Below are 288,358 nucleotides of genomic sequence, written 5' to 3'. Positions count from 1 at the left end.
AGAGACCTTAGGATCAACCAGGCAATACAAGGCCGCTGTAACACTGATAAGCAATTGGTAGCTTCTGGTGTCGTGTGAATGCTGTGTCACTGGACCCTGACAAAACCTTTTCTCGTTCTTTGCGTTGAGAGTGAGCTGTTCCTAGACCTGGCTGCCTGACTCATTTTTTATCCCTATAAAATTACGACACAACAAACCAAACAAGTGCAAATTCAAATACATGTTTTTTTAAAAAAAAAAACCTCTCTTTTCTTCTAAATTCTAAAATAACCACACAAAGGGCATGGATTTACACCACAGGGTATTATTCCTTAAAGAACTCGAATGACCACCAGAACCAGTTTTAGGTATCACAGAGGAAGACAAGAAACAAGAACGATTTGGGATTATCTGCTCTCCAAAAGTATTCATGCTCATCCTTCTGGTTAACTCTCTCAAGGGAGCACTTCTGCCTCTGGAAAGAGGCTAGGAAGATCTGCCTTTTAGCTGAACTTTGTGAATTAATCCTTTTATGTCTTCTCTGCAAGTTGTTTTTTTCTGGAATGAAGTGTGGTAATATTGAACAGACCTTTTGTGTTCGTCTTTTCATCCAACCCAATGATGAATGCTCCAAATCTGGGCACCGTGTTCCAGTGTGCACAACCGACTGGTTGTGTAAAATGAATTCCACAGCAAGATGCTCAGTTTAAAATAAATAAATAAATAAATCTTCTTATCCTGCCAAATTTTAGCTTCACACCTCTGATTCAGCGCCTAATTTGTGCACAGAAACGCAGCGTGGGATCCCTCTCAGCAGAGCTCCCCGGGCTCCCTTTGGAGCCAGTGGGTCAAAGAACGACTGCTCCCCTTGGCTGGCCATAAAGGCAGCCCGGGCTGACTGCTTCGCCCTCAGACAATCGATGCTGCAAGTGGCCAAAATTAGACAGACTGGGTCTGACTCATGATGACCACACGGAGGCTGAAGTCTTCCTTCTGTACAGTATTCGTCTTTCCATGTATTTTTCCTCTTCTACATGAAATAATTCCACTCCCTTATACCACTTTTTTTGTCTGAGAATTTTACGTGTCCTTATTCACAGGAATAACCCTTGCCAGATCCCCATTCAGCACTGTATTCTTATAAATTTGTATTACTGATAAATATATTTAACAGTATTGTGTTCTATTCTGCTTAAATATTTCCCATCCCATCTGCTTTTTTGATCAAGCTATATATCCAACAAAGCTCATCACTGAATTATCAACAGTAATTCAGAAGGCTCTTTCTGGAGACTATAAACTTAAAAATTAATAAAGTGTATAACATCACTTTTCCCTGTAATATGCCCAGCATTCCATTCATTAACATTGAACAGCACATGTATTCATTTGTCCTGTTCCTCAGAATTTCTTTGGTGTTTGATAACCAAGTACGTGACACACTGCAGGCTTTGTCAGGTCATTGCCTATTCCCATTCCAAGGCCATTAATGTTAAAAAAACAGATTTTGAAACTTTCTAAGCAACTTGTCTGATGCTTATTTTTATTTATTTACTTACAGATGGAGACATCTTGGATAATGGGGTAAACCTTTTTATTTTCCTTTCTCTTTTTTATTTTTCTGCATCTCTTTTTAGTTCTTCATCTGGTACTTTAATAGGGCCATTTGAATACAGCAGTGCTATCTCATGAGTGCATTACTGCTTTGGTGACTTGAATCTTTGACTGCTCCATTCCTTTGATGTGCTATTCTGTAATTCACCAGATCCTTTTTCCCTCTATTCTATCCCTACTGCTTTCATCATGTTATCTACTATTTTTATGCCTGATTTAAAAAAATTACCGATCTCTCATTTTTTCCCAATCTGTACTTTATGCAAAATATATCAAGAGTCAGAGTTCTTGTAACCTAATCTTTCCAACAGGTATGCATTTTCAGAGTCGCCAGGCATTAAGAGAAATCTGAATGCCTTACGGGAAGTCCAGCTGCGTTAACTTCAGCAGAGACTGAACTGTGACCCAGTTTACCTTCTGGCAGAGCTTCAGTAAACTGTAGAAAAACTGCTAGTCAGCATTAAGCAGCTTTCCATAGCAGGAATGACAACACAACTCAGCTGTATTGGCAAATGCCTTTACAGATTTTTGAGTAAGTTCCGTAGATAAATCACTTTAGCAAATACACTAATGAACATCAAAACCAAAGGAAGCTCAGATAGGACATCCAACCCTGAGTGCTTGCTTTTAAGGTTTTTTGACAGTGGCTGTGTGTGCATGAGAATCTATTATCCTCGTCAATTAATGGCCTCAGGAAACAGTCTTTGAATTGTCAGTTACCGTCTGCTTAGAGCTTGGAAACTTTCATGTATATGCAACCACCAACATCTCGTGGCCTGGAGACATCAGTATGCAGAGCACCAGAGCCCCTCTCAAGACACCAGAGTTTTGAGCTTTTTGCAGACAGGCTAAAATAGAACCCAACCCTATGGCTGACATGGCTACTGGAACTCAAAAGGCAGGTTTAATTAAATATTAAATCAATTTATTGTATTAAATTCCCCTGCAGGCTGGAAGAGAGAGCTTCGGAGAGTATTTCTGCTTCATGTACATACATATGTTTACATGCATCTGGGTTGTAAGATCAGCTTTAACTTTGAAAGTGAGCAAGGCCACGTTATTCCCCTTCTTCTCCCATGGTGACTTCCATGCCAAATATCCTCAGTTTACAAACTAATAAAGAAACAAAATGAAACAACAACAACAACAAGGGTAACCATTTAATTGCCAGTCCAAAAATTTCAAGTCAAAATCCAGGACTCAAATTAAGTCCTCCAAACTACCAACACATCTAACAATAAAGATTGCTAATTAAGGCTGGGTCTTAGTCTTCTATAGCAGGAAGACTGCCTGCATTCACTCAGTATATTACTCCACAAACACACATGGAGGGAACAACCATATTTGCTCTTTGTTGGTTCTAAAAATAGAATGCAATTATTTTTATTTTTATTTTTTTTGGTGCTTTTATTGACCTCCTTTAATCCTAGCTCAGGGTTACCCCTATAAAGATCTGAATCAAGAGTTAAAGCATTAAATGCAGGATTTCATGTTCAGTTTCCACTCCCTGATTAACAAACTTTCACCGATGCTTCACTGCATGTATTCAATTTATTTTAGGAGATATTATTCTTATCTTTTAAAGCCTAGCTTCTAAACACTGCAGGAACTATTTCTCGAATATTGAAGACTACGATTTGGCATGTGTCATATAATATTAAATTTTCCAAGATAAACCCAAACATTCAAAGGGGATTACGAGCTATTGTCTTTTACGTAACCTGAGCAAGATTACTTTTCAAACTGGGTTCATGAAAATACAATACCAATAACCTGCTTTCCAGCTCCTAAATGGGCCCCCAAGTGTATACATAAAAACCTTTGTTTGATCCCAGAGTTTAAATGTGAATTGAGAATGTAACTTTTAATAACCCCTGCTGTATTACACTGCTGTTTCACATGTTTTGTTGTTGTTGTTTGTTTAATCATGGGGTTAGGATTCCTATCAGAGCAAGTAAGATTTGATAGAAGAAAACTGATCTTGTGTAAGCAAATAACCAGTGTCCCCAGTTATGCCTCAAGATACCCTTTAAATACTCTTTCCTGTCTAAATCTATAAACCACAGAAGCTGGCCTGTTCTCTCGGTGCTCCTATGTATGATTCCCTAACAAGAAGGCTTGCAGCCCTCCACTGCTGTCTTGCCTTTGTGATAGCTTGTCCCAGTTCCTTCCCTATTACCTCAGGGCACCACAAGCCTACAGGAGGAACAGAACAATTCTTGAAGAACAAAAATAAATCAGAGTACTGCTTGATCAGTGGTCTGCAAGGGCCAAAGGCGTTTAGAATATACCAGCACATTTCCCAAGCATGTCCCCTTTCCGCTTCTTTCTCTCTTTTCCACCTCATCATTTCTCCTCAGCATGGATGGTATATATCCTGAGCCCACCAGGAGGAATTAACTAGGAAAATGACCTTTTAAATATTAAAAATGCAGTAAGAAGGAGAATAAGAAGTAACACAGATTGCTAAATCACACAATGGCTGCCCAACATCTAATAGAAAGAAATCACTTGTATCTGTACAGTGCACTTGTTTGGAGAGCAAACTGGAGAGAGAATTTACGCCACCTCAGCACACGAAGACAGGTGTCAAGTGTAAAACAGATGCATGATGAATGAGAGATTTAATAGGCATACATATATATGTATGTAAATAAAGATCGCTGGGGAGGAATTCAGGTATCTATTGAGATACCTGGATGCAGATACCAGCATTTTCTCCTGGAGCTATTCTAAGATCCTACTACAGCCAATGAAAAATTCAGTCAATAGAGTTAGTGAGGCTTGAAGACCTATTCAGCTCCTCCTAGAGCAGGCACCTACACTGGGTCAGCTGAACAGCTCTGCAGACTGTAAGCTGTAAATGCTTACAGGGAGCTTATCCTGCTGTGTAAGAGGATGCTGTTCTTGCAAAGTCACTTTCCAACTCCAGCTGCACTTTACACGCATTAAGGTGGCAGCAGCAGATCAGAAGGGAACGATGCCTTGACCTAGTTGTATCATTTTGTTCTCTCTAGAACACAAGAGGAGGATAAATATAATACCTCAATCTGACATGATTATGCATTTCAGCATAATTTAGATATCCATAAATTAAGCTGTGTAAGATCTGTGCTTCGCTTCCCGTTTGCTCTACTGAAGCTGAGCACTGCCGTTCAAACCGCTGAGTGGACAGAGGTGATAAGGACGTTGGCACGAGCTGCGAGGAACGTGTCTTTGCCCAAATGTCAGCTGCAGTTAGTTCCTATAGCTGACACGGTATTTTCACCCTTCAGCTGTAACTCGTGTTTCATGGCTACTGACAAGTCAGGAAGAGCCATCCCCTGCCTCTCCTTGATGCAGGGCCGGAGGGCACATGGGAGCACAGCTGGGGCTCGGAGGCTTTGGACAGAAGAAGCACCGAGATAACAGGCACCCAGGCACACAGCTTGCAGGTGAATGAGAAGCACAAGGAATCAACTCAAATATGACCTGGCAATCTAGCACTAGGTCAGGATGAGCCATATAAGCAGTGGGTGTGAAGACTAACTCAAGCATCTCTGCAACACAGTGCTAAGTCCTCATCCAGGAAACATGGAGGAGCCTGAGCACTCCTCCTCAAGCCAGGGCTGGGGCCCAATATGCCCTCCAGACCATGCAGCATGGGGGCAGGTTGGGAAGCCACAGCTCTGCATCTGTTCATTTTTAACATGGCTGAGCCAAACAAGCCAAGCTCAACTGAACCTGCTTCTGTATGAGAAGAGCAAAGTGACCTTACCCTCAGCATGGTCTTCCATTGCACATCCAAGGGGCCTCTCTTTCTAGAAGCTCACAAGTGGCGTTTCCATGCCCTAGGAAAACGCATACAATAGTCCAGGAGCTGAAACAGCCCTGAGGGTAGTGCTACCCTGTCCATGCACCGTTTCCTTTCATTGGATAGCCTCTGCCTGAAGCACTGAGCTATTTCGGAAAGTGCATCCACAACCCAACCTGTTGCTCTTATAATCTAACCACAGTAACCAAGCGTAGATAGTTAGGCTTTTCTGAGCGGCATGTGGTCTGCAGACCCCTGCACGATCCTTTCAGTCTGTACAAGAAGAGTCATTTCTCCAGCTGATGTGGTAATATGTGTGGTCACCACAGGTATGGCCTCAGCTATTTTAATTCACGGTTTCAGCGTGAAGTTACTTTCAGCCAGAATTTGACAATTCCCATTCAGCACACAGGTACAGACAGACACAGGCGAGCCATGCTCCACCTGCAGCCCCTTGAAACCAGGGCTTGGCTTTGCTTGCAAGCAGCTGCTTGTGTGCACCAGGACTGTCAACTGCAAACTGGCATACAACATACCTGAAGCTGCAACCACCGCTAAAACCTACATTTCCAGATAGAGCAGGGGACACCGAGCCCCAGTGTAAGTATGTGAATACCTACGCGACAGCTGGGAGGCTGTTGATACAACTATATTAATGGGAAATTAAATAAGAAGAACTTTGATTACGCAGCAGATCTTTATGCAGTGGTTATCCATGTCCTGTCAGAGCTGTGAGGATGTGCTCATTTTAATGCAGGTCCCAAAACGCAGCGCGCTGAGAGCATGTCTTATCCATGGATGCGGACTGTGACATGATGTCAGTACTCTATCAAGTGACTGATGGAGATGAGAAGAGATCCCCTCAGCATTTCAATGCTCTGCCTACCGTCAGAAGCTTCAATAAAGCTGCGGGAAACCAGGTGGCTATAGAAACATATAGGGCATTTCTATACCACGCTGTAGTGCAGAGTAAAGGCACCTGAGTTACCTCATACAGAGTTAGTTTGGGAACCCAAGTGACCTTGCTGTAGCAGCCGGGGAGTTGCCATCTAATTTGTGATATGACTGTCAAGCAAGCTGCTTCACAGCTCAGCCCAGCATCCGTCCAAGTACAGTTCTGCCACAAATAAAACCAACAAACAGTAATGGACAGACAAGGCACAGTAACAGAATCTCAGCGGTACCTAACCTGCTACGTGATAGCACAGTGTGACTTACTCTGTTTGGGGCATGTTATGAAAAACGGATAGGAAGACTTGTCCTTGTCAGTATAACCTGCATTTATAGACCCCCATTCATTCCTATACATGTGCATTCATACATCTAAGAAAACCATTTCTTTTTGTCTCCAATTTATTTTCTCTTGAACTTGTTCTTTAACTCTTAAGAGAACTAATGGAAAAACAGTTTAGATAATCTGGAGGAAAAACATGTCAAACACAAAGGTAAAACATTTTCAGACTGATGCAGCTCTGCAAAGACAAAGAGACTGCCTCTGAATAGGTGAATGAATGTATTTTTCTGGACAGCCCTGTACATTTCTGTAGCTCTTTGAATGCACTTCCTCCAAACAAACAGAAGAGGAAAATTCAGCCTAGAGGGTCTGCTGATTTCTCTTTTCAGTGGAGCACTGCATATCTGGAGTAGTTTATAAATAACTCTACAATGGTCACGATGAATTATAGCACAAGTCTTCAAAGACTACTCATTATTGTTTTGTAAGATACCAAGAACTTCATTTTTTTGCAATTGTCTCACAATCAGCCTGAGAAGAGGGGACAATTATGACAAAGCTATGCTTAAGGATAAATACACAAACACCTTTTCTGGGCATCCACTGTTGGCAAAGTCAATACATGCATTTACTGGAAATTGTTGTGCAGTAGCTTATTTATTGTATGACAATAGATGAGTTAGCAAATGTATTTGCTCTTAAAAATCGTCATCGGACTTGGCTGACCTACGTAATCTTGTAGTGACTGTTCAGTAGTTTACATAGAAAACAGGCGGTCTGCAAAACCCAAGTGACAAAATGTTATTCCTTTGCCACAGCTGGGGTTGATATACACTGCCATCCCTCCCCAGAGCCTTTTCATAAAGGGTCCACTCCTGTTTGGCTTCCTCACATGACTAGTCCCACCTGGCATGCACCTGTTTAAAGCAAAGTCAGGATTTACAGCAGACTGTAAAACTTGTATGAATTTGCTTCCTAGCAGGATTATACCTGCAGGTCTCAGTGGAACCATTCACATAAAGCTCGACCAAAATATACGAGTCAAAATAAAATAAATAGAAAAAGATACCGTAGTGTTTGTTCCTGACTGCCCACAGACACTAAGACCCTCTGGTCCTGACATCGTCGTATTTAAAATTTAAAAGGTGAGATAAGGGAAAACTGTAAAGCTGAGAGAGAATTTCAGGCTAAAGATTTCTCCATCTATTGGATGTTTTCCCAATAATATGATAACCATCAGCAACTGGTTTAGCAATTAGCACAATTATCCCTTAACAATCCCATAAAAAGCCAACTACTTAAAAATCCTGAATGGGAACCTACCCATTCACGAATTCTTGCCCTTGAGTAATGAAGTTTTAAGAATTGTACCATTTTTATTAATTCTATTAGACAGACGTTTGCAGCAGGCTAGTCTTCTAAAAGCTTGTGAGAAGCCTCTGACCTGCATATGTTCAAGATATCTTTTTTTTTTTTTTAATTGAAAGGTAGAAATCTCACATAATCCCATGACTTCAGAGGCTTAGAAAATAAGGAAAACTCATTCAGGAAGGAACTGAAATCACAAGAAGTGGCAACACAAGCACATCAAACAATGCTTTTAAATTGTAAAGTACAGAAAACATTCAAACCTATTTGTAAAGTAGAAGCTGCTAAACATTTAAATCTATCAAGCCCCCAAAGCACTCAGAGAAAATTCCTATACTTCATGAAAAAACAAACTCCTACAGAGAGCAAGGCAAGCACAAAGTAACTGGATCATTAATATAAAATTTTTGATATGCAAGGAATTAAAAAAAAGGATCGTAGTCCTTATTTTGGCAACACTCTCACTGAGTTAGTTGTTATTTTGGTGTGGTTTTGGTACAACACAGACATTCAGTTCTGCAACTGATTCTCAAAATAAAGAAGGGAGAGAATATTTCAAATAGCTACATCAAAGTCTGATTTGTCAGGTAAGCAATGAGTATTTCTGCTGGAAATTTACTTGTTTTCTTTTTTACAGCTCTGGCATATCTAGGTCTACCTCAGATGAGAAACATTAACTATTCTGGGTGTGATTCCTGTCTTAGTTCAAGGAATACCTCTAATGCCTGAAGAATGGAGGGGAATCCTAAGAGCAGTTACAGTCATGAAGAACTTAAACGACTGCAACAAAGAATACATAAAAAACAGGTCTGACAAACTTCAGATGGTAGGAAATGAATGTTGGTGGGGAGGTGGAAACACAACTGTGCTATCTTGTAAACTCGCGATCGCATCTTCTTGCGAGTTAATTCCTCTGTTATGAAGCACCTCTAACAAAGCCAGACTTTAACCTACTTGATATTCATAACGACTCAATGCAAATTTACCTCCTTTTGAGGCAGGGGGTCAAGTGTTTCAAGTTCCTTCTACAATAAGGAATATCTGCATAGACTTTTGCGGTATAATAATGAGACAGGACCAAGACCCTCAAAAATGGGCGAAGTAATGGTGGATTGAATACACAATGGCATATAAAACTCAAAATAGGTATCCGATAAGGATCATACATGCATTTTCAAATATAATAATCACTCTACCATGGTCTTTTTACTATTTTTATTTTTTTATGTGCGGTTCAGGACTAACATGATTAAATACTTCTCTGCTGAAGACAGACAAAGACAATGTAGGCATGCACCACGACAGCTACGGCTCTGGCAAGGAACTTGAACATAAATTTGCTACACATCTATTTTTCCAAATATAAGGCTTTCCTGGCGTGCAGCCAATCATGCAGGAATTGCCAACCGCTCTGTAGATAGTGCAATTATAATTCTCTGTGCAGTGCCACTAGACCACCTGCACGTTCATGCGCGATGCAAGTCGTATTTGAACACAGCTCTCAGGAGATGAATGCCAACCCATTGCTATTTACTATCAAACTCTTTTTCATTACCTTTTATCATCATCAAGGAACACCATTTGTAATTGCACCTGACAAACAACTAAGCATAGTGGAAGCTAGCAGCTGGACCTTGTGCTATAAAATTTGGAGATTTGATGCTATGTTTATTTTTGGAGAAAAAATAACCTACACAAAGCTCACATTTTCATGTATCATGCTTTGCTTTCATTAAAGTCCTGTTGGAGTTGGATGCGCGTAATGTTTTGTTCTGATATAGACCGAGAATGTCAAATTCTGTTTCAAATAATGTTGCCAATATTTTCATGAGAGCTTGCCTGTAACTTGTTATTAATCAATTCAATTAGATTCATTAAAATAAGGTTTTACTTGAAAAAAAAAAAAAAAAAAAAACAACTGGAAAATGAAAATTTAATGATGTCAAATGAGTCATCGTTTTCTCTTAAGAATAAAAAGCTTATGATCAGATAATGATTGTGAAAACAGCTCCACCACTTACTTAAACGGGCAGCTTAGACCATTAGCAGTGGCGCTACTCTGTTTAAACATAATGTAGAAAATTATGAAGGAATCCAATAGTTCTTTTTGGTCTGTATGGTCTGGTATTGTTCAGTAAATGGAAATACCTAGGAAATATTTCAAATGCGCCTGTTTTTTACTGGGCGTCAAGACAAGTAACCGCACACCAGATTACCAAAAATCAATTAGTCATTTGCAAACTTCCCTTTTAAGAGTCAGCAGTCAGGACCACATATATCTCAAAACAGAGCAACACGTAAACCTTAACCTCTGTCCAGGCTCAACGGCAAGATAATCTTACATGGAAACCATGTACTTCATATTGGAAGTACTAAACCATGAAAAAATCTCTTGACTTCTCGAAGGACACATTTGTTAGCTTGCTTTACTGAAGCACTAATCGTTCAGTCATAAAATCAACAAAAACAGACCTCTCAGGGTTTAAAGACATGAGGCCTCTCCACTGACTACGCTCCATGCATCGTCTTGCCATAATAATGCATACAAATTTCAAAACAGTTAGGAGTTCCAACTGATTTCCAATAGAAACCACATCACAAAAACGTACCACAGGCATGCTTTTGAAAACGTTACTCATAATCAGGTAATTTTCTCACCCACAACTGGGTATGGAAAAATGCAAATAATTTAAAACAACAGATCATTTTAGTGCAAAACTCTCTAAATGCTTCCAGGATTGCAGTCAGCAGCATGAAGACATGCCTTAAATGAATAGCAGGAAGCCAGGCAGGAGAAGTATCTAGGCAGGAGCTCTACAGAGCAGCATGGAAGCAGAGTAGGGGCTAAGACAAATATTATTTTCCATGTTTTCCCAGCAATTACGCTCCTCATTAGAACCACTTAGGAGGTGGCTGGCTTTTGTGTCGCACTTCCACCTCTGGCATGCAAGACCTTTGACCACCCTGACCTCTGAGACCAGAGTCATGCAATGAGGTGTCTGCCAAGCGATCCGGGGCTCTGGATCCCCCAGGGCTCTCCCGTAGCAGCACTCGAGTGAGGCGGGCAACTTTCCTTCCTGACAGAGACCCGCAGGTGAGGGCTGAGGGCAAAGCAAACGCGAGCTCTGCAGCTGCACAAGGTACCAGCTCTGCACACCCTTGCAATGTGGTGAGGAACGGGGCTGGGGGATGCTTTTTGGGTTCTTTGCAGTGAGGTGAGGAACGGGGCTGGGGGACGCTTTTTGGGCAGAGGGAGGTCTGGCACGTACGGCGAGCGCAGCTCCTCTGGAAGTGGCCGATTGCTTTGGCAATAGCACGGATCAGCAGGCCGGCTGGGATGGTGCAAGTGAAGAGCTCGCATTTGGCGTAGAGCGATTTATTTGAGACACAGACATGAAATAAAAACCAAAAGGAGAGGAGGGCATTGTGTCGCTCGTGCAAAATGAAAAGCGTGCTACGGGGTTTAAAAATAACACACAACACACGACGGTAACGGTAAGTACTCGGGTAAAAAGAACAACTTCTGACCTTGAAATTGCGTGCTAAATAAATTACCTCAGAGCGAAAGTGATGGGTTCTCATGACAGCATCTGGAAGGGAAGCAGAAAGAGGGGGGCTGCACCCGGCTGCACCTCGGGCTGGCCCCGGGCTACGCCGCCGCCGCCGCCGCCGGGCTCGGGCTCCCCCCGGGGTTTTATTCATATTTAATTCCCCGGCACGAAGTTGAGCATAAAGTTGCGCTGTAGTGGAGACACCGGGGGGGTTTTCCGGCCCCCTCGCTCCCCTCCCGGCAGCCGAGGCCCCCCTGTCAGTGCCCCCCCCCCCCGCCCTCCCCCCCTTCCCCCCGGCTCCTCACCTCGGCTCCTGGAGCGCCCCGAGAAGACGGATTTGATGGGGTGCCTCCCCTTGTGCAGCCGGCGGTGCCAGCAGCAGAAGAACACAATGGTAGCGATGGTCCCCAGCAGGAGCAGGAGCAAGAAGAGGGCGCACTGGATGCTGTAGGGTCTCAGCAGCACCAGGAAAGCGGCGGCGATCATGGCTCAGGCGTGCGGCTGCCCCTGTGCGAGAGAGGCGCTGCGGCGAGCCGCGGGGGGCCGGGCAGCGTCTCCCCCCGGCAGCGGAGCGGGCATCGCCGCCGGCAGCCGGGCGGGAGGAGGAGGATGAGGAGGAGGAGATGGAGGAGGAGGAGGATGAGGAGGAGGGGCTCCGAAATTCGGGCCGTGACTCAGCAGCCGACCGTTGCGGCGGGGTTCCCCCTGCGCGGCTCCGCGCAGCGGGCGCGGCGGGATGGGCGCCCGCGGGCACCGGCGGGGCGGGGCGGACGGCCCCCGCCGCGCAGCGCCGCATGGCAGCCGGCAGCAGCAGCGGCAGGAGGAGGAGGAAGAGGAGGAGGAGGAGGGTGCCGGCAGGGAGGGAGGAGGAGGAGGAGGAGGAGGAGGAAGGGGGCACCTCGCAGCCCCGCCGGCGCGGCTGGGACTTGGGGCCGGGGCCGGCCGCTGACATCACGCGTTGGAGCCGCTGCAGAGGGAGGCGGAAAATGGCCGCGGCGAGGTACCGGGGGTGGGGGGGCGGCTTCACACCGGCTCGGTTTCGCCTCGGCTTCGCCCCGGCTTCAGCCTGGCTCTCGGTGGGGAGAGGGGAGCCCCCAGCCCTCCTCCGTGAGGGGAAGGAGCCGCCGCCAACAGGTGATGGCGTGCTGAGGGCCACCTGTGCCGGGTTTCCCCGCGGGCTGGCTGCGAGGTGCCCCTCGGTGAGGCGCAGGGATCCCTGGATATCCCCCTGTTTGGGGCTGGGGTTTCGGCAGCTTGCCCTCGGTGTTCCCCTAACCCCCCTCCTTCCCCGGGGGGACCTCCCGAGGTCGTCCCCCCCCCGGCCCCCGCAGGCTTTTAGGAGAAGATGGGGTCCCCACGTCACGCTGCTCCCCGCAAAAGAAATGAAAAAAATAATTTTTTTACACTCTGAAAGCATCTCCGGGGAATGCTCTTCACTATGACAGTGTGAAAAATAATAATAATAAAAAGTTACGATTGATTTGTGGCAAAATTCATGCACCTTTCGTGCCTCTTGGAAGGGAGCACGGGAGGAATGGACCTGAGGCTCGACGTAAATAATAAAAATCTCTGTAATCGCTGGGGTAACATTGGGATGATTCTGCTGTATAGGACGGCTGTAGAACACGTATGGAAGCATATATCCCAATTTAAATTGCAAAATATGCAAGCAGGAAGGACAGAGAGAGAGAACGGTGCGCATCTGTGGTGGCTTAAATAAGAAAGGGAAAGATGATCGGTGTATTGCTAAATTTCACTTAACGCTGAAGGAATGTCACTGTGACTCGTTATCCTTAATGTCAGGGAAAGGTGTTTTTGGGGGGAGATTCTCTTGATGCCGGCTCCAGTGGCTACTTTAAGAAAGAACCAAAACAGCCTTATTTTTAGGTCCACAGTGTTTTATTCCAGGAATCTTGTCCCATTTTGTAGCATACACCGACATATTGAGGCGAAACTGTCTGTCATCTGACTCGGTAGCATGGGAAGTTGCTGTATGGCAGCTTTTGATTTAAAGCTTTCCTTCACTCCCCAGGAGCTGACAAATGCTGTGAGGTTGTGTTGTATCATGTGATGCGATACTGAAATCTCCTAATACCGCAGTACACTGCAGTAAAATGGTTTTAATGCAGATTACCTGGAGATTATTAAACCGCTTCGTGTCACCTCGCTGTAGCATGAGGCGAATCAGAGCGGTCTTCCCAGCAACACGGAGCCTTGCTGCAGTGTTTCACTGCAGTCTATTGCAGGGACAAGAAACTTTTCAGCACCTTTCACCCTGCACCGATTCATATTATTTCATAAGGGGGTATTCTAGGAAACATAGCATAGAGGTGGCTGCATAGTAAACTGCAGAGAACTCGGGGAATTCTCTGCAGAACTCACATTTTCTATGCAGTTACCCAAGAACAACATTTAGACTAGTGACAGTTCTCTAATTAGTCACCCTGCTCATTTAAGGTTTACAGCTTTTCCGTTCTAAGACTTAAGGTGCCCTGGTGTCCAGAGGATAACATTTTGCCAAAAGGCTATGATTACTTGACAACAGCTTATTTTTTTTATCAGATTCTGAAGAGAATACAGTTTAGTACAAGAAATGCTGATGTGTGATTTTTTTCAGTGAGCCACTGCTCTAGGCTTCTGAGTCAACGGTATCATGCATATAAAACTGCTGCTGTGGCTTTCTTTATGTTCATTACTACTCTTTTTTTTTATAAATGCTGTGGGTATGGGGAGTGTGGTTAAAATGTTACTTCCATGGTGAATACAGTTTAAGTAGATGAAGTGATTTCATGTTAAAAATAAGCAAACAATATGCAGCTAGCTTATTCCAAGTAGTAATAAAGATAAATTATAGTAAGTTTTATATGTATGGTGTTTTTTTTAATATAAGCTTCTTTATAGAATGTTTTTCAGGGAACTTTTCAAAAATCTTAAGAATGAGAAACAGAGAAGAGAAAAGGAATGAAGAGAGAAGGTTAAAAGAAAGCCATTGGCTCTCAGCTGAGATTTGACCTCAGGAGAATCCCGGAGGTGAATAGGAAGCTATTCCAGAGAAGAGGAAGTGAAAGAAGGTAACCAAGTTTTTAAGACTATCTGTGGCAAGAATATGTGGTGAGGAAAGGCAGGTCAGAAAAGAGATCTGAGTTGTTGAGAGGCTGAAGGGGTCGTACAAACTTTGATCCTGAAATCTTCTAGGGGGGCTCCTGCTATTTCAGGGTGTGCATGATGTGGCTGTGCTTTTGCAGAAATGTGAGAAGGTGGGAGGTAGCAACCTGTGGATGCCAGTTTTGATAGGGCTTATGGAGCAGCTGAGCAACCACAAAGTCACAAGCACAGCTGCAGTTTGCAGCAGGAGGCTTGGAAGCAACCTTTCATTTGAGCAACACTGAGGGAGGTAGCAGCGATACATGCATGGGTAGCAGAGGCTTCACAAAGAGGTGACCCACGAACATTTGCAGTGAAAGGGGACAGGGCAGTACAGGAAGATGTTCCTCAAGTTGCAGTCACTCTACAGTGCAGCTTCTTACCTTATTTTACAAAGTTGTGGAAAGCAGGGAAGCAGAAACCTGTACATCAAAGTTCTCCAGTATAATGGAAGAGTTGAGCAGGGAATGTGATGCAGCAACAGCAGCCTTCCTGCAGGGAAACAAGTCAGTGTTGACCTAAAATATTCTCTCATTCATGATAGCCTGTTCTGACTTAGCAGCCTTGCTAAGGCTGAAGGCAGGAGTATTTTTTTCCCTCACCCTTGCCCAGTATGCAGAATTGCAATGGAATCTATAGCACATATTCCTCAGTAATTTACATGAGGTTCAGCAGCTCTTAGAAATAATCATAAAAAATCATAGCTGAGTACAATGGGTTAGGCTGAAAGGAGGAAAAAAAAGTGAAAAAGAAAATGCCACAGCATTTTGAATGGAGAACCCACATCAACAAAGATCTGACCTCCTGCAATGTGAGCTGTGGAGTTCAAGGGCAGTCAACAACTCTGATAAGGCAGCTCTCTGCTCCTGCAGGTTCAGGCTGTGTGCACCTCATTTTACAATTACAATACTCCCTGTATCAGTGGGCCAAAGGAAAGTCACATGTTAGATCTGGTGGTATGGACCTTAGAGTAGGAGTTCATACAAGATATGATTTTGGAAGGGTAGCAAAAAAGTAAAAATTTTATCTGAGTAAGTAAGTGAAAGAGTAAGGTCATTTCCTTTCACCGGTATGTAGATGTGCTTTAAATACTGTGTTTCTACTACTTAATTATAATTAAGTAAAATATTCTGCTTAAATGACTACTTAACTGGTTAGAAGGATTCTCTAATCATGTAATACTTCTTAACAAAATATTTAGTTTTTTTCCTAATCAAGCAGGAACCTAGAAGCAACCTAAGTAAATGAAGTACTGTAGTGTCTGGGTGTTAGCAACTTAATTCAAAGACATAATTGACATTTCCGCTCAATATTGTAGTTAACGGGTCACATACTGTTCTCAGTGTGTGCTCTCTAGCAGTTTTACTATGATGTATGAGAATATGTTGTGGGAGTTCCTGGTAGATGATTAAATCTAATAAAATACATTCTTCAGCTGAAAGAATAACACTCTCTAGCTTGATATAAGCATCAGGTTTCAAAAATCTGTTATATGAATTGATACGTTCTAAGTTCACCAAGGCTATTTTTTTTGCCTTTTGCAAATCTTTGTTCTGCCAAAAGGGTTAAATTGTTTGCTCCATGCAGTGCTTCGTATATTTGGATAGCACATCAGTTAATTCTTGCAATATCCTCAAAAGTTAGGTAAATATGTATTATTCCTTCAAATCCTTTGAAAAGATAAACTAAACTGCAAAGGTTATGTGGTCCACACAAGACCAAGCTGTTTGATTCAAGTGCTGCAGACTAGACCCCAGACACAACTGGAAAATTTTGCAGTTTTAGGTGTTTCAGGTAATGATGGAAAACCAAATACCTGTCTCCTTTATATATGCTGAGGTAATTGTTCTTCTTTTGTAGGCTCATTAACTCACACAACTTGGATATTTTGATTCCATCTGTTTGTTGGACAATGTAAATCACGTGGTGTAGGAGCCATGCAGTTGTGAACTCACAGCATAGGGCACTGCTGGAAAAATGCTGGCAGGAATTCTCTGGGCATAAAATGACTTTGCAGACAGACAAGCTGATCTGGAGCCTAGATGGAAATACACTGCTAAAGCTCCTATGGCTTTTTTTTTTTTTTTTTTTTTTTTTTTTTTTTTTTACAGCAGTGGTTTGCCCCTTTGTCCTTGGTTAAAATTTGTTCTCTGTTCATTTTTGGCAGTGTCTAATGCAGCAGTTGTCAATCTGAATATGGCCTTGCATCCCAGAGGGAATTGCACTTCATTAGTATTATGTATATAATTGGAAGTTGCTTAAGGATTCCTTCGGACCAATATACAGTATTGGTCTTTCAGCTATTGCCTTAATTTCTAAAGTTAGGTTGAACTGCAAATGCCAAAATGATGTTTAATTCTACAGGAGGGGAAAAAATAGGTATAATAAGGTCTGAGGTTTTTATCCTCACAGGGAAAGTACCTTCCCATAAATTCTCCTAAGTGCATTCAGAACTAATCTTGGTTGCAGTAATATTCCCTGGAGTAAGATGACAACATATATGTCTCTTGTTCTAGCTCATGACCTTTAATAGCAATAAGGATTTATTTTTTTTTAGCTGGAGATTATTAAGTTCATTCCCTCCTACCAGTACATAGCAAAACCAGAGGGACTGAGTAAGAGCTTTGGAGTAAAACAGCAAGTGTTTTGAGTATTATCAGGCATAATTTCTATCATCACTTGCCTATGACAGCCAATAAAGATTTATGAATAGAGATAGTTAAGATGCCACACAATTATTAAATACTGATCCATCATCAATCTTGGAATTTCTAGATGTTTTTTCACTTCTGTGCTCTTATAGTTGAAGGGATAATGTCATTGATAGTAATGATTTGGGGTAGCACGGCTTATCAAAAGATACAAGATAGCTTATGCCACCAAAAAAGTCAGATGCCTCCTCTTACAAACTCTCACACCAGATTACCAGTGGGTTTCTTTGAACAAATCCCATTTGAAACTGCATCAGTTGCATATGAAAAATACTTCTGATATTTTTTTCAGCCTTTTACACATCTCTTCAGAATACATTAAGAAAATAGTATTTGACTGCTTGGCTGTTACACAGAGCAAGTGCACAGTTCTTGCACCTCAGCACAGATCTGTGTGTGGTCAGACTTCCCCTGATGACATCAGCTTCCCATAAATGTATTTAGACAAAATAAGTAAATGCCTTGCTCTTCTTTGACCTTCATCATTTGGGAGCTGTTAAGATGCATTGTGTTGAATTACTCAAGCCAAATCACAACGAGAAAGGCCAGCTGTTGAACTCTATAGATCTCTGCTGATTTGTTTCTCCTCCCAGACTAATTACTACATCTAAGAGTGTGGATATATTAACTTGCATGGAGAGAGCTTTCACGCCACTATTCAAATTCCAGTAGCTTAGGTATCTCCTACAGTTCAATAAATAGCCTATTTTTGTTGGTCTGTATATTAGTACATTTTGTTGCGCATGGTGTCTGTGAACAAGCAAGTGAAAGTGGGTATTAGTTTTCCATCTGTCAGCTGTGAAATAGCAATCTAATAAAGATACTAATCCACGATGTAGAATTAAAGCAACTTCCTGTATCTTATTTGGCATCTTGCTATCTTTATGTGGATATTTCGTGGATGGGAAGATTCAGTTCATGAAGCAGTTACAAGCAGGTGAGATATCTAAGCTCCTGTTTAAACTTGGCTCAATCATTGAAGCCCAGAGAATAATTCTTTTCCCTAAATTTTTACATTTAATGCCATTTGAGATACCTGGAGTTAGAACCATCCTCATGAGCCTGGAAGAGGGTCCTGGCCCTCTGTGAGGTATGTGCCCGTAAGAAGGAGCACTCGGAGGACAGGCATAACCATTTGTGATACCTTAGCACCATACATTTATTTTTAGGCAACTGAAGTGGGCCTTAGAGTGTCTGAAATGAGTTGAATTGCTCTCCACATGGCTTTGATTGTATTTGATAGGGTCTTGACTCTTCTGACTGATGGAGGTGCTCTGCACTGAGGCATCTACAAAGGGATGGCAGTTGTGATGAGAGACTTATGGGAGATTTGCACAGCTGGAGTAGCTGCTGAAGGCCAAGCAGAACAGCACAGGACAGCAGCGCTAAACACCTATGTTTAGGCAGCCAAACTGATCCCTAGATTTCCACTGATTGCAATGATAAATTAAATACCCAGAGAGATATTAAATATATTTGTTCAGTAAATTCATTATTTTTCCTTTACTGTCACTCAGTATTAGACAACAGAAGTACATGATTTGATGTAGAAATTAGAGCATTTCCAATCAATTTCTTCAAACTTGTAATTTAAGCCGCAGTCCTATGAAGATCTTCGGCTTATTTGGGTGTTGATATTATTTTATAGAATTTCTAGGTTGCTAAAGCTCACAGCATGAAGGACACTACTGTGAAAAATAATAATTGTTTCATTAATTCTGTGGGCCAAACCAATGGGCCAAACCATATTTCGAGATATGATTTAGTAGCATAGTGGGTAGTATTGGTGATAGGAGAACAGTTGGACTAGATGATCTTGTAGGTCCATTCCAACCTTGTGTTTCTATGATTCTATGGATTTTAGCATCCGGGACAGGATAAGGGCCAAATTCTGCATGTAACCATGTGGATTGCAAGTGCTGATGAAGCTTTGAAGTCATTTAGACAAGCTCTGTAAATAAGGCCAGAAGATGTTGCTGAACTATGAATACCATCACTTAGAAAAATATCTGAGGTTATTCTTTGGCTTGTTTTACAAGGGTAATGACCTGCAGGCAGGAAGTGAGCTGTCAGTACTAAGAATCATGTAGTTTTATCCAAGTGGGGTCATTTCAGTGCACTTAAAAACTTGAAAGCTACAGCACTATTCCTATAGATGCTCCCTAAGGTTTCTAGCTGAATTTGGAACAGAGTAATATTGATGACAAGAAAATCTGTACTCTGTATTTGTGCTCTTAAGTCATACTTTCCCCTGAAATGACTAAGATACCACAGTTGAAATATTTTGAGCAATAAAAACACTTCTGCATTTTTCTGACGCTAATTCCACTGAAATCTTCCATTGGTTTCAGGGGAATAAGATCAGAACGTACAAAAGGGCATGTAGCATATTTAAATAAGGTAGTATTTTCTCTCATAAATTTGTTACAGAGAACCAGGAATTCTGACACGTTAGTGTAACCCAAGAGTTTTGCACCAGCATTGTGTTTAATGACCTGGCAGGTTCAGCATGAAATGCAGTAATCAAGGTAACTCAACCCAAATTTGATACTGCTACTAACTGTGCTGAAGTAAAATAAATAAATAAATTTTAAAAATGCATGACACAGATGATTTTCTAGTCCAGTAAAGAGTTGTGCTGTTCTTTTTTATTATTATTCCCTAAGAAAAACTGGGATTGTCAAAGGGTGAATTTAGAGGGTAGACAATATAAAATGTCAATACTTTATTATGGAACCGTGTTTGCACAGTTGTGGTACAGTTCCTTGTTGTGCTAAAATTAGTGGCAAAGCTTTATTTTCGGCCACAGCAGAGTCAGAGCCATTGAGTAGGCCTACAATCTCATGGTGTAAATTTGTAATACTTTACACTGCGTTTACTGAAAGGAAAGAGAAATAATGATCTCAGCATGCCATCTGCCAACTCTCAAACTGAATGGAACAGACTATGTCAGTCAAAGGGTGAGATATGTCTTTAAATGACTCTTGTGGGTATTTTTGTTGTTGTTCTGGCTTTTTGGGTTGCTTAGCAACAATATCCTGTGTGCAAATTTGTAGCATCTGTGCCGAATGTGAGATATTAACATGTTTGTAAAAATTAAGTCCAATTAATGTTTCATCTGCAGAGCTCTAAAATTAAATGGCTTATTCCTTTTCCTTTTTTCGTTCTACAAATTACTTGGTTTTAGAAGAAGTGAAGTCGGATTTGCGTCTTAGAGCAGTGATAAATCATAAGTTGGCATTTCAGTACTTCTCAAATAAAGAGCTGGTGTTTTCAAGTGGAGAATACAGCAGAATTAGGCAACTTCAACACAAGTGGCTTTCAAAGGTCATGTAATACTATCTCTGTGGTTAGTAGTGCAGTGCACTGGGTGAACAATTGTCTGCGAACGATTATGTATCTTCCAATTAAACCACTGAACAAAGCGCTCAGTGTCAGAAATCTTACTTGATGACTTGTAGAACTGTGTAAGAAGGATTTAAAAGAGAGAACCAGATACACTTCAGCAGACTTCATTCTTCGTCCTCTTAGCTCCATGTGTCAGGAGTTCTACTGAAATCTATCCTGCAGCTTCAAAAGTAGAAGAAGCAAATATAGGAGGGGTTGGACACAACCAACTTCTGTAAGGAGACATAGCATGGTCACTGAATAGTCAGCGGAGAGGAATGGGCTCCCACAGACAGTAAGTCATCTGCTCTCTGAGATGTGTCTTAGGGCGAGATGAATCACCTCTCTTTCTGCAGTGACAGAAGAGAGCCAAGAGCCAAGCGTGGCTAGACAACCTCTCATTTTCAAGGTAGTAAAAGTTCAGTAAGATTAATCCCACTCCACTCCCCTTCCCCCCCCCCCCCCGTGGTGATACAGTATATTTTGCCTTTGATCTGTTTTGGCAAAAAACATGTTTTAGAGGGAGTCATCTGCAGCAGTCCTTACTCAGGCAAGGTTCACATTGACTCCAGTTAGAGGACAGGGTGAGAAAACACTGCCGGACTTCTCCAGTAAGTGATGTATGTTACTGTTCCTTTCCTTCATTAGAGACATTTTGTACTACCTTTCCATTCCCTTTAATCACAGGCTGGAGGTGATGCCAGCAGACGGTTAGATATTATCCCTAGGGCCCATGAGTTGTCACAATAAATTCTGTGAAAAGACATAGTTTGATTAATGTGTATTGAGGGAGCTGAAGCCATGGCTTCATCACAGAAAAATACTAACAACCAACTATTGCTCTCTGCTCCTTGTACTTGGCAATGTAGTAGCTTTGTTATTTTGTGTAGGGTAAGCACTTGAGCTGATGCCAAGCAGTGCTGCAGCAGAGAGAAGGCCTGGCCAGCCAGTTGCTCCCCACATCTGCTCTCCTAGTGTAGCCTCTCCAAATGCAGCAAGAACAACAGGTCTGAGCAGAAGCATCATAAAGGTGCTGGGAAGCTTTCTGATTCCTTTCAGGAGCTACAGGGATGGATCAGCACCATCCCTCCTCCCATGACTCTGTGAAATCCATTCCTAATTTCTCTCAGCATCGTATGTAGCTTATATTTTAACTTGGCAGCTGTTAAGACTTCTAGTGAAATCAGTTTAGCTGTTTACTAGTACACCCTCCCACCACAGGCAAGAATCTTGACAGCTCAGAAGAGCTCTATAGATCATGTAGACAAATCGCCGAGCTCTGAGTCCTGCAGTGAGCGTGGTAAAACTTCTCCCTAGCTTTGACTAGCAGGCTGGATTTGTCATCTCTTCCTTTTGTCTTGCCATCATGCCCTGGAGCTCTTTTCATGGATCCAGATGCTTGAGGGCCATGCATACCCCTTTCGTTTCCCCCACCTTGGGTAGCTTGTCTGTTGTAAAGACTGAGAGGGATTTTACTGGCCATGTGCCTCACAGCATCTACCAGCCACCCAATGCTGCTGTCGTGGGCTCTGAACATCCAGAAGTCGACATATCCTATCCATTGACCTTACTAAGCTGTATAACGTACATGAGTCCAATACCTCCTGAAAACTGTTAAGACTTCCTACCAACGTGCTCAGTAGTCACAGTGTGCATGTGAATAGCTCCAGGGCTTTGGGGAATCATCACTGCTCTTCCATGCATTGAATCCCTTGTGTGTTTGGTGCTTACCTGACTTGGTAACCTGCACATACACAGACCACAAACATCAGGGAGTATTGGTCTGAGTACAAGACGAGGAACACCATACAGACACAGCCTGTTGAAGGACAGCAGGGAAATGGTAAAAAATACAGGTTGACAGATTAACATCAGCTGTTAATCTTAGCACATTGGCAGCTCTTACTTTGCTACAACTCTGTTATCATTATGTGGGCTTCTAGGAGAGCAGTGAAGTAGCTCAGGACTGTCAAGGGCCAAACGGGAAAGCTCAAAGTAAACATTGAAGAGCTGGGTGATGCAGATTGTTGTGCTGGGTTGATCAGGGGTAAAAGTCTGTCAGCTGAGTCTGCCCTCTGATTCTAGAAGTCAACATCTTCATGCTGGATGAGCAATTTGAAAAAGAAGGAAAAATACTGATGTTCAATGTGATTGTATATATGGGTTGTTTAAAAACTCGTATATTGTTTTTTGAACAAACATGCCATTTCATTTTGGATCTTACCTATTGAAGTCAGTGCTGAAACTTCTCTCCTTTGGCTCCTGCCACGTCTGTGCATTTATTCATTTGAATGATTCCTTTCTGTGGGGCAAGGGCCCACCCAGCATGGATAAGTGGCAGAATTAGGCCTCCGGTGGTTCATGCTAGGCATAGATATTCAGGCTGTCTCCCCTCCAGTATTTACATGGGATGGATTTTTTCTTTAAAGAAAATTAATGTGAATTCCTGCAGTCTCATTTTTTAGCAGTTCAGTACTTAATAACAATCCTACCACAATCGTACTCGACACATTCTGCAGAACAGCGAGATTTAATATTCTCCTTTATAATGGCGATTTCTTATGCTGCTTACCTCATTGTATCAGTAAACATGCTGACAAGAGCACAGTTGTCTTGTGCAAATTAACAAGTTCACCTCTGTGAAAAGTCAGCTTTTTGGAGGCTTAGCACAGACATAGTGAATAGTGGTAAGCTGGGCTTCTGCAGATGAATTGACATTGCTTCCTCCAGCACTGCAGCCAGATTTTCTCACTTTGACATAACAGCCCCATGTAATTCCCGTCTCCTAGCTCCGAGTTACCTTTTTGACAGCCTCTGTGTGAGGCACTAGATTTGCTTTCGACTGATTGAGGCCAAGTAAATCACAAATCCCACTGTCACATCTGGGAATTCATGAGTTTGCAGCTCTATAAGATTATTTCACCCCTATGAACTGACAGGCCAAATCATATGTTTGTTGGAAAGAAGGCCAAGGCTTGACAAAATCCGTTTTTCTATTTATCGGTTTTATCCATTTTAAGAATTTTCAAGTAGCAAATATCTTTTCTGAGTATAATGGAAGCACTTGCATGAACTGATCACATTTTCAGTAGAGTTTAATAACGTGTATTACATTTCACACTTTTGTGTAAGGCGTATCAGCTTAATTAGAAAAATAAAACATAAAGTATTACGTTTCCTTCCCCGAGTGTACAACTTCAGTGCCTTAAAAAGTCTTAAAGTGGTCCTTTGCTTTACAATGTTATTTCATGTAAGCAAAGGATTTATCTGAGTATTTAGGTCTGGGTTTTCTTTGTTGCTGTTACTCTTCATGAAGCAGCCCAGCTCACTTCCAGGCCTCTGCCTGTCATTTCTGTTGTACATCAAGTTTTCCACTGCCAGAATGTGTCATCCCTCATCCAGTCAGTTGTCCTGGGTTGTTCTGGGCTGTTTTCTATGGGGCCACAATTGTAGATCTCAGTGCCTGCAGGATGATTAATACAGTCCTGGAAGTCACGCATCTCTTTTAATAGCACGTAGAGTTGAGTGCTTTCCCTCGTTCTAGGTGAAGTTTTTATCATACCTGTATCTTTTAGTCTGAGGCTAAGGGTTCACTGGCACTGAAAAATTGTTGGGGCAAACGTGGTAATAGAGATCATAGGCAGGAGATGAATTAGACGTGGTAGTATTATGGAAACAATTGTTTTGTGAGTAAAAGATGTTTTCTGTGCATATTTTGGGAGATAATTATTTTACTTACGTTAATGTATTGAGCAGACCATCCCTCATCTTTCAGGGAAGATAAAACATGTTGCTTGGCTAGTTTTCACTTCCTTATCCAAGATATTTTCATACAAGATAAATATCAAAATCCATGAATAAGTGGTTTTGGGGAGGCTTTTTAAAGTATCCTTCTAACATTCCTGTGGGATGACACAGTAACAGCTGTTTTTTATATGATGTCCTGCAGGTTGTGTCTGTGTGACAAGAGAACCATTTAACAATGAAAAAATTCACACTGTTTGATTTTGTAAATGACAACTCACTCCAAATTGGAGAGACTTCATGGATTCAGGATCTTCCCAGTGATGACAGTGAACTAGAAAGACTTCTGAAACCAAATGAGCATGTGCTAGTAAACTGGCCTGTGGGAGAAAGAAAGACAGAAAAGCACCTAGTAAAGGTTGTGTACATGAGTGGTAAGTGCAGTTGCAGAGTATTTGACTGATAGGAGATTTTAATCTAGTTGTAAAGTGTTGCTACATCATTTTCTGTGCTTTGGCCTTTTTTTTTGTCTTTGCTTCAGATGACCCCCAAGAGTTGGTGGAAATGATGCAAAAGATATTACAAGCAGATGAAATTACAAAAATACAAGTTGTTGGAAAAGGCAAGAGGAAGAGAATAGAAATGATATTCTCAGAAAGTGAAGACAGTGACCTGGATAAAGAACAGGTGAGTTTCTGCCTGAAATTGTTATGCTCAACATGTAATGAAATAGACCGTAAATATTGATTCTTCATAGTGTAATGCACTAAATGCCGATACTAATGGTAGGAATAAAGGCAGTCTTCATTTGATACCTCAGCATGATAACCTGTCAGATTAATCAGGCCAATAGATTTTCTTCTTTACTGTTCAGCAAGAAAAGTATTATTCAAGTCTTCGGGTGCTGTATAGCTCCACTACATTTTCTCCCAGGGGATGGATGTCTGACCACTGCATAAGAGAAGTAGGGACCAGGTTTTGTGTTGTCCTGAGATCTACAGTGACAAAACGTGGGAAAAGAAAGCATGTATTACTAACTTTTTGTTAGGATTTATTTTTCCGTAAATACTAACTGTGAATGTTACATGCAAAGTGAATAGAAGTTTGTAGTATGCCTTGAGATACTACAATGAAAGTCTCCACACAAATGCGAAGATGCTATTTATTACATTGCTGTTTACAGGAGAAGATGATGAAGCATATAAAAAGAAAGAAATCATTTCAGGCATCTGCCCCTGCCAACATCCTCAGTCAACTTCAAACATCTTTAATTAACAAACAGGTAAACATCCCATCTTCAGCAATTTTAATCTATTAAGCAAAAGCAAACGGAAATGTTTTAGTAAAGTTAATGGTTCTAAAACCACATTAGAAAATTGGTGAATAGAGAACATAGAAGATCATAACAATTATGCATTGCTTTGACATTTCATTTTGAATTTTAGTAGGAATGGTAATATTTATGTTCAGTAACAATTATGATTACAATGCACCAAATCTGTTTATACATTCTGTGTACAAATGGAATATTCTGTTTTAGGTAGATATTTTAATGGTAGGTTTAATGCTTTATTTTTATGTTGTTGTTGCTGTAGATAACATGTTCTGTTTCTTTCAGAGAGAATCATATTCAGGAAGCAACTTTCTGTACAGTGAAAGTAGCAGTGATGATGAAGAGCCTTTATTTCAACTATCCAAGGTAGAACTGTGTGCCAAAATAAAAAGTCTCAAGAGGAAGCTGACAGACACCATGAGAGAAAACTGCCGCCTAAGGCAGTCCCTGGTGATGCTTCAAGGTAAAGTCAGGGGAAATTTTTTGATGAAGAGGAGAGCCTGAAGGTCATGAAAAGCTTGATTTATAGGAGGCTATTTGGGTGGGAACTATGGATGCTCAAGCTCCTGACATGATCAAGGCCTACCATTATCACCAAAGTCTTTGATAGATAGCAACATTCAATTACAGCAGCACTTAGAAAAAAGGGCCTTGTGTGGAGGCCATGCAATCATAGAGTTAGAAATGGAAAAATGTAACTCCTGTCAGTTGTTCCCAAGAGAACATTTTTGTGTGCCATGTATAGCCATCATCTAAGCTCAAATACTCCATTGACCACTCCAAATAACATCATTTATTATGGAAATTTTATTTGTCTCCTGAGATTTTCTTTATTCTGGAATGATATCATTTCTAATTACACTGGTAATTTCTCATTATTTATAAACTGAGTTCATTCTAGGTACAAAAAATTGTGTCCTACCCCAGAGTTGAGCCATTTTGTCTTTTTATAAATGAACCCTTAATCCCTTGGTGATCGTATCTGAAGCACCTCTTTCTTGTTCTTGTCCCTTACTCTGGGACAGCAAAGACAGACTCAAGTTTCAAACTGCTAGTGGATGAGTAAGGTTTAAAGAGGACGTTCTACTTCCATGTCACTGCATTATAGCATCCTTAGACTGCCTAATATCTCTCTTCTTTTTTAATTTGTCATACAATTTTGTAAGCGCTTACCCGTTCTATTGCCCACCTGACTCTGTTGCATGTTATTTACCTTGACTCGAATCATTCTTCTCAACTTTTCTGTATATTAAGTATTTTATTAACATCTGGCAACTTTCCTTACATATTTATACCATTTCCTTTACATCTTAAACAGTTATGTTAATTTTTTACAGTCTTAAAATAATTTTAATAATAATTACAGTGATTCTGTATCTTGCTGATTCTTTATCCCTTGCATCCTTTTTGCTCTGCTGAATTGATTCTTCTTAATTAACTAAATAAAAGTTTCTATTTAAAAAATGAATATTAATCAGAGAAAGAGCTATTTAAAATATATTTTCTAGAGAATAAAAGAAGGAAAAATGTCTACACAACTCCTTTGAAACAAGCAAGCAAATATTAGATAAAACATTTTGTAGCCTGTATTCAGTAGCTTTACAGACTGGCAGAGATTGTAAACAAAAAGGAAAAAAAATAGCAAGCTTAGTGCCCTGATGGAAATAAAGTAATGGTTCCTCTCAGCCTTGCAGAGAATCGGTCGATGATATTCTAAAAGCAGAGGCCAGATCTTCATGGGTGGGGGCTGAAAGCTTTAATTACTATTTTACCCCTCACTTTGCATTTGATTTCAGTGTTGCCACAGGCAGTCACCCATTTTGAGGAACTGGTAGGAATGGCTGAAGCACTGCTCAAAGGAGGAGTGACAACATCTACATCTAGTCTTCATTCACATACTGTTTGGAAAGCATCTAACGGTTCTTTAGCAGACACATATGCAGCTATGCATAGTAACTCCAGCTCACCAATAACTTTGAATGGGGAAGATGAGGAGCAACAGACTGAAAAACAGGTCAGTTAAAAGATAATTTCAGGCATAGAAAATAAATCTCAATATAGTACCAAACTTTACTGTTACGGTGTAACAAAAATAAGCATCAGTAAAAGTCATTTTAACACGATCCAGTTGATGACATGCTTAAATGAGCTCCTGTTGCGCAGTAGGCTCTTAGCAAGAGAAACACGACGATTAATTCAGCATGCTGGTACACTCTCAAACTGATTTCAGTGACTTTGCACATCTGTGGATTCATGAGTTAAACACTGAGATCCAGGGGTAACTTCCAGACCAATGTTTTGGATTCCAAAAGGGAACAGTAATGTTTCAGGGGTAATCTAAGAAAAATGCCAGAAATCTGTTTAAACTGTTAATAAGCAAATGGAGAAGTGTATGTTTCAGTTCTTGTTCCCGAAGCTGGCCAGCAGTTAAGCAGAAATGCATATATACAGTTTCTGAATGAAGATGTCCCCTTGTTCTCCATAATTATAACAGAGCATAAATGACACATCCGAGGCCAGAGGCTGTACAAGAAAAATATAAAGATCCAATCAAATAGTTATTGGGGTCTCAGAAAACCAAAGTATTCTATTAAGAATTATTAAGGTATTATTCTTTGACTAGATATGGCAATACACAAAATCTGACCTAACCAAAGAAATATGAAGACCAAAATTTCTAAGCAACCTAGCCTTACCCTAATAGAGGTGACTCAAAATTGCACATTAGGAGAGATCAAATGCTTTGGATGCAGAACTGTGGTGTGCAGAAGTCACTCTCAAAGCCTAGGACCAGATGTCACAGTCCTTAGGGCATGTCTGCTCACAGGCAGAAATATTAGTTTGGGCATATTGCCGTGCTCCTGAGGCTATACAGATTCCAGGATAGAACTGGACCATATCCAGCCTGCATGGAGTGCAAGCAGAAGGATTTAGGTATGTCTGAAAATGGCCTGTCTCTACTAGTGAGTAATAAGGACTGCTTGGTGAAGTGTTTGCTAGTGTGAATAGGGGTCCTTAGCCTGCTCCACGCTAGCTTCTGAAAAAAATAAAAATCAATATGTGTGTACAGTTCCAAACAATGAATGGTATGCAAGTTTAAAAATTGATCTCAAGGGCACAGTTGCAGGGATTGCTTCTGAAATTGTGTAAAAGAAGGAAAACATGCTTTAAAAATATTTCAGAGATAATATTTCTAGTGAACTGCAATAGTTATGTCTATGACCAATTTTGTTTTCCAGTTCAAGATCGAAAAGTGGCAGATTGCACTTTGTAACAAGAGCAAACCTCAAAAGTTTATAAATGACTTGATGCAAGCACTTTACACACATGAGTACATGGCTACGCACAGCCTGACAGGTGCAAAATCCTCCTCTTCAAAGGATAAAGCAGCGAAACCAGCTATGAATCAGCATGAAGTTCAGGAAATCATAGGTGATAACTTATTAACGTTACTCAATATGGCACTGATTTGACAGAGGGCTTTCTCTGAGGGAGGGGCACTAATATGTAACAGCTGGTCTACTCAGGTTATGTGCTGTTTTATATTTCCTTCTTCATCCCCGTGTTTGTTTTTTAACCCATCGGTTACAAATTCTGACAGTGAAATACTAAGTTCTAGTGTTTCTGTTGTGTGAGTTTTGTGTTTTAAGTGATCAGTCAGGAACAGTAATATAACCTTTTAGATTTTGAAGAGCTAATCTGCAGTGATCAAACGTGGAGCATTATGATAACATAAAGAAGAGGGAAGGCAGAGAGGACACACCTGGGTCAAATTTAAAACAATGCTTACTATATTCTGAAGTTATCAAACTTCATACATTTTGACATTTTAAATAGTGCTTGAGGCAAAATGAGACACTAAGTATAGGAGACAGGAACAGTGATCAAAGAAGCAAACAACATTTGTTTTATGCTGAGGTTTAAGGCAGATGATGTTTGGTGAATAGGAAAGAATCATCTCAGATGGAAGTAGCAGCTTTAAAGAAAACTGTTCTGTGAACACATGAAGCCTGATTTCTATTGGATTCACACCCGTAGCTTAATACTTTAACAACATAGCCCAAACTCCTGTACCAGAATCTCTCCCCTGTAGCAACTCCCTTGGACTACGCCAGTTCTCTGTTTTCTTCCCGGCTTGGTTTCAGTTCATGAACCTTTGTCTAGTTTTGTTGAAGCTGGCCAGCTATGAGTAGGGTTATCAATATCAAGTTATCAATAGGGTATTGATATTGAATGATGTTGAAGTTGTGTAAACCTCTTTTTTTTAAGAACCTACCCAGAGAAATAGAAAAGGAAAGAGTATGTAAGATGGTGAAAATCTTGAGGAGCTAAGATGAGACAACTTCAGAACGAAGTATGAGAAAAATGAAAAAGATTTATTGGGATGAGAAGGTCTACTAGTGACTTTTCTAAAGGTGGATTCTGTGGAAGGGTCTAAGCAAAACTGAGGAGAGAAACAGGGAATATAATCAGACCATTGAATATGGCATGCTGCAAGAGAGTTCAGTGAAAAAGGGGAGCTTAATAGAGAAGTCAAAGAAATTTGTTAGGTTCCCCTAACAAATTCCCCTAATGAGAACACTCCTGAATTCAAACAGGAAAGTGTCAACATTATAGTAAAGAAGAAGAAAAACAAGGAATGTATGTGAATTCTAGGACTGTAGAAAAAGAGTTAGCTGATTAGATCAGTTAAAGAAGATGGAAACTGTAAAACTTGAAAATTAAATGAAAGGGAAAAAAATCAAAGGGTAATGGAGGAGAGAAGCAATTTCATTCCTGATGTTAAATCCTGTTAACATTGCATTCAGAAAAGTTAACCATGCAGTTAGAGGAAAAACAGAAGGGAAATTTTAGGGGAAGGAGGTGTTATATGCAAATGCAAAATTAATGAACAAAGCCTGTAAGATTCAGAAGCACGAGAATTCACATGGATACAAATAGGCTTCTCTGATCAAAAACAGAACAACAGAGGAGAAGATAAACACACTTATTGCAGGAATCTCTCCTGGGGTTCTCTTTGAGTATGCCAAGAACAGGCATAGCATACAGAAGGCAGAGAAAAAAAGCAAGGGCTGACAAAATTGATGAAGTAGTGAGTAAAGACAGAAAAGTAACGAGCTGAAGCAGAAGTAGCTGGAAATTTCAAAGATGCGATTAGTACATTTTACATCATGCCTCTGTGGTCTCCCTGATTTGGAGGCCTCATATATGTCATCTCTTTGTTTTGCAGGCATCACGAAACAGTTGTTTCCAAACACAGATGATGCTTTAATTAGGCGAATGATGGGACAAAAACTGAACAATTGCACCAAGAAACCACTTTTAGGCAAAGATCTTAACTCAGGTGCTTTTCAGAAGCATGGCTTTTGGTAAGTCTTGAAATAAATATACAAAAGTTGTAGCCTGCAATTTGGAATTCTATATACTACCTGGTAATAACAAAAACTAAAAGTACTCTTAAGATTATTGTGAAGATGCATGTTCAGATATGCATTGCCAAATAAGTAAGTATTTTCATAGCCTTGTACAAAGAGTACATGATAAAGAAGCAGTGCAGCTTGGCATTACAGCACAAAAAAAGTTGTTCATTCTGTGCAAAGAAGCACGGGGCTAGTAAATTACAGGAGGAGAAGACAGAAGTAAATATATGGATTGACTTTGATCAATATGTCCATTTCAGATTTGACATTGTCTACTTTTCTTACTATTTAACATTATCTACCTTTCTTACTATTTTCTGTAGTCTCTCCAGAGACCAGGCAATTCCATTTTCTTGTCAGCCGTTGTGCCTCAATTAACCCGCAAGTAACGATAAAGAAACACATACCTCTTTAGTTTGTACTGATAAAATTACTGTAGGAGAGCTAGATTAGCATTCTTTTACCAACAGAAGAGTCTAAATTATTGGGGTAAGGAGTTTTTAAATAACATCTTTCTTATTAGGGGCATACTTCACCTTGCGAACAACAGAAGTCTAAAACTGCTCAATTCATCCCTACTGTCAGTGAAGTCAGCTATTAGCATAGTACTGTTTCCATGTATATGAAACATACATACAGTAGTTGGAGTTTGATGGACCTCTGGAGATTTTTCTAGTCAAACCCCTGCTCCGCAATGCAGGGTTGCCTAGGACAGGTTGTTAGGAGCTGTCTGCAGTTGGGCTTTGAATATATACCCAAGGATGGATGCTCCACCACCACTCTGAGCAACCTATGCCAGTGCTCAGTTGCTCCTCACAGTAAAAAACTATTCAGACAGAACCTCTTCTGATTCATTTTGTGCCCGTTGCCTCTTGCTCTGTCCCTGGGCACCACTGAGAAGAGGTTCCATCTTCCTTCCACCCTCCCGTCAGATACAGAGAGAGCTCAGGGTGATCCTGTCTGTCTAGGCTGAACAATCCCAGCTCTCTCAGCCTCTCCTCGTGTGAGAGATGCTCCAGCCCCTTAAGCATATATTCACTAGGTTACAAACTTTGTAGCAAAATATGATGGTGCCTCTCTTAAGCTTCTACAGAGAAGGATATCCTGTATATGTTATATTGTGTATATATAATTCCATGTGTGTATGTATAGTGTGTATATATACAACAGAGTGTAGAGAGTCCTGGGAATGCTGGGAAGAACAGAAAAAGAGAAGAAAATCAGTGAGACATCAGGGAGAACAGATTTGTTCTTACTTAGACTTTCCATGCCAAAGTAATATATTACTTCTTCCTAGTTTAGTTATAACGTGTTTCAAATATATACTATACTGTAATACACTGCATAACAAAACACAAGATACTTGACTGTTACAAACACCATTGCTTGATAAGTAGCAGTGCTTCACTATTAAAATTCCTCTCTGCCACCTGGAACTACTCCATGGACTTGAATTACTACTATGGTCTATGAGTTACTACTTGAGAAATACTCAAATCATATCTATAGGACGAATCTACACACACAGGTTTTCTTATCTGGAAACAACAAACAAACGCACCGGCCTGGCTAGAATAAGTTTAGTGTGTTAATGTTTTTCTTCTAGACCTTATAAAACAGAGGCCCTCTGCATTTGTAGCATACTATGTGTTGATTCACTGTAGTACTCTTCCCTGTCCTTGACACAGGTATTAAAAATAACAGCATAGAAAGATAGATTTGGTCTTCTCTGATAATATTAAATGTTAAATATATTATACATGTAATCTTTCTCCTCATCAGATGCATCCATAACTTCTGCTAATTCCTGAGTCTCATGCTGTACAGGCACAGTATTCCTTAGTCCTGGCAGGAGGATCTTGAGCTAGCACAAATGCACTTCTGGGTTGCTGTTTCGTACTGCCTGAAGACCTTTCAGCTTAAAAATAATATCTTAAAATAGAAATGTCTTTGTCTGTCATTGGCAGGTGCTTATGTAAAATTCAGCCCAATATCCACTGAAACCAATGTGAATATTGTTTGCACAGTCTGTCTTGAATGGGCTTTTATTAGAATGCATTTATAATAGATTAGTTTCATACGTGTTCAGAATTTCCTCACTGTAAAAGCATTTAAACACTGTAGGTAATCATCCACAAGGTAATAGTGGTGTTTCCTTTAACTCAGATGACAAAAGTTTCATCTGCAAGAAAAGTAGGAAAATTTAAAAGTGCTCACAGTGTCACAGTTCCACCTTTGGTTCACCTCAAGAAAAAAATCCTGTTGTGCAGGACCTTAGTAACAACTTACAAGTTAATAACAAATTGATTATAAACTATCAAAACCTGGTGATGCTGCAGTTATGACCTTTCCCCAGAACACAGGTGTGATTCAAGAGAAGGAATTTGGATTCAAATCTGAGACGGACAAATCATCATCTCAGATTCATTAGGCTGAGGTGAAACAAGGAAAAAGGGAATGTGTAAATGAAGCAAACTGGTTAACTTACTAATAAACTCTGCTGCTCAGAAACTGAGAACAGTAGTCATTGCACGTTGAATGTTAACATTGCAAGCTTAGTTGTAAACTGTCTCAGCAGTGGTTCAACAGCTGCTCCTCAGGGCATCATCCCTTCGGCTGTTCCTCCCAGCACACAAGACCAGCAGGATGATGATTCACCAGCTGCTACTGCACAAATTCAGCAAAGCCACAGCCGTCTGAGTCCACCACCTCCCAGAACGCAAGGTCAGCAGGCGTGTTCCAACCCCACTTCTTCCAAGGTGGAGCCTCCTCTCCCCAGCAGCTCACCAGCGGCCTCTGCCAACCAGGGTTGCAGACAGGACCTCAGGAATTCGGATAAGGAGTAGCACGATGTGCTTCGTACCAGTTCTCCGATGGAGACGAAGGAGTAGTACGAAATTACAGTGAAATAATATTTACGGGGCCTAGCAACAGCGAACAGTGGTACTGCAAGCAGAATAGAAGCCTGGGAACCTTTTTCTCAAATGAGTGAAAATCCCACAGCATAGAATAAAATGAAGGCACATTAATATCTTTGTCTTTAAGATATTACTAAATATATGCATGTTATACTGTATTTCAGAAAATATAAACTTGATCCAAAGAATACAATAAAAGTTCCCCTTAGTTAGAAAAACACTATATTATTTAAAGTAACACCAAAAGAATTTATAAGAGGAACCTTAATTCCCTTGCTTTCACCTTGACAGCTGATGGCAAACTGCTTTACCGATTAGAGAAAGCTATTGCATACTAATACAAAAGAGCTGTGGAGATATAAAAACAGAGCAGAAAAAAATCCTAGTCTTGGAAAACACAGGGCCACGTGAACAGAGAAGTAGTAGTACGATAGGTATTTAAGGATGCTGTTAGGAAAGAAACTTAGAAAAAAGAAAATGTTCTTAGGGCGGTGAAACTGCACCTCCCAAGATATCTGCAAGAAAGAAGCAGCTCCTTTTTTACCTCCAAAAGGTGGAAAGATAGTGAAAGAAGGCATGTTTCTTCTTAGCTCAGGGAAGAGTCCTCCAAGATGCCTTCTAGTTTGTGGAGGCCATGGCTTCTCTCCCAGACCTTTTGCTGCTGGTACTCTGGTTTGGCAGCTGCCGCTCTCTTCCCTGAACATGAAGTCCCAAGGATAAGGATGACAGATCCCTCCAGTCAAGGGATGGAGGATTATTTCTTGGAAGCAGCTAGTAAAGGACAGAGGTGCCAGCTCCTGCTCCCTCTGTCTAGATTTTGGTATGCTGCTGTTTGGTTGGAGAGTGGGTGAACAGGCAGAGCGTTCCTCGTGGGGTTGGTGCCAGAAATCCCCCAGCAGCTGGGCAATTTCTCTTGAGCTCTCCACCACCACTTGTGCCAGGGGCACAACTGGCAGTCATGCACCCTGTAATTGCCCGTGGAGGAGGAGTGGTACTTTTTTTCCTCCTTGTTGACTGATTCCAGTTTTACAGTGTCCTGGTAACATGGGAAGGAGAGAACACTTGGATTGTAGCTTTCACGCTTGAGGATATTTCTCCCAGAACAGAGAGTACTAACAGTTAACTCTATTTCATACTTGGCAAACAAGCAACTAATGAATCAAGGAGGGAAAAAATAATATTAAAAACATACTGATTTGAGGAAGATTTCTAGAATTAGAAATGGGGTAAATGCCAGGAAAAGAAATCTGAAGACAAGTTTTGCAGCTAAATATGTCCGAAGGGAAGTGCTGCAAACTACCTTTATTAGAACAATGCACTAATCAAATGCACTGTAGAGAAGGCTTCTGGATGGGATGGGGTATGGCTGAAGAGATCTGCTAGCCTTTTTCATCTCTCATGTCCATCAATTCTTTGTAGATAGGATTAAGATGAAAGCAGGTATGACAATATCTCACATTATTAATTACCATCCATAAAATGTAACAGGAGGATGTCTGCTATTATATATATTTTGTATATGTACCTGTATGTACAGCATATAAGGATGTATATAATCATATTTTTGAAGCAACTTTCTATCAAATAAAATGAAATATTACTATCAGTTTGTTTTGTTTTTAACCAAAGGGTAAAGAGGGAGCAAGCTGCTAAGGGTCAGTTCCTACCTCTCCTTCAAAGTATATGACTGATGACCCACCACACAAAACAAGATAAATACCTTTTTACAAGTACATGGGTAACAAATGCCATAGCTAGTGCAGTGTGACTGAAAAGGAAGTATGACTTTTTCCAAAATGATGCAGAAAAACTTGGGGAACACAAAATTGAACACCTAATAATTACAGATTAGGAACTACAGAAGTAAGAGAATGGGGGCGAGAGCAGAACAATCTAATGCTGCTTCTCCCAAATTTTGCAGTAAAATCAAAATCAATTGGTGATGTTTAAATGTGTCACGGTGTAAATTTTTTCTGATGCATGTGATAGAGAACACATCTGCATCAGGAAAGGCTGACAGCTAGTGCAGAAAAGTGTAATAGCAATAGGACTGCACAGCATATAGAGACTAGGGGAGATTCAGTACTGAAAACAAAGCAATACTAAAGCCAATCATTTCAACAATTTGCTTTTATTACTGCATTTTAGATTGAATTTGAAGATTACAACAGCAAAGAATTTGGATATTGTTATGAACTGCTCATTAAAAACACCTGCTGTCTAAGGAGGGAAGATATTAAGATATATGAAGAATGAAATAAACTTTGTGAAAAAGTACGCTATTGAATAAGTAGTGTTTTCAGTGTTTTTCATGCACATCAAGTTCACTTACATAGATACGAGTCAAAAAAGACATCCACATTTTCTAGATAAAGAGTAGGTGGCAGCATGCAATGTTAATGCAAGAAGGAAATCAATGGTAAAAAAGGCAATGTTTCATTTTAAGGAGCAAGGATCTTTTTAAATTCTATAAAAGAAAATAATTGTTTTAAAGGCATATCATGAGTATGTGGAGTTGGCTGACGGTATTACTGAGTCTATGTGAGAAGATCTGCTCAGAAACAGCTTCTAAATCCTATGTAGTCCACAGATTTCGCTTGGAGGTTTAGACTTGGAGACTTTAACTCATCAGCAGACTATGGGTACCCCCTGCTCTCCTAGGTTTGTCTGCTGCTACTGCTGGGGAAAAAAAAAATGAAAAAAAAAAAAAACAGTACTCATGAAAAGTGAGATGGTGATGAGATGGTGAATCTGCATTGCAGTTGGTCCACCAGCCAAGAAGTCCAGCGGGTTGCAAAAAAGCCTGCATAAGAACTGTCCAAAACTTGCCCAACAACCTAAGAAGCCCAGGCATTACCTAAAATACTGTTATTTTGGAACTCAGAGTTTCATAAGCATACTGTCAGAGCTGACATGAGTACATGTATCAATTCTCTTGCTATTTTTTTTTCCCTGATTGTTTGCATAGCTGGAGGATGTTTGGATGGGTCACTGCAATAGCAAACATGCTTTGTTTACTCGAGCTACTGCTGAAAATTTCATACTCAAATGAGTGTCATTCTCATAGAGTAGCAGTTTCAAAAAGTAATGCCACCTTGTTGGTCTATTAACCCGTTACTATTGCACATCAGATTATCTACCTTCAAGAATAAAAAGTAACTAAGTGCAAATACAAGCTACAAACAGAATGGCTGCTATCACTGTTCTGTTAGCACATTTAAGTTACAAATGCAAAATATGAAAATTAGGCATCAACAAGGACTTGAATTTTCTAAGCAGTATTTAGTTTTGGTTATACACTTCAACAATAGTGATTAAGTTGTACAAAGTTGTTACCTAGTATATTTTAATTAGTAGGCAAACAGTAAAAAAGTAACAAGGATTGCATCTCACAGAAGGGACTAATTCTGAGTTCACACAACATCAGACCCAGAAAATCTATACAAAAATATTTCAGCCATTGTTTTTTTTTTTTTTTTTTTCCATTCAGCATCTCACTGTGTCAACCATAGAGCTGTATTTTCATTCACAAATGAAATGAGGCTTAAAACTTACAGTATAGTAACTTGTTTACAAGAAAAGTGCACTAAACTACTGCTGACGTTAAGTACCCTGTGATGTGTTCTTTCTTTCACAAAGCTTCCAGATCATCAAAACTTAACATACTATCCTCAATTCTTTCTCGAGTATACAGAATTAGTTAGAGGGAATAGTGATGTTCTTTGTGCGCATTTAGGTCTTTCATGTAGGCACACAAATGTGTCATTACACGTTCCTATTTACCCAGCGTTAATGTGTTGAGCAAAGGCAATTCATACGTACTTGGGGTGGCTCAAAGTAACTGTGGGATGAAGGGAGGAGAGCAGTAGTAGATGAAAGGCAAGAAAACAAGTCAACAAATAAATAAAAACTCAGCTGTGTCATTTTATTTCAGGATCTCATCATGTTAAGTTACAAGTCTTCAACATAATAACATTTCATCCATTAACATTCACATTTATTTTCCCCCTGAGCATTTCCTAGCAGCAGAGCCCACCACAGACATCCCCATCACCCACCCTGCTCCACCACAGCGCCTGGTTGCTGTAGCACATTCCCCAGCCAGGAAACTCAAAATATAAGGGAAAGGGGGTCACAGATCCTCAGACTAATTGTCCTTTTAAGTCTTGTACATGCTCTAAATAGTCCGGGATATGCACTTTCACCACGGATGCTCTTTAGACAAGCAGCACCATCAGGGAGCATGGGCCATGCCCCAAGCATGCCAGCCCTTCAAGAAGCCACCAGCGATGAGGCCTGCAGGTTACCACACACAGCTTGTACCCCCTGCCACCACCGACTGAGACACGGAGCAAGCGGGGCAGGGAATGAAGGGGGCTTGAGGAGGGAGCCCCGGGGGGACACGACACACATTTTGCCCCCACCCCTCCCTCAGAACCGAAGGCTCTTTCAAGCAGGGCGGTAACAACGTTCCCCGCCCGGCTACCGGTGCCGGGCCAACGGTGCCCCGGGGGGAAGCAGGGCACGGGAGGCAGCGCGGAGCCCAGCCCGGCCCCGCCGCCTCAGCGCGGCGCCACCGCCCAGCTCCGCGGCCTCCTGCTGCTCCCGCCTCCGCGCCCTGGCCGCCGCCCGCCGCCATGGCCGGCCCCGGCCCTGGTCCCGGCACCGGTCCCGGCCCTGGTCCCGGCCCTGGTCCCGGCCCTGGTCCCGGCACCGGTCCCGGCACCACCGCGTGGGTTCCCCGGCCTCGTGCATGACCAGGAGGGAGGGAAAGGAGAAGGGGAACGGGCGGCGACTACAAGTCCCGGCAAGCTGCGCTGTCGCTCCGCCTCTCCCCCTTCCCCGCCGCCCCCGGGGGAAGAGGAAGACGCGCTGCGGCGGGCAGCGGCCCGAGGGTGGGTGAGGGGGGCAGCGGGGCCGGGCAGACCCTCGGGGTCGCCCCCGGGGCCGTGCCGAGCCCCTCGGGGTGGTGCCGAGCCCCCAGGGGTGCTCTGCCCCCCGGGGAGACTGGTGTTGGGTTTCTGCCTGGGTTAGGCCGCGGTTTGGGCATGGGGGGGCCTGGAAAGGTGGATTCCCGATAAAGCTGAAAGCGCCGCGAGCGTGGATGATGAAGCGTGATTGGGTTTGTTTCTCTCCAGGTAATGGAGTCCTACGACTCTGCCACCGTTCCCGAGAGTAAGTCGTCGGTTTCCGAAAGCGAGGACGAGATTGAGTTTGTTGGAGTAAGTAGATCCCGCGCCTGGAAACCGGCTCAATGAAACGGGGGCTTTGGGTTCTGCGTTTGGTCAAAAAACTAACGTGTGCCTTTCAGACATAACCAAAACCATCAAAAATTGTTTCATCTGGAAGTCGTTGGTGTTGCCTTTAGATAACAAGTTATCTTAAACAGATAACGAGTTTGTCTTTAAGGGTGTTTTGGCCCTTTCACTGGGAGGGCGGTAGGTGATGCCCGTTGGTGCTGCAGAGAGAACCTAGCGCCGAGCATCCCAGCAGGTGAGTGGGGGACGCAAAGTGGCCGGGGAGGTACGCGGCAAGGTCGTGTGTTGTTGGTCGTGTGGCATTTTGCTTAATGAGCAGTCTCATGGAAGGTAATGAGGTAAAACACTGCTCGCTCTGCAGAATGACATCAATTATCATGCAGAATGACATCATTACACTCTGTTTAAAACGAGGAAGAGGTAGGGAATGAGGGGTGAGAGGCCTTAAATAGTCTTCTCAAATTGTGAAGCACCGTGTCATACCTACACTACAGCACCTGACACGTGGCTTACATAAGCATAACCTTACGATACTTATATCTGTTAAATACCCAAGAAAAACAGGATGTTTTTCTTTCTGCACGGGTATTTAGGTGCTGAGGTATAAAGGACATATGCATATTTTTGCTAAACCTATAAGTACTTGATCTTCTTCGACACTTCTTGATCTTTTAGTTGAATTTTACCAGAATCTACTAATGAGTTCAGAGTTCTTTAAATAAATGGGCAAGTATTCATGTGTAGTATGACTGTATAAGCTTCACTTTCTTAAAACGCTGGGCAAAGAATGAGGAAGTTAATATAGCTTTGGGCGTGTAATGATTGAAGGGCTGCTGTAGAACTGAGAACACCAACTGAAAGAAAATAAACATATAAAATCAGTGGTTCTGCTACCTTTTTTTCTTGTTTTTGCATGTGCAAAGCACAGATGCTTTGTGGTCCAGTGATGACTGATTTGAGACAGGCTGGCCTGTCTGGGAAGAAGACTGCTTAGGCTTGTCTGTGCTGGGTTGGTGTCCTGGGGTGAGGAGATTGCTGTGGTCACTGGTGAATGAATACAAGGGGAAGGGGGTGTCTGACACTGGCTGTGTCCTCATGTCAGATCACTACCACATATCTCTGTAGTAAACTTGCACCTTTCAAAAGGGTTTCTAATCTGTTTGCATTTCCATATAATAAAGTGTATGGCTAGGTGTGTAGTGGCTTCATAAATGTTGTGTATGAATGCTACCTGATATTTCAAGTACTGCATGTCTCAAGGAGCCAGTGCACCAAGTGGTGCTGCATAAATTGGGTTGGAGGAGCCAGCTGAACGTTTCAACATGTTCATACTCCAGTTAAAACATATAGTTGTAGGTTGCCTGTTCTCTGTTTTTCTTCCTTTTTCTTAAAAGTTTTTTTGTGCGTGTGTATGTGATGTATTTTATTTATTTATTTTCATTTCATAGATCTACAGGAAGCTGCCTGGACACAGTCCTGGGCAGCCTGATCTGGGTGGCCCTGCTTGAATAGGAGGTTGGACCAGATGACCTCCAGAGGTCCCTGCCAACCTCAACTAGTCTGTGATTCTGTGATTTAGGAAAACTAATACATTTCTTTTGTGTGTGGAGATCTAGAGAAGGGGTGTGGCATAACTGCATGAAACTATCTTGCCTAAAACACTTGGGGGAGACCTACATACTTCCATTTACTGCTTGAACTTAATTCAAAGTCATTATTAGTCAGAATTCAAGTGGTATAGACACAGAAGAGTGTCCTATGGAACAAAAGAGTTGGGAATTCATGACATGAAACATACCGAGGGAAGTGAGCAGGAACTGCTAGGAACCAGTGATACTAGAAAAATTGATACATCAAAAAAAAATGTAATTCTTTAAATCCCTACAGAGGTTTTAAGGAGACCATAAAAAGTGGTGGAGCCCTCAGGGTTGGCACTGTCTTTGCACTGTGCTACTATTTAGTTTAACCAGTTGGGGGAAAAAAAAGGAAGTAATTTTCATGATAACATTCAACATGGGGCTAGGTATCTGCTGAGGTGAGCCAACAGAGCAGAAGCTAAGTGCCTGCTGTTCAGACCTCTCCCTCCGTGTGGTACTGGAGTATTAATTGGGCATGTTTACTGGTAGTGCCTGCTCTGTCTCTGTAAAAGGACCATGTTACACCTGGTACCACCTCTCCAAGCAGGATAATAAAATGAAAAAGTCCATTTAAAGCTATCATGTGCATGAAATTCTCTGAAGGTCTCTCTGAACATTTAAGGAGTCGTCCTAGAGTCAGTCGTCCTCCACAAGGACGATTTCAGTCCAGGGCCACTGAATTAAGAGGCTTTCACCTTCCCCTCCTGTTCTGGTATCAGCATCCTCTTGGTTGTGAGGTTGTGTTGGAGTCTCTTCTGTGAGAGACAGGATGGATCTAACCCAGGCTCTGACGTTTGAGGACAGCTTTCAATCAAGGGATCTCGTATGTCAACCTCAGCAGTTGCTAGGTAGATACGCTTGGGATAGAATTCCCCTGTTTTCCCGGATTTTTACACTTTCTCAAGATACCTTTTGTAGTCTAGATGAGTTGATTTGACCAAGGTTCTTTTCAGTATTTGTTTTTAATCTTGGTTGGTGGCTTAACCTTTAGGCTAATGCAGCACAAACTACCCTAAGTGCCGCATTTGAGATTTGCATTATTATTCAAGAGTGTATACAGGTGGACAGGTTATTTTTTTCTTGTTTTTCCCTTTTCCACAAAAAAGGGGGGAGGGAGATATGAATGTATATCTTTGAGAAGTAATTTTAAAAATTTGCCATATTGTATTTGTATTCAAGTTGGAATGCAAACTAACAAATGCATAAAAAATGTTTAGTAAAAAGTATAAAATACAGAAGGAAAAATAATGTTTCATGCATGCAAACAACACTAAGCAAGTGAACAACTACTTATAATTAATAGAATTTAGTGTTGTGATCGTTAGGCTTGAAAGCAGGTTATTATTCTGCTTTTCAGTTGTCAGTTTCCTAACTTTTGACTAGTTGTTTGCTGAGCTGAACCAAGGGAATTGAATAAAGAGAAATAAGGAAAATCTTTGTATTTGAGGAAGCTGCATCTGTCAGAATCAGACCTGAACATTTCAAACCCTCCTGCTGAATTGCAGAGACGGTCAGATGGTCTGATTGCATCTTTGAACTGTAACGTGCTAGCACCTGTTGTTTCTTCAGAGGATTTAATTTCTTACAGATTTATAGTCTGCCATTTTTTACAAAAGCCAATCTGTTGTGGATTTTTCAGATTTAGTTTAGAAAATAATATTCTCTTTAATTAATTGTTAGAATGTAAGCACTCTTTAGGGCTAATGGGAGTCCTGCAGCTGAATTCATATAAATTTTGTCCTTTGTCCAAGGTCTCATCCCTGTGCCTTCCCAGTGAGAGACAGTGAGGGCTGTTTGTGCCTGGCCAGCTCAGCAGCTTTACGGCCTTGAAAGGTGGAAGAATGGAAAGAATGAGATGCAATAAACACAGTGGAGAGAATTGCATGCTGCTGCATTTCTCCCTGCTACTTCTCATGAGGCAGTAAATCTACGTAGCCTGCCCTACTTGGTTGATTTTTAAGATGTTTAGGACACTGCCAAATACGTGACAGAGGTAGTGGGTATAGTACTGTGCCTCTTCAAGAAATCACTAAATTATTGACTATCTAAATTCCTTCTTCTGCCTGGAAAGTTTAGCTGCTAACAATAAGGGTTATCTCTGGAGTATATAAAAGTTGTGTGGCATCTGCCAGCAGCATTGACAGACAAATGGGTAGTACTATAGTTTGGTCAAAGACACTGTCACATGGCACAGATGGAATTGACTGTACAGACTTCAAAGGTAGTTGAACCTTTTGTTGTTTTGTTTTCTTTTATTTTGTTTATTGACTTTGAGGTTAGATGATAGCTTTCAGAATCTAGCAGGATTGGGATTGGGATGTAATAAATCTGCATGGGAAGCTTTTTACAGCATGTGGAGATATTTAGTTAAGTTTGCCTCTCTTCTGTGCATAATTGTCATAAAAATGAGGCCAAAGTAATTACCAGGGAAGATGTGTATGTTCCTGAGCAGTGACCATGGGTGTGAGTTAGAGTACCTAGGAATATTTTTGTTTGCTATATGTAGGCTTACTTTTCTTATTGCATGAACATTGTACTGATTATCTAGCTGAGAAGTGTAGCATGTTGTAGCATGATACGTTGCTTATTGCTGTTGTTTGTTTGTTTGTTTTTTATGTGTGAGACATCAGACTGTGGACATAGTGCTTTTTGCCTTTAAAATTGGAAGACTTGTCACAATGGCTGTGCATGGAGCTCGAGACGTTGTTTTGTATGTCTTCACTAAAAGCATAGCACATGATTGCTTTTTAGAATCTCATTAGTTAAAGCATAAAAGTGTGATTTCTTTTTTGTTTGCTTTTTCATGTTTGTGCCAATGCTCTGCTGTCTACCCAGTAGCACCAGACAGAATGTAAAAATGAAGGTATTTGAGGGCCTGTAAATCATCAGGTGTTGATAATATCTAGACTAGCAGGTCATTCAAGTTGCATACAATCAGTGTGAAGTTTCTCAAGATGCTTATATCAGGAAACATTCAAGGACAACATAAGTAGAAAGGCGTAGACTTCAGGCTATAAATGTGTATGAAGCTATTTCTCACTTTCATAATATCTGAAGTTCCTTAGGAGTTTAATTTCCTTTGGAGTCAGAGTTTAAATTAAATTGTGGCTTCTTAAAAACAACCAAAAGTGATTCTTTGAAAAACTACCACCATTTAGTTGTGATTAGTAAAATCTAAAACTATTCCTTTCTTGGTGGTAGTCTGATACCCTAGTACCATTGAAGTAACGGCACAAGTTGAGCATTTCAAGCTAAAAATGTAGACTTTAAGTTGATTGAGAAGGTGAAGAGTGTAAGGCTATTAAGCAGGCCAAGATTGTTCATTCTATTTTTGGTAGTTGATGTTTATATGCTAAGTTGATACTTGAATTGTTTGTGAATATTTCATATATGTGTGTGTTTTACCAATTCTGAGCATAAGTATGTTAAGTTGTCCTTCAGGAATTTTGTTAATGTGCTCTCTTGGAACCTTGGTGAAAAAATATCCCCTTAAAATATTCTTGGTGCTACCAATGTTCTTTAATGCATGCAATATTTCACCTTCAAGGAACACAATTTAATGCTTCTGTATGTGTGTGTTTTTAACACTTTTTCAGGAAGGACCCTTAAGACCTGTACTTGAATGCATTGATCTTGTCAGTAGTGAAGATGAAGAACCTAATGGCAGTTCTTACGATCATGTGAGTATGTTGTAACATACCTTGGGACTTCTCAGTTAAAAGAAAAAATAATTTAAAAAGTTAGTATCTTGTTTTTTTTCCCCTCAGCTACTCTTCATGCAAAACTTATTAGGGGTAGTTTTAACAAGTAATTAATATATAAGCTAGTATTAAAGTCTTCTATTTTTTACCTAATGTTGAGTAGAAGGAGAAGTATGCCAACACTTCATTTTTTCCAGAGACATTTTCTGCCTTCTTGTAATGAATTTAGAGATCTATTTGTCTTTCAGTGTTTTGGACAAGTGTAGTGAAGAAAAGGGAAAGAAAATGTCACTTTAAAAGTGACCTCAGAAGTCAGTTCGCAGTCTGGAGCCTGCGAATGTATCTGCATGCTCTGAGACCTTTTCCTTCTGCAAGGACTTTTTAGGAGGAGTGTTAGGCTGTAGGATCGTACTCTGTTGTCAGCCTGGTCGTAACTTCATTCTTTGTAAACTATCCTAAGGATTTGAGTCAGAAGCAAGCTGGTCAATTCATGTATCCCCAAGCTTCTTGTGTCCACCCTGTGGGACTTTTGAGAGGGACAGTGACTGAGAGCGAGCTACTGCAGTTGTTTTTGTCAGCAGCGGCTGTCTCTTGACTTCTGATAACCAGTAGAGGATGTGTGCAATGAAACTGAGTCAGAAGGAAAGGCAGATCTGTATGTGCACTGCCTCACTCCCTTGTGATGATTGAGGGACTTAAGATCCAACTGTCTGATTGCTTGGGCATTGCTTTTTACTGTATTAAGGTCTGTTACTAACGTAATAATTACCAAATAAAAGTTGTAACTATTTAATTGTAGAGAAATGCTAGGCGTAAAGATCACGTTGACTATCAGAAAGAAAGAGTTGCATCAACACTGGATCGTCTGGCACGCCATGTTGAAGTGGAGAAACAGCAAAAGGAAGAGAAAAACAAAGCCTTTAAGGTATTGGATGTGTTCTTGTTCCAGTAGAAGTGCATAGTACAGTAGTCACAATGGTGTCTTCACTACTAAGTGAGTAAAAGGATTGGTGAGCCCGACCTGGAACTAACACCATTTTTGTTTCTGGGGCGTTGTTTGAAATACAGTATGGACTTCCGATCTTCATTGGCCTTTAACTGTTAATATTGATAATCTTATCTCAGGTCTTAAGAGGAAAAAATACTATCTTCATGCAAATGGCAAAAACTGGTTCACTTGTTTGTGTGTGTAGCAGAGGGACTGTTTTATCCATTATTCTGGTTAAATAAGCAGAGAATACCTGTTATCACAAAACACCATATGGCAAACCTAGTGAAATACTTACTTTTGTCTGAGATATTTAGATTCCTATTTGCGACATTAATTGTCTGTATTAGGTATTATTTTGTAATGAGACAATACTTTGTAAATTAAAGTCACAACTGCAGAGCCAAATCCTATTAAGGGTATAGTGCAGTCATATGGGAGGCATGGACTTCTTGTGTTTGTAGTACCTGCTAGGAAGTGCAGTCGGTGGCCTTAATGGCAGGGCTGTTCTCAGACAGACCTGGATAACTGGAAGGAATGGACTGACAAGAACCTCGTGAAATTCCTCAAGAGCAAGTGCAAAAGTTATTATACACTTGGGACAGAGTACCTCCCTCCCCTGATACAGGCTGAGGACTGACTGCCTGAGGAGCAGCTTGTGGAAAAGTACCCTAGTGTCCTTGTGGGTAGCAGGCTCAAGTGCAGACAGCATGCCTTGGTAGCAAAGGGTTACAACAGGACTGTGAGCTGCATGATCAGGAGCACAGTACGTGGATGGAGGGGAAGGGATTGATTATTGCCCTTGGCATATGTTTGATCACATGTGGGTGGAATACTATAACTGGATGTGGGCCCTGTGGTACAAGAAAAACATTGATAAGTAGGGCAAGTCTGTCAGATGGTCAGAGGCTGGAGCACTTTCCTATGAGGAGAGGCTGAGACGTGTTCAGAAAGGAGAAGAGGCAGCTTCAGTGGGACCTAACAGCAACACCCGGTGCCTCCAGGCAGATTATCAAGGACACAAAGCCAGGCTTTTTGTTTACGTGTGTGGCAGAGGAACATAAGACAGCGGTCATAAACTGAAAAAGGACAAGTTCTGTCTGGGTATGTGGTAGAGAGGAAAAGAATTGAATGTGAGGATAAGGAGGTATTGGAATAGGTTGCCCAGATGGGTTGTGCAGATGATGCTTGGAGGTGTTCAAGACCCAAGTGGATAAAGCCCTGAGCAACCTGGCCTGCCCCACAGCTGACCTGCAATTTCAGCAGAAGATTGGACTGATTCTTCTTGATATCCCTTCCAACCTGAAGGAGTCGATAACTTAATGAAATATTATGGAATAATTTCATGAACTAAAAGTTTTTTAAATTGCTTTCCATAACGGTGCTGGCTCTCTAGCCACTGTTAATAACTTTTAAAGCCCCCCAGTTATCCTACAGTTACAAGGGCTGTTATCATCCACTACAGATTCTGCAACTGTAATGCAACAAGGTAAAAGTCTGTTGGATGTAGAGTAAGGTAGCTTTGAAGAGCAGAGGCCTACATCCCTCTCCAGCCTCCTGCACGTAGAATTTGGCAATTTGTTAATGTCTCCACATACAGTTTTTGAGCTATGAAGTGGATTCGAAGATAGTTGTGTAGCTTATGAAATAGTCTGAGAGCGAAGGATAGAAAATCCTTTTATAATGATGAATATTTTATTGCTGGGTGGCAACTGGTAATGCAGTCAGCAGAGTTACAATTACTTTTCACAGTGAAACTTGCCCTTTTCTTTTTTGGGGGGTTTGGCAGTGGAGCAAGCTGACTGGTTTCAGTGACCATTTTCTGTTCCATTTTTATTTTTATTCGTTTTTTGTTTGTTTGTTTGTTTGTTTTTTTCTTTTAATCAAACCTTCTGGCTGCTTTGGTGACATGAGAAATTACCAGGATCCTGAGCCTCTGTTAATTTGTTGTTTCTAGTGCAGAACATCTAGTATGACCCTCCTCTGCATCATGGTCAAAGCTGCAGAAAGGGCTGTGCGTAAGTCTTGGGGCACCTTTGAGCTGAGCCTGGAGTCTGAGCCAAAGCCCTTCCCACTGCTCCGGAGCTTTGTAAGCAGCACCGTGCCTCTTACCTCTGGCAGGGGGACTGCGCTGAGGTTTTGTTTTTTTTCCACAAAAAGAAGAACCCATTGTAGCCATCTGCCAATGATTTTGCCAGACTTGTGCTGACCTTGGTTCTCAACAGACATTTGTATCTTCAGGCCTTGGAAAACAGTCATTTGTATTACTGAGCTCTAGTAGAGAATTCTTTTCCTTCTCTGTCCCTTCTCTTGAAAGCAAATCTGTTGCTAAATCTGGCCATTGAAACAGAACATCTTACTGTCAAGAGGCATATAAGGAAGAAATCTTCAGAATCAGAAATGTCAGAACATTTTTTTTCCATTTTGCATATATTTTATACATGAAGAAACAAAATATAGGAAACAAGAATAAATTAAAATAAATTTATCAAAACAAAATACTTTTATTTACTTGAAGCACTGTTTCCTTAAAACATTGTTTTCAGGATATTTTAAAAATTGCTTTTCATTAGTTATGAGGTATACTACAAAATGGGAAACACCATTGCAGTCCCAGTCTGGCATTCATTTAATGCTGTGTCAGGCTACGCTATAATAGGAATTACCTGTTTGCAAGCTTGAGAGCCAGGTTTAGCTGGGGAGCTAAGGTTATCTAGCTTTAGGAGATGAGGGGAATTAAGTGTGTCCAACCACTTCTTCAAAGAGAGGACTGTATGGCCCTCACAGATACACCAGTGTGTGGTTTGTAGGAGATAAGGCATCCTTTTTCAGGCCCGCAGTTGGTATACCCAGTGTGGTATTTGATCACTGTGCAACTACCTGCATGCTGCAGGGGAAAGAAGGGAGTCTGCTTGGGTTCCTGGAGCCATGGAGCAGGTTCTTCCCTCCATATACCAGAACATTTTCTGTAAAAAGGTTTCCATCCCAGTCTTGGTAACTTTGATTCTGTCTGTAAGAGAGGTATTCCATGCTTACCACAGACAAAAAACAGAAATAACAAAAAAAAAAAAAACAGAAATAACAAAAGCTATCTCTTGAGGTATATTACCTTTAGCCACCTTAGTTGTGCACATTTTTTGGGTTTTGTTTGCTTTGGTTTTTGTTTGCTCTAGAACTCTTCCTGAGAACCTCAAAGGAGGTTAGCAGTTCTAAAGATGAAGAATAATTTTGCTTTGAGAGGAACATGTGCATTAGGTACTAATGATATGCTGTATGGCAATGTAGTTTGTTCAAGCTATTAATGTAATATCTGTAGCGGCTTTTTAAATTGACTTAGAGATTTGCACATTTGTTTTTGTGAAGGTGAACTCAACTGAAGTTAGTAATCAGAGAAGTTGACCTTAACACTGATAATCAATTGCTAGAGGGGAGTAGTTGCTGAAAGGATTGAAAAACCGTTTTTGAGGGATGTGCTGGGTGGGCAAAATTTATTCCTGATCTGACCAGGAACATAGCTGAATTCCCTGTGAAAGTGCACACCATGGCCATTGAATGGGGAGAAATGCTGTTAACAGTAGATTGTGTTGAATAAGAATTTTAATCATTAGGATAAATTTTCCAGTGTAAGATAATCTATTCCAAACTGTTATTTTAAAATGTGCTTTCTGGTCTAGATGAGGTTTCCATGGCTTTAGGCTTTACTAAATAACTTGAGAAAATGTCCTGACAGAATTAAGCTGACACTACCATGAAGCATTCTTTCTGTGTAAGAGATACCTAAACAGTAAATATTTGAAGGTGCTGCAGAGCACTGGATATTTTCAGAGTTCCTTATAATATGCTTGGCAATTCTTCAAAAAAATATGAATATTTTTCTTCAAAAAATATGAATATTTGAATTATTTGAATTATTTGAAAGAGAAAGATTGCACGTAACACCATCTTCTTTACCCATGGCATTTAATTCTTGTCTTTAAAAATCTATACTTTATGTGATTTATTGGGAAAAAGGTCCTTCACAATATTGTCTGTCGAGGAGTACTGGGTGCACTACTCTTCATCCTATCGTGCCCTCCAAACAGCATCTTCATCCACCTCTCCTTTCCTGAATGACCACATTCTCTACAAGAATTTCCCCCGATCTCCTTTTACTTCCAGAGCAGCCAGGTGTTCAGCACCTTACCTGAAGCCAGCAAATGAAGCCCTTAGAGTACAGAAGTTGATGTGTTTGTGTTGTGGGCGTATGGCAAAGGCAACCCCTATTTATTTTTTTAGCACGTAGAGCCCTCTTTTCCTACATTTTGAAATGTGTCTCTAATTCTCTGTGTAAAATAATAAGTAGGCTTTTCAGTCAATTGCTGTACTATGAGGTAACATTGTCTTCATTTATACTGATGCTGAAGAAGTTGTGAAGGTTAGAATTTGAGAAGTAAACACCATCTTTGCAAAGGAACAGCTGATCACTATTTGGTGACTATTACTAGTAATCAAATTCTGGAAGATGTTGTACTGATACAAATTGCCCAAAAAGCAGAAAGTGCTCTCCTCAGTCCGATGATTTGCTGTTACCCAGTATGGTACCAGCCAGGAGATAACTAGAACGGAGGCTGAATAATGTGATGTGCGCATTGCTATGGGAAAGGACTTAATATTCTGCAGCCTGCAAGCCAGACTAAACACTGGAAGTATTAGCTGTCGTTTGCAAAACGCACCAGAAGTTTTCACCTCAGAGACAGGAAGCTGCTGGCAGTGGAGCCCTGTGCAACACCCAAATATTTGTAAGTGCAGTGCTTGAAAATTGAGATGTTTACAAGTGTTGCTGTTGTGTACTTTCAGGTGTTCTTTCTGATGTCTTCTCAGGAACAACAGCGTAATAAGCCCTATAATTCTGTGACTGTTAAGGCAGTGATTGGACTGTAGCTTAACAGCCCTGGCCACTATACACCTGGCCACAGATAGCATACTGTGTTTTTGCTATAGCAGTAAGTATATGTATTTTTTTCAAGTGAGACACATTTTTTCCTGCCATTTTCCACTCTTTTTGACTCTTTGACATGTGATATTTGACATACAGAATTAGAAGCATAAGGAGTGCAGAGCTGAGACGTTAGGGAATCCCAGTGTGTATATACGTACAGCATGAGTGACAGGGAGCGAGGAAAACACTGCCTGGGCTAAACTGTGTTGGTGCTGCATATGGATTGTGGCTCTGTACCTTACCAGAGCTGGATGGTCCTATAATGGTATGCCATCAGATAACTGGTATCTGGAAAACACACACATGCTCCTGTAGAAATGAGACCAGTGGGTAAAATGGGACGTAGCTGAGTCAGGTTGGCATTTTTTGTTTGGTATCTGGAATTACCTTAGGATAATAAGCTGTCATACTTAGCTGTGACCCGTCTAAGAAACTAAATAAGTTTTAGTAACTCATAGAACTTGAGAAACTTTTCTGTTTGTGGTTTTCAGAGCAGTTTCTTAAATACGTAAAATCTGATGTCACCAAGGGTGCTAGGAAAATGCTAGGAAAAGCTTTTTCTTACTTATTTTTCATTCTATTATTATTTGTTTGTACAGTCTTCTTGGTTATGGACATGCTTCACAACCTTAAGTAAGTGTGGGAGAAGTAAGTTAATTGACTTCTTTCTCCTACAAAGGAGTCGTATTTTGTGATTAGTTGCTCTATAAAAGTATTTAGTTAGAAGGTGGTGTTTCTGTGGGCCATATGAAAACCTGAGCTGTTTTTGTTAGTATTCTTGAATTTATATTAAAAGAAAACTATTTCTTTAACTTCCAATTTGGCCAGTCTGGACAAGTTTTATTAGCTGTATTTCTCGGAAGATAGTAAAGGGATATATTTTAATTGACTGTGATATTAGTGGAGATTTTCTTTTCTGTATTGTCAGAACCAATACTAATAATAAAAAGGGAAAATATCAATATTTGAACTTTTTCACTTAAGTTTTTTTCAGCAAGCATATTTCAAGAGCTGAAGCCTTTATTTAGGGCACAAAAATTAACACTTGTTTTATTGCTGTTGTATTCCACCTTTGTGTTATATAGAAGTCAGTCAAATCATTCTCTTTTTTTCTTTATTTTTTTGAAATGTAGAGAGCCATGTGTAAGTTTTGAAAGTCTAACTTGATATGCATTTTTTGAATTTTGAATTAAAAATATATATATTTACTACCTTGCTTTACATATTTTCACCTTCAGGAAAAAGTTGATTCCCAGTATGCTCACGGGTTGCAGGAACTAGAATTTATTCGGGAACACAGTGACACAGAAGCAGCAAGATTATGCGTGGACCAGTGGTTAAAAATGCCGGGTAAGAAAAGGAATGATGGGGTTTCAAATACAATAAGGAACCAAAGATTAATAATTAATACATAATAGGAGTAATTGGTGTTTATTCAGGTACCTTGAAACTAGGTTTTGGTGATATGTTTTCTAAGTCACTGCTTATTCACTTAGTGGTGGTTATTTCTAAGTGCTGCATTGCAGAATAGAACATCTGATAATTGCATTAAGCAGTACTGACAGTGAGCTTGCAGGTGCCTCTTATGCTTAACCAAATCTTAGAATCTGAACTTTGTGCTAGTTTCCACAAAAAATATTATTCAAATGTTTTGTTGCTTAGAAAAATAAATAAAAGTATAAAAGCCATGAAAGCACTGCTAACAACTTTTACCACAAAGTTGTTGTAAGGAGAACGTTTATTGAACTGTTGCTCAGAAAAGTATGCCTACATAAGTAAGTATAACTTCAGTTAAAAATATGGTTTTAGATTTTGATCTTAAAATTACTTCCTGCAAGACCTGGAGGAAGTGTGTCAAAGTGTCAGAGAAGTAATCTAACTGGGGATTGGAGAGACAGATTCTTCAACTGAAACAGGAGACTTTTTGCAGTAGGATTGCATTACAGTGCACTGCTAGCATACTTCTAGAATCAGTGTAACCTGATTTCTAAATGCTTTAGGTTTTGTGGGTTTGGTTATGTTGGTTTTGCTTTTTTGTGTTCCTTTTCTTTTTTTTAAAGCCTCTATAGTTGAGATTGTGGTTAAGTGTTTTGTTTTCTAACACAGGTCTCAAACCAGGCACTGTTAACAGTGGAAGGAGGGGGGCTTATCAGCGAGGAGGTCAGACACAAGTCAACAGCAGTCCCATTTCTTGTCCTGTGATGCATTGCAACAGAAATTTTGATAATGGGCATCTTCTCCTAGGCCACCTGAAAAGGTAAGGACATAATGCAAGAAATAGTAGTGAAACTATGTTCCAACTTACGACATCTACGTCAAATCTACTTTAGAGCGTCTATAGTGACAAAATCTCATTTGGAGGCTAGGTTAATGTGTTGCAGGTTTAATACAGATATTGTGATGAACTTCCTACTTAGTTGTTCTTTTGTAGTTGTTTTTGTTTTGTTTTTCATTCCAAATTTATTTCTTCCACTTGCTAAGCATTTTTAATATCTGGTTTTCTGAGAAATAACATTTCTGTGCTCCGGTTATGTTACTTCTTCATCCACACTTGAAAAAGAGCAAAAGGTTAACATATTAAAAACATACAAGTTAGAATCATAGAATTGTTAAGGTTGGAAAAGATCCATCCCCCTACCACCAACATCACCCACTAACCCATGTCCCTAAGCACCATGTCCAACCTTTCCTTGAACTCCCCCAGGGGCGGTGACTCCACCACCTCCCTGGGCAACCCATTTCAATGCCTAACCACTCATTCTGAGAAGAAATGTCTCCTAATTTCCAACCTGAACCTCCCCTGGTGCAACTTGAGGCCATTCCCTCTAGTCCTATCACTAGTCATCTGCGAGAAGAGACCGACCCCCAACTCCCCACAGCTTCCTTCCAGGTAGTTGTAGAGAGCACTAAGGTCTCCCCTGAGCCTCCTCTTCTCCAGACTAAACAACCCCAGTGCCCTCAGCCGCTCCTTACAGGACTTGTGTTCCAGGCCCTTCACCAGCTTTGTAGCCCTTCTCTGGACACGCTCCGGGGCCTTGGTGTCCTTCTTGTACTGAGGGGCCCAAAACTGAACACAGTACTCATGGTGCAACCTCACCAGAGCAGAGTACAGGGGGACAGTCACCTCCCTGGTCCTGCTGGCTACACTTTTCCTGACCCAAGCCAGGATGCCATTGGCCTTCTTGGCCCCCTGGGCACACTGACAGCTCACGTTCAGGTGAGCATTGATTAGCATCCCCAGAGCCTTTTCGTCTGCACAGCTTTACTGCCACTCTGCCCCAAGTCTGTAGCGCTGCATGGGGTTGTTGTGGCCAAAGTGCAGGTTGTAACGAACTTGATGGTAGGATAAAAAAAATATTCCTAATGAAAAGAAAGATGAGCTATAGAAGAGTAGCTATAGGACATATGTCTGTTCATAGCTGATGGTTGCTAGTCACCACTCGCTATATTTCTGGTCAATTCCAGCATATACTGTGTTTCAGCTAATGGTAGCATCATGGAGAAGCTGGTAAGGGGAAAAACTAAGGTGTGTCATGGGTTAACCCCAGTAGGCAGCTAAGCACCACACAGCCACCTGCTTACCCTCCTCCCTACACTGGAAAGGGGAAGAAAATCGGAAAGGTAAAAGAGATCTCATAGATTCAGATAAAGGTAGCTTAGTAGGTAAAGCAAAAGCTGCACCCACAAGCAAAGCAAAACAAGGAATTCATTCACTACTTCCCATCAGCAGGCAGATGTTCAGCCTTTCCAGGAGAGCAGGGCTTCATCATGCATAATGGTTACTTAGGAACACAAATACCATAACTCTAAGCATCCCCCTGCCTTCTTCCTTCTTTCCCCCAGCTGTTACTGCTGAGCATGGCGCCACATGCTATGGGACGTCCTTTTGGCCAGCCTGGGCCAGCTGTCCTGGTTCACCCCCAGCCTCCTCGCTGTCAGGGCAGCACCAGGAGCTGAAGAGTCCTTGGCTCTGGATGAGCACTGCTCTGCAACAACTAAACATTGGTGTGTTATCACCACTGTTCTAGTCATGGGTCCAAAACATGGCACCATGCAAGTTACTGTGTGGAAAACTAACTCTATCCCAGCCAAAAACAATACAGGGAGGTTAAAAAACATTTTTAGAAATGTAGATGTGATTAGTTCTCTCTTAAAAACAGTGTAATTCCTCTACACATAGATCATTATAACTGATAAGCTGCAGAGAGAATTAGCTTTGCATGGGATACTTCACCTGATACAGCTAATGGCAGGTGAGGAATTTTGCAGATTGGGTTGACTTGATGCTGGTTGTTGTCCAGTAGCTTCGAAAGTCCTAAATTTTCCTATTAAAAAAAAAAAACATTTTTTACTGTTGAGAGGGGCCTAGTTTGTTAATTATTTCTTCCTCTCTAGGTTTGATCACTCTCCTTGTGACCCAACAGTCACATTACATGGACCCCCAAATAATGCTGTTGCCTGTGTGATATGCTGCAAAAGATTTTCAACCTTACAGCAGTACACTGATCATCTTTTATCTAAGGCAAGATCATAAGGATAAGTAAATCACCTGAACGTAATAGAGGGTTATCGAGATACATAATTATACATTGTTCTTTTTTGTCCTTTAAACCCTCTTCCACCCCACCTCCATTGTTTTAGGCTTCCAAATAGTTCTTCTTATTCTGCTGTGTTTCAAACACGTGGTGTATGCTGACAGCACTGCCATTAAATCTGACCATTACGTTGTACTCCATGGTGTTCTTCCAAGAGGACTGTAGATCTGTCTTGAACCTTTTGTCCTTGTTGGTGCTGTCAAAAGGTATTCCCTTTTTTGGAGTCTCCAGAACGACAACAGATGCAGGCACGAAGGTTAGGGTGAAGTGAGGGGAGGTAAAGAGAAGCAGTAGAAAAGAGGTCAGAGAGAAGAGGCAACAGGATGAAAAAAGAAACTTGGGTAACTCAGATGCAATGGTTTCTTCCCTGTCTTTAGTCTCTCCATTGATACATGTGTTTACCATTACTTAGTAGTTAACTTATGGAAGGGAACAGGATAATCTAGCATTTGAGTTTTGATTCGAATATAACCTAATAGTACTTGTGTTTTCTGTTGTTGTCCCTTGCCTCCTTTTTTTCCCTTCTTTCTTTTCTTATGTCCTCTGACTTTCCCTTCAGTTCAGTGACAGATGCTCAGCTGTTACCTTCAGGGTGCCTGGTTTTATTTAAGCAGTCTGGTGTTGAACTGGATACCAGATAGCATCTTCAAAGATGCTTTAATAACAAAAATGGTTATGTCCAGGAACATTAGCAGGACTTAGAGATAAGTTTGGTGAAAGGAAGTGACTCTTGCAGCAGGTATAAGGATAGGATTATTTTGGTGTGAAAGGAAAGGGAGATAGCAAAGTGAGTCATCACTTTCTAAACAAAGTTTTGGAAGAAAGCATAAATGTGTCATGCAGATTCTTTGGGGAGACAGAAGAAAAGAGTAAGCAAAAACATCATAAGCAGAATTAAAGGACCTCTGCCCTGAAAGCAGAGACTTGAAGTTGTGTAGAAGGCAAAGAGAGTGGAAGGAGTTGACTTTAAGAGTCACAGGTTGGTTGGGAGGTTTTTTGTGAGAGCCTGATAAAGGGACTTGTTAAGAATTGATGGAAAGCAGTTGCTAGTAGTGGTGCAAGAAGGGAATGGGAAAGTTGCTGGAGCAGTAAGGATGAGTTTAATACAATGGCAGTTGGGCCTTGTGTCTCACAAGCTGAAGCACATAGCCTGTATATAAACAGTGGGAGGAGGGGAAGGGGAATGGAAGGACATGAGGAGAAATGGGACTGCTTTGTTGGCTTAGTGTTTTTCCTCATCGGATGATTTTATTTTCCAGCTAAACGAAAATGATGGACATAAAAAAGATCTCCCTCCACAGCATATTCAGTGTTTTGCATGCCCACAGTGCTTCCTCCTCTTCACCAAAAGAGATGAATGCTTGCAGCATATGTCAGGAAAGAAGCACTTCCTCCAGGTTTATAAATTGCTTGGTACGTTGCTAAGTGTACTGTGTGTGCTCTTCATTCCTTCTGACAATTTCTCCTTACAATGTGAAGTGATACAAGCTTTTTACACAGCAGAAAAATCTAAGGCTTTTAAGTTTGTTTTTAATTCATTCTTATTTTTCTTTTAAGGCCTTACATATTCTGTAAGGTGTCTTCTGTAAGAGAAGCTTTGAAGTTTACAGTTTTTGTGTTGAGGTGATTCCTCAGTCCTCTCATACAAGTTTCTCATCCTCCAGTGACCCTGTATTAAGTGGACACTGTCTTAAATAGGTTTACATTTAATGTATTAATAGATACCTGGACCAAAACACATACGTATCTTTTTCAGTTCAGTCAGGCTGGCTGTGATGTTCCTGCCCCCTACTGTGCTGTATGAAATCTGCTGGAGTTTATTTTTCTTGTATGTGTCCTTGGCACACCTGATGAGAAAAAAAAATATATGTGAAAGTTCCGTCTGCATATAACTGCAGATTTTATTAGCTTAGCTGGGACAGTGCAGCAGGGCTGGTGCCTTGCACTGGCAGTGTTGCTACTGAAGGCTAAGCTACTGGTTGTGTTGTGAGCTGGTAACATCCTGAGCCATGCCTTCTAGATTCCACATGTCTGAATAATCATGCTCTTGAAAACAGGGTCGGTGACCTGTCAGACTGTAGTGACTTCTCAGCTTTGACATATGCAATAGGCATTAAAGCATTTACTCTAACATTAGGTAAGTGGCTGACGTAGATGACACGTAGATGGAGTTGACTTCTTATTCAAGAAGCTGCCACGTTTTAGATAGTGTAGCTTTCAGGGTAGGTCTACATGGTCAAAAGGACCGATACAATTTCTCATCCTTGTTAACATACCTACCCTTTGTGGCCTCCCCCAGTGTGGCTGCAGGATTCACACAGGAAAGAGGGGCTTTGAAGGAATCTTCCTGCAGGCTGTGCCAGTTCTTCCATCTGCATGGAAGTGGCTGTCAGCTGCACTCTTTGGAGTTCTCTTACATTTTGTAAATCTTACATACTTTTATTCTCAAATAAAAGTTATTAATCATGAACGTGCTGACTTGTGATGAAAATCAGGTTGTAGGTTTAAAATAAAATTTACTGGTAACCTGTAGTTTTGGAAAGATTAATAGCACAGAATAGAGAGGTGGATATCACTTAGCTCAGAACAGCAACAAAAATGCTCCTTTTTTTTTCCTTTGCCTTGGTAGGTCTTTGATTATTATTGTTAACATGATCTGTGAGATCTGTTTAGTTGAAAGGCCCAAACTCAAATTACGTCCTACTGTTCATTACATCTTACTAAGCAGAAAACTAAAACAGAGTTTGCCTCCTAAGATGCAGAACATTGACAGTAGTGTGCAGTTCATAAGCCATTTACCATTCTTTTTCCAACAGAATATTTTTTTATTTGGCTAGTACCTGGAGTTAGCCATGGAGTATGCTCAGAACAGCAAAAAAATCCAGCAATACAAGGAAAAGTAACACTAAGCATGGGAAAGAGAGAGATGATCAAACTTGTTAATGAGTTGCATTATTTTTCTTTTTTTTAAATGCACCATGGCTTTAAGCAAAAGCGTATGTAGTAAGAGAAGGCAGGTGGTGATAGATACGGTGAAGCAAGTCAGTAAGAACCTTCCCGAGAGAGATAGCTGACCTGAACTTGTAGAAGGACAAAAAGGGGAACAGTCAGTCACTGAACATGAAAAAAACAAGATGCTAAAGATGGAGATATGAGATTGTTACAGAATTTTAACATATTAATGCAGATTTAACTTTTAAAACTTTTATTCACAAATACTGAGGATCAGCTGACACTTGGTAACTCAATTTCTGAACCCTGTGACAAACAAACGCAACTGTAGAAACCTTGTCTGAAAGCTGAAATAGTATGAAAGTACTTTCTGTATTCTGCATTACAGAAGAAACGAAGGATGGCCTTCCTCTACCTTTCCCATCATATGCAAAGAAACTGCTGATATCTCTCTGCAAAGAGGTCCCCTTCCAAGTGAAGTGTATATCCTGCTCCCAGATACTACGCTCACACATGGAATTAACAGCTCATTTCAGGTTTGTGAGGGGCATTTGTCTTTATAATGCTAATAACCATGTACTGATAACTGATGTGCTTGTATAAACTACACAGATGTATCTTGCACTGGTGCTAGTGGATTTCAGGGCACCTAGACCATCTGAATGTTGATTTAATGGGTAAACTATCCCCAAAAATACCTCCTTTCCATGTCTTTTACCCTCCCTTACTCCATGCAATCCACTGCAGAATGCTGATCCTATCCTTTTGGTTTATATTCTTGTAATAGAGAACAACAGAACTTTATTGGTCTCTGTTCCACTATTTCAAAGGTGGCAGCATTTGATTTCTAAAATGTACTTTGTCAAAAACATAAGTCCTAGTGTTGGAAATTAGCACCTAATTCTCTTTAAGGTGCAGAGACTAGCTAAGCATTGCATAGTCCTGTTGACAAACTAGTAAGTCAGTTGAAGTAGACAGAGGACACCACTTCCACGCGCTAACTGCTTAGCTACTAGGAAAAATTTCAAAGTACATCTGAAAGCTTAAAAAAAAAGTTTCAGGTTGTGATACAACGCCTTTTATTGTGCTTTTTTAATCCATTCTAGAACACGTTGTCGTAATTCTGGCCCCATGACGCTATCCAAGAAGAGCATCTCCCAGATAGCAGAGGTATTTAAGACAAAAGGTCACTGTGAGAGCTGTGATAAGCTGCTTGCTGATGAGAAGCAGATCAACCAGCATACACAGAGCACTCAGCATAACGTTAAAGTTCATACTACAATGGAAGAGTCCATCTTGATGTTCTGTCACATCAATGAAAAAAATAAAGACTCATCTCATTTGACCCATACTATGGATCGATCAAGAACATTGCTCAAGAGACATTTGACATCAAATGAATCAACCAATGAAAGTGGTTCTCCTTCAAAACGGAGGAGTGAACTACAAGATAAGAATGAAGATATCATAGGAAACCAAAGTCATCGTGATGCTAGCAAGGTAAAAGCCTGGTTTTGTGAATGCCTTCGGAAGTTTTTTACGGAAGAGGCAGTAGAAAACCACATGTTGTCAGCAAATAGGATCTGTCACAAGTGTGCTGTGTGTGGAAAGCTTGCTGAAAATTCAAGCATTATCCACCTGCACATGAGCCGATTCCATGGGGGAGCACACTTGACCAACTTCCTTTTCTGGTGCAGAGCATGCTCTGTAGATCTCCTCAAAGAAAAGGATATTATGAGGCATGTGACTGAATGTCATGGTGGACATAGTTACTATTACGAGCAAGAAGCTTTAGCAGATGAACCTATGCCATCAGTTTCTGACACCGCATGCATTTACACGAGTGAAAGGAAAGACTGCACTCCTAGTCCTGTGGAGCTCTCCCCTGAAAAAAGCCCTATTCTGGGAAAATGGCAATGCCGCATTTGCGAGGAGATGTTTGAATCTGAAGACAGTGTTAAACAGCATTGCATGTCCCTAGAAAGCCATGCGTTTCACAGGTATTGCTGTGGGTTATGCAAAAGCCACTTTCGGAAAGTAGGAACACTGCAGCGACACTTCCAAGAGCATCATAAGGAAGAGACACAAATTAAATTCTTCTGTGGCCTTTGTGGTAATCTCTTTTTTGACAAAGAGGAAGAATTTCTAATCCATTATAAAGAGCTTCATAGCATGGACTATGCGTTTGTGCCTGAACAGATGGAAATATCAATAAAAGAAGATAATGACTTCCTCCCAGTAGAAAAAGGAGACCGTTTAACCTGTGGCTGCCGGACCAGTTACGTTTCCAAAATAAACAGGAGGAACGACTATATGAATTGTCAGAAAGCCATGCTGCAGAAAGGAAACTTATGGTTTCGCTGTTGCTTCTGTTCCAAAACTGCACAGAACGTTGCCGATCTGAACAGTCACCTCAACTGCCACGCATCAGTGAAAAGTAAGCAAGAGATGTATGTTGTTAGATGTGCTGCGTGCAACAAAAACTTTGACGATCTTCAGAGTGCACATCAACACTACCACGTGAAGCACTGCTTCTTGCAGAAACCTGATATATCAGGTTTAACACCGGAAGTGGAAAACACAGTATTCAAGTTCACAGCAAGTGGGGCTTGTGTGGACAAAAAGCCCCATGAAGCAAAATTGCATGCATATCCATCCAAGACTCTGGAAAAAACAGAGTCTCCTCCTCTGCAGGGACCACTCCATGTAAAGAAAGAAAAAAAAGAAAACTCTGCACACTGTGAAGAGCCTGGTGAAGGTATGTAGAAATCGAGAGGTTTTTACATTAGAAGAATATTGCTATCTTTAACACACTCTGTTTGAATGTCAGTATAAGTATGTAACGTATATCATTTGCCTATATCCAGTTTATAAATCAGTTCAGAATTTAATTTGTTATTTCTCAAGGTTGCACATTGAATTCTTGAGATTTAAGTTGCCAGAACTTGAACTCTACATTTTATTGATATATACCTTATTCATGAAGTCTTGAACAACAAAAAGGCAGACAAATGTTTCAGTCCAAAGGGTCTCTCATTTAATTCTTCACATTACTTGGGAGCGTAATTTGGTGAAAATGGAGAACAGTTAATGACTCCAGGTGGAGATCTAATGCCAAGAAATGCAAAATGGACTGGAAATACACACACACACTCAAAGGAAACTTTCCTCCTTTCTATGTATACATATTTGTGAGGCTTTCTATGTGGGTGGTTCTATTGTAACACCATCTTCTCAGTTGTGCTTAGCTTGCCAAAAAAATGTGGCTGAGAATTTCTGTTCTCAGTATGTGTTGGGTTGGCTTTGCCTAAAAAATCCAATTGTGTTTGTGTTTTTTAAGTTCTTGTTACTTTTAAGAATGACATCAAGAATGCCAAAGGTGTGTCTTATGAATTCAAAAATCAGGAGTATTTTTTAATTACTCATGGTGTCATTTTTTGATTTAAAGGTTGACATTTCTGTTAGATATACAGTAAAAAGTATGTTTCTAAACATTTTATGTGCTTTTATGCATGTAATTAAATGTCACAGACTTGCCATAGTAGGGGGTGTATAGTTGAATGTACTGTTAAAAGCATCAGCGTCACAGTGAATGACAATGGCTCTCTGTGGCTACCACATCTATCCAGCTCTTCACCGTCGTACTGCTAGATTCTGCTGTCTTTTATCTAATTTTTGCATTACTAGATGCTACTTCAGTTGATGTAAAAACACTGCTGAAACAACGCAGCCCCCAAAGAGCATCACGTTTTGTTACTGTCAGCTTATGTAATGATTTAATACTTGAATTTTAAAAGCATGTCTGAGTTGATGTATGTTGATTGTTGATTGACCAGAAAGTCAGGTGAACTTAAAATGCCTTCTTTTTATCCCCCTGAAGACAGTGAACTTCCTGATCTTGACTACTTGAGTACCATGACTCACATTGTGTTGGTGGATCTGGACAACTGGGGAAGCTTATTCACACAGCTGCCAGCTAACCTAAACCAAGGGACGTTTATCTGGGGCTTTCAAGGTAAGAAGTGGTCAAGGGAAAAAGGAAGAAAAGATTTAACGAGTCCACACAAGTACTTAAGCTGAGATTCTTAGAGAGAACAAGCAGCCATTAGGGTCTCAAGTCACAGTACCACAGGCACCATAAGTAGAAATGTTCTAGAACTTTTCTAACTCAGTCCTCAAGTCTGCTGCTCTTACTGTTCCTTGTAGACTGTCCTGGAGACAGTCACTAAATGGTTTAGGAGTCTTTTTAGCTTCCCTGCTCAAGCTGCTTAGGCAGTACCATACTAGTTTTTCATACTTATCAGGACACACATAATATTCACAGATTATTTTATTTCTAGCTAGTTTCTAGCTCCCAAGTCCTTGTCATAATGTTTTTTTTTTTGGTTTTAGTTCCAGAAGAAATGATTTTACATGATTATACTTGAATTTTGTTCAGTCTCTGGCTTGCCTCTTGGGGAGGTTCCTGGTCATCCAGCACATCACTAAGTGTCTCACATCTGGAAGACATTAGCAGTGGTACAAGGTGATTGGCAGAACTCACATTGTTACACGTTTGTAAGAAAACTTCTTGGGAAGTCTACCAATAGCATCCCATTAACTTGATAGTTTCTTGTCCAGCTTGCGGCTTCTCTACTGATTTTCTTTGTATCTGCCTTCAATTATTTCCCTTGCAGCAGGTATGTCTGTTAGCATGAGTTCTTCAGTCAACAGTGCTTCTGGACCTGTGGTCTAGTGTTTAGTAGCTAGATTATGCCAAATTATCCTTGGTTTCTGTTTCATTCTCACTGCCTTGCTGCTGCATTGTTTTTCCATATATAGTCTCTTTTCTATATGGCTGAACAACCTATTTTTCTTCTCATTACCTGTTGCGAGGCTTTGACCTGCTTGATTTCTGTTCAAATTCTTCTTCTGCACTCCTTGACTTCTAAGGCTGCTGTGACTGGGGGTAGCAGGGCCTTGATGCAGTTGCTGAAGGTTGTTTGTGGATTTCTAGTTATTCAAGAGGCTTGGCTTTCCAACAGCATTTAATTTTTCTGCAGGTTAAAATAAGACATTATTGGGAATCTTGACTTGAAGAAACATGAGGCCTGACTCACATCTAAAATCAGGATTATTCTGTCTGGGTTTTATAAAGAATTCCTTAGTAAATAATATCTTTTCACAGTTAAGTGAAATTTTACCCACTTGAATTCTGACTTTTGCTTTCAGTCTTACTTTGCTTGCTACTCTGCTCAAACTGGTTTGTCATTGATTGACCCAGGCTTGTTTCTTACGGCAAGATCTTCTGTGCTGTTACCTCTTTCCAAGGTTAAACGCCCTGTTTCGATTCAGTAAGGAAAGGATTGATTGAGCCTGTCTGAACTGTATTCTTGTCAGAAACGTTTCTTCTCTGACCTGAGAATTAATCCATAGTACAGTCTTAGTGCTACTAATCTGTTGTTAGGAACCTCTGTTGATAGGGTAAGCTAGGTAAGACAATGTGCCCAGGGATGTTTTGAATCCTCAGGCCGGGTGGCACTGAACAGTCCGTGCCAGTGCTGCTAAATGTCTTTGCTTTCCAAAAGGGGGTGCTGCATCCAGGCTGCCTGGTGGGAATGGTTGCTGGAGGATTTGAACTCAAAAACCTTGCTGAAGTGGTAGTGGTCATTAAAATGGGCCAAATCTGTATCAGAGTGTCAGAAGGTTTGTTACGGAGCCTGGGAACAGTAAGGCTCGAGGAGATGTGGGAGATATCAATAACACGTGGAGATGTTGTAGATGCTCTCATAGAAGTAGTTTAGAGTTATTTAGTGCATGCTATTCTTGCGTTTGTTTAGCCTTCAAAAATGACAACATCCCTGTCTCTTGTTTTTCTTTTTTTTGCACTTCCAAACAGCATCTCTGGCTTTTTTTAATGATACCTACTGCATTACGTCCTCTATTCCTGTTGTTAATACAGCCCTAGCTTTTCTTTGACTTCCTCCGTTATATATTGTTTCTGTTTTTATATCACAGAATCACAGAATAGTCTAGGTTGGAAGAGACCTCCAAGATCACCGAGTCCAACCTCTGACCTAACGCTAACAAGTCCTCCACTAAACCATTATCCCTAAGCTCTACATCTAAACGTCTTTTAAAGACCTCCAGGGATGGTGACTCAACCACTTCCCTGGGCAGCCTATTCCAGTGACTAACAACCCGTTCAGTAAAGAAGTTCTTCCTAATATCCAAACTAAACCTCCCCTGGTGCAACTTTAGCCCATTCCCCCTCGTCCTGTCACCAGGCACGTGGGAGAATAGACCAACCGCCACCTCGCTACAGCCTCCCTTCAGGTACCCGTAGAGTGCAATAAGGTCGCCCCTGAGCCTCCTCTTCTCCAGGCTAAACAGTCCCAGCTCCCTCAGCTGCTCCTCGTAAGACTTGTTCTCCAGACCCTTCACCAGCTTCGTAGCCCTTCTCTGGACTCGCTCGAGCACCTCCATGTCCTTCTTGTAGCGAGGGGCCCAAAACTGAACACAGTACTCGAGGTGCGGCCTCACCAGAGCCGAGTACAGGGGGACAATCACTTCCCTGGACCTGCTGGCCACGCTGTTTCTAATGCAAGCCAGGATGCTGCTGGCCTTCTTGGCTGCCTGAGCACACTGCTGGCTCATATTCAGCCGACTGTCAACCAATACTCCCAGGTCCTTCTCTGCCAGGCAGCTTTCTAACCACACATATATTCAATATTCCTTCACTTGTTTTGTAGCCTAACCCCAATAGAGTAAATACAGGTCTGCCAGCTGTTAGAGTCAAAAATCCATGTTATACGTTTATGCTACCAAAAAGCAGGGTTGATGATGACAAGTCTTTCCCAAATGGCAGTGGCCAAGGCTGTCACAGCAGATGAGAACAACTCAAAGATCATTTTGCTCATGGACAGGTACCTCTAAATCTTTTTGGTATAGTCTGTTACTATATCCTTGAGCTTTCTGATCATTTTTGGTAGTCTCTCATAGCCATTAGGGTAAAAAGAAAACAAAAACAAAAACAGGAGAAATCTGCTGAAGACTACTTCTAGTTCTTTGTCAGGTTCAGGGAAATTGCGCAGTCCTCCATGGCCTGTTCATGTGAATCTTAGTTTCACAAGTCCTCATATGAAGTACAGTCAATAACTGGTTTCACTTTCCATTCAAAATCCTTTCTTACACCCAGCCATTATATCACCCAGCAGATCAAGCAGCATTTTTTCTCCTCCCTGTTGCAGACCCATTATTTCTTAGCAATTGGGAACATCGTGAAATTCTTATTCACTCCCTTGACATTGTCCTTCCATTTGTTTTTCTTTTTATGTTGTCATAGTAACTGCAACCTCCTCTGGTTTTCCCTTTTTTTCTTGAGACAGCTGCTACTCTCTTCCTTTCCCTTGCAACCTGTTTCAGCCTTTCTTTTTATCTGTAGCAAGCCATTTACTCAGCTCTTCCTATTATCCAGTGATTTTCTTGGCTAGTAACTACATGCTTTAGGTTACTATTGTTGAGAAAAGTCCTGCATGTTGTGTGCTGGTGGTTTTTTTTGTTGTTGTTTTGTTTTTAAATGTAGCCTCATTTTACTTATCCTTGACTGCATCCAAGTTTTTGTCAGGACTCCAGCTGCTGCTCCAGTTCTTGGATCTTCTCTTTAAAGAGTTCTGACATGCAACGTGTCAGGAAGCTACAGATTCTGCTGGAAACAATCTCTGGCACTGCATTAGTGTAGGGTTCCCTAAGAAAAGCATTTCTGTTACTGTACTGCTTTCCCAGAGCACCTCTGTTTCTGTAGATTGGCCATTAACTGTGTATAAAGCTGGAAAAAATAAGTTGCTATATCCAAACACATGTAATTTCTGGATTTTTTTTTTTTTTTTCAGAATTAATAGAAAACTGCATACAAAATTGAGTGAGAGGCTTTGTGCAGGATCAGGCTAGCTCCTTTCCATGTTTTTGTTTTCTAACCCACAAACAAAGGCTCTGGGGGTTTTAGTAATGTATTGTTATTTTTTTTTTTTAGCTTTTACATTGGTCAAAATAAATCCCGTCTTTAAAGCCAGTACCTTTACTTTTGCCTTGCATTCTTAATTCATGGTGACAATGCTATGCATTTCTTTTCTTTGACTGCTTAGGAGGACACAGCAACTGGAAACCTCCAGTGCAGTGCAGAATTTATAATTATCTTAAGAGGATTGGATGTTTCTTCCTTCATCCACGTTGTGGTACCAGAAGAGAGGCAGCAGACTTTGCTCTCTGTGTTCATGTAAGTTAGTGCACAGTATCTTTGTTGTTTCAGTACCTAGAGAAGGGTGGCCAGGTGATGTCTGACATTGATGTTAAGTACTAATTGCATGTGAGATTCTTAGATTCTCTTCACACAACTTCTGTGTCTACTAAAAAGAGCAACAAAACTGTCATTGGATGGGATGTAGACAGCCTGTTGAGAAGTGATTTTGAAGCACTCCCCCTACACATTTGGATAAACTTAGATAGCATACATTTTCTTTTTGTCCCCGTGAATTGAATTATGCTGTATGATCTCCATGCAATCCATAAATTGGTAAATATAGTACATTTAGGTACCATTATCACTTTGCCCTATGCTTGGCTTCTTCTTTCTTTCATTCTTTAGGAATGAAAATGGTATCCCATGTAGGACATCAGTCTGTTGTGAAGGGGTGGGAGGCTGATTAGGGAATGAAGACTTTTTTTTTTATAAGAGTTCTTAAGGGTTTCTGCTTCAGAATGAAGTGTAACTTTTGCCTCCCTCTTCAAGTGGCCCAAATCTGGAGCTAACTGTAAGATGGAGTTGGATGGGTGTCAGTTTCAGAGACCCTGCCGAGCTGACAAAGAGCGGTACCCATGTTCAGTACCATGTTGAGTAGACCTAAGGCTTTGGGTTGGGAAAAGTACAGGTGAGGGACAGGAATCTGGGGTGTTCTGGGGACTCAGGTTTTATCAGTTAGATAAAACCTACTTGAGGCTGTAATTTTAAGTTATAAATATGTTTTGCAACAATGTTTAGATGTTGCTTTCCATTTTTTAATGGTTCTTAAAATGCTCTTCACACATGGCTTGTTTGTAGTGGAGATGGTTCTGAAATTCTGGTTTTTAAGATTTTTTTTCCATCCTGTTTTTTCTGTGCTGTTCTGGTAGCCATTCCCTATATCTATTATCACATGTGTAGAATAAATGCAGTGTCAAAATAACACCTTTTGCAGTCGTTTAAGTTGCATCTGATGATAAAGGTGGAGGTAAGCTGCTGTAGAAGGCTTTCCTATAAAGAGCTGTCTTACAGAAAGCTAGCCAAACTCCACAAGGTAAAACTACGATCTCAGTTCAACATCTGTCCTTTGTTTCCATGCAGGCTGGTCGTCTGGATGAGCACTTGCCCAAGCAAATTCCTTTCACTATACTTTCTGGAGACAAAAGCTTCCTGGAACTGGAAACTCAGTTTAAGATGACTCAGCGGTCAGCTCGCATCCTAAATCCCCACCACATTGAAGGAGACATGATGTGTGCCTTGCTAAACAGCATTTCAGATACCACAAAAGGTAGAAAGCCAGCATTAAGTGCAGTCTTTCCAGTAGACCAGTAGTCTTCTCAATAAAATAACTGAACACTTGTAGCTGATAAAACAAGTTGGTACTTGGTGCTTCTTGTAGTGTACTTGCATTTCAGTGAAATACGGCTCAGAAGATCAATTGGCTTGGGACAAGTTTTGAAACCAGACTTAACTGCACATTTTTGTTCTACTTAACAAATCCGCCCTATGTTTTATGTTACAGCATGCGACCAACAGTTATTTCAGTCCTTTCTGGTTAAAGAAAAGCTGTTTAGAGCACTCTAGCATGCATATTTATTGACTTGTGTTCAAATCTGCTTTGTCTGATTTGTGCTGGGTCTGAAACAGATAGGACCCTGCCAAATTCATTGTTATTTCCCAAAATATCTCTGCCTATTTTAACTCCAGTTGTCTTGGCCGCTTCCAGTCACTTGATACTTACCTTTACTGACACACAACTCACACCTCTGTTAGGAGGAAAAATGTCAATGAAACTTTTAATGTAATCTTCTAATTAATGGCATGATGAAATTACTACTTTTTTATATACAATAATGAGAGGTTTGAGCAGTCTCATTTTCATGCAAAGGATTTTGGAGCTGAGATGAGTTGAAATACTTCTCAGTATTTTAAAACATCTTGAAGTTTTCATAGAAGACAATGCATTTCCAGTTGCTTTGTTTTGTGGGGCATGTAAATTGAGTGGATGTTACAGAGAGCTGTTTCTGAAGAGGCCCTAAATTATTTTGAGAAAAATACCCTAGTAGTATGCAGGTATAGGAGAACTATCCTATGTTTCTCTGGTACTACCAGGAAGATCGAAGTGGAATGCTGGTACTGAATAGTAAATTGGCATTGATCAATTAAAGAAGGAAAAAATAGATGGGATAATGAAATGGTTGGATCTGTGGTGAGCTGGAATTGATCTGTGTGTTTCTGACACAGAAAAGGTGCTTATAGATTTTTCTGGCCATGCTGGTCTAGATTTGTCAGATAGATTATGGAGATGTGTTTGCCATCCAGAGGCAGCCACACCAGTAAAATTTCTTATCGTAGCTGATTACAGAACCATGATTTTCACTAGCATAGTCCCTTTTGCTTAAAGAAGGTGACTTTTCTCCCCAGTTATCCATAGAGCTGCACGTTGTATCATAATGTTCCCACTATTGATGCTTTCTTTTTAGAGCATACTGCAACTCTTAGTTCAATAGAGCTGTTCTAATGTAATTATAGCTATAACTGCATATGTTAATTGGGAAGGTGGCTTTGCTTTCATTTCAGAGAAGGAAATATTGGAAGAGAACTGTAGCTTTGAACTGTAGCTTCCACGCATTCAGTTTAAGTTGTCTTATATGAGAGACTTCCTTTCACGTGTATTTTGTTGTGTGACTTACCAGTACCAGATGGTGAGAAGAGGGGAATGACTGTAGCTCTATAAAGGTATTCTAGCTCCCTTTTGGGTGGTTTTGCTAGTACAGCTTTGTTCACCTGGGTATTCTGGCTAAGAATGAGGAGTTTGAGCTAACCAAAACCATAATTTGCTGGCTGTTTGGTCATTATGCGTCCCACTAAAGTTGTGCATGTGGTCATTACAAAAAGTATGTGTTTATATATATGTTTTAAGCAGGAAGTTGCTGGAATCATGCTTGTGGCCTGTTCTCAGGCAAACTCATAATGAACAGAATCATCCTGAAAACTTGGTTCTGTTCATAGGACTATGTTCTCTGGGTTGTTGTCAATGCCCAGAGTCTAACCAATGTTCTTTAAAAAGACATAGCCATCCCAGAATACATGCTTCACTGTGTGGGTCAGCAGCATCAGCAGGCATTCACAAATCTTACTGTAGCAATGCCAGTATTGGAGGACTGAGGTGGAAAGATGTGCTACGTATCATAGGCCTGTAAGACCTGTTGTCCTGTTACAGAAACTCAGTTGAATATAAGGAAATAGAAACGAGGTTTTCTTGATTTCCAACAGTCTCAAACCTGGGGGCAGTATTCTAGAGGGAAAAATAGGTGAAAAACAACAACAAAAAAAAGTTGTGTTGAAAAATATAAGACAGTGTTTGGGACTGAATGAGCTTCAAAACAAAGAAGCAGTGTCTCTGAATCATCCTCACAGAGCTTTCATTAGCTTGTGAGCACGTGGTGGCAATCTCTGACTGTTGCATCTTGTGAACTATTTTACCATTTCAGCAGAACTGCTGTGGCAATTGTACTATACGTAGTCATTAAAAAAAAAAAAAAAAAAAAAAGTTAATGCATATATTGGAGCAGGCTATCGACTAGATGTTACATTAGGAGACCATGAATTTCCTCTGAGGTATGAAAAGAGTAGGCAAGACATTATTATTTCTTCTGCTGCTTTTAAACCTGAGTTCATAAATATGAGAGTTTTAATTCCATGCTGAAGGCACAGCCACAGCACATGATGGGAGATTCATGCATGTTGATAGAGTGACTTGGGAAGGGTAAAACAAGTTTTTCCTTTACAAAGGAAGGTCTGTAGCATGCAGAAAAACAGCACAATCTCTTGTCCACATCTCAACACCTGAATGCCAGAATGCCAGCACTGCTACAAATTGCACTTCTAATGACCGCTGGACAATGTTGAGGGCATGCTGACACCGACATGAATGCCAGCACTTCTCAGTTGACAAAAGTGATTCTTGTATAAAATGAGGGCTTTAGCTTAATTGTATTTCTCAGAAACTCATGTTGTAATGAGATCCTTAATTGACTGAGCTCTTAAGTAAAAGAGGCTTTTGATAAGAAGATGACCAAAATGTTCAGACTTTCTTCTCCTTTCTTTAAAGAACCAGGCTGCCTCATGAGAGTGTCAAAATCAGTGGCATAATGATGCCCAATGCTTTTTCTGAACTTTCAGTTTACACCAGTGTCAGACTGCAAGTGACTAAAGACAGACAGGTCACAGCCTCCAGTCTCTCACATCCAGAGACTGAACACGAAGGGCAGAAGCATCTGCAGCGTGATGCACACTGCCTGCACCACGAATGAACTACGGGAAGCGTTTATTCCTTTTTGTACACAACTCTTACAATGGCCAGCTGCAGGAGGGAGTAGTAAGAAAGTCAGCCTTGAGTTGTAGCCTTGTGTTCAGCTACAACAGGAAGTTATTAGCTTTGGTATGTCGGTGACATCTGTGTGCACATTTGAATATATGTATGTATGCCCTAGGCAGAAAGCCCTTAGGTATATTAAGACCTCAGATAATGAACCTGAACAAAAATTCTAGCCAAGTGGATGAACTGGGAAGACCTCACCACCCAGATCATGCCAAAAAAAAGAATCTTCAAGGTTTAATTTAATCTGATTGTGATTTTTTAATTTTTCTTTAGAGAGATATCTAAGATGAAGGTTAAATGAAAGTCTGAGTGAACATCATGGTATTATCCATGTTAGCCATTTTCAAAAAAAATGCAGTTGGAGCAGGGTGGAGGATTAAGAGCTTTATTTGTGTTCATGCTACACTTGAATGAACAGATGAGGGAACATCTGCAGGGAGAGATAATATAGAATGAGGCTTTGGTTTACATGGAGGAAGAGATGGTCTACTGTATTTGTGAAACCTCGACACTGAGTAGCTGTACATGCATTCACAGATGATATTACCTAATGAAGAAATAGAGCAGTAAGTACTGGGGAGGAGTGTTTGGGGAAGAACCTCCAGGGACTTAGTGAAGAAGGAATCAAGGAAGGGATTGTAGGAACAGTATTTTAAAGGCAGCATGATGACGTGCACTGAACAGGATTTATAAGGATGGGGTGCTGATCTTAAGTTTTTGGCTAAGTAGTCATTAGGGTCCTGAATGAGGTAATTTCAATGGTACCCTCAAGGGAAGGTAGCACTAAAACTTCAGACATCAACTGTAAGAAGGGAAAGTGGCTGGAGAGAGAGTGAGTTAAGTGTGATAGTTCTGTGACTGTGTACTGGGATGGTAAAGAGGCAGATGAAACTGGGAGTCACTGAGACTGAGTATTGTAGGAGGGGGAAGTGAAAGTAGAGTGCAAGACTGCTCAATGTGTGAAGCAGTCCAGAGGTGTGTTAAGAAGTTTTACGACAAGGCAAAGGAGGAGGACTAAGGCCGAGAGAGGACAAACATGAAGTCTTCAGTGTGACAGAGGAGCCAGATGCCTGACAGGAGCTATTAAGGCGATAGTAGTAACTGGGGAGGTTGCAGAAGAAGTGTGTTAGGTAGAAGAGGGAAATTAATTATTCTGAGATGTGTGGGTCGCTAATCCAAATTCCGTCTGACACTTGGATGTCAGGACAGTGGGTGGCGCCTGCATTCTGTGGAAGCTTAACAGTTTCCGGAGCAGGTTTCTGAGACTGGGAAAGTACTGCTCTACTACATCTCTCACAGAAAGTTACAGTATTTACTCCCATCTCTTGGGTTAACCTTCCTAATCACTGAGCTCTGTTCTCATACAGAATTTGCATTCCTGTTTTATTCCTTCCAGCAGGAACTTGGCAATATGTGAGGACAACAGAGAGCAGCAGGATTTCTTTGAGAGAATAGGTACAAACAGAGTTTCTTAGCTGTTGTTTATCTAACAGAATGTACTAGAGAAGAGGTCATATCTTAAGATGCTCTGGCTGAGAAATAGGGCAATTGCTTCTTCTCTGTGACCCCAGAGGAGCTGGGAGCTACAGAGTGTGCTAAGCGTTTTTAACAAGAAAAATAGGACGTGCCTGATTTCTCCAAGCCATGTGTTTTCATTTACCCTACATCTTCAGAAGATGCCAGCAGCACCAAAAATATATCCAGATGAAGTAAGTACGGGCTGAGGAAGTATGGGCTGGATGAGTGGACAGCGGGCTGGACTGAGAACCATCTGAATGGCCAAACTCGGGTGATCAGTGGCATGAAGGCCAGTAACTATCGGTGTACCCTATGGGTCAGTGCTGGGCCCAGTCCTGTTTAACATCTTCATTAACGATCACGATGAGGAGGCAGTGTGCCCTCAGCAGGTTTGCTGATAGCACGAACCTGGGAGGAGTGGCTGATACACCAGAGGGTCATGCCACCATCTAGAGGAATGTCCACCTCCTGGGCAGGCTGGAGAAATGGACTGACAGGAACTTCATGAAATTCAGCAAGGAAGTGGGGAGGAGCGACCCCAGGCACCAGTAAAAGCTGGGGGCCAACTAGCTGGAAAGCAGCTTTCCAGAAAAGGACCTGGAGGTCCTCGGGAAAACAAATTGACTGTGAGCCATCGATGTCCTTCTGAAGCAAAGAAGGCCAACAGTCTCCTGGGCTGCGACCTGTGGGTTGAGAACTGTGCCAGCAGGCTGAGGGAGGAGATCCATCCTCTTTACTCAGCACTGCTGAGGCTACACCCATCCAGTTCTGGGCTCCCTGGTACAGTATCTGGAGATCCTCCAGAGCCATCTGGGCAGCTGTGGCTTTAGGTGACCCTGTTTGAGCAGAGGGGTAGACGAGGTGACCTCCAGAGGTCTCTCCCAGCCTCAGCCATTTTGTAGTTCTGTGGTACTGGCATGGGGCACATTAACTAGAATCCAAGATGTCCTTCAAAGAGGAGTTCAGCCACAGGATCCAGGCTCACTACAAGCAACATTAGGTCAAGCAAAATGGCCTGTCCAGTGTGGGAAGTCAGCCTGGTCTCTTCTGACTTAAAAATGCATTTGTTTCATCAGTTGGCCCTTCCTTCTCCTTGGTTGACAAGTGATGATTTCCATGCTTAATTATTGCTGCCTAGCCCGTAAGGCAAGCTGAGTTCCTGCTCCTCACCCTTTTATTTGTTGAAACATTTCTATTATTTATTTTTTTTTCCTACAAATAGTCTTTATTCTGATTGTTAGTCTTATTCCTGATTCCCACAGAGCCATATCAGAATATCTTACAATTTTCTGATCCAGAAACTTTACTCCTTTTGTGCCTGCCTCACCTGCCACTCAACATGACATCCTTAATCTGCTCTGTGTAGGCTTAGGGGCAGAGGGTGGACACAGACACACACACACAGACACTCTCTCTCTCTCTCTCTCTCTCTTCTAGATTAGGTTTACTGGCTTCTTAATAGGTTAGCTTTTATAACCAACTCAAAGATTTACAAGAATCCAGCAACTGCCCGTGTGGCAGTTGAACATGCATTCATGTAGTTAGGTAGAGGAGGGAGAAGTCTTGCAAGTAATGACCAAACTTGAGACCACTGGAGGCTGAGTGTAGCTCATGAGACTTCTGATGTGCTTTGGAATGACATTTGACTCTGAGATGATGTTTCCCTTTCCAACCAGGCAGAATATGATCTGTACTAATTGTTTCCAAGTTCCATAGTTTCTGAGCTCTTCTGACTTAATTTATCTTAGCCATTGCTGACTTGGTATCAGTGTATTATATTAATTGAGATGCAATATGTGGAATGCCCAGTCTGTAGGACACGACTGGATACCTACCATTTACTGTTTATGAACTGTGCTTTCATTTCCAGAGGCTTGCAAACTATATGCCCTAATAAAATAGGCTTGCTTACAGGTGTAGGTAGTGGAATGGTGTTTCTTCAACTGTGCTTTAGGCAAACCTGCTCTCTGCGATGTAACTACTGGGCAGCGTTCTGCTATTGCATAGAAGTAGTATGATAAATCATGAGATAGGCAACTTGTTTTTAAAACATCCAAATGTTTTGCATGCCAGTTTGCACATACCTCTGGTCCAATATAGATGTGTATCCCATGCTATTACAGGGGGGTAATTAAAGTGGTGTGACTGGTAAAACATTTCGGTAAGATGAGGCCTGAATTAATACCTAAGATGAATCCTAAATTTTCTTAATGAACTAAAATAGTAACTCATGTACAAATTCTGTTCAAATATTCATAACTATCCTAATTAACAGTAAAATCCACTTTAGCTGAGGATCTGTATTCTGAAAAAAATGAATCTCAGGCAAGCCGATGGCCTGGGCCAGAGAAGCCAGGAGTAAGCAGAGAAGTGCTGTGCACTTTTGCTTGTGCTGTGTACATCATACAACCGGCTTGCCATCGTGGTTCCTTGTGTGGTAAATACTGACTGATTGTATAACCAGTTCCAGGAAAGCTGACTTCTTTAGCTAATATGTGAAAGAAGCTGCTGAACTTCTGACTGTTCCTGTCCTCTGCTGTTTAGCTGTCTATGCAGGTTGCAATCTGAAGAATTTTGCCTTTCCCATTTGCCAACACCTTCTGTCAAGTTGCCTGGAAAAGAAAACAAAACAAAAAAACCTCCAGGAAAGTACACTTGATGCATTTTTATTTGAAATGGCAGCAAACCAGAGAATCTCTTGTACTTTGCCTTGCTACTTATTGGTCTCGAGATCTCAATTCTTCCATTATACTTATGCCAAGAAATGAGTTAGGGAGTGATTGCTTCCACTGTTACATCTCTAACAGGTACAACACTGTAGAGCAGTCAGATACATCTTCCTGGCTGGAAGATTAAAACGGTCATTAACAAGGGGGAGGCCACTTGTGCAAAGCCTTTTCTTTGCACTTTTTCTCTCCTAAGTGACTTTAATGACATTTGTCTGGGGTTTGTCTGGGTTTTTGTTTCTTACGTTTTGTTTGCTTTGGATGGTGATATACAGGGAGGTGTATCTTCTACTCAGAGATAGTAGGCAGCTCCAAACAGGATGCACAGGCAATAGGCTAAGTGGCTGGAGAAAGACCTTTCTAACTGTAGGATATATCCAGAAGTTTCCGGCATCTTTGTGGGCTCCTGATTTCTACTTGATACCAGCTGTTGGTGTTTGTATTCCTGGAGTCAGGAGAGTCAGTAATGCTGCTATTCAGACAAGGTGTGTGTGTCAGAGGCTTGAAGACAAATTTTATGAAGTGTATTTTTCACTTCAAATGTTTAGCTTAGATCATTTAAAATGCTTAAAGTCACACGGTTAGTAATTGAGATCTCCATATCAGAATCTTCTTTGCCTCTAAACATAATCAGAATTGCATTTACGTACTAGTAAAAGAGCTGGTTTTAAAAGGAAGTGCTTCTGTTGCTATGACCGTAGGAGACCTAGTTCATTGTGAATGTTATACAACCTCATTACAGAGACCATCTCCCAAAACAGCAACAGCCTCTAGCAGGAGAGCAAATAAGTGATGTGGCTGATGGACTTCTTTGGGTTTAAACCTGTAATTTTCTGAGTCTCCATTCAAAACAAGTGGGGAAAAAAAAAAATAAAAAAGTTTAGGTACACCACCTAGTAGACATTTCAAAATACAGCTGTCGTTCTGGAGCTGGAAACCAGCCTTGTGAAGAGCATTACTTAGAAAGGAAGTGGTGGTAGGATTTTGGCTGGGCTTGGCTATGACAAATTAACAGATTAAACTAAGCATTTCTGCTGTTTTCTCTGAGATTTGAACAATATCTGCTGAATTGTATTCAATCGATGCATTGCACTGCCAAGTTTAGCTGTAGCACTGTGCTGTTCAGATGGAGTTTTTAGGCAAGAAAACATAGCTAAGATCACATGTAGTTCTTAAAATGCAACCTACAATGTTGTTATAGTAAGATAAGTGTAAGAGGTGTCTGACTTATTTCTTAGAAGCAAAGTGTAATTTACGTTTAATCTGTGCAATTATTTTTCAGATAGCGAAGAGGATGAAGATATGGAACTGACAGTGAAAAGGAGCTTAGAAGAAAAAAAGAAACAGGAAGGTCTGTTAATTTTTACTTTTCTATTTTCAGGATTGCTATTAGTTACAGAAGATACAGAAACTCGAAAAAAAATTTCTGGCGAGTGACCTCTTAAGAATACTCTAAAATATTCTGAGGAATAATGAGTAGTCAAGAATACTGTGAGTTAAAAAGAAAAAAGAACGTCCTAGGCTGAAAAGTATGGCAGCAGACTTGAAATCTATTTTTATTGGTGCACCACTGGGCATTGTGCTATTTAAGACGTGACTGAGCTCACTTCATACCACTTTAATATGACTCTGACTGCGAGTACAACTACTGAATAAATAGTTGAACTTCTGAATAAGTGGTTCAGAATTAGGTATTATATCCCAACAAAGCCCTCTTGTCTCCTAAAAGTGAGCTGTAGCTTTATGCGCAAGTTTGAAGCAGCAGTACAACTATCGGCTCGCATCGTATCTTTCCTTATTTGAAATTGTTTTCAACCTTTTGCTGTTGTGCTTAGGGGTGACATTCGTACAATGTAGTTACTCAGTTTTAGGGGCAGACTGCAATGCATTTGATATAATGTTCTGTTTAAAGAATTCACTCTCCCCTCCACCTGATGGAAATAAAAAAAGAACAAAAAAAATAATAAATACTTCATACAAATGCAGTGATAAAACAAAGAGAACAATCCTCCCGGAATGTATTCAGTGATAAATTTAACAACTGTTGCTAAATAGCTATTAAAAATACAACATTCATGTACAGTCCTGAAAGTCTGCCATGCTCAGGTGCTCCTAAGCACTGGATGTTGCCACTAATGATAGCGGTGGCATTTGATGCATGCGAAATGTCCTGGGTCAGGTGTCTTCTGTACTGAGGCATCAGTACCAGCCTTAGGAAGCAGCCTGGTTTCAGCTGCCTTGAGCTAGTTGTGTGCCTGGCTAACAATAGCCCTTGAAGGGGGTTAGAGGGAATGAGGAGGCAAAATCAACTCCAGAAATGGATAAAAATGAAAAAGCGCCAGCAACTGCTGAGAGGACAAAGCAAAAGCAAATGTTGGAGGCAGAAAAGGTTGCTTTAGCAGCTCCAGGGAATACAAGCCTGGGCATCACTTTGGAAAGAGCTGTATGCCACGAGCAGCAGAGTCATGGTTTGAAGCTTATTCTTGATAGCTACACAGACTTAGTGGTTTACTGACAACTTACATTAACGCAAGCAGTTGTCTGTAAATGTGCCTTTCTGCTTTGTTTTAGCTTCAAAAATCCATGTTTATCTCTGTGACCATGTAATGTTTTCCTTTCAGAAGCTAACTTACCTCTTTGTCATTAGTATCAGCTGTTGCAAGGAAGTCCAGCTGAATGAAAATGGCTTAGCAGACGTGAGAGAACATTCATTGATGCCATTTCTTTACAAAGCTAGGCCTTGCAGAAATCTCCAATGTGAACTTCAAGTACAGCGATAGCCCAACAGTAATCAAAGTTTCAAAATCTGTTATGTTAGTGTGTATATGTATGTATGTATGACAAAGTTATTCACGTTCCTTTGTCATAAGAGTAGACCTAAACCAGTCAGCCTTTGTTGTAGACCGTGCTCCTGTCCTCCTAAAGCAGAAGATGAACTGCTTAGGAACGATAGTGTGCCTGAAGACTTTTACAATTTTCCTAACTAAGCCGATAGTATTAATACTGACCTTGTTTATCTTCAGGATGTTTAATTCACTAACCCCAAACAATTACTGCCTAAGACAACCTAAAGGTAAGGCCAAAGCAGAGCTGCTGTTCTGAGAATTACAAGGGGTGTTTAAGAGATTAACAAATGAGATGAGCACGGTGCAGCCTTGCTCCCACCATCAAAAACATCGCAGCCCTGAAGTGGGCTGCTCTTACAGCTGATAAGACTTCATCTATACTTAACGTCTTTCTAGTGGGAGTGTCAACAGTGGTGCCAAGTCACAGTTTGGATAGGGGTTATCTATTGAGAAGGAACTGGAGTGAGCACACTGAAACCTCTCTGCTTGTTTTGAGTGTCTTTTTTGTTTTGCAGTTTTACGTATTTTTCTTGATGCACAGCTGTGGGTGCTAATCGTGGTTATTCGTTTGACTAATAAACTTGCAGTTGCATTATAATCTTACACTAATCACCGGGCTGCCCCTAGTTAACACAGTGAAGGGTTGTAGAGGTTGTTCCTGTTTTGGATTGTTTAAAAAGTGGCATAGGATATAAGAAGGGAAATAACTTTCATTTTGGTTTTGTAGCTTACTTTCAGTCTGCTGGCATCCCCACAGAAGTAATTTGTTGCTTTATGCGGTAATAATAATGCAATTGTGTCTGTGACTAGTTATCAACCATAGTTTGAGATTATACTTTTTTTGTATTCATACAGAGGAAGATGCAGAATTAGAAGAAGCTATTAAGAGAAGCCTTGAGGAGATGTAAATGAAGATACTTCCATACACTAACACCGTGTCATCAAAGCTGCTCACAAAAATGGAAGCTTGTTCATCTATTTACAGAGGTTAAGAAATACTGCTTCAAAAACATGTCTGTATCTTGAATTGTTAGATTTATAATCTTACGTTCTCTGTCGTGCTGATGAACAGCTGGAGTTTATGGATATCTGCTGCAATATATTGTGTATGATAAGAATAAATTTTTAAGTCTTTTCATTTTCTGTTTCTGGTGGGTGATGACTAAGTCTCACCAGTCCAGCTGTATAAGTTGTTGCCTAATTAGTAGGCTGGTTCTTACTATGTGTTTTGGTTTTTGTTTTGTTTTTTAATTATTAATGGGTTCTGGTATTTAATTCTTCTGTCACAAAATGTCATCGTCTTCATTTACTTTTCCATGTGGTCTTTGCAACAGATACAAGTAGTAAGCTCCAGTTATCTCGGACTGACTTGCCTAGCTGATCTTGTTATAAAGAGAAGCTTAGTCCCCAGATTTATGAATTGAACATATGGTCTGACTCTTGTCTGTGGACAGTCTTGCCTGATCACAATTTTGTCTATGGACTGTTTGCTGCAAAATCAGGACCACGGACTGTACAGTTAGTTTCTGTTGGCTTTATTTTTATAAATGTGTGTATTTTTCAATGATAGCATGGTCGAGTGCTGGCTTTGATGGCTTAAAGTTTGACAGGTTTGATACCTCTCCATGATTTAAGGAAGATCTAAGTGGACAGAAGCTGAATAAAATTTCCAGTTCCTGTTTGAAATAGATGTGAAAGAACTTAAGACGAATCATTCCTATACACTGGTTGTCTTTGCACCTTTCTGTTCATGAAGAGATGGCCTTGGATAAAGTAATTGTGTTCATTATTTTTGTACTGGCCTTATTTCTAGGTGAATAATTCTTTCCATGTCTAAAATTAAGCTGTCTGTGCCACATTTCTCATTTCCTCCTTTAAAAATACCTATGCAAGCTGTCCAGCTTTATGAGCTTATTCTACTCCAATGAATGATTGTTGTCAATCAGTAAGAAACCTTGATGTAATAAAATGCCACCTTTTTTTTTATTCATTAGCCTGTGAATTTGCTTGCAACTGCTATGAATCTAAATACTTATTATGCAAAATAATACTTATTTTTGGAGAGTGAAACAAGGGGAAAGCTGGATTTTACTCGCTGCCAGCTCCAGAGTCAAACTAACTACAGCTGCATGCCATCATGGTTAGAAAAGTTGGAAAACTGATGCTCTTTTATTTCTGCTGCTTGCTGTCTCTCAGGCAAATAACTCACCAGATTCATTAATTTTATCTCAGAACTTGTTAGCAATAAGTTCATACAGCTTGAAGAAGCCATTCAAACCCCAGAAAATTGCTTGAATGCTTCCAGTCCGTTGGCTCTGACACCAAAGTGCTACAGATTAAATGGAACCTTGTGAAGTTTTTCCACTGTCTGCTACTTGCTTTTCTACTATAAAGCTTGAATTACTAGCACTCCTGTTCAAATCTGGGGGTGCAGTACCAACCTGCTGCTGAGGAAGCACTATTCTGGAAGACTTTGAGTTGCCTTTAGCTAATGACTCAAGCTAAATCAATTTCTCAATTTTTCACGCTGTTTTTCTAATATAAGGTGGAATGAGGCAGAAAACTTTCATCCTCAAAATCTTCTTAGCCCAAATTAGAGGTTTGTGGAAGGTTTTTGTTTTTTTTTTTTTTTCTTCCAGCACAGACAGTAAAGTTGCAAATTCTTTTCGCAGAAAGAGATGCTTCAGCTTGAGAAAGTTCTTTGCTTGACTCAACAAATGTTTAAAACCTTGGTGGACAGTCTTCTGAGTCTACTACATTTGGTTTTGAGCATAAGCTTTATTCTTCATAATATTTTATTCTGCCATGATTGTACCTGATAGGCCTTGACTTAATCATATGCATTAAAAAAAACAAAAAAAAAAAACATGTGTGCACATAGATTGTCTGTCCTTGGAGCTCTAGTTACTAAAGTTAGGCGTGTTGTGTTGGCCTCCTCATCTGCCTACCAAAATAAGTAGCAAATCCCAACTACTACACCTGTGGCTGTTATAAACCAGCTAGAGTTCTAATCTCTGTATTCTTGCAGTAAAAGTGCTCTGCAGAATTACCATTGACTTGAAATTTGTCCTTTTTTTATAGTCTCTTTGATGTTCTTACACTCTCTGATTTTTTTTTTTTTTGAGAAGTTTGCTGACACAGGCCTCTAATCCCTCTGTTTCTAGAAGAGCAGAGAAAATGTGGATTCTTAAAACTCTGCGTGTACAGACAAGTGACTTGTTACTCACCAGCTTCTCATGGTACTGCACTTTGTTCTTCAGCTGAAAAAGATGTCTTGTAAACGGCTGTGTTTCAGGATCTAATGCTGCTGGCTGGGGAATCTTGTTTAACTGGCTGAAATCTTTGAGGTTTGCCCTGGATATTCTGAGATCTATCTGCATTTACAAGCACAACTCACCTGTTAAAAGAAGTTTGCCCAGCATCCCTTTGCCCCAGAAGTCATTTGTCTTGCCTGTTTTAAAGGTAGCTTGCTTCTGTGGTGATGTTTGAGTTCACCCTTTGTTACTATAAACTAACCATATGGTGCTTTCTTGCATTTATCTCTAATGAGGAAAAAGTCTTATCTCTACCTGGCTTTCCACCAGTAGTATATTTTAATGCTCTTAACTTCAATGTGGTGCATGCCCAAGTTTAGCAAAATGGATATTGTGGCAAGTCAAGATTAGCACCAGGTTCTTGAATCTTTGGGGCTTTGTGCGCCATGTTCTTTCAGATCAAAGAAACCTTCTGTTTTGGTCATGTTCAGAGACAAGATGAGATACCAGATAAGTTGGAGCAACTGTTAGGAAAAACACTGTAGCCTTGAACTTCATGCCTGCATGGTTGCTTCTGTAGAGTTTAATAACAAAAACAAGAATAAGAAGGAATGAGATTAGCTTACTATTAACTACTTTGTATCGGCATGGATCTGGGTGATGGCTTGATTTTCTTAGCTCTTCAAGATGTACAGGCATGGCCACTGCTGTTCCTGTAGCAGTCGTGGATTGCAAACCTTTACAGAATCCTTACCAAATAAGGTGAAGTTCACAGAGGTATGAAGTTACGCCGTCCTCTTGCTTAAAAGGAAAGTGCTCTACCCGTTTATGCTGTCCAAGCCATGTTTACAGTGGCTGCTGTAAACTGGGAGGAGGTGAAGGGGACGGATGATGAACTGCTTCAAAATTAATTTAGAAGAAATGGTTGACATTAACAGCAAGATACATTCTGACAATTCTTTCCAACTAAGTAGCCTTAATAAAGTCTGCAGATGCATGTTTCTCTGACACTTCTAAACTTCTTCAAATTTCCTCTAGAAATTTTAATTCAAAAGGTTAGAGTTCAGTTGCAATGCTCTGGGTCAAATGGTGTGGTCCAAGTCATTTTAAAAGTGGGTGTAAACAAGCCAGGAAATGTATGGTAAGCAGCGAGTATACATGAAGTATGCACTCAGATGGCATGCATGGAAATTTAGATATTAAATTCCCTTTGTAAATCCACGGAGATTTATTTTCGCTGACTGCAGTATCCTGTTTTCTGGGAGTCCTTCGGTTTGTTTTTTGCTCAGAGTTCCATTGAAAACTTGCCTGGTGCCTGTGGCTGTGCAGAATTTGCTGGCTCATTTGCTAAGCAGTGTTCTTCTCCATGAGAATGAAGTGCTGCGTGCCCTGAAATGGCCATACCAGCTTGGAGATCGATTCTCAGATAGAGGGCCTCGATCAGACTTCTGACAGCCTTGGGACCTCAGGGCTTGCCTACACAGTGAAATGACTGCGACGTGTGTAGGCAAACACGGGGCTAGCTTTAATTAGCATCGGCAACAACAGCAGTAGACACGGCAGCACAGGTTCAGCCGGTGCTAAGTGAGGGGCCAGCCTCCTGTAATAGCCAGCATGTATTTTGATTGAAAACATACCCTAAAAAACCCTAAAAGTTGGCCCATTTTTGCTGCTGTCACTGTGTTCAATGCTGCCTTTGGTTGGCTGGCCAAAGCCGTATGGAATGTATGGGAAGCGGTGTGTTTCCATTACACCTGTGGAAAAAAGAAGCTTCTTCAGATGAAGGGCCTGTAGGAGAAGGGAGGAAAAGAATCTGGCATGGCATTTCCATGGGTGTGGACTTGCTCTTTGATCCTCTTCCATGACAGCTCATAGGTAAGCGTTAGGGTATGTGACAAGGTATATCTCAGGGTTTGGAATAAGGCAACATTGGAATGGGACACTGTGCTGCTTTTGGGGCAGATCGTCTCTGGCTCTGGGCTTCTACAGATACATCAGGTGTCTGAGTCCTGGGAAAGCTGCTTTCTGCTGCCTGAACAGATCTTGTGCGCGTGAATGAGAATCCTCTGCACGTTTCTCTGGTTCGGAAGTGGCATGCATTTTTTATGATGCTGTAGTTTACACAAAAGATGGCTGGCTACTTCGTATTCAGATATGCACCTTCCTACAGGCTTCTCCTCGGTGCTGCAGCCAGAGCAGGGCTGTGCAGTCCAGTCACACAAACATAGCTATGGATGAGCTGAGGAGAGAGGGACAGTGGTATGGCAGCATCCCGACCCGGCCATCACCTGTCTTCACCACAGGCCATAAGGAGTGTGAAATCTGTGCTTTGTTTCAGACTTGAGGAACCTTCCTCATCCCTTTGTCTGTGGCCCTGAGGGACCTAATTGCTTCCTTCCTTGTGCCCTGACTTCTTGTCCCAGTTCAGCCATGAGCCACTTCCCTTCCTCCAGAGACTGACCCCTACCTCTTCAGCCCAGCCACCTATTATTTTGGAAAAGTGGTGACAACATTCCCTTTATATATTTCATAGAAGTGTAGAACAGCATGGGTTGGAAGGGACCTTAAAGATCACCTAGTTCCAAACCCCTTGCCATGGCAGGGACACCTTCCACCAGACCAGGTTCCCTAGGGCCCCATCCAGCCTGGCCTTGAACACCTCCAGGGATGGGGCATCCACAGCTTCTCTGGGCAACCTGCTCCAGTGCCTCACCATCCTCTGAGGGAAGAATTTCCTCCTGACATCTAATTTAAATCTCCCCTCTTTTCGTTTAAAACCATTCTCTCTTATCTTACCACTATTTGCCTGAGTAAAGAGGTGCTCTCCATCTTTTTCAAGTTCCCTTTAAGTACTGAAAAGCTGCGATGAGGTCTCCTCAGAGCTTTCTCTTCTCCAGGTTGAACATCCCCAGCTCTCTCAGCCTTTCTTCATAGGAGAGGTGCTCCAGCCCTCTGACTGTCTTTGTGGCCCTCCTCCGCACATGTTCTAACAGCCCCACATCCTTCTTGTGCTGGGGCCCCAGACCTGGACACAGTACTGCAGGTGGGGCCTCACAAGGGCAGAGCAGAGGGGGACATCCACCTCCCTCGCCTTGCTGGCCATGGTTCATCTGATGCAGCCCAGGATGCAATTGGCCTTCGGGGCTGATCTCACCAAGAAATAGAGCACCTGAGGCAAAAAGGGGTCACCTACCCCTCTGGAGAGCAGGAGGAGCAATTTCCATGGTCCTGCTAAATGGGAAGACACTCTCGGCTGCCCAGATGGTAATGATGCTGTCTGTCTGGAAGACCATTTTTGCTTTTAACATGAATTTTGGTTCCACTGTTTGTGTTACTCTCCCTTCTAGGGTAGAAGAACATTTTGCCATCAGAGGATAAGGTCCTATGGGATACATTTGTACATGACTAACAACTGTTCCGTACCTGCATAGTCTTAAACCCTTGTGCAAGGAAAAAAAAAAAAAAAAAAAAAGTCCATTATAATTCAGCTACTAGCTATTTGATTTCTGCTTTTTAAACACAACCTGACTGATATGTAATAAATTGGCATGGAAACAATGGCAGGATCCTAGGAAAAAATGGTTACAGAGTGTGCCATGGCTACAAAGGCTTTCTGTTTGTATATGTTTGGGGTGGGAAGTAGTGTTTAATCGCCTTCTACAAAGACTGTAGCGAGATGGATGGAACAGTTGTTCAAATGAAGTTATTTCCATGAGCTCACAGGCAATGAGCCTTACTTATCCATCTACGTAAAACAAAGGAAACTCAGGCAATTAATTTAACGAGAGGGCTTGGGACATGATATCATTCCGAATGGACAAGCCTGAGAAAACAGCTATTTTGAATCACGGCTGGAGAAGCATACAAAACAGTATCCCATGCAAAAAAATCCCTCTCAACTGGGTGCCAGAAATCGGTCTGCTGGAGCCATGCAGTATTTGCCCAAACCTGGAATTAGGCATAAGCAAATTCCTTTTCAAACAGTCACAGAAATGGCAAGTAAAGCCTAAGTACAACATGAGTCGCTGGAAGCAACGCAGGTTTCTGCAGGAGCCGCTGCCTCGGCCCGATGGGCTCCCGTGGGACGGGCACCGCTGGCCCGTGCAGGAAAGCAAAGGGAGGGCTCTGAACACAGCGCTGCCAGCTGTGGTTCCCCTGGCTTCTTGCCCTCGAGGCATTTTAACTAGCACAGGCTGGCCTGCTAGGGCGTTCCCCTGGTTTAACATCTGCTTTTGGTACCATAGGTGTGGCAGAAGTGCAAAAAGCTTTCATCTTCAGAGAACCATCCCCACTCCATCTATCACTTAATTGATGGATGGCATTAGGCAGTCATAGATGCCACCAAGACCCATAGGTTTTAGCAAATTGCTTGACCAACCCTTTGCTCACTCAGCAATACAAAGAGTTAGCATCTTTTCCTCACGAGGGGAGCGGAGGGGCAGGCGCTGAGCTCTGCTCTCTGGGGACAGCGACAGGATCCGAGGGAATGGCATGGAGCTGGGACAGGGGAGGGTCAGGCTGGGTGTGAGGAAAAGGTTCTGCACCCAGAGGGTGGTCGGGCACTGGGACAGGCTTCCCAGGGCAGTGGTCATGGCACCGAGCCTGTCAGAGCTCAAGAAGCGTTTGGACAATGCTGTCAGAGGGTCTGATTTCTTGGGTGGTTCTGTGAGGAGCCAGGAGCTGGACTTGATATCGTTGTAGGTCCCTTCCAACTGGGGATACTGTATGATTCCATGACTAAACGATTTTCTCTCCATTAAGCCTTTTATTCTGGGGGGCTTATTAGCTTGGACACAGGCGGTTACCAAGGCCGCCCCGCTCCCAGGAGGGACTGTCCCTGAGGGGCTGTCCCTGAGGCACCGCCATGGCGGCGGGGGGCTGCCGGCCGCCCCGGGACCACCCTTTGGGCTACCAGTACGGGACGAGCGCACCTCGGCGTGGCTCTGAGCAGCAGCCCAGCGCCCCGAACCCCCCCGGAGGCCCCGCTCCGTGAGGCGGGGCGCGGAGGAGGCGGGGTGGCCGCGGGGGCAGGCGGCGGGCGGGCTCCATCTTTGGCCATGAGCGGGGCGCCGGCAGTCGGCTGCCGCCGCCGCCTGCGGGACGCGGGGAGGGAGCCGCCGCCCGCCCGCCGCCGGCGACTGCCATGGCCCAGGCCAAGATCAGCGCCAAGGCGAGCGAAGGGCAGCAGCAGCAGCAACAGCAGCAGCAGCAGCAGTCGGCAGGGCAGCTCCGGGGCCGTTTCTACCGCTCCACCTCCATGGCGGACCGCTCCAGCCGCCTGCTGGAGAACCTGGACCAGCTGGAGCTCAGGTGTGCCGAGGGGGGACGCGGCGGGGAGGCTGGGGAGCGCGGCCGCCTAAAAGCGGGCTTTTTTCAGGGAAAGTGCCGCCGCCTGGATGGGGTTTTCCAGTCGGGAAGGGTCAGGAGGGGGACCTGAGGGTGCCCAGGCGCTCTGGGGCGGCGCTGGGTGCCGGGGGTGAGGTGACCAGCCTCCCAAACCTGCCCCTGCTCCAGCCGTGGACGCAGGTGTGAGGAGCACTGCGAGGGCTCCCACCTCAGAAACCAAGAGATCTGTGGGCTGCGATGCTGACAGCGCTGCCCTCTGCGGCTTAGTTATGGTTTTTCCTATGGTTTTTAGTTACGGTTTCCTCAATGCGCTCAAATACGGGCCTCATTTCATCGCCACACTGCACCATGCCTAGGCTCCTCTTCTTGCAGGATGTTCCCCAAGCGACCCAGTTCATTTTATTTTTCTTTCCCCCCTTAGTTTGGCCGCGTGAAGGATGATTCTGTGCCTTTAATCATCCTCCTCTACCTCCCAGCTCTCCCTAATTACACCGTGTCCCTTTTGAGGTGGATTGATGCCTCGGTAATGTGGCTGCACCCCTGATTCACCTAGTGGCGTTGCTGTTTCAACACACCCTTTCTTCATTACAGCTGCATATTGATCAGTGGCTTTCACAGAACCACCCAGGACGTTTCTAGGCCTTTCCTATAATTAGAGGAGCTCTGGAAGATCTAGGAGCTGTGTTTTCCCCTTTCTGCCTGCATCGCTTTGCATTATTCAAGAGCGGACTCCGTGTAGTAGGACGTTACCCTTTCACTTAGCTTGATTAAATCTCCTTGAAGTTCTTCACAGACTTCTCCGAATTTGCCTAAGCAAAGTGGCTGTCTGCAAACAAGCCTCGCCGCTCGCGTCCAGGCCTGGTGCGTGAACGTATGATTACAAAACGCTGAGGCAAATAAGCAGCAGACTATGCAAAAACGTGTTTTAAATTTGCCGAGCAGCTCTGAAACAAAGCAGACAGATTGGTTAACCAGAAATTAAGCCCAAAATTAAACTTCCCAGTTTGCTGTGGGTCTTTCAGACGTGTATTTCTATATGCGGAACGATGGCAAAAAAAGACTCAAGACACTCTGATTAAAGGCACTCTGGTTTTATTTCTTTCCGTGTGTATCTAATCAAGATGCCTAATCTGAAAGCTAATTTGAATGCTAGGAGGAAGAGCTTCCATGCTTCTTCCTTCTCCAGCTGGTTTAGTTTGGCTGTAATCCCTTGAGATGTGACCTGTAAGTATAATAAGTAATTTTTTTTCCGAAGTGTACTACAGGACTGTTTAATAAAAAAGACTCAGCCATCGAGTTGCTTGAGGTCAGCTGAACCCCTCGGCAGCCCTCACCCCTTCGGGAAGTGCTCTGCTTTGAGCAACCCTCCCTTTCCTCCCCTCCCTTCAGAGACTGCAGCTGGAGAGGGATGGCAGCCCCTTGAACACCCCTTCTCTGTAGATCAGTGCTTGCTTCATTTGCTCTGGGACAGAAGTGCAGTTTCACAGTTTTGTTTTTAATCCTCAGGCAGGTTTCTTCACCACAGGGACGGGCTCCCAGCGGTAGGAGCAGGAGGGGTGCTGCTGGGTGAAGCCCTGGGGCCGCCGGGCAGCGGGAGCCCAGCAGCGGGGCCGCTCTGTTGTTTGCAAAGGCTGGGACCTTTCAGGTGCCCCCACTGCCTGTATTTGCCCTGCATTGCCAAGAAATCTCAGCAGCAGTTGGAAGCGGGACCAGAGTTTCTGTTCATGAGTCACCGTGCCCCGGTGGCTGTGTTATGAACACGGAGTTCTAGGTATAATGACACATAAGGTAGAAACGCAGACTCCTGCTTTTCTTTTCCTTTTACCCCTTCTTAATTTTATTTTTTCCCCTTCTGTTCCCCATCGGGACAACCCTTCTCCCCCCTATCTGTTCCCGTGTTTATGGGACAGCTCAGCAGGGTGAAAAACCCTGCTTTGTCTTAGCACAATGTGTTTAGCTCTGTTCCGGGGGAAAAAAAGCTGCACCGTCTTCAGGCGTTCCTTATTTCCTTTGAAAATTTATCTTCACCTCCAGCTCACCAGCCTTAATAAGCTATTGAAGTAAGCCCGTAGCTTACCACGCCGCGTTATTGCAGCTGTCTCAAGAAAGCGGGTATCAGATTTCTCGCCTGGAAACAAAAGCACGGGCTGGTCCACCTGTTCCTCAGGGGAATGCTCTCCTCATGTAAATGGTATGTAGGGAAAAAAGGCCCTGCTCAGCTGATTGCTCGCAGACCAAGGCAAATCAGAAGTACAGAGTGGGTTTTTTTTAGTCTTAGGCGATCGATGGAACACTGAGTTAATGTTCAAGGCAAGAAATGCGCTCCCAGTGAAAATGCGACTGGGTGTTTCCCTCTAGTAGGAAAAAGATGGCGTGGACCTGATGGTCTTGCAGTGCATAAGGGGAGGAAGGCTGCCTGCGCCGGGGTCTTCCTCAGATGTGGCGCGGGAGCCGGAGCGAGCTGCAATCCCTCAACTTGATACCTTCCCGTGACCTTTTCTGGGGTCCATTCATCGTGGCTAAAGGTTACACGTTGCCAGTTTAGGTCATTCCTTTTTTTTTTAAAGAAAACTGATCACTGAGATAACTAGCAGCAGGGATTCAAAATCTTACCTTGATTCAAGCCTGCCCAGCATCTTCTCTGCGTGTAGCACTGTCTTCCTGACTGCCTAGGCTTTGGTTTTCTCTTTTGCTCTAGAGCACAGGTTTCTGAAACCATCCTGCCCTGCCTGAGACCAAGGTCCCCAGTAGCTACAGCCGCTCAGTTCCTCCGGTCTTGCCTTTCTCAGCCGGTTTCCCCCCATGTTCTGTCAGAGGACAGCACTGGGACGCTGCCACGCTCAAGAAGTCATCCCTCCCTGTTTCTGAATGAATTTTCACAGGTTTTGATGCCCCTGTGGTAACGCTGGATGGTAATTCCACCAGAAATAGTGCTGGAAACCAAGCGAGGATCCAAGTCGCACGGGGCCTTGGGGGTGAGGCCCCCATTAAGTTCTGTGGGAACCTAAATCCTTCTCTTACCCAGAAAACCCACGAGCCTGGGCGTGCCGTGCTGCCACACGCTGCCTCCATCTTGCCCTCCAGAGGTCTGCCAAAGTTGAGTTTATTTTTTAAGTTTTTTTTTTTTTTAGCTTGGCACGCTGCTAACAACTGGCCAAACTGGACATGTTTGGAAGGGATAATGTAGGACTGGGGGAGTGTGAGGAGCCGCTTTCCTGTCCGTTTCCTGCGGCAGGAGCTGGTGCATCCTTTGCCAGGGTAAGCATTCCTTTTGGCTGCTGTTTATGGAAGCAAATGCACCAGAAAAAAATATAATAATAAAAATCCCAGGGGCACTATGTACTGCAGTCAAAGTGGTTAAAATAATCCCCAAGAAGTAATTGTAGCAAATAAAGCAGTTCTCAAGATTTGTTTGTGTGAGTTTTATAAAGTAATGTCAATCACAGCTCGAACTGCTGTTTCTTCCCATAGTATATTCGACTGTGCAGCATTTCACCTTCTTCACAGGACCCATTAAAGCCCGTGGAAAGCAGGGCTCGATCCGTTCCCCGAAGGCAGACCTCTGTTTTTTTAGTCAGGGCAGTGACATACCTGAGCTGTTGTAAAAACTTTGTTAAAATCAGAATTCTGCCCTTTCAAACTTTAAGCTTTCTGGGGGCTGAAATGGATGTTCCAAGTTGTGAAAATGCCATGTTTTTTAAGGGCACGGCAAGGCCTTTATGAAAATATCGCTAGGCTTCTTAAATTATAAAGTGCAGACGTCTGAGGCATGGGGTGACTCCACCTGCCTCATTGCTCTTACTAACCCGTCCAAAATAATAATTACAAGTATTTCTTCTTGGCAAGGACTCGCTTTGCATTAGCTTTTCCCACTCCTCCTTAGAGCTTGCATTAAAGGAGAGGCCCAGAGCGTGCGCTTTCACTGAGCGAAGCAGAGCAAGCGTTTGGTAAAACAGAGCCACGAACGTGGGGCCTGTGACGTGCGACTCCTTGTATCCGTGTTATCAGTTCCGCCTTCCTTCACCCTCCCTTCTGGCCGCTGCTGTTCCCCACTTTGAGGAGGTCTCTGAGGAGGCCACACAGGCTCTATCCTGCTCCCAGTGGACCTGCTGGTGGCCGTGGACGGGCCGTCTCCGTCCCGCGGTGCCCGGGAAGTGTGGGGCTGCAAGGAGCGAGTTGCCACACACCGGGGCTCGGTCGTCGTGATCCCAAGCACCAGGATGGACAAGAAGCTTTGGTCGGTGCAGGGGCTCTGTGAAAGCACGCGGGAGGGAGGAACCGAAGAGGATTCGCGACGTTTGGGGTCCCGGCCAGGCTTAACAAACGTTTTGTGATAGGCGGGTTCCCTGGCTGGTTACAGCACCTAGGTCTGCAGACCGTGGGGTTCCACACATCGCTTTCAGCACAGCGCCATGGGCTGAGGAAGGAGCCTGCTATCAGGAGGGACATCCACGGGCCTGCTTTCCTGCCAGCCCAGAAATAGGAGCTGATCAGCCGAGAGCTTCATCCCGTGTGAATCACCGCGCCTCCTCCTGCCAGTTCGCTGCATCACTTCATAGAAAGAAAACCCCAGTGGCTGTGCGGGCAGGCGGTCCCGCGTGTTCCCTTAACAAAAAAGGCGTGCCACTGAGCAGGGAAAGCCTTATAAAGTTAACAAGACGTGGCAGCCTTTTGGTCTCTCCCGTTCTCGCCATACAAAGGGGTCGCTGGGTTACAAGTCCCATAGCTCTTGGTGCTTTGCAGGCGGGTGGCAGTGATCCCCAAGGCTCTGCACGTCCAGGCTCACCGTGGAGGGGGACAGAGCCGCGCTGTCAGGAAAACAAAAGATTTAAGTCGGAGCAAATTAGTGTGCTGCTTTCTTTCAGTTTCATGTTTTGCTTGCTTATTTTTTTTTTAATTATATTGTGTCTTGAAAACCAAAAATATGGGAGGAGGTCGTGAAATCAGACTGTACTTCTCGAACTGAAGGTTGGTCTTGTTATTTTTGTGTGTTTATTTTTTTATATTTTATTTTTAAAAAGGATTTTGAATAATAAAATAGATGTTCGCCTAAGATTTTATTTGCTTTAACCACATTTAGGGTAGAGGCTTTCCGTGACGCGGCGTCTGCTATGGAACAAGAGAAGGAAACCCTGCTGGAAATGATCCACAACATACAGAACAGCCAGGACATGAGGCACATCAGCGAAGGTGAGCAGCTGCTTTGCCATCCTCTCTGGGCTGACCCCAGGTGGAAATAGCCCGTGCCTTCAGCGCCGTGGTGAGAACACGGCACCGGCACCAGCCGAGGTTCCTGGGGGGCCTACCTGTACCTGGGGCCCCCTTCTGAATCAAAGCATTTTGAAGGCTTTGATTGCTGGACAGGCATGAGAGCAACAAGGTTTGTGTGGCCTCCAAGAACCTGGTGACTGAGGTGTTTGTCATGGGTGTGTGATAGATGGCTTTCAGTGTAGTCCCTACATCTCTCTCTCTTACGTTAGGTGCCTTAACCTGAAAATTTATTGGTTCTGCAACGGCTTACATGTAAAATATGCTGTAATTTGTATTTTAGGAGGAAAAAAAATACCACAAAATAGAAATCCATTTTTTACTAACCCCTAATTGCACCTGGTAGACAGGAATCAGTTTCCTCTTTGTGGCCTTTCAGGGCGCCGTGCAAATCTCTCGTGGCTTAGGTCCTTAATTTGCCTGGTTTGTTACTGGATAATGTTTCCTGATGATATCACATGCTCACTTCAGTGTGGCAGAGCAGGCATTCTAGCAGCAGTGCAAAAGGATTGCTGATATTTTTAGTGAAGCGTTCTGCCTCACTTCAAATCATAAGACTTTTTTTTTTTTTTTAATTTATCTGCCAAAATCCTATTTACTTCACAGAATTCAGTCTCTGGCTCCTGCTAATCTCACGGATTGTCACTTGTTATTAAACAAAAAAAAAAACACTTTTTTGTTGCAAACTTGTAGTAGTTTGATTGTCTCGATGTAATTTGCCCTGGGAACTACCAGCCTGTAATGCAGACCGCTTTCTTTTTTCCACTTGAGGTGAGAGAGAAGAACTGAATTTGACTGCCAATCGCCTGATGGGCCGAACCCTCACTGTGGAGGTGTCTGTGGAAACCATCCGGAACGCCCAGCAGCAGGAATCCCTGCTGCACGCCACCAAGATGATCGACGAAATTGTCAATAAACTTCTGGATGATTTGGAAGACGCCAAAATCCGACTAATGTCGCTTTACGGCGCGTGCACGTCTGACGTGCCGGCAGGACCCATCGACCAGAAATTTCAGTCCGTTGTGATCGGGTGTGCGATCGAGGATCAGAAGAAAATCAAACGAAGGCTAGAGACTCTGCTCCGGAACCTGGAGAATTCTGAGAAGTCCATCACGTTGTTAGAGCACCAGAAGTCGTCCGTGCGGCAGTCGTGCAACAACAAACAGGATTAAGCTGCCCTCGGGGCCGCGTCTGGCAAACCACAGCGTGGTGGAGTCCCCGTGAAAAGCCCACGGAAGCTGAGAACGGTTCCTGTTTACGAGTACACGCGCATATAGACGCCGCGCACGCGCACCGACGTATCCTTGGTTGTGAGGTGCAGGCATTTAATGGGTTTTGGTAGCATTGGCATTTTAGTTCGGCAATAAAGAACGCTGTCAGGATTTCTTCTATAGAGTTGACATTGCTCTGTTGCAAATTGTAACGTGCTTCTGCTGAACTGTCAGAAACCATCGAAATCTCACCTTTCCTTCATTCTCTTTTTTTTTTTTTAAAAAAAAAACAACTACATTTGTTTTGTCATATACTAAGATTTCAACTTTTCTCTGCTGTATACATCGCGTGTGAAATGGACTTTGGGGGAAAAAGACAAATTACGGCAATAAACCAAAAAAAAAAAAAAGAATAAACTGAATATTGTATTTTCATAGACAGGACAATGTCCTGCTCCTTACCAGTTGTCCTGCTCCTTACTCTGAGGAAGTTCAGAGCAACAAACCTATTTGGAGGTCACAGACGGGACTAGGACCGGGCTCCAGCTTTGGTGCTGTGCCACTCCGCACCTGCCTAGCGAGCTGTCCCTCCTCCCACGACTTACGGTGGTTTGTGGCTTTGTTTCAGAGCTAATAGAAAGGGGACCTGTATTTTATCAGCTACTGCTCATCAGCGTCTGTGGATCCACAGAGCAAAGCGTTTCATTTCTCAGCTGGCAGATGTTATGTGCAGGAAGATGCAATGCTTAACATAGCTTACTCCTTGAGGAAATGGTGTTGTTTGTATGTTTTTGCCTCCCAGTCTCCCACTATTTCACCAAGGGGCACCGTTCCCATGGGGGCCTTGGGGGGCCCCCTGACCCTGGGCTTCTGGGCTGCTGCTTGGAGACACGGCCTCTGGGAGGATGCCGAGGGCCAGAGCCGTGCCCACAAGTGCGGCTCCCTCCGTGTACAGAGCTTTTGCTGCTACGTGCGTGGTGTTCCTGCAGCTCATCCGCAGAAATGGTGCTCCTCAAGGTGGGTGCTTCCAAAACAACCACGCTTTCAGCTTGGGCCATAACTAGTTCCCGAGAGTAATTAATCTTATAATCGTATTTCAGAAATTACTTTTGTTTTTGATGCTTGCAAACTTTACTATGAGAAGTAAAGCTGTTGACTAGTTAACAGTATTAAAGCCCCTAATAAAAATGTACATGTAAGGCTCTCAGAAATCACACTGAAATAGTTAAGTTGAAAATAGAGTTTTGATGCTTAAAATAGTTCTTCAATTATTTTTTTTTAGAGTCCATTACAAGGTGAGGCCAGGAGGGATTTTTTTTTTTCTTTTTTTTTTCCTGTTTCTGTAATCCTCTTCGCTGTATCAAGAGCTAGAAGTATTTTTATAGCATTCACTAGTACAACTGTGATTTTGCTCTCAAGGACAGAGTGAAGTAAGCCATCACGGTCTGCAGATCGACAGATGAGGTATTAGCATAGACCCATGTTGGCCTGTTACTGGTTAAGTTTTTATATCATTTGTTTGCCACTTTCCAAAATCCTGCATCATCTGATCCACAGGAGGGCTGCAATGTATCTGTTGTTAATGTCTTCACTGCTGGGTAAGAAGACACGCTGCACCCATCAAGGATCCCCTCGATCAGACCAATAGAGTAAAAAGACTACTAGACTACGGAGCATTTTGCTGCAGTTTCATAGTTGCTCTTTAAAACATCACTGTTAAAATAACTTAAAATAGCTAACCATAGTTGGCATCCCGCAGATGATCAACTCAAGAACAGATGATAAAAAAAAAAAAAAAAGACTCAAAAGCCCTGTCAGTTGTAAAAAAAATAAATTAAAAAAAATCGGAACACAGCAGACAAGGTTCAGCAGGCATAAGAAGAGAGCTGGGACAAGACACTGAGCTGTAGGTAACCACTTATCTGACCTAAAAGTTCAGACTACAGAAACATGTGCTTTCTCACATTTCAAGTTCTCGCTTCCCTAAAACGTTGCTAATTAATTCCTATTTGGGTGTTAAGCAAGCAAATTGTTTCTCTGCGTGCTAAATTGCATGGAAGAGGAAGGAGCAGTGCATTACTTTCCAGATTCCTGAGATGCCTGGGTAAGAGGCAAACCCAGATGCCATGAGTTCTCTTTTACTTTAGAAAAAAAATAAGCAATAAAAATCAGCAGACTGGTTGCCTGTTTCTTTTCAGGAAATGCATCAGGCCCATTCATGGGCTGTTGATTTAAGCCCTGTCACCATCTTAGCCACATTAATTGTGATTATTTTTGATTAAATGACCATAAAGAGCAGAACAGAATCCGTATTTTCTCTGTGGTGAAGAAACTGAGAGGCAAGAGCTCAGAAAAACGTGTTAGTTGGATTGGGATGCCCACACTTACTCCTTCGAGGGTACCTCAGTGCACGCCGCCTCGGATCCCGCTGCTGGCAGCACACGAACTGGAGTCCGGCACGCACGCTCCTGGGCAGAGTCAGGTCGCACAGCTACAGGGTTACAGCAATTTCTTGCTATTCAGTACAGTGACAAGTTAATATAACCACAAAAACAGTGCGCTGCAATCTGACCAAACAGTAATCAAAGAGACACGCTTAAGTCGCATGATACAACTAATGTCACTGACGAGACCAGCAGAACTAGCTTGTAGGAATATTACAGGAATACCATACACACAATATTCGTTTTTAAACATTTATTTGTCCACTTGGGGATTTACTGTAAGTTATATCGACTTTTTCTAAAAATATAATACATTTACTTGAGCTCATGAAGGTGATAAAAAGTTATGTGTATATATATCTGTTTTAACCATTTAGAGTCACGGGAACTTGCCAATAAGAGTAAGTCACTTATTAGGAACAACACATCTTTAGCTTTGCAATGACAACGGTTTTTCTCCTGGTCCGTTTTTTATTTCTTTGAGCAATTTTAGTTGGTTTTGCTGAACCACATCTGCGTCAGGAAGAGGAAACAAGAACACTCACTCCCTAAGTTTTTTATCAGCATTACCCTTCAGCTGCAAACCTGAGAAGGAGGCTAGCACAGCACTAGGACTCGCCTGGCTTTGAGGTGACCTGTCCAGAACCCCTCTTTGACATGGAACTGCTTCAAAGTTTCTCTTATTCTACCATAGCACCTTTCATCTTAAATTTGTCAATTCCTGCATTTTTTCTTTTATGACTTAGATTAGCTCTTAGGATGCCATATTTAAGTGAGAAATATTTTCTTCTGTCAGATACCACTTGAGCATAAAAAAAAAAATGCACAACTGTTACTTCCTACAGAAATACAGCATGGTTGTTTTGATGAAATCAAGCCTCCTGGGCCGTGGTTGCTCTGTTTGATGGACACCTCGTGCTCAGGAACTACAACTTTAGCCACAGGTTTATGACTGGATTTAGAAAAACGGAAGGAGCTTAGGTACCACTACTGGAATCAGAAGCATGTTTTGTCAGTTTGGTGTGTGAGTTCTCCCAAGAGGGTCCAGCAGTGCAAATAATTAATTGTATTAGTCCGTTAACTGGTAGCTATACATTTGACTAATGAATTAACAGCGTCAAAGTGCATGGTCACCAGGCATGTGCGTGTACCCAGGCACAACCTCAAAGCAGTACGTGTCCAGCTGCTCAAGTCCCTTCAGCACAACATGCAACTACAAAAATGGTGCAAAGAAAGAGTACTTCAGATGTGCTATAGTCCAACCATGAAACAAAAAAGATGATTTTTATGGAAGCATAAAAAAATTAATCAGGCAATTAGACTGACGGTATGGGAATTTGTGCATTTTGACCAAAACAGGTAAGCATTGCCTTAAGAAACACTGAAAATAAGAAAGTTCCAAAATTGTCTTAAGTGGAATGCCTTTTTTTTTTTTTTTTTTAATTAACCAGAGACACAAGCACAAAAATCTTAGTGTGACCAGTCTTACACCCTTGGGGTCTGTTATTTCCAGTCGGAAATACATCCCTAGCGTTACTGCTCCGCACCAAACCATGCCCCACTGGCTGGGAGAACGCCCATTCACTGAATGGATACAACGCGGGAGCGACAGATGCTTGAGAGCTGTACTCTTTAGTGAATGCTTATTTCACTAAGGCATTAAGTTACCGAAGTTTTCTACTAACTTTATCAGCTTTATCAGCTGAAAGCAAAGAATTCTGGCAAAATTTGGATCGTGTATCCAATGAGCTACTCAAGAGATTTTAGCAGATGGCAGAGGAGTGCAGCTTGCTCAGTCTCATGGAAGAAAACTTTGCGGTAGGCGCAGAACTGCACCCCCCGCCACCACGCAGTCAGCAGGAGCACGAGAAGGGTGACTGCAGCGTGGTATTTTAGTGAGAACACCGAGTGGAGAATGGGGGCGATGGAGTGGAGAATGGAGGCGATGTGTATAATAAAAAAAAATAGAGGGGACAATGTGAGTGCTGGAAGTGCAGGCATAGCTCTTCATCCAGAAGTCAACAGTTACTCCCGTGGAGCAGTGCTATGAATACCTAAGGATTCCTGCAGCATGCAAGGAACTCATCTGGTTCACGTCTATATACTAAAACCAGGGAGATAAAATTTACATTTTCAAGCAGAGTACATGCAGAGCACTCTCCAGAAAAATGCCAATTTGGACAGTCTCCATCTTGGTCATACTGGAGATTAAGCACTGCAAAGTCACAACAAAGAAAGAGCCACTTTAGGTTTAAGATGGGAATGAAATTAAAACTCACTCTTGCCCAGTCCTGCAAATATATATTCCAAGATTAAAGCACATACATACAACACTTCAATGCATCCTAAATTCAGCAGGTCTGTCGAGTTTCCACCTACAAAAATTTCTATTGAGTTTTCAGTCCTTAACATAGTGGTTTATAGTGACAGACCTCAAACGCAAATGGCTTCTGTAATAATACAATGTCTGCTGTAAAATATCTAACAGTACGAATGGTCGTTACACATCAAAGATTTTTCAGTACTCTGTACAAAGTTGAACAAGGCAAGAAAGATGTTTCAGACGCTTTTTGAGAAAAATTAATAAAAAATGTTAAACAGACACTGAAATGTAAAAGTTTCCATGTTAAAAACAGTTGTCAAAATTCTTCACGCGTACCCTCTCACCCTACATCCTGACGCTGTCAGATGGCCCCATTGTGTACAATCATAGGTCTCTGCTACCAAATCCTAAGTACCTTTAATCTAAATACCTCTATCTATAAGACAGGTGGGACTCGACTCCATTTATACATACATACATACATACGTGATTAAATGCACTTGTTAAAAAATAAAGGCATCTATCCAAGAGAGAATACAGGAAACATTACAGCGAAGGACACAGTTTTGCTGCAACAGCAAAGGGGACCGAGCGCCTTCTTGCCACCACCAGGCGATGCTGTGACAGCTTGTCAAAGAAACAACGGTACTCAGTAGAAAGTCTAACTCAGTAAACATCAAACGCAGATCTACACTGCTTGTGCATAACTCGCCACCCACTTCTCTCCCTGCAGACAGTGGGACAAGAGGACATTTCAGTTTCCACACTCATTGACTTAGAAACAAAGTAAGTCAGGCTTCCTATAGGAATTCACACAGTGAAAAGTCCTTCCTCCAAAAATATACAGGATCAGTCGAGTCACTTTCACTCTCATACACTGTTTAAAAAACTATTAAAATTCTACATTTTTTTTCAAGCAGCATATTTTGCATTTGTCACTGGCAGGTTTGTTGTAGAAATCCTAGAAAGTTAAAATTATATCATACCATACAAAAACATGTAAACAAAATGGATATTTTTAAAAGGCATGCATGCTCTTGAAGAGGATTAAAAAGTGTTTATTTTTGGTAAATTAGATATCTTGCTTAGCAGTTTTAAAAGCACCGTAGTGATTTAGGAGCCTAAACCCAAATACCTTTAATTTAGATTTGGGCTCTTAAATGTCTGAATCAGTTCTGTAAAATTATTTATATATTTTGAGATTTTTTTTTGCCATGTCTCAGATCTTGCAGAATTAGATTTTCTGTAACTGTCAGCTAATTTTGAGTACGTGACAACATTAAGGAACGCCTCATTAATGAAATTCGGTTATTAGCTGCAGTTTTTGGATCCTCCATAACCTAGTTTACAGTACCTATGAAAAATTTCTTCAAAGAAGATAAATATTTTGTGACACCACTCTGCAAGTTCCTTTTTCATAGATAACACAGGACACAGCAATCAAACTTGGACAGGAACATGAGTATGTTATGTGTTCCATCTGGATATCTATTAGTGTTAAAGACTTACTTGTTCAACCTGTTAAGACTGAGGAAAAACAAACTTACAAAAACATCTGTAGCACAGCATTAGGTAAAAGAGGAACATTTTTGGCACCATCCATTTTTAAATCTAAGCTTTTAGGCCCAAGTATAGCAAGTTAAACATACACAGCAGCAGCTGGGAAAGCCTCATCAGAAATGGAACGTTTTTAAAGGAAAACTTTTTCTGAAGATGCTATTTCATAATCATCAGCTGATCTCCAAGTAATGTATACACTGGGATTTAGCCTAAATATTCATACCAAATGTTTACATATATACCCTAACAGCCATATATAGAACACAAGTATATTGCACTGACAGAACTGCCAGAATCCACGTTAATACCATCAGGCATAAAACGTGACATCTTCATTCTGCTCTTCACTTAATTTCTTAGTGTCTTGGCTAATCAAGCCTAACATTTCCTTTGAATTTGAGTTGTGAGGTTGCTACTTTACCTTGGGCCATAAAGTTATGGTCTGTGCCTATACTTGTAAGTGTTATCCTTACATCAAATGTGCTTCACAAAACCTAGTTCAGAGCTCTGTAAATAATTCCTTCAAAAAGATGCTTGCTTATTTTTTTTAAAAGAGTGCACAGGGACAGACATGGTTCTGTGTTTTGCCACCAGATGTCTCACTCTACACACCAAAAACCACTGCATCAGCAATTTTAGATAAACCCATCATCTATCCAGGATCCCATAGGCACAAGATTCGCTAAAGCACTGGTAAAATACCTCTAAAGCTGGCTTTTTATTCTGTATTCAATTGCACAACTTCATCCAATTCACTGTTACTCTTTTTTTTCCTCCAGAAGTGGTCTAAGGTATGCTGCAGTTGCTGAAAGGACTTCTGCTTTTCTTGGTCCTCTGTTTGTTTGGTTTAAGGTTGATGACATCTCCCCCGTTGAGAGTGCTAGAATTTTGGTTGGGGTGACTTCCAGCAGCTGTGTTAAAAACACCTACATAATTTAAAGACAATAAAAATATTTAATTTCTTCACTTCCTGCAGTATAATACATTAAAACTTAAGACGCAACAGTTACTAATTCACAGTACTGAAAACAAACAAACAAACAAACAAAACAGCCGTTTATCTACTTTGGGGACAATATTGCAGCTAAATTTGAAGCAGAGCCAGCTGGAATTACTAGGCAGGCAGTATTTAGAGCCAGTATACAACATCCATGTAATTGAAGGGTAGCAGATTCACTCCTCTGAGTGTGTGTGCGCTACTAATTGCACAGTAACAAAACTATGGTTTGCTGAGTAATGCAGTAAAAGAAAAACATGAAAATTTTAAAGTTAGAAACTTTGCAGAGAGAAAGGTATGGAAGAAGAGTGAACAAAACCCAAGTGCTTTAAGGAAAATAACAAAAACAGACTCAGGATTGCTTTAAAGAAGGGCTCCAAAAGTTCAGTGTTCCCTCACAAAAGGCAAAGTTTACGAAGACAGATTGCATGCCAGATTCTTTCACAGTGAGTCTCTTCTACATCTGCACTAAGATGAGTAACGCTAATAGTAATTACATTGAAACCACCACCAAGCATCCTTTCTCAAGCCCTTACACAATGTTTTAAAGAATTTAATAAAAGGGCACTTGGCAAACATTAGCCAGAAACTTCAGTATGTCAATTTGACAATCTTGTAACTTTAGATAGTCACAAAGTTATTTTACAGAAGGAATTTTACAACACCCTACCACAGCAAGGTAACAATTACACCCTGTTCACCATCTATTAACTCCATAAGGCAACAGATGGGACCAGAAGCTTTGATGGCACAGAATACTGTCTTCTGTTTTTATTATTATTATTATTTATTGCAGCATACATACCAATCTTGTTACTGCTCGTATGTACTAGCTCTGGTTCTTCAGCTGTTTGTTGCTTGAGCCTTTGAAGGTATTTGTCAGCCAAATACTTGAAAACTGGAATGTTAGAAAGAAAAAAGGCACATCAGGGTATGCTTAAAGATAATATTCAGATCAATAATAAAACTTTCATATCAAGCTTTGCTTGGTGACAAAACCAGATTTGATGGGCTAGGTTTAACACAGTCTAGCAAGTGATTCTCCCTTGGCAGGCCTGGCTGTGTCCTGACCAGAATCCAAATCAGTCCCGTGCCAACCAGATCTTACGGGCTGCAGCACTACGGTCTTGCACGGCATACAGAAACATCTCAATACTGTAAGAAAGCTGGCATATAAATATTGCTGAATGTTCCAATTCATGCAACTTGAAATTTTTAAAGGAATTTAGAAATTATTGTATTGTAAGTTTATTATTTTTTGCACAAAGCTTTAGAATAACAACAGTCATGTAAATCAAGGCTATTAATATAACCTGGAAGGAACACTTTTCTAATTAACTAATGCCACCCTCATTTGTATAAGGGTATAAAATGTCTTATCTAAGAAACTGAAAACTCTACAACTATAGGCAAACTTTCATTTGCAATTAATAACTCATTTACAGATGATACAGAAAAATTTCTAGTTTTTATGGTACAAATTTTATGTTCCAAGGTGAAAGCTTGGAAGAAGAAACAACTAGTATAATTTTAAGTTTGCCTGATTAAACAAACAAAAGTTAGCAGAGACTATAATTCATGTTTATTCAAACTTAGCCCTGAAAAGACAGTGACTGAATTGTATTCGTATTAAATATATGCATTAAAGGTGAACCTGGGAACTACTAAGGTATCACCAGCAGTCAAAAGGCTGACACAGATGTAATTTTTAATGTATTTTATTTAACTAAACTATGAAATGATTTATACTAATTATTTCTTAACTATTAACGATTGTGAATGAATCTGTTCAACAATTTCTATACTGTAATAATTGAACTTCTACATGCGGGCTTTAAAAGCGCAGTGCTTACTGACAGTCAGTAGGACTGCAGAGCCCCCAGAATGCTGGCACTTGTAAATCCTGACGCTACGCACCATTTGTGGAAAAGAAAGGAAAGATGTACACGAATCAAAAACAGGCATAACACGCTGGTATCAAGCAATAATAGCTATGCTTAAAGCGTGCTGCTAGGAAAGATAAGAAGGACTGCCAAGAGAATGCAAAAGCAATGGTATATACATATGATACACAGCGATGTTATGTGCATATGATGTACAGCAGAGGGCAGGACGGACACCTACTGTGTTGTATCTCGTACCTTCACTTACGTTTAGGTCTTCCTTCACCGATGCTCGGTAGAACCGTAGTTTTAGCTTTTTTGCCAGTGCTTCTGCCTCTTCACTGCATAGTAGAAAAAGACTTTTAATCAGTAATTTCTATAATTTGTCAGCATTTATAAATTCTTATAGACAAAACGCTTTGCGGTACGTTAAACACAGCAAGGTGGGCAGACAGTCAAAAACCACCTGATCCTTCATTTCTTTACTGTATCCCTACTATAGCAACGAAGTATTTCACAAGCAGTTTCTTTATGAACAAAAGTAGTTGCTTTTCAATATTTATTGACTTCATTAACTACAGTTTCCCAAGGCTTCTAAGACAGGTGTCAGTGAAACCAAAAGGAAGGAGGTTGGAATTAATGCAGCTGTAGAATCAGAATAGTTACCACTGTAAAGTCAAAACAACCAAAAACCATATTTCTTAACTATATTTTAATAAAGCAGTAGATGATGCAATCAGATGAGTGCAGATATGAATTAAATGATTTTATATTTTTTTGAGAAATAATTTGTGTTAGATGTTAAGGAAAAGCTGAGAAAACATTAGAATGTCACCAAGAGAAATACTGAGGCAGATGGAGTATTCAGAGAACAAACCTAAGTGACATACCATAAATAAAGGGGAAGTTGAAATGCAGTTCTGCTTTTCCTTTGAAGAATTCTCAGTATTCTTGGCAGAGGGAATACAAACTGATTTATGCCATCAATGAGAGCAAACACAGAACAAAGAAAGCCAGTGTAGGAAACAACAAAAAGAAGAAAACTCCAATCTCCCAGGAAGGTGGTAGAAATAAAGCAGTGGAGAATGATCAAACTAATCATGCAGCACTTTCCACACTGTGGTAAACAGGAGTTAACATTTGTTAAGCTGATTTTATGACAGGAATGAAAACAGGCATATACACAAAGGCAGAATAAACTGACAGTAAAATCTATAAAGTAAAACATAGTAAAGAAGGATCAGCAATGTGCAGATACAGGTTTCTATAGAGTCACAATGTTTTGATTAAAATGAGCAATAAAAACAAATTGAAGAAAAGGGAAGCAAAGAATACAAAGACACTTTTTCAAACAACCTGTTTACTGTGTCTTGACCACTCTAGCAAGCCTTTGGTAACTAAACTGGGCAATGCCCAGCAGTTTAACAGTAACTGTAAATTTGTATCAGGAGGGCAAATTTATAGTTTTGCAATCTCTGATTAAAAAAAAAAATCACATCATGGTAGAATCAAACTCCTGATGCTATTCCTCCATTTTTTAGGCTGATACTTCAGAAGAAGGCATGAAGCTAACAGAGTTTTTAGCCTGGCAAACACATCCACCCAAGAAGCTACGCTCCTGTAGTAATGCCAGACACCTGTGCTTCTAGGGCACATTTTGATTCGGAGCCTAGGTTCGATAACCCAGACATCAGAATTCTTCACCAAAACCTCCCATTTTTGTTTGTTTGCCTTTTTTTTAAGCATGTGTATAAAGGGTACAGTAATTGTTCTTCAGAAACATGAAGATAGAACCCTTACTTCTTTATACAAGAGTCATCAAGAAGATCAATCTTATTCTGCACCAGAACTGTGGGGATGTCTCCAACTTCAGTCACCACTTTTTCCTTCCAGGTAGGGATTGCTTTGAAGGACTCTCTGTCAGTTGTAGAAAACACAAGAACACAAGCCTGGGCTCCTAAAAATACACAAAACAATTACAAATGCATACAAATCAAGCAACAAACCAATATAATAATAATAATAAAAAGAATAATATTGAATATATTCCAAGTGATGTGGTTTTCCTGGTTTCTTCCAAAAAATCACACTTTTACCACCAGCTTGTGACAAACCAATGGTTAGAAAATTCCCCAAATGAAAAGGAATAAATTGCCTTATGATTTCGACCATTATATCAATTCCTCCTGATGGCTGAGTCTGGTACTTTTCAAATCATCTCCAGCAAGGTGCACGTTTGCAAAGGAAGGAGCATGGAAAAGGCTGGAAAAAGGGAAAGAGAAGTTTGCTTATTGCTCACTGCTTTTCAGACAGCTTAACTGGAAGCCAAAAGGCAAATGTTTTTCATGATTCGATATCTGTAAAGCATAATTCACATTATTCTTTAAACTACAGTAATTAGGCTTTTGAAAAGCAGAGAAATAACCACAGCTTTCTCTAAAAATTTTAAGTAAATTGTTTAGTAGCTCTTTAGAGAGAATTCATGCTCATGCGGTCTCAGCACTATGATATCCACACACACACAGGCTGTTTTTTAATATTTTTGTCACGGTTTTATTACAGCCTTGGCAAGTAACAGTAAATCCATAGTGAACAGTAACAACCCAAGGAATCAGAAATTCAGGATTCAGTACTTCAATAGTTAAAATATTAGGGAGTAGTTTTTTGACTGTCCGGTAGCCCTTTGTTATCCTCCAAAACCTTCTTGTCTTTGCACATAAACACACGAAGAAACACTGTTATTTAGATGCCTTTAATATATTTGATAATTAACAGTAGAATTATGCCTGCTGGTAAAAGACTAGACAGCTGGTTTTGAGAGTCTAGTGGTATCTTGTGGCACATATCCCAAACTACTTACATATAATATGAAAAAAACTATTTCATCAGTATGATTTTTCTTTTATCTATGAGTTTCATCAAGTATCCCCCATTCCTGTATTGTTTGCCTTTATACTTCTCTGACATTCAAGTACTTCTATTAAATTTCCTTTTATTTATCTTTTCAAAGCCAAGTTCAGTCTACCTTTACCAAAGTTTTCCTACGCTCTTTAAGCATTCTTTCACCTGCCTTTAAGACTTTTCTGGTACAGTTTTAAACAGAGTAATAAGAGCTGCCCTCAGAACTTCAAATTAAGCTCTGCCAACAAAGTAGTAGCAATGTAGTAGCCTTTCATAATCCTCCCTATCTTATTACTTGTGTTCTAAAATTGTTTGTTTTCCCTAATGTCCACATTATGTTCTAACCTGATGTGCTTCCACTTAAAACCCTACGAGGTATGTGTAAATTTAATTATTCTTTCTAAGGCAGGTTACCTTGCTGAATTTAACCGTCAATGCTGAATTTAACCGACCATCTTGCCATCTAGCTTAATAAAGCCTCTCTTAAGTTCTTTGATCTGCTGGAGCGGGAACATGTACAAGGCTCTCACCATCTGCAAACATCATCTTGCTCAGTTTTAAGACTAAGGAATCCATTGCGAAATTTCCACTCTAAGGAACTTTCACTCCATCTCTCTTTCCATCCATTCCTCCTGAATGCTAAAACAGAGATAAGTTGGCAACAGTTAAGTGTAGAGGGAAAAGTTCTAGCACGTTAGTAAGTAAAAAGAGGGTGGCTTACAACAGCAGATTTATTTACTCAATTTAGATGTAATACTTCTATCACGCAGTGGACAGGGACAATAAAAGTAATAGTCAGGTTGGCAATACTGCCTTTAAAAGAATTATGTAACAGTCCCTAATCAAAGTGAGATATTTTTGAGGGCCTTCCAGATGCTGGTATTTGAAGGTTCTTACCAGGAAGTTATTAAAACAAACAACAGTAAATGGAAGTGTCTTTCATCATCAACAATGTCTATCAACAATGACAAATCATACACACTTATATGACTGCCTAATTCCAAGCTTCTGTTGAAGGTTTTGATCACTGGCTTGTAAGTAATACCAGGGAACACAAAAAGGAGTATTCTTCTTGATTCAAAACATCAAATGCAATCTTTCTAAAGGGATGCTTCATCGCAGTGCAAAAGTTGATGTGGCATCAGAGTGCGCTGAAAGATGCTGCAGAACAGGTACCTTACAAGGCAGGTTATTTTCATCTTCTAAGAATACTGCTAAATACTCAGTATTTTTCTTGATAGTATAGACAAGTTTAAGAAACCATAATATCCCTGGAGGAGTTCCAACAAACAAACAAACAAACCAGGATTTAGGCACATAAACATCTCTGGATATGTAGTGAATGACAGTATTTAAGAGAGTCCTGACGGAATCCTACACTACCTCTGTCACATAACTGACTGTGTACAACAACAGGCACCAGCAGCAAAGGCACAGGACAACACCAGACAGGAACACAACTAAAACCAACAGGTTCTCTATGAATGTTTGAAATTAGACTTCTTCTGTAAGAAGCTGTTTTGCAAAGCAACTTAAGGTATTACGGAAAAGGACTCTGTTTTTTTTTTTTGGTGTGATATATAGGGATTACTGCTTTGATAATCCCTATATTGTCCCAACTTGCTGCAGAATCACTGAATTGATATCCACACCTAGATTAATTCAGAAAAAAATTAACAGTAGTGCTGGCATCTCTACTTGATTCAAGTAGAGCATGAACTTGCCAGCTGAGTAGGTCTCAAAGATCCTCAGCAAGCTGTCCCTTCCTCAGAGGCTGTGTAACTGTATTTTCTCCTTTCAAAAGGACACAATGCCTGTGTAATAGGAATCAGGTAAAGAAATTCCTTGCTACAGGTCGATTCTCACAGGGCTTTACACCTCAAACCTATTCATCTCACTCTTCTGTTCCCGTCCTCAGCTTTTTCAGGCTATGACAAAACCACATTCACTACAAAATTGATGGCAGCCTGTTCGACTTTAAACTGAGATCAAAATTCGAGGTCCAAGATATCATCATCCAGAAGCTCTTGTTAATGCTGATGGTCTACCTGCTGTGGATCCTGGCTACCTTGAGTACGTTTATAACTTGACAAACAGGACATCTAGCTACTGGGCTACAAAATGAGGAGCCTGAGAATTTGATGCATCAGCGACTGAACAACAGACTAATGAGCAAGAGGCGTCTTTTCTTTCAAAGAACTATTAAGGGTCTACTCAAGACAACATTGGTAGTTTTTGGAGGGAGATGCAAGCACTAAGAAGTGATCAAATGCTGCGTTGCAAGACCTGTAATGTGAACAGAAGGCACAGGGCTGCTAATGACAGCCCCTTGCGTATTTGCTTAGCTTACAAATGAAGTACCTAGCTGCTTAGAGAATGAATGATTTACAGGATAGAAAAGAAGATGCATGATACGATATAAAAAAAGTAACCAATATACATCAAGCTTCCTTCAATTCCTTGAATTTAGGCTGCTGGACAGTTTGACTCGTTGTGTTGTATGATGATGGGTACGCAGCTCTTGGCTGCACATATTCCCCCGTGCAAAGAAAAGCACATGACAAGTCCACTGACAGCTCCAATTTTGTTTCTCTGCAAGGCTGAATGAATTGGGTCCCCAGACAATGGCTCGGAAACAGACTCTGAAGCATCCATTGTGCCATCACAGATGAGCAACTGATCCCTGCAGAACTGACAATGCTCAGTGTTCCAGGAGAGCACGCAATCCCAAGTGCAATGACAGCGGTCAGAATGACAGGGAGGTGCAGACTTGGAAGAAACAGCCCCTCCCTTGGAGGCATCTTTCCCTTGTCAGCAATAATTCATGTTGAAATCCTTGCATTTACAAAGTAACCTTGACCTTTTGCTCTAAATAAATGTGCTTGCAGACCTGATGCTAAACCAAAATTGCATTTCAGACTCCTAAAATCTCCCTCATCCTTCAAAGTCTAGTGCAGAACAGTCAGTGTCTAACAGCTCGTGCTGTTAGGAGAACCATCACGTTGTCCACACCGGGCACCCACGGGATGATGCTGTTCTGCTCCACATCCACCCCTTCAGTATAAAGGGCAGAGCTCTAACTGTGCTACGCGGGGCATGAGTCATGAGCAAGACATCAAGATTCTTGTGCTGATTATTTTTTAAACCACCAGGTCTGATGGTAAGTGAGGACAGTAAGCGTACTGCAAAGTCCTGGACGCTCTGTGCTTTGGCATAACAGTCCCAGTAATGAGGAGAAAAAGGCTTTGGCTTGAACCACCTAGGGACTGCAAGGCACACAAGAGAACTAAAGGCCAGAAGAGTAAAAAGGAAGCTCAGAGATAATCAAGAGCTACCTTCTAAAATTCATGTGCTCAACTTGTTAGCTGTAAAATAACAGAATGATCTATTTCCACACAAGGACAAAAAGAAACAGGAAAAGAAGTATCTTTTTCCAAAGAAATGGCAACCAACAATTACAAGGTACAACCAGAAATAGTTTTTAAAAAATACTAGTTATCAGAACTATCATGAAATATAAAAAGCTCAGAGAACTGAAACACCCTGAAACATCAAGGCATAACTTAGTTTATCTCTAAATGAGATAATATCTCTAAGATTTTATATCAGAGCAATATATTTTCTCCCAGCCATCAGGTAATTTTGACAAGAAGTGAATGACAGAATTTCTTAAGTCATTTGTATCTCTTGTTAAAAAAGAAAAAAAGAGGGGAAATATTCACAACCACTGACAAATTACATGGAAAGAAAGCCTAAGCATGCGATTTGTAACTGGCTAAATAGAAAGGCTGCCTTTACATGGCTGAATAATATAGTTTCTATTCTATGAAGTAAATACACTTTCCTTATTACTCTATTATGTTAATGTGTTCAAAGCAGTCAGTACCAGAATGAGAATTACTGTGCTTAATAAACTCTCTTTCCAGGATAACTGGTGGATTTTTTCTCCCTTGGATTAACTTGTAAGTGCCTCAGACATAGTTTTTGGAACATTTACAAAGGCACTTCTTACAGAATTCAGGCAATACTTTTAGGGGGAAAACATATCTACAGAAAAGCTAGCAAATACACATCAAAATGAAGAAATTTCTGAACTCTGATTCCAGTTTTCCCAGACCTTTTCCTTATTTCTATTATTGACAGTTATTATGAAGTATCATGATCAGAGTTCCCACCTGAAACTTCAGAACTGCCTTAAAATATATTAACAGTGTATATTGGATTATAAATACAGCACTGACACATAAAACAAATTAAGTTTGATTTTGAGTTGGACTGTTTGAACAGCTCCATAAGAGTTTCTGTGCAGATATTTGCCTTATGTTCCATTTGTTCAAAGGGCACTACTGAGCATAATGCATAAAGTGGCACTTAATTAAGACAAGGATCTTACATGACAGGGAAAACGTTCAAGAACTGAAAAAAACGAGCTGTACTTGCTTTGCACACACGTGAAATAACTAAAAATCTTAATCCAGAGATGGGGAAATATCTTAAAAGATGTGCAGACCAAAACCACCCAACCACCAAATAACAAACATAGTATTTTCACCTCTGTAGTAGGCCTTAGTTATGGCATCAAACTCTTCTTGACCTGCAGTGTCCCATAACATTAGCCTGACGTCTTCATCGTTAACTCTGAAATAAACAACACAGTTCTGTGATTAATACAAAACAACCAACACAGAAACATATCCATCTCTACAAATAACAGTAATTAAATTCAAATTTATTTGATAATTATCAAAAATATTTGATAATTGATAATGGCTCACCCCCACACCATACTATGGCAATAAAACCTCAATTACATTAGTGCTCCTCCTTGACAACCCATATTTTATTTTCATTTTCCTTTCCTCTTCTTCCTCTGTATTCCTCTCCATGAAGAGAAATAACGAGAAATCAAAACAAAACTTAGGTGCCTGAATAATGGTCTTTTTGCCTTTTTAATCAGCGTATAGAATTTATAGATTTTTCTTCTCATTACCATACTATTTTCCATTTTATCAAACATTGTTGGGTATTACCTGCTTATATTACATAGAGACTAAATCCATAGTGTATTTAATTATTTTTCCCAGTTATTTCATCTATATTAGCTCCTAAACTTGTGCAATTGTTTAATCATAAGCACTTCTACTTTAAACAAGAAATCGCAAAGAATATCAGCAGGTGGTAGAATACACAGGAAACTTTTCAAAAAAAAGCTTAGAATGACAGAGGTTCCAACTTTTATTTTGCTTTTGATTTATAATTCTAAATCTTGGTTAGAGAATGGAGTGATATAATTTTAGCCCTCAGTCCAAAAGAGAAAACAACTCCCTTTACTTAGCTTCAGAGACTATAGGCCTTGTGTTTGAAGTCTTTGCATATCTTTAGATTACGACAGAACAACGAAACAGAAGGAAAGGTAAAAATGGATAGCATGACATCTATTTAATACATACTGGATTTGTCTTTCCAGGAAATCTACACCAATAGTTTTCTTGTAGTCTTTTGTAAAAATCCCCTTGCAATATCGCTGAATCATACTGGACTTCCCAACAGCTCCATTTCCTACTACTACCACCTTGATGGCCACCTCCATATCTTCTTCCAACATCTCTGCAGCTCAGGTGACTCTCTAGCTTATTCACGAGTCTACGAAGTCTGTAAATAAAGTAAAGTTCATAAAAATGCTGTGAACAGAAAGCAAGAGGAAAGATGATTTCACATTAGGATTCACAAAAACTGTACTACTTATTTCCAGCTCTTCTACAGACTGTTTAGGTGACCTTGGGCAAGTTATTTCATCAGTCAGCACTTCAATTTGTCACTTACTAATTGGACATGAACAAAACTGCTCATAACATTGTCCTTTCGCTGTATGAATGTACTGTATATTAGTTGTACGCCTGATTCCACCTCTGACGTGCAAAATGCCCAAGTGATCAGTCCAAGACGTACCATGGGTCTGAGGCACACAAGGTTCACTTCAGGCCCTGCTCCCGTACTTGCCTCAGGTGCCGTCACCTCACGCCAGCAGTGATGCTGCCTAACCCCATGACCCATCCTTTGCTCCACTTCTTGAGAATTTGTCTAAATCTGTCCAAAGAAGTGGACAAAAAAATCATCCTCAAATAAATTTGTGCTCTATTATGACTAATTTAGGTTTTGGCACGTGAATCAGAACATGAAAGTATCACCAGGTATGTATCTAAGTATCACCAGGTAATTCAGGAGATGTTGCATTTTTCAAGGGTCTTTTTTTTTAAAAAAAAAAAAAAAAAAAAAGAAAGAAACTGGACAACCCAACTGCCTTAAAACATTATTTTTAACGTTCAAACAGTTAGATAGCTTCCTTATTAATGCTTAATGTGCAAGTTAAGCTAGGAAAGTCTGCACCCCAGGAGCGAGGTGTGCGAGCGGAGCCTGCCAGAGCTCGGCGGGGGCAGCAGCCGCCCTGCTCTCCCTGCAGCCGTGCCCAGGCGAGACTTTTACCTCAGAAATCCGGGGTGGAAAAAAAGCAAAACCACCCGCAACCCACTGTCGGCCGCAGGTTTTTCCCTGAGGCTTTTCAGGCTGCTCAGCGCCCGGCCCCGCGGGGCTGCCCGCCAGGAGCTCGCCTCACGGCGCCGCCGCCTCGGGGCGTGGAGACAGCCCCGGGGCAGGCGGGCAGGGCTCGGGGCCCCGCCGAGGAGGGACGAGGGAGGCGGGGGAGCCTCTCCCGGTCGCCCCCCGGCCCCTTTCCCCGCTTCCCCCCCCGGTCCCTTCTTCCCCGCCGCCTCCCGCCTCGGGTCGCCCCCGGCTCCCGCTCCCCTCTCACCGACCCCCCGCGGGCGGCGCTCCCTCAAAGGGCACGGCGGCGACTCCGCCTCGGAGACAGCGAGGGAGGGAAGGAAGGAGGGATGGAGGAGGGAAGGATGGAAGGAGGGAGGAAGCCGCTCGTTGGGGCCGACCCAACCCGGACGCACATCCCCGCTCCCCCGCCCGGAAACGCCGTCAGGGCCGCGGGGGCCGCTCAGGGAGGTGCCCGCCCGCTGCTGCCGCCGCCTCCGCCTCCCCGGCGCCCGGCAGGGGCTGGAGACCCTTTGCCGGGGTGTGGGGTTGGGGACGGGGACTCTTCACCCGGCTTTGGGGTCGGGGCTGCAGCCCCCTCGCCGGGGTCTGGGGTCGGGGCACGGCCCCACTGGCCGCCCGCCGCCGAGGCTGGGGTGCGCCCGGCAGGGTTGGAGCGGCTTCCAGGGGGCTCTGAGGAGACAGATGGCTGAGGGGGACCCGCGGGGGTACCCAGCCTCTGGCCGCTTTTTGCTTTGCCTCTGTGCACAAGATGTCCCTGGACATCATCGGCCTCCCTCAGGCTCTCACAGTTTTGGGTAGTCCTCATGGGAGGCAGATGGTGTTCTTGTGGGTGGTGCGCTGGGTATCACTCAGAATTTTGGCCAAATGCGTGAGACCTAGGGATTGTGGAATGGCTTGGGTTAGAAGGGACCTTAAAGACCACCTAATTCCACCCTTCTGCCATGGGTAAGGACACCTCCCACTAGCCCAGGTTGCCCAAAGCCCCATCCAGCCTGGCCTTGAACACATCCAGGGATGGGGCATCCGCAGCTTCTCTGGGCAGCCTGTGCCAGTGCCTCACCACCCTCTGAGTGAGGAATTTCTGCCTAACACCTTGTTTCAATTTTCATGGTGACCATTTCTTTAATATTCACTATATTCACCAAACCTAGTGCGTGTGATTCAGACATGAATTGAGCTTAGTTGGAAATAAAGTGGGGAAACATCCTACTAAGCATAAGATGAACTCATTTTGTAACTGTTGAATTCTTGTTTTCAAAACATTATATAAATATGATATGTTTCAGCAGAATTATGTACCTGATAGTCTTAAGATCTGAAAATGTTCCATTTTTTCAGCTAGACTACTGAAATTCCCTCACCTAAAATCCCTTTTTTTTTTTTTTTGTACTGCAAAGCCCATCGTGTTGACTGCACATGCTGCTCTCAATGCCCAGCCAGCACCTCCACTTTTCAGGTATTTCCAAACAACACTCAGGTATTACCAGTTTAAAAGTTCCTTGCACAACTGAGATCTCTTTATCCCTTCCCGAGGCTACATCTTCGTTCTAGAGTGAGTTGATGTTGCGTATGCTTGAGTACATACCTTTTGGGTTAGCACATTTTGCAGCTGCACTTCAGAACAGCGAAGTTGTATGCATTGTATCTTTTGGAGAAATTTATGCTTTTGTTTTGTTCATGTGGGTCCAGGCTGCTAGTCTCAGAGTCTGTTAGATGCCAGAGCTTTTGTGTGCCAAAAGGCCTTGAATCAGAGAGCCCTCCCGTTAACTCTTAGAGAAATCTGTTACATGCATAATTCTAAAGTAATATGTGGCACACAGCTATGCCACATTAGGAACCAAATTAATACTACAGTACTAGATGTGCAGAGGTAAGACAGCTTCCTACCTTTTACCTTGTATTCCCCTTTACAGACCTCAGAAAGGTCATGTTGCCATACCAATTCACCAAGGTCACCTATTCAGTTTTCTCCATGTCCTCCTGTGATTACTGCTTTCCACTGCAGTTTTTGCATGAGCATATAACCCATAAACATTTTTTCCAGATGTATTATGTTGTACTTAGCTACAATGAAATTATTTTGTTTGCAAAGCAAATCAGATAAATCTATAGCAGAAAAATAATGCCATCATTTAATAAAGTCATCTGTTTGTTAACAGCAAGGTTTACATGAATATCACTGCCTGGGTTTGCAATAAAAATGTTAAATAATCTTTCACTAAGAATCCTTGGGAGTCCCATTAGAGTCTCTAGTTGCTGATATCCCTGTCATCACAACTATGTTTTGAAATCTCTTAGTGAGCCAGTTCAATGCATCTGCTGTGTGCTGTTTTTCCAACAGAATGTATGCATTGCAGCCAATGCAATCCTGAAAAAAAAAAACAGCAACGTGATATAACTTGTTTTCTGTTAAACTGTAATGCGATAATAATCGAGTACTGCATTCAGTTTTGGGCCCCTCGCTACAAGAAGGACATGGAGGTGCTCAAGCGAGCCCAGAGAAGGGCTACAAAACTGGTGAAGGGTCTGGAGAACAAGTCTTACGAGGAGCGGCTGAGGGAGCTGGGACTGTTTAGCCTGGAGAAGAGGAGGCTCAGGGGTGACCTTATTGCACTCTACAGGTACCTGAAGGGAGGCTGTAGCGAGGTGGGGGTTGGTCTATTCTCCCACGTGCCTGGTGACAGGACGAGGGGGAATGGGCTAAAGTTGCGCCAGGGGAGGTTTAGTTTGGATATTAGGAAGAACTTCTTTACTGAATGGGTTGTTAGGCACTGGAATAGGCTGCCCAGGGAAGTGGTTGAGTCACCATCCCTGAAGGTCTTTAAAAGACGTTTAGATGTAGAGCTTAGGGATATGGTTTAGTGGAGGACTTGTTAGCGTTAGTTCAGAGGTTGGACTCGATGATCTTGGAGGTCTCTTCCAACCTAGACTATTCTGTGATTCTGTAATGCAAGCTGTATTTTTGTTAATGTGATTAGTGTATTCCCACTTATCAACAAGATCAGAGAAACTTAGATGTGTTGCATCAATTTTTTAATGGCATTTTTTGTAATTCTAATCATCCTTTTTTTAAAAACTGCAGGTATTAATGCATTGTTATGTAAATACTAAATATGCCCATCAAAACCAAACATGATATATGAGTGGAAGTTAATGAGTGTTGAGATGTCTGCAGTGCTGAAAACATTTTTCATGCTAAAGGCAATCGTTTCTGTGCTTAGTTACTGGGCTGTAAATAGGTTAAGTACAAGAAGTTGCTGAAAGCACTGCATTCAGATGCGGCTGAATTATCGGCTACAGGCAGCGTGTCATATGATGAGAAAGCAGAATTTATAAATACACTTATTTCTGTTAACATCAAAGCCTGATTAAAATAAAAATGCTTGATCTGTGTGCTGTATGTGAAGAAGAGAAAAAATGGAAATAAATGGGGAAAACATCAGGATTGAAACACTAAATGTTGGTTAATTCAGTTATTTGTATTAAACAATCATGTAGTTTGAATATTTTCTCTAGTTTACTTCATCTGGAAGTTAATTTGCTTGAAGAAAACGCTGAAAGTGTTTAAAGCTGCGTATATCCAGAGTTTCTGATATATCAGTTTGTGGACTTGGTTCTCTTTTCTGCTCTTGTTCCTGTAAGTATGTATCCAAGGAATAAAATGTAATGGCTGTCTGAGGAAGAGGGATCTGCCACCAAACAAGAAGGAAATGAAGACATTCCTTAATAGGGTAATAATTTGAAAATATTTCCCGGTAGCATGGAAAAGGTTTACTGAACAGTTGACAAACAACAGAGATATGAAGGCATAGATAGCAAAGGAGGAAGAGGCTGAGTCAGAATTAGCAATAAAGAGCTTGAAATTAAATATTTGTTATGGCATTAACCGTATTCCCATGGAAAAGCAGGTTCAGAATACTGCTATTAATCTTTCATAAATGACGGATCTCCAAGTAAGAAATTCAATGTCCAGGTGGCCAATGGAGGAGCACTAGAGGTAGAAATTATATGGGAATACAAAAACAAACTAAACATCCTTCTGATAAGTATTTACTGCTGAGATATACTGAAGACTCACAGCTGGCCTGGAAATCAGTGGAGCTGGATTCCAAGTAACTTAGAAAACTGCTGTCTGCATACATCCATCCAGAGACAATATAGCTACCTTACAGCACGTATGCAAATGTTGACTGAAATTTCTTGTGAATATGCATTTTTTAGCGTTTGTGTATTTTGTGAAGAAACATTCTGACAGCATTTCCAGGGAGAATTAAATAAGTAGAACAGAAATGTGAGGAAGGTGATAATGATCCTGTGAAATTAAAAAAAAAAAAATCCAATTAACTAGTCTTTTAACTCTGTGAGATGTCTAATAGAAGTCATTTGAAATATTGGCAGCAATCATTTCTGTGGGGAAATTAGCTTGCTATTCAACAGGATAAAGTCAGAGGGCTAAGAAGGTCAGGGAAAGCAGATACTTCCATCGCTCTAGTCCTGAGAGCTTGTTATGAAAATAAGTACAGTTAATTAGAAGAAAGCTACCCAGAGTCCTAAGCTGTAAAGATTTTTTCTTGTTAGTCATTGTCATTTGTGAGTCCGCTTGTGTTGTTCAGACTTCCTGTAGTGCCGTATTTTAATCCTCCTGAATTTATAGGAAAATGCTCCTCTGAAGTGTGAGACCTTCCTAGTGACAGACCATCATCCTTTAAGGGCTGCAGTCACCGGAACGTAGCAACTTACGGGAAGGTGAGGCAGTTCTCACAGGTAATTAAGGGTTTTACAGAGATGGTAGGATGCTTTTCTTCATAGAAAATTTGTCATTCGTGAACATTTAGTTTCATCCAATTTTTTTTTTTTTTTTTTGAGTTCTCCTTTGAGTCTCTGAAGGCTCCATAAGAAATCCTTGATTTGACAAATGGCTTGTGTGACCTTTTCTCTCTTTTATGGCCTGATCCTGGCAATCAGGAAGATGTACTTACCAGTGCAACAGCATTTGAAACTTGCTTGGAGAAGGTTAGAAAAAAAAAATTGCACATGCAGATCCCTGTAGCTAGGCTTGTAATGCTCTTGCCTGGTTGCCAGAGTTTTATTACATGAGAAAATTTTCAAGGATTGGAGTAATTCACAGTTGTCACATTAGTACAACCAGAAAAATTCAGCTTTGTCTACAAGTCATATGTATGCAAACTTTTTTGAAATCAACACGCACATAATCATCAGCTGAATAAACCTTTGAAATATTTCACTGCTGCTCTCCAAAACAACCGAGTATTTGGGGAAAAAGGTTTCCATGATCCACCACAGTCAGGAAGAGTGTATGTTGTTACCATATGTTATAAATTTGTCGACATGATACCTCGTCTTGTTTATACTGTGGAATACCATCTGTTTTGTACTCAGGATCTATGGAAAAATGACTGCTGATCTCTAACTGTGAGATTATGGATTATTCTTTTTTTGAGATTTAGTGCAGATCTGAAGGTATTTTATATTATTAACTTTATATAGATATAAAGACATGTAATTCCTTTAGCAGAACATATAACAAAACGGAAGTAAAAATTACTAATGTGTTACCCTTCTAATATTTACAGCTAAAAGACGCCTGTAAGATACTGCTGATGCTGTAACCAGCTACGGGTAGGTCTGTGGGCAGCTGGTATCTAATCAGGTATTCCATCTATAGTTACGAATTAGACTTCATAGTGCTATGAGATAAAGGTGTCCTATCATCCAGTTTTATAGATGGGAATGTTTTCCAAAAGGACACTTTTGGCAGAGACAATAATACTCTATTTACAATCTTACGGAAACGTGGATTTACTTTTTCTCATGGCTAAGCCAAAGAAATTGCAGTTGTGTAATGGTTTTGGTAATGGGAACTCCAAGAAGTTGTTTGCTGAAGTCTTTCAGGACGGAGTTTAGATTTTTTTTTTAGATATTTTTGTATGTATATTTACAAAAATTTAAAGAATATGTTTAAAAATACTGAACTGCACTTAGAGCCCTTTTCTTTTCATAAACACAAAGGAGACTTAAATAAAAATGAAGATTCTAAAAAGGACACTCTACAGAGTGAAACGGGATATTTTGCATTAGAGCACTCAGAAAACTCTCAGGCAGAATTTCTGGGAAAACTGGTGCAAGGATTATAGGCCAACTTGATATGAAATTTATATAATTTTACTTTAATTCATATTTACTGGCCAAAACTGAATATGTCTGCTGCAAATGAAATGAAACCTTGCATTTGATTAAATGTGCATACAAATGAGTGCCAAGTGTTTTTACTTGAGACCTCCTTGCATCTTTTCGATATCTCAAGGGGGCTTAGAAGAAAGGTGGAGAAATACTTTTTGGCAAAGCCTGCAGTGACAGGACAGGGGGTCAGGGCTTTGAACTGAAGAAGGGTAGATTTAAAATGGAGATAAATTGGAGATAAATACATTTTTTTTTCTTTCTTCCTTTTTTTTTTTTATGATAAAGGTGGTGGGAAACTGGAACAGGTTGCCCGAAGAAGCTATAGATGCTCCATCACTGGAAGCATTTAAAAGTCAGGTTGGATGAGGCTTTAAGCAACCTAATCTAGTAAAATATGTCACCGCTCATGGCAGGGGCATTGGACTAGGTGATCTTTAAACGTCCTTTCCAGCCCATCCGGTGAGTCTGTGATTCTGCTGCAGACTGGATCTATCCACTACTGCAGTAGCCACTAATGGAATCACAGCATAATGTATTTTTTATTGTATTTTCTGTGAATCCATGCAAAAAAGTCAGATTTCTTTTTTCAGACTCACGCAACCAATTAATTTCTGTTCACCAGCAATAGAAATGTTTTTCATCAATTACATGTTAGAAGAAAACAAACTAATAGATCGAGTGGTATCTTATTAGGTCCTTTGAACCTCTTTATTTCTACACATTTCTTGAGACATTGCCTATCAGGTGAATCTTTTTCTCTCATCTCAACCAAAATTTGTTGTGAATACCTAATTAAGTTCAAATGAAATAAAGGCCAGTGATGACAGCATTTCAAATTAAATAGAAAAGTCCATATTAATCTAAACTTTGTTTTTAGAATAATACTGCAATTTTATTGGAAAGCATGTCTGAAAAATGCAAAAGTTAATTTCATCAGAATTATTACCCATGTACTCTTAGGATTAGGATTTTTATATATTTTTTTATTAAACTAAATTTAGGGACTAGAACTACACATTAGAAGAACTGAAAAAATACAAAAACGTTTAAAGTCATTAATTGTACTATAAAAATGACATAGCACAACAACTTGTTCTCTGAGATTTTATTTAGTGTTTTAACCAAGAATGGCTAAGATTTGCCTATTCTCTGGGCAGGAGTGAGATATTAAAACAAAATTATGTTCAAATAAATTATCATAGAAATGGCATGAAATATAAATATACACTCTTGAGAGTAGTTATGACTCTTTCTATGCCTACATAGCTATTTCTATTGTTTTCAAAATACTGTGTCTGAAACCTTAAAATGCTATAGCCTTGTTTCAAATAACTGCTTCAAATATTTTACTTGGTAAAAAAGTTGATTACTACATCCTGTATCCCAGCTGACCCCTCTTTCGTGCCCTTTACATAACGATTTTTTTTTCTTGTACATTTGCCATCAAGTAACTGTAGATTTCCTAGGATGTTTTGTGTTTAGGTGGAAGTGACTTTTATCGGGCAGCCCGGGTGATTACACAACATGTTGAGTTTGGAGGGAAATTGACATCTATTAAAGTTGGTGTATGTGTTTCATCAAAAATGAATTTTCATAAATGAGTAATTTGTGTGGGAATGCATTAACTGAGAAAAAAAATGTCATTCAGCCAAACCTTCCCTCTCTGACCAAGTAACTTAAAGATGCGTGCTGGGGGGACATGCTGTAGGGGTTTGATTTGAGTTCAATCAAGCAGAAGAGGAATGTGAACTAGATTTCAGTTTTCCAAATTATAACACTTAGCACCAGGCGAGGAAGTGTAAAGAACTGCCAAAATGCTGCCTCATGCTTTTTGTGAGGTTGGAAGCTCACCAGAGGATGACTCCTAGGGCAAATGGTGCATACTGTTCTTGTTTCGCTGACCTTGGACACAGGCTTTTTTGTCTGCTCCTTTCCCAGCCGCTTCTTGGTCTTAGGTATTCAAAAGGGGATATTAAAGACTCATGCAGATGTAGTTGTGAGATGTAGGTGCTGCTGCAATATGGCCCAGGGATTCCCAGGGCCTGGACGAGGGCTCAAAAATTAGACCTTTATGTGAAAGACCATCTTCTCCAAAGAAAGCTGTTCTTTTGAAGCCTGAGCCTTGGTTGGAAAGCTGCCAGGCGGAGAAGGACCTGGGAGTGATAGTGGACAGTCGGCTGAATATGAGCCAGCAGTGTGCTCAGGTGGCCAAGAAGGCCAACGGCATCCTGGCTTGTATCAGAAATAGTGTGACCAGCAGGGCTAGGGAGGTGATCGTCCCCCTGTACTCGGCTCTGGTGAGGCCGCACCTCGAGTACTGTGTTCAGTTTTGGGCCCCTTGCTACAAGAAGGACATGGAGGTGCTTGAGCGGGTCCAAAGAAGGGCGACGAAGCTGGTGAGGGGCCTGGAGAACAAGTCTTACGAGGAGCGGCTGAAGGAGCTGGGCTTGTTCATCCTGGAGAAGAGGAGGCTCAGGGGCGACCTTATCGCTCTCTACAGATACCTGAAAGGAGGCTGTAGAGAGGTGGGGGTTGGCCTGTTCTCCCACGTGCCTGGTGACAGGACGAGGGGGAATGGGCTAAAGTTGCGCCAGGGGAGTTTTAGGTTAGATGTTAGGAAGAGCTTCTTTACTGAAAGGGTTGTGAGGCATTGGAACAGGCTGCCCAGGGAGGTGGTGGAGTCACCATCCCTGGAGGTCTTTAAAAGACGTTTAGATGTAGAGCTTAGGGATATGGTTTAGTGGGGACTGTTAGTGTTAGGTTAGAGGTTGGACTCGATGATCTTGAGGTCTCTTCCAACCTAGAAATTCTGTGAGTAAAAGAAAACCCTTTGAAATGGCAATTAGTTTAGGTGTCTGAATCCACCAAAATAGGCCCACAGAGGAGAAAATGTTTAGGCACAGTTCTTGGGCATTTGTTATTGCCTGGGTCGGTCATCTCACTGTGCTAGTTGCTGTAAATCCTGGCCTGGGAGGATTACTTTCTGCCCAACTCTCAGTGGTTTCTTGTGTACGATTAGGCAGACACTGAAGTTAGTTTTGTGGTATATCTATCTGGCTGTTTTCAGGAAAATAATCACAATAATTCATAAAGTAGAATGATGAAGGTTTGTGGTCTCTAAGAAGATATTAGTGCTTTTGGAAATATCTGTGCAATAAATCACAGTGGAGGAAGAAAAAAGCCTGAAACCCCTGACACCATAAGTCACTCCTGAGCATCAGATTAAAGAATGACTGCTGTGTTCACATTCATGCATTGATTATTTATACGGTGTGGCTGGTTACAGCTATGACTGGGTGAGAGGTCTTACCTTGGTGTTCATTTCAGATGTTCATGTGCATTGCCAGTTTACTGCAATTTTCAGGAAAACCCTCAAGTATTTCCCCAAAATGCCTGTAGGAGTCAGTTTTATAACTTACATTTCAATGCAGAATATACATTGATAAAATTTATGTCAACTAAAATGTCACGGAAAATGGAAGAAAATTGCTGCCTAGCTTTTTACTGAGAGATGTGGTAACCTGGCACAGCGCTGCGGCTCGTCTTACAGGAGTAGGGTGTCTGTCAACCTGTCAACAAAGGGATTGACTTTCTTTGCAGCTGGCTTTGTGGAAATGAATACTGCTCATGCTTAGCTTTCCAGAGACACAATGAGCCTCTGAACCTCTGCTAAATGAATAGACCGAACCCTCAGCAGGAGCTGTAAGGAACTAATGTGTGAAAATCCACCACTAGCTGACATGTCAAAATAATTCCGGCTGATAAAACTATCCCTCCTCTGATATCAGCTGGGTAAGAAAAAGGTTCTATTTAGCCAGGCATAACTACATGGCTATTTTGTTAGTCTGTAGATGAGCTTTCTTTGTCTTGTAAGTGTGAGGTTTTGTAAGCTGGGGTACCACCAGATCCTAGTTCCAAATGTACCTCTTAGCAGTATGTTGCCCTTGTTCTCTTGGGGACATACTGCCCTTAACCTACAAGCACAGGAACAGAGCACCCAGATCATATTGAGCACTACTGAGAAATTCACCTTGAAAAATCTATTAGAAAATTGCAAGAACCTCTTCTTGGAGCCCCACTAATATTTTGAGGCCTCAGTACTATTCTCAAGAACTGTCTTCTGACATGGCATCCATTACATGAGGTGTCTGCTCCATGTGGGTCCAGCGATAAAATAAGGGTTTGGTATTTTTTTCCGTCTCTGTTCCACACCCAGATGCTCCTGGAGCGTCCTGAGGTTTTGTTTTTATTACTGGGTTATTTTTAGGCTGCTCTCCCCCTCGAAAGGCTGATGAAGCTCAGTAAGTGCCAGTATGGGTCTGGCTAGTCTGAACAGTTGGGACAACTGATTTACTTACAGGTTTGCCTTTTATAAATTTGCTGCAGTACATTTCAGTAATAAAAGGAAAGGTGTATTAAACTCCTTAAATAAAATCTTTTTAAAAATCAGTAAAATGTTCTTGAGGAAAAGACTTAAATAGACAACCCTGACAATGTTATACTGAATATCTCTGCCCCCCTGAAAGAAGAATAAAAGCAAAATGTGCTAGCCAAATGGCAATGATAAAGAGCCCAATATATCTCATTATATGATTTTTTAAAAGGTGACTGGGAGAGTAGGGAGTGCATTTTTATGGTAGAATGGCAGCAGAAAATGAAAAAAATGGCCCTATTCAATGTTCTCACTAGCTTAATTAAGAGAGGTATGACAAAGCATTTCATCTGTCTGGCTTTTACAGACGATGGCAATAGTAAGTCTCTTAAAAAGAGAATAAAGGAAATACTGCACCTGTTCTGTGGGGAGAGGCTGTGGCATAAAGAAGATTGATAATACTGGAATTTTAGGTGCAGAAAACTGAAAAGATTATTTTTACTGGCTACTTTAGACTTAGAACCTTGCTGTTTTATCCTGCAGTCACGCTAATTTTGTGCTGCTTGTTTTCACACCTAGGTTACTGGTATTTGGCAACTTCAGGTAAACATCAAACTTCCTTGGTAGCTTGCTTGTGTTTGCAGAGTGCCAGCCACAATGGGGCTGTATTTTTGCTCATCACTTGGACACCACCCACTAAACGCACTCAGTAACAGTACACTAGGCATAGTTTAAATAAGTTGGGGCATGCTGTGGCATATCTGTAAAGAAATAAATCACTAAGTTGCTTTTAGATGATAGATTAAAACCAAGTCATTATTCTGCAAGAAGTTGGATTAGGAAGATAGTGTCAGTAAGCTTAATTTGGATGGAAAGGTTCAAGTCAACTGGGAAAGTTTGTTTTCAGTGTCATGAGTCAGAAGGAAAATATGGAATGTTAATATATATATATGTATTACATTGACTCTTGCTCCTGGCAATCAAATCCCAATTTAGACAAACTTACCAATTTGATTAAGTTATTCTTAAATTGGTTTTGGTTACTTACGATGCTGGAAGTATATTATCAAAAACTTAGACATTGCTGAAAAGTATTAAGAGCTGAAAAGTAGCAAAGAGCATTATAAACTACCAGTTTGATGCAATAACAATTTATTGAAATGGTTCATTCCTTAAAATGGCATGTAATGGTTCTCGTTTGATGATAAATCACTGCAATTTCTGGGTTGAGATAATCTGATCTGCCTTTTGCAAAGAGTAAGCACTCATATGGCCAGTTTTCAAATGGGAGAGTGAATAGAGGAATGTCTTATATATATATTGCTTATCATGATTATCTTGTTCTTCCTTCTGTGTGGCGATAAAAGTCTGATCCAGCCAGCCACACAGTGGGATCTTGCCATTGAAACATTTACTATTGTCATTTATATGGACATCCTTGCTTTGCGGACTGGCCCTTTCCCTTTTTCTTCAGATATTAGAAGTCTTGGATCACTTCAAACACTGTGATCATATATCAACATCGAGATTTTGATTTTTAACTATTTTTTTTAAATTCCATCTGTTATTTTCGCTTTGAATTTGAGTAAAGGTGTTCATATGTGAAAACACTGATAGCACAGATACGTGTGTAAAAGAAGTTTTGACAACACCGAGTATTACACATCAGAAAGGACTGGTACTGGGCACAGCCTTCATTAATGCTGAATTGCAGCAGGGCTAAAAGATGGCTAAAGGAATCTGTTCAGGAAGCTCCACCAATGCCACAAGCCAGAAATCTGGGAGCTGAAAGCAGTCATTACACACAGTAAATAAAGGAGGCACAAATGTGGCTATCGTATGTCTGTGGGAGTGATTTTGGGATTCCTATGTAAGAGGCCAGAGCAAATCCCCTTGACTGTTACTACAAAACCTCCATTCCTTGAGGGGATTACGTGAAACGAAAGACGTGCACAAAATGCAGTCTGGTTTCTTTGCAGCTGATCAACTTTGCTTCCCATGTAGGGGACAGAGGATCTGCAAAGGAGTTTTATGGCCTTGGATGTATCTGCTAACAGAAGGTTTAGAAAAAAGGGTGGCAAAAGGAGAAGAGCTTCTCTTCTGTGGTTCAGTGTAACTGGTTGTGAAAAGGAAAAAAAACTGAGCTAGTGAAGTTGTGCTGGAGCATCCAGAAGGGCTGAAGGAGTTTTTCAGTTATGCTCACTTTGTTAAAGAAAGGGAGCAGGGAACGTGAATGTTTAAAGGAAATGGGAGAATGGTAAATTAAGAGCTAATAGAGGGGGCTATGGGATTAGGAGAAAACAGTAACAGCTCCCTGTAAGGACATGTGTTATACTTTATTGTGATTTATGGTTAAGTGATGCATTTATATATTCTGGATAAATAAGGAAGAGATAAAGGATGCCCTTCACATTTTTTCACCAACCTTCTTTATATCTTAATAAAATTGTTCCCTAAGACAGCCCTCTCCTGACCAGTCTTCTTGTGAAAAAAAAAAAATTGAAAATGTATTTACACAGGTTGTCTTGTAAATTCTTTAGTTCAGAGAGGAACCGATGGGGCAGTTATGTTAAATCCTGTTAATTTACAAAGAGCACATCCCATTTTAAAGACAGTAAGAATAAGCCAACATGAAACAGCTTGTTTTCTGAAGTCCCAGCACTCCTCCTGGGAACTCCCAGGTCTCATCCTTTTTCCTTTTTTTTTTTTTTTTTTCTGCTTGACTTTTTGTCTGTGTGGTGCATGGCTTCTTTGTACATAGGCACCTTAAATGTTTAAATGATATATATGATCATCTCCCAGTGATATCTCCTTCCCTGTAAAGTTCAGCATTTGACTGCCCTCACCTGTGGACTTGTGCTCTGGGTGTTTGGTGATGTTGCCTACTGAAATTCAGCTCCCTGCCCACCTCCAGAAAAGAGACTGAACTATGTTGAGCTGAGCAGTCACACAAAAGACACATTCACCAAATTCAGTGAAACTTCATCCAATTTTAATCACAACACTGCAAAAGATGAACACCTGTTCTTTTTAGTTGGTTTTGAGTAGAAAATACTAGGCTTGAGTCCTACATCTCTAAAATACTATGTGATTCACCTTGTGATAATATAAGTGTGAAAAATCCCTTGGAGATCTTTTGGTCTCTGAGATGTCTATCTCTCTGCAGTAACCACTGAGGCAGCCAAATCAAATAGCTTATATTAGACACAACCTTTAGATGGCTAAATTAGGTGAGTGAAAGCAGTTAACAACAGGATTATGTTTCAGAAATTTTCATTTTTATTACTGCAAAATATGATCTCACTAAATATTATCCATCTGACTGCTTTGTCCAGTGTAACTGAACAAAAATGCTTGTAAAAACAACCTAGACGCAGTTGTGGGCTATCTACTCAACAAACTGCACATACATGGAGCAGCTAATGACCTGTGGTGAATCTGCTAAAAATGCCAAGGGTTGAATCACGAGTACATCTGGTGGTAGGAATTGGCTGATTTTGCAGAGACTGAAGAGTAATATTATGAAAACATCATGTTGAAAAAGATTTGCTTCGATATGGAATCTGCAGCACAGACTCAGAATTGTGCAGTCAGTCTCGATTTATACAACGTCCAATGTTTTATGCAACGTGTAATCCATGGATTGGATCGTTCAAAGAAGTACTGACATTAAGAGTCCAGTAGGTTTCAGGAATAAGTGCGTATCAAGTCTTCAATTCTTATGGCCCTTAATTTGAGTGTTTTTGTTTGTTTGTTTGTTTTTGTGGGGGCATAGGTAGCCATGCCTGATGATATCCACAAGCAGGATATCCACAACTTACAAGTACCAAGCAAGTGCTCACTGACTCACACAAAAAAATAGCCTGTATTTAATGGCCTCTTTGGTTAAGGATTAATAAACTCACTGCTCCAGATAGGGCACTGAGTGTCTTTGCTCCCCAGCCAGGCATCGGTCACGAGGGGAAGGGCAGGCTGCCATCAGCCTGCCACCAGCCCACCAACACTCACAACCAGTCACTTGACCCCGTAATTTCTGACTGGGCTGATGAGCCTCCTTCTCTTTTATTAACTAAGCATTTTACAGCTTTCCATGCCGGTGTTTTTGCTCTTGAGCTACTTACAGTCCTGTCTCAACAGTTCTTGCTCTGCCTGGAATTTTTATTTTTCTTGCCTCTGTACAGACTCATAGCTGTTGTTCAGCAGTCCGAGCAAAGGTCGTTATGTGGTGTCTGAGCTGGCCCCTGACCCCTTGGCACACAGAATGCTAAAACCCTGGTGGTGGGGGAAGCTTGCAGAAGGGCTACAGAAAGAAAAAGAGGGGGTTCACTGAACAGAATGCATATTATTGAGGGCAGAGTGAATTGGCAAGGCTGTGAGATGCCATCTTTCAGCTAAAACAGTTAAACAGTTTGCTGCCAGCTAAACAGCAAAGTTGGGAAGAAACTGTTGTTATAGATCAGGTCGTCCATGACTGCTTACCTTGTGGATTCTGTGGAAATTTCCTCTGCAGCATCTGGTACTGATCACCGTCAGAAACCCTGCTGTAAATAGATGCTTGGGCTGTTCCTGTATTGCAGCTCCGGCATTTTCTATGGAGTTATTATGTATACGTGCAAAACTTCCTATGTTCTGTATTGTCCTGCTGTTAGTGAGTAGAAAGAAAAATCAGTTGATTGCTTTTGCTTTCTGATAATTCGTCAGGCAGAGCACTAGTGCTAGCATATAGCGTGGTAAGTTTGGTGTAGAATATTCCTGAGAGTTGTAGAAAGTGACTGGAAATGACACATCAGTTGTTACTGATCTTTTTCACCAAATAGTTCAACATTTCATTTGTCAGCATTGCGGATGGAAAACAACCCAGTTTTGCTCCATTTTTAGAAGTGTATCTGCCTGTTCACATTTTCACATCACGTTTTTTATAAGTGATGTCCTTGGTGATGGTTGCTATGAAAGGATATTGTCACTTTAATCCAGTGTCCCTCTTACAGGGCTAGTGCACAGTGGCCCTCTTGCTTTAGATTTAGATTTTCTGCTTTGAAAGCTTTGTATGTCGCTAAATACCAAGCCTCTTTGCCTGGGTTATTAGTCACCTTGACATTGGTAGGAGTTAATTGTTATGTTTCCCATTTCTTATGTTGACTTTCCCTTTAGAGCTTGTCTCTCGCATTTGAAAAGTAGATGTAAATGATTTTTCTCCTAAATCATCATGTAGCTCAACCTTTTTATTTTTATTTTTTGAAAGACACGTCAAGAGGACATGTATTTGTCACTCAGAAAAAGAGTTCAATCACTAAGTGATTGAACTTATATTTGATCGAACCTTTATGTGTGAATTTGTGATAACTAAAGCTAATGCTTCCTTCAAGACAGAGTAATTATGGTGATGCAGAAATTATGCCCACGAGAAGACTGCTGGCTGGCTCAGGGTCACCCTGCATGAGTGGGATCATCTGATGATCTGTTAACTGAGCACTGCCCTCCAAGTCTAGCGTGATCCCCTTGACATTTATAAAGGGACTCTCATGAGAGTTGCATTGCACTGCTCTTATTAATTCTTTACTGTGCTTAAGGGCTCTGTATGGACTCTTGATTTGGGTTTTTTGTCGATGCGAACTGCTGATCTCACTTTTCCACCACTTTTGTGGTTATGTTGGTTTGGTACCTATTCATCTCTAAACCACTTAGCCCTTCTCTCTCCCGATGTCTTTTCCCTTGTAACTTTGGAAACTTCTGGCTGTATTAAACCAAGTGATACAGATGGGTAGACATCTAAAAGGTGGCAACATTCAACACGCTGTCTGAGAATTGGCAACTCAGTAGAAGAAAGACGCTTAGATAATGAATGTGCTCATCAGGGGTGAGACAGCAGAAATCTCTGTCACATTTGATTGCCGCTGCACAGCTGATCAGCCTTCAGGCGATGCTCAGCACATGTACTACTTTTTTTCTGGAAGGAAGAAAAGAAAGACCTATGGAACAAGAATGAAGAAAGTGTGAGGTTACTGTCTGTGAAGTGGAGCACTGGGCAGAGGGTTGTAGGCATGCTAGGGGACAGAAAAAACAATGACCCATAAGAAGCCAAGTTGTATGTGCTTCTAATCATAGACTAAGTGTCTCTAATGCCATACAGAGCTAAGGAATTAGTTCAGGTTTGAGATGCTTTAAGGAGAAATGGAATGGAAGGGAAGGGAAAGATCCTTAACCATGTTTTAAAAACTTTAATGGATTATTAAAACAGAAAGAAATGGAAAAAATGTAAATGATTCACAATTGATTTTTTTTTTTCAGTCTTGACAATAAAATCAGGTAAGATATATCTGCTGTATCATTCTAAGGTTCTTGCTGTAATCTGTGAGGAATGTTTCCTTTAGAAGCAACTGTTTCTATCTGTATGGTGGAAGAGATTAAAAGATAGATTTGTAAGAACTTAGTTTTATAAAATTTGGTTCAAATTCAATATTTAATTTGACAACATTCTCTGAAGACATTTAAATGTTATTTTTTCCTTAACATACTGTGTTGTTCAAAGGTTAGAACTTCAGTTGTTGGCATGCTGATGCAATAAGCCTCATAATTCAACCTGCTAGTTAAAATAATGCCAACTGGGGACTGATGCTGTGCTTCTTAAGCTCCTACCACTGTAAACGAGTGCAGAGAGAAATAACACTACTTTCCCTCCCAGAGTCAGGATGTAGGTGTTTCTATAATATTATTCACAGAACTTATTACATATCCAACTACCACTGCTGCATTTTAAGATGCTGATGCCGTAGCATCCTTCAGACGTGCTGGTGTGTAGAATGAATTGCTTCTCCGCAAGCATGGTTCCTGCAGCCCACTGCAATATGAATAAAAATGAGAAGGAAGAAAGACAATTTGCTGCCTTTGTACCAGTGTTCTGAGCCAAAAATGTAGCCAGCATACGTAAAGCCTATCCTTTTTAAAAAATATCCAGTTTCAGATAGTTGAACAGATCTGAGTAACAGCTCCAGTCAGGCTTGTGCAGAAAGCACAGCTGGACTCCAGACACTGACTCATTCTCCAATTACCACTACCCAGCTTGTTGTCCAACAGGCTCTCTTCTGCCAGTAAATCTTCTAGCTTCCCATAACGTACTGTCAGGCTGAGGTCATGTCAATGTAGACATAAAAACTAAATATATGTCCACACCCGTAAGGAGGAAAACAAGGCAAGAAACTTGGAACTAACTAGCACTAATAAAAGAAATATAAAAACAACAAAAACAACTGGAGAACACACAGACAATTTTAGAACTTCTCTGTACAGACCACAGTGAAATATTCTGCAACTTTCTTTAGCAGGCCTCCCTCTGCAATTCTTTTGTATGTCTGTTGCATTTAACTAAGATACCCTTAGTTAAAAGCAAAAAGACAACAAAATTGGACTTTGTAAGTTGTTACAGCCAAACTATAAGGGAAAAGGACTAAATGTCGCTGTGTGGTAAATCTAAGAGAATAAACGGTGGTCAATGCAAGCCCCAGTTTCACTGTAATATGTAAAGAAGTAAACATTGATCTGAAGGACTATTTGCAAAGTCTTGCTGCAAATTTCAGGTAGGTAATATGTTCCATATTCTCATGGCCACGGTGTGTGGGCTTTACTAAGCTTTAGCACAACCAGATCTCCCTTTTACTTCCAGTTTACCCCAGAAAACTTGATATTGAGTTTAACTGAAACATCGTAAGACCAACTTTTTTCTAAAACAGGTATCTTATCCCAACTTTAGCTTAGTTTCATCCATACAGTGGCTGAAATTCTGTGGCCTTTCTTTTGCAGGCAGTTTAAATAAGTTTTCTTCTGGTTCTAAAGCCTGGTAAAATAAAAGAAAAACAAGGTAGAAAATGTGTATCGTAGAGCATATCTGAATTTTTGTAGTTATGTGACCAGTCCATTTTGTAGGCCACCAGCAAGCTCCTTACAGTCAACCCATCATCGGTAGACCACAATTAAAAATAGAAAACTGCCACTGATGGACAATGATTTGTCAGTCATAAAAGCAGTGCAGAAATTGTGCTGTTGGATTTCCAGAGCTATCTCATTTGCTGAGGAGTTTTCATACAGGTGTTCAGAGATTCTAGCCCACTGACTTCTTAGTCCTATGCAGCAAGGAAAAGATAAGAGTAAATTTGGTTGCAAAACGGCAAGTAGAGCCCTAACAGCAAAACCAAATTAAAATTTGGTTGGTTTTGCAGAATCTCTGCCAGGCAGTTTTTCCGTCTTTCTGAAGTTCAAAAATGTCTCACGGAATGAGTTTCTGACATTTGCTTTGGCTGCTAACGAAAACTCATGTATATTCAGGCTATTACACTTAAACTTTGAAGAGTCTGTCATAGGAACCTTAAAAAAAAGTGAACGAGTCCAACTTTAGCTTATTGCGGGTGACAGAAACCTTGTAACTGAAAGCAGGTATTTTTCTACCTGACCAGGAGGAAAATGCGCAATAAAAACCCCAGAAGGAAAACACTGTAAATGAGGTGGGAAGTTATGGTAAGGGTAAATTAAGGGGTTTAAGGGTGAATCTCATTAAGGGTAAATGAAATGGCAAGTCTTTTGCCTCTGAAGCCAATAATCTAAAAGAACAGATGTATTTGTACTCATCTAAAATGTCAGAGATGCACAATAAACAGGTCAGTAAGTATGAAATTTGTGAAAAGAAGTGTGGAAAGTAATGGGGCTGGCTGTGTAGGGTACAAGAGAGGGGAAGAAGTGAATTAGTAGCAGGACATAGGGCTGGCTGTGGGGCGGGTTACTGCTATGACTCTTATGAGTGAATTACTGCTGCCTATAAGTGAGGGATGCCCCCCTATCTGGAGCTGGGGAATCTCTGCGGGTGATAACACAATGGATGTCTGTGGAGGAAAAAGAACAGGGGAAGGATATAGTAGTGGGAAAGGGAAAATGAGCATCAGTAAGAGGTTCCTTGGACCCAGAAACTGTCCAAGTGGACTAGAAACGTCATAGGTGAACTGGGAAGGCAGACGAGGAGGCTGAGGAGGTGGGGATGGCAGCCTACGCAGTGTATTTCTGAGGACTGCTAAGTCTGTCCCTCCCTCTTTCAGACTACCTGCTGTGTACTGCTCTACTTCTGCTTTCTCAGCTCCCTGTGTACAATTTGCAGGCTGTGGTAGACATACAAAGCAAAAATGAGAAGTTCCCAGACTTGTAAATAAATTCCTGCTCCTGGCTCAGTTCCCTGAGGGCATCACCTGCTCCCTCCTGGAGGGAGTGAGTTCAGCCGAGCTGGGTAAGGAGGCGTACCACGCCTGCTGCCTGCTCGCTGCTTGCCACCAAAGGGCTGCGGGAGGCTCTGCCACTACCACAAAACTGCCATTTTCTTGCAGAAAATACTCCATTCACCTCTCTGCAAGAGGTCCTTGAGTGATGATACTGTGAAATTTTAAACCCTAAGCACGATTTACTGTCATGGAAAAGCACATTTAAAACGGCTTGATTTTTCCCGTGGTCTTTCTAATCACATCAACCAACTAGACATTTTAATCAACAGCAAATATATATCTTTTTTTCATTTATTACTCTTCTGGTGTATTTAATTTGTTCTACTAACACTGCCAGCCTATATAGTTTTGGTCTATGTAGTTTCTTGTACTAGCCTCACTTCTCTAATGTGTAAACAACTTTGAGTGATTCATCCAATATTATGAATTTGTTCCACGTGGTTGGTTCTTTCTCTCTTACTCTTACCAGAGGGAGAACTGTATGTGAAGTTGTAGCTTTTTTTTCTACATGCTATTGTTTTATTTTTTAAAAAGTATTTATATTTATTTTAAAAATAAATATATTTTATTTATTTATAATACAGGAAGGCAGAGAAATTATTGTGCATGAAGGAACTTATGGAAAACTGCCTCCCCAAACTCCTATCTTCCTCTACCTCTTTAGAAAGATGTTTTATTCCTGAGGAACAGAAATATCAACCTTAAACTTGGAATTTAAGTGATCCTTTGGGCATAGAAGCTTGCTTGTCCTGAAGAGTAAGAGAAAGACTTTGCATTCAAATTGAGACCTTGCACAGGGAACAGAAGAAAGACAGATTAAAAAAAAAAATCAAATAAATCTGTTGGAATTGTTGGAATATAACAAGCCGTTCAAACTAGGCACACAAACTGGTCCACTTTGTGAGCTCTTTGTGTGGTGTGACCCCTCAGCTGTGGAATTTGTAGAAAAAAAAAAGTCCTCTGTTGCTTTGAGACTTCCATTCTTTAGGATTGTTGAGAAAGATCTTTGAAATGGTAGGTGATTGTAGGCTGCAACAGCTGTAACACGTGATCTTTCTGCTATTCTAAAATAGGACTTGGCTGGCTCTCTGAAATGGAAAATTCAGTATTTTTGCTGTGCAATTGACCGATTTTCTGCAGCTAAACTTTGCTAATTTTGTTTTATTTCCTTGCCCTCTAGAATCTGCCTATAGATGCCTGTTGGTTTGGGAGCTTTCCTTGCAAGGTGAAGGCTGCAGCATGTTCACCCTTTGCTATGCAGTTGAGAAGAAGGAAACGAGAGAGTACAGGCTGCCAGAGAACAAACGGCAAGGACAAAGAGCAAAGAGAAATACTAGCAGTGATTTTACCCGTGATGACTGTCATTACAACCATCGTACCTGCCTGCCTGAGCTTTGCTTTCTGCTGCTTTCAAAGTCGACTTTTGCCGAAGTTTGGACTAAACTAAAAGACCTTGGAAGAACACTGGCATGGAGTGTCGGGTCATCATGGAGATCATCGTATTCATCATAAATTGGTGAGGTGCTCCATACCGGCATGTGTACTCAACACTCGATATGTAATTACGTATCTGCCATCATCTGTGCCCATGTTGAACAGTATACATTTATTTCATTGAGAAGGCAAAACTACATGCACCAAAGCAGGTAATACCATTCAGATATCCAGGTAAGCAGGGGGCTCATAAAAATAAATATAATAAATATGTATAGAGAGAACACTTTTTTTTTGTGATGCATCAATACCACCTACAATATAAGAATAAGGTATATCAACTGGATTCATTTAGATTCACCATGATGTTTAACTGTTACTGGATTTGTTATAAAAATGTTTGGTCTTCAACATAGTCTAATAACTTTGTTGTTGTGAAAGTTCTGTGTAGTCAGTTGTGTAACTAATATACTTGGTTTCTTACTTCCAAGTGCAAAGACAGTAATCTCAACTCCATATGTCAATATCGTGGGCAATTTTACTGGTTATTTAAAAGCTGTTTATTATTATTATTTTCTGCAAAAGTACTGTGTAGCTTTCCAAACAATAATGGGTGTAAAAGATCTCTACATATTCAAATAGGTGGTCTGAAGAAAGATACCAAGATGCTGGTGGCAATAGTTATTCTAGTTCTGCAGTCGGAAAATAAATCAACGGCTCTATCAGCAAGCCTGAATTTTAAGGAGAGCTACACTAGGAACTGATGTCAACAGTGCTGGAGGATGGGCTTTGAGGCTTAAGTTCTGAGGCTATATTTTGCTTCCAGTGAAACCACTGCAGTTTCAGAGAAGACTTAATGGGGAGAGGGGGTCTTTATTTGAACTTTGCACTGTTGCTTTTTAATAAACTAGTCAGTGTGGCTTCTTTAACACAGCTTCTGCTTCTACCCTCAGCCAAAGGTGATGCTATAACAAAATAAAAGTAGTAGGAAGACAAAATAATAAGGACTAAGATAAAATAATGCAAGTATTTAGTTTCTAGTAGGAAGGTGGCTAAAGAATTAGCTAGTATGTTAATAGTCTTGATTTTGTATGTCTTCCTTAAGCAGCTTCCAATTAATTTGGAATTTTGCTTGCTTAAGCAATGTGGGATTTACCTCTAACTCCTTAGCTTGCTGTTAATTCATAACAGGGAACAGGACCTGGTATTACATACAGGGAACACTCTTTTCCCATAACTTGCAAAAATGCTTAAGTTTTCACTTCCGTGCACATCTGCATTTGAAAACAAAGCAGAAAAACAAACAAACTTGAGGTAAACAAGTGGAAAATAAATCAGCTACCCAGGCACCTAATTTTACACAGACTGGATGTCCTTTTGGAGGCCAGCAGGATAGCTCCCTCTTTCCAATAATCCCATAGGAAACTCTTCCTTTTGAAAGAAGAGCTTAAAAGATAGGTGCAGGTTTAGTGGCTAGATTGGGCACACTGGATACTCCTGAGCGCTTGTTTTTTGGGTTTCCACTTGGAACAGTGAAAGTGCTCTGGGTAACCCTAACACAGCTGCCAATTACTTTTAGGTTGGAATCTTACAGACTCCTTTACACAACGGCTGGGTATTTGAAAACTCAGTGTGTGTCAGCACTGAATAGGACATTTTTTCATCATCAAGTCATAGGCTTAAAATGGGAAATCTGCCTGGCCAAGTCTGAATTATTCAGTATCCCTATATAAACACTGAAAAGGCTGAAGAAAATCCATATGTTGTGGTGGGTTTCCTTTATTGCAGTCAGAATCATAATTTTAAATTTTCAGACAAGAGATTCTCCTTATAAAAATATTTTAAACCTTCTTTACTGTGAATCTGATAATTAATTCTTTATGTGGTTCAAAAATAGATAAAAATCCTAGATACAGGATTTGACTAGGTTTTAGGCAGTTTAATTTTATTTTGCATAGCAATATTTTGGGGGTTAATGAAGATTTTCAATTATCTACAGATCACTTGATAAGAAAGGATGCTACTCTTTACCGCCACGCAGGTACGAAATGGATTAATCTCAAAGGAGTATAAGAAGTGCAGCAAATATGTTATATGTAACAAATTTTCTTTTGGTAAATTAATTTAGTGGTAATAATTTCCAAGAAAAGAGAACATCAGTATCTGTACATGTAGACAGACTGATAAACTGGTTTAGGTGTTTCAGAAGTTCACAATTTAAATATGGTAAAGATAGACATTACACTAGCAAAAGAAGAAAGGTTCCTCATGCAGCAGAATATACTCAGTCTACAAATTAATTCTACATTCTAAGCCCTGATGCTCAATTTTTCAAATCTTCCTCTGTCTCTTTGTTTAGAAACAATCACACAGTGGCTGAGCTGAAGCTATGTTTATGCTGATCAGCCAGGATGTTTGTGTTAACTGCTTGGTTGCTGCTGCTCTGCACACAAAACTGGCTGAGTTCTGCTTTTCTTTCCCAGGCTCTCTCTATCTCCTCTATCTCCTTTTTTTTTTTTTTTTTTTTTTTTCAGACTCTAATTTCTCAAATTTATGAGAACTTGTTAACATAGAATCATAGAATCACAGAATGGTTTGGGTTGGAAGGGACCTTAAAATCACCCAGTTCCAACCCCCTGCCATGGGCAGGGACACCTCCCACCAGCCCAGGTTGCTCAAAGCCCCATCCAGCCTGGCCTTAAACACTTCCAGGGATGGGGCATGCATGGCTTCTCTATCTAACAGTGGTCAAATACTCAAAAATTATCAGTGTTAAAAAAAAAAAAAGGTCAGAAAACTCCAGAGGCTCAGAATGTCAGGCAAAATGTTTTAAAACACATGGAACATCTAACATGGTGTAAGTGTGGCATCCTTTCAGAAAAGTCTAGCACAGGGACAGAGCAGATCCTTCCTTGATATGTAGCCTGAGAAATGATGGATGCTCAGGGACTGAAAATAAGATATATAATGGAACAAAGAACTAGCAAGCATGTTCACTATGGCATCCTCAGCATACTGAAGAAGATGCTTGCAGTGTGAGGCAGACCTGTCAAGATAAATTAAATATGACTGTGAAGTTGTATCTCCCATGTACTAGAGTTTTGGACAGGGAGGTTGGGAACTAAATCCAGTATCCAAAAGCACAAGTGGAGCCAGAGTGACTTAGGATGTCAGAAGGGATGTAACCTCGCTATTTAAATAAATTAACATTGAGAGACAGAGAATGTATTCCAAAATAGCCCCCTGAACCTCTCTTCAGTGCATGAGTCATGCTTTACTCACTGTGGAGCCTGAAGGAATTTAAAGGCTAGCACAGAACCTTTACCATGCTATTTATAGTAAATACAGAGGTAGCTGCACATCACAGTCAGAAAAAAGTCTCAGTATAACCCGGCTGGCAAATATTTAATGAGCTAATATCAAGCACGGAGCAGAGAAAGTTACTGCAAAACAGTCATCCAAAGAGAAGGTGGATGCAAGGACACAAATACACTGCAACAGAAGCGTAAACCAGTCAAGACTTCTGGGAAAGCCAGGTCAGTAAAGGAACTGAGTTAAGTGATGGAGAAATCTAAAAACTGCGTAAATGAAAGTTTTAAAAACTATTCAAGTAGATTTTTTTAAGAAATTGAAGCACCAAGAGAACAATTTATGAAAATATATATAAAGACTGCGTTATATGAGAATTCAGTCAGACTGATGATGCAAGCAGTAAATAAGATTATGGATAAATTAAGTAAGAGCTGGGAGCAGAGAAGGGACATTTTGTGCTAATCCCTGCTCTCCGCAGAGGTCCAAGCTAGACTTGAAGGATGAATGAGGCAGTTTGAAGGAGAGACAAGATGCTGGCATCACCCTGTTTACTTTCTTTTTAGGAGCTGTAGATGTGCAAGTAGAAAAGAACTGGGCTCCAAATGATTAGCACTGGACACTGCTAGCTAGCACAACAACAGTGGGAGTAGAAAATGTGCAGTCATACATATGTAACGCAAAAAAAAATATATAAATATTTTTGTTGTTAATTAGCACAACAGTAGGAGTTTGGGGTATGCTAGATGGGACTGTGTTTGGGTGGGGTGATGGGGACAGTTTGACAGCTGGCCATATGGGTATTGTTGCAAAACATTTGTGAGGTGGGTTGTTGGAACATCAATGATTCTGTAATAAAATCTTCTAAACCAGACCCTACTGGTCATGTTGCTGTGGAAATAATGAAAATAGAAATGGAAAAAAGTAAGCAAAACACTATCATGAGAACTATCACCATATACAGATCTTGATAAAGTTTGATTGTGGTTTGGGAACTTCTCCCCCAAGATGATATCTATTCACTTCTTTGTTTGTTTTCTTTTCCCAAGAAAAGAAGTTTTGTGTGAAAAGGCTGGCAACCCCCTCATGAGGTTTTTATATTGTAAGATTTATTTGAGTATTTGAGTCTAGTAACATAGATGTTAATTTTGTTTCTAAATCATATGACTTTTTTTTTATTATTATTATGTCTGTGTAAATAGTTAACATACTTTTTAAAAAATAAAATTAAAATAAAATAAAATAAAATAAAATGATTAGGTCTTCACCTAACTTCAGACAATTTGAGTATCAGTACTCAGCATTAGATGGAAAAGAAAACGAGCAGAGCAACAAAGAAAAATAGAAAATGGCTCGCACTGACATAGCTGCTGACTTGTGAAAAATCAGCAGGACATGGTTAACAGAAGAAACGGTGATAGCCAACAAACTGCATGGCATGGGTTCTAAATGTGTGGTACCACTGCTTATGTGCCAAACCCTAAAACATTACTTTAAATTAAAATTTAAAACATTGCTGGTTTCTGCAGAGGGCCCCTCAGCATTGTCAAACTTCTCCCCCTCCTGTCCAGGTCATGTACAGCACTCAAAACAAATGTGCAAGCTCTTAGTTTCTCCTTGACCTGCCATGAGCCATGCACTGCCAGTCTGAATAAGATCTCTTGGGTATTAAACGACTCTTGGGAATCAAACATTACCCTGCCAAAAGCAAAACTTCTGCCCCCATGCGACGAAGATGGATTTTGGCAGGTTCATTCCTACTCCAAAGAAACTTTTGTGGCACCCACCTGGAAAAGCAAAAACAACAACAACAATAAAAAACACATGCAGATATGAGCACTGGCTATTTGAAGAAAGCTAAGAAAGATGCTTTGGGTTAAGTATATAATATTGTTAGTATTTTTTTTTATTATTTTATTTTTCCCCTGGAAAAATACAGAGCAGACCTAAAGAATGAAGGTTATTTTATCTGTTCAAACTATTCAGATGATCCCTGGCAGAGGTTTGGCCCAAAACAAACAGCACACTTCACAGGTGGGCATGGGCACAGGGGCACAGGACTATTCTCAGTAGGCAATTTGGACGTCGCTGCCTTGTTTCAAAGATTAACTGGAGTGGGTTATACCATATCAAGAGAACTCAACACCATCTTTAATTGGCTGCTACAGGGGCAGTCTACATTTTTAGGCTTGCTTCTGAAGGGCCTGTTTGTTAAAGTTGCTATCCAGTTAACTGAAATATCTTAAGTGTTGCCCATGACCATGAACATGTCCTGGTCCGTGGTAGGCAGCTTTGCTGTTCTTAAAAACAAGTTGCCAGCCTAAGCTATTGATTCTATTTATTTATTTATTTAGTTATTTATTACTTTGTGGGTATAAGCTGCACGGTAGTTCTGATTTTCCATCCCTTTATACTCTGACTTCGCTGCAAGATGATCAACCAACATCTCTAGTTTGGAAGTGGCTGGATGGTAGCATTCAAGGAGTTGTGATTGATGGCTCAGTGTCCCGGCGGAGATCAGTGATGAGTGGTGTCCCTCAGGGGTCAGTGCAGGAACCAGAGCTATTTAGCATCTTTGTTGGTGGCATGGACAATGGGACTAAGTGCACCCTCAGCAAGTTTGCCGATGACACCAAGCTGTGTGTTGCGGTTGACACGCTGGAGGGAAGGGATGCCATCCAGAGAGACCTGGACAGGCTGGAGAGGTGGGCCTGTGAGAACCTCACAAGGTTCAACAAGGCCAAGTGCAAGGTCCTGCATCTGGGTGGGGGCAATCCCAGCAATAAAGAGGTTGGGAATCATGCTCACTTTCTGCTGTGAAGAGCATTGACCATTTTAAGCGCACCAGAGGACCCCTCGGGTGGATGCCTTAACTTTTGGAGATAACGTCAGATACCTGAGATGATGAATGTATGCACCATGATTTTATGGCCAGGCCCTCCTGAATGGATATCCAGTGCTGGTTGTGGTCTGGTACTACTGAACAACTCTACCTGGCTCAGTTATTGTTAGCTCAAATTACAGAAACTACAGAATCACTTTATTATACTGAAGTTCAGCATACGTAACACTGAAAATGTCTCAAGAAAGAGAAGTAGTGAAAATTACTGCCATGACAGACATTCAAAGTCATCCATGAGATTTCTCAAAAATTCAGAGTTTGAAAAAAAAAAAAAGAACATTAAAATAGTGAAGAATATTTTACATTTTATTTTTTATTTTTTTTTTCCTCAGAAAAGTTTGGTGCCCTGGGCGAGGATGGCGTGGAGGGTGCCACCATGGGGCATTCACCTCCTGCCACCAGCACCAACGGCGGCAGCTGCACAGGGGACAAGGGGAAGCCGCCGTGCAGGACACACACACACACACACACACACACCCTGCTTGACCACAAGTCCTGTCGTGACTGCCAAAAAATCCCATATCACCGCAGTTAAACTCGTCAGCAACTCCTGTCAGCGCCAACCTCCCCGCCACGGCAGCTGAGGCAGCTACCATAGAGCTCCCTCAGCGCCTAGAGCGGCCGCAGGCGCCCGTCGCCGAGGCCGCCATGTTGAGTGCGGGCACAGCCGGACGGGGCGGGACGGAAGCGGGCGGGGCGGGCGGTGCGCGGGAAGCCGGAGCGCGCGCGGGGCCCGAGCGGGAGCAGGTGGGGGGCCGCGAATTGGCGGCGGGGACGGGACCGCCGGGGGGGTGGGGAGCGACGACAACCCTGTCCCCTGTCCCTCTGAGGGCTGGGGGCTCTTTCCCCGGCCTCCGTTTCCCCCCCCCCCGCCCCGTCCCTGAGTGGCCGTGTCTGTCCCGCAGGCTTGCCGGCGGCGGGGATGGAGTTCAGCAGCAGAGCTCGGCAGCGGCACACGAGGCTGGCCGGGGACAGGCGGGACCCGTACCCCCACAGCCTGCAGTTCTACCAGGAGCCTCCCACCGAGAACATTTCCCTCGCCGAGTTTGAGAGCTTCGCCGTCGACCGCCTGAGGCGTGAGTAGGGTCCCCGGGCAAAGTCTGTCAGCCCCGGGGGTGCCGGCCCAAACCTGCCTCGCTCGGGGTTTTCTGGGTGTAAGCGTCACGGTGGGGTTTTGGGTTCTTTCTGGCATAATTTTGTGCTCTTGACAAGCGTGACGTACCCTGTCTGCCTGTTACTGACAGAAATTAGCAGCCCACTCACGCTAAAGCGTACCCCTGTTAACGGTGAAAGTGCTGCTGTAGATATTTCGAAGAACTAGAGCTGATGTCACAGTGAATGTTCAGTATGTACCAGTCAGGATTTTACGGTTTTGGACTGTAGAATTGTGTTTTATGAGAATGTTTCAGTTTCTGGATATCCTTGCTGGATGCTTGGATGTACAGCGGATGCACTCGCTGGATGTACAGTGGTTGAAACTGTGAGCCAGGGTTCCCCTGAACTCCCCCAAACAGTTGAAGCCAAGTTTTTTTTCAGTACCGTGAAAACTGGTGAGGCTGATCCATCAGTCAGGTGTCTCCCCTTCTGTACTGACTGCATGGATCTCGGAGTTGGGTGAGCTGCTCAGGTCTTGTGGGCTACAGATAAGGTGGGCCACACTCTGTCCGCCGTATTTTGTACCCTTTTGCTCGCCTTACATCAAAAAGCAATTTATGTGGCCTTACCCATTCTATTCATATCTCAAGTCATGATACAGTAAGATGTTGTAAGGTGTTGTCTCTTAATATTAACTCATTTTTTTTCTTTCCCCCCCAGTGCTTAAAGTAGTTGAAAACCTTGGTTTGAGCTGTGTAAGAACTAGCGAGTCATACAAAACAAAGCTGGAGAATGAGTTCCGCAGACTTAAGTTTCCCTACAAAGTAAGTATAAATGAAAAAGAGGAATCTTTTTTGCACTGTTTTCTGTGCACCATTCAGAAATTCTGAATAAAGATACAGGTGATGAAATACTATTCCTAAAACTTAAATTGTGGTATTCTGTCAGAGTTCGGGTTTGTCTTCAAGGGTACAGGATTTTTTCTTTTGTCAATCCCCTTTAATAGTCTTGTGTTTGTTGTCTTAAATGGGAGTATAAATATGATGTTAAACAGCCGTGATAAATTAATTGTGGATGTTTAATTTGGAAGACATGAGTTCTCTGAAATAATACATTTTTTGTAGGCTTTGGCTGAGGATGATTATGATGCAAGACGAAAGGACCATATCTCTCATTTCATACTACGCCTCGCTTATTGCCAGTCGTAAGTACTTTTTGGATTACTCTGTAGTCTTATTCATAACTTCAGATGTAGATGTTACGTTACATCACTTTATCATAGGTTTTATAGATATTACGGAGCTGAGTGGCTACTAAACAGAGGTAGGTTCAAGTAGAGGCCTTTCCATCTAGAAGCATGATTTCAACTGTGATAAAAATTCACATTCAGGATTAAGACTAATGTCCAGTTTTTGAAGTAATTTTTATTTTTTAGTTTTGTAATATATAAACTTCTGGGTTTTACACGCTGAGCATTGATTTGAGTCTATTCTTTTTGGCATCTCTTTTGAGAATAAAGTACAGCAGTTTATCAGTCATTGTTTCAATTATGGACAATTCAATTTAACTGCTGTATATACTTAAGCTGTTTCTTAGTGACCAGATACCTATGTAAATAGGCTTTATAATATTGTCAAAAGAGAGCCTTATTTCTGGGAAACTAAAAATACTGCTTGAGTTTGAGGTTTTTTCCACTGACTGTTCTCTGCTTCTAAAAGAAAGATGATTTTTTTGGATGCTTGCATACCATTTTTTCATGTGTAATCTGAGGCGTGTAGTTGCTCCTGTCAAGTGCTTTTGTTTTGTCTCAGCTTCAGTCTTTGGATGATAGTGGTTGTCAGTGCTTTATGTCTATTAGCAGCTTTGTTATGCATCAGTATGAACTCCTAACTCCTTGCCATTGCTGTCCTGTTTTCTAATTAAAACCAGCCAATACAAAGTATGTTTGGCTTGAATTGCTAATTCAATTGCACTCTTATGCAGTATCATTTGTTTAAATTTGGTGAGAGTGGTAGAATGTGTGCTGTGTTACTGTGATAGCTGAGGTGACTGAGTTGCTGTTATGGATGCATACAGGCTCTGGGGGAACAACAGGCCAGGGAGGTGAGGAGGGACTGTGCTCTAGGCAAAGAGATGGAGCTGAAATGGATGGAGATCTTCCTTGGAATAGGTTTTGGGACAGGTGAGAGTTTGGTGCAGTGTGGTGGAGAACAGACCAGAGCAGACCGAGCACATTGTGTGTAGTTGGCTACGGACTGCCTGAGCACAATGGGATGTAGCAGAGGCCTCAGAAGCCTCCAGATGGAGGAAACCTCACTATGGCCCTTGGTGAGGCCCTTCTCTGGCATAGTTTATAATCCTGATAGAAGGAAATGACACAAACAACACAATTACAAGTGAAATTCCTTCTACTGCTCTCTATTATACATGCATGGAGTTATGAATAACTAGTTGTTCATTTCTAGTGCTTATGTTCTTTTTGTTTTTCCCTTCATCTCTTAAAAATTGCTCTGGAATCTCCTGGAATTAATGACAGATTCAGATATTTGGACTGTTTTCTTTTTCTCTGTGACTTACCTTTTTAAAAGAGGGACCTCATCTGTTGTATGATAGCTCATCTGATTGGGTGTTTCCTTGGGAAATGGGAGACCTCGTTCAAACCAGGTGTTTTGAGGAAGTATCCTAAGAGCTAGGCTATAGGCAGGTCAGAGGTGAGCAGCTTTTTGAGGGTGAAATGCGGTGCAGAAATGAACACATGTTTTGCTGGGCTGCAGAATCAGCAGGACAGAGCTTGGCTTGGTAGTCAAGGGGAAAAACCCCTTGGGGAAGGGCAAGTCTTGGCCAGGGTCCAAGGCACTCTTTAAACTATTTGCAAATGTTTATTCTTGTGTTTGTATACAAGTAGCTTTGATACAGTGCTACAGTAAAGAAGCTGGCTAAACAGTTTCTGCTTTAAATAGTTTTTTTATTTTTAAAGGTAGACTTAGTGCTTACTCAGAGAATGGAAAATTGTATCATAAGCACAGAGGTGACACTGCATCCTGTATATTCTGTCTTGGAAAGCAGGTATTGCAGGAAGGAAATACTTCTGTGCTCTAAACCTGTCATGTTCTCCAAAAGATAAATTTGGGAAGCAAGCAGAATACCTTACTCTGTAGGATTTTACTGTACGAGGTCAGAAAAAATGAGCTTGGCGCAAATCATTAGATTAGGTGGTGAAAGCTACTAATATAGCAACCTGTGTCTGAAAAGTGTGCTTAAATAGGCATAACTGCAAACTAGCTTGATTCAGTTCCCTGTGGCCTGGCAGAGAGTGTGTTGTCAGGCGTGTGTTTTCTTGCTGCAGCCCCTTTCTCAGTGTCTAGTGGTCCAACAGTGCCACCCAGGGGTACAAGTTTTCATCAGCTTTTCCTGGTAGGTGTGCATGTTCCTCCAGCTAGGGGTTACCCCAAAAGTAATATTTAAAAGTAGGCTGTGTAACGCATCATTAGATTAACTGTGAAGTTAATAGTGATACTAAAAATATTGTGCCATGTTGAAAAAGAAAAGCTATACTTTAAGGAGAATATTATCTGTGGGTGGCTATCCTTATCTAGAACAACTAGAAATGATGAAACTAAAATAGGTAAGAAAGGTTAATAAAAGAGGCTAACAATTTCAATACCTGCAGAGCATTTTTTAGTATTGAAATTGACTACCTCCATTCTTCGAAACGTGCACAGTCATGCTCCATTAGGTATTGTCTCTTCAAAAGTCTTTTCTGCTAAGTGCCCCTTCCTGAAGGTTTCTTGCCTTCTCTTACAAGCTCCTCAGTTTGTGGGTCCCATGACAAAGTCAGCCCTCCATTTAATGTTGTGTTCACGAGGCTTGCTTTGTGTTGAAAGAGAGGATGCATAATCAGAAAACATATTTTTTGGTCATTTCTCTGCAGTGAGGATCTCAGGCGTTGGTTTCTTCAACAAGAAATGGATCTCTTTCGATACCGCTTCAATGAACTGACTGAAGGTTTAAGGCAGAAATTCCTGGAGCATGTTAACTTACATTTTGAAGCTGTAAGTATGTTACTTTCTGGATTTGTGTTATGTAGTGTGTGCCTGATGGTTTTAAAAATTTTCCTGAAGGTAGTTTCTGTACTTCTGTTTAAAAAATAAATGTGAACTTGAGGCTTTAAAAACACACACACACAGAATTCCTTCTGAACTTGGAGTCTTGCAACGGAAATGAGGATTAAGTGATGTAATTTTGTGCTGCAACTGAAGAAGCTCCATCTGCTTTATCAACCAACATTTAACTGCAAACTGTGTAATTATGAAAATAAGTTAAACATTTTTTACAACAGTTTAAGGGAGGTATCTTTGAATCAAGATTCTAGATGGGTTACTGTGTTCTTCAGATAAGGTTGTTTCAGCTGTCAGTCAGCAACTAACACTCAGGTTGGAATCACCTTGCTTTCTTTTGCACATTAGTGATGAATTGTGTGAAATATGCTTCCCTCATATTAAAGGTTTCAGTGGTAATATGATGGCTGTGTTTTATTCTAAAGTATGTACTGTGTAATCCATTCTCATCCGTTTACTTAAATTGGGAAATAGTCTTGGTCAGCATGTGTCTTTCATTAATAAACTTTATTCTAGAACCTTTGCAGTCTACTAACGTTAAGATGTCGGCTTCTTGCTTTAGTAACCAAAGCAAATTACGCTGATCTGGAGACTTTGTCAACCTTGCCATTTCATGAATACTGAACTCTGGAAAACTAAAAAAGAAATGCTTTCAAGGAATACTTAAGATAGAGGGCATCATTAGAATATTGTAATGAAATTATGAAAATCCTGTATGGATTGCTCAAGAATGCACTTACTGCATAATTGTCCGTGTAGGTGGAAAAAATAGGTTTCTGTTGTGCAAGTGTATTTCTAACACATGGTTGCACATTTGTGCATGCTAAAATCAGTTTGATTCTGCTTGCTTCTACTAGTTACTGCAAGTTACTGGAATGCAGATGTGTAACCAAAACTATTGTTTACCTTTTTTAAGCTATTAGATACAGTTGTTGAAGAATTTCTGTACAGTTTTAAAACAAATGGTATTAATGTACAATTAAATAAGTTTATATAAACTTTATACCCAGGCATAAATGTGAATTATAGAGTATGAACATACAGGTATTTTAAATACTTTAGCAAGTGAGGAAACTTGGAAATCGAACTTCTATATAGTTATTCCTCTTGGTATTAGGTACTTGGCAACCTGGTATCTTGTTATGGGATGAAATAATCTTTTGCTGTCTTTTGTTCTTTTTATTCCTATTCTGAACTGGAAAATGGATATTGCATTTTCTGGATTAATGACTTCAATAAAATTCTGCATGGCAGCCACAAACTATTTGATTACAAAGCCCCAGGTTTGCCTGTAGTTCTCAGAATAGAATTTATAAAAAAAAGATGTATCATCATTGCTACACTGAAAAAAAATCTCTTAAAATACTACTTAATCAAAAAAAAAAAAAAGAAAAACCAAAACCAAAACCAACAACATCCTTGAATATTCTAAGATGTGGCTGACTTTGTGTGTAATTGTGTTGCTGAATTGAAAGATCTGGCACCAGTACGTATTGATGATAAAAGATGACTTGTGTAATATTGAGAATGAATTTGTCTAGCTAAAGAGTGGCTCTGGGTCTTTCTGAGGCATTATGACTGTCATGACATTATAAATGTCATTCTTTGGTTCAACAGACATTTCAGCAAATGCTGTGTTTGTGGAGCTGTATTTCTGCTGCATATTCCCCAGTCTCATATTGTCCTGTCACAGTTTCAGCACTCAGGTTTGTGAGAATAAATTAATGTTTACAGGCTGCTGGAAATAGCTAGGAGTATGGCTTGATTCTATGCTATTGAATGTGCCTTCAGTTTATGGAAATGATTAAGAAGGTTTTCCTTTCTTACGCCTAGTGAGGCAACAAAGCATCATTTCATTGAAAATCCTCTTCTGTCATGAGTGAAAGATTTCTATACGAATCTGAAAGAGGTCTAACCTCAGTGGTGGTATGTAGGAGACATTAAAAATAAAGCCACTGTAAAAAATGTATTCTCTTTGAGTTGTACTTGTAAAAGGCTTTAAAAGGGAATTAAAGATGAACTGTCCTGTTCATCATTTTCTGTTGGAAGTTACAATGTTTTCATGCTTTACTGTGCACAGAGCAAGATAAAGCTTTGTATTCCCCCTGTTGGAAATAGGGGTCCTCTCTAGTGAAAGGAAATTCTGAAATTAATACTCAGCTTCTGTCTTGGTAAACAGATGGAAATTCTCCTGTTGGATTTTAATTGCTTAAGATACCCTATGAAAGCTAGTTAAACTTTTACAAAGAGAAGACAGCACCTTGCAGCTTCTAGGTAATGGCTCCGCATTTCAGAATTCTAATCTTGGATAAGCCAGAGCTCCTGGAGTTCAGACCTTGATTTAGTCTGGCATTGCAGTGTCTCAATGCAGTAGTTAAACTCATTGCGGTAGTTAAACTCCTAAGAACCACTGTAAGAAATAGTTCTTTGGTCACGGTTGTTTTCAGTTACAGCACAAAGTGAAGCTAAATATAAAGAACTCATTAAGTGTCACTTCTCTACTTTTCATGTTTGTTTACGGGCATGAGAAAGCAAGATGTGTATTCTTAAAAACTCCTGCAGAGGTTTTGCAGACTGCTTCCTGAGGTTTTGTGAATTTTGGATTGGGAATTACTGCTTTACAGAATCAAGAAGTCTTCAGTCTCAGTCAGGAATAACATTTAAGCAGCAGTTAAGATCTTCTTTGAAGACATTAGTGCCAGAGATATTCTCCATCTTTTTTTTTTTAAATTAAGATGTTAAGAGCTAGAGGAAAAAATATCAGACGTTTTGAATTTTTTATGACAGCTGTGAAGAGTTTGAAATGATAGGACTGATTTCACAATTAAAGAGAATTTTAATCAAAGAGCAAGAACTTTCTGAAAATAAAAATGGAAATGAAATGTAATGAAAACAAATGTCTTCACTTTGATAAGTTTTTTTGTGCATTTTGATTGACACTTATATTGCTAATGGAGCAAAATAAATGGGAAAACGTTTATTTCAGTAAGTAAATATTTGCTCTGTGGAGTTTTACCTGAGTATAAAAAAGCCCATTAGTTATAAATGGGAGGCAATAAGCTGTTCAAAGTATTCAGATGAAATATGACATTGGCATAATGAATTTGTATTTGAACATGCACAGGATTATGATCATTCAAAATTTATACCGTATTTGTGTAAAACAAAACATTAACAGTGTGTTACAGAAATTTGGAGTTTAAGTATATTCTTGAGGTGTTTTTACAAAGCTGTCACTGGATTGAGTTAGTGCATTCATCTTCAGTAATTCTGTGAGAAACCTCTGAAACCTCTGGGCTTTCTCAAAAACTCTAAGCTTGCTTTGAGTGTATCTTTGAGACACTCTTTGTGAATTACTAAAAGGTAGATTACATTTTAATCACTTGCTGGAAATAGCTTTGACCAATGTTTTCTGGCAGGTAAGTGTACAACATGCCTGGACTTGCTGCTCAGGCAACTGGAACTGAGCTTTCAGTGCTCAACACTTTAAGCACCTATCATTTTGGAGCACTATGTATAATCCTACCTACTGATGCCAGCATGGGAGAGAGGTAGTGCCTGTGGTTTTTAATAAAATGTCAAGAAAGGAGAAGGGTAAAAGGAAAGCAAGAGTAAAAGTGGGTGAGCAGGAGACCTCAATTTTACCTTTTTTTTTTTTTTTTTTTTTGTTAGTGGTGAGCTGTTAACTGGAGTTGAACCATCATGTGAAATGACAGCCTCGTTTGGTTCCTTAACCTTTCCATGTTATTAATTGCTTACACTTTTATTTTAAACTCTGCAAATGTTTGTAGGCTTTTGCTGTGATTGAGATCCTCCTGGAGCCTTTGACAACTGACATTCTCCCGGTTAGTTGTAAATGGTAGAGGGGGAAAGTGTTACATAGATGGCAGTGGTGGTTTACTTTTCTTTAAGCAAGAGTTTGTTAGGTTAGGTAAAAAGAGATTGTTAGGACTGTGGTGGCAAGGGCTGAGGTTGTGCTCAAGAACAGAGACCAATGAGGAGTATTTGAAACTTTACTACAGTTAAAATTTTTGTTTGAAAAACTCAAACTTAATGGTCTCAGCTTCTGAGAGACTGTATTCTATGTCTCTGACAAAAACTGGCTTCAGGTTTTAGTTCTTGGCATTAGTTTGGGATAGTAATGAAATTACTTTCTTGTTCCATTCTGATTAAAGCTTTCATAGAAGCATAGAATCACTTAAGTTGGGAAAGCCCTCTAAGATCAATGCCCAACCTTTAACCTAGCACTGCCGAGTCCCCCACTAAACCATGTCACTAAGCTCTACATCTACATGTTTTTTGAATATCTCCAGGGATGATGACTAAATTGCTTCCCTGAGCAGCCTGTTCCAATACTTTGCAACCCTTTCAGTGAAGAAATTTTTCCTAATATCCAACCAAAACCTCCCCTGGTGCAACTTGAGGCCATTTCCCCTTGCTTGGTGCTGTTTGGTGTACTATAAAAAGTTTTTTTGGCTCTTAATCAGAATATAAAACGGCTTCTTTGGCAGAAAAAAGAAAGATTGATCTAATCAAGTCCTGTTTTGACTGCAAATAATAGAAAAATAATAGCAGCTAGTGTACTTTGTAGTATCTGGGAGCAGCTGTCTTAATTGGTTCATTTCCATTATTTATTGTCTAATATAATACCGACAGTTTTTAGAAAATAAATGACTTCAGTTTTGTGCTGTTCAGACATAAGCTTTCATAGCTATATCTCTTTGCATTTTTTATTGCTTTTTAAAAATTAAAAATGATTAAATTTTGAAGAAGATTTCTATCTGAAAATCATTAGCATGCCTTTCATGAATAGCTTCACCCTCAAAATTGTTGTCTTGACGACTATCAACTGGAACGATTCAGAATTTAGCCTGTGTTTTCTCAGGAAGCAAGTTTTAGTTGAACCATGGTGTCAAAAGCAATGTTTACAACATATCCTTCTTTCCAGTGAAGAGAAAGACAGGGAAGAAATCCAGTTTTTGAACTTCTGAAAGAATTTAGAACTTTTGGGGGCAAATACAAACGATTTTATACACACATACTCACTCTGTGATATGTTGTTTGGTAGAAGTTTTGTTCACTTGTTTTCCAGAGAGTGGAGAACACATGAATACACACTCAGCCTTTGAGTATGTTGAGATGTGGGAGTTTATTGCTTGTGTTTTTGTCTACTGCATTTCTTGACACTTTAGTAGGGGACATTCAATGAGAGAAGAGGATTCTGCAATGTAGTTTTCTTCCCCCGTCCTCCCCCAGTGTACAAGAAATACCTGCTAACCAGTTCCATGTTTCTAAAGCTTGCTTGTTTTTAGCCTGTACTCTTTAATGCTATTTTTCCCTGACGAGTTGGATAGTTGCCACAATAGCAGAAGAATCGTGGAATGATTCTGGAGGTATTTCAGTGTGTTTTGAGTCTATTCTATAGACTCATAATATACATATATCTTATATTTCATAATTAAAGGAAAGAGAAAACGTTTTGAAGGGATAGTGCTGTTAGCACTATTTAGATAAATACAGGAGCTTTTTACCTATAGCAGGTAATTTCAGCTCTCAAGGCACATTAGTCTGTGTGCAAAGTCAGTCACATAGGGAGCACGGGAAACCCTTAAGGAGCACTCAGGAAATCTAAAGGCTGACATTTAAGGTGACAGAGCCCATCAAAGAGAATACACAAACACAGGTGTGCAGTTAAGATTTATATTAATTTAGGAGATTAAAGCATTAGAATCTTACTAGAAATGAATAATTGCAGCTATGATGCCTGACAGTTTCAGGCAGTAAAAGCTATTAATGTATTTTAAAGATACTTAAAGGGAAATGTAGTGAATATTTTAAATATTATAGCCATGGAAGGAAGTATTTTAATCTCAAACTTTTTCAGTATTTGAAATAATTATATAAATTTTGCAGGTAAATGATGCTTGGTTGTTAACTGTGATTTATTTATTGCGACATCTGATGTTTTCATTTATTTAATTTAGGGGTACCCGATTATGTTTTTGCCCGATTATGGTATATGACCACTTTGGAGTCAGTTAATAATGTTATGCCCAGGCCCTGCTTTATCATGTAACTTTATCACTGAGGTTTGCTGTCTCTGTGTTTTCACATGCCCTGCTCTCTTTGTGCCCCTCATTCTTCTCCCTGCACCTGCATCAACTTTTTCATATTCTTTTTGTAGATGGTTTTCTGTACCTGTATCAGAAGCCCTTGAGAAATGACAGCTCTTGGACTTTTTTTATTGTAATACTGCTTTTGGACCTTCATAGTCTGAGCTAAATCCTACTTTACTGATTTGAACTTCTGATTGGCTTTTTGATGTTATAAGAATATTTATGGCAACTGTTGTCGTATCACGTTGTTACTGAAGAGCTTCCAGTGTGTCTGTAAGTGTAAGGAAAGCCACAAGGTACCTGGATCAGTGGTGTTCAAAGAAATTGCTGGATTAAGTTGATGAGTTTGTAATTGTTTATGTATTTGCTCTTACGTGACCCAGCACTAGGGATTAATTAACCACATTGTTGACAACCTGAAGTCATAAAAGTGGTGTAAATTCATTCTTTCCTTCACTCTCTGCTGCTGATCTTTTTCTTTCCCTTCAAAGCTGTGTCTGTGCACATCATATTGCATGGTAACTCTTAGATCTTAGGCTTGGTGTTTGCATGCTTCTGAAATAAAAATAGACCTCTAATATATTCAGCTTCTTTCAGCCATTTAAAGGTGTTTTGTAAGTGATGAGAATACTCTAAAAGAATATTCTTTACTCTTTTCATATATGCCAACTTGTCATTTATAGCATTAAAAGAGAAATTGGGTCAAAATTTATCTAGCCATACTGGTATTTTAGGTTTGCTCATTAGTCAGAAGTAGAGTCCCCTGGATCGGTAACTGCCGTGTCAGTTACTGGGAATTAGTATTCGAGTAATATTGCCTTAGAAGGAAATGTCACCAGCAGAAGTCTAAATTGTCTTTCTCTTCATTTCTTGTCCGTTTAATTTATATGTTAATTCCTATAATCATTAACACTTCTTTCCTTCCATGCATTTTTTTTTGTCCTCAGCTGTTGCTCAGTCCTTCTGTTTGCTAAAATGACGAGCAGAACCTTCCTATTTGTAGCCCTCTTCATAGAGGGCTGTCACTGTAGGGACTGTCAATTAACTGCCTAATTCAGCTCTAGACAACTGCCATGTTCTAGGGATTTTAACTTCTAATTCCTGGGATGGCTCTGCCATACTCATTTTACCATTCTCTTCTGTTTCTCCGTATTGTAAAGTAACCCTCTGTAACTGAGCCAGCTCAGTTTTTTGCATTCATCCTTCCTGTGTACAAATTTCTGTAGCAGCAATGCCTAATTTTGCTCTTGAACTTCGGGAGATTCTGCTGCTCCTGCATGGGCTCCACGGGCTGCAGCGTGGAGATCTGCTCCATGTGGGACCCATGGGCTGCAGGGGGACAGCCTGCTCCACCAGGGGCCTCTCCACAGGCCGCAGGGGAACTGCTGCTGCGTGCCTGGAGCACCTCCTGCCCTCCTTCTGCTCTGACCATGGGGGCTGCAGGGCTGCTTCACTCTCATTTCTCCCTGCTCTCTCCCTGCTACGGTTGCACGGCAGTTTTTTTTTCCCCATTTCTTAAATCTGCCAGAGGTCCACCCAGTGTCGCTCCCTGGCTTGGCTCTGGCCAGCAGCAGGTCCCTTTTGGAGCCATCTGGAGCTGGCTCTGATCTGACATGGGGCAGCTGCTGGGCTTTGCTCACAGAGGCTACCCCTTCAGCCCCCTGCTACCAAAACCTTGCCCTGTAAACATACACCTTCGTAGTCATTTTATTGGTTTAGTTTTCCCATATTTTTTTCGTTAATGTCAGACCTAAGTGTAACTTGCAGTAATCTAAGTCTTTTTCTACTTGTATCTACTAAGAAAGTTTCTTTTTGTATTTGCCTTCTACATATAATAAGACTCGAATTATTTCTCATTCTTTCTTCTTTTAGGCTCTTTTTGTGCTGGATTTTCATTTTTGTGCTTGTTCTTTTCCCATTTTTTTAATGGGGGGAACATATTTTCTTTTTTAAGTGTAGCATCAGCTGATCACAGTATTCCAGCTGAACCATTACTATACTAAGATGATCCAGAGAAAAAATTCATGTATCATCTTTTTTTTAAAAAAAATCCTCAGTATTATGAGTATTTTATCTCCAAGTTGGAGATGGGGAGTTTTCATTCAACTCCTTTTTTCAGAGCACCCAGTTGATCAGCTGTTCCTGTTTGCACAGAGCTGGCTTAGAGACAGAGCCCTGCAACTTCTGCAATGAAATACAGCCTTCATTTTTAGAGGAGATTCTCTCTTCTGATCCTGTCCTCTAGAGCCCTCACAGTATCCCTGGTCTCATGGCAATTAAATGTGTACCCTGTTCCTGTTGTAGTGACCAGGTTGGCAACTAAAATATTAAATAGCAACTACTGGGATGGATGCTTGCAGAATTTGGCTTAATCCACCTTTCTGTTTTAGAGTTCAATTTTTCCATGCATGGTTTTTCCAGCTGGTTTTGTGCCCAGATTATAGGAGATTCATTTGATCTGCTTTATTTGCTTGTGAAAAGTGTCAGATGGGAGTGACTTTAAGAGCTTTTGACACAATACAATGTTTGCATTTTTCCCACCCCGGAGGTTCTGCTGCACTGTCGCAAAGGCAGTGAGACTGGCTCAGCACAGCTTGGTTTTGACACATCCATGTGGGCCGTTAATTGTCACCTGTGGATTTTTTTTTTCCCTCAGTGCTATCAGATACTTTGATTTATTGATGTAACTTTCCAAGAATTGAACTTGATATACTGGAACGCAGAATAAAATGTAAAGTTTTATCTTAGATTGTATTTCACTGAAATTCTGGTGATTGCCTTGATTATTCTGATCTCCTGTGACCCTTCTTTCATCTTGTCTTCAGACTGTTAGCTCCTTGATACAGACGCAGTTCCTTGTTGCCGCTTCCACAAGAAATGAGAATTAAGAATTATAATCGTGTCCTTATCTGCTGTATAAGGATGATGTGTAATTGAATTCAGATTCCCTGTAATGTTTCTGTTTTGTATTATTTGTTCTGCACAGTGCAGAAAGATAAACTTCAAAGCGTGCTTTCTTCTCAGATACATTTTTCTCTGTTGCTGTTACTTCTCCATAGAGCATAGATCCTGTTTAAATCATCTGAGAACTCCTTTACCTCTGAAAAGCCACTTGAAATCTAAAAAAGTATTATGTCTTTTTTTATAACTTCTAGGATAGATGCTTTAATTTTACCACAACTGGCAGTTTCCCAGAAATAACTATTTTTTTTAATTGCTGTTATGAAATACATTGCTTTAACAAAATGCTTTGTATCATAGCAATGGGGAAGGAACAGCAGGTAGGAACAGTCAGCTGGGGGAGCCCATGCTCTGTAGTGTAGCTGCTAGCATTTGAGAGGAAAGAATATGAACTGTGAAATAAAAGGAAGGAGCAAAATGCGTTAGTGGAGCTAATTTTTTTTTTTTGCCATTGTGCTTCTTTGATGTTGAAGTTAAAGTGCTTTTTTTTTAGCAGCTTTAATCGGTGGAAATTAAACTTCTTTAATTTCCATTTTTATGATCACAGCATTCCTGTGAGAGACTTTCTGATTATTATTGTTATGCTTTCTTCAAAAAGCATTTATCTCAGTAGTGGGGCAGATGGATAAATATTTATAGTGTAGCTTCTTGGAAAAATGTTTAATGGCTGCCTTTTTAGAAGGTACAGAAGATCCTGAAGTCAGATTTGGATTAATGAGAATGGGACTAGTTTGTGTCCTCATATACGGATACAGGTGAAAGAAAATACTCAATATTGTGTCTGTGCACTGAAAGGTCATGGCTGTAATTATTCATTTTGGTGCCAGGTGTATAAACCATAATGTTCTTCTCTTTGGGTTTATAGCTTTGCATTTCAGAGGCTTCAAATAACATTTCTTCCATCCCCAAACAGAATGGGGAGGAATGCTTAAAAGTCGAAACTGTCTAAAGCCCAAATTTATGGTATGGAAACATGTCAAGCTAACACAGTAACTGTGTTCAAGTAGGCTGCAGTTTGTGCTTGTGAAGGAAATGGTTCAGAATTTTATCTTCGTTTCCTGCTACTTGTGTCTTGCTTTTTTCCATTTGTGTGTGAAAACCAACAATGCTTGTCGAACAGGTGATAGCAAAGGTCAGAACAAATGCATGGCTGAGTGGGGAACAGTGCCTTATTGTTATAAGCTAAAAGTGTATGTGTTCTGCCATGCTTAAAGTCATAATGGAAAAAAAAAATGTATGTGGAAAAGCTTAAGGATAGTTGAAGTGCTGGAGTTTTCTAAGGCAGTGAAACATACACTATGAGCACTTCAAAAAATGTAACGGGTTACTTTTCATCCTCAAGTACCTCTTTTCAAAGGAAGTAATTTCTCTGTTTAATCATTCGAGGTTCAGAAGATGGATTCGACTTAATGCAAGCGAAAACAAACGGCTCCTTTGTCACAGACAAAAGTTGGTTCTTGGCCCTGATAGAGAGAAAAATGTGCTGATCTCTAGGCCTATGGCTACCTCTTGTAGTCGACTGTAGTCATGTTTCCGGGGAAGAAAATCCCCAGGAGACCTCCCTCTCTCCTTTCTCAGCACTGTTAGCAGCGGGGGAATCGAGCCAGTTCAACCAGCAGGTGGTACTCCTTGGCTGCTCTCCTGCAGTCCCGGGTTTGGAAGTCTGACTGGCAGCTCTGTTCGCAAAGTAATAGCGAAGCAGTGGTTTTTCCAAAGTAGTCTTACTGGCTGGCTGCATGCCTAAATCTCAGCTCATCTTAAAATAGTTGGGTTGACTGCAAAGCAACTTGAGTTTTTTAGTGAGTTAACATTATAAGGGTTGGGGAGATGGGGTAAACATTGATTAAAAATTGTCATGTTTAGACCTAAAGCTAATTGTAGTATTCTCTTATAGGCGTTTTTAATAAAGCTTAATTCGCAGGTGAATATAAGAACACCTTGTAAATCTAAGAGGCAGAATTTTTGAATGGAAGGAGGGCAGAACATGCACTTGCCACTGTTTTTGTGGTGACAGGGTGGATGAGGAGAGGTCTTTATTTACCCTTCTTTAAGGATCCCTTGAACTATAAGTGTGGCTTAGTTTCTCCACGACTAAACAAGCATTTTGCTGCAGTAATTCTAGTTGCGTGTATTTGTTTGCGCATATGGTGCTGGTGATGTACTATAAAATTGTGGAATTAAATAAGGAATAAATGTGATTGAAGAATATGTAGATGCTGGGGATGTCCCTTTTCACCTTCGTAAAGATACGAACCACAGTTTACGTAAATTATGCAAAATGCTAATTAAAAGTTTTAATTTGGTAATCATCTAAGTTTGATTAGAAACAGATGCTGACTATCTGCTAAAATCTAAATGGACCCTTATAAGTTAGCTTTTATTGCTTAAAATTGACTCCTGAAACTAATTAAAGTCAAGCTAAAACATAAACTGTACAGCTAAGTTACTTATGCCCCTTTTAGTGGACTGTGATCCTTATTAAATAGCTTTGTGCAGTTCATCATTTCAGTTACAGTAGACTCTAAAGGTCTTGCTTAAAGTTGAGTTCTTCTGTACTTGATATATTGCACACTTTTTGCTCTGAAATACGGTCTTTTCCTGCTTTGAAAAAATTAAGTGCTTGGAAATAAAAATTGCAAAAAGGGCTGCTATTAAAATGAGATAATGAATAAAAGCATTCTTCCACTTAATATAGCTGAAAACAACGAGGCAGCGTTCAGAGTACAGTTTGAATCCAGAGCTGCCTCGTGTTCTGCTGCAAGCCTGGCTTCCTGAAGTGACGTGAAATGGCAGCTGTGCCAGGCAGAATAGGCGTCTTCTACACGATGTCCTTCAGCTTATGGCAGGAGAGGTGGAAGGGGAATGGGCACCAATTGTGTGCTAATGTGCTCTAGCACTCTGTGGTTGACCAGGTGACACTAGACTGCCATTATATAATGGCTTGGAAATGAAAAAAATAGCAAATCCTAACCTGATCCTTGTAGATCCTCAGTTCCTAGCAACTGGCAGTTTTGGATTTTATTGGATGGAACTTACTGTAGACAAGGAGGAGGATCTCGTAAAGTGTCCTTTCTTCCCATAAATATTTTGGTCATTCTGTTTGGCCATAAAGGAAGAGAAAATTGAGAAATCAATAGTGGGTGGTCTACCCCCCCCAAATGGTATCCATATGTTACTGAAGAAGAAAGTAAAGGTTTTGGAGTGTCAAGCTGTCAAGTTTTTTTTTTTTTTTTTTTTTTTTTGTAGTGGTTGAGGTTAAGAATGATTCCAAAATGAATGTATTCTTCACGTAGCAGTGAATGCAGTAAATTTGGAAATGTTTTTGTTCTTTGATACAGCCGCATGAAAGCTGATAGGATAATTTGGGCAGTATGTAATCAAGCTGCAAGTATGACTTACTCGCTGGTGTTTTGGATAAAAGCTTCACAAAAGCCTCTGCAAACACGGAAATACTCTTCCCTGCTAATCCAGTGATTGAATCTAGATAAACATTTGTTAACAAGTTTCTGTAAAATTAGTCTGACGTTAGCTTTCTGATTTGTAAAAGGAGGAAAACCTGTTGCCATATTTCTCATAAGTCTTAAACTAGACATAAGTTTTAAACGTAAGTTTTTAACTAAAAGAGGGGAGACTTAGATTAGAGGTTAGAAGGAAATTCTTCACCCAGAGGGAGGTGAGGCACTGGAACAGGTTGCCCAGAGAAGCTGTGGATGCCCCATCCCTGGAGGTGTTCAAGGCCAGGCTGGATGGGGCTCTTGAGCAACCTGAGCTAGTGGGTGGCATCCCTACCCATGGCATGGGGTTGGAACTAGGTGATCTTTGAGGTCCCTTCCAACCCAGGCCATTCTGTGATTCTATAAGGGTCTTCCCTTAGCTCTTCAGCCATGTGCAACCTGAAGTAATTGTTTTATTTAGCTTTCATTTTCAGGGAGGCAGTCAAATGTTTCTCAGGAATGTGGGAAGCTGGACCTGTGTCACTGGGTTTCTCTGATTATGGTAACCATGAATAATGATGGATTGAACAATGAGAAGGATCTGTAGAAGAATCTTTATAGCTGAGAAGGATCTGTAAAATGTCTTTCCATGCCCAATTTGGCTTTAAAATAAATAAAACTGCATGCATGTATAAGAGTATGTAATAATTCCAAGTGCAGCCCTTTATGTTTATACAGATGCCGGCAACTGCATTGGAGCTAAAATAGTAAGTTTGAGTACCATAGGAAATAGAAATTTCTTCTCACTTCACCAGTGTCTGGCCAAAATGGACTTTATCTCTTAAGAAACCTTGTGAGATTGGTCAACAGATTTGGGAGCCTCTGGAATGTTTTATTTCAGGCTTTTCATGCTCTTCATTGGTAGGACATCTGGGCATGATTTCCTTTCGTAGTCAAGTTATTACTAACTAACTAGTTGAATACACTTTAAACTTAAATTTAACAGTATCGAAGCTAATTTCGTTGTATTCTAGTTGTAGCTTACTTTGTGCAGTGCTGTGTGCCAATGGTAAAGATTGACTGAAAGATTGTTTGGTCTTTTTGGTACTTAAAATCACAGTATAATAATATTGAGAGACTGACACCATCCCTTTTTGAGAAAGGTATTTAAGTACTACCTGCTCAGTAACTAAAAGCAAGCTTTAAAATTTGCCCTCTCTACAGACACCAGTGACATGTGCCTGTAAATACCTGGGGCTGAGTCCTAGAAAAGGAAGAGGAGTTTTTGTTCTCTCCTGGGAGATGTAGTAACAGCAGAGTTAGGAAGCATCATGTACAGTAGTATAATGGGTGAATGCATCTTTATCCCTTCATTAAAACAGTAGGGGTAGCAAATTTATTTGAAGGTTTTTTTTTTTTTTTTGATAACGTCACTGCTAATGTTTGTCTAACCAAGTTCTACATCTTAAATAATTCATCTTTTGATCTGAGTTTCTATGTCTGTGTTTCCAAGATAATTCTGTGATCAAAATCAAAGAATAAGCTGCATATAGTAAGCAGGAAAACTGGAAGCAATGCAACTTGTCCATCATCATCTTTTCTTTCCTTCCTCCCTTCTCATGCCGCTGCCTGTTTTTTGTTTTACATCTTGATTTTTCTCATTTTTCTAAGTCTCAAAGACTTGCGATGAATTGCTGGACCGTTTCAAGCTGCGGTATGTGACCTGCTGTCACTGAAAAGGGAAAAGCCTTCACCTAGCGTTATTGTTCTTGCTTTTGCCTTGGGCAGACTCAGTAATAAGCAGTTTCGGTTTAAGAAACTGGCAATGAGCTAGGCAGGCAAAGCTTGTGAGTTGTTTTCTGTGGGTGCACAGGTTGCATCAGGTCCGTGCAGAGGGCGAGCTGGGTGCCAGAGGCAGGGCGATGAGAGGGCAGAGCTGTGCGGCTGTGGGGAGAAGAAGCCCTTTGTGCTTTGTTCTTGGGTAGGTTTGGGTGCTTTGTGTAACTTAAAATTCAGAATTGCTCAGTAAAGTCTGCCCAGTTCTGCTTGCTAATGCCTTTTTTTTTTTTCCTTTATGTGCCACCCTCAGAAGACTTCTGTTGATCTTCTTTTATCTCTGGAACATCACAGTATTTTGTCTCTGAGCATCTTTGAGTGCTGTCGAAAGTTAAGCAGTCTGTTGTTTATCTTTCTGATCTTGATTAGAATCCTAAAAGCTGTATTTAAGTGTCTTAATTTTTTAATGATTACTGGAATGTACTAATGCAGGTGGCATTTTAGATACAGAATTACTGAATGTACAAAGCGTAGTGTTGCTTTAAAAGAAAGAAAAGCTTTTCCAGCCGGCATGAACCAAGAAGAAATGGGATACATGTCTCATGATGCTCCATGTATGGATGTGTATGTATTAGCTACATATTAGACTATAAAGTGGTAGTTATTTTCATGGCATTACAACTTCAATCAATTTTAAATTATTTTATGTTAAAAAAAACTGAAGTCCTTAATGCTTGTTTTTAATGTGAGGTTGTTTTTAATGCTCCACTCTTTAGGGAAACAAGTTCTATATGCTTTAACTGCCATTAATGTGTTCTGGAGTTTTCACCCAGGTTTAGTTAAGGGCTAAGGATATCCCTGTTTCCTTTTCCGCTCTCCATTAGCTGACAAAAGGAGAGCAATGGGAATTTGGTCAAAAAGGCAAGTAGAGTGTTTGTAGGGCTGCTGTAGAATACTGAAATAGTTTTCCTGACCTACAAGAAGCTTGAGGCTGTGAGAAGTGAGTTATTTAACAGCTTCATACGTGTGATTTACTAATAAAATATTTGTTTTATAATAATACTTATTAGTGTTGAAAAAATGTATTTTTATATAGTTGTATTTATTGACAGCCCTGTACACAAGCTTATCCAAGACTTTAGTCGTGGCCTGTTAACCTGTTTTCTTCTGGAGTTTTCACCAGGGTCACTTTTACCCAAGTGTTGTTATTTTTTTTTGATGGTGAGATGCAAGAAAATGTGCAATCACTGGGACTTTACATCTGCACAAACTTTAGATAGTTGATTATTAATAAAGAAGGATTGGGACAACTCATGAAGTTTGGAGTCAGTATAATTATTTTTAGGATTATATTAAAAAATAAAATTTAAGGTAATATGGAGTAAGATGGTTCTGTGGGGTTAAAATCAACTAATTGATTGTTTCAGAAAGCAAAAGCAAGAAGTCCTTGCCTTTCCCTGTTTTCAGTCTTCCCCCAACTTGCAATACTGTCTATAAAAACAGTCACTGGGCTGTGTTTTAAGGGCTGAAAGTGACTGTTTAAAGAAACAAACAAAACGAAAACCACCACCAACAAAGAAACCCCAACCAGCCAAATAAAACTTTATTGGCTTGGCTGCCCCTCCGCTCCCGTGAGACTAGATGTGATGTGAAGAGGTCATCTGTTCTGCTTTTTTTACTATGGGGTTAGAATGACATGGTAGACTGCATTCTCAAGCAATTTCTGTCTTCAAGTGTAGCATATATTTAGAAATCACAGAACTGTTGGGTTTGAAAAATGGAAATCACTATTCTGGAACTTTGGTCTATAATGGGTAAAAGCTTGCAGGCTGATATGGTGACTTAGACTGACACAAGATAGTTAGATTTACACAAGAAATACGTGGTTTAAAAGTAGTAGAAATGTTTTGGTGACTAAGTGACATTTGTGTATATTTTCAGGGTGTTGTGATTTAAAAGCCGGAATTGTTCTTCTCAAAGACTAACAAAAATCAGGTCGTTAATGAGAGTATTTTCATAGGCTGTGTTTTCCTTTATCGTTTCTTGAAACTTGATCAATTGTTTTGGTACAGCTACTTTTAAGAAAAGTGATTTACTTACAGGCTCTTTTTTCCTGAGTGGTAGACTTTGATATGCAGAAATATAATGCTACTGTGTATTTCCTCTGTCTTCCAAGTGACATTCTTCTGTCTTGCTGACTGCATTATGGATGGATGGAATAATAGAATCATTCAAATATTCTAATTATAAGTGTGGCTTTTCTCCTGTATTTGGTGTTATTCAAAACCCATGTTATTAAGTAGTTGAAGAGCATAATATGTATGTATTTCTATATGTTTGTATTTGCATATTTGTATTCAATAAATTGCTATGTTAGGAAATGTAGTATTTTTTCATGTTTTTTTTTCAAGTTAGAAATTTTGTCTAACTACTTTAAGAAGTTAAATTAGAGTATTGCTGCTTAATTCTCTAAAACTGTGAAAGCATTAACACATGGTGAACAATAAATGTCCATTGTTCTCATTCTTGAAGAAAAAAATCCATACGTATAAGATGATCTTTTAAAAATGGTTTTAAAAATGAACTGATATTAATATTTTAAAAAATCTAACAAAATTGCTTGTAAAACAGCAACTTTGTCTTTCCAGTTGCCATTCAGCTACCATACTTTGTTTTAGTGAATGCAGTAAATCTAGATATAAGCAGGGATCGTCACAGAGACTGATTTTGAAGAGGCCGATTTTTAAAAAGCATGTTTTTTTATACTTACTATAGTATTATTATAGTATTATATTTTGAAGTCTGTGTTACTGCTTTAGAAGAAATGTATTTCGCACAATTGACCGCTAACATTTTTCTGGTCTATGCCTAATTATTAGAGATCACTTGTTGAATATGTAGTTGTTCTTTTGTCAACTAAAAAGATGATATATTTACAGATCAAATAATCTTTTAGCTCATTTAAACATTTTTTTGAAGTATTTCAGTGGTTTTAAAAGAAGCTTTTTATTTTAGATTAGTGAAGACCTGAAAAATGAATTGGCAAATGAACTGTCTACATCAACCCCTGGCTTCACTATGACTAAAGTAAAAGAACAAATGTTCTATAAGGTAAGTAGAAATTAATAAGCACCACAGATTTACGTTCATTGTTGCTCTTTAAAACTTGGAGCTACTAATTTTAAGGTTATACAGTAATATTATGAACAGTAAATCAAAACATCTAAATTAACTGAGACTAATGAGAGTTCCTTTTCACGTCAGTATGAGGGTAGAGGGAGAATGAAGGAAGCTTCAGACTACCATTAACATCTTCTGTTATCCACTGTCTTTCTCCACAAAAAAAGTCTTCCGTTTTAACGTGTCCCAGACAAATCACTTGACTTAACTGTTTGGCAGACTGTCAGGATGGAGACATTCTCAAATAGCCGTTACTGAAACTAGGTTTAATCTGGTATTAGTGTGAAATACTTTATGGGAGCGAGCAAGAAGAGAAGAAGGAAGTGATGGGAAGTTACATGATTATAGAATCGTTTAGGTTGGAAAAGACCTCTAAGGTTGTCAAGTCTAACCATTATCTTGGCACCGCCAAGTCTACCACTAAACCATGTCGCTAAGCACCACATTTACACGTCTATAACTAGCCTGTACTGACACTGGGGATTTCCCAGATGCAGGAACTTACATTTGGCTTTGCTGAACTTCATCTCAGACCGGTAGTTGTAGATAAAAATTTTAAGGTAGCTTATATTGCCTAGTTGTATGACTTTCTGTAAGCAAATAATATTTTTCCACTGAAAATCAACATTTGCTTTCAAAATCTCTCTTTTGCCTAGAGCTTTGTTAAAAGACACAGGATGATTTAAAGCTGTACTGGTCCATCTTGAATCCTAGTGTTGTAATAATTGTTACTGCACTATTTTTGCTATTCTACAGTTTTTTTTTTTTTTTTTTTCACTTTCTCAGGTTGGACTTTCAGATGCTGTTGATCTTTTTAGAGCCAGAAGAGTGTTTATTAAGGATGGCTTTGCGTTTGTGCCTCTTAAGGACATCGATGCTATTGTTTTGAATAACTACAGACAAAAGTTATCTAAAGCACTGGCGGTAAGTCTGACTTTACAAATGGTGTTGCATTGTTTAATGACACTCTTGAACAGTAGCCATTTGGATTTAAAACATATCAATTTGTTTTTACCAAACTATCAAAAGTGCTTACAGATCTAAACAAAAAAAGCCCTTCATTAATAAACTGAGAGAATAAGCTGAGAGTTTCTTAATTTTAAATGGAATTTATCATACCTACAATGTTAATTGTATAGAATTTTCAAATTGAGGATTTTAAAATTATTTCCTACGTAAGAGTAATGTGACTCTTCACTCAAAAGATAATCCCAATAGCAACCGTTTTTCTCTTTGTATCAGTGTTTTCCATGAGATTTTGCAACATTTTTTTGTTGAAACAAAAAATAGGAGTTTTTTTGTCCCTTCAGGTATTTATCATCTCTTCCTGAGATCCCCCATTAGCCTTTGATTTTCCAGGCTATTTTAGATGGAATTCATTTAATCCAGACTAAATCATTAGAGCCAATAGCTGTTTTACAGTAAAGAACTACTTCTTTCTTATCCCCCATAATCATAGTTTAGAAATATTAACATTCTCTTGGGTCTGGAAAATTATCTTCTATAGACCTGGTACATTTTAAGTTATTGCATTGTTTCAGTCTTGCATTAATATTTTGTTTTACTATGTAAGTTTTTATTTTATTATTACCGTTCCCCATATTTTCAGAGTAAATAGAAGAAATAATAGATCAGCGATGCCTGTCCTACTCTAAAACTGATTAAAGTTATGGGCTTCTGATTGCTAATTGAGTCTGTGAAAGCACATTGAAGAAGTTATTCCAGCAAATTTTAACCTTCGCAGTGCACTGGTGAGGGATGTTAGTGATATTATTAAATTAAGTCTTTTGGAAACGAAGGCCACATATCCAACGTGTTCTACAGGTGTCAATCTAACGATATTCTGTCATATCAGACAGGAGTGTTTGATATACAACTGGAGTATTTCATTTGGTAGCTGGATAATTAGTGTAGTTTTCAGTGGAACAAAACCGTAACAGATCAATTACACCCACATAAAATTCCAAGTATTACTGTTTCAGATTTTGGAGCTACACTATTTTCACATAAGCATACATTTCTGTCTAACTTGTAATTGGAAGTTGTTTTCTGCAATATCACATGCTTTGTGCAACACCATGGTTTAAAAAAACCACAAACATTTCAGTGAAAATGTAAGAATATACCGTTAAAGAAAAGATTGTGCATAAAGGGTCTTTTTATATAAAGATGGTAGTAGTTGCTGTTCTACAACAAAGGAGATAAGAGGATAATATTTAGTAAAGCATCTTGCTTGCTCAGCATTACCCGAAGTGAAGAGATGCATTTCTATTAAAGTTATTACAGTCACACACTTCTGGTAGCATTTGTGAAAAGTAGTTGCTGAAGTATTATTTGGTCTGGGCTTAAGTTCTTTGTATATAGCTGGTGTTTAGTATTGCTTAGCAATGCTTTTGTAGCACGTGGGAATTGTATGTCTGCTGCTGCAAAGAAACTCAAGAAACATGCTGAATTCAGACTCTGTGACAGTATGGAGTTCTTTGTGACTTTGTACGAAGTTGTGCATATAGGCTAGACTTAGCTAAGAAGTGGTAGTCCTTAGCAGGCAGATTAAATGACAAATCAGCTTATGAATGGATTTGATAATAGTACTACAGTAAGCATAATTATGTATGCTTTTGGGAGTCTGTTTTAGTATTTTTTGCATCATCTGGTTATTTATGCTTTGTTCTCAGAACTTTCATATAGATGATCCTTGTTTTATTAGAATTTGATAATTATAGACCTTAATGATGCGATAATTCAGATTAGACTCAGATGCTATTTCTAAAGATGGGATCTGCCGTCACTGGGTAACATCGAAAAATAAGGCTAAATATTCTCATCTTCTATGTGGTAGTTTGCCTCCTAGGCTTTTGGACTGTCTAAGCTTCTAAGGGAGAAAATGCCCTCAATATAGATAGTGGAGACATGGTCTTTCTTTCAGGCACGTAGTTTTGAGGAATCTTTTTGTGCTTATGGTTCTCATCAGCCATTCAGTTCTTAAATCCGGTCCTCGTTAACATCTTCATCAATGATCTGGATGAGGGCATTGAGTGCACCCTCAGTAAGTTTGCAGATGACACCAAGTTAGGTGCGAGTGTCGATCTGCTCGAGGGTAGGAAGGCTCTGCAGGAGGATCTGGATAGGCTGCACTGATGGGCTGAGGTCAACTGCATGAAGTTTAACAAGGCCAAGTGCCGGGTCCTGCACCTGGGGCGTAATAACCCCAAGCAGAGCTACAGGCTGGGAGATGAGTGGTTGGAGAGCTGCCAGGCGGAGAAGGACCTGGGAGTGATAGTGGACAGTCGGCTGAATATGAGCCAGCAGTGTGCTCAGGTGGCCAAGAAGGCCAACGGCATCCTGGCTTGTATCAGAAATAGTGTGACCAGCAGGGCTAGGGAGGTGATCGTCCCCCTGTACTCGGCTCTGGTGAGGCCGCACCTCGAGTACTGTGTTCAGTTTTGGGCCCCTCGCTACAAGAAGGACATGGAGGTGCTTGAGCGGGTCCAAAGAAGGGCGACGAAGCTGGTGAGGGGCCTGGAGAACAAGTCCTACGAGGAGCGGCTGAAGGAGCTGGGCTTATTCAGCCTGGAGAAGAGGAGGCTCAGGGGCGACCTTATCGCTCTCTACAGATACCTGAAAGGAGGCTGTAGAGAGGTGGGGGTTGGCCTGTTCTCCCACGTGCCTGGTGACAGGACGAGGGGGAATGGGCTAAAGTTGCGCCAGGGGAGTTTTAGGTCAGATGTTAGGAAGAGCTTCTTTACTGAAAGGGTTGTGAGGCATTGGAACAGGCTGCCCAGGGAGGTGGTGGAGTCACCATCCCTGGAAGTCTTCAAAAGACGTTTAGATGTAGAGCTTAGGGATATGGTTTAGTGGGGACTGTTAGTGTTAGGTTAGAGGTTGGACTCGATGATCTTGAGGTCTCTTCCAACCTAGAAATTCTGTGATTCTGTGAAATGCTAAAGAAGCATAGTTTTCTAAGTTTTGGCCATTTGAATGGTGTTACTGATTATACGTACTGTGGTGCATGTTTTGGAACCAGGAGGTTCTCTGGTGTTACCCCCAAGGAGTTAGAAATACATTTTTGGAAGGAGATATATACAGCAGTTACTTGATGATGAAGTCCTGTCCTGCCTTCTCTAAGGTGCTCTGAAGCTGTTATACTCTAGCCTTCTAGTGCTATAGCTACTATTCTTAGCTCACCAAAGCACTGAATGGTTGGAGTGGTGGCCTGCCCTTATGTTGCCCACTGTGGTGCAGGCTGAGGCCACTGCCTACCTGTGTGTTACGGAGTGGTTCTAGCCAGGCTTCTCAAGGAAGGGGAATATCATCTGGGTGAACAAGGAATGAATTGTGTTGGTACTGGTGTTTGAGAGAATAGTAAATAACTCACAATACATACTTTAAAAAAGGTTTTATATAGGCACAAATTCATTCTTGTTAGGGTTGTGCTTCAGTTGCTTACTAGTCAACTCCATGAAGCAGTCGTGTGTTGTTTCATCCTGTTAAAAATAAGTTTAACATCTGGAGTACACCTCTGTTCTTTGAGGCTCATTAATAGGGAGTTAATACTATTCATGCCTTCTTGATGGTTGCAGATGCAACTGAAGTTCATTATATGTGCAAAATCAGTACTGCAAGGACCTTCTTTCTGTATTTTCTGACCCATTTGTTGGTAAATGATTGCCTTTGTCCCATTAATGATGATTAAACAGAAAGCCTAAATATTTTCTGTTGTTCCTCTAAGTTGTAATATTAGCTCTACATTTGTTTTATAACTTAGAGCAAACTTTTATTAATTCAAATTGCATTATGTTTAATTCATGAAGATTTCACTGGGTTTACGCTGATACACAAATGTTTCTGCAGTAATAATACTATGTTGTGATTTTAATTCAGTTATAGTGATGCAGAGAACTTAGGCTCTGAAATTATTAGCAGTGCTGGATCTTTTTTGAGGATAGCTGTTTTAAATTCTGATTTCTTGAATCAAACAACTTAGAATTTGACTTAATACTGCTTTAGCAGTTGTCCGACTTGTTTGTACTGGAGTTTAAGTTGGACAAGTTTACCTCCACAATTGCAGTCTCGTGTGATTAACCGAAAGGGCTGTACAGGTGGACGCGTGTCTCCCACCTGATGAAAGTGTTGCAGTGTTCAATGTGAGCAGCCTTGTCCTTGTCATGTCTCATCCCCAGGACTGACATAATCTTTAAAGATGCATTTAGGTTTTTTGCACTACCATTAATAGTACCACTTAGTGTCAGATACAGACTGTCTTCCTGTGTGACTGAACAGGATCCTTTATATAGATTATGGTGTTAGATTGAGCATGTAAAATGCTCTTTTCTTTGAAAAGAACACAGGTAGTCTTGACTAAAGCTATGAGTTGGGTGTCAGTGTCATGGTGCTGGCAGCATGGAGCTGCAGGGCGGCCTCTGTCAGGAGAGGTCGGGGCTGCCCCGTGCCGGCCCCAGCTGGTTCCAGCCAGCTCCAATGGCCCCACCGCAGGGCACGGTAGCCAAAATGGTGGTGCCTCTGGGGAACGTATTTAAGGAAGGGTAAAAGGGAACCAAAGGGCACGAGGAAGAGCAGAGGGAATGCCAAAGTCAGAGGATGAGTTTTGTGACACAGCAGCAGATATTCATGGCACCTGTGGAGGACCATGCTCTGGAGCAGGGGGATATTCCCTGAACAGTTGGTGGAGAGCCCATGCTGTAATGCTTACTTTTTAAAAATATTATTCCTGAAGCAATTGTGGCCACTGGGAGAGAGCCCATGCCAGAGCAAGGTTGAAATGTGACAGGGAGGGAACAGCGGAGAGGAGCTGTTCTGTACTGACCATAGCCGCCCCGGCACTTCCTGGGGCAGGAGTCTGGACTGAAGGAGTGAAGCCCATCTCGAAAGAGAGGGAAGGAAAGGTTTAAGGCCTGTCTTTGTTCTTCTACATGACTCATTTTTAATTAGCAGTAAATTAAATTAATTTTCCCCAAGTCAAGCCTGTTTCGCCTGTATTGCTTATTGCTAAGCGATTTCCCTGTCTTTATCCTGACCCACAAGCCTTTTCACAGAATCACAGAACAGCCGAGGTTGGCAGTGACCTCTGGAGATCATCCAGTCCGACCCCCCTGCCGAGCAGGATCACCTAGAACACATTGCACAGGACGGCATCCAGGAGGGTTTTGGGTATCTCCAGAGAAGGAGACTCCACAGCCTCTCTGGGCAACCTGTTCTAGTGCTCTGTCACCCTCACAGCAAAGAAGCGCCCTCTCACCCTATTGTCTCCCCTGCCCTGGTGAGGAGGGCGAGTGAGGAGTGGCTGGGTGGGCAGCTGGCCCGTAGCCAAGGACAGTCCACCACAACTGAAGGTTTCAGTCCCTGGGCTTGGAGGCCTGCTGAAGTTGGCTACTAGAGAAAAGGAGGTTCAGCACTCTGGTTCCAGCACACACAGTAGTGTTAGTTTAGCTTCCTTGTTTTGTTGACTCCTCTACTGAAGCAGTTCTTTGATAAATTCCAGAGATGGGGATAATAGATACTTTAAAACCTGATTTTGACTGGGATGCTTCTGCTCATGGCAGATGTTTGCCTGAACTAGAGTGAATCATAATGTGATTTTTATCATAATGAGTGTTACAGCTCAGAGAATGTTTTGTCTTTAAGTTTTAGTGCTTGTTAAATGTTACATTGTTAAGCTATAAGCAAATACTTGAAAATGTAAATATTCCTGTTTAACATGAATGATTTCATTGTGGGTTTGAAGAGTTTACTTTACAAAGACTTGTAATTATCTTTGGTAGCAATAACTGAGCTTTACAATCATTGCCTGATAGCAGTTTCTCAGTGGAATGCCATGCTTATGTTTAAACCCAGGCCCTTTTCCCCCATCTTGAGCCTGTCATTTGAAGGTATAGCTTGGGTGGTTGTTGTATTATAAGTCTACTGCAATAAGTTGCTTTTGTGAAAATACTTTGTCAGAACATCACATGGGATCTAACTTTATGCAAATTAAGCTATTGACTAAAAATAAACTGTGAGAATTCAAGATTCCAGTTGTGATATGTATAATCTTGATAACATGTTTTTCTTCCTCACTTGATAAGAGCACGCTCTTTTTACCTTGCAGTGTGACCTTGTTAATCTGATCAAATGTCTACAAATCAAATTTTGAGGGCTTAGTGCAAAAGGAAGACATTACTGGCTTTTTCTAATTTTTATCTTTTTTTTTGTTGTTGTTGTTTATTCATTTCCCTGCTTAGGATGTAATCTTCAAAATTGTTAGAAATATTGATCAAGTAAGTTGCTTTTAATTTTACAAATAATTCTGGTGATTTGTCCCTTAAAATTAAACATCAGTCAAATACACAATTTTGGTTGATGTATTCAGTATGTTCAAAGAACCTGCTAATCTGGGCCTTAGCAGGTTCTTTACACCACCATAACACCACCTGCAAAACATTTTCTTCCTAAAACACGTACGTTTTCAAGCAGTGAAGCAGAAGGCTTTATGTAGTGGCATTAATGTTGAAAAGATATGATTAATGATGGTCTTGTCACTTGAAATTCATTTCAGGTATTGTGTTCCCAGTGTTAACTTAAAGTAATTCACTGTAACATAAATGGATGATTTTTATAATATGCACATACAAGGTTAGTAAGGTAATAACTTTGGCACCATAGAGTAAAATGTGATTACAGTGACTTTGTCCTCTGAATCTCCCACATGAAAGTTTTGCTGTCAGAGTTTTGCAGAGAAGAAGCTGGTCTTCATTTCTTAATATTTCGTTGCACAATTGTCAAAGGAACAGTTCTACTAAAGAAAACAGTGGCATTTGGACTGAGAGAAAGAAAATCAAGGGAAACAACTTCGCATGTGTGATTCTGTGTCAGAGACCTCATTCCTGTATGCAGAATAGATAGATACCTGCAAGGTAGAGAAAATCATTGCACTTTTTCTTGTGGACTGACTTTTTACTGTGCCCACTTAATTGTTCCATTGTTGACTATTTTTCTGAAATCATTATATTCTGTTTTATCCCTTCTACTAATTGAAGGACGTGTTTCTTTTAGCAATTTATTGGTTGCTAGCGTAAAGTAACTATTAAAAACATTAGGAGGCTAAATGAAATTGACTTCGTTCAGTGTTTTCGTTCCTAATTCTCCTATCTGCTACTTGCATCTACTACGAAGTATAAGATGTTTGGTAATGTGCCTTTGCTGTCTAAACTATTGCTGTGGTCTCTTTTTGTATGGGCCTTGTTTGGTTTGGTTTGATTCAGATGGAAGTAATTCCATCCTCAAATTAACTGAAGTGTTTTATGGTAGTGAAATAACAAATCAAGATATACAGGAATTGAAATACATGGAAGGTTCGCTTAACTTTTAGATATTCCTTAAATTTCAGAAAAATGTTTTCAGAAAAAATATTCTGGAATAGAACATACAAACAGGAAATACAATTTATGTCTATTTTGTGTAATAGAGGTGATAACCAGGAAACATCTTGGTCAATATAATGCTTGTTTAATGTCACAAGACAACAATTCTCTAGCAATTTATTAACACACTGGTAACAGTAATTTGAGAATGATGTACTATAGTCAGTAAGAACAAACTGTAGAGGCAATATGAGGTCAGTAAGTAAACCAAAGTGTCTGTTTTTAGTATGATTCTGTGTCAGAAAATAAAGTTTTCTCCTTTTTTTTTTTTTTTTTTCTTATGGCTGCCTGTGGCCCACAGAGAGTATCTAAGTGATAGTGTAAGTAGTTCGTCTGGAGTTGGTTTACCCCAGAGCTAATGACAAGTTACCTTGTGAACTGCCTTTTTCTTGGAGAAAACTGCTTCACTTTTTAGAAGGGAGCTGGTAAGTGATCTAGCTGATGTTTGCTTTGGACCACGAATGGAGCAGGACTACAGTGACCAGGAGAGCCATTTAAACTCCCAGTGAAGATGTACCTCATGTTTTACTCGGTGTCCCACTGTTTCCCTGTGGACTGAGACTGATTTGTGTATGCAGTTGTTTCCACAGGAAAACTTGATTCATTTGTCTCAATAACACTAATAGAATCCCTTCCACTGTAGTGGAGATTTGAATTGCCCATCAGCCTGTACATTAATAGAGATGAGAGATCACATTATTGAGATCCAAATTTCAACCACTTACTAGTTTTGTATATGATTTAAGAGGCACAATTTAGCTACTATTACTGTGTGCAGTTAATCATAAAATTCTCTTCAAATGAATATATCGAATCTTTGCATACAACTCTGCAGAATTCTGTAAAGGAGCATAAATCTAAGATACTCTTTGTCTAAGTCAATTCTTTCAAGTGATGTAGTTGATAGGCTGCTTTTAGAAGAGAACAGTTATTCACTGGGCTTAAAGAATGGCTTCTTAAATTGATGATTGTTGAAAAGCAATATCGCTACCTCACTGAAACATTTGAACAAATATGGTCAAGTCCTGACAGTTACTTTTTATGACATTTCTGGAGTGTGTGCCACTTTTGTCCTAAACTTTCAAACTGTTTATGGCTTAAACCTTCCAAGTGCTTATGCTAGCTTTCCCATTCCAAAAGAATATAAGTAATGCTCTTATTCTTGCTTGCATCTTTGTCTAGTTGCTCTACCATCTCATCTAATCTCTTGCCTATTTCTTAAAGCTGGACTTTTTCCTCCTGCTTCAGCTCATCATCCATTCTGTTCTGCTAATCTCAGTAGTTCACAATAATTTATTTATTTATTTATTTATTTGCTTGTGTTTTTCTTCATTATGTTTTGAAGTGCCCACCTTGTGTTTGCTTTTCAAAGTGATTATTTTCCTGTTTTGCTTACTTGCTAAAAGCTATTTTGAAAAAACTTTTTGAAAGCTTTGCAACACAGCCCTCAAAGAACTATAATCACGGAAAAATCACAAAGAGTAGATGCACCTGTATTCATTCATTATTCATTGCCTTTATTGTCTAACCCATGTTTTTCATGTTCTTTGGTTAGATGTTACATTCTAAGTAGCATATCATGCATTTTTATCAGCCTACCATAAAGGTATCCCCAAAGTTCCACCTAGTTTATAAACAGTTTTTAATATCACACCAAATACAGATGCTCATAAGACTGGCTGTTGCAAATAGTCACAGTGAAATGACCAAGTCTTGTAGCTGTAGAAATTAACGTGTACAGCAGTGAGCGTCAGACTGGGCATTGAAGAAAGAGCTGGAGTCCAGCAAGTTACCAGATTTAATATGCAAATTATTTTGAGACCTGAATTCAGCTGTAGTGTCGGCAGTTTCAGTTGCACTTGTGTTTGTATGAAGCCGAATTTGCTGGGCAACTTGGGTTAAAAGCAAAAAAAAGGCTGCAATAAATGTAGAATGCAGAAGGACAGGAAGAGGGCATGTTCTCAAGTGTTTAATTAAGTCTATGGATCAGGCAAGGAGAAATATGCTAAATCTCTAAAATTTGTGGTAACTACCTTTCAATTAAATATTTTTTTTTGCGTACATTTCTCCTCATATTATGGAGAGGAGACGTATGTAATGTTTTCTGATGTCCTCAACTAGTGAATGTACATTGTATATGAGATGTTAATGTGTTTTTTTTTGCTATTCCTCCTAATGATAAAGATCGTATGACTGGAGGGGAAGGACTATAGCTTAAACCCTTCCTTTTTATCTGCAGGAAGAATGGGAAACTAATGTTAGTAGCTCAAAGTTAGTTATGAAATAAATTGAACAGCTGGTTGTTGTATCAGATGACACTTTGTTAATTAAAGTGTGTACGCTTTCCAGAGGTTGGAGCACTTCTTTAAGCAGCAAGTGAAAGGATAAAATTAAAGTATGCATGAGTCTTATCTCAGAAATGCCTACACCAAAACTTGTTGAAAAGAAATTCTGCTGTAAGACTTTTAAAGAGAAATACTAATTTTACTGATTGCACTGTTTAAGTGTTTTGAACTTTTAAGAAAAACATTAGCTTTTCAAACTTGGTTTATATATTTTTTTTAATCTTCTAAATATAGGTGAAGTGGCTAGTACTTAGAAATGCTGGTCTTTGTCAGTGCTGCTGCAACAGATTTCTGGGTGGTCTCATTGTGTGGCTTTCCATTTTACTGCAGTTTCCCACAGGGAGGTTCATCTGTTAATGGATTTCTTCTGCAAATAATTGCTAATCTACATATTTAGGCTTGAGAGGAAATGGACCTTTTTAGTAGTTCTTGTAAGTGAATATTTGTCAGAATAATTTTGGCTGGTAATAGGGAAGTAGGGTGTTTCAAAGGCAGTATAATTAAATAGAAGTTTTACAATAGAAAGGCAAAGCTTGCTGCTGCTTCAAAACAAAGCAAACACAAACCTACTGATATATAACACTTAACCAGAGTTTTTGCCCCAAAAGTAGTTTAAAAAATTGAGCATGCTGTGTAAAAACACACTCCAGTGCCTTACAGGCAGCCTGTGCAGGCTGTCGTGGGAATCGTGGTATGCCATCTCCCTGTTTTGTATCCATCTCATCCCTCTGGTGATGCCTCATTGTTCTGAGGAAAGGGGTTAAAAATATATATAAAATACTGTAATATACATGTTCTATGGTAAAAATGGATTTTGAAAGATAATGAAGGATTATTCTGTATCCAGGGTTACAGGAAAGTTTCCAGATAGAAGTGAAAAATGTGCTCTGTAGATTTTGAAAGGACACTGAATTAGCTGTTCAGTGTCTGAGTTATGGAATAGCAGAAAATACGGGGAAATATCAGGGAAATGGATGAATGCAGATATACAGTTTCAATTTTACATTGTAGCTTGTGAAATATCTTTTTTTATTTTAATTTTCTGTATTTATGTAAAAAAAAATCCATTGCATTTAAATAGTAGCATTACCCTAAGGATTGATGTTTAATTTAAATACTCTGTCTTGAACAAATATCAGAAGGCAAAGGGTTTTTTTTAATCATCATCTGTCACGAGTTAAGCAAAATGATATGGTTTGTTACTGACTACAGCCTTTGTTTATAAAGGTACATGTGAAAGAAAGGGAATAAACATGGATGCAGTGTTTAAGGCTTCTTAAGTAATAGAAGAAACCACGTGATTTTTTTCTTTTTTTTTTTTCCTACTTAGGCTGCCAAAATGAAGTGAAGGTTGTTTTGTTACCAGCTTTGTTAGTCCCAGAGGTTTGGGTTTCTTTTTACTTCAGTCTTTCAATGTGTAGACAATAAAAATACAATCAAAACCGATTCAAATGTTTGATTTGAATCTATTTTGGGAGGAAGAAAGGGAAGTGTTGTGGATTATCTGCTGATGGGCAGTTGCTTAAATTTAGACTTGGGTGTAAGGCCTAATTCTTGTCCTCTGCTTGCTAATGGAAAACTAATGGATAGCACTGCTGTCCATCTACATCTTTTTCTTATTGCAGGATTTACCAGCATTATCCTGTTGTCAGAAGAGCAGAGATGCTTGCAGCAATAATTTGAGGGACAATTAATCATGAGAAATTCTTCCAAGCTTCAGTGCTTGAAGTCAGCACAGTGGTTACATCAGTGATTTTGGGTAACAACTTACAGCTCAGAGGTGATAGTAATTCTTGGGAAGCATAGTCTACTACCTACCTCTTTAAAGAGCTGGATGGTTGCATGTGGAGATTCCTCAGTTCAGTTGATGCAAAGAAGAATATGTCCCACAAAGCCTGAGCATCACCCTGTGCTCTGTGCAGAGCGAGCTGAGGAGCAGTGGAAAGTGAAAGCTCCTGTCCTGCTCTGTACAGGTTTCTCTGTCAGCGTTGGTAGCAAACCTGTGCAGAAAGCTGGATGAGGGTCTCTGTGAGCACTTCCTTCAGAGGGCAGCTTTTCCTGTTCCTTAGGCAGGAATCCTATTGAGTAGTAGGAGTAGAGTAGAGTTTACTGTGTCCTGTCACTTAACAAATAGTTATGCAGTTTTAGTATTACTTGGAAATGGCACAGTAATTATAATTCTTTGCATGATTGGACTAAACTAAAAGCTTTTCTAAATTTGCAGGATCCAAAGGGTGGAAACTGCAAACTACTTAGAGGTAATTCTGTCAAATTTTTTGTTAGCTTTACTTCCTTTTATTAATGTTTTGTCTGCAGTCTTTATTCATTTCTTTGAAGTGAGCTCTGTGAAAGCATCATTTTCTGCGTTAGGCTTGAATTCAAGGAACCTTTCAGAAAAGCAGATGCAAACTGAGACAAAGACCTGAAAGTTAATGCTACGTCCCAGCTTTCTCTTGAGGTCACTGCAGCTCTGCATCCTATCTCTTGCAGTCTAATCAGACGTTTTGCTTGCTGAGTGTGGAGTTTCGAACAACTTCATTGGTTTCGTGTTTTACAAACTGACTCTCTTTATAAGCTGTGCTGGCAGTTTTAGTTCCAGTCAGCACAGAGTGGATGTTTGAGGTCTGGCAGAAGATTCTGTCTTGCTACTGCATCTAGTCTCACTTACAATCAAACTGCCAATGCGTTCTTCTTACAGTTTTCACCCCTTCCATGATGGTTATTATGTGTGTTAGGTGTCCAGATGTGTAATTTATCCTGGGAGATTATAGCTGCACCTTGTGCCTTGGCCGTCAGAGGGCACCGTGAGAGTGCTGAACGAGGTTATACAGAAAACTTATGCCTGAAGTGTAGCCTTGTGGTTGGTTGTTCAACTGCATTGCTACACACAGGGAAAAATGTGTTGTGTTTGGTGTAATGCAGAATGTGCAAAAAGAGGTTGAGTTCTTTCTTTGCATACACCAAATGCAAATAAACATTACATAAAATGTCAGTAATTTGTAGTTCTGTGATTCATTTCTATGAATCTGTCAGTGTGAGCTAATAAGTAAAAGGTTAAGTAAAAGGTTTTTTAAGTCTGAATGTATGTTAACTGTATCTTCATGAATCTGCTTACCTATGTCATTCACGGTTATCAGACTTTTATGGTTTTGTAATGTGTAGCCATTCTGTTTTTTAATCTGCTATTATCAGATGTCACCTGGTGCATTTGAAGCTTTCTGTGTCAGTTAGGTACCACTGATTTTGTCCACTTGATGTTATGACATAGAGGTTAATCCTGGAGTCATCAGATTTCTTTCTGTGAGGTTTAACATCAACTAAAATCTGGCTGTACATGAGCAATTATGTTTAATTCTGTTATTGTATAGGCTGCTTAGCATTGGTTTTTATGTGGGCAATTCCCGTTCTTGTTTCTTCTCCTTAGTGTCTTAATTAACTCTGTTCCTAGTGTTGTTGCACTCCTGCTAAATAGGCATTTCTTGTTCGTTTTTTAATCGTTTACATGAGAATTGTATCATCCTTAAAAGATCGGTGATTCTTTCTCTCAGAATTTTTTTTCAAACCAGCTAATAATGATCCTTTCCAAATAGCATTAATTTCTTTATCCATAAAACAGGATGTGTTACTTAATCAACTAGCAATTCATCCATTTTGAAAACTCTGGTCTTCTGTTTTCTTGTCTGTTGGACTTTTAACGGTTGTTATTTGGACATTTTCCTCCAGTGTCCTTCTGGGTTCCTTCAAGACTTCTACAACCTGAGACTTTGTGTTGCAGTGTTATTATTGCTGATGCACCATCATCTGGACGTCTGGCTTTAATGGACATCGTGTGATTACAGCTTTGCTCTTGGTCTTGATGTTGTTCCAGTCATCATACTTAAGCTTAATCTAACTCCTAATCTAGACAATCTTCTGTAAGTGGATGAAGTGTGTGTGTGTGTGTGATACTCCTGCAAATGCAGCTGATTGGATCTCTACAGATAGCACTTCACCAGCTGGATATTCAGAGATCTACTGCATTTGATATTGCCTGAAAAACTCAGACTAGTGCTGATGCTCTAGCATCGTGGTGGTTCCACTCTCAGTGCCAGATCTTTTTATTCTTGTCAGCACAGTTATGATATTGCCTTTTCTACAGGAAACATAACATGCAGCCATATTACAGTTTTTAGCTAGAATCACAGGGTTGTGCCTAAAACTTCTCAAGGAGAAGATGTAACATTCATATCCCCAGTTTGGAGCTGTTCTGTGTTTTCACTGACCTGACCTCCACGGGTCCCATCTTCAACCCATGATGGGCAGGGGCCTTGCAAGCAGAGTTTGCAAAAGGCCTTCAATTTCAACTGTATCATACTGGGTCATAATGGCAACTGGAGAGGTTTATTAGAGTTTGGGATAGTCTTTTTAAAAAGAGTTTAGTATTAAAACCGATCTGTTTGTGTGTTTCAGCATCAGGTATGTATGTGCGTACCTGTATGCAACCATATGTTTCCATGTTCAATGTGGGTGCATAGTTGTACAGTCACTGTTCCTTGTTCCGATACCTTGACACACACGCAAGAACATGAGTTAATAAGTTTTGCACAAGTTCATTTAATTTTCTTGGCTCTTCTATTAACCTTCTCTTATACAATCGCATCATGTAGCTTCCTCAGCAGTAGACATAGGAGAACCTGAGGTGCCAGATGCCGTCTTTTAGTGGACTTCCTCATGCTCAGTTTTGCAAGCCATTGCTGCAAAGTCCTGCATCTATTGTTCCAAGTGCTTTATCGCTTTCTCTTGATCTGTCAGTGAAACCAGATCTTTTTTCTTTTGCTAGGCCAAGAAAAAAATTTCAGATCAGCTTACCAAGGCACTCGACAAATAAAGTGTTAACATTAGAACTGTATATCCCACACACTCGTATCCTGTTTGGAGTAGTTCATCAGGTCTCTCTTATATTGCGTTGTGTGTTTCTCACCTGGCAACAAATCCAATTCTGTTGTAAGCTTAAAAAAAATAAAATAATTAGAATTAGCTACACAGGGGGCTGAAAGTAATAGAGCCGCGTCTGTGTTATGGCATGGTTTGGCTGATGACTTTGAATAGTAAAGGAAAGTAGTGGCAGATACAGTTCCATGTTAACCTAACTTTATCCTTAGGATTTGTGATAGTATCTCTAGTGAGGGCTGTGCTTATCTAGCATGGATGGAGGCAGCAGCTTTGTTTTAAGCATGATTCCCTATATAATGGCTTTACTACGTGTAAGTTGAATAAAGTGCAAATGTATTTCAGATTTGCTTTCAATTCAGCTCAGATCAACCAGATTCAAAGGGCAATATAAGTTTAGGTTGTCTTGCACATCAGGAGTGGGTTGAAAGCCTGTGACTGCCGATGTTCTAGCTGGTAAACCCAGAAAGTGGTAGAAGCTTGAGTAACAAAAATACATGCATTTGGAATGTGTTCATGCGTTTGGGTTTGTGCATCTTTATCTGATTTTTCAGTTGTCTGCCCTTGTGGCAAGATAAAGCAATGAAATAGACTTGAAAACATATTTGGCACATTTGCTGGCGTAATTTGTCTGTAAGAAGCACTTCTTATATAGTTCAGTTCTGCAGTTTTCCTCCAGTAATGAAGTTTCCTCCTGCAGTTTGCCACAGTCTTTCTCAAAACAGTGGAAGTAATGAGAGAAAGAGTACTTCCTCAGGAACAGAATATGACTTTATAAATCATAACCGTAAGATCTTAGTGATATAAGTTGGCTTTCCTTTGTTTTTCAGTTAGTATCTTGCATTTGTAAACCATTTTTGTGACCCTTGAGTCGGATATTAGCTCTCTGCTGCCTATACTTGAGTTCTGCATTGAACTGAAAATACAATCAACCCTGTTATGATTCAGTTAAGCAGCATTAGATTAGAAGGGCCCAGATGGGTTCCAAAATCCATGGTGTCTGGAGATACTTCAAGCACTTGAAAAGGCTTTTTTATGACCATTGCTGACTACAGACCCATTAATCTGAAAGCCTTTGTTCTTGAAGAGCTGTGTCAGGTGTGATTACTTAATTGTTATTCAAAAGAGAAATTTCCTTTAGCTGCAGGATGAATTTAAATGCTCAGCATACTGAGCGATTCTAAACCAACCACACAACTACACTGTATGTGTTGAAGCCAACTTGCAAGCTAGTCCTGGTGAAATACTATTTCTGCTTACAGAAAAAGTTAATCACCATTTCTGATATACCTTACAGTGCATTTAAATGCTTGTAATATCAGTTGGAGGTGTTATAAATTTATATATATATATTTTTTAGTATTTAGAACTTCAATCCAAAGGAAATGCTAATTTAGGAAAATGAAACATCTCTCGGTATAAACACTGAATTTACTATTAATTTAAATTTGAGGGTATGTGTCACTGCTGGATCAGACTGTTGCTGTGGAGGAGGTAGAAATGCATTTTTAAAAATGCGAATGAGTCTGTTATTCAGCTGCCCAGAAGTTTGTACTTTGTTGTCTGAGGCTTGACTCATCAGTCAAGCTTGTGTAAGTTTCCAGCCCAAATGCCTGGTGGCACAGTTGAATTCTGTGACTCTTCTTGCACTTTCTGTTGCTTTTGATCTCTCCCTGTTTGGTGCAAGACTGCAATGCCTTACTCTCTGGTTGTGCTCGCACAGAAGCATTGTTCTTGCAGTCCAGCACTAGGTTAGTTCACTGTTTTGGAAACTGCTTTAGAGACTGCCAGCTCAAGAGCAAGGCAAATGGTCCTGCAACATCACTTTTTGCCAAAAACCTACCTCATGCTACGAAAGAGCTGCCCATCTTAAATAATACTAGCTTGCCAGTAGGACAGTTTTTGTGCTTTGTGTTTATATATCGTTTATTTCACTGAAGTTAGTGCTAAAAGATCGGTTGATAAAACCATGAAAAAAGTACAAGTTAAAAACTGCAAAATAGCATAACAATAACATGCCTTTTTGAACACGTAGTTAAAAACATTGCAGTTTGTTAAATTATTAACTGCATGCTGACTTTTATTTTCTTCACTGGGTTTTCTGTGGAGGGCATTTGTTCAAACTATTTAATGTGTACAGAGAAATGTTCAGCTGAAGTAAGCTGAGATGTCTCGTATGTACATGAATTAGATGCCTCAGGGTCCCCTTGCATAGTTATTAGAGCAATGGGAGGGTGATCTGGGACCCTGGGAGGGCCTCCTTTGATGTTTAGGCTTCTAGTTCGGAGAAATCAAACACAAATCACCTCCCCACCCCAAAGTAAGTGAATCTCTTCCCACTTTGCAAAGCACTTTTCCCTTTAATTGAAGAAAATATGTATCATAGGATTGAGGTAGTTGCAAATGCAGAACCATACCAGTCAGTTGCATAAATATTAAATTGTATTTATAACGTGGGAAGGTTATAGCAGGTGAATAATGATTTCTGTTCGTCCTTAATGTAGGTGGCAAGGTTTTGGTAGTGGGGGAGCCGCTTCCCCATGAGAAGAGCCTGGGGCTGTCCCATGCCAGACACCGATGGTTCCAGCCAGCTCCAAAGCCCCACCGCGGCCAGCACTTGCATGGGAGTTGAGCACTAGCTGAGGTCAACCCATCACATCGCTTTAGGATTTCTGTTTTCTGACCTACTCTCACATTCTTTGAACAATACAGACTTGTATGAAACCAGGCAGCTTCTCAAGTCAGGCTGTCACTGGCACCGTGGTCTCCAAACGGGGCCCTGTAGCTGGTCAAGGGATCCAAGCCTTGGCTGGTGGCCTGGCTTCCATGCATACTGCTTCCCCCTGAGCTTTGCTATTTGTGGTGTTGGAACTAATGGTTATCACCTCCAGGGCTGTTATTTTTCACTTAATTTGTTGTTCTATAATTCACATGCTTGGTTTAAGTTGCCATTGGCCTGGTTGAGATGTTGCCCCTTTGATCTTCTCCATAGCTAACGCGCACTTGCCGTTACCTCAGATGCTGTCATCTTTCGACTTTCTGTCCCAAATGTCTTATAGGAATGTAAAGCTGTTAAGAGTTCATCCATGCTTCTTTATTTTTGTCATGTGCATACCTAAACCATTAGAGCAAGGCAGATGTAGTCCAGAGTTTATTTTTCCAAGCATACCCCATAACAGTCATCTGTGCTCTCCTCGTTTTCCCAGTGTGTACTCGAATCATCTGATAAGTTAGAGCTGGGCAGGTGTTAGGCAAGGTCTCAGCTTCCAGTGATGCTTCCAAGCAGGCTCAGGCATTGTACAGCTACTTGCATCTGTCACCTATTAAAAGCATTAGGTGCAGAAGGTTTGAAATAATAATAATAAAAAATACAGTTAGTGTTTTGTTGTGTGTGCCCTTCCATTGTGACTTATCGAGTTGCCCTCTGAGAACAGAGATAATCTTTTAGACAAATAATTTCCCACTAATCCTTGCTTCCTTAAACAGTGTCATATATGGACTGTGGTGTGACTGTGACTGGCATTTTGTCAGAACTATTTTCTGTTTTCTCCTAATCTCTTCAATTCTCTCTTGTACAGTTTTGAAAACAATTTTATTTTCCCAGCCTCAGTAACCTTACTGCTCTTGTCTCAGATAGTTTTTCTCCTGCTTACATATTCTGTACAGGCTTAGCCTCGAGGAGGTCATAAGTTAGCGTGAAAAGAAGCTACTTCTGTTACGCAGGATGGAGAGTAGGGTTTTTCACATGATTTTCAGTAACTTTTGGAGAAAAGTAAAAATAGAAATTGAAGTCCAAGAACAGTGCTCATTTGGAGTCCAGATTTTTATGTTCATAGGGATGATGGAACAGAAAACAAAAGTTGGAAGGGACCTATGAAGATCATCAAGTCCAACAGCAAGAATGTACTGAGTGCTATAGAAGGTATGTGTAGTAGGACTTGTCATCAGTGTATTTCAGGAAATAAGAAAATATTTGGGTATTAAAAAAACCAAACAAACCACATCTGACAAAATTTAGTGTGAAGTTCACCTGACCTTTTTTGGTGTCTACTTTTCTAATAATTGCTGTTCTGAAAAGGAAGGTGATATCAAGTCCTGATCATGTCTCATTGTGGCAGCTGATGTATTTACAGCTCTTTTTGCTCTTTAAAAACAAACAAACAAAAAACAAAACTCACAAACTACTGCCAGATAAATCTTAAAGATGTATGATTTAAATAAAGAAGAATTAGTTAACTTTCATTGACAAGTGATTATGTGTTACTACTGTGATGATAAACTACAGAGAAAATGACTGACCCATTATTGGGTCTGGTCACTTCCAACTTAATTGTATGCAGGCATTATTTTGGATACTAGATTTGAAAATGACTTTGAACGATCTAGAAATCAGTTTATGTATTTCAGGTAGCCATCTTCTACCCAGGTTATTTTCACAGAGTCGCAGAATGGCTGAGGTGGGAAGAGACCTCTGGAGGCATCTGCTCCCCTACTCAACCAGGGACACCCAGAGCAGGCTGCCCAGACCACGTCCAGGCAGGTTCTGAAGATCACCAATGATTTTCTGTCATGAGAACTTGCTACGAGGAGTTGTGAGCAGCTTACATCCTTTAGGGCTTTGTGATTGCTCAGCTGCCCTTGGCTACTAGAAGCACCTGAACTAGTAATTACAGGCTCCGATGCTCTGCTGATAGTAACTGCATCCAGTATGGCCGTGTCCCAGGGGCAGTGACCTGCTGCAATTTGGGAGGAACCAAACTTCTGCTGTCTGGTGCCATCGACCACTTGGCCAGTCCTGATGGGCTGTTCTCCTGCTTCCTAATGGATCATAAGCTGTGGTTTGAAGGGTGCTGGACCAAGAATACAAAAGATATTTTCTCACAGATTTTGGCTTACCTTATGTTGACCTTACTTTAAAAACGTGTCCTGGTGCTGTTCAAAAAGTAATGTTTTGGGAGTAGAAACAGAAATACCTCATAACTTTTTTTAATGCCACCTTTATTTGAAGACGTTTCAGTAATGTAGCTTCTGTCTCAAAGCACAGTAATAACACCTGGTTTGGCACTTCTTTGAGCTGTGTACTCCTTCGCTTCAGCCTCTTATATCTTTCCTGTGCATTGTTGGTTTACAGGCTTGATAGTCTTTTTACAGTCCTCGTGCTGTAGTCATGATGTACCCGTATTCTTTTGGGGTCTAATTATTTCAGCAGTCATCTTACAGTAAGTCCAATACATTAAAGATGAGATTTCAGGCTTTCTTCCAGGTAGCTAATAGTTGCAAAAAACACAGGCTGGTGAGGGTCAGGGTCCTACACTTTGTTTATAGTGCCCTCTGATACTTTGCTGGGGTCCTGTTCCTGAAGTTTGTCCTTGAAAAGTGTTAGGTGCACCTCAGGTACTGGTTAATTGTTCTATTTCTGTCTGCTGTTCTTTGCAATTACATGTTATCTGGGCAGGAGGCTGTTTCCTGGGATTGTTAAACTCTGAAGTATCAGCACAAAACCAAACTGTCAGCTCTGAAATTCTCGTGTGTTTGACATAGGATGCGTTTTCCTTTCGGAATCTCTGCTGTTCTGTACAGTTTGTGTTTGTTTCTGAGACGTGCCGGTGTCTCTCACCAAGTATTTCCCCATGGAACTTGTCAGGAGGTAGTGTCTTTCGGATTCTTTTCTCTCAAATCTGGTGGGATTGGTTAAAATGGTCAAAAGTTATTAATTCTAACACTCATCTGTGAATGTAAATAGCAAGATCGCTCTAGCCTCGTTTCTCTGGGAAAAATGTGCAAAATAGTTGTCATGGCATTTACTTTTTGATTTTTCTTGACTTACTTGACTATTAGCAATCTGTGCTTGTGGCAAAGAGGGCGAAGCTGGCAATTTATTTAAAGGGGGCTTATAAAAAAGATGGAGAGCAACATTTTGCAGATAGTGATAGGACAAGGGGGAGAGAGGTTGAAATAAAGAGGGGAGATTTAGGTTAGATGTTAGAAGGAAATTCTTCACAGAGAAGCTGTGGGTGCCCCGTCCCTGGAGGTGTTCAAGATCAGGCTGGATGGGGCTTTGGGCAACCTGGGCTGGTGGGAGGCTGGGACCATGGCATGGGGTTGGAACTAGATGGTTTTAAGGTTCCTTCCAACCCAAACCATTCTGTGATTCTATGAAATGGAGGTCCTACTACCATACTTAAGTTCTCAGGCAATGCTATTGTGTTCCATAATACCAGTTAATTAGTTTTTATGAAGTCTTAGTTTTCTGCTTCATGCACTTGTGTCCTGGGGGTAGTGTTACATCAGCCTGGTTTTATTCAGAAGGAAAATATATGTAGTATTTGTAAACTTGGATAATTAACATTTTAAAAAGGATTTTTTAAAAATACATGTTTTGCTAGTAATTTTCTGTAATGTGAATGTCCTTTGATTTGGAGAGAAAATATTTAAACACTAAGTCTTACTCATCTTTGGGAAATGTCATGGCTGGCAATTGAGAGTTGAGATTAAGTAAAAAAATTTAAAAATGCAGATTATTTATTTATTTATTTATTTATTTTTAGGAGCATGAAACGGGAGTGCCTGTCATGCTTTTAGCAGCATTCACTATAGATAAGAATATAGTCACTGATACTTGAACATACGGAGAGCTAGGGCTTAAAACTCTTTGAAGGGTTGGCAACATTTGATTCTACCTCAAAAAAAAAGTGATCAATATTGTAAAATATGTATAACTAAGCAGAAGTATTCCAAATGCCCTTTTACTTTTAGAAGATGGGTATTTTCTAAATCTTAGAAACGCAGCAGTTATTTCCAAGCAGTACCCACATGTTGAGAGGGTAAAACACTGAAATTCAAACGCCTTCTTTTGCGGTTTGAAAGTAAGAGGTTGACATTGCACAGACTGTTGTAATACAAATTTTTTCTTAAAGACTACTTTCATTTATTGAAGTGGTGTAGTAACTTTCTCAAGGACAGAAAGAAGTAAATTATGAAGATATGACCAGCTCATTAAACAGAGAAAATGATTGGTGGTGGAATCCTTTTTCCTTAGATATTAGGGTCTTTACCGTAGTTTAAAGACAGAATAGGAGCATAGCCTCAGGCAGTGTAGACTGGTAAATAATCCTGGTCCATAATAACAAGTATTTTTGAGATTTTAATTATTTTTCTTGAAACCAATCTAAGAGGAAGATGCTCTCTTGTTTCTAAAAACCGGTTTCATTTTGTGTTTATAACTCCTTGGTAAACATTTAACAATCTTGCTGGATTTGCTAAACATTGGTACTTGTGAAAATTCCTCTGCATCACAGATGAAAATGCAGACTTTTGAGGATGCACAGAGAATCTAAAGTCTCATAAGGAAAACAGGAATGCTGCTAGCTGTTCAGAAACACTTGGTACTGGACTAATTCATTATGTGTTGGGTATTTGGTTTAAACTACTGCGATTCTGTTTGACCATCTTTGATACGGGGACAGCTGAGATGAGAGGATCAGCAGAACTTGGCTGATTTGTGCTTTTTGTTGTAGAAAAATACTGGACACAGCTTTCAGTTCTAAGGCCGTTTCCAAAACGGCAGAGTTTTCTTTGCAGACTGTAGCTATAATAAGTTCACAATGTGTCACAGAGCAAATCGCTGAGAATTCAGGTCAGCTCTGGCATGTGATAAATAGGAACACATTTTGACACTTAAGGAAAACTTTCTTTGAGTGCGGTAATAAGACACAAGGACAGAGTAATTGGTTCCTAGTAGTAAAATCCTATTAAGAAAATGAAATCTCTGAAGATAATAAAACTGACTTTTATACAGTGCCTGACCTATTTATTTCCTGCACTGCTTTCCAAACCTCATAGGGCTTTAGTAACAGTTTGTCAAGATTAATGATAAACACGTAATACCTTTTCAACTCATTTTTTTGGGGATGGCTTCCTTTGCAGAACAGTAGATGAAGCCACGTCGTAGTGATGATGACTACGGAAAATGAGATTTTAATGGAGTGGATTGGGTGGGGCTATAGATGCTAGTTTCTTCTCTAGGTCTTCACCTTTGGAGAAGCATGGTTTAGGGTTGTTCTTGAGACGGTTTTTGTATTGCTGAACATAGCATTAGTGCTAGACTAATGCAGTTTTTGGTTGGAAAACCTGTCGTGATTTCTGATGTGACTTTATGAGGGTGTTTAATGAAGCAATAATGAGTCTTTTATGTTTTCTGGCTAATTGTTTCCTCTGTGATATTGGTTAGTAAATTTTTTTACTGGGTTATGCAGGGAGGTTAGTTTTCTTAATTTTCTTCTCTTGAATGATGGGAAGGAGGCAAATAGTCACAATGATAATGTTAAGACCTTGTTGAAATCGCTGCCTTCTGAGTGAAACCCTCCTCCCCACTGCCACCAATGCTCTCTTGAAGCAGGTTAATTACAGCAGCAATGTACAGTTGAAACCAAAGAACAGATCCCAGTACTGGGAGCACTGGGATATTCAGTTTGTGGAACTGGGAGAAAGACAGCAAACAATCAGAAGCTTCTGCTCAGAAATATGGCTAGGAAAAGAAACAAAATCTGCATGCAGCCAAAGAGCTGTAAGCAGTATTGAAGACGGAGTGAAATATTGGCTTGTATTAAGCCGGTGGTGACCTAAAGCAAATGATGTTATTTTCCAGTCTTGCTGTGAAGACTGGTGTTTTAGTACACTCGACTTAGTTTTAAAACCACTAGATATATGGAATTAGATAGCAGAAAGACTGAGGACTAAATTAAAAGTTGAGAAAGCTACTGGTAAAGGTCAGATCAGTGGTGAAATAGTTGCTGAAATTCCTGAAGAGTCATCCCAGTTACGGCAAGCAGCATTGCCAGAAGGTTGGGATTTGCTGACAAGGTAGCTTTCTGAGTGGCTACTTCAATCTACATATAATTAAAGCCTGAAAGACACTGTATTAATTCCATTTTTCCTGCAATATTGTAATCTGTTTTAGGGGAAAAAATATCTAATGAGAATCTCGGTATCTGTCAACTTTAGCTTAACATTAGAATGCAAAAAAATACATGAGATGAGTTAATTTACATACTTGTGCCCAGACATGCAAGCGAAATGAGTATTTCCACAAGTAATGATGCAAAAACTAGCAACAGTTCACTTACCAATTAAACAAGATTTAATTATTGAAAAATTCTGCTTTAAAGACTAAATATTAATCTTCAACCCAGATGTTATTTATACCACAATGTGAATATGAAAGCTAGACATTTGCAAATGGAAAAAAAGAAAGCAATTTCTTTCAGACGCAAATGCCTCAGGAAAACATTAATTATTATTCCGAATGCATTCAGCAAACGCTCGGCTGAAATTAGTCGAGTTTGGTTTCTTCAAAGTTCTTAAAGTATTCAGTAAGTATCTAGGACATGCTCGCAGTCAAGGTCTTTGACTGCTGATTTGTTTCTTCTGCCATGAAGCACCTGTCCTTTGGCAGCCTAAATAAATATACGTTCATTTTATTTGTATATAAACATGAATTTTATACTATATTTTTTATTTACATATAGCTTTTCAATTCTTAGATACAGCTTTTCAGCACCGTTCATGGCAACATTGTCTTCCCTCCTTCACAATAAAATAAATAAAAATGCTAAGGCTAGGACCTGAATTTCTTTTGTAAAGTAAATCTTGAGTTAGCTGTTGCCTTTGCTTTGCTTTCCTCAAAACATCAAAGCCCACTCTGCGTTCTCTGAGTTGCTTTTGGCTGGTTTGTGCTATCGTGAAGGGGTCAAACAGAGGTGTTGGGAGTTCTATTTAATTAAAAAAAAACAAACAAACTTCAGCCCTGTATTGATACCTGTATCAATCACTGGAGATTCATGAGGAAAATCTTTTTTCTGTCCTTTGAAAATGCCACTGAGTTGTTACATTTGTTCTAAGAGCCCAGTAACTCCAATCTATATTATTTATTTCCTTTCTTCCATGCGTTTGGTGGTGCTTTATGAAAATAAATGTTTTATGTACCAAATCCGATTGGCCCACTGCAAAAGCATTTTCTCATGTCAAAAACATTTTTGTTAGTTTTGAAAAATGTTATCGCCTTCCATGCAGATTGTGCTATTGCACATCCCATCGGAAGATGGGATAAATGTAGTATTAATTGTTTGCTTTGGTTTTTATTGAGCATATTTCAGAGGAAGTGCTGTTGAAATAACTTTTTATAGCTGAAAAAGCCTTGGCAAAATTACTTATTAATTTTGTACAGCACTTGAGATTTGCAGCGTGTTGTGAAAGGTTAAACCTGAACTTTTTTTCAGGAGAAAATTGATCAGTGCTAAAATGTCAACTGTCTAGGTAGAGCAGCATGCCAGCATGCAAACACCGCTCTCCTGTTCCAGGCTCCCTAGCTGCATAGCATTTGCATTGTGACATTTTGTTACAACATTAGCAGGATAGTTGATGTTTCAGAATCAATCAGGTTTTGTTGATATGAGGCAGCCTGTAACTTTTGTGGGATGTTACATGGAAACACAATTAAATTGAGTCCTTGGGTTTTGGCAATGTAAGAATCTCATGACTACATAGTGGTGGTGAAACTGTGTGGTTTTAGAAGACCACTTTGCCATAAGTCTGAAGCTTTTCTAGAAACTATATGATAATTTAAAGCAAGTATTTTGATGTCTGATGTGTTAAACTACAAGATATAAGAATAGGCTGCTGTATGGGAGAGCTCATATGCTTGAAAACTACTTGTTAAAGGAATCACTAGCTAAAATAAAGGTTTGTTAAACACGAAGATATTTTAATGTTTATGAATTTCTATTCATTAACAATATTTTTAATCAAAGAGATTTATTAAGCCTTTTCATGACTATTAGCTTCCCTGTTTAGGCTGTATTCTGGAATAAAAGGTACAAAGAAAATAGCGTTTGTATCTGAAAACAAGTTGCAGGGAGAAATATTTTCATCTGAGAGCTTTGTGTCTGAAGAAAAATGTCAATACACCATAGATTCTCCCTTTTTAAACTAAAAGCTATGGTTTTGAATACGTGCATTGAGAAACATATGGAGTTGGACTCAGGATAAGGGAAACTGAGATTTAGAGGCCTGATATTTACTGTAACCATGCTGGGTATGTACATTATTCATGTTGATCTTAAATACTATAAAATGCATAGAGTACTTTCATTTCTAATGCATCTGTAATAATACAGCGAATGGTATGACAGTCTTTAATAACAACTGAGGTGTTTCCATAGCATTATTTTGAACTTATTCTGTATCTTAAGATTGAGGGGATGGAGGAAAGGCTCCCAAAAGTCTCTTCAGCATCTCCTGCATATTGTTTTTTCTCTTGGTCAAGCTGAGACTCCAGAGGTAGGTCACGGGTAAAGAAAAAATTCCTAAAGTAAGTGACTTTCACAGGAAACGTTTTACTGCCCTCCCTTGTTTTTCAGATATCCCTGCTGAGCAGGAGGAGGTGGGTTCTGTACCGTGGTTACCATGCTGTCAGTAACAAACTATGTATGTCTGCTTTTTTTTAGATGAAAGCTGATACTCTAAGAATGATTACATCTGAAAAATAAGTCAAATCAAACTGTTTCCTGTGTTTTTCTTTGGAGATGCATCTTTGAATAAAGCTTGTCTAGTATTAATTTAACCTGAACAAGCAATCGCCTTAGCATGCCATGCAATGTTAAATAGGTATCTCTAAACATAATCTCTCTTTGAAAAAATCGAGAGAAAGATATAAATAAGTAAACTGGTGTTGAATTACCAGCCTATAACATGACTGTTTGATTTCTCAAAAGATAATTTCTAATTCTCTACAGCAGTGCTGAATGTGTTACTATAGTATTTTACTCATTTTTTTTACCATTATCTTTTATTTTCTTTCTTTCTTTCTTTTTCTCCTTTGCTTTACTATTCTCCAAGCTTGTACTCAACTCGAACAAACAGACGTGGGAACAAATAGATGATAGTCAAAGGTGTAAGAAGGAAAATTTTCTAATAGATGTACAGTGTAATTAATTGTTTTTGGAGATTGGCACTTGCATCAACTTTGTTTTTCTTGCTATTGTTAATGCTATATCTACCTCAAGCCTACTTCAGTTTTTTTTTAAATAAATTTCTGTGGGTAGAGAACAAATCTAAGGGATCTTTGGTAGGTTTTCACCTAGGTTTAATGGTACTAATGGTACAAAACATTCAATAGATAGTATCAACCTGGTATAGTAGAAGGTGTCCCTGCCCATGGCAAGGGGGTTGGAACTGGGTGGTCTTTAAGATCCCTTCCAACCTGAGCAGCTTTATGATTCCATGGTTTACTGGGGAGAAAAGTAGGGTAATGATCCAGGGACTGAGCACTTTTTGAGATTCCTAATGCCTACATTTTAAATATGAGTCCTGTACTTTATGGTCCTGCCTGTCTGGGTTTAAAAACATCTGAGGTGGCGAAAGGATGCCAAGCCTGCCTATACAATGTTCATTTCAACATGAAGGAAACAGCACGAACAGCAGCACAGGGAGCTTAGCAGGGAGCAGCACGTTAAAGGGGGAAAGTTGGATTTGACTAATTGTGTGCAGGCAGATCCCAGCTGGTGGATGTGCATGTGGACAGCATGTCTCCAGACACCCCTGGGAGTACTTTCTAGTTGATAAGAAAATATTCTTGGTAATAATGTACACTTTGGCGTGTCTGATGCATCCTTCACACAGAACTTTATTTTTCTGGTTACTTGTAGAAGGAGTTTGAACTAATTCAGTAGCTTCAGCTGAAAGTAACCTTTGTCAAAACCCTTCTTGCTGTGCTTTACTTGTAAGCCTTCCATATCATTTTGCAAAATAACATCCAATTTAATGTGATTTTTTAAAAAAATGTATTCATCAAATAGCTGACAGCATATTAAAATCTTCTCATGCAATACAGCTAATTAGGACATCTTGCCTAGAGAGCAAACTCTTTGTGAAAATAAAAATTCTCTTATCTTTTTTGCACAGAAAATCACTTAGAGAGCGAATAGCTCTCACATCGTAACCTCAAAATCAAGAAATCCACACTCATAAAAATGGAGACAAGTTAATTGAGTCATGGTAATCTTGTTCTTAATTGCTGTGTATAAAAATGCCTTCCTGATAGCATGTGGAGCTGCTACTTCAGGCTTTGTGTCATTTTTTTTTTTTAAGTTTGTACTAAGCTTTCAATAACTTGCTGTTTCAAGTTTGCATGGGGGCAAGAAGAAACTACAAGTTCTTTCTTAAATGCCAGCCTATGAATTGTCATCCTTTTGCCTTCATTATTACTTGAAATACTCCAACCAAACGTTAACTAATTCTTATATTTGTGTAGCTTTTCAGTCCTTGTCTCCTTCCTACATTCTCAAACCATTTCCTTCTTTGTGCTGCATGAGAATGTCATCTTATTCTTTTGCCACGAACACAGCACTGCGCATGCTGAAGATGTGGCTGTTGCACAGAGCTCAATAGAAAATAAAAATCTGGTTCTTGTGCTTCAACAAGGTGGTATAAAAAGATTACTGAATTTTGTCAAAGTTTTGGAAAGCTTGCTCTTGGAAATTCAGGTTATTTCAAATGCCTGAAGATTGTGGTTAGTTTCCTCTCCCCTGAAGAGATGGGGGCGAGAATCATAGGAGGTTCCCGTTAAGTTGGACCTAGGTTTTCTCAGCCTTCAGTTTATTCATTCCTTTTCCTCATTGTTCAGTGTTCTTCCTCCATTCCCCTTTTTAAATGTTGTGTGACACTGACAACGTGGTGCTTAGTTTGCCTTAATGATCTGCATCTCTCCTGACAGCTTCCATGATGTCGGGTCAACTGTGAGATGCCCGCATGTCTGAGGCTTGCTCTGCCTGCTCTTCTCATCACCCTGCTCTCAGCTGGGAATATCTGAAGTCTGCAGTCTTTTATGTTCTCTCTAAATTAAACTGCTTCCACATGATTAGAGTGGGAGCTGTGTTCCTAAGTTGACAATGTTTTGATGTCTTTTACGTATCTAACATTGAATAGCATGTTTTATTCTCCTATTTAGATGATCTTTGTGCTCAGTGCCTTATGTAGGTGAAGGCAAGGCTCTGCTTGCAAGAATTTGTCTAAATTTGGTTTCAGAGTGATGGAAAAAAGGCTGCAGAATCTGTTGGGATTCTGTCATTGGGATTATGTTTCTCTTGTAGCAAATGGCTTTTGAAAAAGGACAGTTCTTATCTGGCTATTTCTTGCTAGGTTAATGGTTGGACTTGATGATCTTGGATCTTTTGGACTTGATGATCTTTTCCAACCTAAAAGACTCTGTGATTCTGTGATAATTCTTAGCTGTTCAAAACCACTGGTGATCATTTGCCACCACCTTTGTAAAAGCTAATTGTATTAACAGTGTGTCTCAGAAAAAATTGTCTTGTGGGGAAAGACATCAAATTTTTTTACCTCTTATTTTTATTATCTGGGTGAGTTAAAGGAAAACGTGCTGTTTCAATAAAAATTATTTAAGAAAAAAATCAACAACAAATCGGAACAAATCAAAAAAACTTTAGTGGGTTCTCCTGACAGCTGCAGTAAAAGGAAATGTCTGTGCTGCTGTTTTGATGTGAATTACAGTGCTCTTCAGGGGGGAAAAACAAAAAACAAAGCACAACACAATTAAGCAAAAACATCCAGAATAAAGGATCAGGAAAAAGCCAGGTAACTTGGCCACCTGCAAAAGTGTACTGCCTAGCAGCCTGCCATGTTTCAGAGTTATGGTGGAAAGAGCAAACTACACCTGATAGATAGCAGGTGCTCAGCTCTTAAGCCTTGGCAAGAAGGAAATGTTTTGCAAGTTAAAATAAATCTTCCGTAATTTTAAAAGATGCTTTTGTGGTTAAATTAAACCACTATTTCCAAAAAGGTGATGCTAACAAGATGATTTATTTGTGCAAAGGATGAAACACCTGTAAGCAAACCTGTAACCCTGTTTCATATAGGCATTACTGAGTCGTCTGCACAAAGCAAAGGATGTATTGTTCTACATCACTCCTCCTGCTTTTCCATTCCCAGTATATTACTCAGATGTGTGAGAATGTTTTACTCAACACTTTAATGCTTTCATTTTTTGTTCTTCCTTTGTGTGATTGAGTAGCAGTTGTTTAGGGAAATATCTCGCTCTCCTGGAAGAGATACAGAAAGGAGTGATTGCAGCGCTTCAGGCTGGTAATCTCTTCTCAGTTTCAGCTGAACAAATCAGCTTTGCCTACAATGGTGTCTCATATAAGAGTCCTCTAGTGGTTTTTCATTCCTTTTCTACTTTTTTCGCCCCCACCTTTTGTCCTTACACAGGATCTGTGTGCATCTTTTATTTACTAGAATAATAAATAAGAGGAGGGCTTGGTATCTTGGAGTCTGTTCTCTTTGTCCATGCAGAATCATCCATAGAAACACTCCTGAGTGGATTTTTTTCCACCCCTTCTCTTTTGAAGTGTTCCTGGTAAGGATAGCATTTAGCGTATCGTGTTTAGTTCGTCATATCCATATTCATTATTTTCACTTTCTGCATTATCTTGTAATGCCTGATTTTGTAGTACCTTTTGAGTGCCTCTGTAAAGGAAGAATGTGTAGCGATATTGGAAAAACATTAGAGGCACCTTCCTGTCCTGAACCAAACCTGGCAAACCAAAACAGGCTCCTGGCGGCTGCGGAACAAGTGACTGTGTTGAGGAGATGCTTCCTTTTAGATGGAAATGAACAGTGTTGTGAGGATCCCACATCTTCCTGAAAATAAATGCCTGAACAAACCTGACAAAGTGTGCGTTGTTGTTGTGGAAAGATGGATGATCTCATTTTCATGGGGGCGTATTCTGCAGAAATCTTTCTTCTGCCCTTCCAGGCAACAGAAAGGAGCAAATCAGGATTTATTTTGCTGCTAACACTTGGGGATTCCATAATCACAGGGAAGAAAAAAAAGACAAGGAAAAAAGAAGTGTTGACATGGATTCTCCTGTGACTCAAAAGGATTATACTTTGCAGTGATAAAGGGATTATACCCTTTGCAGTGATTCCTGAAACAGGCTGCACAGGCCACTTCTCTATTCTTTTACTGAAACATCAAAATAGAACTTGATTAAAGCCAGAGATCACCAGTCTGTGGTTCTACCTCAATTCCTACAAGGCTCCCAAATTAATTTTAAGGCAGTAACTCTCTGTTCATTGAAAATACTTATATACAACTTAGTTTATTGTATATATAACTTCAGCAATATCAATATTTTTGCAGTTTTTGGATTTCACCATTCTTTGAAAGGTGTTTTGCTTCTTATGCTACTATCCAGTGTGACTTTGAAAAGCATTGTCTTGTGTTTGTATAAGCAAGAAAAAAAAACTGTTTTTTTTCCTCATGTAATATGAAGGATTCATTTTCTAAACAATATGATGTAAGCAAGCCATGCCAATACGTTCAGTGATGCTTCAGACAAAGAAAATTTGTTCTCCTAGTACTGTATAGAGAAAATACTATGTGCTTGTCTCAGGTAAAAATCTGTGTGTGTGAGTGTGCACACAAATCTTGTTCTGTGTATCAGCTAAGTATTAATAGCAAGAGAAGCAGCTGGTGTTTCAGGCAATTCAGACTCTGTTCTGTTTTTAGCCAAGTGCAATAACTCAACCAGCTTTTCAAGGGCTTCCAAATTTTATTGAGAATTTTCTGGTTGTCTGAGTGTATTTAAACCAAAACTAGATGGTTGTTATAGAGGGCATGAGTATAGAATAACTAATATGTTAGTTAGCACTCAGGAATAAGAAAATGAGGTTTTTATTCAAAAGGAACTTCTGAATAAATAACATAAAGCCTAATGAATTTGTAGTATGCTGTATGCATCTCAACCTAGCTTAAGAATGATAAGGGAATGCAGGTAATGTTTAAATCGCCAAGGTACCAGCCTGTTTTAAAGATGGATTGCTGAGACTTTGTGACCCCCCCCCCCCCTTGATTGCAGCAGTTGGACCAGGTTGGTGTGCTGGGGTTACCCAAGGCTTAGAGGAGCTGCATTTTGGAGCGCTCCTACGTCGGTGCTTTGCTTTGTGTGTTGGAGCCAGCAAACACAAACAGAACTGCATTGCTGCTGCTAAAAGTTTTTTTTTTTTTTTTTTTTTTTTTTAAGGACTTAAAAGATATAATTATGTGCGTGTTACTTTAAGTTACCTGTGAAATACTTAAGAAGTTGATGGTGATTTATGTAATGTAAAATAAGTTGACATTTTTAATTTGTATGAAGATAGTTTTCAAAATACAACCCAACTGGGCAGCAATAGAATCATGAAAGGCATGCTACAGTAATATTATGTTAGATGGACATCAGCATTATCAGATCTGTTATGCTTGTAGCCTTTACAGGTAAAGGTTGATGCATATGTAATATCAGGCAAATTTAATACATCTAATTTTTAAAACGCCAATTAACTAATACTATTAAATACTGCAATATATATTTGATCAATATACTACTGGATGTATTTTGTTCAGAAAAAGTTAAATGTCTTAACTAGTCATTTGAAATAGTTACCAGAAAAAAATACGTATTTGGTTTAAAGTAGTCCAATTGCAAAATACACACGATTCCCATAAAAAGCAGTAACTGTGTGTACTGAGAAGCACATCTATATAGAAGTCATATAGTGATAAATGTTATGTAAATCTTTATACGCATGTAAATTGTATATAATACAGTTTAATGGACTATATTTACATTACAAAATTGCTAGGAGGCTGTCTAGGTAAAATATGACTTCTAGTCCAAATATGTTTGGAAAAAGTATTCAACTTCCAGTGATGTCTTGCTATTTAATTCAAATAACATTGTAATTTTAGTAAAACTATTTTTCACTGTTTAACTTTGTGAATTGATAAATATTTCTGCTAACTTCGGATTCTGGAAGGCTGTGCCAAATCATTTTTATAGGAGAAAGTATGTCATAGGAATGATATTTAAAGTGGTAGCAATACAGGGTGATTTCTTGCATCATTCTTGCTTTGTGCTGTACTTTTTAAAGTTCTGTTTTATTAATTGAACTTCTGTTTTCTTCTAGCTGACAGCACGATCACTGCCTTCCATACAGTCTGATGAGAGACTACAGCCTCTGCTTAATCATCTCAGGTACCATAAACAGAAAGCATTGGGGTTTATTCTACTCATACAGTACAATAACCTGCAGCTTTTATCAGATGCTTTATCTGTGTGATTGGTTTTGACTGGGGGAAAAAGAAACAAAACCAAAACACAAAATGGCAAGAATAGAAGCACTCTTGTTTAATGTGCTTGGGGAAAAGTAAGGAAAAATACTTTTTAGATCTTCTTCAGATCAAGCATATAACTTTCTTATAAATGTGATTGCTTTTTACCACATTTGGGGGTGTTTGGGAGAGTTCTCTTACTTATGATAGCATGGAGGAAGACAAAGACATACTATGAGAGGGAGCTGCATTGTTTTACAATCGTTGAATTATTTCACTTGGAGTGAACCTCTAGAGATCATGTAATCAAGCCCCTGCTCAAAGCCAATCCAGTTAGATTGGGTTGCTCAGGTATTTCTTCAGTTTAAGTTTTATAATCTCTAAGGGTAGAAATTTAAAGTAGAATATCGAATGTCTGTAATGAAAGCTGTTTTTAACATTATGCAGCTCTGCATTAAGATCACTGAAATGATGCTAAATGAATTAGAAGTGGAAGCAGCGAGGCTCCGTCATGCCAGCACTATACCTGAATTAGGACGCAGACCTAGTTAGTATGCTGTTCATTTCCTGTGGTGCTCTGCTGCTTGAGGTATCTGTACCTAAAAAACAAAAGCATTTTATTTTGATTCAATTTTTTTCATCGTTTTTATTACACAAGAACAGCTTCATATTTTATTGCTTTAGTGTAAATGAGAATAGGAAAAACAGCTTATTGACATATAACTGAACTTTGTTCAAGAGCAAGGAGTATAAAAAGTGCAGTGTAACTGTTATTCTACTGGTTAGGGACTACTTTTGAATGCTAATAACCTTTCATGGTTTTATTATTATACATCTTACTGGGATTTTCCAAAATGTGCCTCAGTGGCATACCTTTCTCCATTGGAAGCTGAAGAGCTATTAGGCAAACTTTTGATAAATTATGCTCTCTAGGAGTAATTACTGAGGAATCTGAAGTTTCATAGAATCTGAAATCCCATGTTTATGCAAAGAAGGCATTTTTGCACATATTAATGCTAACTTTAATACAAATGTTTCGTACCTGGTGAGTTAATTTTATGTTACATTTCTGAAAACAGGAGCTATTCCTAGTACATTTTGTCCTCAGTTGAAAAAAACTACACAAATGTGTCCTCATTGTCTTCTGGCAAGTTCCCCTAGAATAAATAAGGTAGATCAAGCCTTATAACTTGAAAAATAGTCTTTTGCATTGAACAAACAGATGACCAAATAGGCATTTTCTGTTACTTATTTCCATGAATCTGTGATTCATTTTTTCTTTATCTTGCTCATAGAAAAGCAATATTAGTTAGTTGTAGGCTTTTATTTTCCTTCAGTGCGTGAATTCTTACAGCAGTATTTTACTTTCGGCATATGTCAATAGTGCTTTATCAGGGGAGCAAAAGCTTAGATAGAAACGTACGAAAAGAGCATACAATTGAAAGTTAGAGAGCATTGTTTGGTTATTAAGGCACTGCACATTTGTTGGCAGCTGTTCATACATGCTTGTGGCTTTTTAAATTAGCTAGTCCTCAAAAGAGGTTACCTTACTGTGGATTAAGTCTGCATAGACATTTTAATCCACGCTGCATTTTTTTTTTAAATGGCATAATGTGTTTTGTGATTGGGCTAATTTAGACTAAATAACGTATTTTATCTGTGACCTAGGTGCTGTTTTTGTCATATTCTGATTCACTGGCGCTCTTTAATACTGATTGTACTTGACTGGGGTGGGTGGGTGGGGAAGAGAACATTTTAGTTAAAACATTTTTAGTTTAAAAGTTAAATTATTTGATGTTTAGGGATTTCATGTGCTCACAGTAGGCTGTACAAAGAGATTTGAATTGCTAAAACTAGCTGTTTTAATAGAGATGGAAACTTTGACAAAATGCATGAGAAGAACACTTTTGTAGCTCCTACATTCAAAGGAATTTATATGGTGAAATTACAGGGTCATGACGTTACTGTTTAAAGTCTTCAGCAGGAATAGTTTCAAAGACAGACAAAAGTTGTGATATGAAATCCCATCGAACTACTATAGGACTGCGCCTGTACATGAATCAAAAGGAGAGGCTGAGTTGGCTTTGTTTAATCTGGTGGAAAGGAGGCTTAGTGATGATCACATAGCAGCCTACAGCTGCATGGGAAAACAACACAGTATGGAATTTTTGATGGTGTTATCGGTAGAACAAATGTCAGTGGTCACGTGTAGCAGCTTGGGGGGGTTTCAGATCAGACATCAGGAAAAATCTCTCCACTAGCATTATGATGCAGCATATTGCCCAGATATGTGACATCTTTTATTCTTGGAAATTTTTAGGACCTAGCTAGAAAAAGCCCAGGCTGACCTGACTAGTGTTTGGCTATAGTCCTGCTTAAAGTTAGAAGTGTTTTTGTTCTTTGTAACTGCTGAATGTTTCCACTTTTTGACCCCAAATTGTAGTACTTTGCTCCTGTGCTGGACTTTGCATTTTCTTCCCTTATTCTTTTTTCAGTCTGCCTAAAGGTAGGCTTTGAATCAGTTATATTATTATTCTTATATATTATATAAATTTCATAGAACAGAATGCCTGTCTTTATTCTACATGTGCTGGGAGTACTTTTGAAAGGAAGTCTAAAAATAGATTACATCTAAAAACTTTACATGTGTTAATTAAAAAGGAAACAAAAAAAAAAACACACAACAAAACTTCATTGAACAATTACAAAAAAATAACACTTTAGAATTGTTATTTGAACTTGGTATTGATCTTTAGTTGCAAGATAGGTTTAGAATTCTTTGGTTACTAGGTTTTTGGATTTCAGATAGTTTTTGAGGGATTGAATCACTCTGAATGGAGAGATTCAGGAATTTCTCTGTGGAGGAAAAATAAAGCTATTTTAAAGTGAAAGGCGAAGACATTGCCTGCTTATGCTCCAGCAAGCCACAAAAAGAAGTTATGAAGAACTATAAATATTTCTAGGTGAGTAAAACCTGATCAGGAAGTACCCATAGAAACTATGTGGAATTGGGGAAAAAAAAAAGTCCAAAACAAGAGCTAATAAAACTGGAAGCAAAAAAAAAAAAAAAAGAGGGATGAAGGGTGTTTGGAAGCCTGATCAGTTTGTGTTGCTTTTTCAAACCAGTTGTGGGAGGCTGTTTGACGATGTTTAATGGTGTGAAAAAATGATGACCATTATTCATAGAACAAAGGATGTTCTTAATATTTTTTGAAGGTTGTTGAGGTTTTCAGTAGGAATGAAGAGAAAATAATGACAATCAATGAAGACAGTAAAGTGTTATTTTCTTGTGAAGAAGTCAAGGGACCTGCAGAAGTTCTGCTGTAGAAAAACAGACCTGTCACATGAAACTGCAAATCCAAAAGCTCTAGTGTGTTGTGCTTCCTCGGGACAGGGATCCTACAGCAAAGCTCCCAAGGGCTGCCTTTCCAGTGCTGGCCTCTTTATGCGCAGTTTCAATTGGCCACATACTCGGGATGGATAAAGGTGTTCTGGCAGTGTGTCACCTTGGAAAGCAGCGTACAGGGCTCGGCTCTGGTGAGTGGTGCCAGGAATCAAGAAACTCTGACCTTGCAAAGGCCATATGCTGCTTTTTAATGTCAAAGTTAGAAAGCTAAAAATAATGAAAAACTTTCCCTGTTTGCTTACTGGCCTGGGGATATTTAATTTTTTCAGGGTCTGAAAAGTGTTATTTGTTCCTTCTTTCCCTCTGCCCCCTGCATTGAGTTTTCTGTCCTTGCAGTGAAAAATACGGTGTTTTTACTGCATAAAACCTTGGTGTTTTTAGCATGGCCAGCCTTTGAGTCAGGAAGTTTCAAAGAGTATTCTCTCTTCAGCAGTGACTTCTGAAGCCTCTTTTCCCCAGGCGGATCCTTCCTAGCTTGCTTAGGAGGAAGTGGTTTTCTTTAGCTGAGCAATTTTTATGCCTCTGCTGGTATGATTCTAATAAGTATTATAGGGTACAAGCAGATGATCTAAAGTGATAATGGTAGAGCAGTTGAAGTTACCAGTGCTCATGGGAGGATGTGAGAAGTGACTGTATGGTCACTTTCCTAATTGGTTGTAATACAGAATCAAATGAGGTTGCCAAAGCAACAGCAGAGTTTTCTGTTCTGTGCTTAGATTGTAAAGTCTTTGGGACCGTGATTTTTGTTTTGTTTGTAGCTTGTCTAAATAAAGTGATACAGATTTGGTTCTACACGGAAATTCAGCTACTGCATGAGAAAAATCAGTAATAATAGGCATACACAGCTCTTTTAAAATTATTTATCCACTGTTGTGTAATGAAAAACAACAACTCTTAGGGACAATAAGCTTGTCTAGTGCTCCAATTTATACCAGAACAAGATTAAAGAACCAATGAATACACATATAATTAAACAAGTGACTTGCACTGTGGTAAAATCAACTCTTAGCTTATGTTTTTCACACATTACAACATAGAAGTGTTGTAAAATAATCAGTAACACCTAGTAGCATCATTTAGCTGAAATCCGTTTTTTCTGGAGGTAATCTCTTTCTGCCCCCAGAAGATTTACAAAATGATCTTTGCAAGTTATTTACAAAATCAAAGAAATTTGTTCTTATCCAGAGTGTGCGCTGTTTTTGGTCCAATATACTGTATCCAAAGGCACGTTGTGCTTGCTTTATTGCCTGCTTTATTGTTAGCTCAGGATTTCTGTTGGATTCTGCTGTGACCGACCATCTCTCCTGGCCTGTTCTGCAGCACTGCACACCCTCATTCAGGAAGTCTGTACAGTTAAAAGCAAAAGCTGGGGCCCTAATGTGCTTGTGCTTGATTTGAAATGACTTCAGTGGTGGTGTCTACATGCCTGATATAACGTAGGGTTACTTGAGCTGAGCTCGGGTATCCGAAGTGGCTTTGCTAGAATATGATTGAAAGATGAGGCAGCTCTTACAAAGTCCTGTGCTATCTTGGCTAGCGAGCTACTATCAGAAGTTAATGTGTTTTTATGTCAGTACTGCAGTCAAAGCCTTCTCAGCTTTTTATTGGTACACTTAAGAAGCAGATGCTTAGTTTTTATTTTTCCATCCCAGTAGATGATCATAGTGATACATGTGGTGTTTTTTTTTTTTTTTTTTTTTTTTTTTAGTGCTGCACAAGTAGCAGGGTAGCGAGGCACAAGAATTTCAGAGCAACTTGGACAGGCTGAAGAAATGTGCTGACAGCAATCCCCTCAAGTTCAATAAAGGGAAATGCCAAGCACTGCATCTGGGGAGGAGTAACCCCATATACCAGTACAGGCTGGGTAGGGACTGAACAGCTCTGAAGGCTGTGAGAGCTGGGATTGTTCAGCATCGATGAGAGAAGGGTCCAGAGTGTGTGTGTGTGTGTGTGTGTGTGTGTGTGTCTTGCTGATAAGTATAAATAGATGTTTTTTATGGAGGTATAGAGACACAGCCAGACATTTCTCAGTGGTATCCAGTGATAGGCCAGGAGGCAAGAGGCACAAACTGAAATAAAGGAAATACCCTTTAAACAAAAGAAAACACTTTTTTAATGAGAGGGTCGTCAAACACTGGCACAGGTTGCCTGCCCAACAGGTTGTAGAGTCTGTCCTTAGAGCTGCACAAAACTCAGCTGGATGAGATGCTGAGCAACCTGCTCCTATTAATTCTGTTTTGAGCAGGGGAGTTGGACTTGGATGATCTTGGAAGTCTCAACTTCAACAACAGTGTTATTTTGTGATCTAAATTCTGAATGACCCCTCACCACTCCCTCCAGATAGAGGAAGGGGAGGATTTCTTTATCATACTGACTGTAATTCTGGTTCTGTAAATCCAAACTACTTACATAACTGTTTACTACTTTGTTCTTGTTTTTTTTTTTGTCTGCTGTAAAATATTTGCAGCCCTTAATTGATAAAATAATTTCTTCCTAAATTTGGAAACTTAATTTTTTTGAATAGTGAAAGCTTGAAATGATGCTATACTGTTTGCTTTTTTTCAGCCATTCTTACGTTGGTCCGGATTACAGTGTACAGAAAAACACCGGGAAAATCTCTCTAGAACACATCGATGCTGTAAGTCCTCTGTGTTTATTGAGTTATATGTTGATTATGATTTAAGATCTAACTCCTGATGTACAAACATTTTTTTTTCATTCAGTATTTGTTGTGTAACTGTAGAGAACTGCTTGAATGAAGTTGAGATAAATTTTAAAAGGGAATAGAGTTAACTGAAAGTGCATCTAATCAGGATTTAGACTGGAGCTATAGCGAATTTACTTAATTTGCTGCTTAATTTTGTGTACTTTCACAAATACCTAACATAATCACATAGTTTAACAAAATTCTCATATTCAATAATAGTGCAACTTCAACTTATTCTGACTCCTTTTTTTTCTGAACTTAGAAATAGTTTGTTTTCAGTATCTATCTTAAACATGACAGGTTTCCTTTTGGTAATGCAAAACCCAGTAAACCTGAATGTCACATTTTTTCATCTCTGCGGTCTTACTTTATAAGAAATAACATTCTTCAGATAAGAAATCTGCAGATGAGCTGCAATGGATTTTACTCTTGCTTCTAAGAGGTATTTAAACAATCAAACAAAACCCCACAGCACCAAAACAAACAAACAAAAACCAAACAACTAAACAAACAAAAAACCTCAAACCTCAATCATGGGTCACCTTGCCATTCCAGAAACTAAAATAAGGAAGAAGCAAGAAGCACTGAAGTAGAACTGTGAATGTATCTTTCCTGACAGCAATTATCCCTTTGTTACACTGGACAGAAGATATTCCGGTATTACCACCAGTGCTACTGTCTTTTGGATTTTCTTCTTGAGATGGTTGTTGTATTTGATAGCTTAACGACACTGTTGTGTTATCATTAGTTCCAAGGCATCCTGCATGTACATATCTTTCTATCCATTGGCATTTTCAAGTGGAGCTAATGGTTCATCGCAGTAAGCTTATATCCTAAAAATGATCTGTATGTCTTCAACAATTTTTTCTCTTGACAGCTTTCTGTGAAATCGTTCCCGCTTTGCATGCGCCAGTTGCACAGAGCCCTGCGTGATAACCACCATCTCCGTCACGGAGGCCGTATGCAATACGGACTCTTCTTGAAAGGCATCGGTTTGACTCTGGAACAGGCACTGGAATTTTGGAAGAAGGAATTTATCAGGGGGAAGGTAGATGCGGACAAGGTAATTCGGCAAATAAAAAATACCTAAGCATACGAATGTGTGGATGTATTTAATGTGCATGTCTGCTAGATATTTGTATAAGTGCTTATTAAAGTAATCAATTTTACAAAAGGTACGGTATTGTCTTTTAAAATAGTTCTTCCCCTTTTTTGTTATGATTTTATTATTTTTTTGTTTTTCTCCTAAAGCATGGCAAAAATAGTCTAGCCACAAAGCCAGAGGCTTTTTTAGATGAGAACTAGAAAATCTTGTTTTACCACTTAATCACTGGGAAACCAGTGTTGTGTATGAAATACAAGTACCGTGTGACTAAATTGATTCACTTCACCATGCAGGTAAGTGACCAGAAACAGTACTGTCTGGAAGGAGAGGTTAGCCTCTTATATTGGTTAATAAAAATAAAATTAGTTGGACAATTGTGTGAGAGGTAAGATTGCATTAGTAAATTTACAGTCTATAAAGAAACTGTGGGTGAAAGAAGACAGAAAGGTATGCTTAAAGAAATAGTGAGAAAACACTGTTCAGTGCAGTAGGCTGTGTTGTTGGCATATTAGTGGCCTAACCCTTGCTAATAATTTTGAGATTATCATGAGGGAGGAAAGTGTCACATGTGCTTTGAGAACATGAAAAAATGATGGTAATTTTTGGAGGTTTGTGGCCTGCTCCTTGTTTTACACAGGTAGAACTAAGCAGTTGTCCTGACTTACCTGTACACTTGGCATTTGGCGTTGTGGCACTCAGGGTTTGAGGGTGTATTCTTTGAGCAGATGTTTCACACTTCGCCAGTCTTGTTTGGTCTATGTTACTTTGCATTTAATGTTGTGATATCTTAGCTTTCCAGAATACTATGAAGTATTTTGGAATGTTTTGGTAGATTATTTTTTGTTAGCTTAAGGTCTTGGAACTTGGCTCTTTGTATGGGGCAAAAAAGGAGTGCTGACTATTATGAATTCTGGTTTGCATCTTTTCTTTAAAGTCCCAGAAGATAGGTCAACTGGTCTGCAGATCTTTTTGGGAAGGGGAGGAGATATGAAGACAGGATTTTAATAAAGACTTAAATCTCTATAAATCTATCTCCCTTATTGGGACATAATTTAAGAGGAAATATGTGTAGTATTATAACAGAGCAAATCCAGGATGTAATCGTGTACAAAGGGTTCAAAAAAAGATTTCAAGATAGGTAATAACTTTTAATTTTGCAGTTGAATGCCAATTAACTACTCGTTGAATTCAGGAAAATGCAGACTTCTCATTTATGATTTCCTATGTTTAAAGGAAATTGAAAAAATCAAGCCATCAGAAGCAAAAACAGTGGAAATACCTACATTTATTATGACTTAAAAAAAAACAACACTGTGTGAACTGTGGAATGTGTGATTCCACCTGCTTGTGCTTTGACGCTAGATGTGTGCACATGTACGAAGGCGTGCATGCATCTTGTGTCCTGTTTTCAGTCAAGTTTTATGACCCTGTGTTTACCTGTGGAAGTTTGAAAGCGTGTTATGACTGAAGCAAGGGGTTATAGTTACTGCATTTTTCACAAGCGGGCTGGTGTTTCATAATTCTGCTCATGTTCTAGGTACCAACTTCAGACTGGGGTGGAAAGAAAAAGCTGACTTTCCACACCCATAACTGAAGTCAGTGGTCTGTGATTTTCATAGTAAAATGTTATATAATGTTTAATGTCCTGAAAAAATGAAGATGAATGCCATTCTAATCAGTACTCTCTTCTTTTGACATTTTTATTTTCTGAATCATGGTGTATTTCCTTTCCTGTCGAGTAGAGGTAATTATACCGTTTTGTCCTACTGGAGCATTTTGAAGATAGATGAATGGTATCCCGCTAGAGATTAAGGTCAATTATTCATTACTGGGTGGTGTATTGCGAAAAGGGAATGTTTGATTCGCTGCAAATGGTTATGATTTCAAAATTGTGTGTTCACATGAACCTTGGAAAGGCAGTAACGTTTACACTGTTTTTCAATCCTGAGTTTCCTTTGTGCACAGCTTCAGTCTTCATCAGGAAGGGAGTCATCCCGAACACACCAGCAGTGCGTTTGAGTGCGTACTACAGACTAAGCATAGGTGCAAGGAAAATTTGCACCAAAAAGAACCCCTCTGATGCTCTGGATCACTGGTATAGACTTCCCCTAGCTTTTCCATGATTTAAAAAACAAAACAAAAGAAAAACACTTTAGAAAAGTTTGCAAGAAACAATTTTTCTCACTTGAGAGGAAAACTGTAAATGTACATTGTAAATGAAGTGTGAAACCTTGTATTCAATGAAAAAATGAAGTAGAAACTCCAAGGAATGAGCTGAAACAGGTAGTGATCCTCTGTGTGGGGGAAAGTGATCAAGTAGTAGCATGTTCACAACAGAGACAAATGCAGAGCACAAAATAAAATACGCTTTTGCTTTAGGCACTGTAATTAAAATTATTCTGCAAATTACTAGGCTAAGAGTGCCTAAATGGTAAATTATTATTGTTCAGATATTAGGATCAGCTGTCAAATGGTGGAAGCTGTGTTCCTTCTGACTGAATGGCTATGCCATTTGGTTCCAGTGATTTGATTTTCCTGTCTCTTCCAGTTTTTTTCCAGGTGATCTGGAAAATCCATCGTTCTGGATTCCAGAACAAGGGCTTTACCTTGACTGCAGACAGCTGGTGGGGAATGTTACTACCAGAGCCAACCAGAAATGCCATGAAGGGGTTCCTCAGGGTGGTTTATAATCTCTGATCCTCTTTGAATTCACTACTCTTGCTTATTTAAAAAGCCTGTTACATACCTTCCAAATACTCCTATTGTCAGAGGTTACTGTCAAAGTGAAGGCTGTTTGTGCAGCACATTAGTGTCCACTGAACAGATCTGTGAAGCTTTTTTTTATGGCAACTTCTGGGGCTGTGTTATCAGGGGCCACAGATTATAGATGGAGGGCAGGGTTTATCCCCATCTGCTCGGCGCTTGTTAAAGGACACCTCAGAAGCAGCGCTCCAGGTGTGCCCATGTCCTGCCCCCTCCCCAAAGCCAAGCAGTCGATGTTCAGAAGCACGCTGAGCAGAGAACCACTCAAGCACCTGCCCTGTGAGGCTTGGCTTGTTCAGCTTGGAGGAGAGAGGGAGCCTAGCAGGACCTGCAGCAGGTTAGTAAGAAGGGAGAGCTGCGCAGCGGTGCATGGTGGGAGGCCTGGAGACTGCAGGCCTAAGTTCCAACAGGATATTCAGACTGGATATAGTGAAAAACTCAGCACAGGGACAACGGAGCACTGGGGCAAGTTGCCCAGAGACCTTATGCAGTCCCTATCCTAGGAAGTTTTGAAGGCCCAACTGGATAAAGCTCTGAGCAACCAGGTCCTGCTCCTTGATCAGGAGCTTGGAGTGGAGATCTGAGATCCGTTCCAGCCTGAAGGATCCTGTGATTCTGCACACGTATCTGATGAAAGGGAGAACTAAGTTTTGGCGAGGGCCAGCCACTAGAGGGAGGCAAGATCATAAGGAATAAGCAAATAAAACATCCAGATCTAACGTGTGTATGCTAGGATGCTTTGTAGGTCTATACATTTATATTATAAAAACAAACCATATTTTTCCATAAAAATAGAAATAGGCATCTGATAATGTGCCGAGCAGCGCTTTTTAAGCATGCACAACTCTTCACAGTGGAATTAGTAATGCACAGAATGACGTGGTGGTTCTTTAAAACAACCTCTGCCTCCTTAAATCCCCTGGAATATATTCTTTATCAGTAAGTTGATTGCATTTGATTTTGGTATTTTACTTTCTCATTTGTTTGAGATTTGAGGGTTGATTTGCAGCTAGATTCTTTTTTTTTTTTCTTTTTTTTTTTTTTAACCAGTCCCTTTTATACTGGGTAATGGAGCCTACTATTTTGGGAACATGTTTTGATTCACAAATCTGAAAAGGATCTCTATTCTGTCGTGTTCAATTATAATTCTCTAATTGGATGTCATTTGCTTTTATTTTTGAGATATTTAAACTTTACAAATCTGCCAAAGCCCAGTGATATGTTCAACAGCAAGCCACGATATTGGGCATCTAGGATAAAAATATAAATGAAGTTGAAATTCCTCTGTACAGATAAAAATTTGATCTTTTTCCTTGTACATCAGTAGTACTGATACAAATAGATTGCTAAGCTTGAATTCCCTGGAGGTGTGTAAAGGCTAGTATAGAACTTGAAGGAAATGTTTCCTGTCTTCTTGGATACCAAAAATGTAATAAGTGTTACATGTTTTACCTTTAAAATCTTATCCCTGTGAAATCTGCAGAAAACAGAATAGTGTATTGCAACAAAGTATTGATGATATAGCTAAGCATGGCGCTCTTGTTTGCGTTGGACTTAGAAGTCGATAGTCAAGCTCTTGATTATACTGTATTTTTGGGTTAAACCCCCACAGACTTCTACTAGTGACTGCAGAAATGATCTTCATTATAACCACTTACTATCTGTATTAGTTAGAAATTTAATATTCTAGCTGTAGTGAGATAGAGCATACGAGTTTTAAAGATTTTGGGTGAATTACTTTTATTCTGTATTGGCAAAAATGACATTGTAGTCATAACACTATTATAGGAACAGCTATGCTTACTTGATATAGCTGAGCATAAAGAAAGTCAAAATACTCCTATATGCTTTCAAATGCTTTTTCTTTTCTACAAGTTAGCTCCTGAAGCTGCTTCAGTAGCAGGCTAAATGATTTAATTGCCAGAAGAAACATGAAAATGTATTTTCAGTTAAATGGATCGTTTTGATTCCCAAACTTACTATTGAGTTTGCATCGTCTTTTCTTTCAAATCAAGTATAAAGAAAAAGGAAAACAAAACACACCACAGTAGCATACAGCTGCTATGGGGGTTTTGAGGAAGCAGGTGCTCCAGCTGCATCTTGTGCATTTAGGCTTGAAGTTTAACAAATAAATAAACATTCAGTTTAAATATCAGCCTCAAAGGATAAAGAAAAGGACCTTCAGATTTCTCTATTCCTGAGTTCTGTCGTGTGTTTGTCTTTTTTTTTTTTTTTTTTTTAATTTCTTTCTTTAGTGTATCTCTTTGTGGCATTCTTCTGAACAGCCAGATCTATGAGATCAGAGTACTCTTGCAAAACTGGAGTGAAGAGACCAAGATTCCTGTTTAATGCTGCAAAGGCTGTTCAGCTTCTGATGTACTGAACACCAAGAGAGAAATGTCCATAGTCTGAATTCTCAAGTGCTGTTATTTTCTGGAAAACAGCTTCATGACAGTGAATCAATCGAGATCTCCTTTCATATAGCTTACTTAATCTTTTCTGCATATTAATTGAAGCCTGGAGGTTAACAGGTGCATTGTTCAAATGGGACCGTGCTAGCATTGAAGGTGATACTCATGTGAAAAGGGAGATACAGCTGCTGAGATCGATTAGCTGGAGTGAGCTCAGCTGAAGAAGAGAGTCTGGAGTTTGTTTTATAATAAACAGGAGAGGTATTGTCTGTGAATTTGTCTTATACTCAGAATTTATACAGCTAGACACGAGAACGAAAAGCATGACTTGAAACCACAAATGCAGGGATTGCTGTTGTTGCATCTGAATCAAGGTGAATTAGTACAATGTCCCTGTTGGCTGTAGCTGGAAGAGGATTTTGTTTTCTTTCCTTTGTCTCTGGTTATTTTCTAATAAGAAGCAGTGAGCAGTTTCACACAAATGATTGAAAATCCTCAAGTCAAACTAGGAATTTCTTGCAAACCTTCTGTTTTAGTGCAAAGAATCATAATATCCTTCTTCAGCTGAATGGAAGTGTTTCAATTGCCATTAAAATGTGGTTATTTTTGGTGATAGGCATATCAATATGTTAAATCTGTGCAGGATTCCTGCTATTTTCTATAATTTGTATCTAAAGTTGTGTTTTATCAGTGGGGATTTTTGCCCTTCCTGTCCTGTGAGCGCTCATTTATACTTCCTAGCATTCTGCTCTGTTCTCTCGTGGAGCAGTTCAGCATTTTGAAACACTCAGATGAGTACTGTTTGTGTATTTCTGACAGACCAGGCTACATGGTTTGATTTCTTCAGTTTGTTTTGTGTACCTAGTGAAGAAAGTAGTCGGAAAGAGATCTGTTGTGGGTTCTGGAAGTAGGAGGACCAAAGACGCATGCTCGTGGTGCTTGCTTCTTAGAAATAATCAAATGCATGGTCAAATGTGAATGACTTCTTGCAAATTCTGCTAAGTCGTAGGAAGGAAAAGATTCCTTACTGACCGTATCAGATGTTGTAAAGCGTATTAGCAGTGGCTATAAACATAAATCACTGGTCTATGGCTGGAAGGAAGTCACTGTCAGTGTTGTCTTTGTTATTTATTTCCCTTCAGTGTTGCGGACAGTGTCGTTCTGCAAAGACTCCAGAATACCTGCTCGGCTAGTTAGGCCCAGAGATAGCTCTTTGCTTCCCATTTAATTAAGCATTGTGAGATCAAATCAAAATAGTTTAAGGTTGTTTGCTTCAAATGGCAATTTTTATTAAAACTTGGGGAGTTAACAAGTAGAGAATTGCTATTCTTAATGTGCCTCGTTACATTTATAGACATTACTACATGCTTTCTGAATGCATGATTCATAATTCAGATAATGCAAAGCCATTGATATAGTGTCTGTTTTTCTGGCATATAATAAAACCTGACTTTACTGCAAAGGCATTTAGCAGTAACAGCTACATTGTTCACAGTCCTCACACAAATATATGCAAGCTTGTAGGTATTGCTGCAAGCTTGTAGGTATTGCTGCTCTGACCTTTTTATTAAACTAGTAATACAGATGGGTTCTGTGGCTGTCTCTCTCTTAGTCTTTTACCTTTTTTTTAATCCAAATTGAGCAACTAAATGAAGTACATCATAGCTCCGGCTGACATGTAAGAAGTCAGTTGATGAGAAATGAGACATGAATATAAAATTAGGTGTCTAAGCCCTGGATAGCTTTTGTGATACATGGTAGGAAAGTCCTACCACTTATTTCAGCAAAGCAAGATGAAAGTAATCAATCTTTCACCATTTCTGCCAGTATATAACGTATGTACTCATCACTGAAATGGTGCTGTTAACCTACAACTAACTATATATGTACATCTATATATGAATGTGGATATATATCTATAATGACTTTTACATACATAGATCTATATATATGAATGGTACATGTTTCAATTATGTTCAGAAGTTCTTAAAATTTCAGTAAGAATAGTAATACATGGTAAGTGGTGCGTGATGTTGTACTATTAAATTGAACTAGTTAGCCTTGATGTTATTAAATTTGCTGTTGGAATATACACTGGTAATGGGACAGTCTCCCTGGTGAATTAATGGTTCAGTTTAGTATCAGTTAAAGGAGTTACTGATGTTTCCAAAACTAGCCATGTTCAATTTCCTTTTTCCCAGTGGTAGCTGTTGTCTCAATTCCCCATACTGTTGATGGGGGAATAACCTGCAGCCTCACTTGGTATTGTTTTTTTTTCCAAGGTGCATTAAACTTTTGTTTTGCCTACTGTGTGTTTGAACTTGTGAGCGCTAAAAGGAATAAATCCAAACAAAAACCTGACTTTTTTGGTTGTTTTGAACCCTTTTACTTGTAAGGGTGTATTTTACTTTTAAACATTACTGTGTGACCTTTTAAACCTAAGGCCTTTCCTGGTTTAACAATAAAGTTATGGATACTAAAGGGAAAGTGTCTTTGGGACATAATTATGTAGATTTGAGAGAGAGATGTAGTTTTAATTATGCCCTGTAGCAAACGTAGAAGCATATTAAACTCAATCATGCCTCTGTGTGTTTTCCTCTGAAACTTGCTTTACTCAGGCCTTAAATTACTCATCAGCATCTTGGTGTACCCTAAGGTTGTCTAAGCTAACTGAATATTGACAAGAATCTGTTTCATTATTTGTCATTTTATATTTAACATGTCTTTTCTGGGGCAATTTTTTTTACAGAGACTTTGTTTAAAAAACCATCAACTTAGAAATAATAAATTTGTATAATAGATTAAAAATATTAAAGGAGTACTCTTAAGTGAAGAAATACATTATTTTTCAGTATATTTTTTTTTCATGGATGATATTCAAAAAGACCATGACTGATGAGGATATACCTGAAAACATAAAATCATTTTTGGAGTTGCTACCAGACATCTTAATTAAATTCTTTTAAAACTAAAATTTTTCAGTCTTTCTTGTGAGGCCAGAGTTATGATTACATTTTCCTGTGATCACTCAGCTTAAGGTACCTTTTTTTTAACCTGTTGAAAATTATCTACCTTACTTCTGATTTTCAGTTTTCATCATTTAACTTGCATTATAAGGGAAAACTTCAGATTGTCTTTCAGCCTGTGGCATGTCCTAGGGGCAGAGAAGAACGTAATTTCAGGATATTAATTATGGTACTGGCATAGTGTTTTTTTTAATTGGTCTTGCTACTGTAAAGAGGGATAGGGTTGGTTTCCTTTATTACATATTAGGCACTGAAATCTGTATTTACTAATCTAGTATATGAGCAGGTTAGTGAAACAGTTCTTGCACTGACAAGAATGAAAGCAACAAATAATCTTTCCTGTACTAAAACTAACTTAGAACAGAATCCAGTCTTTTTGACATATTTCCAGGGAATAAACGTTTTGGGGCATTTCTTTCCCTACTGTACCATCTTTTCTGAATTGCATGAATAGAAATGGATGTTAAAACCAGACTTTTAATTTTCTGAGATTTTGTAGCCTCGAACCACTTGTCAGACTTGCGCTTTATTATCACTGTAGAAAGACTGTGTACTTGTTAAAAGAGGATTCCATCTGATTAGCCATTACAGCAGCAGCAAGTTAGTATGTCAGTGACATTTTAAGGAAAGTGATAGATTTGTCTGTCTGGTTGCCATAAGTTCAATGATTGTGAAATATCTGAGTATCACTAAGTAAGTTCTTTGGCAGGCTGTCTTGAATACCTTCCTAATAATACAGCTATATCTTTAGAGCAATCTGCTGAAAAATACCTGCTGCATGTTTCCATAATGCATTGAACCTTTCTGGCTGTTTACTCCAATTTCTGAGACAGACATTCATGTCTTTTGAGATGCAAGTACATTCATCCACATCTTCTTATTAATGTCCAGGAGGAACTGAATGACATGCCAGATCTCTTCCAGTTGTGTTCCTGTGTTTTTTGAACAGAAAAATACTGGTTTTGGTAGAGTACTTTATTAATCTTGATATAATTGTTTGAAACTGTTTTAAAATCATTTTATTAGATGTTCAGATTTGCTTTAATTGTATATGTTGACTTCCAAAACAAAAGCCAGAATCCTGTGTATTGTCTCTTTTGATAATGTCCATGTCATTGCTGTAACATCACATAACTGTCACATTCCATACGTCCATATTGAACCCGCAAATCCTGGCTGTATTTCCTATTCAGTCATGTAGAAAAGCAGCATGTATCAAATGGGCAATCTGCTGATATACCACATAAGCTTAGATGTAAATAAGAAAGTATTTTTACTTTCAGGATTGATTTAACAATTGTGCCTCACATCTTCTGAAGTGTAATGAATCCCATAAATAAAGACAAGACAGTTCTTTAAAATGTGACTTGTGCTGTGCACAATTTATGTTTTAGAAATTTACTATATCGGTCTGAGAAAGTTAAATTACTAGGATCAGGCTTAAGTATTTCAACATGAGCGAGGTTACTACTTCTTGAAAGTAAGACACTGATTTTATATGGTAATGTACAGTGCTATTTAGCTGAAAAGCTAAATTCTGCATATTGTTATGCTCTGGCTTTTCCTGTTCATTGTGTCCCTTCTGAAGTCCACTCACACAGCAAAGAAAGAAAATGTTTCCCTCCAATATATGTACTTTTTAACCCCCCTGTACATAGGGGAACAGAAGCTAGTGGTCTTTCTGTAGTCCATATTCCTTTGGATTTAAATTCCAATTTTTTTCTGATGGATCATTTTTGAGTTAGTCTTGAGGCATGAGAACTGGGCCAATTACAGCAAGGAAATAGTTTTGTTTAAAAAGCAAGGCTGTTTTTTAGGTGCATTACAGTAGTTGGGCTGTCTTTCGTGTGTTTTAGTTACTTCCCAGAAATTGTATTCTTATGTTTGTAGGACCTTGCAGCAGGCACTAAGAAATCAGACGTATATTACGTGTGAAACACTTCAGAGCAGTCTGTCAGTAAAGTTTCTTTATGTTTCTCTTTGCATTTTTCTCTGTAGTCAAGTAATCTTTTAATGAATGATGAATTAACAACATAAAAAGGTGGAAAAATAGTCTTGAGTTGTTTAAAACAAGCTTTCTTCTGTCAGTGAATGCAGAAAGTTGTCATGCAAAGTCTAGAGTTCAGCTCTTGGTTACAAGACTCTCTGCACATGAGGAAGAAGTTAGAGGGGTCTGTGTGTAAGCAGTTGTGCTGCTTATGACAGTAAAGACTAACATCGTTGGTTTTGAACGCTTCAGTCTCCTTTGATCATCATCTTAAAATGTGATTTTTGTCTTGTTGTCCTGCTAATAAAGGAAGGAATCTGTTTTTACATGGAGAATGCCAGTATTGTTGAGCCAAACCGTGCTGTTTGGAGGGCTCTGATGTCTGGTTTATTCTATTCAAAAGGGCTGGCAAATAGCAAATCTCTGAACACCTTGTTTTTCTCATTCTTTTATGTCTGTATAAAAAGGGTAAGCTTACATGTTTCAAGGCTAGACACAAGGCTTACCTATCTATATGAGTAAAAACAATCATTAGTCAACTTCCTCGTCGTTTTAAGATTATTTTATTTTTTTCATTTTTTTTAATGTGTTCTTATATTAGAGATTTGCTGATTCCTTGGGACATTGTTTGGGCATATGATGCCCTTCTGTTCTGACACTATCATCCTTGTCTAAGATGTATAACACTATCTCAGTAACTGCAAAGATGTAGGTTGTGCGCCTTTTTTTTTTTTTTTTTTTTTGTTTGGTTGTTGTTGTTGTTGCCACAGTTGTAGCACATTTTGGTAACTTGGATTGATAGAAAGGATATTCTCCATCCCAAGTCACTGGATCTCTTTACTGCTGCCACTTTAGCAGATCTGATGCTTACAGTAAAATTCAATCTCCTGGATTTTCTTGTGTATCACTTGATTGGATCATTCATAGATTTCTAATGAATGAGCACTGCTTTGCTGGCAGGCTTGTTTTTACTCGATGGTAGCAGCAACGTACTACTCAATCTCATGATCGATGAAGAGTGCACACTTTAATTTTACATTACTTCTTGTGTGTCTTCGTCAGCCAGTTCGGAAGTTGTCTTCTGATGTCTTTCTGATCAGAGTGTACATATATAAAGGATTTCTAAAACATAAGACACAAAGAGCGTAGATATATAAAAGATTTCATTACTGTGAGGATGCTTGCAAGGAAATGCAGTAATAATTTAATGAAGTAATTCAATAATAGCTTATTCTGTCAATTTTGATTGACTGGAGTGGCTGAGACAGCTTTTCCTCAACGCTTCTCTCATTTGTGACTTGTTTTTTGTTATCCTCACGCTCTGGGAGTCGTCATCACCTCTTAAAGTTCCAGTTTGTGGTGTGGCTGCTTCAGTGACTTTGCTTTCTGGTATGCTCTTTCTCCTTCCTTAAATTATTATTAGAACAAAACTTATTATTAGAACAAAGGAGCTTGCCACACATTTGGAGTTAAATGCTGATTTTTTGTTTAGTATCCATGCTGGGCTATTCTCTGTGAAGCAGAAGGACATTCCAGGTATCTTGGGTGCAGGCTGGAGCTGAGAGTAGTGGCTCTCCTCTGAATGTCTTCTGAAGTCTTTCTGTCTGCCATTTTGGCATAGCGCTGTCTGCTCTGCCAAATGCCTTCTCATCCCCAGCTTTAAAATGTTCTGACAGGCAACTGTGAATATTCCCTCTGTCAGAGTGCAGTCGGAACCTCCTGTCCCAGTCCTGCATTTTACTTCTGGTCTGTTTTATAATCTGTACAAAAGGGAATCCATTTGGACACCTTTCAGGATTCTTCACAGAATGACAATGTGATTCTGTGTTATAAGAAATCATGAATGAGCCCTATGAGACTAAATGCTTTACGTGTTTACTGTGCTTAAGTAAAACTAAAACAACAGGGGCTTTTTTTTTTTTTTTTTTTTTTTTTTTTAAGAGTACTGATAGAACTTGGATAAGCAGTAGGAATTCAGTTCTTAGACTTTGCAGGGGGCCCTGGCCAGTCTTTATCCATCAGTCTTTATCCATCTTCTTCTAAAACCTGTAACACGTGCTACAGTGGTATACGTATAAGTATGGATTTCTCCCAGTTGTGATGCAAACTTACTGAATTTATTTTTTCCTTGGTATACATATTCTTTACACTAGGATCCTAAGATGCCATTATGATCAGTAGAGATCTAGCCAATACAGTCAATAGTGTCTGGAGATGATTTATTTAATGAGCCTCTGGGTGCCTACGTTAGGGTGAATTGAATTGCTCCCCAGGCTCCTGATTGCATTGACCTCCATTGACAGCAATGAAAGAAGTCTAGATTTAGATGTCTGGAGCTGAATCTTATTCCTACAGATGCACAACAAGTCAGTTACTATTCTACTTCGCTTTAACTTTCTTAGTCCTTGTTATTGTTCTACATGCCACATTTCTGTCCACTTTGCAACCTCTCAAGTCTTACATCTCTATCAGTGATAATGCTTTTTGTGTTCTTTGCCATTAAGTGTTTTGGTGACGATTATTCTCTGATGACCACTTCAGGTAAAATTAATGCTCTTCGTTTACTGCTTACCTTCTGCTGAAAGAAACACTTGGAAATTCCATCAGCTGGCATGTCTGAATATTGAAATGTAAGAAACACTGATTGAAGGAACATCAGAAAAATCAGTGTGCTTGTAAATCATGGAGTATTGGAAAAGTTTTTTTTTTTTTTTTTTTTTTTCCCCCCCCTTTAACTGACTGGAATCCCTTGATTTAGATGCTGTTCTATTTCTCACGTAGCTCTGCTTTAACCACTAGTGAAGTCACTGTAAGATTTGTTAACTTCTCATTTTTTCTGTTATTGAGGAAGTATTTATATTTGCCTATATGTTTATAAACACACACATATGTTCATATATTTCTCACCTTGTGACCAGTAGTTTCTCATGTCCTTTCAGGCAGCTCAGCCTTGGGCCAGGACTGCAGCTTGTACAGGACCTAGGAAGGAGAGACATGTCATTGCTCTTTGTAGGTTGGTAGTTCTCTAGGGGTTGTGTTACTGGGACGGTCCATGGCAGATGCAGGCCCTACTGGAAAGCTACAATCACCTTACTAGCTATTGCTATCTTTGTCTTGCTTTAAGGCAAGACAAAGAATGGAAACCTTTTTCATTTAAAGAATGAAAACCTTTGTGTTTTGAGACATGGTTAATATATAGCCACATAAAACATAAGTGTACACATAAAATGCTGTGGTAAATTCTGTCTGACAGAAAAATAAAATTCTTTCATAAAAAAATTGATTATTTTTCATCTCATTTTAAGCTTTCTTAAATACTCCTTTTGTGGAGTAAATATTTGGTATTCAAGATTGTTCTCTAATACTAAAAGGATTTGAGAGTTCCATTAAAAACATAGGGAACGGCCTACTGAAATCTGCTGATTTAAAAAGAAAACACATAATGAGGTTTATTGAGTGTTCATTTGATTGAATGTATTGGTACTATACATTGTACCAATGTATTTTTGTAGATACTTAAGAAAAGCATGTTATCTGTGGTGGTACTGTGAGATACTGCCATTTTAATACAGCAGATTAATTCATGTTTAAAATAAGAATTATTTATTTATTTATTGTTTTCTATTTATTTATTGTTTTCTATTTATTTATTGTTTTCTATTTAAAAACAAAGCAACAAAACTTATCACTACCTGTTTAGTGTTAATCACCATTTTATAATTTGACTTGTTTTATTATTTTTATTTTTGTTTCCTTAATTATAATTCACAAACTACCTTATTTCTTAATGTAGTTGTTTCATTTGAGTTAACAAAGAGCTTACACCTCTATGTTCAGTAGCGTATGTTCAGCTAAGTCGTTAAGGCAAACTAGATTACTGCTAAAAAGCCTACGTGGATGTATTTTTGTATGAGTAGCCTGGGGTAGCCCAAAAACTAGTTCGTGGGTCATGCAGCTTACACTCATGTGGACACTACACAAGGAATTTAATTGATCGTAAACTTCTTGATTTCCTTGTAGCAGATGAAGACACCTCCAGGGCAGAGCACTTCTTGCCTCATCAGATATGGAAAATTTGAAATGGGAGGGGAAGGGGGGTCTTGTACTTGATGCGAATCAATCTGTAATGACTGCCGCACAGCATATTCAAAATTTCCAGCTCAATTTTAGCTGAGGTTTCTGATCTGTACCTTGAAGCATAGAAATTGTGCTACAGGTTGAGAATTTAGCATAAATGGAACCTTTCTGTAGTTGGCAGATGGCGAAATACCTATTTATGTTCCTAAATGAAAGCCATGCCTGGGGAAAGATAACCTCAAATTGAGGTTATTTTAAGAATGAGCTTAAAGAAAGAAAAAAAAAAAAGGACAAAGATGTGCCAGCTAAGCAGCATCAACAGTAATGATTTGAGTGACCGCCTAGGGAATGGATGAAAAGTGAATCAATTATTTCACAAGATACACAAGTTTATGCGATAAATTTATGAATTTGAAGCTGTTATCCATACAGGTTCAACAATTTTAGACAAGAAGTTACCCAATCACTGCTTAACAAAATGGTTTAACAGCATTACTGCTTTGAATTTTGCAGAGCTGGAACTAATCTGGTGGTCAGCCAAGAAGCTAGACAAAATTGCTGCGGTCATTTTGCTTAGTTGTGAGATTTTAAATAAATAAATATCCCAGGACTTTTAAGGAATAAGCTCATAAAAACTCACAAGAGTATATAGAAGTAGTTAAAATGAAACATGAAAGTTTTGCTGAAGTGTGAACATGAGCATGAACATGAGCTCGGAACACCTGTCAGCAAATTTATTTCCCATGTTAGTATGCATGCTGAATATCTGAATTGGTAACCTAGATAAGTTTGCAAATGACAAAATTTATGGAGGACTTTGTGCTATTCCTAGAATCTGTAATGCAAATATGACAAGTGACATAAGCCAAGTAACTCGTGGTTCTGACATGATACTCACTCTGCAGTGGCTGAAGTGCTTTGCAAATGTTGTATATAATTGTTCTGTTCTTTTGAAGTTGTCTTCAGTTGTATCTAATTGATAACTAAGGCACACATGAGCCATGCTTCTTTGCTTTGTTTTAACAAAGCTTTTCTTCAAAGGAAAGCGTGTACCTGCCGTATGGTCTGTATGACGTACATTGCCATTCCATACCCTAATATCTTGTGTTTATGTGATCAAACTCTAATGACAATAACATTTCCATAAATTCTTATCTAGAACCTAGTAATCTGATACTAGGCTATACCAGTTGCAAACTTGTGTGTGTGTGCGCGTGTGTATATCAGGTTTTATATCATATCATCTTACATATACCTTATTTATACCTTAACTTATACACATCTTCTGGTGAAGGAAATCTAACAGAGCATGTATGCCTTAACCAGCAGTTTTAAGGCAAATTCATCTGCCTTAGTCTGATACCTCTGTAAATATACCACATAAAAGCAAAATGTGAGTTCCTTGCTACATTACATGCATACACCCAGTGAAATGTCCTCCAGCCTCCTGGATTCTGGCTTATGGTCCGCTGGTTTAGCCTTGCCCATCAGTGCTAAGAGCTAACCTTCCTGTAGGAAGAAGTCTAAGAACACTTCAGTGTCGCTTGTGTTAGGATGCCTGGGATGATCGTTAGTACATTCAGCACCATGCACTGGACACCACAGCCCATCACAAGTACTGATGCATGAAAACATATGCTGCAGAACATAGGTGGGCAGTTTTATCTCAGGCCAGATGCATCCTAGAGCTCTGTGTAGAGAGAGGAGCAGTCAGAGAACTGAATAAACTAGATAGAGGAAAACATAATGTAGGTAGTTGAGTTGTGGGCTATAATGTAAAAAGTTGCAGAGAATCCACATTCTGAAGTAATACCCAACAGTAGGTGGTCTAGTATATGCAGTTACTCAGTAATATAATGGTGTTACTTGAGTGTTACTGTTCTATTGTTTCTTTTGTCTCGGTGGAAACTGTCACACAGTAGGAGGTGATGTACCTACTTGTGCAGCATCATTATTGTCAAGCAGCTTCATCTCAGGCTTCAATAAAAACCTTGAACGTTTTTATAGGGCCATCACTAAAAAAGTGATTCTTCAAATCATTTTGAGTTTTCACCTTTCATAGTTTTCTATCATAATTACCTTTTGATAGATTGCATAGTTGGTCTGTACTGTAATAGTAGTTTTACAATTTTGGCATTTTTTTTTTTGTGAAATAGTTTAAAAACGAGTTATCTATAAGCAATTAGAATGACCCTGCAAACACTGACATGCGTGATTTGTTCTGTACATACCCTGTTTTGTTGAAGGAACTGGGATAATCCCAACACATCTGTTTGGGGGTTTGGAATAAATAGGAAGGGACAATTCCTCTGCCTTCTCGTTTCTGCAATTATCGAGCCCATCTAATTACACTTATATGCATACATTTGTGTACTTTCACTGGCAATTGAAAGGGATCGCTTCTGAGAGGGATTTTTCTTTGTGCATAGCCTAGGGTAATAGTATTGGGAAGGAGCTAGTCTGATCACTGAGCTCATACCCAGCGTACAGGGGGCTGTTCCCCAGGACCTGCTTTCTGAAATGAAACGCCACAATTCGTGGCTGCTTCCCTCTGAGGAACACCGCACAGCCCCTTGGATATTGACGCTGCTAAAACTCTGTTCTCTTGATCAACGACCAGAAACACTGAATCACAAGGACAGGAGAGGTCTTGGTGAAGCATGTAACTGTGGGGGCCAACTCAGCTGTGTTATTCTTTCCTTCCCTTTGCTGCTGCAAAGGCTCTGAGAACAGGTGACAATTATGAGTGTGCATAAGCAAGTGCACAGTTGGGCAAGTGTTTGTCACTATGAATCGTCTTCTCTTACAGACGAGAAGTACATTTGCCAGCCGTTGCTATTGGACAGAATCCTTCTCCTTCAGAGAAACAACTGGTTTGCACATGAAGGCTCTGTAGTGTGGAGGATGGATTTTGAAAGGGGCTGTTCAGGAGCACTGGGGTGTTTATGGTTAATTCCAGAAGTGTAACGGAGTAAATGTGGACCAGGAAGTATGATAGTGGTGTTGGACAGCTTTAAATCTGCCAAGTAGCCACAAAAATACTTTGTGTTCTCTGAAATTTAAGAATAATTTTAGAACAATACTTATTTTAAGCAGTTTTTAATGAATTCAAGAGATTGAGCATAACCAGCGGTTGCCCATTACCATTACTGTATTAATTTCAGACGAATGGCCACTACTGAAAAACAAGCAAACAAAAATGCCTTTGCATAATTTCTTTCTCTCTTTCTTAGCACTAGTGTTTCCATTAAAAAAGTGGTACAATTACAATGGCAGAAATAAAGTGATACTTAAAGTTGCTTCTTTTTTAAGCATTTTATGCTGCTCTGTTCAGCACAGAGAGGATTCTCACCTGAATAAGTAAATTATTCCGTCTTCTGATATCTTAGTTTTAAGTTCACATGTGGTAGCTATGTCTATTTCTATACATTTTATTTTTTCAAAATACTATTCTACTGTAATTATTACTAAAAAATAAAAGTAATCCTGGCCCAAAGAACATATAGGTGTGATGAAACTGATATCAAATGGCCTCAGAAAATCCAAACAGGGTTACAAGAAAGCAATGAGAAAATCCCCAACCTGTCCCAAGGCCATGTTGTGTTATTATGTAGCTGTTGTTTCTATTTACTGCAAAAGCTGCTTCTCAGCATAAAATAATGAGTTAGGTAGTAAAAGTAGTTTCTGTGGGCATTAAGACAAGTGATGTGAAAAGTATAGCTCAAGATTGTAGTATACAGCGCTGTTAGAGGGTTGTTAATTTTCTGGCAAACTAAGCAATACATCCGGAAGCAGTCAAGATTTGCTTTTGCCTTACAAAAACCTATCTGCTTTGCTTACTCAAATACCCTGTCTTAAGCAAATGAAATGTGCATTCATCCAGTCTTCGCAAAGAAGGCAGAAAAGTTCCAGAGTTTCTGCATGGAAGGATATGTGGCTATGTGACGTTTATCTTAACAGATTCTCTCAGAGGTTGGGAATTAAAATACACACATCTTTGTGTCTGATATTTGCTGTTTTTCAGGAGTTTTGAAAGAGTAAGTATACCAGTTCCCAGCTCCCACTTAATTTCCGTGCAGTGATACATATGTACTGGCATGTGTGTATTTATATGTAAGTGTATATGCACATATGTAAGTGCTAACATCACATTTTCACCACCATAATGCTGTCTTTTGCTGTATTAGGCTTTCCTGCAGCTGGCAGCTGCAAAGGCTGTATTTAGCTTTTGCAGCTCCTGCAGGAGCAGCAGCACTCAGCCAGCAGCTGCTGCTTGCGCTGCTAAGGTGAGGGAGTCCTCCTGCACCTGCCCTTTCTGAGGGCATGCACATGCCTATAGCACATGGTCCTACACTCTTCCACTTCTTCCTAAATTACCGCTGTTCATGTTTACTCATCAACCAAACATTTCTCCCCTGGGTAGAAGGGATATCCCTACGTACTGCAGCCTGCCTGGGCTGTGCTGGAAAACACAATGCTATGGATTTGAAGCATCTGTGGTTTTTGGTGCTCTTTTAAAATAAAAGTCACTTTGTCAAATGTATAGTAAGGATTAATTAGTCAGTGTTTGTTCAGTGGTTTGGATGCCTTAAGCCTGATTTGGAAAAGGAGTGCTGCATATTGTGCTTGTTATACTAACTTGATTTCAGCAGTGTCTTGGTGAAGAAGTTCCTTTTTTCACCCATCCAGAATCAGGTGCAACTTACATTTTTATTCTCAAAGGTTGTGTATATGTTTCAACATACTTGTTATTATATAGATTTTGTCAAGACCGTTCAAATATCATATTAAGTAAAGCATACCTCTTCTTCTGTTTTATTTTGTATGAGTTTTAGCAGGTCAAGATAATTTCACAGATGTCTGAATTACCACTGGAAATCTGCAGACCAAGCAGAATTGCTCTTATCTGTTAAAGAAACAGAGTTAACCAGTTATGTGCTTGAACAATTTTTGTCTGTATTGACCTCTGTTAGTAAAATAATGGAGTTAAAACTTTAAGTTGTTTTTGACAAGAAAACAAATTCTTATGGCAATTGTTTTTGTGAAGTTCTGTGCCTGAATTAAATATAAAGTTAATGCTGGAGCATTAAGAGCACAGTTGTTCTTTTATGTATTGTAGCGTTTTTGAGAAGGAGAGAGACAGAAGTGTAATTCTGCACACAGAGCTTCATTATTTCAACCTATTTAATTTTTAAGAACTATTTTGTGATACTTTGGGCAAAATCCTGTAAAAAAAAAAAAATTGCTAATGAGAAGTCTCTAACTTGTACTTCAGCTCCTCTAGGAGTGTGTATTTGAACAGATGTTCCTTGATGGCTCACAGCAGCTTACCAAACTTTGTGGAATCCGTGTGTGAAATTATTCTGATTCTACCACAGATCTTACGTCAGCGACGGCCATATGTAAAATAGCATGAGCTTGTGTTACTGAATCTTCTTCACAGGACTTACTAAAATGATATACTGATAGCAATGTACTTGGCTGCCAAGATAAATGTTTGTTTATGCCTTTAGAACTTTTTATTGCGGGAGTTTGTATGAGTTGGGTGTTTATTTCTGAACAAAAGAGAGATGCCATTTTTTTTCATACAAAGCACTCTTAATTCTAGACTCTAACAAATTGAAATTCAGTGCTGAAACAAAGTATAGGTGAGGCATTATGCTTTGGGAGTATAAGAGTGTGAACCTGAGTAAGGAAATTTGATTTGCTATTATTTTTCCGTGATAAAACAATTATTTTATGGACAATTATGAAAGGTTTCAAATTGCCATGTCTTCTGCATTTACTAACATCTTGGGTTTCACAATTTTGATCTTTAAATCATCTTTAATGATTACTGCATCAGCTTGAAAGATCTTAATTCTCATTTCTCTTCTGACGAGTATGTAAGATATGTATAGGTGCATATACAAGTTCATGTAATATAAAAATCAAATTTAGCAGCAAACAAATCTGTTTTATTTTTTCTCAGTTTGAGTAGATTTGGAGGATTGACTTCATAATCCAGCATTTCTATTTGCAAAGTAAAGAATCTGGCATAGGATATAAATATATATGCTTTTTTTTTTTGTAGTTTGACAAAGGATATGCTTACAGCATTCGCCACAGCTATGGGAAAGAAGGAAAGAGAACAGACTATACCCCGTACAGCTGCATGAAGATCATCATATCCAATCCACCGAGTCAAGGCGATTATCATGGTGAGTTCTCAAAACAAAGAGAAAAGGAAGTCTTCAGCCTTTTCTTTGGCTAAAGAAAAGAGTCAAATGGATTTCGTTTTTTTTCCAGTGGTAGTAACTTTGGACTACTAAGATAGTCACTGCTGTTCTCTGTTAGTCTTCTTGTGATTACTCTTACTTGCTTAATAGTATCACTCAAATTCAGTTTTGTACTCTAGTTCTTTTTCCTTCCATGCCCTTCTTCCTGCTTTGTGTGCCAGAAAACAAAGTTAATTTCCTTTTAAGCTGTGCTTTCCAACTGGCAACCTTGTTCTGCTTATAATAATTGATTTGGTTGTCAGAAATTTAGGACATTCAGAGCTCTTATAGGTTCTTAATTTCTAGTTGTAGGATAGGGTAAATTTATAAATGACCTGGTATTGACATTTGTAACTCTTAGGGACTGTTGGCATTGAAGCTATCACTGTGGAAGTCATGGCTTATATACACATCCGAGACAACATAGATACTGCCGAGGGAAGCTGAACAGGGACTGAATTTACAATGTTTTCCAATATTTTGAAGAAATAAATAGTTAAGCAGTTTGTTTTGCTATAATGTGTAATGTGAAACTGCATTGTTTATCCCTTTACAGAGGTCATAATAGTGGTTATATAGGGTACACAGTATTTGAGCTTTGTCTTTTATACTGAAGTAATTTGAAAAATCAGTTTTGTAAAACTTGTGTCCTTACTCAAACAGAATTTACAATTGGAATTTACTTCTTGAAATTCCTGCTTCAGAGTAAGATCATGTTTTCCGTAAACATTATAGTTTTCCATTGACAAATTATCTGGCAAAGTATCCAACAAATTGGAGTATTGTCTGTCATGTTACTCTTGTAATCTCTTCAATTATGTATTTAATTTTGAGATCAAGGTCTTCAAGTGTTCTCTTTAGATCGCACTTGATAGCTTTTGGCTCTATATGTATTGAGTTGCACAGTGCAAGGAGACTTTAAATATATAGATGTTATAAAAGGTAAGCAATTGGAGGGGTTCTGAGATATGAATTAAATTGAACTGAAACTAATGCAAACTGTTATTCAAGGTGGTGGAACTTTCTAAAGTAATATTTTAGAAGGAACTGTGCTTTAAAGACAAGTTAACTATCATTGTCTTTTCCGCTTTTTTTCACAGCTCTTAAATGTACCAGTGCTATCATTGTCAGGAAAGAACTAAAAATCTCTTTTCCTGTCACAGAATGAGAACTGTGGCCTGTTGATGTTAAGATATTTTGTGTAACTCTTGAGAGCCTGGTGCCCTACTAACCATGCAGTGGACTAATTAATTAAAAAGTTTTTTTTTTAATAAAAAAAAAAAAAGGAAGAAAAAAGTGAACAATTGCACATACGAGCAATTAACTTTTTTATTAATAAACTGTTAGACAATTAGAAACAGTTTAGTTGGTCTCTTGAGTGTGTTACTCTGCTAACTCCTGGGTAAACAACCTTGTTTGTGAGCTTGCTTGTTTTTACTGTCAGGGTGCCCATTCCGCCACAGTGAGCCCGAGCTACTGAAGCAGAAGCTGCAGTCATACAAGATCCCTCCCAGCGGAATATCTCAGGTAAGGCATATTTTGTTTGGAACTTCCTTTAATGAGGCCCTGTTTTTCAATTGTACTTTATATTGGTGTAGAAATGCTGCATGCAATTTGTCAGTATGTTTGTAAAGTACCTCTTCTTAGGGAAGGCTTAAGCTAGAATCTTGTCTTTCTTGCTTCAGTGCTCCCATTGATGTGTTGACTGTTGTCATCACCTTTTTCTTTTGCTTAATATTATGAGTTTTGTTTATTACTATAGTGGATGTTAGTCACTGTTTCCTATAATAAACTTCTAAAAAAAAAAAAAAAACCCAACCCTGCATCCATTTTACTGACTTCCCCTAGAGGACAACAGCTCGTGAGATACCTGGTGAAATTTAACACGTTTTAGCAGCTTTTTAAAAGGTAACAGTAAATTGATAACCTGTCATCTATAGAAATAGCAATGCAGAAAATGGAACTTTCACATGTGTGCTGAAGAACCTTGACCTCCCATTCATTGTTCTTGCAAGAGGTTAAGGATATAAAAGAATGCTGTTGTCCTCACTGGAGGGAGAGACACAGGTTAGAGCTCAGCTGAGACAGTTCAGGAAAAAATCATGTATATTAACTGCCTGAAATCTACATCAAGTCTGTAGAAAAATCTTTTGTTCATGTGGAGTATCAACACTGCTGGTCAGGTACCAATGAAGTGTTGAACTAGTTAGAAAAAAACGTGAGTTTCATTTAAAGTAATTTCCCTTGGAGGAAGTAATTAGGATATAGATTAAAAGAGAATAGTTTAAAAGATATTATTGTTCATTGGAAGTCATTATTCACAAATTCTAGAAATCCCCAGACTTTTTTTTAAATTTTTTTTTCCTTTCTTTCTCTCCTGGACCGTATTAACTGTCTTTCATGTATTTGACAGGCTAGAGATACCTTTCTTTGGCTTTTTTCCTTTTTATATGCATCAAAAATCATGCTGCCCTGAGATTTTTATCCTGCTAATCATTGGAAAGATTGGTATGGATTTCCTGTTTTAGCTGCCTTGCTATGTGTGGGTAGGATTCAGCTGAGGCTATTTCTTCAGCACACTTGCACAATGAGGTAGGATCTTTATATTTAATGCGGTTCCTTAGCTCATTTGTGAATTTTCTGTTTGTTTGTAAAGTAGGATTGGGACTCATTACAAATCTTAAATTTTCTTATCAAAACTGAGTAAGAGAAACCATCTTTATCAGTGGCTGGAAAAGGATATAGTGCTGTCTAGGAACTCTGTGCGGTGAGTTTAAGTGCATTGAGAGTACAGGGCTCTGCAGTGGCCACTCCTAGTAATAAAAACAAAACAAAATCAAATGGGATCCAATGGGATCCTGGCCTGCATTAAAAGGACCGTGGCCAGCAGGTCAAGGGAGGTGATCCTCCCCCTCTACTCTGCCCTGGTCAGGCCTCACCTGGTGTACTGTGTCCAGTTCCGGGCTCCCCGGTACAAAAAAGACAGGGATCTCCTGGAAAGAGTGCAGCGGAGGGCCACAAAGATGATACGGCCTGGAGCATCTTCCCTATGAAGAAAGGCTGAGAGACCCGGGTCTGCTCAGCCTGGAGAAAAGACTGAGGGGGGATCTCATCAATGTGTATAAATACCTGAAGTGTGGGAGACAGAGGGATTTAGCCAGCCTCTTTTCAGTGGTTTATGGGGAGAGGACAAGGGGCAATGGCCACAAAATGGAGCACAGGAAGTTCCGCACCAACGTGTGAAAGAATTTCTTCACGGTGAAGGTGATGGAGCACTGGAACAGGCTGCCCAGGGAGGTTGTGGAGTCTCCTTCTCTGGAGATATTCAAGGCCCATCTGGACACCAACCTGGGCAACCTGCTCTAAGGAACCTGCTTTGGCAGGGGGGTTGAACCCAATGATTTTTCAAAGTCCCTTCCAACCCCTTCAACTCTGTGATTCTGTGAAATAATAAAGCTGTCTCTTCCTGGGTTTTTGGAAATGGATATTTTACATCAGTCAATCTGAGATATTCAGGAGGAAGAGGATTGCTTCACATCTGTTTCCAAGAGCTTTTACCTATCTTATAATTGCCACTCCTCATTACATGTGACCACTAACAATTCAGAGTCTTTCAGTCCAGACTGCAACTTTATAGAGTATTCTCCAGTGCTGGTGGTAATTGCTGACCTTCCAGTGGTATCAGAAATGTTTTTTTCCTTTAGTGCAGTGAATGGTTAGGAGGGGTGAATGGTTTGTCGATCCTTTGAAACCTCTGATATAGTTGCTTTTCCAGTGTCTCAGCCTCAAGATTGACATTCACTCAAACTGTATGTACCCTTTGAGTCTGTTAGACATTCTGCTAACTCCAGATCAGTGAGAACTTTCTTAAAGCTCAACAGGTTTATGTTTTTAATGAATCATTCAGAGCTTGACCTTTCAGCTACGTATTTTAATAAACAGAGTGTCTTTCCTGGGGCTCATGGCTTCTTACACTTGTTCCTTGCTTTGTTTCAGATTTTTTTGCTGTCTTCAAATGTGTCTTCATTATTTTTTTTGTTCCTTTGTGTGTTCTAGACAAGCAGGTTGTCACAATGTGAAAAATTCCCTTCAGTGATGTCAAAACCAGATCAATGCATGTATTGCAGTGTTTTTTCAGTTCTCTCTGCATGGTTTATGGTAGTACTAAGTGCATTATTCTGGACTGAGAGGATACTAAAGTGGCCTCATACAGGGGACAGCAAACTTGAGAGGAGCCAGAGTTTTACATCAGTGATGCAGGACTCAGGTGTCTGCAGTGTATGAAAGGCTCTCGCATCCATTTAATGAAAGTGTGCACAGTAGTTGAGTCATCAGATGTGTGTGATGGTGCCATAGGTGAGACACAGTAAATAAAGACCTGTAGTGAATCTGGAAACTTTTTACAGTCAAGGAGATCAGAGTTATACCCGTGCTTTATTATCTCACGTGAGCCCTCTCTTGCTCCCCACTCTGCTGTTGTGTTTACTCAGGCCAGGGAAATCACTGCTGGTCTGGGAAGATTGGACAGAAAGTCATGCAACACTGGTTTTGTAGCTGCTTGCATTTAAGAGTCTCAGGCATTACAAGCTGTGATCCCATGGCATTCTTTGGCAATTATCACCACACACCTTTGATCTCCAGAATAATCCCCAGTTTCCCAGGATCTTCACCCTCTTCTTTCTGCGTTCCCAAGTCCCAATTTTTCTTCATCCTAATAGACTGCCTGCAAAATATGCAATCAGCTTCCTAACTGATGGTTCTGTGTCATGTCTCTTTATTAACTGGAAAATTGGAACAGGTCACTTCTGTTGAGTCCAAATGTTATCAAAATTCACAACCGGCTCATATCGGTTCTAGCTAGCTAGCAGGTTTGTGCTTCACAGTTTGGAAGTTCAGTTTTGGCTATTTACCTCCCACCCCTTATCCCTGTCCCTGCACATGTACACCATTGTCTGCCACCCACCAGTTTTTACAGTTTTAGCTATTATTTGCCTCCACACATACAAGAACACGATACCTGTTTGGTTAGAAAGTGTCTGCACTTCCATACAAGTCTCTTTTGACACAAATGTGGGACCCATCAGTCAGCAATTCATTATTAGGACTCTCTAGTTATTTAGCAGACAAATTAATACAGTTGTTCTCAGCCACTAATAGGTGATCCAGTCCAGTGACTTCCTGGAGAGTTTTTGGGAATGGGATTATCCCATAACAGACTTTATTATTATTATTATTATTTTTTATTTAACCCAGATCAATAGGAGGTGTTGACAAAGTTGTTTGAGAGCTAGTCAGCGTCAACGAGAATTCATCTCATGAGACCTCACTGCTTGGTTGATGTGGGTAATGCAAAGATTATATCCACCCGCTCCATTACTTGCAGACCCCCACTTTCCCAAACAAGTCTAGTATTAAAATTTTCTCCCTTTCCCAAAACACATACCTGTACTTCATGTTCTCAATGTCAAAAGTAGTTCCTTCTTTTTATATTCCTAGTTTTTTAGGTTCAACTAAGAAGTAACCTTTTTACCATTTCTAGAAGGGGTTAGCAATGCAATGTCTTAGCAGATCCCTGTGGAGGTCAAGGAATCATTCTCCATTGTGTTGTGTGTGAGGAGAACTAATTGGATTATCACAAGAGCTAGTAGGATCTACAGCTATGAGCTCATTACCCTATGCAGAAGAGAGGTTTTCTGTTTGCAGCCTCCTCCGAGGAGTAGATGGAAGGATGTATCACTACTAACCTGAAAAGCAAGGTAGTAACTATCACCACTGCAGCAAGCGATACTCCCTCAGTATATCACCATCAAGAAGTAAGCTGGGAGAATATTTGAGTAAACAAGAGTTGATTCAAGCTACTGTGAGATTAACCTTTTTGGATTTTAGTTAATACATTTTTCACCTAAACAAAATGTTTCCAGAGCTAGATTCCTTATATGCTATCAGCATAAGACGTGCTTCTTTTCAAGAATGTGTCAGTTTATACCCAGGAGACCTCTTGGGTGGATGGTTTGTGCTGTAAAATGTTTCCTATGTTTATCTGACAATGTGTGAATCTATTATGCAGCCATTGTCATGGAAACAGATGAGATTTTCAGAAGGCATCTCCATGCTAGGTTTCAGGCAGCATTTCTGTGCGTAAGGGCACGAGGTCTTCTGAGCTTGCCACCTAGAGTTCTGTTCACGTGCTCACCAAGCATTTTGTTACATACAGTCCTGTAGTTCTTCTTGAACTCAATGCTCCGGGGCACTCCCTCTTCTGGGTAAATGGTGTTTGTGAGAGGAGTGTATCGCGCTCCGTATTTCAGTTGAGCAGTAGTAGATGCTTCTCTCCTGACCGCAGAAGCTCGCTTTAAGGGGTTGACAGTTTGAGAGTTTCTGTTCCCTACTAAGATTAACTTCTCATTGTGAAACTAAGGTTGATTGGAAATTGATCAGGCCTGCCATAAGTATCAGCTTCCCTCATCAGGAGGTGCCAGAGAAGCTGTGGCAGCCCAGGCCATGCACAAAGAATTTTCCATTGGTGGCTACTTTGTACCCAAAAGATAAAGAGCTGCTGTCTTAACTTTAATTTGTTCAAGTATGAATCTAGATGTTAAAGCTTGAATTTGATGGAGACCTAGCTGACGTCTTTGTCAGCAGCGCATGGAGGCTTGCAGTTCTTAGCTGGGGGACTCTCATTTTTTCATAGCTGTCTTTGAACCCTTAGTATCTCCAGTTCATGCACAGTGATCTGGATCAGAACTGTTGTTGTTTGGGAGTGCTTCCTTTCCCTTTGTTCAAACATTTTTTAGTATTCATCGAGGTCCTGGTGACAAGCTATTCTTCAGGATGTTTTTTGCTGATTAGGGTCCCAGGGGTTGTTACATCCAATGCTCTTTTGATGTTTTAAGTGTTTCTCTTCAATAATTGTGCTGTCTGTCAGTATGATTTATGCCTGAATATGCTGTGTTCAATAAGGGGATGTAGACTCCTGAATGGTGGTGGTTTATCGGTCACAAAGTGAGTTAACAGTGCTTTACAAATCCACATCTGATGGTCTAGTACGTCAACAACCACATCAGTGAGCTTTTTCCCCAGTTCTCCTGTAACTTTCACAGCTTATCTGAAGAGGTTCTTGAATCATGAAAGCCAGGTTGCTGTCTTAGTTGATCCCAAGTTGATCAGAGATGGCTGCAGGTGGGTTTTGACTTCTCAGGAATAAGCGCAAGCAGCAACTGATGGGTTTGGATGCGTTTCCCATCCTGTATCTGGTTTATGCCTTCTGTTTTTATGGGTTCTTTCCAAATCACTTGTGCTCCAACTCTATTTCAGTTCTGGGATTTTAATCTGGAGTTTTAGAGTACTCAAACAGAGTGCTGTTTTCAGTCTTCTCTTTCTAGGGCTGTCGTTCATACTCTTGAGATAAGTAGTACTCTTTTTCCTTTCAGGTTCATAAGACCAGGAAGTTCCTGAGGTTTTTCATACAAATAAAGCATTCAGTGGGTCTGCGGTGGGAACAAAAGCCATCCTCACAGTGCTTTTCCAAATGGCTCCCTGTGCATGTGAAACAGGAAAGCTGGACTTTGGGACTGTGGTACAGAGTAAATACTGCCAGACCTGGCATGAGTTGGTAGTCAGTCTGAGCATTGCTTCCACTGCAGTCATTTTGTAGTAGAGCTGGTAGTGATGAAGACATTTGAACGTGTAGATCTGCTTGATGGTGAGGTACCTCGGTCCAGCCAGCTATCGCAGGTTGGATTTTCTGAGGCTGTCTTTTCTGAGATTCTCTCTGCTGAAATGATCTTTCTGAAGTAATACAGGAATTGACTCACAGGTCTTGCCTAGTTATTATATACCCTGAAGCAGAAAGAATTAATCCTGATGTTTATTCCAAGAACCAAATTATTTGACTCATATTTAGTTCACATTTTCCTTAGGATAAGCTATTTCTTTATTTGTGAAATTAGATTTTTTGTTTGATTAAAAATTGCTTCTTGGAGAAGTAATACGGTTAGCTGACAACCTAATGTGTGATTGCATAGTATTTGCATTATATTTTGGACCACATTTCATTTCTGTCTTTTGGCATACTGCTAATCAGGTAAAATCTTTATAAAACCGCTTCTGAGAAAAGCTAATCAATTTGAAGAATACGAAGATTAAAGCATATGCAAGGTAAATGCATCTGTTCTGGTGCTATACTAAATGCACTATAATATGTTGCTGACATATCTCAAATAGAAAAATAGTAATGGTAGGCTTTGATTTAAAGTTGTTTTTAAAATATCTGTTCTTGAAGAAATTGCCCAGGTCTTTTTCCCAATTCACTGCTATCACAATAGCAAAAGGTAATAACTTGTGGTTCTGCAGTAAGGAGAAACAGGAGATCGAGACTCATTTTTGCTTTTGCTCCAATTACTACTTCTTTTTTTTTTTTTTTTAAAAAAAAAAGAAAAAATGCTAATGTAAATGAACAGAAGATATATAACTTAAGAAGAAAGAATGTTCTTTCTAGTAGAATTATTCTCTTAATTTAAAAAGTTGCTTTTTTCCATAATTGGATTAAATTAAAGATTCTAAATGAATCATTGAACTTTGGCCAATGTTTTCTGACAAGTTTGATGTTTGAGGGATTGGGGAATCTTAAAAGGGAGAGAAGTAAATTAGCTAAGCCATGCCTGGGCAAACCACACTCCCCCTTCTGATGATTTAATATTAGGAAAAAGTTTTAGATCATTCCTAGCTGTAAAAATGTTTTCCCTTACAGCTGAAGAATTTTGCCCTAACCTCAGTTAGTGCTGGTAGTGTTTCTGAGTTTTGAGGATACTGTTCAAGTAAGAATTACTAATAGTTATTAAACTATTATTTATAGTGGAGAGATATAAAAACACGAACAAAACCATAAGAACCATTGATATTCTTGATACAGCCAAATCTCATGTGAGACTGGTTTTATCACATTGAGATTTGGTGCATTAAAGTTCCTTAAAATTTCTCTTAGCAATTGCAATTTTAATTCTTGTCTTTTTTGACTTGTGGCTATAATAAATATTTAATTGATGATGATATCGTACAGGACTTCATATTTATTAATTTAACTGTTTCAAAAATTCACATTTTCACTTAATGCTGTGAGATTTTTTTGTGGCGGCATTCTTCCCCAGTAAATTAACTAGTTAAAATTCAAATCCTAAAATAAAGTACCCTTACATATTGCTTGCCAAGAAATCCTTAAAAAGCTTTAGACCTTCAGTCTAGAAATTGTACATCATTCACATGTCTCAAGTGGTGAGTTAAGACTGCTTGTTTGCTTTCCACAATTGCTCAGATGATTATTGTCTTTACTACATCAAAATCTGCAACTGTTTAACTGTTGTAAAACGATTAAATCTTTCCAGGTGGACAGTTAAGCATCTTGAGTATAAGATTATGTCAAGGAAACTTTATTAGTGAAAATAAATCTTTGTGGCACTCTGGTGTAGCTTTGTGTAAATATAAATGCTGTAAGCTTTCATGTATTTTCTATTGATGGGAACCATTTACTGATAGGAGACAGCATTCAACCTTTCCATTATTTTGAAAATCATAGTTGCGTGTTAGGAGTACGTCTCCCCCATTTCATCTGAGATTATACTTTCTCTGATTTACTGTATAGACCCGGTATTTTAATACTCTGCTTATGGTTCCTCAGCTGAACTGTGTGTCTTGTCTTTAGTTTTCAAGAATACGCTTATTGATTTCACAGGACTACTTTGGCATATAAGCTGAACAGATGCAAATACAAGTCTTTCTAGGCAATGCTAAGTAAGTCTTGTTTTCCAGTATTAAAACTCTCACCTGTTCTTATCATTCAGGTATAATGTATTTTGATCAACTTCTCTGACTTCTGTACTGCATGTGTACTGGTGTTGTGGTGTTAGTGTTACTGACACCATCAATGGAGCCTATCAGCATAATGTAACTTAACGTCTTAAGTGTTTCATGACACCTTAACATGACATGGATTAAAGCTATTCTAAACATTTGAGTTGACAGTATTTCAGACTTAGTTTTCCCAATCTTTTTTTTTTTTTTTTTTTTTCTGATAAGTTGAAACAGATGTTAGAAATGAGAAGGTATATATGGCTATTGTCAGGTGAGGGTGAGATTGTTGTTAAAAAGGGTGTATGCAATTAAATAAGAGTGGGTTGTTCAAAAACCTGGTTGAAGGACTGGTAACTGACAAAGTAACTGTTGAACTGATGGGCTGATGAACTGGCTTGTGTGAGTAAAACAGCTTACAAAAAGAAAACTTAAGAGAATGCAAGAAATGTGCAGAAACACAGTGAGGAGCGTAGCTAATCTGTTTGATAACAAAAGGCGTTAAGAATACAGTATAGTCAGAGTATATGCATGGATTTTATTCTACGTAGAACATGATTTAAAGTACTTTACACAGATGTTTTATTATACTGGAAACCAGTAAGGGTTGGACTAGAAAATACACCTTTTAAAACTTGGATTTGATATTGTAACCACCAGAATAAAGTAGTAAAAACTTATGGTCAGTTGATATTGAGAGTGTCCATTACTGAATCACGGAATGGTTGAGGTAGGCAGGACCTCTGGAGCCATCTGGCCCAACCCCTGCTCCAGTAGGGCCACCCAGAGCAGGGTACCCAGGTCCACGTTCAGGTGGCTTCTGAAGATCTCCAGGAAGAGACTGCAGCCTCTCTGGGCAACCTTTGCTAGCACACAATCAAATTTGTCTTTTAGAATAATAGAATTACATGCTGTTTAGGGCAAATAATAATAAAATTAGAGTAAAAACCACACTTTCTCCCACTGTTGGGGAAGAATGTCATTAGTTTCAGCAAGTTCAATTTAAAGTATTTAAATTCATTAGTCAAATCTTAGACTTCAGTGCCATGTGCTTATTAGCCTAAATTGGTCCTGCTGCTATGGAGGGCAGTTTTACCCTCTGTCTGTGCTTCTTGAGTGTCCATTCCTTCCTTCATGCTGGCTTTAGGACTACACGGTAAAATAGATGAAAAAGTTATCCAGCTGTAGGTGAACCTGAGAAAAGGGAAGAGGACTGAGATTCACTTTCAGCATGTCATTAAAATGGAGATGGCAGGAATGAGGGGGCAGAATTAGGATCTGTCTTTACACTTCAGCAGCTTCAATTTATGGAGTATTAAAGTGCTCATGACGTTTTTATTGTTATAGAAAGGAGGGAAAAGGAATCACACGGAAGAAACAAAAGGTTTAAATGCCCTGTTCAGGATGAGAATACAGGAAAACACAAAAACACAACAATATATATGAAGCAAGTTGTCTTAGGTCATTGTTCTTGAAACTGCTGTTTTGTAAACTTAGAATGTACATGAAGTAAAAATTTTATTTTGTAAGGTGTTTTGATTTTGAAGTATTTCAGACGCTTGCTTTCACACTTGGTAACAGTCCAGGCTTTGACCGAGCATTTCCTTGCTGCACAGGAATGTGGGTTATCTATCAAATCTAAAAACAGGCAGCACTGGCTTTTAAAATAAATGGCTGTGAACTCATACAGGATTTGTCAACTTAAATGAAAATGTGTCACAGAAATATAGCCCTAAATTTCTGTTTAAAAGTGTACATTTTACAATGTGCTATTTCAAAACTTTTTGAAATCTGAGAAATGAAATACTCAAATGCAAGAAGGGGTAAGGCACCTTATGTTCACACCATCATCTTTCAGCAGTAGGCTGTGTAAAACTTTGAAAAAGTAAGCAAGAAAACATACACAACCAGCATTAGTGCTGTTTCCTTTTAAGATGATTAACTGGGTTTAAATTAATCACAGAATCACAGAGCTGTAGGGGTTGGAAGGGACCTCGAAAGATCATCGGGTCCAACCCCCCTGCCAGAGCAGGTTCCCTAGAGCAGGCTGCCCAGGTAGGCGTCCAGACGGGCCTTGAATATCTCCAGAGAAGGAGACTCTACAACCTCCCTGGGCAGCCTGTTCCAGTGCTCCGTCACCCTCACCGTGAACAAGTTCTTTTGCATGTCGGTGCGGAACTTCCTGTCTTCTATGTTGGGTATCTGTCTTCATTGAACAAGCTGCCCAGGGGTTGCTGAAGCAACTATAGTCACATATTGACATTTCCTTCTCATTCAGACATTCATTTATTCTTAAGTGTTTAATGAGTTCCCCACTGTCATACATCAGAACATAAGGCTGGAAAGCCTTGAAAACAGAGGGTGGGAAATTACAGGTATTTTTTAAGAGATGTTCGTAAAATACCTCCATCAAGGTCATGACTGCCTCTTATTTTTACCTTTGCAAAGCATACTGGATTAAATTTTGTTACTTCATGGTTGGGATGCAAGTTGCAGGGAGAAGCTGAGTTGTTAAGGTGCCCTGAATATTGCCATGCACGATGCTGAGTGCCGTGAGATCAGGTATTCTGACTACACAAGGACAAGTGAAAGAGTGTAAGAGGAACAGGAGCTCTGGCAAGGATGTAGCAATGGTCTTCCAGCCTGCGAGGGAGTCCTGTAGGGAAAACAGAACTTAAACGTGAGGTAATTTGTGCTACATTATTCAAACAAAGCCTTCAAAAATTGCTGGTGATCAGTTTAAAATATGAAGGAAGTATTAAAAAATGGAGAAAAGATTTTTCCGTAAAGTGCAATGTGGAGACTTGGGGCAGGACTTATGCTCAGGTGGTCACAAACTGACCTGAAACAGAAGAAAACGTAAATGTGTTCAGATATGTTCCAGCAGTTGCCCCCTCTCTTATCTTCAGTCACCTTTGAAATAAAATGAAGGTTAGAAATGAGTCACGCTTAACTGAGTCTACAGCGGAAAGACTTCGGTTTTGGAAAATATAAGGTAATTCAGCCGTTTTCAGATAAAATGAGCTAACTTTGAATAAGTGAAATTAACAATGGATAATTGCAGAGCTCAGACTACCCAGCTATGCAGCATCTTAGCTGTAAAAGCTGAAGGTCCATAAAGCAGGTGGCTGCATGCAGCTGCCAAACATCATCTTAACCTCATTAGTAGTCAGTAAAGCACCATCACAAAAGCAAGTTGCAGATGGCAGGGAAAGAAAAGGCACATAAGAACTAACAAAAGGAGTCCTTGAGTATGTACCCTTACTTGCAAAATAAAGCAATTTAGTGTAAATGCCTGAATATATGTGGAGGCAAAAGATTGCTGCTGGTAATTAAGGTAGTTTTGAGTGGAAGTCTGTTTCTGGGTAACACCAGTGAAAAGCAGCTGCAAGTTTGCTTTCATTACGAACACAATTGTAGTAGGAATGATAATATTTATTATGAATGATAATTCTGTTTTACTTAAATAGAGCATTCTTCGTTCCTCTCCCACAGAGCACTCTTTCCTAGCTGGTTCTGGTGTTGCCATTATTAACTCTTTATTTCGTCTCAGAACAGCCAGTGGATCTACTAAAGCTGTTCTTCTTTGGGTATGTTTATTGTAATCTTTACTCCTCAACCCCATCACATACAAAAGAAAGTTAATCTGTTTTCATGTGATGTGACTGATGTAAAGTTATGTGCCAATTATCAGATTTATGCTTTGGCTGCCTTCTGTGTGCCTCTCAGAAGGGATAGGAGCTGAATTACAACTGCTTTTCCCTGAATAAGTCACAAATGTTTGTCTGGCTTTTCTACCCAGCCACAGTTTTTAATCCTCACATAGGAATTGTCTAGCTTTGTCATCTCTACCTGTCAAATTTGGCTGAAATTTGGCTGAAATTTGGCTAAACAGCCAAAGCCGAGGTGGTGATTTGATGGTGAGGGGAAAGGAGTAGGAGTAATGCAACGTGAGTATGCCTACTGGTGCAACCGTATATGTTGATTTGAGAAGTTGGATGGAAGTCCCTGCTCTGTTGTGGCTGGCATGCTGATCTATGGAGCACTGTGAGTGGTGGGAAAAGAAGAGCTATGAAGACCTAATTGCCAACTTCACCGGAGAGGTGAAGGTAGGAGTTCTCCTAACAGCTGTTCTCTAAGCTCTATGTGTCTTCGTTGTAGTGCAGCAAAAAAAAAAATAATAATAATAAAAAAATCTGTGTGGTGACAGAATAGCAGCCTCTGGGAGGCTTGAGAAGCCTTGAGGGAGAGGGACAGTAGTTCCTTGGTGAAAGTGCAGTGAAGGTGGGCAGTGAAGACTGAGCCACTGCAAAATTACAAAATTGTTCCTTAAGTATTTTAGGTTCCTCAAGGCCAACTCTGGTAACGTTACGTGTCAGCAGTATCGATTCAATGGAGTACTCTTCTCCACTGTGAAGATGGGTCAAGATTTTCCCTAGGATGGGTCAGGGCTTTAATGGGCCTGGTTTCAGAATAGTTTGTTCTGGATAATCTCTCCTACAAAAGTGGAATTTATTTATAAGTGCCGCTTTATTCTCTCGTCATCCATACTGTGTCAGTGATCCCTCTTCTGATATCTGTCACTTGACGTTACCATTTTTGCACTGAACTGTCAGAGACGACAACAGCAGCTTGATCTCACATCCTGTGAATCACCGAGTTAGTAAATCAAAAGCCAGCTTTGATAATTCTCATCCTTTCTGCTTTTCAGGATAGTTGGATAATGGTAGCATCGATGCAAAAAGCAGCTGTAACTGTGCGGTCTGGAATTGAAAAGTTAAGCTGCAGTATGACTAGCCTTTTAACTGATCAACTTTTCTTAAAAGTTCTCTTAAATTAGAAGAGAACCTCGATGCCTTTAAACTTTGAGGTCTTATTCTCAGAAGTTGCTGATACTTCAGAAAGCTTCTGTTTGCTCACTCGGTTCTGAGTCTTAAAATGCATTTCCACCTGAGGTTTTGAACTGTTTACTGACATTGAGGTGTAATCTTGGTTAAACGAATAATTCTTAGGAGACCTTAAGGGTTCATGAGCTAGATTGAATTAGTTGACTTATGCCAGCCGGAAGGTTTACTTGAGAAAAATGTGAATGCTATGAAATAACTCAGTGCAAATGTTTCTTTCAGCTAGCCAGCGGACCCGTAGGTCTTCTGATCGTGACTCTGAATCATGAGGAAAATATAGTGGGGCATAATGGCTTTTTGGTATAATGAAAACTGCTCTAACAATTCTGTCCTATTAAAATACATATACAAGTAAAAAATTTGGAATGCAGCCTTTTTTTTTTTTTTTTTTTTTTTTAAGTACATGCCTACATACAATGTTGTTAGCATCTACTTGAAAATAGAGTGAGCTCTTTTGCACAGTACAAATTTTATTGTAAGGAACAGGCAGAGGAAGATCAATTTTCTTCAACCCTTTGCTTAATGTGACTATTTTTTTCAGTCATTTTCAAAGGGGGGGGATAAAGAAAGTGTCTATATATATGTATGTATGTGTATATGTGCATGTGTATTGAGAGAGAGTGCCAAATTTCAGACTTCATTGCCTGGCTGGCCTTGGGCTTGATCTTTTACAGAAGATTTAACAGGAAGTGGCAAGAGGCATAGAAATGTAATCAGTTGAACTATAACAGAGAAACAATGTGCTTAAGTACTTTCTTGGCAGTGTGTTGCCATTTTTATCCATTCAGCAAATGTAATTTATTTATATATCTGTCAATAAATACAAGGCGGCATCCAATAATGAGTGCAGCAGGGATTTAAGCTGCAGTGTATTGCTGTGTTTGACACAAAGGTCAAACCTGGGAAAGGGCCTTGAAATTAACATTTCTTGAAAACTGTTTTTCCTTCCAGTGAGGTTATCTCTTAATTCCAGCAATATTCTCTGTTTGATAAGCAGAGAGCGCATACGTTTTGATTATATGAAGGAGGGAAGAGGAGCTGGAACTCAAATAAATAAATAAAAAAATCAGGCAGCATTGCGTTCTGCTGATAAGAATGGAACTTTATACAGCACAGAAGAGATTACATGTGGTAGAATTGGGAAGCAAATTCTATTTACAAAAGATGGCATGATTTTCCTAATAGGTGTTGAAAACAGGCTATTCACTCATGTATTCTGCTGAGCTTGGCTAGAAATAACTACATTTCAAAAAGGACAAATCTGATTGAAGGTAGAAGCATTCCCCTCTCACAGATACTTGTCTAAAAGGTTTGCATTAAATTTTCTTGATGGGAGCACGGTAGTGTTTTATTCTGCATCTGTACAAACTGGTAATGTGGAAAATAAAAATACAAATAGTGTACTTGATTGCTTCGTGCTTCAACCACTTGAATTACTAGATTTATGTCTGCAATTATGGAAGAGATGTTGCAATATGATAGTTCGGCAATAACTGTCACAATTGTATTACCAAAATATATATACAAATCATTTTTGAAGTTAAGGGTATTAAAATTAAGTTTTAGGGACCAGACACACATTCCTGGGGTTTTATCTTGTTTTTAACGTGGCCAGGGTATTTTTAAAGAACTGTAGTGTGTCTAAATGCTGTCACTTATTAATAGAATACACAAGTCAAAGATGTCATGTCTTGCAGAATTCTGCGAGGTATTATACGTGTCTGCCGAGAAAACTGATATTTACCTTGTCATGGTAACATCAACAAGATGCAGAATTCTCTGGTTGTACGTCTGTGCTACATCTGAAGCCTTTAAATTTTTTTCTTTCTCTGTGTAGATCCTGGATTTGGTGAAGGGCATGCATTACCAGTTGGCCTGCCAGAAGTACTTTGAATTGACACACGATGTAAGTAGCTACTAATTTTTGTTATACTATAATCACTGCCTTTGTCTTGAGGAAGGCCATGGAAATCGTGCATGAAATTCAGAGGCTGTTTACAGTTTTCACATCCATCAGCTGTCTTGCCTTGTTAGCTTTCATTTCAGTAATTTCTCGTGCTCATTTGTAATTTCCTACATTTATATGTCGATGTTATTTATTATCCTGAATGTTACAGGATACAGTAAAAGGTTATGATTTCTTCCTAAAAATGTCAACAATGTCAACAAAATTTTGCCTATTTTAAGCCCTTTAACTTTTTCACTATCCTGTTTTTAAACAAACTGTTATTTTTAACCCATAATGCATTTTGGTATTTTAAGGTACACTTTAAAAAATAAACAGAGTAGATCTAACAAATCTAACTGAAATTCTATAATCTTCCAGCACTTACAGAGTTAATATTGTTTATTTTTGTTTGATATTTTTTCATGTCTTCGGTCACGTGATGATTTTTTAAATCAAGCTGAACGTTCACAGACCTTTCCCACTTGCTTAATCTTAAGCTTCTATCAAATATTAAAGCAAGATTCACAGAATTGTAAGATAGAGAATGGCAGTAGCAGACCTCCTTTATGATTTTTGATTCAAAAAATAGTTTTCTCATTGGTTCGAGGTTCCTTGTCAAGAAAAAAACAACAGAGTGCAGTCTTTCTTATAAATTTGTTCTGTCCACAGCTGAAAAAATGGAAACATCCCTTTCAAATATCAGAATGTGGAATAGTCTTGTTCAAAATCTGGTTGAGGATTTTGATGACCTACCCAGAGACATTTGCCATTGACTTCTTTTGTTCTTACTGGTTTTCACATTTGATTTAGATGGAACCGCTCGTTTCCTCAAATTCCCAGCAATCATTAGGGTGAATATATAACATAAGTGTACTTTGAAGCCATATTCAGTGTTGCCAGTTTGGCAGCTGTAATTTGAGAGGAACACTTTGTCTTACCATCGAAGAAGATGATAAAACGGCTGTAATAATCTGAAAGGAAATTCAAAATCACGTCTCATTTGAAATTTAGATACTATATACCCTATGTATGGCTAAGTCAGTAGAAATAATAATTTTCCCAAGATGACTATGAACCCAAGGTCAGTATTCACCAAAGAATAGATCAACATGGTGATGAATATGTGTTGTGTTTCGGTAAAGCTGTCTTTCTGTTGTCCTATAGTAAATTCCCACAAAGCTTTATTTTTTTCAGTCCCGGGTAATATGAATATGTCTCTTTGCTGCTTGTGCTAAGAAAATCATCCTTCTGCTTCATACTTTAGCTAGAGATTCATCTTATTCTGTTTTCATTCATTTCATGTAGAAATGAAACTGTTACCTAACAACAGCTCCATCCTGAAGGTTATCAAAATCTTCCAAGAAACAATAGGAAGCATTATGATTGTGCTTTTTCATGCATTCAACTTTCCTGAGGATTTCTGCATAGGTTAGATGTAAGTGTAGCCTCCAGGGACTAAGTGCATTCTATGGACGGGTTTCAAGCCATAAGCGCAATTCATTTTAATATGGGTTGTTTTTTAACAAGAACTCTAGATTTTGTTGTGTTTTGTTTTTGGGGAAGAAGGAACTAGAATCTCTAGATGATGAGCTTTCTGGAAGTCCTGCTGTCCCAAGGACTTCATGCCATCATTTTCAGCCCAGGTGATCAAGCTAGCGAAAAGGATTTTGTCAAGTTCTTTGTCCAGCTGGGTGCTTTAGTAACCCTTATTCATTTCTACAAAATCATGTTTAATACACATGGAATAACTTACTGCTTTCTAAATCCCCCTGTGAAGATCTTCTGACATGATAAATGGAGATATTAGGAATGCTGTCCACATAAGTAAATTGAACAATTTTATGTGGAACAATATGGTACGTTCAAGTCACCTTCTATTGTTTACTTTTTAAGGTGGCTTGAATGGTTTGAGGCGACACGTCTTTGAATTTTTTATCCTGGTAATTTTTTCTATAGTCCATTAAATAATTTTACTGAAGTCTGGTTATTTTCTTGAAGTTTACTTAACAGAAAGCAGTACAGTGGCTTCAAAACTGATAGAGGCAGAACATGGACAGATGCTGCTGGTGTTCCTGCTGTTAGTTCCTGTCATCCTTGTTCCAGCAGCAAAAGCAGAATGCACAGAAAGTCACTTTCTGCAGTTCGAATGTCACGTGCTTGTGAGGAGGCTTTTTTTTTTTTTTTTTAATTCAGCTGCTAAACTCATTAATGGTGTGCTAAGAATAATTTTTCTGTCCTACAACTACATGTTTTAGTAATTTAATTTTCATGGGGAGGATTAAAATAAAAGTCTCTCTGAAAGTGATGATAGCTAATCAAGCAATATAACTTTTGCTTTCCTGAATATGAAAAGCAAAGCTTTTCAGTGGAAGAAATTCCTGAAAGATCAAGCAGTATAATGTTGATTGTTACTGTTTCGTCAAATAGGTGAACAATCTTGAGTAAAACTTACCCAGAAATAATTTACTGGTTCACCTGGACAATTCTCAATTTCAATTTTGTAATCTGACCAAAATTTTATCAAGGAAATTTTGATATATTTTAAGCAAAGCAGTTCATGTTACCTATAATTCTTGAGAGTTTATAGCACTTATGTAGATTAGAGTTACTGATGTACCATGAATGGCTTTGAAGCAGAGACTTGCTTAAGATGATGACATTTTTCTAAGTTCACAGAGTCAGTCACACACTAACTGCATCTACTTGAGAGCTCTCTGCATTTCTCCTCCATCCTCATTTATCAAGTTTGCATTTTATTCTCATGCTGGCAGCAGCTTTGCTGTTGGCTTCAGTAGTGTAGTGCTTGACACTGAGTCTATCCTAGTCCAGCTGAACTAGAACGGGAATGTTTGCAGCTATCTGGGGAGGATGGGGGAGATGCTTTGCACCTCAGTGTTCCGGGTTTACAGGATACCTGAATGCTGCTTATCTGAAGATTCAGTGTAAACTGGGCTATTAACTTTAGTGCTACACCTCACCTGAACCTTTTTTTTTTTTCACTGTCTCACAATCACAAAACAAAAGTGACCATCATTGTTTGCGGTCCAGCTCATTGTCTTCATGCAGGAACTAATGTGTTAAAGAAATGTACCTACATGTAATTTGCTGAGTCTTTCAGAAAGTGCAGAAAAGGGAAGCACTGCAAATGGTTCATGATTGGCTTTAACGTATATTTCAAGTTCCGGGATATTAGGGCATACTGCTGTGTTGGGTCTGTCTGGGATGGAGTCACCTTTCCCTGCAGCAGCCCACACAGTGCTGTGCTCTGCACTCATAACTGGAACAGCACTGGTATCACTCCAGTGTTGTGTCTATTGCTGCATAGTGCTGGCACAACATCAGAACTCCTTCCAGGCCCCCAAGAGCCAGCAGGCTGGGGGTGGGCAATTGATGGGGAGGGGACATCACCAGGGCAGCTGACCTAAACCAACCAAAGGGATATTCCATAACACCTGATGTCACACTCAGCAATAAAAGGGGGCCTCTCATGGGGGAGGGTCTCTCCTGAACAACCGGTACGTGTTTTGAGGCCCTGCTTCCCGGGACGTGGCCGAACATCGCTCGTTGATGGGAAGTAGAGAATAACTTTTTTTTCCTTTCTCTCTGTGCTTCTACGCGGCCTTGTTGTTTCTTTTGTTTCTTTTCCTCCCCATTCCCCTTCCCTTTAATTAAATCATTCTCATCTCAAACCTCGAGCTCTTTGTGTTGTCTTTTCTCCCCCTTCCTCTTTGAGGAGGGGAGGAGTGAGAGAGCGATTGTGGTGGAGCTCGGCTGCCCACTCGAGTAAAACCATCACAGTCCCTTTTGGCGCCCAACGTGGGGCTCGAGGGTTGAGATAACCGTAGAATTGATTAAAGTAATTCCACCTAACATACTTGCTAGTCACAATGTTTGGCTTGCTGTTAATATTTTCCTGTGTGACTATGTTGTACGTAATCCGTTCTCTGTTCTCTTTCTTCCTCTATATCCGATCGGAGAACATGTTGAAATCTGTGTTTCGTTTCTTTATCACACTGTGCGGTAACATGCTGGCCTCCAGTTTTATCTGGTACTCAGGCCCTGCATTGCTATCCTTCTGGTCTCCTGGAGATTATCTTTCTGGAAATATGAAGAATTACACTGCCTTCTTTTTCTTCCCTGGCAGTCAATTTATGAATAATATCAGGGCTGGTGCTTTTTTCTTCTCTCCCTGTGGGCTAATCACAGCAGCCTTTGAGTTTTTTGGATACCCTTGGTCAGATGTCATCCTCCTATTACTAGTTCTATTCTTTTTCTTCCTTCCCAAAATCAAACAATTTATTAAGAATAGCATCCAAAGACCTGCCCCGAGGCAAAGTAGTTGTGGGTGGCAGGGTGTGTGGGGGGATATGGGCAGGTACCTGTCACGGTTTTCTCCTCCAATGGTTTTTAACTTCACCCCTGAACAAGTGAAAAATCCACAAAAACTGGTAGAATGTTTGAAAGAGTATGCCCTGACCCTGGCAATATCAGAGAACTCCACCAGCTTGCTGCACTCTGCTGGGGTCTGGCTTACGCCTGTCAAATGTCAATTAACGCTGCCCAGCACCCTCAAGGGGATAGGAAAGTTTCTGAACTTGATAGTGAGATAACACACACTGTGACCACCCCAAACGAACAACCGACTATGGTATCAGTAGCCCCTATAGTCAAGACAAAACAATGGAAACGGAAGTCAGCTCGTTTAGTAAGGGAAGAAGCTCATCCTGAGGAGGAGGGAGAGGAGGAAAAGGCAGGCAGCTCTAAAGCAGCGTCATCACAACATCAGGGAGAAGAGACTGAAATAATAAATGAATCAGAAACCACTCGATCTCTATCCTTGAGTGAGTTGCGAGAAATACGAAAGGATTTCAGTCGTCATCCAAGTCGTCATCCAGGTGAGCACATCCTCACCTGGCTGCTTTGATGCTGGGACTCTGGGGCCAATAGCCAACAACTAGAAGGCAGTGAAGCCAAGCAGCTGGGATCCCTCTCTAGAGAAAGGCTCACTGACAGAGTAATTGGGAGAGAGGCACAGGTCCTCAGCCTCTGGAGGCGACTCCTGGCAGCCGTGAAAGAAAGGTATCCCCACAAGGAAGATATTGTATACCACGTAGGCAAGTGGGCCACCATGGAGAAAGGTCTCCAGCAACTGAGGGAATTAGCTGTGCTGGAGATGATTTATAGTGATTTAAACAATGCTCAGACACCTCAAGATCCCGACGAAGTCCAATGCACAACATCCATGTGGCGGAAGTTTGTACGGGCTGCACCCTCATCACATGCCAGCACACTGGCAGCAATGAATTGGGATGAGGGGATGGGGCCAACAGTGGACACTGTGTCCATTCAGCTTCATAAATATGAAAAAAACCTCACTGCCCCAATACGGGCCTGCATTTCAGCCGTGGAGAGACTGTCCCAACGGTTAGAGGAACATATAACTTCCTCCCCACCTAGATGGAAGAATCTTTCAGCTATTAAGTGCCAGCATTCTCCGGCTCAAGCAAGAGAGAATCGAGGATGCACACCACGGGGTACCTTGTGGTTTTATTTACGTGACCATGGGGAAGATATGAGGAAGTGGGACGGTGAACCGACCTCGGTCCTAGCTGCTCGGGTACGTGAACTGCGGAAAGATATGGCAACAAGAAAAGAGGCCCCTAGGAGGATTGCTGCCCCAGTTTCTGTTGGGCAAACCCCCAGAGGCAGTAGAAAGGTTAGCATTACTCCTGACCCTGACGAAGAGACTTCTACTTCACATTTGGAAGAATTAATTGACAGATACTCCAACCAGGACTAGTGGGGCCCCGAGCAACAACAGGCCTTTGAACAAATCAAACAAGAAATAGCTCGTGCAGTAGCCCTTGGGCCTGTCCGTACCGGACCAGCTGTACAAAACATACTTTACACTGCAGCTGGGGAGCATGGCCTCACCTGGAGCCTCTGGCAGAAGACCCCAGGAGAAACTCGAGGTCGACCTTTGGGGTTCTGGAGCCGGGGCTATCGAGGATCAGAAGCCAATTACACCCCAACTGAAAAAGAAATATTAACAGCATATGAGGGGATTCGAGCTGCTTCAGAGGTTGTTGGTACAGAAGCACAACTCCTGTTGGCCCCACGGCTACCTGTGTTACATTGGATGTTCAAAGGAAAAATCCCCACTACACATCATGCAACTGACGCTACATGGAGTAAGTGGGTAGCGTTAGTTACACAGCGGGCTCGAATGGGGAAACCCAATCGCCCAGGAATCCTGGAAGAGATTATGGACTGGCCAGAGGGCAGGGATTTTGGAATACCGACAGAAGAGATAACTCGTGCTGAAGAGGCACCACCATACGATTTGCCTGAAGACAGAAAGCAGTATGTGTTATTCACTGACAGATCCTGCCGTGTGGTAGGGAGCCTTCGGAAATGGAAAGCTGCTGTGTGGAGTCCCACCCGACAAGTTGTGGAGGCCATGGAAGGGGAAGGTGAGTCGAGTCAATATGCAGAAGTGAAAGCCATACAACTGGCCCTAGAAATTGCTGAAAGAGAAAAATGGCCAGTACTGTATCTTTACACTGACTCATGGATGGTGGCAAATGCTCTTTGGGGGTGGTTACAGCACTGGAAGCGCAGAGGTAAACCTATCTGGGCTGCTACTCTGTGGCAAGATATTGCAGCCCGGGTAGAAAACCTGGCTGTAAAGGTACGTCATGTAGATGCCCACATGCCTAAGAATCGTGCCACCGAAGAACATCAGAACAATAAAGAAGTGGATCGAGCTTCAAAAATTGAAGTAGCTCAGGTGGACCTGGACTGGGGACGTAAGGGTGAGCTGTTTGTAGCTCGATGGGCCCATGAAACATCAGGGCATCTAGGGAGGGATGCCACATACAGATGGGCTCGTGATCGAGGGGTGGACCTGACCATGGAGGCCATCACGCAGGTTACCCATGAGTGTGAGATGTGCTGCAATCAAACGAGCCATGAGGATAAAGCCTCCCTGGAACAGGGGGAGATGGCTTGGATTTCGATATGGTGAAGCCTGGCAGATTGACTACATTGGACCACTCCCACAAACCCGCCAAGGCAAACGTTACATACTAACCATGGTAGAAGCAACAACTGGGTGGCTGGAAACATACCCAGTAAACCATGCCACCGCCGGAAACACTATCTTGGGCCTGGAAAGACAAGTGCTGTGGCAACATGGTACACCAGAGAGAATTGAATCTGACAATGGGAGTCACTTTCGAAACAATTTGGTCACCTCCTGGGCCAAGAGACATGGCATTGAGTGGGTGTATCACATCCCTTATCACCCACATTATACTGCTTTTTGGGAAAGTTATTTTCTAAATGATAGCAGTATAATTTGATCAAGACAAGCTGTTTTACATGTGAGAAGAAAAGCCATTTTGACTTGATAGAGTTATGACTGAATGGCCTGTGTAGAAGTATGATAGAAAAGATACGATAGAAGTATGACCAAATGGCTAGATATTTTCAAATTATAGTATTTTAATTAGAAACAACAGTTATTTTTTATACATGAAACTAGAGTAAGTATTCAAATTGCCAAGTTACTGAACTATTCTGTCTTTTTAGTCAAATTCGAATTTTAAGTCTTACAGAATGCATCATAATTGTTTGAAGTTCTAGTATTTGTACATGAGTTCATAGTAAGCTATTTCATGTTGATTATTCTTTTTAGATTGGTTAAGTTTTTATTTTGTTCTGAAGAGTGGACAGAAGGCAGCTTAAGTAAAGAGGAAATGAGACACCCTGCAAACGTAAGGAATGCAAATGTAACCTGAAGTAAATAGACACAGTAATGAGGAATGCCTTTCATGGTTACAGTAGCAGAGAGATTTTATTTTAATTTAGTTGATAGAATTGGATAACAATTCAAAATAGAGAAAAATATTTCCACAATGAACAATTGAGATCTGGGCTACATACATATAGTCAAGTAAAAGGGATTGATGATATGAGTCAACTGTGAGCTACTAGTAGGTTAAATTAATGTTCTTGTGTCAGCTTCCCTGTAGAAATAATTAGTGCTTTGAAATTTGATTGTAAATTAATCACAGTTGTACCCATCTATAAGACTCTGACTGCTATGAAGAAGAAAACCTAACTGGCTAGTGTCTGTGTTACTAAGCTGTATTCCAAATGAACTACTGATAATGTCATTTGCATGAGTGTTGCTGTGCTAGTTACTTGCTGTATGGCTGATTATTTATATATTAACATTTATCTCTCAGCATTTTATTCCTGAGTACCGATGTTCTGCAATCTTTGTGTATTTTTGAGGAGCAAATGAAATCTGGCACACTTAGAAAGCTTTCTGGTGCCAAGGAATCACTTCTGAATAAGTTATTTAAAAGGGGGAGGGGGGGTTAAGTCAAAGACTGTTTTTCTTAGTTAGTGATCAAATCACAAGAATGTTGGACTTCTTAAAAAAAAAAAAAAAAAAAAAAAAAAAGGATTTGGTTGATTGATGTCACAGTAACACCATGTTTGCTCCACGTTTTTTCTGTAATGTTGGCTTTTGTTTTAAAAGTTCTAGGTTAAAAAAACAAAGATACCATAGCTATAAAACGTTTGTTTCAATTTCTTTCAAAACAACATTTGCGATAGCAGAACTGTAAAACTGGAATTTGTATGAAGGTCAGTATGTGCAAAATGTGTTGAATCCAAGAACAGTCTTGTGATAGCATCAGCTACTAGATGGAATAAAGAGTTCTGTCTGAAGTGACAGGTCTTTTCACTTGGATCGATAGACTCTACGAGCTTAAATTTCTGACTGCCCAGAAAATACATTTTTCTTTGGGCAAAGTGGCTTCTAGATGGATTTACAGGTGTGAATGGATAAACTGATAGAGAAATCTAGTTTCTCTGCTTCTGGTAGCTGTAAGTTACCAGAAATTTGCCAAGTTAATGATGGAGGTTTTCAACTTGCTGTAATCTTTGGTGTATGTTACCTGTAAAACTTGCATGAAGTAACATGAACAGTCTAACATAAAAAAACAAGGAAATTTCTGTATGCTTCACCTCCATTTTTGTGGTCAACATTTATTGTGTACTTCCAGTCAGAGCAGAATATTTTTGTTTGGAGAAATATTCACTGAAACCTACTGAAAATTACACAGAACAGAATTATTTATCCCTATGACAAAGGATAATGATGATTACGAACAAAACTTTATTTTTTCCAACTCAAAAAAAAAAAAAAAAGGTGTTGGGCAGAATCCTTTTAATTAAAATAGCATTGTCTAAACTTCATCCACTAGAGCTTTATTTTAGCAGCATTTAGATTTGGAAAGGAGAAGTGGTACATGGGATCATACTACAATTTTAACTAACAGTCTGTAAGTAGCTTTTAGACAAATGCCATCAGTCACCTTTGGAAACGTAGCTGCGGGTTTTACTCATACAATGAGCTGCTTCTACAGCTCCTTCTAATTTGCTGGGGAAAGTGCCATAGAACAGAATTAAAGTTACAAAATGAGTCTTAAATTGGTCTGAAGAAAACTGAGATTTTAAGGAAAAAAAGATAATTAAGAGCTTTTCCTAAGAAAACCAGCTTTTCACTGTATTGCTTATTTTTTAAGCCTTTTTGGTGTAAAGAAGTAATTTAGTTCCCAGATAATGGAAATTGGGACATGGATGAAAGCTGGCTGGATGAAACTCATCCAGATGAGGTTGAAATGAAATTCAGTGGTGGTTTTAGGCTTCTTATTTGCTATATGCCTTTTATTTTGAGTTCCAAATTAGTGTGCTAGGCCTGCCACTTATTTTTAGGATTTTTCAACCAAGGTCACTTACTACAGTTGCTAATATCTTTTTTTCATGCCTGGATTAGATTTTGTTGTACGTGCAGCCATTTTCTGATGGTGCTAAGATAGGCTGCAGTAATACATTTAATCAGGATCCCATTTAGGACGCACATTGATTCTCTGCTTTATGATTTTTCACAAGTGGCTGAAATTTAAGCTGATGGTTTTGCATATTAAATCAGCCACCGTACGTATCCTCATGCAGTGTGTGTGCGTGCACGTGCAAAGTTGCTCGTTAAGTTGCAACTGACTTCACCTTTCTGGGAAAAGAGGAAGATAGTGGCAGCAGAAGATTCCTAGACTGTGCCTTTTAGACTTTCCTGGTTTGTTGTATCCCACACTTGGGAATTTTTACAGAATTCCTGAGTCTTTGTCACTGGAAGGACTGTGGTGGTTTAACACTGGTGACTGCTGTGGTGGTAGCTCAGCACCACCACACCACCCTCTCACTCCCCCTCTGCAGCAGAGCAGGGGGAGAAAATAGAATGAAAATCTTGTGGATTGAGATAAGGAAAGGGAGATCACTCACTAATTATCATCACAGGCAAAACAGACTCAGTGTAGGGAGATTAATGTAATTTATTACCTGTAACTAACAAGGTAGAGCAGCGAGAAACTAAAAACACCTTCCCGCCATCCACCTTCTCCTACCTCCTTCTCCTGAGTGGCACAGGGCAATGGGGGCTGAGGTCAGTCCCTGACGCTTCGTCTCCACCACTTCTTCATGGTCACTCCCTGCCCCTGCTCCCCGTGGGGTCCCTCCCACAGGATGCTGTCCTTCCCGAACTGATCCTGTGTGGGTTTTCCACAGGCAGCAGCTCTTCATGAACTGCTCCCACATGGCACCAGGGTTCCATCCCCAGGAGCAAACTGCTCCAGCACGTGCCCCCCACATGTGGATGGCAGCTCCCCCCAGACCCCCTGCTCCTGCGTGGGCTACTCTCCAACAACTGCTCCAATATACAAGAACATTCTTGATCTGCTGCCTTGTAAATGTTGTTTTTGTGGCTGCTGGGGGAAAAAAGGGGAAGAGGCAAAGCTACTGGCTTCTGCTGAGAGTTTCACATCGATACTCAAGGTCTACATTTTTATTGTTCAGCTGTAACAAGTTCTGTTTATCCTCTGACTGCTGCTTGCATTTCTAGACTTACTGTAGTCCATTTCTTAGCGTAGGAAGATAAAGATTTAGGTATCGGCTTGGTTGTCCTAAATCTGTAAAGTCATACTATTTTACCTATATTGTTTTATGTGTTTGTTTCTAGTACAGAAAAGACAGTCTAAAATACTGTTTGCTTATGTCAAAGCAGTAATTTTATTCCTGATGTGAGGGAAGAAATAAATCTATGGTATCCTAATATTTCTTGGACTAGTATTGACAAACCAATGCATGTTTCTTCAACAATATAGGACCTTAGTAAATTGCTAATTAATTTGTTCTTGAATACGGAAAAATGTTTTTTCCTGAAATACAATAACTTTTCCTTTCATTTTGTGCAGCTTGACGACATTGGATTTTCTTTGAATCATCCTAATCAGTATTTTGCAGAGAGTCAAAAGGTATTAACCGGTGGTAGAGAGCTGAAGAAGGAACCAAGTCATTTAGGCAACTCTCAACAGAAAAGCAATAGTCAGGAAAGCATGACTTCAACTTCTACTCCCAGCTCTTCAAACACAACAGCTGATGCAGAACTGGAGGGACTGGAGGCATACTTCACTGAAGATTAAGCAGCTATGTTTTTTTTTTCTTTCTTTCTTTCTGTCTTTCTTCTTTAGCTGAATGTGTCCTTATACTAAGGAATATGCACTTCACTACCTAGAAGACACAGGCATTTAGTGCTTTGAATGGGCTGATGAAAAGAAACTTACCGAGGCTGTAATCGTATCCAGTACTTATAATTGCTGGTTTGGGTTACTGTTGTATAGAGTGTGTCAAAGGATGGGAAATGAAAATTCATTCCCAATTCTTAAGTGATTTTTGCCTGACCTGCATTTTTTGATTTTGTTCAAAAAGTTTAATTTTTATATCCCATTTTCTGGTCACTTTTATATTACTCTTATTAATAAATAAATTGTAAAATACATGGTTGTGGTATTTCCTTTTTAGCTGTCTTTGTATGGTAGTTAAGTAGGAGTTCTTGTGATTCAAACTGCCCTCTGAAGGTAGTGAGCCAGTCTCTGTTTTCTACATGAGGAGCTGAGGGAAATCAACTTCCGTATGTGTTCCTCGTCACTAAATTTTGAGAGCCCGTTTTGGTGCTTGAAAGAGAACCAAGTAGAGTTTAGACAACTGTATGAAGAAGGTAATCCAAAACAGTGACACCACCAGCTGACTAATCCTGAAGAAGCCAAAGATTTTCTCCTTTTATTGGAGAGTGACCTAGCTACCAGTAAGGCCCTGTAAGCAAATAAATACAGTGTTGTTGTTAGTGACAGGCCGCAGGCTTTGTACAAACTCTGCAAACCCTCAGTACTAAGATTTCCTGGGCTTGTTTTCTCTAGACCTGTCTTGGCCTACCTGGAGCTTTGTTTTAGCTCTGATAGCAACTGCCTAATAGCAGCCTTGCTTTGTACAATTGTCTGCTGTGCGGCCTACATTTGTAACAGTTTGGGTATGTTTCTGTAGCTAATGGCTAGTAATAAGTAGCCATTGCTTGTAGAATGATGGGATCTATGACCTTAGCTGCTGGGTAGGAGCAACTCACCAGTGGCCAAGTGCTGATACTTGAAGAAATACAACCTAAAAATTGGTGCAAAGCAGGTTTTAGAGATAAGAGAATAAAATAGTATCCAACATGAGTAAACCACACTATATACAATGTGTTTGGATGTAATGTGGAATTGTTAGACCAATGAAGACGTCTACAGAGCATTTTTGGAAATGTGTAATCTTACTCCAAGTGAAGGCTGAAGAGGAGAAGGCCCAACGTGCTCCATCAGCATCCTCCTATTCCTGACGAACAACTTGGGACCCTGACCATTTGCTGCGTGCAGGAGGATGCTGCTGACCTTAGGACCCCAAGGGGCGATGGCAAGGTGCGTGTACCACTGAAAAAAGAGAGAGATACAAAGAAATACATATGTAACCTGTGTAGTTGTCTTATGTTAGAAGTTTTTCCTCTGCAATATTTGACTGATTTAGACTACTAATGGTGTGGCTGGGCTAATGGTTATTGTTTTAATTTTGGACTAACTGTCAATCTCTTTGCTTCTCATATGCAGTATGTTCCTTGGAGGGCATGTAACTTGCACAGAGCTGGTGCAACAGGTGGCATTAAAAAGAAAATGCATCTTTTGCTGTTAGAAGACCGTTCACAACCAGGATTCACTGTTCCTTGAATTACTCTTTTTTTTAGTGGCTGCTTTGTGGAAACTACCAAAAAACCTTACTCCTTTGCATACCATGCAAAAAGGAGCTAGTGAAATCCATCCTGAGAAAAGGCTCTGCGTGCCAGGTGCTGAAGAGGGCAGTTTTTGTTCCGGGCCCAAGCATTGGGGAGTTACAGACACCTGTGGTTGTTAATTGCCCGTTAATCTCTGTGTGGAAGCATTGGGCTCCACTGGTTGCATTAGATGGTTAAGAAACTAGGTTTTTAAGTATGCTTGTGAGTGCTAACTATCCTCTTTGAATTGCTAAATATCTAAGTTGGAAGTGCCTTAATGAACATCATGGATCCCTTTAATGGAACTGAAACTGTTTCAGCCCTCCAAAGCGACTTGTGCTCCTTATGCTCCTGGTGAAACGGCTGATCAAGCAGGTCAAGGTGTACTGGGTGCAGGTGGCATGTCCCAGCCAAGGCCCACAAATTGTAATTTATGATTGAGTAGAAACATTTCTATTCTGCCCTAACCCTGCTAATGATGACATTTGTCACTCTCTATGTTTAAAACTCTTAGTGCTTCGTCTGGGAGCTCTACCTGTGCTTTGAAATCTGTTATTATGGGAGTGGGCTTCTTGCTCACCGATCTACATTGATTTCTACATTAGCAGCATAACATTACTTTTAGGAATTCAAACATAGAATTTAAAAATAGGTGTCTTGTTACAGGGAGGAGAATATAACCTCACAAATTCTCTGTTGAATGAAAAATCTTCATCTGAATTGCAGCAAACAGCAGGATTTGACAAAGCCTTTGTCCTCCACTGGTTTACATCATTATCACCAGTTTATCACCTTTCTGGAGGTACTAGAAATTGCTTTGAACTTTATTTTCTTCCCTTTTATTATTTGTCAGGTGGATTGTAATAAAAATATATAATAGCATACAAAGCAGTGCATACAAGTAACTAGCAAAAGTTTGTAATTAATGTTTTTTTCTCTATTTGAAGGCAGCTGAAGGTGATTTATTTTCATATTTCAAACAATTTGACCATCTTGACTTTGAAAGCAGAATATTTTGAATTTGATCCTTTGTAAAAACCCCAAATGAAAATCTTCCCTCTTAGCAGCTGGACACTGAAGAGTTATTTGTCTCCTAGAGCTTTAAACTCTTACTGCCTTGTAATTTGAATAAGAATCACTTGTTCCTTGATTACAGAGCTCTTTGAGACTGGAAAGGCAAAATCAGTAAGAATATGCAAATCAGTCATTTGAAAAACTTACCCTGCATTGTCGTAACGCTATTTAAAAATTGCAGTTAGCCAGAAGATAAGGATTTGGAAAGCCATCGACTGATACGATTATGCAGTAGTCAAAAACAAAATAAAACAACAAACACCACCAACCAAAACACAAAAGAAACAAACCCTCCTCTTTTACAAATTGAAAATAATTTATTTTTAAAGTATTTCAGATGGATCTATTTACGAGCATCAGCCGTCTTAGCTCTCCTTCCAAGTGGCTCTTTCAATTTTCACTGTATTTTGTAACTTTCAGAAAAGGGGAGACACACACACCTCTGCATTTGGAAAGTGTTCTGGATAAGAGCACTTTTTTTACAAAATGTCATCCTAAATGTACAACAATTAAATTTAGAGGAGGATGCTTCAAAAGGAATGTAGCTTGTCCTTTAGTGCACTCATTTGCTAGGATTTGTTTAAATCTCTTAAATGCTGAAGGACCTGGGGCATTTGAATTGGACAAAGGTTACAAGTGGTGGGTGCAAAAGGAACCTGAAGCATCTATGGACGTAAATCAATTGGAGAACAGGTTAAAAAAAAAAAAAAAAAAAAAAAGCTGGAATAATGTCAAGTGAATTACAGCTGGGAAATGAACAGGAATAGATACCTAAGCTGTAACTTGATAACAGAGAGGAAGCACTCGAAGTCTTTAGAAGTGGTTTTAGGGTAGCTGAAAAGTAGGTCAATAGCTGGAGATAGGAAGGTGCTGCTGATAGCTCTGTCACCTGTCGAGGGAGAGCAGGACTTGCTGATGGGGCTGCAACCAGCTGAAAGACAAATTGAACTCTCAACATCTCTTGAAGCAGAAGTGGATGCCACAATGAAAGCATTGCAAGATGCTGTTCCTAGCTGAAACAAAAGGACAAACTGAAGCTGTTCTGTCATATAATTATGTGAGAAACAAAGCTGTGTTTTTGCAGTAGAGAATTATTTTTCTTTATTCCAAGGTAGTTGTGTAGTCATAATAAGGAGAAATGCTAAGTAGATAAGTGGACAGTAGAAGGCCTCGCTGTTCCAAAATAAGGCAGAAGCTTGAGAAAAACAGGATGAGCAGTGTGAGAACACTAAAGCAAAGGTCACAAGTTCTCATAACATAACGAAGGAGAAATTAAAGGGTTAAAAAAAAAAAAGAAAAATGGTACATATATGGTATAGAGGAGCATCGAGTAGCTTGTGAACTTGTAGTACTCAGCCAATGAGGAAACGGGAGGTGATCAGGCGTCGGGTAATAGGGAATAAAAGGTTATGATTTGTTTACTAAAATGCGCTCCTGATTGACAGGGCGCCCGCCATTGCAATCGCGAATAAAATAAGCTTCACAGAAGATCATGTCTGAAGAAAATTATTTGAGATTTTTCTCACAGTTACACATCTTAATTAAGATGAAAAGGGGATAATGTAAAGGACACGAATACAGCACAGTCAGATATAGTGTAACCTTAGTATTTATTTATGTTTCAGGAGAGCGTTACATTCTGCTCGGCATCGGAGTTGTACCTTGGGAGATGTTACACAAAGGGAAGACAAGTCTGTGCCATTCTTAATGGCAGCACTTTAAAAGTGAACCAGAAAAAATCAATTTAGGTCAGTTCAGAAGAAATATCTTTGCTCAACCTTCAGCGAGTCAACTTGATGTTTGCACTACTGGATGAAGTGCACTGGTCTGTCTTGTACTCTTCAAAGGGGACGATCCAACTGGTCCTTTTGGCCTTTTAAGTCCATGGCACTCGGTTTTATTTTTATGTTTAGCAAGAATCAAATCCTGGCAGCTGCAGAGCACCCTTGGTTCAGAGATAGCTGCTCTAGTGCACTTGGGTAGAGTACGGAGGAAACCTAAATAGGAAGGAAAAGGGTCATGCAGCCGCTCGGTCTTTGGGTCTTCGGGGTTTCAGTGCTTTGCCCAGCTACAGTTTTTGAAGAAATGGGGAAAAATACTACAAAACCTGCTGAACGGCCTAAGTTCTTCTTTGATCTCTGCCATTAGAACGTAAATAGAAATACTTAAAGAGCCCTTCATGTCCTGTAGGTAAGGGACGTTTGTATTTGCTGTTGCTGTAAGGTTTTGAAGGGAAGAGGAGCCTTGTCACGGTGTCTCCGAGTGAAGGTTAGGGGATGCTTACGCTGCCTCTGTTCTGTCAGGAGGCGCTGCTGGGTATAACAGTTTACCTACAGCTGATTACATTTTTCTTTTTAACTGATTATGATGTCCCAAGTGGTAATTATAAAACCACCTTTTTCAGGATCTGGTATTAACAGAAGTACGTTTTTTGACAGTTGAGGGAACTTCTGATTTCAATTTACTTACCTATAACCTTGTTTCTTAAAATTTCATCGTTATGGTAACATATCAAGAAGAACAAGTATTAATACCTGAATCAACATACAAATAGGAAAAGGAAATTGTATTTTGTCTGTTTCAAATAATTTGTAATATGAGTTTAATAATAATATAATGTAGTAATACAGTTGAATATGTTGGTAGTGCACATACCTATTAATTTGTTGAATGTAAGCATCTATGAGGGGGCACAGTACTCCTCTCTGTTTCTACTCGTGTTTAGAAGTGATCCTTGAGAAAATATTTCTCACCTTTTTAACATTCAGGTGAAGAAAATTAGACTTCTGTACTGTAAACATTTCAAATGTATTATTCATTGGACAATATGTTTAAATGTCCTTTTAAATTAAATCACTTATTTTTGTGGACTTTCTATGCTTTTCCATGCTATTGCTTAAACTGAATTTTGTGAGAGATAAAAGGCGACCTCCCCCCTTGAAACCCTAGGATTTTGTGACTGTGGATTAAAGAATGCCATTTCATTCATTTGTTCCCCAAGCAGCAGTTAGAAAAAACCCTCAAACAATAAAAATTTAAAGACCTCCAAAATTGTTCACAGACCATAGGAAATTAACTCCTCTCTTTTCCTATCTAACATCCTCCCCCAGGTGAAATGATGAGTGTATGTAAATTAAAAAAGCATCGGAGTAAGATTTGATCTACTTTCTGCAGAAGTTTCTACCCAGGCAGCCCATGACAACATGCTGATGCCAGTTCTAGATGCAGGGTTTTGCTTTTGATCTCCAAATTGTTTTTGAGCATATGTAAATAAAATTCTGGAGTAAACAGTCAAACAAAAAAACTTGCTGTCCTCATCAGACATGCAGATAGTAGAACTCTCGACTGCTTTAATTGCTTCCAAACTGAAGGCCAAATCTAACCTGCAGCAGAGCCGTGGAGCTGGTATATCCAAACTGATTATCGAGGAGACCTGATGGGACATTTACTCTTCTCTAGGGTCTTCCCTAGGTTCCTAGCAAGCGTGAAGCCAGCTTGCTGAGCAGAGAAGAGCCACTTGCTTCCTACAGGTAACTGATTTTTTTCTAAAGCACTTCACCTGTGCCACACTTATGAGATTTCAACAGAGTTCGGAGAGGGCAAAATCATCCCTCTCGATAACATATAGATGTATGCCAGCTATAACTGGGTTTGTTAAAGATTTATTCCGGTAAACAGTTTTTATGACTGAAAAAACAATAGCGGTAGTGGTAACGGACCTTCGATATTTTTGCAGGCAATGTACTTGCCATGTGATTGTCTTGTTCCATGCTAGGTTCAATACTTATTAAATTGCCTGTTGTGCAGAATTTAAAATATGCTAAATCTGTTTCTCAAGGATTGCCGCTCAAACCTCTGCACTAAACCCGGCAGCCAGAACTCTTGGTTCACATCCAGGTTATTAAAGGGCTAGTAGTTGCTCTCATCTTTGAACGTGTAGCGAACTCCAGAAATCCTTTATTTCTTTATTATAATTTAGTGGTGGTTCAAAAATTTTACTCACAACCCTTAGCTGTAGTGGTCCAGTATTTCTAGGTAATGCTTTAAGATAAAAAAAAAAAAAAAAAAAATTTGTAAAAGTGCCTTTAAGCACATATAAATTACTTTAATGAATGCTTCATTTCTTAATGACAGTTTCGTAGAATTTCTTAAAGCCACTTGGAGCCTGTTGCCAATGATGAAGGTTGTTCCCAAGAAGCAAATTATTTTCCCCTTGTGTTAGTACTCCTACACCTGTCCGAGTCGCTACTTTCCTCATGGATAATGGCACCAAGATTCCTTTTCTATAACAAAAATTAACCCAGGGGATATTTCTGTAGCCTGCAAGAACAGTATCTTAAAAAAAAAAAAAAAGTAAAAAAAAGTAGTACTCCTGTATCTAATGTTATTTGTTCAGTTGTCACCTTTGACCATTGTAACTAGAGAGTGAAGTAGCTAAGACCTGAAGTAGCCCATAAACCTGGAAGAAATGTCTAAATGCATTCCAAGTTTTAGTAAAGATGAGTTTTAACAAAAGTTAATAAACTGATGTTATAAAGGAGTAAATAGGCTCTTTCTACTTTGCCGAGCCAGGTTTATATTGCAGTAGGTGTTAACTGATGTCCTGAAGCTGTGATTCTGAGCAGCCAGCTGAAGTGCCTGTTCTTCATCATCATCCTCTGCTGAGCCCTGTGCAGCCAGGTCAGGCAGGTGGGCCTGCCTCGACAGCTGCTTAGGAAACGTGGAGATACTACAGGAAGCCACATGCTCAATATATGGCTATGCAAGGAGACTTCTTTGGGGCTTATATTTTTATTTGTGTGAAGTAAAAGTAAGTGGTAGGAATACGCTAGAAATATTTGATCGCTTCTTCCTACCAGTAAGTTGAAAGATGTCATCCAATTCCAGATGTCTACATATTTTAATTAAAAACATCAGCCTTGCACGCTATTCCCGAGTATTTTCAGAGTCTTTTATCTGTAGTTTTAATTTCCAGCTGTTGCTGACTGATTGTTTCATGAGGGAGACCTTGGCTCTTCTCTGCTCCCCAAACGAGTAAATACATTCAGCGAATCTTTTCCACATACCGTGGTGTTAACGTCTTCATGGTTCACTGTGGTGAGAGTCTTGCATACAAATATGTGGACGATACTTAACCTGAATCTCCTCTCTGGAAATGGATTTTAGCTTGTGAGCATACATCGCCGTGCTTCGCTGGGCAGAACCTCCGGCATAAATCAGCTGCCTGGCAGGAGTGTGTCTGCGGAGGAAAAATGACTAAAGCCGTGGGTTGCCCTGCACCTGTTTGTCCTGCCAGGTGGAGGACTAACATCTAATGCATGTTGTGTTGTACTGCCTTGGACATCTGTGTCTGATAAAGCCTTAACTTCCTGTGGGGGAAGAGAGAGAGGGGTGTAGGGTTTCTGTTGGTAATCGCTTCAGCTCTGGCTTGTGATTCCGAGCACTCGTTAGCACTGAAAGGTGCCCGGCCTGGCCTGTGGGGTCATGGGATGGCTTTGGAATAGGGAAGGGACAGAGAGGAACATCAGTGTATTGATTTTATGTGTGGAAAAAGTGATTGTAGAGCAGTGAGCTAAGAAGGACGTTGGCTGGTAGCTGCATGCATCAAAAAGAGCTGTTGCAGCCCTAGGAAAGCAGCAGTCCTCCTGGATGACTTCTTAGGGGCATTGTTTATAACTTGCTAGAATACAGATATCTCAAAATAAATACATTTCCTGTGCAGGTTTTCATATCTATGAACTCCCAGAATCACGCTATCAAAAGGATCGTGACGTTCAAGCTGGTTGTTTAGTCTTCAAAACCCCAACATGATTACAGGCTGCTGCTACTACTCACAGGTACTAATGGATATGTGGTGCAGCCCCGAGAGCTTTTTTCCTTTGGCAGGCAGCGAGCCTTTCGATTTGTGCATGCTCTCTGAGAGGGGTTTCGGTCGGATAAGGTCCCCAGATGAGTTTTTGATGTCAGGTTTGCTCTTCAGAACAGGTCTGGCTTAATGGAAATGCTCTTACTTCATGCTGTCCCTGTCCAGTTTTGTGCTTTTTGCATCCAGGGAATCTGGAAAAGGGAAAATATGCCCCAGGAAAGTATGAAGGCCCATCTGCTTCCTTCATTAGTCTGTAGGAAGTCAAAGACTGCTTAGATGATGACTGCTTACCAGACCTGCAGTGTTTTGGTCAACAGATTCCGTCTGAAAGTCTCGTTATTCCCAAAGAGCAGCATTTCCATTTCCAATCTCCAGCGCCATACTGAGGTACTGAGGACTGGGAATTGCTTCGCTGTGGCTTCAGAGCACCGAAAGGCTGGAGCATGACAAAAACAAAGGATCTTTCCCTGAAGGACAAAACTCTCTGGATTCATTTGATCTGCTGCTGCTACATCATGCTTTTCTCTATAGAAAAGTGCATGCTGTAAGGAGCGCATAGTGCAAAGAGGTGCAGTGCTTGGCATTTGGAAGTTGGCGTTTGAACACAAATCAAAGCAGCTTCCATTGCTCTGCTTAAAAAATAAGGAAAAATATACTTAGAAATGATAAGGAAATGGTTGGAAGAATATAGTGTTATTACCATGAATATTAATTTCCAGAGGCGCAATTGTGACGGTGTCTCATTGGTCATGGTCTCATTGCAGAATATAGAAAGATATTTTTTTTTTTCCTCAAAGCTTAGAGTTTCTAATTATGTGATGTTGTGATGAGTGAATGTAACAAATACGAGGGGCAGAAGAGAAAACAAAACGGAAAGGACTGTGAGTAGAAGATGTTTTTACATAGATGCATTGTATAAATTGAAGGTTTGAGGTGAATTGTTAAAATGGACACGCTAATTATGTCCACGGTCTCAGCTGGCCACTTGCCTACCCAGTAAGAGCTGTCAATTTACCATAACTATTGTGACAGAAATGGGTACTGAGGAAGGATTTCAAATCAATGAATACAAAGCAGGAAAACAGATGAAATCAAACTAAATGCTAAATAACCCTGAGCTGATGTCTGTGTCTCCCTTACTTTAGGGACCAAACTCCCTTCACTTCTCTTGCTGCCCACAAACTTTGCAGCATCTTTGACAACACGGTAGCTCTTGTTTGAACAGGGGCCCTCATATTCCAGCTCTTCATTTGTTATCACTGCAATGTCACATCAATAAGACAAAAGATAGAAAGACACCGATTGCTACCTGTTCACCGAAACCAGAACCAGCTGGACATTCCTGAATTTTAGGCAGCTGTACAGGCTGTGCTGCAAACTGCACCTCTCCAGCTGGTGATAACAACCTTAAGGACAGTCATTTTAAGGTTTCACTGGTGCATGGAAATGAAAATTCATCCACCATCTTGGGTCTGTTGTGCACAGTATTGCTTCATAGATTTGATTTCAACTAGCAATGGCTAGAGAAGAATAATTGTTGTCTCTGTTGCTGCTCTGGTCGTACATTATGTTGAAAGCAGACGCCTATGAGTTACAGCAGTTCCAAAATCACCGCCTGAAAGCTGTATGAAAACTTAAGTATCTGAGAAAACAATGCAGATTTGGTGAGATCTGCCAGGGGAAAGGAGGAGTTGAAGATGGTCAACAGAGAAGGAGGCTCAGCCAGCAAAGGACTGATTGCAGATGGAAAAAAAGGTAGAAAGAGATGAGGCTTCTTTTATTTTTATTTTTATTTTCCATTTTTATTTTTATTTTTTCCCGCCAAGGATTATACTCTACATCCTGAGCCTACCTACATATGTGAAAAGAATGCTTTGGTGTCTGACAAAACCTTCATTCACAATCTTGCCCTTTTTGGAATTAGTCTTTATATTTTGGTTTCTGAAGACACGCTTCTGCCAGGATAGCCTTGTGACAAACAGTAACCCCGCTCCTATGTCCAACATTAATCACACAGGCAGATGATTTATGGATTGCTCCCTGATAAGTGCTTTAGAGTCAGCTTTCTGTTTGCAGAGCTTTCAGCTGTACCTTGTCCAAGGAAGAATCTACAGTAGCTGGCAATTCTAATTTGATGAGGGTAAAAATACATTGGCTTTGAGTGACACTAGGTGAACGTGCATAGAGAGATGACATTTCTAATTTGTCATTTCAGCTATGTCAGCTCTCAGGTTTTCAGTTCCTAATTATTTGTCAAGATTGTTTTAATGTGTTGGATTTTGGTGTGCTTGGGTTGCACTTATGACCAAGCAAGAGCATCTAGAGCCTGGATTTCTTGGGTTGTGTCAATCCAAATAAAAATATGTAAATTTTATGCACACAAAATAGACATGACTTCTTCTGTTTTGAAAGACTTGCTTGAAAGAGGATCTGTGTTTCATGTGAGAAGTGCTGGAGGTGCATGCAACATCTCAATCCCAGCTCTAAGTCTCATAGCATAAAATGGCAACAACAAGCTTGATGTGTGCTTACTGCCTATTCAGAGTACTTTTTTTATTCTGATGGACAAATCTTAAATGTTCATTGTGATTGCTGCTGCTTTGAACTCCCTGGGTGTTTTGAATTGAGATGAGAGCTTTCTATCCGATGAAGCTAAGCTTTGCCATTTTGTGCGAGCCCTGTAGCCTCATGCATGGCAGCTGCACTGGGCTGGATGCTTAGGAAAAGGAAAAAGGCAGTGATCCCGTTCTGGGCAGTCCCACCTGCCTCCCAGTGAGGAGCTTGGGCTAAGCCCTGGCACCCAGATTTGTAGGGTTTAATAGATGCCGTGCAGAGCCATAGAATGCTGTCTCTGGATGTGTCTTCCATTAATTGCTAAAACAGTTTCTGAAGTCGTTTATATTTTTGACCTTCAGACACTTCAGTAACAATAGTTCCCATAATGTGATTCGGTATTATGTGAGAAAACAGAAAAAAACAAAACAAAACAAAACAAAACAAAAAACCTTCTTTTTTGTTATTTTAAGCTTTGTGCCCGATCATAACATTATGTTATATGATGAGAAGCAGCAGTTAATTGTTCTTTTCACCTTCAGAATATCACAGGTCCCAGCTGTATCCTTCCTCAGTTATTGCTTTTCTAAACTGAAGAGTCATCCTGCATTTCTGCATGTGGTTGTTATCCCATGCCTCTGATATTCCTTCTTCCTGTGCCTTTTTTTGTACATGGTTCCTCTCTACTCCAGGCAGTGTCCTGGTGCTCCTGAGGCTCACCCAGGAGCCAATGAGCCTCGCTGCATGTCCAGAGGCGGGGGTTCACATCTCACATTGTACTGCTGCCAATTAGCTCACCTGTAATTGGGCACCATGTAATTTCAGCCGGGGGCATCCAAAGGTGTCTAGACATGATGCGGAGAAATGACTCTTGTGTTTTGTTGGCTCCAGAAACGGAGATGCCTCAAACACCTTTGCCTGGTAAGGGTCTGTATTTGTGACTGACCTGCCTGAATATTTATCAGGGTATGTAGATCAGTGAGTTATTGAGGCAATGCAGCAGAAACAAGTAATTCTCTAACTAAGAGTTCGCAACAGCACACATTTTTTCTAATTTAATCTCTCATATTCTAATATTTACCAATAAAGAAAACAAATATGCCTTGTAACTAGAAAACACATGTGGGAGATAGTAAATTAAACAGATGTAATAGGAAGGATTTTTCATAATACCGTTTTTCATAACAAATCTGAGGCATTTTAAACTTTGTCATACTTCATGATGAATGCTGAGATTAATATAACTTCATTTGTATGAAGTATAATCGAGGCCACTCCATGGAGCCCAGAGTGCTCTGCTTCAAACCTCATCTGCCTCGGCTGAAACTTCAGCTGTAGCAAGAAATCTACTGCTAAAAAAAAGTGTGGTCTGTTAAAAATAATGTTTATAAAAAAAAGGTGGCGGGGGAAGGTGGATTCTGTCTTCACATCTAGCAAAGGATAAATATAGAGCATCCAAGGGTCTGTAAATTGTTACATCTTTTGTTTTCAGAGAATTGGTTGTAGGTGTGACAAACACGATTTATTGTCCCTTTGGCCTGCATACAGATACTTGATTGATTTCGGTGTTGCAAGAGCTAAAGTAAGCCCTGTGTTTTATCATCATAGTCCTCTACGAGAGATCTTGAAGATGAGATGAAATGCCCCAAATATAAACTGTTATTATAATTACTGATCGACCAAGGAATTGGATTGTGTATACTTTGTACCAGCCTTCTCTTGTTCTGAGCATCACAGATCTCGTGGTCTCAAAAACAGGTATTTAAGCTTCATAAACGTGTTTGAATTTGGAAGGCTGCATTTTGTATTCCAGTCTTGTGAGTTTACAGCCAGCGAAACTCCAGCTTCAGCAAATTTCATGCACTAGCTTATGTGCTGCAGCAAATGATTTTGAACTGATGCCATAAAACTGGCCTATTTCATATTTTAATTATTGTTTTACAATCATAAGTAACTATTTACATTTTTAATATGCAAATTATTATACAATCAAACAAAGCAACAAAAATATATTTTGCTTGGCAGATTTGGTTAGAATAAGAAAACTTCCCCTGTTAGCTTATCAGTTTAAATTAAACCTGATCCTTTATGACAAATAATCTTTAGATGCTTGGATATCCAACAGGGACAGCGGGATACTTGATTCCTTTTTGACATAATGGCTGAACTATTCATTATCTTCCTTCCTCTAGATATGGTCCTCCTAATATGTTAAGGTTAAAGACATATGCATGGAGCAAAGTGAGAAGCTTGTGCTGTGTCCTGTTAATAAAAATAAGTTTTTATTTTATGAAGCTGAGAGTTGAATATGTTCAATATATTTCATAAGCACTGAAAAATAGTTCAAAACTGTACTCCTGTTACTTTATTAATTTATTTCGGCCATTCTAGGATTGCTGTAAAGGAGAAATGCATTTTTTAAATAGTGTTTTCAGGAACAGCAGCTTGTCAGAGTAATGGAGTCACACAAGGAAGTTAAGATCCTTTGAGCGAGCTCCCAGTTGTATGACTTTTACCTCGTGTTTCTGATTTGCAGTGAGTGATTGAAATATTGCTTTGTGTTTCTCCACAGGTAGTTCGATAAGCAAACGCTTTTGTTCCTGACAAAAGGCTGGAGAAAAACAGAAAATCAGAGTTTCCTGTAGCTGCTTTTTAAGCATTCAGTTCCAAGGACACAGTATCAAAGAGCCTAAAAAGATAGCAAACAAGGAACTAAAAAAGACAAAGTATTTTTTTGACCTAACTCCCTTCAGTAACACCTGAAGCCTACACTGGGGGGAAGGCACTTCCATTATCCATAAACCCCAGCCTTTGAGGGAGTTTTCTTTGCCTGCTGAAGAGCATCCAGGCTTGGGAGCTTCCTTGCCTTTCACTGGGGCTGCTCCTGCATACAGAGCAACACGCTTTCTGTTCCTTTTCAGAGTGCGAATATATTCTTGCAGTCTCTCCTGATTTGGGAGAAGTCAATTTTCTATTTTCCAGAATGTGTTTTATTGCTCTCTGCAGCTGATTAACATATAAAATATGTTGACATCTCCGTCTTTTGCCCTATCCCTCGAATTTTAGTTGTTAGGAGAGGTACACACTTGGGAGCTATCCCAGCATTTTGCTTTTTTCTTAAACGATGGGGTGAGGAGCTGTAGTGATAGGGATTGCTCAGGAGGTCACACCACCAGTGGCAGCTTTCAGATAGCGTGGTGAGCCCCAGATGATGGCTGAATAGAAATTCAGAAAGAAATGCTTTGTCACAACTGACTGACTTCTACCTTCTGACATGCATATTTCTCCTTGATATGCCACAAAATGGCTTCTCTTAGGCATAAATATATGTAAAAGCAGTCACTAAACATGACTTTTATTTGATTTACTCAGTTTTTAAGCAGTGGGGAGTCTGGAGGGGGAAAACAGTTTCGCCTACCTCATTACAGAGAGATACATCACGGATGGCAAGGAGAATCAGCAGAGCTGCACCTTCAGGCCATGGAATAAGGTACAGCATTTAGCTCGCATAATGCAGAACAACAAATGGGAACCAGGGGGGTAATCCTGCCAAGTTAAAGAAGGTTCACACCCCATCAGAGGCCCTTGGTTTACCTTGGTGAACTGGGAGATGATGTAGCAAAACCACGGAGGTATGATGAGAAAAAATTTCATCTTGCCTTCTTGCCAAAAGCTGCCAGAGTTTGAATGTCAGGTGTGAGCCTGAGGCCAAATACTTCCAGAATTTTGACCTGATTGCAAAGCCTTCTATCCAGATAAGTTCAGGTTTTGGTGGGGCTGGGCCTGTATTTAGAATTCACAGCCACATCTCACAAACGGCCTGTTCTACCCAGAAATTTTGTAGGGAAGGATGCAAATGCACCTTTTTCTGTGCAAAACTCCATAATGCTGCACTAACAGCTTTTGCTTTTGATGCTGGCTTTTCCTGCTCCATTAATCTCTTCGTCCTTCCCTGATATTTAGAGAAAATATGCAGCACTCCTCTTGATGAGCGTGACCTGGGAGCCAGGCAGGGCTGCCCGAGGGGTGCTGCATGTGGGCAGCTCACAGCTTCCAGCACAAGCTGCAGCCTTTCACTCTTCTTCCCTCCCAGACTTGAGTCACTTGGTATTTTTTCTGCATAAGTAAGTGAACAATGAAGGCCTCAGCTTGCTGGAGCCCAGAGCAAGGCTGAAAAACTCAAAGCTTTGGTTGTGTTTGGAAAGTTGCTAATTTTGTAATATTTTTTCATATATACCTGTTTTTCATCCAGAGTGCCAAATTTTAGGCAGAGCTTGAAATTAGTACTCATAAGGAGAATTGATTGCATGGATGTTTAAAGGGAAAGGAAAATACGTTCCTGTGAGATGAGGGAATGGGATCTGACCTGCAGAGCTGCGAGCATCCAAGTGCCAGCAGTGGGCAGAGAACCCTCTGCGTGGGGACATGCTGGAAATTTTGGGACAAGAGTGAGTGAAATACATTCATTTTCATTCCTTGAGAAGTGCAGCAGGCTCCTGCTGGCTTAGCAGGCACAGCCTGGTTGCTGCTGTTGGCCCTGTCCCCTATATTCTAGGGGAGTATATCCCCTATACTCTAAGTGGCCTGGTCCAGCATCTTGACACTACAAGCTCTGGATGTCTGGGGCAATGCCAGCTGCTAGTTCTGTACTGTTTTGGAGTTCAGGCTGCTCTGGGGCTTGCTGGATTTCCACCTGCCATTTGGTGTTACTTTCACACCCCCCGTGCTGCTGATGCAGCCCGCTCTGGCCTCGCGTTCACTGTTCTGCTCTGCCGTGTGCTCTAATCACCGGTTCAGATGCCACCGCGAAAAACCTGCCACCAACTCCATCCCACTCCTCCAGAGTGCGAAACCCCTTATTTAAGTTATTTGCAGTGCTGTGGGTATCTAATTATTCTGACTGCTCTGTTTATCCGTGCTTGCAGCCTGTGACTGTGTCTGGAGCCTGGGGAGGAGGAGCCCAGCTGGGTGGCTTTGACCAGCTCAGCTGTGTTTGCTTCTGCTTCCAACACAAAGGCTCTGGGTGCCGGTTAAATACTTCATTAATTTGTTTCATAAGATGCCGCAGGTCAAAACAAGGGCTAGGACACTGGCCATTCATAAGATATTTCTTTATATATGGGCAAGATTCAATTACTTAAACTAAGCCCAGTTTAAGTAACTAATTACCCCAACCTACTAGCTAGGTTGGAGGGGATTTGCCAGGCAGAAATGGAGACTGTGTTTTTATGGGCTAGGAAAAATAATAGGAAATGGCCACAGAAGGAAAAGTGCAATAATCAAAATGGGACATAACTGCCTCCAAGGAGGAAAAGAAGAATAATAGATCATAGCAGATCTGAGCGGCACAGGCTGTACAACAGGGAAGGGGGACTGGAGCTGACCCTGGAGATGTATGGGGCCAAAAATGCAGCAGTGTGGATGTGACATTTCTAACAAAGAACGGAGGGGGGAAGACAGAGGATGAATTAAAATCTTGATTTTATTTGCAGTGAGCTTGGGATGTCAGGGAAGCTCTCAGAGGGAGCTGCTAGCAAGACAGCACAACCTGAAAATGTGAAATGAATTCAGTTTTTTAATGGCTGGAAAATTTCTGAGTCTTAATGAGATGGCAGCAAGGTTGTTATTTATGATGTCTCTGGTGCATAGTTGAAAAGAAACTGGAACACAACTATGAATTCACTGCACTTAGAAAGAAAGAAGAGGGAAAAAAAGAAAGAAAAGCTCAGGAAAGGAGAAAGCCATATAGCTTCCTATGATGATGCCCTGGGGCCTTTTGGCAGACCTTGTGACTTGTGGTCTTCCATTTTGCCTATCTTGTTAGGAAATGCTGAGACCCAAATGTGATGTACCCAAACTCAGCTTTGGACAGTTTTGCTTTCCTCCACCCAGCAAGCACTCGGTACATTTCAGAGGTAAATGTTTAATTGGGTTTGTGTTTTTCATAGGTGGCTCCTGAGCACTGTAGATGCAGCATCGATTTGTCCTTTTTCTTCCAGCCCTGCGTGGCATCTGTTCTGCTGAGTGGGACAACAGGAGGATTAAAACGGTTTTAAATTGGGAAAATAGCCAGAGTGCCAATAATAAATACAAGAATAAAACTTTCAGATGTAACTCATAAAAGGGTTGGGTGGAAAGGAGGGAAAAGCAGCTGTATTTTTGGATGGAAATCCTGACAGGTCTATCAGTCAAGATGAAATCTCACGCTATATCGTGTTTTTAGGCTAGAAATTCCCCTAACTGCTTTGCAGAAATCCTTACTTGCTGATTTGCAGATTGCATTGAAATCGTTCCTCTTGCTACTGAAATGTCATTTTCACTAATAATGGACATTTTGAAATGGGAAATGAATAATGTACAATCCATTTGAAATTTTACAGGTAGTTCATGGAGGCTGAATGTAAGCTGCCAAGAAGAAGCGAGATCGTTACCCGCGCTCTTCCAATAAATGTCACAGGGTGTTTAGCAACCGTGGGAGGGTGAACTCAGCCCTGTGGATTCAAATTGATTTTGAGGTGTTGGAACTGGCATTTTTCATATCACTGCCTGAAATTCACTGCCCTGAAGTCAATGGGAAGGCTTTCCTCATCCCTGCCAGGCTTACCGACAACAGGCTAATTGCTGAAATAAGGAGAATGAATATTTATTTATTTATTTATTTTTACCAGGTGTACAGGGGCTGGAGAGACCTGCTTCTCTCCAACCTCAACCAAGAGCTCTTCAGAGAAATCCTGTGGTAAGGACGCGTGGTCACTCATGATTTTAAAAGGCTCAAACACCCAGATCTTTTTATCCAGCATGCATACTAAGCTATCAGCACCTACTGAAATTTACTGCTTCATGAAATGCATTTCAGAAGACCGAACTTTTTTTTTCAAGATTTCCAGTAAAGAATCATGAAACTATTTAAACCACGTAACTAGGCCACAGAATGTTTCAACTTTAATGAAAAGGAGGTGTAAAAGCCTCAAATATTGCTTACATTATAGAAAAGCTCAAGAGCCCATTTCTTTAACAGCAGCATCAACACAGGACTCAAAATATAAATAATTAGTGGAATTTGCAGATACTTGGCTGAATTACAAGTTTAATGTAATTTCATTGATTTTCCCCATAGCTAATACCCATTTATATTTATTTGAGCAGAGAAGGGGGCGGGAGCAGAGCTGGGAAGCCCTTACCTTAAAGTAAATCAGATTGATTTTTACTTAACTTTCCCAAGGAATGCTGAATAGTTTAACAGGAATTGTACCCCAGTGATTATGATGAGAAAATAATAGCACTATTAAAAATAATCACTGCCTGGGATTTATATCTGAGCATTTGAGCATACATGCACATATAAAATGGCCTGAAGAATAGAAACCAATGTGTAATTATAGGTATTTAAGTGTTGTTATAACAAAACATTTGCTTATATTTGAAATCAGACTTCAGAGTGTTTAAAATAAAATTAATTCATTCTCACATGACCATCCTGCTCAGTTGTAGTCTCTCACTACACTGAGGCTTTTTTCAATTTTCCAGTTGAGTTATTAATTCTAAGCTTAAAAAACCTGAGGACTGAAGTGCTTGCTGCAAACTGTATGCAGGTGTTTATTACAGGTAATGGGAGAGGATTTGGTGTTGGGAAATTTGCATGTGTTGAAATTAAAAGTTTTGGGGAAATATTTCAGGAAGCTGTCTGCTACAAAAACTCCTCAGGTTCTGGATTTGTGCATGTGGCAAAGAGATAGAGAGAGCCCTTGAGGGCAGGAGTGCTTGTGGTGGTTTTATGAGACCGTAGGTCAGTCCTTGGGATTTTGGTGGTTACTGCTCTCCTTAGCCTGTTTAAGACCTCATCTAGAAAATGTCAATATCTAGCAATTTTGGGATAACTAAACAAAAAAACAGAAGATCTCCTTCACCCAACCAAATATAGAATATAAGTGTTTGTTCTTGTAATGTTGTATGAGTTATAATCACTCCATGGACCCCTTACGGGTCTTGAGGCTGCAAATCGGAAGCCAGTCATTTCATTTATAGGTGCAGGGTGCAATACTGATTGCACACTATAGTGGCTGGGGAACTGCTGGATAATCAGGTGTCTCAAGGAATGAGGAATAGTGGTTTAACACTGCATGTCCAGAGTAATTTTCTTACCATTGTGGTTTTTTCTTATCTCCTCCCAAATCCATGACCTGTTGTTTCAGCTCATCCTTACAAAAAGCAAAATTCAGTGGTGAAGTATGAACAATTTTGTTAAGCAGAGGTTTTTTTTTATTATTATTATTTTTGGCCATTCTCATAAAAAATATAAAATATAAGATGGTGCATATGATGTACCCAGTAACAGGTACAAAAGAACAGCCAATTGCTCATAAACCGATGTGTTTATTTTCGTGGCATTGCAGCTGGGCGATTAACATGGCTTGTTTTCTGGATGGCAGCAAGGTCACACTTCTAGCTCAAGGCACATTATTACTTACTTGTTGATAGTATTTTATTGAAAAGGATTGCAACATGAGCCCTAAATGACAGATGAAATTGTTGTTTATATATAAATTGGCCACATTAGTGTCTGGAAATTAGCATATTAGATACGAAACTCCTGCTTGAATTTCAAAAGGCAGCTTCCTTTTTGAGCCCCCCATGGATCTCATTTGGGGTCATTAAGTCATTAGCAGGCAGCAGGGAAATTGTAATTTTGCTTTTCTTCAACCTAACTATTCCACTGTGCAACCCCTTTCCTACTCTCATTACCACTTTTACTCGACCTGATTGCTACCGTGGTCTCTGAATAAACCTATGCTGGTTATACAAGAAAAGGTGAGAATCTGAGTAAAGCCGTTAAATCGGTGCTTATAAAATTATCTCCTTGGACTTAATTATCACTAGCCTGCTGGTTGCTCTGATTCTGCACTTGCTTATCCCTTGACTTCCTTCTCTTGTTTAATAATACAACCTCTCATAATCCACGTAAGCCTTGCAATATATTTTACTCACTTGCTGACATTTCATTCTGCTGTTGATATTCATCACTAGGTATCCCAAAAATGCCTGTCAATTAATCAGTCATCAGTCTGCAGAGTGTTATTAGAGTCAGGGACTAAACACCTGGATTTCAAATGAGGCAGCATTTGTCAATTCATGTGACTCATGCTATGAAGAAAGAGAAATTGCACTATGTTGCTGCCAGCAGCATTCAGGCTGGTGATAGTACAAGACAAACTCTGGACCAAATCCTGCTGGAGCTTTTAGAGTTATTTTTCAACCTCAGTGGGTTTTGGCTCCTTCTCACCTTATCTGTTGTGGTGCACAGATTATTCTGTCTCATGATTAAAAAAAAAAAAAGTTCTGAACCTAGTGTGGCCTTTAAATGCTGTTTTGGAAATTGTAATTTCAAGGAAATTTAAGAGTACATTGGAAGAGAGGAGGTGAGCAGGCTGGAGCAACTGCAAAAAAAAAATTATAGGTTATCTTTACTTCAGACTTTGGAAGACATTAATAAATGAAAAAAACCCAACAACAACAAAAAAACACTTTTTAATAATTCCCTCCCCCACTTTTCCAGTTCCTAATTTTGTTCATGATTTTGTTCTTTCAGTGAGTTGTAAGCGTAGTGCACACATTTCAGGAGGTGGCATTTGGTGGGAGCAGCGATGCCGGTGGAGGGAGGCTAAGCCCTAGCCCCAGTGCAACGCCTGGGGCAGGGGGCTTCTTCTGCTGGTTCCTCCCACTGGACTCTGTGGTGCTGAAGGAGAGGCTGAGGAAGAATTTCTCTCTTCTGAAGAAATATTGGTGCATTCTGCTGAAGAGAAAACAGCTTCTCAGACAGCAAGTTACTTTCCAGCCTTGTTCTCCGCTTTGGCCATTTGTTATCGAAGTCCCGAGCTCCAGAGCACTTGAAAAATGAGTTGCTACAGCTGTGATGAACAAGGGTGTCCAGGTGTACTAAACAGGTTTTTGTTAGTCAGCTAAGCACTGGGGGTTCTCTGTCCATGCTCACAAGCAATGCCATACCTTATTTACAAATTGGACTTACTATCTCGGAGGGAATGGGGTTTGAAGGGAATTTCCTGGTCTGAAAGGGGCAAGGGGGATTTGATTCCCATCTCCTTCTTCATTTGGGTTACACGTTCTGATTGGTATAGCAGTCATTTTGGAGAAATACCTGACCTCACGTTCCTTTTTTGATGATGATAATTTTGAGACAGGAAAGCCATCCCGTACAGACTTATTTAGCTGTTCCATGGTGTTGAAGGCCTTTAAGTGAAGTAATCTTTCATGGGGCATTGTTCAGCACTTGCTTTTGACAACCCAGAGAAGTTACTCTCTGCGGTATTTGATGAATAATGGCATATGATTAGTACGTGAGCACTGGTTGCTGTAGAAATGGAAGCTCAGTGCAGAAATCAGACAACAAAGATTCCAGTCTTGGAGTTGTCAGAGCGAAGGCAAACTAGGTGTATAATGAGCAGAGATGTAATGCAGATGCCTGCCAAATCTTCCGTGTTAAGTGTTGATGTTTTGCATACATAATAACTTTTTTTTATCCCTTTTCTACCTCACAGATCTGATCTTAGACAGGGCCAAAGTACAAAGGGAGGTGGCCGTGGGGTGACTGTGAGCAGTGTCTGGTGGGGGCTGCTGGGGGCTGCCTATGCCCTCGAAGCAGCCGAAGGCCATGGCATGTATACGTATGTGTACATATGTTCACACATACATGCAGCATGTGTCAGCACTGGTTCACCCTGGCAGCAGCTCTCCTGCAGGAGCTGTGCTGGCACTGCCGGTGTCTGCTGAGCCCTGCAGGAAAGAAGCAGGTATCATGCTGCTTTTGTTACGCTGTTTTCTCAAGCAGCCTAACTAAGCTGATAAAAGCATATCTGTATCTACTCTAGGGGTTTTCCAGGCAGAACTAAGTAGGCTTTGAGATGGGATATATATATTTTAAACATTCATAACCAACGTAGCTGTTCCAGCAAAGCTTTATGGGGTCAACTTAGCCCTGATAAAAACGACCCCTGTGCTGCTAACCTTTGTGTACTGCCATATTTTAGGCAGGGCTCTCTCTGTTTTTTAATGGCGTGTCCAATGTAACGCAGTACTGCAATCTGTCCATCAATAAAAATGCTATTTCCTCCATGTGCTCACCTGCTATGATGATATTGAAGGGATGCCAGCTGCGTCGTGTTTGTAAACAGTGCCAGATTGGGACTGCATGCTCCATTCTGTAGGATCATGTCTGCAGAGGAATGTGGGCATCACTCCATTAAGCAGCTCCCTTTGCTTTCCCTGCATTTCTCCTTGGCACTTACTCCTGGGGAGGCAGATCCTGCCGGCAGCTTTATTTGTGACTGAGGAAAAAGACACAGCATAAGATGCTCGTGCCGTATTTATCATCATCTTGCCCGCCTTGAGAAGGAAGCTGCGGGCACTGTGATGGATGGAGGACGACTTGACCAATTTTGCTGCAGTTTCTGCGAGTGGCATTCTCCATCTCTGGGCAGAAACATGGTGTCAATTCTCGTAGCTGTGCTGCACAGCAGAGCTCTGATCTCTCGCTCCTTACTCTCTGCAAATGACCACAGCCTTTAAAGGAGTTTTGCCTGATCAGGTACTGAAATTGCTGTCCCAGGGTGTTTGGTAGTGGTGCAGGAGAAAGCCTGCTCCTCCTACCTCCACTTCTCCAGGGGTAAGAGTACTGCAGCATCAGGTCAGGGTCACATACAGCATAAACTGCCAAATAATTTAGTTGCAAATTAGATACACATCCCAGGAAGAGGATACTAATGCATTCATGCTAATAGAGGGCTTTGTCATTTAAACTGAGCTCCGGTAACAGCTACCCCTTATTTATATTAATATGATTTTGAATTGTTTACTGTGTATTATCACTGAAGGGACACATTGTTAGATAAGATTATTAACTTGCTCCCTGAAGAGCAGAGTTCAGTATTGTCTTCTAGTTTGTTATCCCTGTTCACTTCTCGCTGCAGATTTATTCCTTCCCCATCTGCTTCGTGTTTCTTTCAAACAAAGGCCCAGATAAAAGACTGCAGACATGCATCATTTTCCTCTTGGCTTGCAGGTGGTGACATTTCTGTGGTGGTGATGGCGAGGTCTTTCTCAACATCTTGCTGTTTCCTGGCTCTTCTGGACACTGCCCAATTGGTGGTGGTGGCACCGCTGAGGCTTGGAGTCCTGCTGGTGGGGTGGTTACAGCCCTGGTGGTTCCCACTGTGGTAATCTGGTTAATCCCCTGTGGAGTGCATGGCACTTGGAAGTGGCTGCTTCTCCCTAATCAGATTAATGAATGCAAAATGTGACTGTTCCCTACTGGCTGTGTTGTATTAAGTGCAAGAAAACACCCAGACATTAAATAACAGCTCCAGAAATCAATCTCATTAGCTACTTATTGTTCTTTTTTGTTCTTTTTTTTTTTTTTTTCCTTCTTATATGAAGATATAAAAGCCTGAAAGTGCAGTAGAAAAGCCAGAAGATGAATATTCTGCTTTCAGACATTGAATTTCATTGCTTTCTTTACATGAAGAAGGAAGGAAATTTACGTGTGTAATTTAGTGAATTGTGTATTAGAAAATGACAATGAAGTAACTTTGGCAGCCGAAAAATAACCGGTGTGTGTTCTATTTGTTCTCTACTGCTCCTGGTTAGGGAATGAATCTTCTCTTTGTGCCACGAGGCTGAGCCATAGGTTATGACAAATAAAATTGGGATCAGCTCAGCAACAGTCATGTCTGCTTGCAGAAAAGAAATCTTTCTTAATCAAGAGAGAGAACCAGGGAGGAAATCCTGATCTTCCTCAGCTAGCAGCTTTAGAAAACTTGCCTTTCAAGATGTCTGATAAAACAGGTAAGTCTAAAGAATAGCACAACTCTCTGCTGCCTGTACCCAGTGTGCTGCACACACCAGCTCTGCACCCTTCCAGGGATATTGCAGGTACTTGCACAGTTCCCTAGAGTTAAGATGCCATAGTTCTTCATTTTGCTCTCTCCTTCACTCCCTTTTTGCATATCTTTTCTCTGTTCCCATATTATGACCTTTTAAATCCTTAAATATCCTTATTTCTCTCTTGCATTGCCCAGGCTGTGGGTAGCAGCAGCAATGGTGTATCCCAGTTCAGAAATGCTGTCTTCCCATGGAGCAGAGAGTATTTTTGGCCATGGACATGCTCATCCTTCTCCCAGTGTGATATGCTGGCAGCGGTGTTGCATGGGCAGGGAGGGCAAATGTGACTGGGTGCATGGTCCATAGCTTGTAGAGCAGACTCCATGGAGGAAGTCTAGGGAATGAATAAAGGGCAAACACCCTGCATGCTGGCATCCTCCTCCTCCTCCCCTTTTTCCATACATACTAGGGAAAAAAAAAAAAAAAAGAGGGGCTCTCAAATGACAGAGGCATTGCCTAAAGATTATACATTTTGGAGAAAATCAAAGCCAAGCTTTTTCCTCTTTCTGTTTTAAACTTAGGAAAGGTTACCCATCCCAACTCTAAACATGTTGCCAGATGTGACTGGTGGGTATTAGGAGTTATTTTTACTTCCCACCTCACAAAAAAGTCAATGACAACAACAACAAAAACAGGCTTATCTGAAGAAAAGCAGAAAAAAAATGCCAGTCTTTTGCACAGAGAGTAATGTTGTGGAGGTGCGCTGCTTGGTCGATTTGCCACACTGTGTACAGTAGGGCTTGTGGCTAAGTACAGAAGCTGGATTCATCCAGGCGGATATCCATTAGGTTCATTTGTTTCATGTTGACACAAACTCAAGTGCTCTCAACAGGGGCTTGTTGTGCTGAGACTGTCACCTTGAGTAATGGCTGCTCATGTGATAACTCAATGTACCTATTGGATAGCGAATGACTTACCGAGGCTTTTTGTTGAACCACTGTACAGCACAAATTCCAGTTTTTATAAATGAGGGCTGGTGCCTGTTACAATAAATCAGAGTATTTCTTGTTCCCTGCACTTCCAGCATATTTAATTTAAGCCCACAATCGGACAAATCAGTTGTGATTGCAGACTTATTTCTGCTGGTGAAGGTGGTGGTGGTGAAATTCACCTCTAACAGTGTTGCTTTCAACACTCTCCAAAATTTACCCCAGCTTTCCCAGGAGAAAATATGTGGCACTGGCTCAGCCCTGCTGACCTCAATAACAATCTACCCGTGGGCACAGCAGGGCCACCAAACTGTGGCTGTGGTTAAGGAATGAATCTTTCATTGCATGGTTTGAGGAGCAGGCCCCTGGTAGCCATTTTGGGAACAGCGGCCTGGACAGCCTGATGTGCAGGGCTGCCATAAACTGTGGGATCATGTCTCTGCCCCATGTACTTGCTGGGACCCCACAGCAATTATCCTGTGTGCTGGCAACACAGAAGAGTGAGGCAGAAGAGGCGACGAACGTTTAGTCTTTTTAATTATTCTAAATTTGACACTGCGGTGGTTTTACTCAGCTGGGCAGCTGAGCTCTGCCACAACTGCTCTCTCACTCCTTCTCCTCGGAGGGGGGGAGAAAATAAAAAGAAAAGGGCACAACAGTTGAGATAAGGACAGGGAGATCACTCCACAATTATCATCATGGGTAAAACAGACTCAGCACTGGGAGATTAATGTAATTTATTACCTATTGCTAACAAGCTAGTAGTGAGAAACTAAAAAAGGCAAACTAAAAACACCTTCCCCTCATCCACGCTCTTCCACCTCCTACCCTGAAGCCGGCTGGAGCTGGCTGTGATCTGACATGGGGCAGCTGCTGGGCTCTGCTCACAGAGGCCACCCCTGCAGCAGCCCCGCTACCAAAACCGTGCTGCATAAACCCAGTACAAACACAAATGGCTTCTGAAGAGCACTTGCTCCCTCCAGACCTCTTCCCTTGCTTAACCTCTATTGTGATGAGGGAAAAAGACAAATTTTCTTCTTCTTTTCCAATTTAAAATGGGAAATGATGTGGTTTTAGCTTAGTGTCACTTTTCTCATCCCATATGATAGTGTTTGGCAGAGGAACGCTTTCCTCAGCATCTGGATCCCTCCTGCACAGTTCACAGACCCAGTGTCCGACAATTTCAGTGGCTTTAGATAAAACACATTTTTCTTACACCCGTGTAGCCTTTCTACAGAGACCTTTGCCCATTTTGCTCCAGTGCAGGTACCACAGTAGTTGTTTTTCTGCAGGTGTAAAGCACAGATGCTCTTCATCTCTATGTTGGATTCATGTGGAGAAGAGCTTTAGGTATACCATATAAAGCAAATAAAATTCATGGATAGTTTGAGATGTATTGGTGACTGCCTGATTACCTCTAATTTGTTTGATGCAGGTAGCGTGCGGTGAGCACAAAGGACAGCAAACCAGCTTCCATATTTTAATCTGGATTCTTTTTTTCTTTAACAAGGAGAGTGAGATTATTTTCTGGCTTTCCTCCACAGCTCTGCACAGTCTCAAATTAAATTGCTAGAATGCTGCCCTGTGAGATTTTAATTTACATTTCAATAGTCCAAAGCAGCAGTTAGTAAATCTCCTTCTTGGAGTAAGCTTCAGTTTCTGGTTAATCACTAAAGTTTCTGAAATTGGTGAGAAACAGGTGTTTAATCTCTTTAAGGGCTAAGGTATAATTTCCTTTGTTGTGGAAAGCTATGAGCACAGGAACTCTGCCCCTTTGATAGAAGGGTTTAAAAGTATCAACCCACAGCTTTTAATTACTGTTCCCTCAGCTGCAAAGTGATACAGGAGAAAAGAGACTGGCGTAGATCGATGCTGCTTATGACCATGACCTTGCCACGACCACGTATGCTGCTTTTGACAGTTTGGACAGCCTTGAACGGCATACTTTATTCTGAGGTTAGTATGTGAGAAGATGTAGCAGTCGACAGAAAATACTTAGACGTGATATCAGCATGGGTGGCTCAAGGCGTCCTGGGCTGCCTGGGCAGCAGTGAGAGGTGATACTGCTGCTTGGGCCATGCTGAGAAAATGGGTCTGTCAAATAGAGCAAATGAACAAATTTTCTGTGGTGGGGAAGAAAGTCTGCTCCTGGCTTACTAGTGGTTAAAATAAGCCGGTTTGATGGTTTCTGCAGATCTCCTTTCATGAGAATGGCTTTTCTAGCCCCTGCTTTCAGCCTCTGTGGCAAGTGAGGAGGAAACATACAGGTGGGCCCCATGACAGCACCCCAGGCTGTAGGGCAATGCCCTTGTGTATGGCAACACTGCACCTTTTATCTTTAAAAGTCTCCTTCATGTACTGTGGCACGTCTGGGACTTGCTCCTTTAAGACAGTGGGTGCAATGGATGCTTGTTGCAATGCTTATGCCTAGAGGTGGACTAAAAAAAAATTAAAAAGAAGGCGAAGGACATCCTAGTACAGAATTCTTTTAATAAGAACATTTATCTGAAGAATCCTATTGTCCAAACCTTTGGTGGAGCTACTTTCTTCCTACCTTGGTCAAAATTGCAATTGAAAAAAAAAAAAAAAAAAAAAAGCTTCCCCCTCCCCCCACCCCAACAAACAAACAAACAAACAACCCAAAACACCTCCTACAAAACAATGGTAAGCAACTCTGATCTGGCATCAAAATGACTTTTCATACACACAGTTGAAATGTTAAAAGTCGTATTTCCATAAAATGGAAGTGCATGTTGGCATGTTGGGTGGGAGAATATTCATCTGAGCATCAGCACAGTGCTTTCTTGACCAGAAACAAAAAATTAAGCTTCAAGCAGCTGTCTGATTAGAAGCTAAAAGAAACTGATCTGATTAGTGAGCATGCTGTGGAGTACAATTTCAGAGTGTTTCCCTCTTCCCTCTACCTTATCTCCCTTTAGACTTTCTCTGTTGTCCTTCTTTAAGAAGTATTCTGTGACTCTTCCTGGAAAATAAAAGCCTCACGCTCCTTTCCCAGACCCCATGTGCACCACTTGCTCTGTGAATCCCATGAGGTGTTTTGATGTGTGTTAGAAAAAATGTCTGGGCTGACAGATACAACAGCACTATGTTTACACTAAAACTAAAACCCAAAGCTCCAAGACCAAGGAAGCTGATCTCTCAGCAGAACTATTGTTCCTTGTCGCCTCCCCACCTTCCACATTACTCTGTGGGCAGCTAGAGATGCTGGCAGTGTAGTAAGTGCTATATGATATTACAAGAAATGGAGCCAGGTACCACACACAGGTTATTGTAAAGAAGTGCCTTGGATGCTTAGAAAAAATAATTTCATAGGAAATGAATGTATGAGGCAGTCTGTGACCTCTGATAGTGTGCATCTGACTCACTTAATACTTGACAAATGGTTTAAACTCAGTGGCTGCCTTTGGAAGAATGGAGCATACACTTAGCCCAGCCGTAAGCATTTCTCCAGAATAACACAGAAGTTAATATGCTACAATAAAAGCAGCTGCTTTATTTAATGACCCGTTTCATCATGTAATTCCTGTCTTCAGCTATGAAATGCCAGCAGTTTTAAAGAAGTCTGGGAGTGTCCTGGCAATGATGTGCTTGTTATTTATGGGGGAAGGAAAGAAGCAAGTGAGAATTGTGAATGATTTCTATTGATGTTGGATGGCATCCTCTTCTGACTGGGCGGTCCTTGGGTAATTTCTGTCTCAAGACAGGTAGAAAACTCTTCCTTGCTCCTTTTCCTGCTTGCTACTGCTCAGAAACATTGTGCATTTACAGGTAAAATGCCAGAAATGCTTTAGAAGAGTTTTGGTGTTGGACTGCAAAATCTTCAGGGTTGTGCTGGAGTTTCTGTTGTGCGATGCAGACAGGGTCACTCAGCAATGCTCTGTAATGCTCACCCCTCTTACTTCTGTTCTTCATCCTCTACCACCGAGGAAGGAAATTGAGTAGTTCTGCTCTAAGTGTCCAGTAACTAATTTTGGTAAATAAATTGTGATCATAAATTACGCTTTTTTATGGAATACGCTGGACCACAAGTGGTTGCTTTCCTGTAATCACTCTACCACACAAGCTGTTTATTTCTTCAGGAAAAATACACTAAGAGAATAAGATACAATGAAATCTAATTATTCAGCAAGTGATACTAACTGGAAGATAATGCAATGCAGTTGTCTTTTTATTTAAGAATGAAAATAGTTAGTTCTGCTTGTTCTCATTCAAAATCATCAAGTGAATTAAGCTTCTAGCGTTTCAGAGCAAACATACTTCCAGGAATGTTTCTGATTTGCACATAAAGCTATTTTTTCACTCTGAGTGATCAGCACTTCATATACTTCTCTAGCTTATTCTTCACAGCTGATTCCTACAGCCACTGCTATATGGTCCTGCTTGGTATGGACTTGGTAAGGAAGGGAAGGATGTTTTTAACAGCTAATCGGAAGTAAAGCTTATGGCCCATCAGACAGTGTCTTCTGGGAGGGTTGTTTCATTCAGGATCATGTCTGTAGTCCATGTCCCAGTGCAAGGCTATGAGCTGCTGGGCTGAACAGCTGCTGAACTCAGCAGGAGCAATAGGGCAGCAGTGGAGGAGAGAAGGGATGGCCTTCACCTCACAGCGTCACCAGAGGTTTCGTGCTGAATGACCCCAAGGCACCCAAGGCTCTTCAACTGGTGGGAAAGCCTGGGGACCCATTTGGCAGTGGGAAATGATGTGCAACTGAGTAATTTCAGGTGGTCAAACCCACCCTTTTCTCAGGTGTGTCTGTTCATAAACCTGTGTGTTTATACGTGAGATGAAGGCAATTATTTTTTTCTCTGTATGCTTTTCTTCCGTCTAATGTCCTCTTCTTTCTTTGTCTTGCAGCATGCTGCAGCTCCCATTAAAGTCCTTTATGATTATTAAACTGGATCAAAATTCAGAGCTGGTTGCTTTCCACCAAAGACACTCTTTGGCTTATTGTTCATATACTCACCTGTCTACATTCAGAAGATAAGACCTCCTTTTCTTAGGTTATTGTTTCTACTTCCCAGTTTACCAAGCATGGTAATAAAACTGTATCAGGCTATTCTTTTGTAAGTAGCAGCATGCCATTTTCTGTGGTGACTTGGGTTGGAATAGCCTCAGGAAATAGGAAAACAGAATTGCAAAATATCCCTATTATGCAGGCATGACCTTGAAAGGGACCCCCTTTATACCAAGCTCCCTCTGCCTCTTGTGTATTGGTAAGTCTGCTAGGGACTGTAGAAGCGGTTTGTTATTTTCTGAGTTTTTCTCTTAGTGTCCAAGGTGAGTAGCTGGAATTTCATTCTCTTGTTGCTTACCTGCAATTTCCAGAATTCACATTTAAAGGGCATTTTTATCTCTGGAGAGCTAATGTATAAAAGTAGTACATTCTTATGAAGCTATTTCATTTCCTGTGTGTATTCAGATTTGGATTTAGTTTTGCCCATTGCTCATGAATTTTCTACACTTTTTCTGTTTTCTTTTCCTCTTGGTTGTAGTCCTGTAAATGCATCCAGAAAGGACTGAAATGGATTTTCTTGTGATTCTCCTAATAGTTTCAATGAGCCATTAAATAAGATCTGGTTGGTGGTGCCAGGTTGAACCCCCACTTACCTCTATGGGAAGGCAGTAAGGGAACAGAGAAAAGTTTGTGAAAACTTCACTGATGGAAGTCAGGAGTAACACAGAAGGAGTTTCAGGTTATCTGGAGTAAGAAGTAGCCATCCCCTTATCTGTAAAATGAAAAACTGCTGCATGTGGGGCAACAAAGATGGTGAAGGTTCTAGAGGGCAAGATGCATGAGGAGCAGCTGAGGTCCCTTGGTTTGCTCAGCCCAGAGCAGAGGAGGCTGAGGGGAGGCATCATGGCGGCCTGCAGCTGCCTCATGAGGAAGCTGCTCTCTGGTGACCAGAGATAGGGCAGGCTCTCGAGGTCTTGCCACTGAGCCTGCTGGAGTTCAAGAAGTGTTTGGACAAGATTTTCAGACATATGGTTTATTTTTGGGTGGTTTTATGTGGAGCCAGGAATTGGCCTTGATGATCTGTATGTGTCCCTTCCAAGTTGAGGTATTCTATGATTCTGTGGGGTCATGAAGACATGAAAAACTCTTTGATGCTATTTGTACTGAATTGTTCTGCAAAGCTGTGTTGTTTTAGAAAAAACATGTTGTTGGAGACCTACCACTGAGACCCCACCTTGAAGATGAATAAAACTTGCAGGCATGTGAAAGATACTGCTTTGTATATGCTTGTCGTTTATGGAAAATTGCAGCAGCAATTCATTTATGACCATTTCCTCTGCAGCACACAGGAGTATTTCATTGTAGAGGCTGAGGCCAATCTTAAATGCTTTTTATTTATTTGTTTGTTTGTTTGTTTGTTTGTTTCTTTTTAAAAACAAACTATTTTATGAATAGCATCCATCAGTAAGGAGGTCTCCTCTTACTTTGGTCTTATTTTTGGTCCTTTGGTCTCCCCATATACAGGGAGACCAAAGAGAGGAAGTCATGCAGATCATATGAGGGGGCAGCATGTGTTCACTTGAGACCAGCTCTCATGGTCACAAGTCCATAGTTTCTGGGCAAGAGGTGTAAAGCTGAAGACAGTGAGTGTTGCTGGTGCCGTAGCAGGAATATCGGTGGTAGGAGTTAGTGAGATTGTAAGAAAGGCCTAAAACTCTCTTAGCTCCTCTTGCTTTGCCTTGCCTAAAGTTATATTTGATGATATGACCTAACAGACTACTATGTCTCCTCCCAGTATTGTATATTTATAGGACCTAGAGATCAGTGGTTGTAACTGAACATGTCCAATGGGTGTTTTCCTGAACTTGAAAGACTTTAGCAGTAGTACTCATTACAAATTAGAGCTGAGTGGATGGGGAATTTTGGCAGGTTTAGCTGCTGGTTGTAGCTGATATGGACCTGATTCTGCAATTTGTCATAATTTGCTTTAGTGGTGACAGATGTTAGACAGAGATCATAGAAATGAGGTTAGAGAAGTAGCTGAACTTGTGGACTTCCATCTGAGCTGTTCCTGAATGCTTGTCTGCTCCTTCTTTATCTAATTGGAAAACAGGAATTGTTTGAACATGGTCAAGACAGCTCGTGTTCAGTATAGGAGGGCAGCTCCATCCAAGTCACAGGGAAGGTATTGCTCACTGAGGTTAGATTCGTTGTGAAAAGTCTGTCTGGGATATTATGCCTAGAATTTCTATTGGGTTGTTTCTCCATATATATATATATATATCACATACTTTTTCTCCTACTGATATGGTTTAATATCACCCATATCAATATAATGCTGTTATTACATAGGGCAAAGATGAGCCTTCATTGCTCTTGTTTCACTCTTACAACACTTCCACTCAAACAGCACTTTTGCATTAAAGTAGAGTTTTGGTCTTCACACAAAGTTTGGTGATGTGCAGGGATCACTTTAATAAAGTAAGGCAACTCCTTTAAAAGTATGAGGTGTTAAAATTGTTGACCTGGAAAGTCCCACACTTATTTGACAAGGTTAGTGAGAAAGGAAGCTAAATCTGCATAAGCCTCTGGAGTTTTGGTTTATGTAGGGTTTTTGAACAGCAGAGACTTACTAGGATGTTCTGTGAGTGTATAATTCCCTCAGCAAGCAACTAGTTTGTGCCACAGCACCAGAAATCAGAAATGCAAAGTACCAACAAAGGTGGATTTTGTTAGCCAGGAGTGTGTATGCTCAGACATTTTTAAGGCTCCCTTAAAAAATAAAAACGATGTTGTTTAAGCTCCCCTACAAAATTTAATCCAAAAGCAGATATTGGAACAGAAAAATGGGAATTTGTGACCTCTCCAGGCTTACCTGCAAGCTCTCTAAGCATACACGAAACTAGCAAAACTCCTGTGTTTTTGATGGAGAAAGTTATGAAACTTACTTATGAAAAAATTTATATTAGAAAACTGAAACACTTGTAGCAGGCTCCCAAGCCTGTGGGAAAAGCCAGCTTGTCAGGGCCCTGGATTATTCTAGCAGCAAACCTTTTCCACCCAGCAAGGCCAGGCTTATTAATTCTGATGGGCACAGAGGAGGCTCAGCTGCAGCTTTGCTCAGCTGCCAGCTGTGGTCCAGCAAAGCCATCATTCCCTGGTCCCACTCTAATCTACCCCTGTCAGGCTGCAGAGCAGGGATAGAAAGCTACGGAGACAGTGGAGGATGAACTTAGAGCAAAAATGAACCTTTAAGAACAGAAGGTGTAGTGGAAACAAGCAAAGAGGGAGGGAGAGGACTCTGTGCAACCCCTTTCCATCAGGCTCTGCCTCAGGAGATTGGAGTTGCCTTGGGGGGAACTGAAGTTACAGATATTACACATAGGTAATGATATCTGACACTTTGTTGCTTCAAAAGCAAAGAGAGAAGCTAAAATCTCATTTTTTTTGGTGGTCTATTTCCAAGTGATTCAAATGGCAAATACAAAAATCCCTTCATGCTGTGAACAGTGCTTCAAGCAATTAACAGCAGTTTTGCTTAAGAGTTTATTGTATCTTCTGAAAATGTTTGTTAGTTATAGTGACACAATAATGAAGGATATGACAGATGAAAACCAATAAATTAAATGTATCTATTTTTCAGACCAAACAGCCCTGCTGGAAGACAATTCTGAGTTTGGGTGTCTGTTCCACCTGTTATTGCAAGGTGTGTGTGTGCACAGGCTTGCTGTCAAGCACCAACCTACATAGGGCTTTGGGACCATTAGCTAAAGAACAGAGGACAAAAGTTATGTAATTTTGTAGTTAAAACACATTATATGCTTGCTGAAGCTGCTGATCATGATTTAAGGGATTCACTCAATGGTGAAAGATGGAGCTGTGTGCTGAGATTGTCCTGTAGCTGCACCATATTTAGGAGGTAATTTGTGTTTGATAGAGTAGAGGTGGGTGCATATGTTTATATATTCATGATGACTTGCATAGAGGTGTTGTTGTTGTTGTTATTATTATTATTATTTAAGCAAGTTTACCCACCCTTGCTTTTTCTCCAGCAGCATATCCATCAAAGAGCCCTTCCCTGCCCAAAGAGAAACCCATCCTCCGCAGCTAACCAGAGCTAAACAGCAGAGGCATTTCAACACATCACAGAGTCCTGCGTACTGGCTGGCTGCTTCTCAAGTTAAAGATTTATAATATATTTAATATGGATGAAAACTGGAACCACGGGTTGTAAACTATTAATGGAAGAGCAGTAGACTCCTGCAATCAGGTAAGGTCACTTGCTATGCACCATTGGAAAAGAATAGATTTGATATCATTCAGATCAATGCGCTTCAGTACATTCTCTTAAAACATCCCAGTTTCCAGGCAGCCTATAAACTCTAGCCATTTCCTGAAGCAATTAACAAAGCACAATGCAAAAGCAAAGTAGAGATGAAAGAAAAAATGAAATATCAACTGTAAAACGTGGAAAAAAAAAAAAAAAACAAACTCATGCCACTTCTCACTAAGTCATAGCTAAGTGTTGTTTATCATCTACTCTTTGTAGTATCGTCAAGTGAACATCTGAGATTTTAACTGATTTATATGCCTGTTGTTCACTTTGCAATGCAAATGACTGGAAGTGCATGTGGTCTGTTGCCAAGTGTTGGCTGGGAAGAGGTAACCTTAACGTTTTTTCTTCAGGAGTATCTTGAGATCCTCATGAGTTTTTCCCACAGGACATATAAACTTTACCTAATTTGATCATAAACATCTGGTTGTGTGAGTATCACTGCACTGTCAGAATATCCTTTCAAATACTGTAGCATAACTCTTTCTACTGTAAATATTTGCAAGAAGAGATGACCAAATTCTGTGATCATGCATCTGGTAGTATTTCTACTGGTACTAATAACAGAGCGCTGAACATAAACTATTTATACAGATAAATTAAAATGCATTACTTTGGAAGGAATAAGTATAAAAGAAAAATAAGAAGTAGATCCTGACTTTTGTATGGACAGACAGAATAGTAGAGAATGCTCTTGTAAAGAGAATGACAGTTTGAGTCTTTCCATTTTCCTTGCTCAAGCACAGCTTAAACCTGTTGGGCCCAATGATTACCTCAGTGACTCTTCCAAGGGCAGCCACTACCCTAAAGATTGTCTTTTTGTTTCAGAACTATCTATAGGAAAGTTAAAGCAATGCACAGATGGAAATGTAGACGTTTTATATATATATTTATAAGCTGTAGATTACTCATATTATACACATTATACATAAGTTTGGACTCCATACTAGTAATTGGAGTTTGGCTTTCATCCTGCCACTGGGAAAGGAAACCCTTGAAGCTTCTGGGCTCAGGCCTCATTCTGCAATCACCTGGTGTCACAGAAATTACTTTTTTTTTTTTTTTTTTTTTTTCAAGAAGCTAAAAACCTATGTGACATTTTAAAAAATAAGGTGAAAGCTTCAAGTTGTCATTATTCCTCAGGTGTTTTCACTTGCAGTTTCATTTATGTCTTAGGTAGAGAAATGTCTCCCCTCCTCCATCTCTATGCTGAAATTGTGTAAACCCCAAGTCCTCTCAGAATCTTTAATATTGGCTCAGTTATTTCTGAGTAGCTGAGGAGAAAATTGTGAACCACAACAATGCCAATAGATATCTACATGTTATGCACCAACTTTCTGTAGCATTGCTTTCTCTTTAAGCTTAGAATAATACCACACAGGTGAGAGACAGCAATTCATGAAAACTTTTTTTTTTTTTTTTTTTTTTTTTTCAGAAGGGCAATGTTTATGTGGCTCTGTTCTTTAGTTCAGTTTCACACTTTGATATATATTGTCTTTGAAGAGAAGAAGGATAAATTTTGGTGTTTGCTTTAATGGGAAAAGCTGAGCTGCTGTCAGATGGAGTTTGGAGTTGTGCATTTTCTGTTCTCTCAGGGTAACATCATCTTGCTGTTACTACATATGTTTTGGTTCGCAGTGAGTTATTTGTTAAAGGCACTGAGCTATTTATTTGGTTGGGATGGGTAGTGACTAAGTGGCTTTTGGCACATAACAGATCTGACACTATGACTAAATCCATTGCTGTCTGGAGCACAGAAGATGAGATATGCTCTAAATATCACCTTTTCACAGTTAAAATAGAAAAGATCTTATTGTATTATGGAAAATGCATATTCAGATCCTATAATGCATCCCACAAATTTCCACATTTTTGTGAAGATTCGTGACAAATTTCATGTTACTTTTCTCCATTTTCACTTTTTTAAGCAACCATCATGTACACACTGTTATCCCCTGGTAGTAAGGGTGGCAATGACCTGAGAAGTTTAATTACTTGGGTTCCTGCAGAAGTCTGCATCTCTTTTCACTTTTTTCCTTTCATGAAGATTTGTTGAAATGCCCAGACCTTTTTTGTTAATCTGTAGTCATTTTTCTACGTTCTTTAATGTTTTATAAGCCTATTTAATCAGTCCATTATACAGCAGTATAAAAGTCACTTAAATGATATGTTTTCCAATAGTCATAACTTGGCTCAACACCAACAGGATAAACAGCTCCATACATCTTTC

The 288,358-nt window shown here is 40.0% G+C and overlaps 6 protein-coding genes across 19 annotated transcripts in view; 4 read left to right on the top strand and 2 right to left on the bottom strand.

Annotated features, from left to right (window-relative positions):
* The window catches only part of DST (dystonin), a 296,284-nt gene extending 284,154 nt beyond the window's left edge, over positions 1-12,130 (bottom strand). For 3 of the 5 annotated variants that reach the window (XM_035322490.1, XM_035322492.1, XM_035322493.1), the window contains exons 1-2: positions 11,845-12,127; positions 11,544-11,578 (exon numbers count right to left, since the gene is read on the bottom strand). In XM_035322490.1, coding sequence (XP_035178381.1) covers positions 11,544-11,578; positions 11,845-12,025 — 216 coding nt within the window. In that variant the 5' untranslated portion in view covers positions 12,026-12,127. Of the gene's footprint in view, positions 1-11,516; positions 11,579-11,844 lie in introns of all 5 variants that reach the window. The other 2 variants (XM_035322484.1, XM_035322491.1) reach the window with 2 other exon arrangements.
* Positions 12,131-12,393: 263 nt separating this feature from the next.
* BEND6 (BEN domain containing 6) lies at positions 12,394-35,802 on the top strand. 3 transcript variants are annotated; one of them, XM_035322501.1, is made up of 11 exons: positions 12,394-12,539; positions 14,441-14,610; positions 16,851-17,004; positions 24,731-24,959; positions 25,067-25,212; positions 25,709-25,807; positions 26,144-26,321; positions 27,655-27,872; positions 29,098-29,290; positions 31,089-31,227; positions 33,857-35,802. In XM_035322501.1, the coding sequence occupies exons 4-11, from the start codon at positions 24,764-24,766 to the stop codon at positions 34,122-34,124; spliced, it is 1,437 nt and encodes a 478-aa protein (XP_035178392.1). In that variant the 5' UTR covers positions 12,394-12,539; positions 14,441-14,610; positions 16,851-17,004; positions 24,731-24,763; the 3' UTR covers positions 34,125-35,802. The 3 variants fall into 3 exon arrangements, with proteins under 3 accessions (XP_035178392.1, XP_035178391.1, XP_035178393.1); XM_035322500.1 differs by lacking the exon at positions 16,851-17,004; XM_035322502.1 differs by lacking the exons at positions 14,441-14,610; positions 16,851-17,004 and having other exon boundaries at positions 12,408-12,539.
* Positions 35,803-38,981: 3,179 nt separating this feature from the next.
* Positions 38,982-80,029, top strand: LOC118164765 (E3 SUMO-protein ligase ZNF451-like). 2 transcript variants are annotated; one of them, XM_035322499.1, is made up of 16 exons: positions 38,982-39,091; positions 39,335-39,418; positions 44,688-44,771; positions 45,592-45,717; positions 51,997-52,108; positions 52,865-53,015; positions 55,154-55,280; positions 56,613-56,766; positions 58,694-58,841; positions 59,412-61,063; positions 62,186-62,320; positions 66,429-66,559; positions 67,664-67,850; positions 76,473-76,541; positions 78,214-78,263; positions 78,892-80,029. In XM_035322499.1, exons 2-15 carry the CDS (start codon positions 39,338-39,340, stop codon positions 78,228-78,230), a joined length of 3,174 nt encoding a protein of 1,057 aa, XP_035178390.1. In that variant the 5' UTR covers positions 38,982-39,091; positions 39,335-39,337; the 3' UTR covers positions 78,231-78,263; positions 78,892-80,029. The 2 variants fall into 2 exon arrangements, with proteins under 2 accessions (XP_035178390.1, XP_035178389.1); XM_035322498.1 differs by lacking the exon at positions 78,214-78,263.
* A 6,288-nt stretch (positions 80,030-86,317) lies between these two features.
* Positions 86,318-93,556, top strand: BAG2 (BAG cochaperone 2). Its single transcript, XM_035321719.1, has 3 exons — positions 86,318-86,600; positions 91,717-91,826; positions 92,676-93,556. The coding sequence occupies exons 1-3, from the start codon at positions 86,434-86,436 to the stop codon at positions 93,074-93,076; spliced, it is 678 nt and encodes a 225-aa protein (XP_035177610.1). The 5' UTR covers positions 86,318-86,433; the 3' UTR covers positions 93,077-93,556.
* A 2,245-nt stretch (positions 93,557-95,801) lies between these two features.
* Positions 95,802-112,154, bottom strand: RAB23 (RAB23, member RAS oncogene family). Of its 5 annotated transcripts, XR_004749417.1 has the most exons (8): positions 112,036-112,154; positions 110,674-110,875; positions 109,776-109,861; positions 104,123-104,279; positions 102,581-102,681; positions 101,245-101,337; positions 100,145-100,368; positions 95,802-98,608 (listed from the first exon to the last, which is right to left on the bottom strand). XR_004749417.1 is itself a non-coding variant. In XM_035321717.1 (7 exons), exons 2-7 carry the CDS (start codon positions 110,826-110,828, stop codon positions 100,229-100,231), a joined length of 732 nt encoding a protein of 243 aa, XP_035177608.1. In that variant the 5' UTR covers positions 110,829-110,875; positions 111,173-111,324; the 3' UTR covers positions 95,802-100,228. The 5 variants fall into 5 exon arrangements, 4 of the variants coding, with proteins under 4 accessions (XP_035177608.1, XP_035177606.1, XP_035177609.1 ...); XM_035321717.1 differs by lacking the exon at positions 112,036-112,154 and adding an exon at positions 111,173-111,324 and having other exon boundaries at positions 95,802-100,368; XM_035321715.1 differs by having other exon boundaries at positions 95,848-100,368.
* Positions 112,155-139,934: 27,780 nt separating this feature from the next.
* On the top strand, positions 139,935-252,147 carry PRIM2 (DNA primase subunit 2). 3 transcript variants are annotated; one of them, XM_035322520.1, is made up of 14 exons: positions 139,936-140,009; positions 140,168-140,338; positions 141,078-141,181; positions 141,482-141,561; positions 144,289-144,409; positions 161,778-161,873; positions 162,729-162,866; positions 195,661-195,728; positions 201,777-201,849; positions 202,796-202,981; positions 223,361-223,487; positions 224,989-225,071; positions 240,129-240,197; positions 251,564-252,147. In XM_035322520.1, the coding sequence occupies exons 2-14, from the start codon at positions 140,185-140,187 to the stop codon at positions 251,789-251,791; spliced, it is 1,527 nt and encodes a 508-aa protein (XP_035178411.1). In that variant the 5' UTR covers positions 139,936-140,009; positions 140,168-140,184; the 3' UTR covers positions 251,792-252,147. The 3 variants fall into 3 exon arrangements, with proteins under 3 accessions (XP_035178412.1, XP_035178413.1, XP_035178411.1); XM_035322521.1 differs by lacking the exons at positions 195,661-195,728; positions 201,777-201,849; positions 202,796-202,981; ... (2 more) ...; positions 240,129-240,197; positions 251,564-252,147 and adding an exon at positions 174,330-174,484 and having other exon boundaries at positions 139,935-140,009; XM_035322522.1 differs by lacking the exons at positions 195,661-195,728; positions 201,777-201,849; positions 202,796-202,981; ... (2 more) ...; positions 240,129-240,197; positions 251,564-252,147 and adding an exon at positions 170,775-171,655 and having other exon boundaries at positions 139,935-140,009.
* The last annotated feature ends 36,211 nt before the right edge of the window (positions 252,148-288,358 follow it).

This window comes from Oxyura jamaicensis, chromosome 3, assembly GCF_011077185.1.
Source record: "Oxyura jamaicensis isolate SHBP4307 breed ruddy duck chromosome 3, BPBGC_Ojam_1.0, whole genome shotgun sequence".
In the NCBI taxonomy this organism is placed as follows: Eukaryota; Metazoa; Chordata; class Aves; order Anseriformes; family Anatidae; genus Oxyura; species Oxyura jamaicensis.
Note: the sequence above shows the minus strand (reverse complement) of the source record. Positions and strands in the feature narration are given on the sequence as shown.

Bases quoted from the DNA above. Each gene is read 5' to 3' on its own strand.
- RAB23 (XM_035321715.1), bottom strand. From the start codon at position 110,828: ATGTTGGAAGAAGATATGGAGGTGGCCATCAAGGTGGTAGTAGTAGGA. The intron at 109,862-110,673 runs GTATGTATTAAA...TGTTTATTTCAG, and splicing joins TTCCTGGAAAGACAAATCCA to AGTTAACGATGAAGACGTCA. The intron at 104,280-109,775 runs GTGAAAATACTA...GTGTATTTTTAG, and splicing joins AACTAAGGCCTACTACAGAG to GAGCCCAGGCTTGTGTTCTT.
- LOC118164765 (XM_035322498.1), top strand. From the start codon at position 39,338: ATGGAGTCCTACGACTCTGCCACCGTTCCCGAGAGTAAGTCGTCGGTT. The intron at 56,767-58,693 runs GTACGTTGCTAA...TCTGCATTACAG, and splicing joins CCAGGTTTATAAATTGCTTG to AAGAAACGAAGGATGGCCTT. The intron at 62,321-66,428 runs GTAAGAAGTGGT...TTGACTGCTTAG, and splicing joins GTTTATCTGGGGCTTTCAAG to GAGGACACAGCAACTGGAAA.
- BEND6 (XM_035322500.1), top strand. From the start codon at position 24,764: ATGAAAAAATTCACACTGTTTGATTTTGTAAATGACAACTCACTCCAA. The intron at 25,213-25,708 runs GTGAGTTTCTGC...TGCTGTTTACAG, and splicing joins GTGACCTGGATAAAGAACAG to GAGAAGATGATGAAGCATAT. The intron at 27,873-29,097 runs GTCAGTTAAAAG...TTTGTTTTCCAG, and splicing joins AGCAACAGACTGAAAAACAG to TTCAAGATCGAAAAGTGGCA.
- PRIM2 (XM_035322520.1), top strand. From the start codon at position 140,185: ATGGAGTTCAGCAGCAGAGCTCGGCAGCGGCACACGAGGCTGGCCGGG. The intron at 141,182-141,481 runs GTAAGTATAAAT...CATTTTTTGTAG, and splicing joins GACTTAAGTTTCCCTACAAA to GCTTTGGCTGAGGATGATTA. The intron at 141,562-144,288 runs GTAAGTACTTTT...ATTTCTCTGCAG, and splicing joins CGCCTCGCTTATTGCCAGTC to TGAGGATCTCAGGCGTTGGT.
- BAG2 (XM_035321719.1), top strand. From the start codon at position 86,434: ATGGCCCAGGCCAAGATCAGCGCCAAGGCGAGCGAAGGGCAGCAGCAG. The intron at 86,601-91,716 runs GTGTGCCGAGGG...AACCACATTTAG, and splicing joins CTGGACCAGCTGGAGCTCAG to GGTAGAGGCTTTCCGTGACG. The intron at 91,827-92,675 runs GTGAGCAGCTGC...TTTCCACTTGAG, and splicing joins CATGAGGCACATCAGCGAAG to GTGAGAGAGAAGAACTGAAT.